The sequence below is a fragment of the Gorilla gorilla genome, chromosome 1, assembly GCF_029281585.2.
Source record: "Gorilla gorilla gorilla isolate KB3781 chromosome 1, NHGRI_mGorGor1-v2.1_pri, whole genome shotgun sequence".
NCBI classification, from domain to species: domain Eukaryota; kingdom Metazoa; phylum Chordata; class Mammalia; order Primates; family Hominidae; genus Gorilla; species Gorilla gorilla.
In genome coordinates, this window is record NC_073224.2 from 216,286,613 (window position 1) to 216,571,165 (window position 284,553).

At 46.2% G+C, this 284,553-nt stretch overlaps 5 protein-coding genes and 2 long non-coding RNA genes across 25 annotated transcripts; 5 read left to right on the forward strand and 2 right to left on the reverse strand.

The window, feature by feature from the left end:
* Positions 1 to 17,323: 17,323 nt before the first annotated feature.
* Positions 17,324 to 27,842, reverse strand: LOC129533701 (uncharacterized). The gene is made up of 3 exons (XR_008680033.2): positions 27,419 to 27,842; positions 22,384 to 22,524; positions 17,324 to 18,198 (listed from the first exon to the last, which is right to left on the reverse strand). It is a non-coding gene; the product is annotated as an uncharacterized lncRNA (long non-coding RNA).
* E2F2 (E2F transcription factor 2) lies at positions 18,194 to 43,036 on the forward strand. Of its 2 annotated transcripts, none has more exons than XM_055387601.2 (7): positions 18,194 to 18,916; positions 24,955 to 25,060; positions 27,364 to 27,583; positions 28,346 to 28,504; positions 30,297 to 30,411; positions 32,881 to 33,073; positions 39,302 to 43,036. In XM_055387601.2, the coding sequence occupies exons 1-7, from the start codon at positions 18,665 to 18,667 to the stop codon at positions 39,568 to 39,570; spliced, it is 1,314 nt and encodes a 437-aa protein (XP_055243576.1). In that variant the 5' UTR covers positions 18,194 to 18,664; the 3' UTR covers positions 39,571 to 43,036. The 2 variants fall into 2 exon arrangements, with proteins under 2 accessions (XP_055243576.1, XP_055243580.1); XM_055387605.2 differs by having other exon boundaries at positions 27,364 to 27,577.
* Positions 43,037 to 63,336: 20,300 nt separating this feature from the next.
* ASAP3 (ArfGAP with SH3 domain, ankyrin repeat and PH domain 3) lies at positions 63,337 to 119,311 on the forward strand. Of its 8 annotated transcripts, none has more exons than XM_055387544.2 (25): positions 63,337 to 63,682; positions 91,524 to 91,596; positions 91,692 to 91,837; positions 94,950 to 95,024; positions 96,190 to 96,239; positions 105,117 to 105,228; positions 105,457 to 105,542; positions 105,998 to 106,073; positions 106,255 to 106,341; positions 106,511 to 106,626; positions 108,489 to 108,558; positions 108,885 to 108,972; positions 110,247 to 110,295; positions 110,399 to 110,589; positions 110,675 to 110,808; positions 111,065 to 111,159; positions 111,695 to 111,872; positions 113,110 to 113,195; positions 113,359 to 113,474; positions 114,035 to 114,102; positions 114,196 to 114,366; positions 114,456 to 114,651; positions 115,811 to 116,033; positions 116,604 to 116,694; positions 117,947 to 119,311. In XM_055387544.2, the coding sequence occupies exons 1-25, from the start codon at positions 63,554 to 63,556 to the stop codon at positions 118,019 to 118,021; spliced, it is 2,781 nt and encodes a 926-aa protein (XP_055243519.2). In that variant the 5' UTR covers positions 63,337 to 63,553; the 3' UTR covers positions 118,022 to 119,311. The 8 variants fall into 8 exon arrangements, with proteins under 8 accessions (XP_055243519.2, XP_055243540.1, XP_055243522.2 ...); XM_055387565.2 differs by having other exon boundaries at positions 63,339 to 63,651; XM_055387547.2 differs by having other exon boundaries at positions 63,341 to 63,682; positions 106,517 to 106,626.
* A 3,466-nt stretch (positions 119,312 to 122,777) lies between these two features.
* Positions 122,778 to 168,625, forward strand: TCEA3 (transcription elongation factor A3). Of its 3 annotated transcripts, none has more exons than XM_063701854.1 (11): positions 122,778 to 123,333; positions 128,691 to 128,821; positions 129,889 to 129,994; positions 130,508 to 130,649; positions 139,165 to 139,227; positions 149,919 to 150,082; positions 150,273 to 150,328; positions 153,835 to 153,990; positions 162,593 to 162,739; positions 165,588 to 165,659; positions 168,522 to 168,625. In XM_063701854.1, exons 1-11 carry the CDS (start codon positions 122,793 to 122,795, stop codon positions 168,528 to 168,530), a joined length of 1,587 nt encoding a protein of 528 aa, XP_063557924.1. In that variant the 5' UTR covers positions 122,778 to 122,792; the 3' UTR covers positions 168,531 to 168,625. The 3 variants fall into 3 exon arrangements, with proteins under 3 accessions (XP_063557924.1, XP_063557926.1, XP_063557927.1); XM_063701856.1 differs by having other exon boundaries at positions 123,128 to 123,333; positions 128,759 to 128,821; XM_063701857.1 differs by lacking the exon at positions 128,691 to 128,821 and having other exon boundaries at positions 123,136 to 123,333.
* A 9,573-nt stretch (positions 168,626 to 178,198) lies between these two features.
* LOC129533688 (uncharacterized) lies at positions 178,199 to 181,111 on the reverse strand. The gene is made up of 2 exons (XR_008680018.2): positions 180,716 to 181,111; positions 178,199 to 178,898 (listed from the first exon to the last, which is right to left on the reverse strand). It is a non-coding gene; the product is annotated as an uncharacterized lncRNA (long non-coding RNA).
* ZNF436 (zinc finger protein 436) lies at positions 178,894 to 190,590 on the forward strand. Of its 2 annotated transcripts, XM_004024878.5 has the most exons (4): positions 178,894 to 180,674; positions 181,973 to 182,065; positions 182,869 to 182,995; positions 186,814 to 190,590. In XM_004024878.5, exons 2-4 carry the CDS (start codon positions 182,033 to 182,035, stop codon positions 188,064 to 188,066), a joined length of 1,413 nt encoding a protein of 470 aa, XP_004024927.1. In that variant the 5' UTR covers positions 178,894 to 180,674; positions 181,973 to 182,032; the 3' UTR covers positions 188,067 to 190,590. The 2 variants fall into 2 exon arrangements, with proteins under 2 accessions (XP_004024927.1, XP_055243505.1); XM_055387530.2 differs by lacking the exon at positions 181,973 to 182,065.
* Positions 190,591 to 205,810: 15,220 nt separating this feature from the next.
* Positions 205,811 to 240,010, forward strand: HNRNPR (heterogeneous nuclear ribonucleoprotein R). 8 transcript variants are annotated; one of them, XM_019012508.2, is made up of 11 exons: positions 205,811 to 205,939; positions 209,131 to 209,299; positions 211,540 to 211,658; positions 212,291 to 212,398; positions 216,187 to 216,300; positions 226,060 to 226,236; positions 228,130 to 228,265; positions 231,083 to 231,288; positions 236,093 to 236,242; positions 238,475 to 238,596; positions 238,729 to 240,010. In XM_019012508.2, the coding sequence occupies exons 2-11, from the start codon at positions 209,143 to 209,145 to the stop codon at positions 239,339 to 239,341; spliced, it is 1,902 nt and encodes a 633-aa protein (XP_018868053.1). In that variant the 5' UTR covers positions 205,811 to 205,939; positions 209,131 to 209,142; the 3' UTR covers positions 239,342 to 240,010. The 8 variants fall into 8 exon arrangements, with proteins under 8 accessions (XP_018868053.1, XP_004024925.1, XP_055243489.1 ...); XM_004024875.5 differs by having other exon boundaries at positions 205,830 to 205,939; positions 209,134 to 209,299; XM_055387490.2 differs by lacking the exon at positions 205,811 to 205,939 and adding an exon at positions 205,999 to 206,639 and having other exon boundaries at positions 209,134 to 209,299.
* Positions 240,011 to 284,553: the final 44,543 nt, after the last annotated feature.

Consider the following 284,553-nt stretch of genomic DNA (forward strand, 5'->3'; position numbering starts at 1 on the left):
AGTGGATAATAGAGACGTTCTAAGATTTGTCTAATGAAATGCTTTGTGTTCCCGGGCTCTTCCACATACTAGCTGTGTGAACTTGGACAAGTGACTTAACTTCTCTTCTCTGTGTCTGCTAACAGTCCCTACACAGATGGTTGTTGTGAGGCGTAGTTACTATACAAAATTCTTAGATTAGTGCCTGGCACATAATAAGAACCACAGCCCCCAAATGCTAGTTGTCATTCATTATCTTAACATACCATGTGAAGGTTGTGTTCTCTTACATTCTATAGCCCTCTGTGTTTTAATATAAAATTGTGATATCTCTCTTTCTTTTATTTTTATTTTTTGAGTAAAACGGACATTTCAGAAAGATGTACCAGATTTTTGTCACATGGCTTTGTGAGACCCAACACCCAGCCAACATCACACACAGTCACACGTGTGCATGCATGAGCACACATGCATGCAGACACACACACTTTGAGAAGGCCATGCTACGCCGGGCTGCTTCCCAAATGGGCTGAAACAAGTCCTCTTGCCTTGAAGAACCGCCTGTCCCCTCTCCCGCCCACTCATCGCGCTCCGTGGAGTGAGGCAGGAAAGGGTGATTGGCTCACAGCAGCAGCATAGCTCTTAGTAAACCTGACTTGGGAGAAAGGCCTGGCTCCAGCTCCTAGCCCAAGTGTCAGAGCCTGGGTCCCAGCACTGACTTGATGCCCTCCTTTGCTGTGCAACCCTGGCCATGTAACTTCACCTCTCTGAGCCCCAGCTTTGTCATTTGTGAAAGGGAGCTAACTGTTCCTACCTCTCAGGGTTATGAGGATTTGACAGACACATGGAAAGTGCCTGGCACTTCGTTGTTGCTCCATAAATGAGAGCTCTCAAAAGTCCGGCTCATTTTTTAGCTCAGTAAAAGCTATCTTTTATAGTCTTTAATAAAATGGGGCTGGCCGGGCGTGGTGGCTCACGCCTGTAATCCCAGCACTTTGGGAAGCTGAGGCGGGTGGATCACGAGGTCAGCAGATCGAGACCATCCTGGATAATATGGTGAAACCCCATCTCTACTAAAAAAAAAACCAAAAAAATTAGCCGGGTATGGTGGCAGGCACCTGTAGTCCCAGCTACTCAGGAAGCTGAAGCAGGAGAATGGGCGTGAACCCAGGAGGCGGAGATTGCAGTGAGCCAAGATCACACCACTGGACTCCAGCCTGGGCGACAGAGTGAGACTCTTTTCTCAAAAAATAATAATAATAATAAATAAAATGGGCTATGGTCTATGTGACTTACGTAATTAATAGACTTTATTGCTTTTTGATGTATCTGTTAATCCAATAAAGGCGTTTGTCTTCTAACACTATTTTATTTCATATTTTATTCATATTTTACAATGTCTGGGCAAGTCAATGAAGCCCACTGAACCTCAGTTTCCTTATTTCTAAAATGAGAAAGAAAAAACCTTCCTCACAAGGTTGTTTGGAGAATTTAACGAGATGGTATATGTGTGTCCAGGAAGTAAGAGATCATTTTTTTTGCAGCCCGTTCTCTCTCACTAGGCTGAATTTCTCAAAGACAGAAGAGAGTTATTTTTATTATTATTATCATTATTTTTAAGACAGGGTCTTGCTCTGTCATCCAGGCTGGAGTGCAGTGACACCATCTCGGCTCACTGCAACCTCCACCAACAGGGCTCAGTCGATCCTCTCATGTCAGCCTCCAGAGTAGCTGGGACTACAGGGAGAGAGTTTTATTGACCTCTGTATCCCCAGCATTGAATATGTAGTAATACATTTAATAATAGCAGTGACAGTGACAACAACTTTCATTTACTTAACACTTACCATGTTGGAGGCTCTGTGCTAAGTGCCTCTTAAGAGAAGGACAAGTAATAGACATGTAAACGATTTGATTTTCTCTGCTGATGATTTAAACATGAAGGAATTGTTTTACATTTCCCTTGGGGAAGTTTTGTATTCCATACTGGAGACAAAGTTTATTCTTGGGACATGTACATTGTTTCGCCAAATCAGTTGGATAAAAATTAGAGCAATCCTTAGTTTACTTATCTATAAAGTGGGGCTAATGATTAACTTGACTCATGTAAAGGTGTCCCATAAATTGGACATAAATGACAATGGTTTTTGCTTACTCCTTCCTTTCCTCCCCACGTACACACACCCTTCCTTGGGGAAAAGGCAGTGACCAGGAAGGATTTGAAACTGAGTGGCAGAGAACTGAGTCCCTTCGCCCTTCTGGGATTCTGTTTCTCCTTGGCATAGCGTGGGAGATTTTTCTGGAATATTTTCCTGATTCTGAGACTCTCGAAGGCCTAGCTTAAGTCCTGCCTCCCTCAGAAAAATCTCCCTTAATTGCCATAGCACAGAGTCTACTTACACAAATACCACATGCCCCTGTGATCACATGTTGCATATTCCAACTGGATTTAAGTCCTGGAAGATGGGGTTGTTGTGTTAGTGTTTTGATTTCTGTTTTCCCAAGCTCGCTCTTTTCTTTTCTCCCCTCACCTCCCGTTCCCTCCCCTCTTTTCTTTCTGAGACAGGGTCTCAATCTGTCACCCAGGCTGGAGTGCAGTGGTGCAGTCATAGCTTACTGTAGCTTCAAACCCCTGGGCTCAAGAGATCCTCCCACCTCAGCCTCCTAAATCTGAGACTGCAGGTGCACACCACCATACCCGGCTACTTTAAAAAAAAATCTGTAGAGATTGGGAGGTCTTGCTGTGTTACCCAGGCTGGTCTTGAGCTCCTGACCTTGTGATCCTCCTGCCTCAGCCTCCTACAGTGCTTGGATTACAGGTATGAGCCACTGTGCTCGGCCAAGTACTTTTTTTTTTTTTTTTTTTTTGAGACAGAGTCTTGCTCTGTCACCAGGCTAGACTGCAGTGGTGTGATCTCAGCTCACTCCAACCTCTGCCTCCCAAGTTCAAGCAATTCTCCTGCCTCAGCATCAGGAGTAGCTGGGACTATAGGCACCCGCCACCACACCCAGGAAATTTATTTATTTATTTTTTAAACAGAGTCTCTCTCTGTTGCCTAGGCTGGAGTGTAGTGGCGGAATCTCAGCTCACTGCAAGCTCTGCCTCCCGGGTTCACACCATTCTCCTGCCTCAGCCTCCCGAGTAGCTGGGACTACAGGCACCTGCCACCACGCCTGGCTATTTTTTTTTTTTGTATTTTTAGTACAGACGGGGTTTCACCATGTTAGCCAGGATGGTCTCGATCTCCTGACCTTGTGATCTGCCTGCCTTGGCCTCCCAAGGTGCTGGGATTACAGGTGTGAGCCACCACGCCTGGCCATGCCCGGTAATGTTTTTTGTATTTTTAGTTAGACAGGGTTTCACCACATTGGCCAGGCTAGTCTCAAACTCTTGACCTCGTGATCTGCCCACCTCGGTCTCCCAAAGTGCTGGGATTACAGACGTGAGCCACCGCGCCTGGCCAGGTACTTCCTTTTCTTTCGAGGCAGGGCGGGTCTCACTATGTTGCCCAAGCGGGTCTTGAATCCAGGACTCAAGGGATCCTCCCACCTCAGCCTCCTGAGTAGCTTTCATCCTTTATAAGCCTTTCAAAGTCTCCAAGTCATAGATGGAGCAGCTGAGACCCAGAAATAAGAAGGGCCTTGTCTAAGGCCACAGAGTGGGTACAGAGCCAGTCCCACATCCCAGGACCCCATCAACCCACCTGAGCTTAGGAACTCTCTGAGCATTTTCTTGGCACTAGGCTTTGTGCTCATTGCTTCCTCACACCAATTTTATAAAGTGGGTGTTATCCCACTTTCGCGATAAGGACACGGGGACTCAGGAAGGTAAAATAACTTGCCCAAGTCACACAGCTAGCAAGGGACAGAATCATGACATGACTATCTGACTCCAAAATGCATGCTTTTTAAATACCTGGAGGCCTCTGCAGTTTGGCTGTTTTGGAGCCTCAGATTTGCTTGAGTGGCTCAGCGGACAGCCTCTCTTGAGTTGCTGTAGCAGTAGTGTTGTACCCCAAAGCAAGCAGTCGGTTACCAAGGCTGATCCCTGTGCCCAACTCCCTCTGTCCCAGCAGCTGGGGTCCAGGGGTTCACAGAGCAGGCACTCATGGCCCCTGCTCTAGAAATGATCTGCGTGGCATGCCGCCCCATCCCCAAAGCCCATTGTCTCCCCAGGAGACAATATGGAGAAAGGACCCAGCCTAGTGGGCTGCCTGTATCCATCTGTAACCATGGAAACCCCTTAGGGAGACAATTCCAAAACACTCCTTGCCACCTCCCACCTTGCAGCTGTGGCTCCAGGAGCCCAGCCTCCAGCAGGAGAGGAATTACTGATAATTGCTGCTCCCCCAGCACTGCCACCACCAAATGGGACACAGCTGGGCCTCCCTCCACAGGGATCTCCCCCACCCTCCCAGTCCTAGAATTGGTGTTGGTAAAGGGGACTTAGATGGGTTTAAGGCCTAAGCTGTATTTCTTTTGCAAGAGTCAAAAGATCCTTGTAGTTCCGTACCGGTGAGATCTGTCCTTGATCCCACATTTGGGCACAGAGATAAAAGGGCCCAGCACAATTCTTAACCGTTGAATGGTCAACCAGTCACCTGGGAAGGGCTTAGGTCTTCAGTGCATGACTCCCCTCTGGCGGCCAATTGCTGCAATTGTCAGAGAGGAACAAAAATGATGACCTCTTTTCCTGGGTATTTACTGTGATCCAGATACACACACATATTAGATCTAATCCTTACTACCTCTCGGTGAGGGGGGCGTCTTCTTGTCCTACTTGCACATGCTAAAGCCAAGGTGTCCAGAGAATATCCAGAGGAAGGATGACAAAGTGGTTGAGAGGGTGAACCTGGACAGCCCTGGCTCAAAACCACCTCTACTGTCACCAGCCCCGTGGCCTTGGGCAAGTTACGTAAATGCTCAGTCTCAGTTTCTTCATCTATAAAATGGGGATGATGATATTACACATCTCATGGGGATGATATGAGGATCATATGCGTGAAAGTTTATGAGCCTTCAGAAAGTTGACCCACACATAGTAAATAAAATTCAGGGCCCTGACACGCAAGCTGTCCTTCAGGCATAATCATTGAACTACTCCTGGGCTCAGTTCCTTCATCTGTTCTGTGGGGCTAATGGTGGCTTCCTCATAGGGCTGTTGTGATAATTAAGCAGATCGGGCATGAAGGTGCTTGCTTTGCAACTATTAGCTTTTTTTTTTTTTTTTTAGACAGGGTTTCCCTCTATCATCCAGGCTGGAATGCAGTGACACAATCACAGCTCATTGCAGCCGTGACCTCCTGGGCCCAAGAGATCCTCCAGTCTCAGCCTCTTGAGGAGCTGTGACTACAGGCATATACCACTACGCCCAGCTAATTTTTAAATATTTTTGTAAAGACAGAGTCTCGCCATGTAGCCTAGGCTGGCCTTGAACTCCTGGACTCAAGCCATCCTCCCGCCTTGGCCTCTCAAAATGCAGGGATTATAGGAGTGAGCCACTGTGCCCGACTTCTTAGCATCACTTTTGATCTGCTTGTTTGGGGAGGAATAATCACAGGGGTGGGGCAGTGTATGGGGCAGGGGGTGGGGGAGAGCAGTGGGCGGGGAGGTGGGTTAGAAAGTGAATTATAGGCTAGGTATGGTGGCTCACTCTTGTAATCCCAGCATTTTGGGAGGCTGAGGTGGGAGGATTGCTTGAATGTAGGAGTTCAAGACCAGCCTGGGCAACATAGCAAGACTCTATCTCTAAAAAAAGAGAAATAAAGGAAAGAGAGAGAATAGGGAGAGATGGAGGGGAGGGAGTGGGAGGAAAAAAGTGAGTTATGTCTCTCTTCATGAGCCTGGAGGAGGTACATGAGAATTCTGGCTCCTGTGACTACCTCTTTGGCCTCATAAGGCCCCCAACTCACCATTTCCCCCCAAGCAGAGTTACAGAGGGACTCTGACAGTGGCCAGAGACTTTCTTGGAAAGTCTCTTGGAAAGGGATTGTGAGTGATCTTGCACCTATTCCAAAAAAACTTTCATTGGCCAGGCCGCATGGCTCACGCCTGTAATCCCAGCACTTTGGAAGGCCGAGGCAGGCGGATCACCTGAGGTCAGGAGTTGGAGACCAGCCTGGCCAATGTGGTGAAACTGTCTCTACTAAAAATACAAATTAGCCAGGCGCAGTGGCTCATGCCTGTAATCCCAGCACTTTGGGAGGCCGAGGTGGGCAGATCACCTGAGATCGGGAGTTTGAGACCAGCCTGACCAACATGGAGAAACCCCATGTCTACTAAAAATACAAAATTAGCCAGGTGTGGTGGTGCGTGACTGTAATCCCAGCTACTCGGGAGGCTGCAGCAGGAGAATCACTTGAACCTGTGGGAGGCGGAGGTTGCAGTGAGCCAAGATTGGGCCACTGCATTCCAGTCTGGGCGACAGAGCAAGACTCCATCTCAAAACAAACAAAAAAACCTTTTGTTGAGTTTAGTTCAATAAGCAATTCTTGTGCTTGTACTCTGCAGTGGGTACTATGCTGGATATTGGGGTGTGAAAATTAAAAAGACAAGGAGAAGCTTAAATCTGGGGGTGGGGTGGGGAGGAAGAACATTAAAACAACTGTAATTACAATTGCAAAACGATTATAGAGGGCCGGTGTGGTTGCTCACCCCTGTGATCCCAGCGCCTTGGGAGGCCAAGGCAGATCACTTGATTCCAGTTCAAGACCAGTCTGGGCAACATGGTGAAACCCCTTCTCTACAAAAACAAACAAACGGGCGGGGCGCGGTGTCTCACGCCTGTAATCCCTGCACTTTGGGAGGCTGAGGCGGGCAGACCACGAGTCAGGAGATCGAGACCATCCTGGCTAACACGGTGAAACCCCGTCTCTACTAAAAATACAAAAAATTAGCTGGGCATGGTGGCGGGCACCTGTAGTTCCAGCTACTTGGGAGGCTGAGGCAGGAGAATGGCGTGAACCTGGGAGGCGGAGCTTGCAGTGAGCTGAGATCGCGCCACTGCACTCAAGCCCAGGCGACAGAGCAAGACTCCGCCTCAAACAAACATACAAACAAAAACGATGATAGATTGAGATTCCTAACAAGAGGTGGGGTGCAGGGCTCAGGGTCAGCTTCCAAAAGATGGCTGGCATAATCTACCACCACCCCAACTGTGGCCAACACCAAAACCACCTCGATTTCAAAACTGAATGTCTTGCTTATTTCAAAAGAGATCTGGGCTGGGTGTGGTGGCTCACGCCTGTAATCTCAGCATGTTGGGAGGTTGAGGCAGGTGGATCACTTAAGGTCAGGAGTTCAAGACCAGCCTGGCCAACATGGTGAAACCCTGTTTCTACTAAAAAGAAAAGGAAAAAAAAAAACACAAAAATTAGCTGGGCGTGGTGGTGGATGCCTGTAGTCCCAGCTACTCGGGAGGCTGAAGCATGAGAATTGCTTGAACCCAGCAGGTGGAGGTTGCAGTGAGCCAAGATCACTCCACTGCATTCCAGCCTGGGTGACAGAGCGAGACCCTGTCTCAAAAAAAAAAAAAAAAAAAAAGAGTTCTGGCCGGGCACGGTGGCTCACGCCTGTAATCCCAGCACTTTAGGAGGCCGAGGCGGGTGGATCATTTGAGGTCAGGAGTTCGAGACCAGCCTGGCTAACACGGTGAAACCCCGTCACTACTAAAAAATACAACAACAAAAAAAAATTAGCCAGGCGTGGTGGCAGGCACCTGTAGTCCCAGCTACTCGGGAGGCTGAGGCAGGAGAATGGCGTGAACCCGGGAGGCAGAGCTTGCAGCGAGCTGAGATTGCGCCACTGCACTCCAGCCTGGGCTGCAGAGTGAGACTCCATCTCAAAAAAAAAAAAAAAGAGTTCTGAGTCATTTTTCAATGTTAGCAATTGAGCTGGCTTCATTTTTTTTTTTTTTTTTTTTTTGAGACGGAGTTTCGCTCTGTCGCCCAGGCTGGAGTGCAGTGGCACGATCTCGGCTCACTGCAAGCTCCGCCTCCCGGGTTCATGCCATTCTCCTGCCTCAGCCTCCTGAGTAGCTGGGACTACATGCGCCCGCTACCACGCCCAGCTAATTTTTTGTAATTTTAGTAGAGACGGGGTTTCACCGTGTTAGCCAGGATGGTCTCGATCTCCTGACCTCGTGATCCGCCCGCCTTGGCCTCCCAAAGTGCTAGGATTACAGGCATGTGAGCTGGATTCCTAATTTTGTCCCAGGTTTCTGTTCTCTTAGCCTGAGGAGTTAAAAATGCACCCTTTTAAAATTGAGTGCTGTTTAAGATCACGTGGGGGATATGGGGATACACAGCATTCTCAATGATTTATTTATCTGGTTTAAGAAAGAAAAGAAGGAAGAAACTTCTATCTGAGAGCAGAACAGTTTTTTCTGGTGGAAGAGATGGAGAGAGACATGTCAAGCAGGGAGAACAGCATGGGCAATAGAGAGAGCTGAGAGGTCAGAGGGGGAGTTAGGAAGAGTGTGTTGGATTAGAACTTAAGGGGGCCGGGTGCAGTGGCTCACGCCTGTAATCCTAGCACTTTGAGAGGCCAAGGCGGGTGGATCATTTGAGGTCAGGAGTTCGAGACCAGCCTGGCCAACATGGTAAAAACTCGTCTCTACTAAAAATATAAAATTAGCTGGGCAGTAGTGGTGCGTGCCTGTAATCCCAGCTACTTGGGAGGCTGAGGCAGGAGAATCGCTTGAGCCTGGGAGGCAGAGGTTGCAATAAGCAGAGATTGTGCCACTGCACTTCAGCCGGGGTGAGAGGGTGAGAGCCTGTCTCAAAAAAAAAAAAAAAAAAACAACCTAAGGCCCATGTGTGAAGGGTCTGAAGATCGGAGGGACCTGGTGGTGGGGGTGGCTGGGCCGTGGTGGGGAGCTAGTTGCCAGACCTTGAGCTAGAGAGAGACAAGGTCAGGTGTGTGTGTTAAAGAGATCCCTCAGGAAAAGGAGGGAATAAACTGACAATTACAGGAATTATAGGGGCAGATCACGAGGTCAGGAGATCAAGACCATCCTGGCTAACATGGTGAAACCCCGTCTCTACTAAAAATGCAAAAGAAATTAGCCGGGCGTGGTGGCGGGCGCCTGTAGTCCCAGCTACACGGGAGGCTGAGGCGGGAGAATGGCGTGAACCCGGAAGGCGGAGCTTGCAGTGAGCCGAGATCGCGCCACGGGACTCCAGCCTGGGCGACAGAACGAGACTCCGTCTCAAAAAAAAAGGAATTATAGGTGGCATTTCCCCAAGAGGCGCTAAGCAGCTCTGCTGAGACCTGACTCCCGCATGGGATGTCCCTCTTCCCTCATGGGATCACCTCCACGGGACCCAACATCTGTGAAAAACATTCCCAGGGCCTACAAACATCTGGAAAGAATCTGGCCAGTCTAGTAGCCCTGTCCTCAGCGGGGCTGCTTCTTTCACATCCTGTTTCTCCTCCCCAAGCCCATAGCGGGTGAGTTACCTTGATGAGAAGATAAGACGCCTAGCAGGCTTTGGCAGGTGCCAGAGTTCACCTCTAGGTGGCAGCCTTCACCTTTCAGCCCCACCAGCTTCCAGCCAAAGGTCTGAGAGAAGGAAAAGGAACTAACGAAGACGCAGGGGGACCCACCAGGCGCCGCAGGCACATTTACTGAGCTGCAGAGCCACCATCTCAGGCACACTTCATTCTCTCCACGTCACAGCTGAGAGACGTGAGGTCACTGGTCCAAAGTCACACAGATGGGTGGCAATTGGCTTCTCTGAGCCTCATGTTCTTCATCTGTACAGAGACTGACCCATTCCCAGCAATGACTAATCTACTTTTTTTTTTTTCTGAGACAGAGTCTTGCTCTGTCACCCAGGCTGGAGTGCAGTGGCGTGATCTCGGCTCACTGCAGCCTCTACCTCCCGGGTTCATACAATTCTTCTGCCTCAGCCTCCCAAGTAGCTGGGATTACAGGCGTGCGCTACCATGCCTGGCTAATTATTGTATTTTTAGTAGAGACATGGTTTCACCATGTTGGCCAGGCTGGTCTCGAACTCTTGACCTCAAGTGATCCACCCACCTCAGCCTTCCAAGGTGCTGGGATTACAGGTGCTGGGATTGAGCCACTGTGCCTGGCCTTTTTTTTTTTTTTTGAGACAATGTCTCACTCTTGCCCAGGCTGGAGTGCAGTAGCACGATCTTGGCTCACTGCAACCTCCACCTCCCGGTTCAAGCGATTCTCCTGCCTCAGGCTCCCAAAGTGCTGGGATTGGTAAAGGTGCCTGCCACCACGCCCAGCTAATTTTTGTATTTTTAGTAGGGACGGAGTTTCACCATGTTGGCCAGGCTAGTCTCAAACTCCTGACCTTAGGTGATCTGCCTGCCTCGGCCTCCCAAAGGGCTGGGATTACAGGCGTGAACCACCACGCCCAGCCCCACTAATCTACTTTTTGTTTCTATAGATTTATCTATTCTAGTCTGTAATCCCAGTACTTTGGGAGGCCGAGGTGGGCGGATCACCTGAGGTCAAGAGTTCAAGACCAGCCTGGCCAACAGGGTGAAACCCCATCTCTACTAAAAATACAAAAATTAGCCAGGCGTGGTAGTGCACAACTGTAGTCCCAGCTACTTGGGAGGCTGAGGCAGGAGAATCCCTTGAACCTGGGAGGTGAAGGTTGCAGTGAGCCAAGATCATCCCACTGCACTCCAGCCTGGGTGACACAGCAAGACTCTGTCTCAAAAAAAAAAAGATTTATCTATTCCAGACATTTCACTAAATGGGATCATACAAACATAGCCTTTTGTGTCTGGTTTCTTTCACTTAGCATAATGTCTTGAAGAGTCTTCCATGTCATAGCATGTATCAGTACCTCATTCCTTTTTATGGGGCCAGGCGTGGTGGCTCATGCCTATAATCCCAACGCTTTGGGAGCTGAGGCAGGAGGATTACTTGAGCCCAGGAGCCCAAGATCAGACCACGGGATATAGTGAGACCCCCGTCACTATTAAGAAAAAAAAAGCTGGGCACGGTGGCTCACACCTGTAATCCCAGCACTTTGGGAGGCCGAGGTAGTGGATCACCATCACCTGAGGTCAGGAGTTTGAGACCAGCCTGGCCAGCATGGTGAAACCCTGTCTCTACTAAAAATACAAAAATTCACCGGGCGTGGTGGCATGCACCTATAGTCCCAGCTACTCGGGAGGCTGAGGCGGGAGAATGGTGTGAACCCGGGAGTCAGAGCTTGCAGTGAGCCGAGATCGCACCACTGCACTCCAGCCTGGATGACAGAGCAAGACTCCATCTCAAAGAAAAAAAAAAATTTTTTTTCCTTTTTTTGGCTGAATAATATTCTATTATATAAATACACCACTTTTTTTTGAGGCAGGGTCTTGCTCTGTCATCCAGGCTGGGATGCAGTGGCATGACTTCTGCCTCCCAGGTTCAAGCAATTCTCCCACCTCAGCCTCCCAAGTAGCTGGAACTACAGGTGCACGCCACCACACCCAGCTGATTTTTGTATTTTTTTTGTAGAGATGGGGTCTCACTATGCTACCCAAGCTGGTCTCAAACTTCTGGGCTCAACTGATGCACCCGCCTTGGTCTCCCAAAGTGCTGGGATTACAGGCATGTGCCACTGTGCCTGGACTCCACATTTTGCTTATCCAGTCATCAGTTAATGGGCATTTGGGTTGTTTCTACTTTCTGGTTATTATGGATAATGCTGCTATGAACATCTGTGTACACATTTTTGTGTGAACATATGTTTTCAATTCTCTTGGGTATATGGGAGTAGAATTGCTGAGTCATGTGGTTAACTCTGTATAACTTTTTAAAAAACTGCTGAACTATTTTCCAAAGCAGTTATACCCATTTACAATCCCACCAGCAATGAATGAGGGTTCCAATGTATGAGGGTTCTCCACATCCTGGACGACACTAGTTATTGTCTCTCTTTTCTATTATAACCATTCTAGTGGGTTAGTGAAGTGTCATCTCATTGTAGTTTTGATTTGCATTTCCCTAATGACTAATGATGTTGAGCATCTTTTCACGTGCTTATTGGCCTCTGTATATTTCCTGTTTTTTTTGAGACGGACTTTGGCTCTTGTCTCCCAGGCTGGAGTGCAATAGCACAGTCTCGGCCCACTGCAACATTTGCCTCCTGGGTTCAAGCGATTCTCCTGCATCAGCCTCCCGAGTAGCTGGTACTACAGGCGCCCGCCATCACGCCCAGCTAATTTTTGTATTTTTAGTAGCGTCAGGGTTTCACCATGTTAGCCAGGCTGGTCTCGAACGCCTGACCTCAGGTGATCCACCTGCCTCAGGCTCCCAAAGTGCTGGGATTACAAGTGTGTGAGCCACTGCGCCCGGCCTGGCCTCTGTATATTTTCTTTGAAGAGTTGTCCAACTAAATTGTTTGCCTTCTTAATAAATGTTGGTACACACACACACACACACACACACAGCACATTCACATCCCATCCCAGATTCACTTCAACGCAATAAACCCGAGACAGCTGTGATTAGCCCTGTTTATCAGATGAAGGAACAGAGGCCCAGAGTAATGCAATGATATGTCCAAGAGCACATAGCTTATGGAGTGCCAAGATTTAGAATTTTATGGTTTTTTCTTTATTTTTCTTTATTTTTATTTTTTTGAGACGGGTTCTCACTCTGTCTCCCAAGCTGGAGTGCAGTGGTGCAATCTTGGCTCACTGCAACCTCCGCTTCCTGGGTTCAAGCGATTCTCCTGCCTTAGCCTTCTGAGTAGCTGGAATTACAGGTGTGCACCACCACACCTAGCTAATTTTTATATTTTCAGTAGAGACAGGGTTTTGCCATGTTGGCCAGGCTGGTGTCGAACTCCTGGCCTCAACTGATCCACCCACCTCGGGCTCCCAAAGTGTTGGGATTACAGGCACGAACCACTGCACCTAGATTTTTTTTTTTTTTTTTTTTTTTGAGACAGAGTCTTACTGTTGCCCAGGCTGGAGTGCAGTGTCGAGATCTCGGCTCACTGCAGGCTCCGCCCCTGGGTTCACGCCATTCTCCTGCCTCAGCCTCCCAAGTAGCTGGGACTATAGGCGCCTGCCACCTCGCCCAGCTAATTTTTTGTATTTTTAGTAGAGACGGGGTTCCACCGTGTTAGCCAGGATGGTCTCGATCTCCTGACCTCATGATCTGCCCGCCTCGGCCTCCCAAAGTGCTGAGATTACAGGCGTGAGCCACCGCGCCCGGCCTGCACCTAGAATTTTATGTATTTAACAAACATTCATATAGTGTTTACTACATGCCAGTCACTGTTAGAAAAGCCCACGAACCCATCTTCCAACAATGTTCCAGTAAAAAGGTTACCACTAGCAGAACTTCCTTAAAGCAACAACTTGTTTCTCTTTTTAAAAAATAACTTTTTTTTCTCCAATTACCAAAGTAATACATGTTTATTGTAGAATAGGAGAAGCACAAAGAAGATGGAGCAGGGATTTTTCTCCCTTGTTTCCCATAGTTCTGATCTGGTTTCTCTGTGATTTGGGATTCGTGGGAACAGGTGATGCGCTGAGGAGCCCGGGACAGGGAATATGTACCTTCAGGAAGCGTCTGTCAAGCAGTTTGTATTCTGATTAATAGGACTTTGAGCCCAGGGAATCTGTGGAATTTTTCAGGAGAAGATACACCAGCTGGAATGGAAGTTTGCTTTAGTTTGGGGATTTTTCCAGGACTATCTGGGGTTGCCTGGAACAGGAACTTCCTCACTTACCTGCTCTGTGGCCTCAGGCAAGTCATGGCTTCCTCATCTGGAAAATAGTACTAAGCATCCCCAACTCATCCAGTTGTGGGACACAGTCTTTCCACTTCCAGCAATGTGTGCAGCACTGGAACCCCTGGTTCATTAGCAGAATGTATCCTCCTTCACATGGGGTTTTGGGGCTGAGTTCACTGTTCACAACAGCGCAGTGCCTTGGGAGAGATATCTGAGTTCAGATCCTGATTTCATCTTCAAACGGTTGTCAAATTCCTTTACATATTTCAGCCTCAATTTCTTCATCTGTCCAAAATGTACCTGTGTTACAGGGTAGTTGGGAGCTTTCAACAAAATAATGTATGTAAAATACCTAGCTGGGTGTTTACGCCTAGGAAGTTCTCAGGAAATGTGAACTATTATCATTTATTTCAGGCCTACTTTGCGCCTGGCATCTCAGGGGAGGAAGGCACAAAAGTGAAAACAAAGCCTGGATCCTGCCCCCAAGGAGTCTGAAGATTTGTTGATAGGTAGATTAGAGTAAAAGGGTCTTATGCACTGGAGATAGGATCAGAGACATAAGAAAACTGCCAATTCTTGAGGCTCCTTATGAACCAGGTTCCGTGCTGAAAGCTTTATATGCATTATCTATGAGATTTCTTCACAATCCTATGAGGTAAGTGCTATTAGGATTAGAAAATCAAGGATCAAAGATCAGAGAATTTAGGAAATTTTGCCTGGGTCACACAGCTAATAAAGTGTCAGGGCCTGGGTTTGAACCCTGGGATGTCTGACTTCAGATTCTTTGCTCCTTCCACTCCATTTGAGTTGGACCTTGAAGGATGAGTCAGATTTGGGCACATGGGGATGGAGGGGAGGAGGGGCCTGGAGAATAGGAGGATATGGAGCCAGGTAAGCAAAGCCTGGGAGATGGGAAAGTGTAGGGCGTGTATGGCAGAAACTCTGAGGGTTTTGTGTGTGTGTGTGTGTGTGTGTGTATGTGTGTGTGTGTGTGTGTGTGTGTGTGTGTTTGAGACAGGGTCTCGCTCTGTGGCCCAGGCTGGAGTGCAGTGGCACGATCTTGGCTCATTGCAACCTCCACCTCCTGGGTTCAAGCGATTCTCCTGCCTCAGCCTCCTGAGTAGCTGGGATTACAAGCACACACCACCACGCCTGGCTAATTTTTTTTTTTTTTTTTTTTTTGTATTTTTAGTAGAAACAGGTTTTTGTCGTGTTGGCCATGCTGATCTCAAGCTCCTGGCCTCAAGTGATCCACCCACCTCAGCCTCCCAAAGTGCTGGGATTACAGGCATGAGCCACCGTGCCCAGCCTGTTCATTTATTTTGAGACAGTCTTACTGTGTTGCCCAGGCTGGAGTGCAGTGACATGATCATGGCTCACTGCAGCCTTGACCTCCCTGGGCTCAGGTAATCCTCCCACCTCAGCCTCCCGAGCAGCTGGGATTACAGGCGTGTGCCACCACGCCCAGCTAATTTTTCTATATTTTGGAGAGACAGAGTTTTGCCATGTTGCCCAGGCTGGTCTCAAACTCCTGAGCTCAACAGATCTGTCCACCTTGGCCTCCCAAAGTGCTGGGTTCACAGGCATGAACCACTGTGCCCGACCTGAAACTGCAAGTATTTAGTCTGGTTCCATGTGAGGGCCTCTTCGGGTCCATTTCACATAAACCTTAGCCAAAATATATTAAGTACCTACCATGCACCTGACATTTCTCTAAGGACTTTATAACCAACACCTTACTAAGGCCTCACAGTAAATGGAGAGGTCACTGGTGCCGCCTCCATTTCAAAGATGAGGAAATTGAGACTCAGAATGGTCCAGCAACCTGACCATGATCACAATGCTAGGAATGAATGGGGCAGGAATTCAAGCTCAGGGAGGCAGATTTCAGATCTGTGCCCCACACCTATTGCAAGAATTAGTCAGTTCCCAGGCAGTGAAACTCTAAAGCCAGCCCCAGCTGCCCGAAACTCAACCACAGAGAGCTGGCTCTCAGCCCCTCACTGGCTCCCTTCTTTTCTCCCAGCTCCACCCTGCCACCCCCATTTCCCTCCCTGGCCCTGGGGCCCTGCTCCTTCCCCAAACCTGCTCTGCCACAATTCCTTCCAGGTTCCCTCATCTGTAAAATGGGGATAATAATAGTGTCCGTCTCAGAGCAGTGTTGTGAGGATCAGAGGAGGGGCTCAAGGTGCTTAGAGCCCAGTGTATAGTAGGTTCTCAATAAAAATCAGTGATCATCACCACCACTGTCATTTAAGTAGTGTCTCTGAAGTAATGTGAAATTGACTGAGTGATAGCATTATCCACATTTGATGGTTGAGGAAATTGTGGTTAAGAGAAGTGAAGCAGCGGCTGTCCAGTGTCACTTAACTAGGAAGTAGAGAGCGGGACTTACTTAATCTGGGCCTCCTGACTTTCTGACTTCAGATCTCATTAACTTCTCCTATTCTTTGCAGCCAGGCAGATGAGTGAATCATAATCAGTATTTATTACCTGCCTTCTGCACTCCAAGCCAGGCCCTAGATGCTAAGGGGCATTCTAGAGAGATCTGACCTAGATTCTTGAAGGAGCATAGAACCTAACTGATAAACAAGGCATGAAAACGAAGCCTTGTTTTGTTGAGGTAGAACACACTAAGGGTCCCAAGAGGGTAAGAGCCATTCTGGCTGAGAGGAAGCAGGCAGGGGAGGCTTCTTGGAGGAAGTGAGATTTAAGCTGGCCCTCAAAGGACCAATGAGATACGTAGACTAGAGTAAAAGGGTCTTATGCACTGGAGATAAGGTCAGAGATGTGACCGGGAGTGGTGACTCACACCTGTAATCCCAGCACTTTGGGAGGCCGAGTAGGGCGGATTGCCTGAGGTCAGGAGTTCGAGACCAGCGTGGCCAAAATGGTGAAACCCTGTCTCTACTGAAAATACAAAAATTAGCCAGGCATGGTGGCTGGCACCTATAATCCCAGCTACTCGGGAGGCTGAGGCAGGAGACTCACTTGAACCTGAGGCAGGAGAATTGCACTGCTGCACTCCAACCTGGTGACAGAGTGAGACTTTGTCTAAAAAAAAAAAAAAGTCAGAGATATAACAACAGCTGCCAATTCTTGAGGCTCCTTATGATCCAGGTTCTGTGCTGAAAGCTTTATATGCATTATCTCATGAGATTTCCTCATGATCATATGAGGTAAGTGCTATTAGGAGGAGAAAATCAAGGATCAAGGATCAGAGAATTTACAAAATTTGCCTTGGTCACACAATGAATAATAAAGTGTCTGGGCCTGGGTTTGAATTCGGGGCTGTTGGCTACAAAGCCTGGGCTCTTAATCATCATGGGTTATTGCCACCTTGGCCTCAACCATCTAATGAGGAATTAAGCTGTGGACTGTCTCTGGAGGGCTTTGAATGCCAAGGCTCAGACTTGCATAAAAATCACACAGCACCAGGCAAGAAATCAGACCTGAAATCTAGCAGCAGCTTCTAGCAGCTTTTTACCACTCACTACCCAAGTTTGCTTCTCTGAGCCTCTCTAAACCGGAGTGATGAGGAATGTATTATCAGCAATGAAGGTTTTTGAATGAGGCAGAGAGGCTCTTGTGACAAAAGGATTGTTTAAAAGAAACCTAGAGATGTTCAAACATTTACTGAGTGTTGGGTCCTAATAATACAACTGTGAACAAGACAAAGCTCTGCAGTGGGACTCTGACCCTGCTGTGCCCCCAGGCAGCTTGGGAGGGTAGAAGAACCCCTTAACTGGAAAAACAAGGGCTCCAGAGCTGGGACCTGTCCCAGATTCTGTTGCCAGCTCTCAAATCAGGGAATCTCTCTGTATGACCTTGGGCAAGTTACCCAGCCTTTCAGACTGTCAGTTTTTATCATGGGGATCATCATTCCTCTTCCCAGGATTGTTGGAATAAATTAACTAAAACAACGCTTGTAAGGATCTAGCATGGTGCTTGGCATCCTGTAGGCACTGAATAGATGTTAGTTTTCCCTACAAAGAAGTAGACTAGTTTGCCTCCGTCCCTCACCCCTCTGCCATTAAAGGGAACAGGTTCCTGGCCTTCATTTTAGCAGGAAAGGGGATATGAATACACATGTGCTAGCTAAGCAACAATGCAAACTAACAAAAGGTCCTGTGGCCTGGGGAATACACTGCTGGGTCTGGGGTCAGGCTGGGACCCCGCGCCAAAATGTTTCCCTTCAATCCCAGGGAATCCGGGCCCATTTCTCGGGGCGCTGTGCACTGCTCTGGCCGCCTCTGCACTGTGCATCCCGGAACCACCCTCTGTCTCCGTCTCGCCGGCTGCTAACTAGCGCGGCCGGCGGCTGGCGGCACCAACAGCAGGTGTGGCTGCCCCTTTAAGCAGCGAAGTTAGTGTTGCAATCGCCGCCTCGAGGACGCGTTCTTTCCGGGGGGGTGGAGCCTGTACTGTTGCAGCAGCCAACCGGAGCGCGGCATTTTCCGCGGGAGATCCGAATTTCGCGGCACGACGTTTGGCGCTAAAAAAAAAAAAGAAAAAAAAGAGGCAGAGAAAGACTCAGGGACTAGAGAGCGAGCCTCAAGGAAGTCGGTGCAGTCGAGACCCCCCTCCCCATCCCAGCGCATCGCGTCTCCGCCGAGCTTGAGGGCACGCCGGGGACCCCTCCCCAGAGCCGGCCGGACCCCAGGTGCCGAGGCCTTGGGGAGCGCGGGGCGTCCTGGGTCGCGGTGCCCTCGGGACGAGACAGCCCCTGGCAGTGCCACCACCGCAGCCGCCGGGCGATCTCCAAGCGGCGATCTCTAAGCGCTGCTCTGCTCGGCCGCGGGCCAGGAGGGGAGGGTCCGGCCTTGCCCCGCAGGCGTCCATTGGCGGCTTCCCCCGGCCTCCGCGCCATGCCGCGGGCCGTGTGAAAGGCGGCAGCACCGGAACCCGCAGGTGTCCGCGGGCGCGCCAAGCCCTTTTGGGTAGGGGGCGCCTTACTCGCTATGCTGCAAGGGCCCCGGGCCTTGGCTTCGGCCGCTGGGCAGACCCCGAAGGTGGTGCCCGCGATGAGCCCCACAGAGCTGTGGCCATCCGGCCTCAGCAGCCCCCAGCTCTGCCCAGCTACTGCTACCTACTACACACCGCTGTACCCGCAGACGGCGCCTCCCGCAGCGGCGCCAGGCACCTGCCTCGACGCCACTCCCCACGGACCCGAGGGCCAAGTTGTGCGATGCCTGCCGGCAGGCCGGCTGCCGGTAATGCTGGGGGCCCCCACTGCTTCCCCCTATGCTTTTCCAGGTGTGGGAAAGGAGGGAGGGGTGCCTGAGATCCAGTTTGAGTGGAGCAGGTAGAGTTTTGGGAAGAGGGAAGATGAGCTTTCAGTTTCCAGGACCCAGTGCCCCCAATATCTGAGTAGAAGACCCCTTCATTTTCAGACTTTGGATGAAATAATCTCATCCATTCTAGTGGAGTGGAATGAGCACTGGATTGCGAGTCTGGAGGGAGACCCAACTCGCTACTCCCAGTGCACTGTGTGACCTTGGGGAAGTCCATGCAGCCAGCGTTGCCGCCATTCATTCATTACTTCATTGTTTGGCCAGAAACCAGTACTGGGTGCCTGCTATTGTCCAGGCAAAGAGTATGGCCTGGGGACACTGTGGGACTTTGGTAAGACAGAGGGATAGGTCTAGCGGGTCTCTCACGTCCAATCTGCCATGGACAGACTCCAAATTGTCCAGCCAGCTCCTGATATAGCCCCAAGTATCTGCCCTAGGTCCTCCCCCAGGCCCAGTCTTCCCTCCCAGACAGCCATGTAGCAGACACAAATGTGGGCAGCCCCCTTGGGTTCTGTTCAGATTGGCTGCTCTCTCCTCAAGCTCCCAGGCTGGTTGCCAGAGAGGGCCCAAAGTGTAGTGGCACCAGGCTGCCTGCCGACCTGGGCTCAGGGTGTGTTTTGTGGGAGTGGAATTCCTGGAGCCCGTGTGAATCAAAACAACTTTAGGGTGGGGGGGTGGAGTGGGAAAAGCCTGGGGGAGTGGAGGTGGTGGTGGTTGAGGAGCCTGGTTTCTGGTGTGACTCTGCCACTAATTCTCTGTGTGTCCTTGGACAAGTCTTGGCCCCAGTCTGGGCCTCAGTGTCCTCTCCTTCACAATGCGTGTGTGCACAGGGTGGCTGTGGGGCTAGCTCTTCTCAGCCACATTCAGCTCCAGGTCCTGGGTTTTGGAAGCAGGCTCCAGGGAGAGGAAGGGGGTGTTGTAGGTTTGCTTAGTTGTGAGTGTGGTGAATAAGTTCGGGTACAGGGATAAGACCACCCCCCCCTGCCCCAGAGGCATCTGGTCAGACCTGTGCTAGTCAGCAAGCACGGATGCCCAGCCAGCTCTGGATGCAGGCAGAGCCACCACTCCCTACCAGTGGACTCAGGCTTTGCCCATGTGCAAAACGTTAACCTTCCTGGAGACCCTTCCCGCACATGATTTCTAACTAGGAGGGCAGTGGGCAGGAATGGTATTATCCCCATTTTACAGGTTAAGCAACCGAGGATAACTGGGATTGGGTATCTTGTGTTCAGTGTTTTATAGCCTAAAACATCTTTGTAGTTTGTGAAATAGATGGCATTAATAGCTCCATGTTACAGGGGGAAACTGAGGCTCAGAGAGGGGATGTGACCTAAGGTCAGAGATGGGGATGGGGTAGAGTGATGGGACTCACAAGGCAGTCAGCTCTTCTGTGTTTTATTTTTTATTTTTTGTAGAGACAGGGGTCTCCCTATGTTCCCCAGGCTGGTCTCAAACTTCTGGGCTCAAGCAATTCTCTTGCCTCAGCCTCCCAAAGTGCTGGGATTACAGGCATGAGCTACTCTACTGCACCTGGTCAGGCAGCAGGCTCTTCTCTATGTAGCCTTGACTTTTTTTAATACTGCCTGACTTAGGAGCTGAGTTCCCCCCAGGGAAGGGAGCTTTGCGGCAGGCCCACTCTCCTCTGGCCAGCTGCTTTCAGACTGGAAGTTTCAGTAACAGCTGTGGTTTTACACTGCTTTGAACCCTCCCAGAGGAGCCCAAGTACATCTGTCTGTACCTCCCTCCCAGAAGGGCTCAGTGATCTTAGCAAGAAGGTCTCTCTTTTACTGAGTGCCTCTCGTGTGCCAGACACTGCTTGGCACTCTTCACGTTCATTATCTTGGTCAGGATGTCCAGAATGAGGCACATTGCAGATAAGGAAACTGAGCAAAGAAAGGAAGTCACTTGCCTGGGTCACAAGTGAAGAAGCAGGGGAGTCTCCTTGCAGCAGACCACCCTAAAGCCCTGCCAGGCCCAGAGCTCCCGCTCCTGTCAATCCCCAGATGCCCGGGGCCCAGCCCCGTGGGCAGGCCTGCCCTCTGCTTACTCATTTTACAAGGGTGTAACCTGGAACAGCTCCAAACCCAACCCTGGGTGTGGCCGCTTGCTTTGTGGCCAGGCTGCAAAGTGCAGGGTGAGCAGGATTTGTTGTGGAGCTTCTGTTTAAAGGGACCTCAGGCACTGTCCAAGGATGGCAACCAAGTTCAATGGCAGAATGAAGGCCACAACCCAGATCTCCTGGCTCCCTGTCCAGAGCTCTTTCCAAGTCCTCTGAGGAAGGCTCAGGGAATGCCCCTTTATCGCATGCCTCCTCTGGCCAGGCGCATGGCATCATTCTCTTTCACGCCTGCAGGAAGCTCTACCCAGGCTGGCTTGCAATAGCGCCATCTCTGCTCACTGCAAACTCCGCCTCCCAGGTTCAAATGATTCTCCTGTCTCAGCCTCCCAAGTAGCTGGGATTACTTTTTGTATTTTTAGTAGAGATGGGGTTTCACCATGTTGGCCAGGCTAGTCTCGAACTCCTGACCTCAGGTGATCCACCCGCCTTGGCCACCCAAAGTGCTGGGATTACAAGCGTGAGCCACCATGCCCGGTCCTCCTTTTCTTTCAATTTGTCTACATTTTCCAGATTTCCTCTTGTGAGGCATGAAAGAAAATAAACATTTTACCACACAACTCTACAAGGCAGGTCAGGTGAGGAGGTGTAGGCTCAGAGAGGCAAGACAGTGAATCCCAGGCTGTTCAGCTACCAAGTGGCAGAGCTGGGATCTGAAAGCAAGATTCGACCCCTTACATTTGCTCCTACCCCACCATCTGACTTAGGGCTTAGGAGAGACCAGGCTCCACTCTGCGTGACCTTGGGCAAGTCAATTCCTCGTCCCCAAGTCCCAGTTTCCTCACCGTGGTGCCCGTAAGGGGGTTGTGCCTGGTGATCTCTGACCCTCTGCACTTCTGCAGCTGCCTGAGGAAGGAGCTGTACTCTTCTCCATAGGGGTTGGCAGGGTGGGCTTGAGTCCTGACTAGGCCTTGAAGATCCAGCCAAAGGGGCTGCCTAAGAGCGTCCAGGATAGGGCTAAGCTGGCCTCTGGCTGTGGCCATAGCCTTTGCTCTCCTCCCCTCATTGCAGTCTCTTTTCAGCTCACCCTTGAACTTTCCCCTTTTCCCACTGGTGCTCCCCATACATCAGTGCTAGCAGCTCCCTGGTGGGGGCACTCCCTATGGGCAAAGCGCTTTGCTGCACTATGTCACTGAATCCTCAGCATAGGTGGAGACAATGATGCCCATTTTATAGGTGACTTGACGTCAACTGATTTCCCAGCTAAGAAGGGGAAGGCCTAGATGCAAAGCCAGGCCAGTCTGACTCCAAGACCTGTGTTCAGCCTCACCTTGATCCTGATCCTCCTGGGCTTGTCCTCTGCCACCTGTGTTCTGCAGGTTCAGCCCAAGCCATAGGCTGACTTTCCTCTGGGCACTGTCCAAAGGTGTCAGGGAGGTATCCTTAGGGGGACACTTGCCGCATTGGGACCCTGGGAGTGCAGAATAAGGGTGAAGGAGAGTGAGAAAAGAGAGAAGGCTGTGTGTGTGTGTGTGTGTGTGTGTGTGTGTGTGTGTGTGCAAGTACATGCAGTGATGGGGGCAGGTGGGCGTAGCCCAGGCCTTGGCCCAAATTCTAGCAAATCCTGGGGCAGCGTGTGTGGGATGCAGCTGAGGCAGCCTGGTACATGGCTTTGCAGTCAGACAGGCCTGGGTTCAAACCCTGGCTCCGGCCTTTGTGTGACCTTGGGCATGTGCTTACTCTCTGTAAGTCTCTTATTTCTTGGCTTCCGAGAGCCAGTGCCAATACTGATGTGGTAGGACTGTTATGAGCATGTAACAGGCTCAGCATAGATATTCTGTTCAAGGTCTTCCTGGGATTCTTTCTGGTTTGTTCTGGCGGGGGAGGCAGGTGTGGCTGGGGAGGCTCTGGGCTGCCCCACCTCTGCCTCAGGTAGAACTCCACCTGAGCTTCCCTTCCTCTCCCTGCCCTTGGTGCTCCTGCTGGGGGATATATGAAGAATACTAGGATGTGCAGCCTTGGTCAGGATTGATGGAGGCCTCGGAGCTCCCCAAGCCTCAATTACTTCAGCTGTACAATGGGGATTAGTGGTATGGGAAGATTCAGTGAAGTGATGAATGTTGGGGCGTGGTTCAGGGCATGTGGAAGTGACTGGCCCTTTCTCTAGTGACAGCGTGGGGCTAAATCTCTAGAATATAGGATTTCACTAGTTAGGAAGGTAGAAAAGGAATATTCAAGAGACTCATTCAAGAATGAGCAGTAAAGTGTTTGGATGGTTTCCAGGTCTCGGTAGTGGTGGAAAGCAAGAGTGTTATATCCAGGCTCCTCAAACCAAGGAGCAGGGCTCCTCACATCAGCCCAGGAAGACTTCCTGGAGGGGGCAGGAGTGGGGGAAGGGGAACTGACAGCAGGAAGAGCTGTCACCACCTCCAACACCTGTCAGCCCAGCTGTGCTCAGCAGCAGTTAGAAGTCTCAGCCCTGCTGAGCATGACCTCACCACTAAATGATAAAATAGGCCTCTCTGTCCAAGCCAGGGTAGGGGTGTCTGGGGGATCCAGAGTTGGAAAGAGGAAAGAAATGGGCTCGATGACCCCCAGAAGGATGTATGAAGGAAGAGGTCGAGATTAGATTTTAGGGAAGGGACTCTGTGTTTCCTGAACACCTACTGGGTGCTGAGACACAGGCTGAGAATTTTACAGAAGTTAAAGGAGCAGGAGCTAACCAGGGTCTTTCTCCCACATGCAGACAGGGAGCTAAATAAGTGCTTCAAAGGGAAGCCACGCGGGGATTAATTCAGCCTGTTCCAGGGTTTTTAAATGCAGAGGCTGCCCAGGTAGTGCCTTCCTTGAATCTTTACAATAGCCCCTTGAGGTAGGCATTTTTACCCCATTTACAGAGGAAGAAACTGAGGCTCCTAGATGTGTAACATTTCCCCCAACTTGTACCGTGAGCCTTCGAAGGAGCTGGAGATTCAAGCATGGGTCTCTGACCTATGTCCCAGTGTCCCAGTGCCCCAGCCCTGCCCCTGCCCAGCCCTAACCAGGAGAAAGGCCCTTTCCGGGCCAGTGCAGCTCTGGGCCTAATTGGGGCCCGGATGGCAACAGGGTGGAGAGGAGCAGATGGGTCTGTGGTTTGATTTCCCCAGCAGGTGTTTCCCAAGCTTGGCGGGAACAGAAAGGGGGAGCTGGGGGGGTGGGGGGTGGCCTCAGCTGCTTGTCCTTAAGACACGGGAAGGATTCATTGTCTGCCCCTCTCGGCAAAGAAAGAATGGCAAATGCAGTCTATTCAGGAGGCCCTGGGGCCCTCAAGCTGGAGCCCAAACATGGGGGTGGGGATGTTTGCACTGCTTCCCACTGTGGGCACCTCCCTGGGTTGTGGCACTGAGCCAGGAAGTCCCCTGGGTCTGGGCGGATGCCCAGCCCCGCCCTGATAAGGACCAGCTGTGGGACTGTGATGGGCACTCAGTCTAGCTGGGCTAGCTGCTTCTGTAGGGGGGCCCTTTCCCCACCCTGATGTGGTTTAGGCCCCACCCACTGCTTCCTCCTGGTATCATCCTCTGGGTGTGGTGGGGTGAGGAGCGGGTATAGGAGCCGGCTTAGGGCCCGTGGTTAAGGAGCTCTGAGCCCTTGGCCAGACTGGCTTTGGTAGGGTCTCAAGTGCCTGGGCCTCAGAGGATGGGAGTTTTATTTGCCCTTCAGAAAGCAAGACTTCCCCTGAAAGCTCACTTCTCAGGTCACTGATGTTTTCCTATCAAGTACAGCAGTGCTTCACCAGGACTGGCGGTAAACTGAGGCACAGAGGTGGCTGCTAAGTGGGTTCATCGCTTTGGCCCCACATCAGGGAAAGGCTAAAGGAGGAATGATTCTCAAACTCTGCCTCTCTCTCCCCCTTTTCTCCAAGGCCAAAAGGAAGCTGGATCTGGAGGGGATTGGGCGGCCCGTCGTCCCTGAGTTCCCAACCCCCAAGGGGAAGTGCATCAGAGTGGATGGCCTCCCCAGCCCCAAAAGTAAGCAGTGCTGATGGGGCCTCTGGGGTGGGGTGGGGCAGGGGCAGAGGGCAGTGCCCTGCCCAATCACTGGTAGTCATATTTGGATCACTTTCCAGTTTACAAAAGCTTCCTGCGTATTTTATTATTTGATCCTGCCAGGTAGGTAGGCTTGTCTGTCTTTACTAATCAGGCAACTTGAGACTCAGAGAGCTTGAGTGACTTGCCCATAGTCTCAGAGTGGAGTCAGGACTAGAGCCTGGACATGTAAATCTTGCACTACTTCTGTGTTTTTTGTTTTTTGTTGTTGTTGTTGTTGTTGTTGTTGTGAGACAGCTCTGTCACCAAGCGTGGATTGCAGTGGTGCCATCTTGGCTCCCTGCAACCTCCACCTCTGGGGTTCAAGCAACTCTCTCACCTCAGCCTCCCAGGTAGCTGGGACTACAGGTACATGCCACCATCCCTGCCTAATTTTTGTATTTTTAGTAGAGACACAGTTTCACCATGTTGGCCAGGCTGGTCTTGAACTCCTGACCTCAAATGATCCACCCGCCTCGGCCTCCCAAAGTGGTGGGATTACAGGCGTGAGCCACCATGCCCGGCCAGTCTCGCACTACTTCTACCACACCATGTACTGCTCTCATGATCTAAACTCAATGACCAGTGTTTTATTTGGGAATTTATTATTTTTAAAAAGTTTTAATGTTTAGGTCAATGTAAATTTTTCTAAATCAGAGGAGCAGGGGCTAACCAGGGTCTTTCTCCCACATGCAGACAAGGAGCTGAATAAGTGATTCAAAGGGAAGGGAAGCACAGATTAATCCAGTCTCTGCCACCCCAGAGGTTTTTAAGATCCAGAGGCTGCCCAGGTGGTGCCTTCCTAAAGCTAAGTTGGAGGGGGTTGCTGCCTCTTGATATTTTCAGTCAATATCCTGGATAGGCTGAGCGCGGTGGCTCACACCTATAATCCCAGCACTTTGGGAGGCCAAGGTGGGCAGATAACCTGAGGTCAGGAGTTCCAGACCAGCCTGGCCAACGTGGTGAAACCCCGTCTATACTAAAAATACAAAAATTAGCCGGGTGTGGTGGCGCATGCCTGTAATCCCAGCTACTCAGGAGGCTGAGGCAGGAGAATCACTTGAACCTGGGAGGCAGGTTGCAGTGAGCCGAGATTGCACCACTGCACTCCACTCCAGCCTGGGAGACAGAGTGAGACTCCATCTCCAAAAAAAAAAAAATCCTGGTTAGAGCAGGAGTTTAAGCAACTGTGTTTGGGAGGAACACTAGTTTTGGGGGTCCAGGTAGGACTCTGCCCCGACCTGACAGGTCACTCCTGTGAACCTTAGTTGTCTCGTGTAAAAGAAGACACAGCTAGATCAGGAATGGCAAGAAAGTTTCCTCTACATTTGACTGGTCAAGGCTGCCCAGAGCACGGTCTTGAAGGATCCTGAGGCTCATGATAACTGGTCCTCCTCCAGAGGAACCTAAGACTCTAAAATTCAGGTTCCAGAATTACTAGATTGGCCACTAACTTGCTATATGACTTGGAAGTCACTCGATTACAAAAGTCCCCTCGTGGTTTAAGATGCTGCAGCTGAGATGTGGTCTTGCAACATCAACCTCATTGAGAAAGGGACCTTTTTCATGAACCTCCCCGACTTGATGTTACAGAACCGATTTTTCTCAGATAATCATTGTGATTCACATGGGAAGAAAAAGCAAGTGTGTGTCTATAAAAATGCTCTTAAATCCAGGCTTATCATTTCTACCCTATTCTAATTCCAAACTCCGGACATTTAAGTGGCAGGATAGGGTAATGGTTAAGAAGGAAAACTCCGGAGTCAGACTGCCTGGATTTGAATTCCAGCTTTGCCACTTTCTAGCTGAGTGAGCTGAGCAAATTACTTAAACTGTGCCTCAGTATTCTCATCTATAAAATGGGGATGATTGTACAGCAACCCTTACAGGGTGTTGTGGGGCTTAAATGTGTTCGTATATGGAAAGCACTTAGAACAGTGACAGTAGTTGTGGGTGGTGGTCTGGCAGCCCTAAGCTGTGGTGGAAATGTGCATTTAACCAGGAGTCAGGACACTAGGCTTCCAACACTGCCCACTGGCCGTGAGACCTTAAGCAAGTCACCTTCCCTCTTAGGTATCAGGTTCCCTGTCTGGACAGTGGTGGTGATGGATGCCCTGGCTCACACTGCTTTGTAAACTGGAAAGTGGGTGGTGAAAGGTGGTACTTAATGAGCCTAGGTCAATGGACGAGGGTCCCGGGCGGGCCCTCCCCTCCCTGAGCTGTGACTGGGTCCCTTTCTTCCTCAGCCCCCAAATCCCCCGGGGAGAAGACTCGGTATGACACTTCGCTGGGGCTGCTCACCAAGAAGTTCATTTACCTCCTGAGCGAGTCAGAGGATGGGGTCCTGGACCTGAACTGGGCCGCTGAGGTGCTGGACGTGCAGAAGCGGCGCATCTATGACATCACCAACGTGCTGGAAGGCATCCAGCTCATCCGCAAGAAGGCCAAGAACAACATCCAGTGGGTGTGAGTGCCTGGGCGGCCAGTGGTACCCTCCAATGGGTACTTGTGCTGTGGGCGGAGCCAGAGGCAATAGCCAGTGGGTGTGAGTGGCAGGGGTGGGGCTGAGAGCAACATCCAATGGGCACAAGGGCTGAGGCGGACCAAGAGCAACATCCAATAGGCTTATTGCTGGGGGTAGAGCCAATGTATGGTGAGGAAGAGCGCCGTGTACCTGCTGAAGTAATCGGAGAACGTGATGCGGGGCAGAGTGGAGAATGACATCTGGGAGGTGTAAAGGCCAAAGGGAACCCCAGATTCTTCCTCTTGAGTCAGAGATCCCAATATCCACTTCTTCTAGCTTAGGGTAGTCCCCTGGGAGCTGAGTAGGGGGATCCCGGACTCCTTCCAGATCTGAGATAGGAGTACTCCAGCCTCCTCTTCTCCATTTCTACAGGGTTTAAAGAGCTGACCTATAGCCCTTGGCATAAATCCTAAGAGAAACCAGGCAGGGGAGTCAGGACTGAGGCTACTCCAGTTGGAGGAGGCTGGGGCATAGGGATGAACAGAGTCGAGAGACCCTCAGAAATGGGGTTCAGGTCTTGACTTGTTTCTTCTCCCAAGCCCAACCCCCAAACCTCTAGTTCCAATCCCTGGTAGCTCCCTGAGAGACAGGCATGACCACTGATTTCCACAACCCAGGGAAGCACCGTCATAGACTATTTTTTGAATGACCTTGTTCTGGAGTTTCACCCACAGACTGACACTGGGGGGCTGCTCTGTTCCCAGAGGCAGGGGAATGTTTGAAGACCCCACCAGACCTGCGAAGCAGCAACAGCTGGGGCAGGAGCTGAAGGAGCTGATGAACACGGAGCAGGCCTTGGACCAGCTCATCCAGAGCTGCTCTCTGAGCTTCAAGCACCTGACTGAGGACAAGGCCAACAAGAGATATCCTCCTTGGTTGGGGGAAGGTGTCAGGGAGCAGGAACCTGTTGCATGTTTATATCTATCCTGAGTTGATTCAGTAACTTACCCTAAGGGTCTGGCATCTGTTTCTTCCTTCCTGGGTGGCTTTTCTTCTCAAGTCTATTTTTTAAATTATTTATTTATTTTTTTAGAGATTAGGACTCATTCCGTCATCCAGGCTGTAGTACAATGGCATGATCATAGCTCGCTATAGCCTTGCCCTCCTGGATTCAAGTGATCCTCCCACCGCAGCCTCCTGAATAGCTGGAACTACAGTCATGTGCCACCATGCCTGGCTAATTCTTTATTTTTTGTATAGACAGGGTCTCGCTTTGTTGCCCAGGCTGGTCTCTAACTCTTGGCTTCAGTCGATCCTCCTGCCTCAGTCTCCCAAAGTGCTGAGATTACAGGCATGAGTCATTGTGCCTGGCCTCAAGTTTATTAAAGGTATTTTTTCATTATTGAAAATAAGCCAAGTAAATTTCTTTAAATCTGGAAAATGGAGAAAAAGAACGACGAGTTGCCACCTTAACATAGCCATTGTTCTTGAACTGCACACAGAATGTGTTTTATTTCAATATAGTTGTAATGTAGTTGTGTGCCTGCTGAACATAGCTTTTTTTTTTTTTTGAGACAGAGTCTCACTCTTGCCCAGGATGGAGTGCAGTGGCACAATCTCGGCTCGCTGCAACCTCCACCTCCCGGGTTCTAGTGACTCTCCTGCCTCAGCCTCCTAAGTAGCTGGGATTACAGGTGCCCGCCACCATGCCCGGCTAATTTTTTTTTTTTTTTTTTTTTTGAGATGGAGTCTCGCTATTGCTGCCCAGGCTGGAGTGCAGTGCCATGATCTTGGCTCACTGCAACCTCTGCCCCCTGGGTTCAAGCGATTCTCCTGCCTCAGCCTTCCAAGTAGCTGAGATTACAGGCGCCTGCCACCACACCTGGCTAATTTTTGTATTTTATGTAGAGACGGGGTTTCACCACGTTGGTCAGGCTGGTCTCGAACTCCTGACCTCAGGTGATCCACCCACCTCAGCCTTCGTAAGTGCTAGGATTACAGGAGTGAGCTACCGCACCCGGCCTTCACACCCAGCTAATTTTTGTATTTTTAGTGGAGATGGGGTTTCACCACGTTGGCCAGGCTGGTCTTGAATTCCTGGCCTCAAGTTATCCACCCGCCTCGGCCTCCCAAAGTGCTAGGATTACAGGCATGAGCCGCCGCGTTCGGCCGAATATCTTTATACATAGAATGCTTTCCCATATTTTTACTTGTTTCCTAGGTCAGATCCCTAGGATTGAAATGATGAGGTCAAAGAGCATGGACTTTGCTAAGGCTCTTTCATACATTTTCCAAAATCATTTCATATCTAATTGGTTTTGGATCTGACCTTGTATTTTTGGAAGGATGCTAGGCATTGTGAGAAATATAAAGAGATAAAACACGTCTTCCTGCCTTCTCAGAGCTAATGATCTAGTTTGAGAGATGAAGCCTTTACATAAGGCAACATTTTTTATGATTTATAATGTAAGGCAACATTATATGATTTATAATGTAAGGCAACATTTTTTATGATTTATATTCCCATTTGCTTTCCAAAGGGATCTAAGGTAGCTTATGAGATTAACAGGTTACAGATTGTATTATTTCTAAGTTGTACAAGGAGTGAGAAAGTAATGTTCAGAGGCTTAGGAGAGGTGGGTGAAGGTGCTTCCTGGCAGGTTTGGGGTTTGAATTTTGACCAGACAGTCACTTTTCTTGACTCTCCTGCCCTACGCTGGCCTATGTGACTTACCAGGATATCCGTGCTGTTGGCAACTTTAAGGAGCAGACAGTGATTGCCGTCAAGGCCCCTCCGCAGACGAGACTGGAAGTGCCTGACAGGACTGAGGTGAGAGGGGAAATATTTGGCGGAGAGCAGGGTTGAGACCCTGCCAGGGAGGGTTCCAGGCGGCTCTGCAGACTCTGTCCCTGGCATTGCCTAGCCCCATGCTTCGCAGGCCCATTCTGGTGTCCATGGCAATATTGGTGGCCTTCAAGCTTGGGCAGAAATGGCAGAAGCTGGAAAGGGCAACGGAGACTGAGTAGTGGCCTGAGAAAATCTCTGTTCCTGGTTTCTTTCTGCATCCCACCAGCCCTGGGTTCCTGCGCACATGCACGCTCATGCCCACGTATGACGGTGTCAATACTCATGAAAATCCTTTCATGCTGACCGTGCTTTCCCAGGTTAAAGACCAAAATTCCTGAGACTCCCTATGAGGCTTCGGTGCTCTGAGACCCCAGCTGACCTCGCCAACCTCCTTTTCCCCGCTGCCCCATCTGTCTTTGTTTTGGCCACACTGACCTGTCTGCAGTTTCCCCATTGCACTAAGCTCATTCCTAGTATGAGATCTTCTGTTTTGTTTGATTGATTGATTGATTGATTTTTGAGACAGAGTCTCACTCTGTCGCCCAGGCTGGAGTGCAGTGACACAATCTTGGCTGACTGCAACCTCCGCCTCCCGGGTTGAAGCGATTCTCCTGCCTCAGCCTCCCAAGTAGCTGAGATTACAGATGCCCACCACTACGCCCGGCTAAGTTTTGTATTTTTTTTTTTTAGTAGAGATGGGGTTTCACCATGTTGGTCAGGCTGGTCTTGAACTCCTGACCTCATGATCCACCTGTCTCGGCCTCCCAAAGTGCTGGGATTACAGGCATGAGCCACCACACTCAACCTATTTGATTTTTTTTAAGACAGCGTCTTGCTCTGTCACTCAGGCTGGAGTGCAGTGACATGATCTCAGCTCACTGCAACCTCTGCCTCCCGGGTTCAAGCCATCCTCCCACCTCACCCTCCTGAGTAGCTGGGACCACAGGTGCATGCCACCATGCCTAGCACATTTTTTGTTTTTTTTTGTAGAGACGAGGTTTTGCCACGTTGTCCAGGCTGGTCTTGAACTTCGGCATAGAAGTGATTTGCCCGCCTTGGCCTCCCAAAGTGCTGGGATTATAGGCGTGAACCACCGCACCTAGCCGTGCAAGACCCTCATACATGCTCTTCCCCTCGAGCTGAAATGTTCTTCCCTCTCTGCCTGATTTACTGCTATTCGTCCTACAGGTCTCAACTCAAATGTCACTTCCTCAAGGAAGCCTTCTCTGATTACCTCCAGACTTCATAAACACCTGTGCTTTTCCGCTGCCTTTAATTTAATCTCCATTTGCTGAGGTATATTTGGCATGATTACACGATTGCATTCTGCTTCATCTATTAGGGTGTAAGCTTCACAAGAGAATGTTCTACTCACCTTGTATCCCTTGCCCAGAGCCTGGCATATTATAAGGACTCAAGAAATAATTTATTTAAAGGAAGAACTGGGGCTGCAGAGACAATTAAGGTCCCGCCCCCACCCTTGGAGGAGTTCAGGACTTAGTGGGAAAAAGACGCTGTCATTTATAGACTGAAGATGTGCTTTGCGGGCATAGAGAAAGGGTAGTTAGAGCAGGTATCCCAGGTGGGGACAGTTAAACTAGGTCTTAATGAATAGGGTTTTTGCTAGGTGCAGTTCTGTGTGAGTACAGGCATGGAGACCTGGACATGTGCCTGGATGGCATGCATGTCATCAGCTGTGGCTTAAGTTGTGGTTATGTGGTAGGGAAGGGACAGGGTGGGAAGACCAAATACTAGGACTCTTGGTTACAGGTAACAGAAAGCCAAGTCCAACTGGCTTCAGCGGGAGGTATGGGTAGGGGTGGTGGGAACCAAATGACAAGTCCTGGGGGAGATTCAGAGATTGCTGGCAAGGTTGGATGTAGATGCTCAAACTATGACTTCAGGTCTGTCTCACGCTTTTCATCTCTCTGCTTTTCTCTGTGCTGGCTCCATTCCCAGGTGGGCTCTCTCCTTGTGGTGGCAGAGGTAGCTTTTATGATACCAGCTCAGCAACCCCAGTGGGAAGGGGGCTTCCATTTCCCACAAGTCAAGCAAAAGTCCTGGGCCTAGTGCTGGTTGGATCCACCTGAGCCATGGGCCATCCTGAACCAATCATGTCACACTAACTTTCCTGGCTGTGTCACAAGCTCACCCACTGGCATTGGGGAAGGGTGCTGCCCCCCCGCCCCAAAACTAGATGATCTGAGAGTGGGGGGCAGAGTGATTTCCCACAGGAAAATCAAGGTGTTCTCCCTAAAAGAAGTGGGCTTCAGGGCCAGACAGCAGAAACAGCGGAAGTCCACCTTAGGCCAGATGGAGTTGGTCTCAGTGCCAGCCCAGGGTTTGAGCTTGCACCCATGGATGGCAGCAGCCACGTGCGTCTGTCCATACACACTAAGTGTAAGTGTCCAGCTGCCCAGAGCAATGACCTGGCTTCTCTTCCTCCTCCAGGACAACCTGCAGATATATCTCAAGAGCACCCAAGGTCCCATCGAAGTCTACCTGTGCCCAGAGGAGGTGCAGGAGCCAGACAGTCCTTCCGAGGAGCCTCTCCCCTCTACCTCCACCCTCTGCCCCAGCCCTGACTCTGCCCAGCCCAGCAGCAGCACTGACCCTAGCATCATGGAGCCCACAGCATCCTCAGGTAGGTCCCTTGTCCAGAGGGACAGGAGGTGGGGGGACAGACCGGCCTTAGTTTTCTCTTCTACATCAATGTTTGTTGAAAACCTCCTGTTTTATCCAGCAGCTGGGGATGTAGTCATCCTACCCCACACATGTGCATTGTACTTAATGCTTTATAAAGCCTCACTAGGAAGGCTGGTGCTGCTCCAGGGCAGAGGAAGGCCTGGATTTGAATCCCAGCCCATCCACTTACCAGCTATGTGACCTTGGACAAGTTACTTAACCTCTCTTGGCCTCAATTTTTCTCATCTGTGAGTTGGGCGCAGTAATTAATACTGTCTAACTCATAGGTTGTTGTGAGATTATATAGCTCACGCCTATAATCCCAGCAGTTTGGGAGACTGAGGCAGGAGAATCATTTGAGACCAGGAGTTCAAGAGCAGCCTGGGCAACATAGGGATACCCTGTCTCTATAAAAAAATTTACAAATTAGCCGAGTGTGGTGGCACACGCCTGCAGTCCAGCTACTCAGGAAGCTGAGGTGGGAGGATCACTTGAGCCATGGAGGTTGAGGCTACAGTGAGCTCTGATCATGCCACCACACTCCAGCGTGGGCAACAGAGGGAGACCCTGTCTCAAAAATAAAAATAAGAATAAAATTTTAAAAAATAGGCCAGGCGCTGTGGTTCCCACCTATAATCCCAGCACTCTGGGAAGCTGAGGTGGGAGGATCACTTGAGCCCAGGAGTTCAAGACCAGCCTGGGCAACATAATGAGACTCCATCTCTAACAAAAATAAAATAATAAAATTTGCCCATTAAAAAAAAAATAAGACATAGAGGCGATGTGTCTTACCTAAGGTCTCCCAGCTGGGAGGCAACAGAGCTGTGTCTTGAACCTTGGTCTACATACTCCCAGCCCAGTGCTCTCTCCACAAGGCATAGATCAAATCAAAGAAGGGGCTTCTGGCTGGGAGGTGGACAGTATGGTTAAGAGCTGGCTACCCCTGATGGAAGGTAGTACAGGTAAGTTGCCAGGGAGCAAAGTTCCTGAGAGCTTCCCAAGGAGGGTGGGAGTCCAGAAGGAGTACAAATGGAAGCCTGTAAAGGCCCCTCTCCAGAACAGTTTTTGCCTTTTCCTGGATCACACATCCGGCTAAACTGGCAGGATTCTTCAAGGCTATGTAGGCCAGTGTTCCACTTTTTGTCTTCTTAGCAGCAGAATTCTCTTAAGTAGAACCCTAGTGTTTAGACCAAGGTAGAGCTAGAGCTGGGCTGATGGAAGAGGCTTGCTGGAAGGGCTCTGCAGTACACTGGTTGTGTCCATTTCTCTAACTCAGAGGTTAATAAACTATTGCCTGCAGGTCAAATCTGACCTGCTTTTAATGACCCATGAGCTAAGAATGGTTTTACATTTTTAAAGAGTTGTGGGAGAAAGAAAAAGAAGGCAACTATGTGACAGAGACCACAAGTGTCCCACAAAGCCTAAAATACTCTCCAGCTTTTTTTTTTTTTTTTTTTTTTTTTTTTTTTTTTGAGACAGAGTCTCGCTCTGTCACCAGGCTGGAGTGCAATGGTATGATCTTGGCTCACAGCAACCTCTGCCTCCTGGGTTCAATCAATTCTCCTGCCTCAGCCTCCCAAGTAGCTGGGATTACAGGTGCCCGCCATCACACCCAGCTGATTATTATTATTTTTTTTTTTTTGTATTTTTAGTAGAGACAGGGTTTCCCCATGTTGGCCAGTCTGGTCTTGAACCCTTGACCTCAGGTGATCCACCTGCCTCGGCTTCCCAAAGTGCTGGGATTACAGGCTCCAGCTCTTTATTGAAGTTTGCTGTCCCCAACTAACTCAACCTTTCTTTTTACACATGAATGAACACAGGCCCAGAGAGGGCAAGTGGCTTCCCTAAGGTCACACAGCAAGTTGATGGCAGAGCTGGGACCAGAGCCCAGCCTCCCAACTCTTCTCTAATGATCTCTCCTGTGTCTGTCAGGCCTCATCAGGGACCAGAGCTTCTCCCTGTGCCAGCCATCTGTCCCTCGGGACACCTCCCCAGTGCCTATCTCCCATCCCAGACCTGTGCCCCACCCTCTGGTCCATCCTCCTCCTGCTGTGCCTCCTCACTCAAGTGTCAGCATGCGCATAGCCCTCCGAAGCTGGAACCACCTTTGCTTCAGTTGTCCTCTGAGACCTTGGGTGGAGGTGGCAGATCCCAAAGCATAAACAAGGGTGTGAAGTTGTTTTTTTTTTTTTGAGATAGAGTCTCACTCTATCACCCAGGCTGGAGTGCAGTGGCACGATCTTGGCTCACTGCAACCTCCGCCTCCCAGGTTCAAGCAATTCTCCTGCCTCAGCCTCCCGAGTAGCTAGGAGTACAGGTACATGCCACCATGCCCGGCTAATTTTTGTATTTTCAGTAGAGACAGGGTTTCACCATGTTGGCCAGGCTGGTCTCAAACTCCTGATCTCAGGTGATCCACCCACCTCAGCTTCCCAAAGTGCTGGGATTACAGGTGTGAGCCACCGAGCCCAGCCGGGTGTGAAGTTTTTACCTGAGTTTTACAAATCAAGATCCTGAGGCCCAGAGAGGAGCAGAGGCTTGCACAGCAGTCTGGTGGGGCCAGCTCTCATGTCATGGCTGTCCCCCCGACCCTTGTCACATGGCCTCATAGTGTTATCCCTGCTGAAGGGAGGAGGAGGAAGTTTTCCTGGTCTCGGCTCACTGCAACCTCCGCCTCCCAGGTTCAAGCGATTCTCCTGCACAGACACACACACACACACACACACAGACACACACACACACAGACACACACATGTTCCGTGCTGTGTTCTGAAATAATATCGTTTTGAGGTCTGAGTGCCAGAAGCCATGTAAGAGAGGAAGCCACTACAGTCTTGGGACCTGGGTCCTGGCCCTGGTTCTGCATTACCAGGGGAAGTGTTCTCTGCAGCCTCAGTTTCCCTCATCTGTAATGGAAGGGGTTTGAACAACATCGTCTCTGACATTTCTCCAGGCTCTAACATTCTGAGATACACCTAAATGTAGCTGATGGCACAGGATTTGAAGTTGGGAGACCTGGGTTCAAGCCTGTATCTCACCTCTTAGTGACTTGGTGACTGTGAGGGAATCACTTTAAGCCCCCAAAGCCCCAGTTCCCACATCTCTCAAATGGGGACACTTGAAATTTCCTCATGAATATTGAGTGGGTTATAGAAGATGACATGGCATAAATGTGATTTAAAAAAAAAAAAAAAAGCTTATGTGGCCGGCCGCGGTGGCACACACCTGTAATCCAGCACTTGGAGAGGCCGAGGGAGGTGGATCACTTGAGGCCAGAAGTTCCAGACCAGCCTGGCCAACACGATGAAACCCCGTCTCTACTACAAATACAAAAATTAGCCGGAGCTGGTGGTGATGCCTATACTCCCAGTTACTCAGGAGGCTGAGGCACAATAGTCACTTGAACCAGGGAAGCAGAGGTTGCAGTGAGCTGAGATTACACCACTGCACTCTAGCCTGACCGACAGAGTGGGACTCTGTCTCAAAAAAAAAAAAAAAAGCTTGTGTGAAGAGCATCTACTGAGCTGGGCCTGGTGCTGTTTTAGAGACAGAAAAGCAGTAAGAGCCATTCAGAGTGTGGTGGAGAGACACATATTACAAAAGGCGATTCTATTTCTGGACGTGATCAACAGCAGGAGACAGCAAGGTCTGACCTATAACAGAGATTTTCACATGTGTTTTATCAGTTACTGCTTTTAATACTCATCCCTGTTTTTCCACATGAGGAAACACAGTTCTGGGGTTCCATGGCTGGTGAGAGGAGGCGCTAGAGTCTGAGCCCACATGCTCCCCGCTCCCAAGCCAGGCCTCTGACTGTGACATCAGCAGCGTGCCAAACAAACCTTAGATTTTTTTTTTAAATTAATATACATTTAATGGACTTCTTTGGGCCCTAGTTTTCTCATCTGTAAATAGGGGTAACAGCATGGACTCCCTCAGGGCCGTTTGAGTGTGCAAGGAGGCTGAACCACGCCTCGCCTCAAGGGCAGTGCCACCACCTCCCCCATTAGCCTTGGTAAATGGGAGCAATTTTTAACAGGAGCAAGGGCAGCATGCAGACCCGACAAACCAGTGCTTATTTATTTATTTGTTTGTTTGTTTATTTATTTATTTTTATTTTGAGACACAAATCTTGCTCTTGTTGCCCAGGCTGGAGTGCAGTGGCGTGATCTTGCCTCACTACAACCTCCACCTCCTGGGTTCAAATGATTCTCCTTCCTCAGCCTCCCTATTAGCTGGGATTACAGATGCCTGCCACCATACCCAGCGAATTTCTGTATTTTTAGTAGAGACGGTGTTTCACCATGTTGGCCAGGCTGGTCTCGAACTCCTGACCTCGGGTGATCTGCCTGCCTCGCCCTCCCAAAGTGCTGGTATTATAGGCATGAGCCACCGCGCCAGGCCAAACCAGTGCTTCATATGCACTTACCATGCGGTCCTCTGAGCAACCCTTTGAGGTAGGTAGTGCTATCCTGCCCCATGCAGAGGGGAGAAAATGGATGCTCTAAAACGTGAAGTCCAGAGCAAGACTCCATCTCAAAATAAATTAAATAAATAAATAAATAAAATGTGAAATCACATGCCTATGGGTGCACCACCAGTCTCAACAGGCAGCCTAGCATCCCAGCGCAGTTGTATCTTCAAAATAATACTTGGCTGGGGCTTAAGGAGTGACTCCAATGTGGGGGATTCTGAGCATCAGGATATATGTGGCAGGCAATTTCCAGTGCCTCATTGCAATCCCCTGTATGGGAAATCACCGTCTTAACATCTAAGTGGAAATGAGCAGGTTGGGTGTGGTGGCTCATGTCTGTAATCCCAGCATTTTGGGAGGCTGAGGCAGGAGGATTGCTCGAGCCTGGGAGTTTGAGACCAGCCTGGGCAACAGAGTGAGACCCCGTCTCTACAAAAAAGCTTAAAAATTAGATGGGCATGGTGGCACGCACCAGTGGTCCCAGCTACTCAGGAGGCTGAGGCGAGAGGATTGCTTGAGCCCAGAAGGTTGAGGCTGCAGTGAGCCGTGTTCACCCTACTGCACTCTGCACTCTAGCCTGGGCAAGACCCTGTTTCAAAAAAAAAAAAAAGAAGAAGGCGAGAAAGAAATGAGCATAGAGTGCTGGAGAATGGCTACTGAAAGGTCAAATAAGATGAAGCCAGAGAAATGACCATTGGGTTTAGCAGCGTGGACGTCACTGGCTCAGGGACATGGTGGGGAGAGACCCCAGACTGGAGTGAGTTGAAGAGAGAATAGTAATAGGGAAGTAGAGACAAGCTCAGGCTACTCTGGAGAAAGTTTACTGTGCAAAGGAGCAGAAAAATGGGCCAGTAATTGGAGAGGGTGATGAGGTCAGGTATAGTTGTGTGTGGTGGAGAGTAGAGGCAACATAACAAAAATTTACCATCATAACTTTTTAAATGTACAGTTCAGTGGTAATTAATACATTCATAATGTTGTGTAACCGTCACCACCATTCATCTCCATAACTCCTTTCACCTTGTAAAACTGAAACTCTGTACCTATTCCCCATTCCCCTCTCTGCCCAGCCCCTGACAACCACCCTTCTACTCTCTGTCCCTGCGATTTTGACTAAGTATCTCATGTAAGTGGAATCACACAGTATTTTTTTTTTTGTGATTGGCTTATTTCACATAGCTTAATGTCCTCAGGGTTCATCTATGTTGTAGCATGTGTCAGAATTTCTTTCCTTTTTGGCCGGGCACAGTGGCTCAGGCCTGTAATCCCAACACTTTGGGAGGCCAAGGGAGGCGGATCACTTGAGGTCAGGAGTTCGAGACCAGCCTGGCCAACATGGTGAAACCCCATCTCTACTAAAAATACACAAATTAGCTGGGTGTGGTGGTGCATGCCTGTAGTCCGGCTACTCGGGAGGCTCAGGTGGGAGAATCGCTTGAACCTGGGAGGCGGAGGTTGCAGTGAACCAAGATCACAACACTACACTCTAGCCTGGGTGATAGAGTGAGACCCGGTCTCAAAAAAATAAAAAATACATGAAAAGTTGTAGGGTTGGGTGTAGACTCTGGAAGGTGGATTTTGAGAGCACGACAGTCCACCCAGGCTAAGGAGAGAGGAGAAGGGTGCAGTCATCCAGAGAACCGGAAGTCTGTCCTCGCGTGCTGAGGAGTTGGATGCTAGGGCCAGGCGTAACCTTTGTCTGTTTGTCTCCAGTGCCAGCACCAGCGCCAACCCCCCAGCAGGCTCCACCGCCTCCATCCCTGGTCCCCTTGGAGGCGACTGACAGCATGCTGGAGCTGCCGCACCCACTCCTGCAGCAGACTGAGGACCAGTTCCTGTCCCCGACCCTGGCGTGCAGCTCCCCTCTGATCAGCTTCTCCCCATCCTTGGACCAGGACGACTACCTGTGGGGCTTGGAGGCGGGTGAGGGCATCAGCGACCTCTTCGACTCCTACGACCTTGGGGACCTGTTGATTAATTGAGTGGCCCTGCCTGCCCCCAGCAGCCTGCCCCCGACTCTACCTCCTCACAGACAGGCTGACAGCCCCTCTGCCTGCACAGGGACATTGGACACTAGGCGCTGCCCTCAGGGCATGGGGTCTCCTTGCCTTTCCCGCCCCAGCTGGCAGAAGCTGTGTGGGGAGATATGAATGGTACGGGTGAGGAGTGGATAAGGGGTGGGTCCTCACCTTCCTAATGGAAGCTGGGCCTGGGGAGGCCCATCCAGTCTTCTGACTTCTGACCTCTCACAAGAAGGCTGCAGGTGAGGTGGCCAAGTCCAGGGAAAGGCCCTGCTACCTCCTTTTGAGGGGTAATTAGGACCCTCGACGTACCAAGAAGCACGTAAGGCCTTTGTATTTATTTCAGGTTGAGTTGTTTGTTTGTCCTCCCTGAGTTTTAGCAGGGAGGTTGTTATAGTTTTTAGTGAGACCTCTGCAGACAGGCCCATCAGGGCCCATCACTGTCCATGTTCCAGGGCAGGTCTGGGTTTCCAAGGGAGGGGCCCAGGCTACATCCTTGGTTTCCCCACCGTGGTGGTGGCTGGGACTCTGAGGGGCTGTCCAGTCTGCCAGAATGCTAATTGCACTTAGGCCTCATGGTTCTAGTAAACGGCAGCTGTGGGCCCTTTTGCCTCTTCCCCTGTTCTTGGCCTCACATCTCCAGCTGAGCTGCCGGTCTTGGCTTCCTGGTCGCCTCTGTCCCAGAGATGGTCCCAGGGAGCCATCCTAGGGCAGGTAGCACTGAGGCTCCTGTGGAAACAGGAGCCGCCTGCTCAGGAGACCCCTTTCCTGAGGAAGTCCTTACCTCTCCCCTTGAGATATAAAAATGGTCCAGCAGAGACAAGCTCCCGCGGAAAACAGACAGGAGCATGGGGGCAGCTGTCATGGCTATGGCGGGCACTTTTCCTCAGAGTTTCTGCCTTGCGCTGGTCCAGGAGCCATTTTGCACCAAGGACTTGGTAGGCAGAGGCAGCCCCACTGTAAAGAAGGGTCAGATTAAAACAAAAAACTGCCAAAAGCATCCCCTCTGCCCCCCATGTGGCACTGGCATCATTCTCTGCTTCCCTGGGAGGAATTTTTTCACCATGTTTATTGAAGGGGATGGTTCATTAAGGACGTCTCCACCCCTCAGAGCTCACTCAGACCCCAAGGACAGAGGTGACTGGGGCTTGGTGACTTGTTCACTCCTTTTTTCCCAGGTATACTGAAGGGGTGACAGAGAGAGGTCTTCATGGCAGACCAGGCCTTCAACAGCTAATGGGGAGAGGAACTCATGTTACCTCTGCAGGCCTGGGGTCCTCAGGGGGTCTTTTGGCTTCAGCCTGTTCCCCCAGAGGCTTGATCATCCCACATTGTCCCTTCAGCCCAGCTGCTCTTCTCCCCCACCCACCCTGGGATGTGGGTGCTCTGAGCTGAACCAAGGCTGTGACTTCTGCAGAGAGGCTCAGGGGTTGGTCTGAGAGGCCTGCCATCCACCCCTCAGGGAGCTAGTTTTTCTCAGAGGCTCAGCTGGACAGCACTTTTTTAAAAAGTTTGTAGCATTAAGCTGGTTTAAAATATGAAGTTGGTTTTGTTGGATGGCTCCTGAGCTGACTGACTGATGTCTGAAGTTTGAGACGAGGGATTATTTCAGGGTGGGGCCCAATGTGATCTAATGCCCAGCTGGGGACAATTGTGCCTCATCATTTGCTCAAATTCCTGGGCCCCCAAGTTAGCCCCCTCCCAGGAGTGGTCAGCGGGTCACAGCTGCCCCCACTCTATAAGCAGGGCTAATTGTGTACCCTTTACAGAAATGCTTTTGGTCTCCTACCCAAATACTCACAAGGGTCTTATCAGAAGCCCGTCTTAAAGTCCAGCATGCTCAGGGACCCTGTGTAGGATCTCGTTTGTGGTGAGTGGGCTGCTCTGAGGTCTCCACTGGGCTGCCATTTAGCCATGTGCCATCTCTGAAGTCAGAGGTGTTTGACTCCCATCCCTTGGGCTCTGAAGCTTTCCCCAAGAATTACATCAGAGAAAAGGAAGAAGGGGCCTGCAGGACCCACTGGGAATGAGTTTAATACTGAAGTCTGGAATGTAAGCTCATGCCCTAGAGGCCTCTCCATATGGCTGGTCAGGGGAGCTGCCCTCAGGCTTGTGCCCCGTGTGCTCAGCAGCTGCCTCTGTCCCCCTGTGTACTGTCCCTTTCACACCTTGCCTGGCCAAGGGGCTAGACCTCCCAGGCTAAGCCTCAGATTCAGTGCAGGACACAAGCTCATGCCCCCGTCTTGCCAGTGACACTTGAAGCCTCCCGACTTCCACAGAGCGCTTTCAGGACACATTTTGAGTGGTATTTTCTTTTCTTTTTTTCTTCTTTTTTTTTTTTGAGATGGAGTCTCGCTCTGTTGCCCAGGCTGGAGTGCAGCGGCCTGATCTCGGCTCACTGCAACCTCTGCCTCCCAGGTTCAAGCGATTCTTCTGCCTCAGCCTCCAGAGTAGCTGGGACTATAGGCATGCACCACCACGCCCGGCTAATTTTGTATTTTTGGTCGAGACGGGGTTTTGCCATGTTAGTCAGGCTGGTCTTGAACTCCTGACCTCAAGTAATCCACTACCTCGGCCTCCCAAAGTGTTGAGATGACAGGCACGAGCCACCAGGCCCAGCCTGAGTGGTATTTTCTTTAGGGACCAGGTAGACTTTAAAACGAGGGTAAGAGAAAAGCCAGTTTCTTTCTGAGGTAAATAATTTCTGCCAGGAAACTTCCCAGCCCCACCAGCAGCCCCCCTAAAAATCACTCGTGTCCCCAAGGACTTCTAAAGCTTGGGGCTCCAGGAAATCATCCAGTAGAGTTGGAGATTCAGAGATTTCTTGAAGCCAGGGACATGCTCCTAACTCCTTTCCCATTAAAGGTGTTAGAATAGACCAGAGGGCGTCCCTTTTCCACAGTAATGGGATCGGCTGGTGTGCCTTCAGGGAGGAAGAGGGAGGTGGTCAAGCTTGAAAAACTGGCTTTAGGATGGTTCTGACTTTGTTCTCCCTCCCCAAGTGTTCTCAACCTCCATTCTGCAGTGTTCAGAGTTTTAGGGAAAGGGTTTGGGTGCCCCAGCATCCAGGTGTTGTGTGGCTTAGCGCATGTGAAGTGAAAACCTTCTGGGGTTGTTTGGAAGCAGCTTTCTGGTTCTTGTCATTGTATCCTGAGGTCCCAGAACCCTATTCTCCCACGAGGATCCTCAGTGACCATGGTGGCCACACGCCTGGCCAGCCTGCTGGCTCCTGGGTGAGCTGAAGAACCTTGCCTGTGGCACTTTTCGAGGGTGAGCTGGAACCGAGAGAACGTGGTCCCTGTGCTGGGACTCATGCGGGTCATTTCCTGCCGGCCTGGTTTCGCCTGGTCCTGTCTTGATGAGCACCATGTAAGCCTCCTTGTATTGAGATAATTGGGCATTAAACATTAAACTGCAGCTCTAGGCATCTTGTCTTTGTCGTGCTTTCTGAAGCTCATTACCAACTGTGGATCTGGTCCCCGCAGGCTGGGTGTTGGGGGCTGTCGTGGCCAATACTGGGGGCACATGATTGCCCAGTGGATTTCCCTCCAAGATACAGTCTCTTATCACCATGCCTGCAATCTCACCATTAAGGCACTGAAAAGTTCGCAGCAGCCAGGTCTAAAATGTGATCAGCCCTGACTCTCTCTCCCCCATCTATTTCCACGGCTTCCTGAAAGGTCTTGCTGCCCACACTCTCCCTCCCACCCTCTACATCAGTGGGTCCAACTGTAGTCCTCAGACCAGCAGCAGCAGTATCACCTGGAAATGTGACATGCATATTCAAGACCATGCCTCACGCTGGGTGCGGTGGATCACTTGAAGTTAGGAGTTCAAGACCAGTCTGGCCAGCATGGTGAAACCCCATCTCTGCTAAAAATATTTAAAAAATTAGCCGGGCTTGGTGGCGGGTGCCTGTAATCCAAGCTACTGAGGAGGCTGAGGCAGGAGAATCGCTTGAACCCAGGAGGCAGAGGATGCAGTGAGATCACACCACTGCACTCCAGCCTGGGCTACATAGTGAGACTGCAAAAAAAAAAAAAGGCCAGGTGCAGTGGCTCACGCCTGTAATCCCAACACTTTGGGAGTCCAAGACGGGCGGATCGCAAGGTCAGGAGATTGAGATCATCCTGGCTAACACGGTGAAACCCCATCTTTACTAAAAAAATAAAATAAAATAAATTAGCAGGCATGGTTGCAGGCGCCTGTAACTCCAGCTACTCAGGAGGCTGAGGCAGGAGAATCACTTGAACCCAGGAGGCAGAGGTTGCAGTGAGCCGAGATGGCGCCATTGCATTCTAGCCTGGGCAACAGAGCGAGACTCCGTCTCAAAAAAAAAAAAAGAGACCTTGCCTCAGACCTGCTGAATAAGAAACTCATGGGGCGGGACTCAGAATTCTGAGGCTCCATGAACCTCCCAGGTGAGTCTACTGCAGCTGAAGTTTGAGAATGCATGCCTTCTGCTGCCCCAGAGAGATCTTTCTACACTTGATCTTAGCCAAAAGGCTGAGAAGCGATCCCCAGAAAGATCTTTCTAAAATGTAGTTCTAATCGCATTACTCTCCTGCTTAATGCCCATCCATGGCTCCTCTCTGCCCTCAGGATGAAGTTCTAACCCTTTTGCATGGTATAAATGGCTATTTACAACTTCCAACTGGCTTCCTCTACCTTACCTGTGGCCTCCCTGGCCACCCTTTCCCACCACCATTGCCACACTGGGCTTCCTTGTCATTTCCTGAAATCGACATGTCTTCCCTCTTCTGGGCCTGTCCACATGCTGTTCCTTCCACCTAGGATGCCCTGTGCTCCATTTGAGCTGAGTGGGTGCCTACTTATTCTTCAAGGCCCAGTTCAAGAATCTTTTTTTGTAGTTTTCTTGACATTAATGTGTAATCATTAATACTTTGTACATGGATATTGTTATAGCTTACTGAATATTACATGTTGGGCACTGAGAAGATAAATATGAATAAGACCTAGTTCCCATTTTCAGGATGCTCACAAAACACAAACACATAAAAATATAATTATAAATAATGTAACAATTGTAGTGACTGGTATACATTACAGGAGTTGGTGGGAGGGGGTTAGTCATTTTGGAAGGTTTCCTGGCCTGCATACACCATAATCTCATTTAATGCTCACAACAACCTCAGGAAATCAGAGTTACTCTTATTCCCACTTTATAGATGAGGAAACACTCAGAAGTTCCCAATACATTGTTGAAGTTCCTCATACATTGTTGGGGATGTAAAATTTGTAGCCACTTTGGAAAAGTTTGGCAGCTCCTCAAAAAGATAAACATAAAACTACCATAAGACCCAGTAATTTTACTCCTAGGTATAGAATTATTCCTACTGGAAGTAGGATCATTTCTGCTTCAAGATAAATGAAAACGTATGTCTATGCAAAGACAAGACTTGGACACAAATGGTTCTAGCAGCATTATTCATAATAGCCCCAAACTGGAAATACCTAAATATCCATCAACTGGTGAACAGAAAGACAAAATGTATTAGATTCATACAATGGAATACTATTCAACTATATAGAGGAATGAGGTACTGATACATTCTACAATATGATCCTCAAAAACATGGTGCTAAATGACAGAAGGGAGTCACAAAAAATCACATATGATTCCATGTACATGAGACATGAAGAACAGAAAAACCTACAAAGACAATAAGTAGGCCAGGCGCGGTGGCTCACGCGTGTAATCCCAGCACTTGGAGAGGCCAAGGCGGGTGGATTACCTGAGCTCAGGAATTCAAGACCAGCCTGGGCAACATAGTGAGACCTAGTCTCTACAAAAAACAAATAAAACTAGCTGGGTATGGTGGTGCATGCCTGTGGTTCCAGCTACTTTGGCCGCTGAGGCAGGAGAATCACTTGAACCCAGGAAGCAGAGGTTGCAATGAGCTAAGATGGAGCTGCACTCCAGCCTGAGTGACAGAGTGACACCCTGCCTCAGAAAGAGAGAGAGAGAAGAAGAAGAAGGAAGAAGAAGGAGGAGACCTGAGGTCAGGAGTTCAAGACAAGCCTGGCCAACATGGTGAAACCCCATCTCTACTAAAAATACAAAAATCAGCCAGGCATGGTGGTGCATGCGTGTAATCCCAGCTACTCGGGAGGCTGAGGCAGGAGAATTGCTTGAACCCGGGAGGTGGAGGTTGCAGTGAGCAGAGATGGTGCCACTGCACTCCAGCCTGGGCGACAGAGCGAGACTCCATCTCAAAAAAAAAAAAGGAATGAAGTTGGACCCTTAACTCACAACATATACAAAATTTGACTCAGAAATGAATCAAAGATCTAAATATATGAGCTAAAACTATACAACTTTTAGGAAAAAGCATAGGCATAAGTCTTTGTGACCTTATATTAGGCAACAATTTCTTACTTTTTTTTTTTTTTTTGAGACAAGGTCTCATCTGTCGCCCAGGCTGGAGTGCAGTGGTGTGAACAAAGCTCACGGCAGCCTCGACCTCCTGGGATCAAGCAATCCTCCTGCCTCAGCCTCCTGTGTAGCTGGGACTACAGGCACTTGCCTGCCACCATGCTTAGTTAATTTTTAAATTTTTTATAGAGACAGGTTCTTCCTGTGTTGCTCAGGCTGGTCTTGAACTCCTGGCCTCAAGTGATCCTCCTGCCTCACCTCTCAAAGTAATAATTTCTTAAATATGACACCAGAAGCACAAGCAACAAAAGGAAGAAAATAGATAAATTGGACTTCATTAAAATCAAAAGCCTTTTTTTTTTTTTTTTTTTTTTTGAGATGGAGTCTCTCTCTGCTGCCAGGCTGGAGTGCGGTGGCACAGTCTCGGCTCACTGCAACCTCCACTTCCCAGGTTCAAGTGGTTCTGCTGCCTCAGCCTCCCAAGTAGCTGGGACTACAGGCGCTTGCCACCACGCCAGGCTACTTTTTGTATTTGGAGTTTCACCACGTTGGCCAGGATGGTCTCGATCTCTTGACCTCATAATCCACCCGCCTCAGCCTCCCAAAGTGCTGGGATTACAGGCGTGAGCCACCACACCCAGCCTAAAATTAAAAACTTCTTTGTTGCAAAGGACATCATCAAGAAAGTAAAAAACCAACCTACAGCTAATTGTTTGATTTTTTTTATAGAGACAAAGTCTCACTATGTTCCCCAGGTTGATCTTAAACTCCTGGGTTCAAGTGATCCTCCTGGCGTGGCCTCCCAAAGTACTGAGATTATAAGTGTGAGCCACCATGCCCAACCTATATGATCTCACTTACATAAAATATCCAGAGTAGGCAAATTTATAGAGATTCATGGTTATTTAAGGTTGTTGGGGAGGGGAGAAGACTGCTAATGGACACAGAGTCTTATGGGGGTGTGATTAAAATATTCTAAAGGTGATATGGTGATGGTTCCTGGGTATTCTTATTTAGCAATCAGTTCAACCCTTCACATTAACAAATTAAAGGAAAAACCCATGTGACCATCTCCATAGATACAGGAAAAACATTTGAAAAATTCAACACTCATTCACGGTTTTTAGAAACCTGATAGCTAAATAAGAATACACAGGAATTACTTTCCACAGCAAATATCAAACTTAATGGTGAAACTTTAGAAATGAGAGAAGGACATCCAGTATCGTTCCTACAAATCAACATCGTATTAGTGATCCCAGACAAAGCAATAAAACGAGGAATAAGAAAAAAGCCCCTGCCAGTCTGTTTAGAACTTATGCAATTAACTACAATGCTGTCCCGAACAAGTGCCATTTATTTATCAGACATTTATTGGGCATCTACCCTGTTCCAAGATGGGGTCATAACTACTGCTCCCTCCTTGTCAAGGGTGTTTACCTGCCTTAAGAAATTGCTTCCTCTTTCCCTGGGTGGCCAAGGCCTGGAAGGTGTGCATCTGCAGCAGGATTCTTTTTTTTTTTTTTTTTTTGAGACAGGGTCTCACTCTGTCACCCAGGCTGGAGTGCAGTGGCACAATCTCGGCTTACTGCAAACTCCGCCTCCCAGGTTCACGCCATTCTCCTGCCTCAGCCTCAGCTACTGCCTCAGCCTCCCGAGTAGCTGGGACTACAGGTGCCCACCACCACGCCTGGCTAATTTTTTGTATTTTTAGTAGAGACGGGGTTTCACCGTGTTAGTCAGGATGGTCTCGAACTCCTGACCTTGTGATCCGCCCGCCTCGGCCTCCCAAAGTGCTGGGATTACAGGCGTGAGCCACTGTGCCCGGCCGCAGCAGGATTCTTGAGGTGCCTCAAGCTCTGAGTTGCAGCAGGGATAGAAAACCAGACCTTTCGGGGGTTCTAACTGAGAGTTCCAAAGTGCTCAACAGTGTGACAATACTTTTTTGTTATGTATATTAAGATGTTTACTTTGCTTGTAGATCCTTCCACAGATCCTGGAAGAGAGAACAGGTAATGAAACTGAACTTTGGAAAATCTAAGATACTGAGAACCATAAAAAGAACCAAAAGGGCTCTTCACTCATTTGTTCATTTGTTTCACAAAACTTTTCCTTTTTTTTTTTTTTTTGTGACAGAGTCTTGCTATTTCGCTCAGGCTAGAGTGCAGTGGCACGATCTTGGCTCACTGCAACCTCCACCTCCAGGGTTCAAGAAATTCTCGTGCCTCAGCCTCCTGAGTAGCTGGGACTACAGGCGCCCACCACCACACCCGGCTAATTTTTGTATTTTTAGTAGAGATGGGGTTTTGCCATGTTGGACAGGTTGGTCTCAAACTCCTGACCTCAAGTGATCCGCTTGCCTCTGCCTCCCAAGCGGGAGGGATTACAGGCATGAGCCACTGAGCCCGGCCCACAAACCTTTTTTGAGCATCTACTACGTGCCTGCCTCTACCTGGTGCTAGGGAAACCATGCCCCCTCATTTTATGGAGCTTACAGCCAATTCTAATTCAAACCACATAAAGCTTATGGATTTGAACATATATTTAAACAAACATCTTTGAGCCTCTATGTGCTGGCTGGTAGATCCCAAACTTTAGCACTCATCAGAATCAGAGGGCTTGTTAGAGAACAGCTTGCTGGGCTCCATCCCTAGAATTTCTGATTCAGTAGGTCACGGGTGGGACCTAAAAATGGACATTTCTGGGCTGGGCGTGGTGGCTCATGCCTGTAATCCCAGCACTTTGGGAGGCCAAGGCAGGCAGTTCACCTGAAGTGGGGAGTTTGAGACCAGCCTGACCAACATGGAGAAACCCTGTCTCTACTAAAAATACAAAATTAGCCAGGTGTGGTGGCGTATGCCTGTAATCCCAGCTACTTGGGAGGCTGAGGCCAGAGAATTGCTTGAACCTGGGAGGCGGCGGTTGCGGTGAGCTGAGATTGTGTCATTGCACTCCAGCCTGGGCAACAAGAGTGAAACTCCATCTAAAAAAAAAAAAAAAAAAAAAAAAAAAAAAAAGGGCATCTCTAACAAGCTCCAAGGTGATGTTGAGGATACTGGTCAGGAGGACCACTGCACCAGATAACATGCAACGCCCACACTGGGATTCAGACATTGCAAAATGTAAAAAAGAAAGAAAGCAATCCTTATTCTTGAGGAGCTCACAGCCCAGTGGATTCACTCACTTGCTCATTCATTTATTCAACAAATTAGGGCCTCGTGTGCATAACATCATTTAGCTTCCGGCCAAGTGTGGTAGCTCACACCTGTAATCCCAGCACTTTGGGAGGCAGATGGATCACTTAAGCCCATGTGTTTGAGACCAGCCTGGACAACATAGTGAAACCCCATCTCTACAAAAAATAAAAAATTAGCCAGGCATGGTGGTGGCCTGTAGTCCCAGCCCTTTGAGAGGCTGAGCTGGAAGGATCACCTGAGCCCAGAAGGTCGAGGGTGCAGTGAGTCATAAGCATGCCACTGCACTCCAGCCTGGGCAACAGAGTGAGGCCCCGTCTCAAACAACCAAAAAAAAAAAAAACCCCACAAACAAACAAACAAAAAAACACAAAAAACATTTATTAGGTTGGTGCAAAAGTAATTGCGGTTTTCGCCATTAAAAGTTATGGCTAAATGGTTTCTGGCAAAACCCTATAAAGTAGGTATTGTTATTAGCCCCATGTTTACAAATGAGGAAATTGAGACTCAGAGAGGTTGGGCAATGTGTACAAAGTCACACAACATGTGATAGAGCCCAGGCCGTGCAGCCCCAGGAAACCCTACTCTTAACCTCTAGCCAAACTTCATGTCTTATAAATATGTCGTTTAATAAAGTGTTATAAATGCCACCATCAAGGAAGAATAGAATGCTCTGGGAGCTCGGATGGGCTCCATCTATGGAAAGATGGACTCAGAGAGGGTTGGGGATGGGGCCTGAAGGAGATGCTTGCCAAAGGAAAGAAGGGGAGAAGGCTGCACAGCAGGCAGAAGGAGCTGTTTGGGAAAAGGCCAGGTGGCTCCGTGGTTAAAATATGTAGAACAGGGCCAAGTGTGGTGGCTCACGCCTACAATCCCAGCACTTTGGGAGGCTGAGGCGGGAGGATTGCCTGAGCTCAGGAGTTCACCACCAGCCTGGGCAACACGGTGAAACCCCGTCTCTACTAAAATACAAAAAATTAGCCAGGCGTGGCGGCGTGTGCCTGTAGTCCCGGCTACTCAGGAGGCTGAGGCAAGAGAATCGCTTGAAACAAGTGACCACAGCAAAGGGTGACCAGCAGGATGCCCAGTGTATCTGTTGGCTGGTGGTTGTGTTGACCCAGTTATGGCCACACACCCCTTCCTGGAGCGTGTAGTCCCTCAATTAAAGGGATCCCTGACCACTCGAACTGTTCGCCCGGTCAGCGCTAGCTAGGCCTCTGCCCAGGCAGGTTATTTTCCCAGCATGGGGACCACTGCCCTCTGGTGGCCACTCTGCCAAATGCAGAAATTGGGAAAAGCTACCTTTTATTGAGATCTCTTTAGTGACCAGGTTTTATTCTATGCAATCTTTTCAAAAACCTTATAGAATAGGCATTATTATTGCCAGTGAGGCTCAAAGAGGTGAATTTACTTATGTGAGGTCACACAGCTAGTAAGGGTGAGCAAGAGAGGCACTTCACCTGCCTCACCCTAGTCCCGGTCCTGGTGATACAACCAGACTGCAACGTGGCCATCTAAGCTCCAAGGCCCATGCTTGTGACTTCCATGTGGTCCAGCCTCCTAACTGGCATTATGGGGGCTCCATTCTGACCTTTAAGATTTTCTGTGTGTGTACACTGCCAGATTCTGGGGAAACAAAGACACAGTCTTTTGCCCACAAACAGTTTGACTAGTGGTCCCTCAAATATAAACTGTGAGAAGACACCTGGCTTCAGCAGCAGCAAAGAAAGCACGATTTGCATGTGTATGTATTTGGTATTCTAAGGAAACAGGCCCTTGGGGAAGCCTGTAGGCAGTGTCCCAGCCACAGGGAATCCTCTTCCCAGACAATGCATGCCCTAAGGCCAGCAATCCCCTATCCCACCACCACTACTAGGCTGTACTTTCAGGTCCCTGGGACAAGCCTGATCCTGTTATTTCTTTCTTTTCTTCTTCTTTTTTTTGAGATGGAGACTCGCTCTGTCGCCCAGGCTGGAGTGCAGTGGCATGACCTGGGCTGACTGCAACCTCTGCTTCCTGGGTTCAAGCGATTCTCCTGCCTCAGCCTCCCAAGTAGCTGGGACTACAGGTGCCCGCCACACGCCCAGCTAAGTTTTGTATTTTTAGTAGAGACAGGGTTTCACCATATTGGCCAGACTGGTCTCGAACTCCTGACCTTGTGATCTGTCCACCTCAGCCTCCCAAAGTGCTGGGATTACAGGCGTGAGCTACTGCTCCCGGCCCTTTTTTTTTGTTTTTTTTTTTTTTGAGATAGGGTCTACCTCTGTTGCCCAGACTAAAGTGCAGTGGCACAATCACAGCTCACTGCAGCATCGACTTCCCGGGGCCAGATCATCCTCCTATCTCAGCCTCTCAAGTAGCTGGGACTATAGATGCACACCACCATGCCTGGCTAATTTTTGTATTTTTTTTTTAAGAGATGGGGTCTCACTAAGTTGCCCAGGCTGCTCTCAAACTCCTGGGCTCAAGCCATCCTCCTGCCTCAGCCTCCCAAAGTTTTGGGATTACAGGTATGAGCCTGGCCTCATTATTTCTCTGCTTACACAAATCTTCCTCATGGTCTGAGCCCTTTGAGGACCACCACCTTCTCTTGAGCTCTGTAACCCTGGCAGGGCCACCAGCCACCAGGTTCCTTGGAGGGACTAGGGAAGCTTTTGTGGATAAATAACCATGAACTTGCAATACAGTTGATCTGCTGTCACTTCTGACGTGATTGTTATTGTCAGGAAAATGCTCACCAGTGTGAAGGTCATTCATTCCTTTGACCCAGACATACCCACCACTTCTCATGTTGCCAGCTTTTTTTTTGAGACAGAGTCTTGCTCTGTTGCCCAGACTGGAGTGCAGTCGCACAATCTCGGCTCACTGCAACCTCCACCTCCTGGGTTCAAGCAATTCTCATGCCTCAGCCTCTTGAGTAGCCAGGACTATAGGCACACGCAACCAAGCCCAGCTAATTTTCTTTCTTTTTTTTTTTTTTTTTTTTAGTAGAGATGGGGTTTCACCAGGCTGGTCTTGAACTCCTGACCTCAAGTGAACCTCTGTCCTCTGCCTCCCAAAGTGCTGGGATTATAGGTGTGAGCCACCGCGCCCGGCTGCCAGCACCTTTTTTCCAAGTGTCCAAGGCAGTAGTTTCCCCTAAAACCAAGTCACAAGTTTTTATTGAGCACCTACTAGGAAGCCAAAACACAGGGGGAGGAAAATTTTAGAGGTGGAGCTTCAGGCCTTTTATTAAGAACCTGCAGTTGTCCTAATTGGAATTGTCCTAAGCCTGTAACTCTTCACATCACCCCAGTGGGGAGGGGAAGATGAATCCTTTTATAGATGAGAAAGCAGCTTGGAGAGGGATAGGGACATATCCAGAATCACAGAGTAAGAGGCAGAGCTGAGATTTGAAGCCAGGTCTAGCCTGATGACAACATCTCAGCTTCTGTGCCTGTGGTTCTCAAAGTGTACTCCCCAGACCAGCAGCATCAGAATTACCTGGGTAGTTGTTAGAAATGCAGATGACTGGCCAGGCATGGTGGCTCACGCCTGTAATCCCAGCAATTCGGGAGGCCGAGATGGGCGGATCACCTCAGGTCAGGAATTCGAGACAAGCCTGGCCAACATGGTGAAACCCTGTCTCTACTAAAAATACTAAAAATTAGCCGGGTGCAGTGGCAGGCACCTGTAATCCCAGCTACTCAGGAGGCTGAGACAGGAGAGAATCGCTTGAACTCGGGAGGTGGAGGTTGCAGTGAGCCGAGATCGCACCATTGCACCCCAGCCTGGGCGACAGAGCGAGGCTCTGTCTTAAAAAAAAAAAAAAAGAAATGCAGATGACCAGGTCCCATCCCACATCAACTGAATCTGAAATTCTGGATGTTGGCCCCAGGAGTCTGCATTTTAATAAGTCCTCCAGGTGATTCAGATGCACGCTTAAGTGTGAGAACTGCTGACCTATGCTGAGGTGGACTCCATGGTCCAGGTGCCCACGCTTAGATGGGAACAACCCCCAACTGGTACATACACAAATGACTCCCATCAAGACAAATTCCACAATAGCAACAGTGGAGGGAGACTTATTCTGGGGGTTCTGGAAGAGGCAACATTTGAACTTGACCATAATCAATGGAAGGACTTTCAAGATCATAAATGGAAGAAAAGGGCTTTCAGGTAGAGTGGAAGCAAGGAAGCCAGAAAGTACCTGTTCATAAAATGGGAATATAGGTCAATTCATGAAATGCTTTGCCTGCTAGACTGAGAGATCTTGCCCTTATCCTGGAAGCAGTGGGGATCCCTGATCCCTGGTAGCTTTTTTTTTTTTTTTTTTGAGACACAGTCTCGCTCTGTCTCCCAGGCTGGAGTGCAGTGGCGCGATCTCGGCTCACTGCAAGCTCCGCCTCCCGGGTTCACGCCCTTCTCCTGCCTCAGCCTCCCGAGTAGCTGGGACTACAGGCGCCCGCCATCACGCCCGGCTAATTTTTTTTGTATTTTTAGTAGAGATGGGGTTTCACCATGTTAGCCAGGATGGTCTCGATCTCCTGACCTTGTGATCTGCTCGCCTCGGCCTCCCAAAGTGCTGGGATTACAGGTGTAAGCCACTGCGCCCGGCCCCCTGGTAGCTTTTTGAGCACAGGTATACTCATAGCTCAAAGTCCCTATATGTCATTGCCCAACAACAGTGTTTTTTTTCTTGTCTTTTTTTTGTTTTTTTGTTTTTTTGAGATGGAGTCTCGTTCTGTCGTCCAGGCTGGAGTGCAGTGGCACGATCTCAGCTCACTGCAACTTCTGCCTCCTTGGTTCAAACAATTCTCTGCCTCAGCCTCCCGAGTAGCTGGAATTACAGGTGCCTGCCATCACGCTCGGCTAATTTTTTTGTATTTTTAATAGAGACAGGTCTTCACCATCTTGGCCAGGCTGGTCTTGAACTCCTGACCTCATGATCCACCCGCCTCAGCCTCCCAAAGTGCTGGGATTACAGGCATGAGCCACAGCACCTGGCCAACAGTGTTTTCTTACTTACCCATCACAGTAGGCAGAATAATGCCCCACTCCCAAAAGATATCCAATGTCCTAATCCCCCGAACCTGTGAATATGTGATATTACATGGCAAGGGAAAATTAAGATTACAGGTGATAAGATTGCTAATCAGCCGACCCTGAAATGGGTGATTATTTTGGATTATCTAGGTAGACCTTACATAATCATCGTCCTGACTGGTCACGGTGGCTCATGCCTGTAATCTTAGCATTTTGGGAGGCTGAGGCAGGTGGATCATCTGAGGCTAGGAGTTCGAGACCAGCCTGACCAACATGGCGAAACCCGGTCCCTACTAAAAATACAAAAAAATTTAGCCGAGCATGGTGGTGTGCGCCTGTAATCCCAGCAACTCAGGAGGCTGAGGCATGAGAATTGCTTCAGCCTGGGAGGTGGAGGTTGCAGTGAGCCAAGATCACACCACTGCACTCCAGCCTGGGTGACAATTTGAGACTCTGTCTCAAATAATAATAATGATGATGATAATAATAATAATAATAATCATCATCATCATCATCATCATAGTCTTTTTGTTTTTTGAGACAGGATCTCATTCTGTCGCCCAGGCTGGAGTGCAGTGGTGCAGTCACAGTTCATTGCAGCCTCAACCTCCCTTGGCCCAGGTGATCCTCCTGCGTCAGCCTCCCGAGTAGTTGGGACTACAGGTGTGTGCCACCACACCCAGCAAATTTTTTGTAGAGATGGAGTTTTGCCATGTTGCCCAGGCTGATCTTGAACTCCTGGGCTCAGGTGATTTGCCTGCCTCAGTATCCCAAAGTTCTGGGATTACAAGTGTGAGCTACCACACCTGGCCAATTGCAGTTTAAATTGGGTGGTCAGGATAAGCCTCCCTGAGATGGTAGCATTTGGGCTAAGACTTGGCAGAAAGAAGTGAGAACATTGGCCATGTGGATATCTGTGGGAAGACCATGCCAGGCAGGAGGAGCAGCCAGTGCAAAGGTCCTGGGGCACAAGTGTGCCAAGTATATTCAAGGAACACTAAGGAAGTCAATGTGACTGGAGCAGGGGAGGAGAGGGAGAGTGAGAAGGGATGAGGTCAGAGGAAGGCAGATTAGGTAAGACCTTCAGGCCATGCAAGGCTTGGCTTTTGGCTTGAGTGAGAGGCATTAGAGGGTTTTGCAGAGTGCAATGACATGATCTGGTATCAGAGTCACTTGCTGCTCAGTTGAGAATAGGCTGTAGGCCGGGCATGGCGGCTCACACCTGTAATCCTAGCACTCTGAGAGGCCAAGATAGGTGGATCACTTGAGGTCAGGAGTTCAAGACCAGCCTGGCCAACATGGCGAAGCCCCATCTCTACTAAAAATACAAAAATTAGCTGGGCATGGTGGCACATGCCTGTAATTCCAGCTACTTGGAAGGATGAGGCATGAGAATTGCTTGAAGTTGTGAGGTTGCAGTGAGCCAAGATTGTGCCACTGCACTACAACTTGGGCAACAGAGCGAGACCCTCTCTCTCAAAAAAAAAAAAAAAAAAAAAGAATAGGCTGGAGAGCAGCCAGGATGGAAGCAGAGAGCACAATGAAGGCTCCTGCAGTGATCCGGGCAAGAGATCACAATGGCTTGGACCAGGCCACTAGCGGTGCAATGATGAGGAGTGGCGTTCTAGATATATTTTAGGGATAGAGCCAATGGATTTCATGATGTGGGGTGTGAGAGAAAGAGAAGAGTCAAGAATGTTCATCCTGAACGCTAGAAAATGGAAGTTGTGGGCTGGGCGCAGTGGTTCATACCTGTAATCCCAGCACTTTGGGAGGCCGAGGCTGGCAGATCACGAGGTCAGGAGTTCAAGACCAGCATGACCAACATGGTGAAACCCTGTCTCTACTAAAAAATACAAAAATTAGCTGGGCATGGTGGCACACACCTGTAATCCCAGCTATTCGGGAGGCTAAGGCAGGAGAATTGCTTGAACCCGGGAGGCGGAGGTTGCAGTGAGCCGAGATTATGCCATTGCACTCCAGCCTGGGCAGCACAGCGAGACTCTGTCTCAAAAAAAAAAGAAGAAAATGGAAGTTGCCACCAGTTTAGATGAGGAAGAGGTGTGTGCATGTGCATGTGCATGTGCGTGCATGTGCGTGCATGTGTGCATGTGTGTATGCATAGGTACTTTGGGTAGGGAAGCCAGGAATTCAGCTTTGCATAGGTTAAGTTCAAGATGGCCCCTTAGACTTCCAGGCAGACGTGTCTGGAGGCAGTTGGATATAGTAATCTGCAGGTCAAGGGAGAGGGTCCAGGCTGGAGTTACAAGTTGGGAATCACCAGGATCTAGATGATATTTAAAGCCATGGGACTGGGTGGAATCCCCAAGGGAGTGAGCATGGAGAGTGGAGAGGAGTCCTCAGTGCTGAGAAATCAGAAAGAAGAGGAGGAGCAAACCAAGGAGTTCAAGAAGGAGCCACCAGTACGACAGGAAGAAAATCAAAGCAGTGTGGGTCTTGAGGCCAAGTAAAGAAATGGGGGAGACGTTAGGCAGCTGCTGGAGGGGCTACAGGATGAGGACTGAGCACTGACCTCTGGGTTCAGCGGGTGGGGGGGTCATGGTGGCCTTGATGAGAGCAGTTCAGTGGCTGGTGGGAGCCAAATTCTGATCAGGCAGAGTTTAAGAGAATATAGCAAGGCCAGGCATGGTGGCACGCACCTGTAGTCGCAATGACTCTGGAGGTTGAGGCAGGAGGATTGGTCAAGGTTACAGAGCCATGATCATGCCACTGTGCTCCAGCCTGGGTGACAGAGCGAGACCCTGTCTCTAACCAGTGGCGTGATCAAAGCTGTGTATAGCCTCACACTCCTGGGCTCAAGCAATCCTCCCACCTCAGCCTCCCAAGTAGCAGAATGTAGCAGGACTACAGACACGTGCCATCACACCTGACTAATTTTTAAATTTTTTGTAGAAGCGAAGTCTCACTATGTTGTCCATTGTGCCCAACCCCTTGATGGTTTGATTTTATCTGGAAAAAAACTTGCTCCAGAGAGCAAGCATCCCAGGACCTCTCTGAGCTCATTTCTTACCCTCCCCACTGCTTCACCCCAGAGGACTCTCCTCTTGGCACATGGCAGTTTGCCAGTGAACCAAAATCAAGCACAAGAATCTAATAATACCATCAGAGGTGTTTAAACTAGAGTGACTCCATCTTGAATAGGGTCTGGGTAAAATAAGGTTGAGACCTACTGGCCTGCACTTCCAGAAAGCTGGGCATTCTAAGTCACAGGATGAGATACAGGTCACAAAGACGTTGCTGATAAAACAGCCTGCGGTAAAGAAGCCAGCCAAAATCCACCAAAACCAAGATTGCTGCAAAGTGACCTCTGGTCATCCTCACTGCTCATTATATGCTAATTATAATACAGTAGCATGCTAAGAGACACTCCCACCAGTGCCCCGACAGTTTACAAATGCCATGGCAACGTCAGGAAGTTACCCTATAGGGTCTAAAAAGGGGAGGAACCCTCAGTTCTGAGCACCCCTTTCCGGGAAAACTCATGAATAATCCATCCCTTGTTTAGCATATAATCAAGAAATGACCATAAAAATGCGCAACCAGCAGCCCCTGGGGGCAGCTTTGCCTATAGGTTATCCATTCTGTATTCCTTCACTTTCCTAATAAACTTGCTTTCGCTTTATGGACTTTGTGCGAGATCCAAGAACCCTCTCTTGGGGTCTGGACCCCTTTCCAGTAACGGTACCAGCAGAGGACTGTTCAAGCAGTTGCTCCTGACTCTCTATTTATTGATTGTATGCAGAAATGAGGAGAAGCTATCTTGAGAGGTTCTATTTTAAAAATTATGGCACTGAAAGTACAGTATTTGCATTAGGTACATCAAACACTTGGAATCCTTACAGTTTTCTCTCCTTCTCTATTTTGATCCAATATAAACATAGTCGGGCATGACATAATATCAAATATCTATAGACTACTTAAAGATTACCCTAAACCTGGAGGTTCAGAAAAAATTTCACTGTAATTGAATTGTTCACATATTTAAGTAAAAACAAAAAGTTATTTTACTTAAAAAGAGAGAGAGAGAGAATGGCCAGGCTCAGTGGCTTAGACCTATAATTCCAGCACTTTGGGAGGCTGAGGAGGGAGGATCGCTTGAGCTCAAGAGTTCGAGACCAGCCTGGGCAAAGTGAGACCCCTGCCCGCCGACCTCCATATAAAAATTAAAAGTGGCCAGGCGCGGTGGCTCACGCCTGTAATCCCAGCACTTTGGGAGGCTGAGGCGGGCGGATCACGAGGTCAAGAGATCGAGACCATCCTGGCTAACAGGGTGAAACCCCTTCTCTACTAAAAATACAAAAAATTAGCTGGGCATGGCGGCGGGCACCTGTAGTCCCAGCAACTTGGGAGGCTGAGGCAGGAGAATGCTGTGAACCCGGGAGGCGGAGCTTGCAGTGAGCCGAGATTGAGCCACTGCACTCCAGCCTGGGTGACAGAGCAAGACTCCATCTCAAAAAAAAAAAAAATTAAAAAAAAATTAAAAGTTAGCCCAGTGTGGTGGCACACATCTGTGGTCCCAGGTATTTGGGAGGCTGAGATGGGAGGATCCCTTGAGCCCAGGAGGTTTAGACTATAGTGAGCCATGATCATGCCACTGCACTCCAGCCCAGGTGACAAAGTGAGACCCTGTCTCAAAATAATAACAATAAAACAAAACAAAGAAGGCTTTAATGTCTTGCAGACCTGGGTTGGAATCCTGGTTATATTGCTTGTTCATTCTGACTTTATACAAATTAATCTCTCTGAGCTTTAATTTCAGTGAGATGGGAAGCATAACGTCACCTACCTCATAGGGTTGCTGTGAGTATTGAGTGGGTATTGAGTGAACTATTGCTTGTATAGCCCTTGGCCCTGTGACTAGTACGTAGTAAATAAATAAATAAATAAATAAATAGGTGGGCCAGAGCCCCAGACCAGAAAACTGATTATTACAGTCCACAGTGGTAACTGCTGTGGTGGGGGATACTGGGTCCCATAGGAGTCCAGAGTAAGTACATCAAGGAAGAGTTCTTGGAGGAGTTGACATCTAAGTTGGCCTGCCGAAAGGACGTGGGAGAGCATTACAGACGGAGGGGAGAACAGTGAAGGGGCTCAATCACAGTGGGGACAGAGAGGCAAGAGATCAGCCTGTGAATGGCAGGAGCAGCAAGACCATGCAGGGCTAGACATCCATGAAAACAAGTTTGGCTTTTATTCAGAGAGCAATGTGGGGGCCACTGAAGAGTTCTAAGTAGAGGAGCAACAGAACAGATATGCAAGATTAGGGGCAGGGAGACCAGCGAGGAAGTGAGAGGTGGCAGTGGTCTGGACTGGGGTTGGCCTGCAGATGGAGAAGGTGGTCTCATTGGTGAGACTGGTGACAAGACTTGTTTGAGGGGAGGTTGGTAGAAGAAGGGAGGAGAGGATGGCTCCGAGGGGGTGCATGGTAATGCCTTCCATCAAGACAGGGACAGAAAACAATCTGGTGCAAGGGGTGGGCGTACGAGATGGTGAGTTCAGTTTTGGACCTGTAGAGTTTAAGGTGTCTGTCTGTGAGCCAGTGAAATGAAACTGTCTCATAGGTGGCTGGATACATAGATCTTGAACTAGAGAAGAGTCCAGGCTGGAAATACAGCCTTGGAAGATGTGATTGGCTCAGTAATGGCTCCCAAAGATATCCAGGTCCTAATCCATGGAACCTGTAAATGGCACTTATATAGCAAAAGAGATTTTGCAGGTGTGATTAAATTAAGGATTTTGAGATGGGGAGATTATCCTGGATTATCTGGATAGGCCCTAAATGTAATCACAAATGTCCTTATAAGAGGGAGGCTGAGCACTTTGAGAGGTCCAGGTGGGTGGACCACTTGAGGTCAGGAGTTGGAGACCAGTCTGGCCAACATGATGAAACCCTGTCTGTACTAAAAATACAAAAAATAAAAATATAAATAAATAAAAAATAAAAATAAAAAATTAGCTGGGTATGGTGGCATGGGCCTGTAATTCTAGCTACTTAGGAGGCTGAGGCACAAAAATCCCTTGAATCTGTGAAGCAGAGGTTGCAGTGAGCTGAGATCACACCACTGCACTCCAGCCTGGGCGACAGAGAGGCATCACGTCTCAAAAAAAAAAAAGAGAGGTTGAACTAGCCGGGCATGGTGTCATGCACCTGCAGTCCCAGCTACTTGGGAGGCTGAGGTGGGAGGATCGCAAAAGCCCAGGAGGTTGAGACTTCAGGGAGCTGTGATCACTCCACTGCTTGGAGTGACAGAATGAGACCCTGCCTCAAAAAAAAAAAAAAAAAGGGGGGGGCCGGGCGCCGTGGCTCATGCCTGTAATCCCAGAACTTTGGGAGGCCGATGCGGGTGGATCTCCTAAGGTCAGGAGTTCGAGGACCAACGTTGAGAAACCCCATCTCTACTAAACATACAAAATTAGCCGGGCGTAGTGGCGCATGCCTGTAATCCCAGCTACTCTGGAGGCTGAGGCAGGAGAATCGCTGGAACCCGGGAGGCAGAGGTTGTGGTGAGCTGAGATCACACCATTGCACTTCAGCCTGGGCAACAAGAGTGAAACTCCGTCTCAAAAAAAAAAAACAAAAAAAAAAAACAAAAAGAAGAGGGGTTGGGGAGGCTGGGAGAAATTTGATCACAGGGAAGAAGGCAAGTAAGATGCTTGAAGATGCTGCTGCCCTTGAAGGTGGAAGGTGCCATAAGCCAAAGAATGCAAAAACTACAGCTCTCAAAGCTGCAAAAGCAAGAAAACAGATGCTCCCTTATAGCATCCAGAGGAAGTACAGCCCCACTGATACCTTGATCTTAGCCCAGTGAAAGTTATTGCAGACTTGTGACCTCCAGACATGTAAAAGAATAAATGTGGCCAGGCGCAGTGGCTCATGCCTGTAATCCCAGCACTCTGGGAGGCCGAGGTGGGCAGATCACCCGAGGTCAGAAGTTCAAGACCAGCCTGGCCAACATGGTGAAACCCCATCTCTACTAAAAAATACAAAAATTAGCTGGGTGTGGTGGCATGTGCCTGTAATCCCAGCTACTTGGGAGGCTGAGGGAAGTTACTGGTGATTTGTTATAGCAGCAACAGGAAACTAGTACAGAAGACATCAACATTACCGTTGGGATTGGATGAAAAAATCCAGGAAGGCTGATAGAGTGAGACATGCAGAGGATTTAGCAGAGAGCTCCCAACAACTCCAGCATTTAAGATCCCTGCGGAGGAAGTGCATCTCAGAAAGGGCTCTTGGAACAGCCAGAGGGAGGAGGGCCACCAAAGAAAATAGTTCTCCTAGGATTCAGGGGCAAGGGTGTTTCAAGGAGAAGGGAGTGGTTAACATTGTCAGATGCTCCTAGAAGTCAAGCAAGAAAAATGCCTAAGCTCAGGAGTTTGAGGCTGCCTTGAGCTATGATCATTGCACTGCACTTCAGCCTGGGCGACAGAGTGAGACCTTGTCTCTAAAAATAGATAACAAGAAAAGTGCCTATTTGGTTTCAACAGGAGAAGTTGACCTTGAAAGAACTCTTGGAATAGTTGTCGTCTCTATCAGATGGTACACATTTTTTTCAACTTTTAATTCTTTTTTCTTTCTTTTCTTTTTCTTTTTTTTTTTTTTTTTTGAGACAGGGTCTCACTTTGTCACCCAGGCTGGAGTGCAATGGCAGGATCTCAGCTCACTGCAAACTTGACCTCCCAGGTTTAAGCCATTTTCCTGCCTCAGCCCACCAAGTAGCTGGGACTACAGGCAAGAGCCACCACGCCGGGCTAATTTTTGTATATTTTGTAGAGACAAGGTTTCGCCATGTTGCTCAGGTTGGCCTTGAACTCCTGAACGATCCGCTCACCTCGGCTTCCCAAAGTGCTAAGATTACAGGCATGAGCCATCGCTCCCGTCAACTTTTAATTCTATTACACAGTAGTATATGGTCATTGTATAAAAGTTAGGATATACAGATTCACCAAAAGAAAAGAAAGTTACTCATAATGTCTTCAGCTAGTGCATATCTGTCTTCAGCTAGTGCATAAAATGTTGCTGGTGCAACATTTTAGTGCATATCTTTCCGGGTTTTTTTTTTTTTTTTCCTTTCCTTTTCTGTGCGAGAAAAGGAAAGATTCTCTCAATCGCAGCCCTGTGGGGTAAAATACCATGAGGCCATTTTAAGAGGGGGAAATGCAGGCTTAAGAGAAGCAAGCAATTTATCCAAAGTAACCAAGATTGGAATCTAGGTTCCTCTGACTCCAAAACCAATGTTCCTTGCCGCGGTGCTTTCCTAGCTTTTTACTTGGAGAACTTTTCCCCAGAGGACCTCAGGCTTCAGAACTAAACCTAAGTGGATTTCTATCCTGAACCCCATCCCTCATCCGCCCCAAAGGATGGTGAGCCAGATTAAGGGGTGAAAGGCGGAGCAGGAAGAGTAAAGGCGTGGGTGCGATCTATGGTCGGGTAAGAGGGAACTAGTACACGCACGTGTTCGGTTCTTCGCAACATCACAATCAAGCGGGCATCAGGCTTCCCATTGTATAGATAAGGAAACTGAGGTTCCAGGAAGAGAAGTAATTTTCCCCAAGTCACACAGCTAGCCAGGGGCCCCGATCCACACATCCCCGGGGCGGCGGGGGTTATCAGGAGGGAGTCCCCGGATGCCTGCAAAGCTGAGGCTGAGAGCTGGGCGTACGCAGCAAGAGAGGGGTGGGGCGATTCGGGGCGGAGCGAGGCAAGGAGATTGGGCGGGACTGGGGAGAGAGGAGGGAAGGGTGGCGGGGGGGTGGTAGGGCAGAAGGGGCGAGGTCATGGGGAACTCGGAACGAATCAGCAGAGGAGGGAGGGAGAGGGAGGGGGCTCTAAGACTCGGCGCGGAGATGGAGCAGCCTGGGCCGTGCAAGGGAGGAGGATTTGGAAGACCCAGAGCGGGATGAAACGGGACAGAGCCCTGAAGGGGCAGGGATGGGGGAAGGCGGAGGAGTTTCGACTGAGGCCAGGGGTGGGGCATCGAGCCAGGGGGCGGGGTCTGAGGCGGTGAGGGGCTGGGGGCGTGGCCGAGGGGGCCGGCGAGGGGCCGGGGAGGCGGCCTGACGCGGTGCGGGGCCGGGACCGGGGCCGGAGCCTGGACCGTGGCGGTGGAGGACGGCGAGGAGCCGGGGGCGGGGCCGTCCCAGCTGAGGAGCGGAGAGCGGCTGGAGGGGCGGGGGCGGGGCGTGCGGAGGGGCGGGGCGTGCGGAGGCCGGGACGGCGCCCCCGGCCGGCGGTGAGGCCGGCTCAGCGCGGAGCAGCTCAGTGCCCCCCGCGCCCCGCTCCGGCAGCCCCACGCTCGCGCCCGCCATGCCGGAGCAGTTCAGCGTCGCCGAGTTCCTGGCCGTCACCGCGGAGGACCTCAGCTCCCCGGCTGGGGCCGCCGCCTTCGCCGCCAAGATGCCCCGGTACCGAGGGGCGGCGCTGGCGCGGGAGGAGGTGAGGGGGCCGAGGCGGGAGGGGTCGGGGGTCGGCGCCGGGCCTGGCCTTGACCTCCACAGGCGTGTCGCACCCGAGCTGCGATGGCCCTTCACCGCGCCCCGAAACCTGCCCCCTCCCTAGGTCTGGGAGGACCAAGCTCATCTCCAACAGCTGCGTCCTCACCGTCGAGGCGGGGGGAGGCCCGAGGGACCGTTTTGGGGGGCCTCGAGGTCACTTCGATGACAAACTCCACAGGTCGGGGGACGTACCCCAAGTGCCCCGCGTGACCGCCTCATCACATATGTGTTTGCCTAGCGCCTTCCAGCCTCAGTTTGCGTTTTCATCTTCGGAGCCCCACAAGTGTGCCCCCCGAGTCACTCCCCTTCTGAGAGGCAGGCTTCCCGCCTCAGTCCTGAACTTTCTTCCCCCCGGCTGCAGAGAGGCCCCCTCCCCCTTGCGGCTGCTTCGGAGATTTGGCCCGCGTTTGTGGAATGAATGCGGATGGGAAGGCGCCAGGAGCCGGGGTTCACCTTGGCCGGGCTGTTGGCAAGTTTATTGTCTCCTCTCCCCTCCCCTCTCCTCTTTGTCTTTCCCAGCAAAGCGTCCCAGGCCTTTTCTTTCGGTCTTGCAGACTGCCCCACCCCATTCCCATGCTCTTCGGAGTTCCTTCCATTCCTCTTCTCTGAACCTGCTGCAGCTTTCCGCAGCTCCTCTGCAAAGAATATTCTAGGACAGACACCCCGTGGCCTTGGTCCAACGGAGAATAATGTGTTTTTGCAGCTACCCATCCAAAGGATGCCCTCAATTTGGGTGGCATTTTGGACCTCAGCAACGGCTCTAGCCTTCCACCCTTCACCTTAAGTGTACTAGGCACCCACTGCGCGGCAGATACAAAGCTCAGTAGTTCATAATACCCTGCGCCAGTGTCAGGAAATCTGTCCTCTTCTTCTCTCTTGTCAGGCTGACCCTCCATCTCGGAGTCTGTTTGTATCACTTTGTAAGGGTGATAGAGGATTGTGGAAGGAGCATCGACTTTGGGGAAGGCCGACCTTTTTTCTTTCTTTTTTTTTTTTTTTTTTTTTTGAGACGGAGTCTCGCTGTGTCGCCCAGGCTGGAGTGCAGTGACGCGATCTTGGCTCAATGCAAACTCCGCCTCCCAGGTTCACACCATTCTCCTGCCTCAGCCTCCCGAGTAGCTGGGACTACAGGCGCCCGCCACTACGCCTGGCTAATTTTTTTTTGTATTTTTAGTAGAGACGGGGTTTCACCGTGTTAGCCAGGATGGTCTCGATCTCCTGACCTCATGATCCGCCCGTCTCGGCCTCCCAAAGTGTTGGGATTACAGGCGTGAGCCACCGCGCCTGGCCAAGGCAGACCTTTTTTCAAACGCTGGCTCTGCAGTTTGCCATTTGGGTGAACGTGGGCATGTGACCTGTTCTGTCATCTGTGGAATGGGGGTAATAATGTGTACCTCACATGAGACAATGCATATAAAGCATGCATCTTTTTTTTGGAGATAGAATCTTGCTCTGTCTCCCAGGCTGGAGTACAGTGGTGCGATCTCGGCTGACTGCAATCTCTGCCTCCCGGGTTCAAGCAATTCTCATTCCTCAGCCTCCCAAGCAGCTGGAATTACAGGCATGCTCCACCACACCCGGCTAATATTTGTATTTTTAGTAGAGACAGGGTTTCACCATGTTGGTCAGGCTGTTCTTGAACTCCTGAGGTCAGGCAGTCTATCCGCCTTGGCCTCTCAAAGTGCTAGGATTATAGGTGTGAGCCGCTGCACCGGCCCATGCCTCTTGATAAATGGAATGATTATCGTCAGATTAATCGGCAGATCTCTTTAGACAGTGATTGGGTCTCTTTTGTCTTCATTTGTCTCACAGAGCCTCACCTTGTCTCATTTGTCTCACGGAGCCTAGCCTACTACTTTGCACATAGTAGGGGTACATGTTTTATTAAAATAAGAAGCAGCCGGTCAGATTTGGCTTCCTTCCTTGGGCAGAACCAGTAGCTTGGAGTCCACTGCCTGTGGATGTGGGTTATATTTTACTGTGGGGCTCACAGGGAAACACTGCTGTCCAGCCCATCCTTTGGAGAGCTTCCTGAGATTTGTCTTCATAGCCTCACATTTCATGACCCAGAATAGCTCAGTGCCATCCACATTCTTAGGGATTTCATGGTTCATCCTCCTCCCCAGGTTGTTCATTAGAATCTTAGAGCAGGAGAAGGGGCTCCAATATGAACCTTATCCATGGACAGAAATGCCCATTTATGCCCATACATCTGGCCTTGTCTGGCTGTGTAAGTGTAAGCACTGTGTGTTGGGGGAGGGACCCTTAGAATGGGTCTGGAGGCCACAGCAGGCTCTGTTCAGGGCTCAGCTTTGCCCCAGTTCAGGCAAGACAAAACCCATCCTCCTTTGCCTTCAGATTTTTGGTTTGGTGCATGTGGAGGTTCATTGTTACAACAGAAAGGCTTGCGGCACCCAAACACAGCTTTTCTCTTCAGCATCTTAGGGCCCAAAAAGTTAGAGTCTGAACTTTGGATTAGACTTCCCTGAGGTTTCCTGTTTGGTTTTGCATTTGCATTTATATTTTGCGATTATATTGTGTTTACATATAGTTTGATGCTGCAATTTTTTTCCCCCATTTCTGGGCTTGACTAACCCACCCCCAGGCTTGTAGCTCTATTTGACTGAATCAAAATGCAACTGATTCTTAAGTCAAGTCTTCCAGTTCTGACTGGTTTCCTGGGAGTAACTAGGGACCCTGTCCTGGGACTCGCAGCCCTTTTGTACAGTCCTGCTGGGAAGGACCCTGGGCAGATCACAGGAAACTAGAATATCAGGGACCCTTTTAAGATAGAGACCAGCTAGAAACTCTCTCAGATAAGATGGAGTAACTGATGTCCAGAGAGGCCAAGAGACTTGGCCAAGCTCCTGCGGCTGGATAGTGGGAAAGTTAGCATTTCTACCCAAGTGTTCTACCCCCGGTCCTGTTCTCTTTCCTTTTAAAGACAATCTGTCTGTCCTCCCTACGTAACTTCTCTGAACCTTGTTATTTTATCCTTAAAATGGATCTCTTAATCACTCCCTGCTTACCTTACTAGGTTGTTAAAGTTTTTTGTGTTCGATTATGAAGCACCATGCAAATGTGAGGGAGTGTATTAAGATAGTCATTACGTCAACCAGCCTCTTCCTGTCTTGGGCCTCTTTATGCCCATCATCTCATTGATATTCACAACAACAGGTGAAACCGGGCCTAGGGCAGTGGAGGCAGCTGCCCTGTGTCACACAGTGGGTCTCTCTGACTCTGCTGTGCTCTGCCTGGGCTCTGTCCAGCTCTCTGTGCCATCTCTATGGACATAAAGGACACTAAGGACATAAAGATGCTACTTTGATTTGCAGACTATCTAGGGAGAAGTAGCCTGTTACAGGGAGATCAGTAAGAACCCCAGGAGTTTGTCCTGAGTCCCCAGAGAAAGGTACAGTCAATGCCATAAGAGGCAAGTGGAGCAGGAGAGGGAGAGAGCAGTAAGGACTGGTGCAATGAGGGAGAAGTTCCTGGAGGAGGTGACACTTCCAGGTGGAAGGATAGGTGAACCCCATTTATCGGAGAGGACAAGGGAGTGAATTCAGAGACTGGTGGGAAGAGAGCATATTGGAAACCAAGTAAGCCATTTTGACCAGAGCTAAGAATTCACACTATATTGTGTGCCTCAAACTGCTAGTGGACACACCCTCTCCAGTAGGTCTCAGATGAAGCAGTCTGCCACAAATAGGAGATCTTCAAGGCTTGTTTTGTATATATTTTTGAAATTTTAAAAGAAAGTTTTAATTGGACAAGTGGCATAATTTATTATTATTTTATTTTTTGAGACAGGGTCTCACTCTGTCATCCAGGCTAGAGTACAGTGGCACAATCATGGCTCACCACAGCCTCAACCTCCTGGGCTCAGGTGATTTTCCCACCTCAGCCTCCTGAGTAGCTAGGATTACTGGCGCCGGCTTAATTTTTGTATTTTTTGTAGGGTTGGGGTTTCACTATGTTGCCCGGCTGGTCTTGAACTCCTGGGCTCAAGTGATCTGCCCACCTCAGCCTCCAAAAATGTTAGGATTACAGGTGTGAGCCACTATGCTTGGCCAGGGCATAATTTGTAATAAGTAATTTGAAACATAACAGAAAAGGTCTATGAACAACTATCTCAATCCCTGTATTCTCCCCAGAGGTAATTGCTATGGAAATGTACATGCTTCCCAATGTATGTCCTCATGAAAAATATATTATCAGTGGGGGAATGGGAGTGGCTGGGGGAATGTTTACCTAAATTGGTATCAGGTCTTATAATGCACAGTTTAAATTGTTTTGGAGTTACATTTTTCTTTTCCTTTGTGACTTTTGCTTTTTTGAATCTTGTTTTAGAAAGCATTTCCTTCTTAATTTTTAATATTCTTGTGAATTTTACAGTTTGCTTTGTAAAATGTATTTTAGTGTTAAAATTGTGTAATCTTAGAGATTGTTTGCAAGAAACATAAACCCTGTCAAGCTTGTTTCTGTTGGAGGGAAATTTGTTTGTTTGTTTTTTGATCGTCAGAGAAGATTGAGGGAAATTGGCTTTAAAGAATTAGAGGTGCCTCATGAGACTGAAGAGCCGGAGGTAAAAGTACACCTCTCCAGGGCCTGGAACTGGAGGCTGGGAAGTTGTCAGGAACTAAGGCAGCTGCTTCGTCATTCTTGTTCTCTCCTGCCTCTGCTTCCCTCTGCACATCTGATCAGTGCTTTCACTCATTCATCATCACATAGGCCCCAAAGCACAGCCCCCATGCTCACGTGACCTCACTGGGCCAGTGTCTAAAGGTAACCGGACACAAGATTGAGCCAGTCTCATGTCCCACTTCCAAGTTCCTGGCAGAGGTTGACAGCCCGGCCCAGCTTCTGGATTGGGTCCAGTGGCTGGGTCTCCACCCCTGGTTTCATCAGCAGAGGTCATGGAGGGAAAGTGACAGGCAGGGTAAACATGGCCATTGAGACCTATGGTGTGGGAGGGGGCACTTCTCAGAGAAGAGGGGCAGGGCCTGGAAAATCCCCTCAGAAGTATCTATGGCGATTCCTCTTTATTTCACACAGTCCAGGTTCCAGGGAGAGGTGCTGTGTCCATCCTGTTCTGTACCTCCCTGGTTTAGATCATTTATGCATACTCTCAGGTATAGAAGAACCCCTTTAGAAAACTCAGGTATAGGAGTTTTTTCATTTTTTATTTATTTATTTATTTTTTTTGAGACAGAGTCTCACTCTGTCATGCAGGCTGGAGTGCAGTGGCACGATCTCAGCTCACTGTGACCTCCACCTCCCGGGTTCACGCCATTCTTCTGCCTCAACTTCCCGAGTAGCTGGGACTACAGGTGCCCACCACCACGCCCGGATAATTTTTTGTATTTCTAGTAGAGACGGGGTTTCACCGTGTTAGCCAGGATGGTCTCGTTCTCCTGACCTCGTGATCCGCCCGCCTCGTCCTCTTAAAGTGCTGGCATTACAGGCATGAGCCACTGCACCTGGCTGGAGTTTTTTTTTAAGATGGAGTTTCACTCTTGTCACCCAGGCTGGAGTGCAACGGCACGATCTGGGCTAACTGCAACCTCCACCTCCCAGGTTCAAGCGATTCTCCTGCCTCAGCCTCCCGAGTAGCTGGGATTACAGGCGCCCGCCACCATGCCTGGCTAATTTTTGTATTTTCGGTAGAGATGGGGTTTTGCCATGTTGGCCAGGCTTGTCTCAAACTCCTGACCTCAGGTGATCCACCCACCTCGGCCTCCCAAAGTGCTGGGATTACAGGCATGAGCCACTGTGCCCAGCAGTTTAAAAGATTTAAAAGATGAGATTAGAATGCTAAGGGGGTGCAGCAAGACTTGGAGGGTTTTGAATGCCAATTGAGCATTCTGACTTTTTGTTGGGCATTGTGGACCAGTGGACCCAATCATGTTGCTCAAGGAATGGATGGGGTTGGCCCTGCCAGCATAGTGCCTGGGGGACTGCTCCATGCCAGGCCCCGTATGAGGCGCTGGGCAGATGCATCGCTCAGTTAGAGATGCAGTCCCTGCCCTGTGGACCTTACAGTCTTCTGGCAAAGCCCAACAGTAAGCAGGTAAACAAATAAGTCACAGCCGGGTGCAGTGGCTTATGCCTGAATGCCAGCACTTTGGGAGGCCGAGGTGAGAGGATCCCTTGAGCCCAGGAGGTTGAGGCTGCAGTGAACTCTGATGGTGCCACTGCATGCTAGCCTAGGTGATAGAGCAAGACCCTGTCTCCAAAACAAAACAAAACAAACAGAAAGAACAAATAAGTCAGAAGTTGCTCATTGTACTAAGTGGCACGAAGACTCATCCTCTTCGTCAAGGCCTTCTTTGAGGTTTGTTCTGGGTCCTCATCTCTTCAGGGAATCTTGTCCACACGTGTGGCCTTAGTTACCTCCCATCTCCAGGTGACTCACACATTTGTACCTGTAGCCTAGATCCTCATGTCCCAGTGCATACTTGACCACACTCCTAACTTCCCTCAGGCTCCCTTCCAGAGCTGTTTTCACAATGAGTGGTGCAACCTCTCACCTCCACGTGTGCCCCTCATCACCAAGGATCATCTTCTTTTTTTTTTTTGAGATGGAGTCTCACTCTGTTGCTCAGGCTGGAGTGCAGTGGCGTGATCTCGGCTCACTGCAACCTCTGTCTCCTGGGTTTAAGTGATTCTCCTGCCTCAGCCTCCCCAAGGCAGATGGATCACTGGAGGTCAGGAGTTCGAGACCAGCCTGGCCAACGTGGCGAAACCCTGTCTCTCCTAAAAGTACAAAAATTAGCTGGGTGTGGTGGCACGTGCCTGTAATCCCAGCTACTTGGGAGGCTGAGGCACGAGAATTGCTTGAACCCGGGAGGTGGAGGTTGCAGTGAGCCCAGGTCATGCCATTGTACTCCAGCCTGGGCGACAGAGCAAGACTCTGTCCCCCTGACAAAATATTATTTTATTAAGATCTAATTTGTCAATAGATTTTGACTTCTATGAGAATAGAAACTAATCTCACTGTTGTGTCCCTAGTATTTACCATAGAACCATAGTGTGTTTTCAGAAAATGTTGGTTGAATAACAAATAAATGAAAGAAAAAAAAAAACTAAAAAGGAGCATTCATAGAGAATAATGGTATGGGGGTGCTCCAGATGGAGGGGACCTCTTAGGCAAAGGCCCTGAGGCAGTAAAGAAGCTGAAATATATGTGACCCTGAAAGCGGGCCCAAGGGGCAAAAGCACTGAGATGGGCAAAGGGAAGAGTGGCACCTGCTGAGTTTGGGTGGTGGTGGCAAGGCCATATTCAAGTTTGATGGCCCTGGTAGTGAGTTTAAGTTTTATTTAGTACACAGGCAAGCAGCATAATCCAGTTTATAATAGAAAGATCATATCAGTTGCTGTGTGGAAACTAGATTGGAAGGGCCAGGAGAGGACCCAAGGAGGCCATGCTGTTATTTAGGGAAGAGATGATGGCGGTGTGGATCGGGTTGTGGTTGGTAGAGGAGGAGAGAAGTGCACAGATTGTAGAAGTGTTTTATAAGCAGTCAAGATTTGTCGATGGAGTACATGTGGGCAGTGCTCAAGATTGGGTCCCACATTTCTTTTTTTCTTTTTTTTTTTTTTTGTTTGATTGGGATGGAGTCTCACTGTATTGCCCAGGCTGGAGTTCAGTGGCACCATCTCGGCTTACTGCAACCTCCACCTCCCGGGTTCAAGCGATTCTCTTGCCTCAGCCTCCCAAATACCTGGGGCTACAGGCGCCCGCTACCACACCCAGCTAATTTTTGTATTTTTAATAGACATGAGGTTTCACCATGTTGGCCAGGCTGTTCTCAAACTCCTGACCTCAAATGATCTGCCCGCCTCAGCCTCCCAAAGTGCTGAGATTACAAGTGTGAGCCACTGTGCCCGGCCTTAAATTTCTGATCGAAGGGTGCCATATACCGAGAAGGGGAAATCTGGCAGGGGAACAGGTTTGGGGAGAAATCAGGAATTCTATTTTTTTTAAAATTTTTTGTTTTTTAGAGACAGGGTCTCCTTCTTTTGCCCAGGCTGGAATGCAGTGGTGCAATCATAGCTCACCACAGCCTTGAATTCCTGGGCTTAAGCAATCCTCATGCTTCCACAGGCACATGCCACCACATCCATGCTAATTTGTTTCTTCTCTTGGTAAAGATGAGGTCTCACTGTGTTGCCTAGGCTGGTCTCAAACTCTTGGGCTTAAGTGATCCTCTTGCCTTGGCCTCCCAAAGTGTTAGGGTTACAAGCATGAGCCACTTGTGCCTGGCCAAGAATTCTATCTGTATATCTTTATAGGTCTTGAGACATCCAAGTGGAGATGTCAAGAAGGCAGTATGTGAGTTTGGAATTCAAAGGAGTGGGCTGGAGATACACATTTGAGAGCTGTTAGCATCGAGACAGTGGGTTTCAAACCTGCATCTGTGTCAGAATCACTTGGCGTCATTCCCAGAGAGTATGATTCAGTGGTGGTATCTTAGGCTTTTTATGGCAAGCAAGAGAAACCATCCTGAGCTGATTTAAGCAGAAAAGGGCTGCACTGAAAGGGAATGTTCAGTAGCTCACAGAATTTCTGGGAAGTTGGAAAACTGGGGCTGGGCAGCAGGCAGGATCTCAGCCAAAATCGTGCCACCGAGCCAGTTTGGCAGGACACTGCTGCCACATACTAAATGCCATCGCTGTGTCACTGTCCCCTGAACACTAGACACCATTGCTGTGGTTGCCACCAGCATTGGAATGGATCTTCCACTGTGCTCCTGATTCAAAGTCTGTAGTGAGGGCTTCTGATTGGTTGAGCTTAGGTGTAAGGGAAGCTGGAAAAGCAAGAATTTGTTGTTTTCAGCTTTCACAGGAGGTGAACTCTGCCAAGACCTGTGCAGTGAGGAAGTCCCCAGACGTAGGAAGGAGGTCAGATGCCAGACTGGCACACAATGACAGATGTACTTGACAGCAGGTTTGCCAGCTTGTGGGATAGTCTGGGAATCTGCATTTAAACCAGCACCCTGGAAATTCCCATGCAGGTGTTGCCTGAACCACATTTGCATCCATTGCTTGAACTGGTACTTAAAGCTGTGGGGGCTGGGCGCGGTGGCCCACACCCGTAATCCCAGCACTTTGGGAGGCTGAGGCAGGGGGACCACTTGAGGTCAGGAGTTTGAGACCAGCCTGGCCAACATGGCGAAACCCCGTCTCACTAAAAATGCAAAAAATTAGCCGGGCGTGGTGGCACGCACCTGTAATCCCAGCTATTCGGAGGCTGAGGCAGGAGAATCGCTTGAACCTGGGAGGTGGAGGTTGCAGTGAGCCGAGATTGCGCCACTGCACTCCAGCCTGGGTGAAAGGGCAAGACTGTGTCTCAAAAAAATAAAAAAACAAAAAATAAATAAAGCTGTGGAATGGACAAGATCACCTAGAGAGAGGAACGAAGAAGGCCCAGACCCAAGCCTTGGGGACCCTCGGTATCAAGAGATTGGGATAGGAAGAGGAATTAATAAAGGAGACCAAGAACGGGCTGTCAGTGGGGAAGGAAGGAAATAAGACAGTGTTGTGCCTCAGAAGCCAGGAGAGAAGTGTTCCGAGGAGAAGGGGTGCTCGGCTCTGTTAGATGCTGCCCAGATGCCCAGAGGTAAAATAAGACAATGACAGAGACACAGCCTCTGGCTTTGGCAACACGGAGGTCATTGGGAACCTTAAGAGCAGATTTATGGCTCACGCCTGTAATCCCAGCAGTTTGGGGGACTGAGGCGGGTGGATCACCTGAGGTCAGGAGTTCGAGACCAGCCTGGCCAACATGGCAAAACCCCATCTCTACTAAAAATACAAAAATTAGCCAGGCATGGTGGCAGGCACCTGTAATCCCAGCTACTCAGGAGGCTGAAGCAGGAGAATTGCTTGAACCCGGGAGATGGATGTTTCAGTGAGCCGAGATTGTGCCACTGCAGACACAGCAAGGCTCCATCTCAAAAAAAAAAAAAAAAAAAAAAAAAAGAGCAGATTTAATGCCATTTTCGCCTCCACACCATCCTGGGCAGATGAGAAGTTCTCCCTAGAAGGGGAGCAGAGACATAGGGTGTGGCCAAGGCCCTGGGATCAACAGGGTTTTCTAGGATGGACTGGGGACCCAACTCCACTGAACCAGCCTCCTCCCTACCAACAGCCTCTGCACAGGGGGCCGAGGGTCTTCCCAGAGTTGTCAACCTTGAGCCTGTCTCTCAAAGTTTCTTTCTCTCCCCAAATTTGTCTTTTTTTGTGCTCACTTCCTTGCCTAGTGTTCAGCTGTTTCTGGCCACTGAGGTGCAAGGAGACAGATGACTCAGGCAGATTTGGAGGCAGAAACTGTAACTTTAGGTCAGAGCAGAAGGAACATGCTTTCCCTGAAGGCAATTTGATCATATCATTCTCAGACAAGATGCTGCTAGAAGGTCCCTTCGATGGGCCTAGAACTTGGGCCCAGGGCAGATGAGGGAGTGAGACCCACAGGGGCACAGTGAGTGGCTTCTGTGACTCTAGGTCAGGGCCCTGGAAAAACTGATTCCACCTCACCAACGTCACAGGAGGTGCTTTGGAGGGCATGGGAGGCTGAGCTGGGAACAGCTGCTGAAGGTTCTCTAACTTGGCTGGTTTTAGACCTTGAAAGAGCTTTTAAGAATCTCGGCTGCTGCGGGCTACACCCAGACCCACTGAATCAGAATCTCCCAGGGGCGAGGCCTGGGCAAGTGTGCAGTTCAGAAGTTCCCAGGTAACTGATGAGAAGTTGGGGTGAAAACTATTGTGGTAAGCTATTGCATGCCCACTGAAGGTTAGTAATCCATTAAGCCATATTTACTGAACGCCTGTGGTGTACAAAGGCAGGCTCTGAGGGCACGGAGAGAACTAGACAAGGTCTCCTTCTGGGTGGGAGGACTCTGCCAGTGAAAAGTTGATTGACAACCTGTAGCATACAGGGATGTGGCTGAGGTCTGTGGCGAGAGTCCAGTAACTAAAGTCAGACAGACTTGGGTTTGAATTCCTATTGGCTGTGTGACTTTGGGCAAATGACTTAACCTTTCTGAATCTCAGTTTTCTGATCTGTGAATTAGGGATGAAGATAACTGTCTTATGGGTTTGTTTGAGGGGATAACACATAGAAAATCTAGCAAGCATGTACCTAGCACGTAACAGGTACTTAGTAATTTTTTAAAATTCCCTCTTACTGTAAACACAAGTACACCTGCACATAGGGTAGTTAAAAAGATCAGGAAACATACAGAGAAAAGAGGAAAGTAATTGCAATAGGGATGAGGTAATTACCATGAGTGAGTGTTGAGATTATCTGTGCGGTCCTGGCACCAGAGCAAAAAGGGAAACCTTATGTACCTTGGAGGTTTTGGGGAATGAACAGCTAAGCCTGATTTTGGACAAGGCAGGGTCTTCCCTCAGCTCTGCCCTTTGCTCTCTGCTTCCTGTTCATTTCTTGGTCAAACATTTGCTGAGGCCATTGTGGTGGCTCATACCCGTAATCCCAGCACTGTGGGACGCCAAGGTGGGAGGATCACTTGAAGCCAGGAGTTTGAGACCACCCTGGTCTCAAACAGCAAAGCAAGACCCTGTCTCTACGAAAACAAAACAAAACATTTGCTGAGAGGCTACCTAGCGGTTCTCAGTCCTGGCTGCACCCTACAATCCCTTAGGTTGCTTTTAGGTAGATTTCTTCTCATTCAGGTAAAATTCACATAACATAAAACTCACCATTTTAAAATGTACAATTCAGTGGCCTTAAGTATATTCACAGTGTTGTGTAGTCATCACCACTATGTAATTCCAGAACATTTCCATCATCCCAAAAAGAAACCCTGTATTGATTAGTAGTTACTCTCCACTCCTTTTCCCCGGCCCCCGACAACTTTCCATCTCTATGGCTTTACCTATTCTGGACAGTTCATGTGAATGAAATCCTACTATATATGGCCTTTTTTGTCTGATCTCTTTCAGTTGCACAGTGTTTTCAAGGTTCATCCGTGTTGTCTGGGTTGTGTTAAAAAGCAATAAAAATAGGAAAAACAAACACACCAGGCAGTGTTGTAAGCATTTTTCAGATATTAGCACATCATAACACAGGGCCTGTCCAGTTATTTGGATACAGAGAAGGTGTCTGCTGGGCAGGAATAGCTACCATGAAGCCCTTTCTGTGTGTATTATGCTGGGCCACGTGCTTAAATGCCTGACTGAGTTCAGTCTGATTAGATAGATGCTGTTATTATGCCATTTGACAGATGGGGAACATCTATCAGAGAAGCTGTGTCACTTGCCTCAGGTCACACAGCTAAGAGGACTGGAACCAGAATTTGGACTTTAGGACAGTATGACTTGAAAGCCGGAGTCCTTAACCCTTGCTCTCTTTTCTATATTGCCACTGGGACTTGCTAGTATGTATTCATACATTTAATCATTCATTCATTCCACACATGCTTATTAACACCCACATCCTGAGTTTTGTGTTGAGTGCTGCAGATACAAAGGTAAATGAGCCATTCCCTGCCTTTCTGGAGTTTTCAGCCCCATAGAGATCAGACATGTATGGCAAATAAGGGCCAGGATACTCTAATGAAAGCCTGTAGTGGGCATAGGATGGAATAAAGGTAGGCAGGATCAGTTCTGTTGTGGTGGGGAGGGGGTGACCTGTAAGTTGAGTCGGGAAAGATGAAGTTGTTTACTAGACAGAAAGGGGCAAGGGCCCTCCAGGCAGAGGGAGCAGCATGAACAAAGGTCTGATGGCTGGAAACAGTTTGGCATATTTAGGAAATTGCCAAGAGTTCAATAGGGATGGTTTTAAGGGAACAGTGATGGATAGCAAGCCCAAGTGGGGGGCAGGGAGGGATTCATCCTGGCCAACAGGGGAACCCAGAAGGTGGGAAGTACTGTTTACTGCTCTGTCCAAGAGGGCAGGCCAGGTTCTTCCCCAGGATTGGGTGGAATTCAGGGCTTGAGGCCAGGGGTCGGGTAGGAACCTTCCGCGGTTAGTCCAGCAAAGTTCTTGTTCTCTTAGCTCATCACCGCCAAGCAATCTCCTGAGGAAAATCCCAGCCAGGAAACTTGGGGTTTGCAGAGGCCTCAGCATACATCGAGGGTGTGGCTCCCTTCTTGCAACCCCTCTTCCTCCCTGCTTCCCACCACCCCACAAGGGACAGCCGGTAAGGCTGAGCTGGTGAGGCTGGACAAGTGCCCAGGCTGGGAAGACGTCTGCAGAGGCCTGACCAAGGGGCGCACGACCAGTCACAGGCTCCAGCAGTGCAGGAAGGAAAACAGCAAGAGGCCAGAGGATCCTGAAATAATAAATGTCAGAGCATACAGGAGCCTTCCCTGTCACCACCCAAACCCTTCATTCCAGAAGAGGAGTCAGAGGCTCAGGGTGGGAAGGAGACTGGCCAGGTCACACCGCGAGACAGGGGCAGGGCTGGGGCTGGCCCTGGGTCCTGGCTCCCAGGCCTTGCAGTGTAGCCACCGCAGGGGCTGTGGGGTGGCAAGCAGGGCCAAGGGCCACCTTGGTATGGATGAGGCAGAGGGATAGCTGGGAAGAGCACTGCCCTCCTCTGGCACCCCCTTCTGCCCCAGCCTGGACTCTCAGGTGCTGGGAGTGGGGGCTGATCCAGAGGAAAACCATTTGGAGTCTTTGGCTCACTCTTGCTGGTGGCTGAGGTTGGAGCAGCCTTGTAGGGTATGACTAACCTCAACTGTGTCCTAGCGCTTTGGCCTGGAAGGGGATTTAGAGCTCGTGTCTGTTAGCTCAAAATTGGACAGATGAGGAAACTGAGGCATAGAAGGAGGAAGGAACTCGCTCAGAGGCACACTGAGAGCTTAATGGCAGAGACAGCCCTAAAATTCAGCACTTTCCAGTTCAGGGCTCTTGGTCTCATGGCCTTGTTCTATATGCAGTAGAAGGCCATTCTCTCAGAATGTTTCTGCAGCACCTCTGAAGATGCCTGGCATCCACCATTAGAAAAAACGTTACCTCAATTTCTTTTCACAGCAATCCTTACAGAGAAAACTGGCGCTCAGAGAGAGAGGATTTAGCTCGTAGTTTGCTTTAGTGTGATAGCAAGAAAGGGCTCTGAGAGGTCTCTGCGTTTCTTACAACTTCCTACATGACCTTGAGCAAACTGCCTAACCTACCCCAGCCTCAGTTTCTTCATCTGTAAGATGGGGAGGATAATAACTACCTCACAGAGTCGTTGGGAGGAATAGGCCAGGTAACAAACATAAAGTGCCTGCCCCAAAGTGAGCAGTCAGTTAGTGGAGCGATAGGTAGTTGAATTCATGCTAATAATAGACTCAAGCTGGGAGCTTGGAATGGGAGTCCTTCCTGTTGGGTGATCTGCTCTGGGCCAGGGCCTGGCTGTGTTCCTGTCACCCTGTCATGCCTGGGGGACAAGGCTGAACCCTCTTTGTCCCACTTGAACATGGATCTGCAGCAGAGCCCTGGAGTTAAACTTTCTATGTTGAGAATTACCAAGTAACTGCCCTGTTCAGAACCCTTCAGGAGCACCCCATCATTTATAGAATAAAACCTAGAGGTTTGGTCAAAAGCGTGGACTCTGGAGCCCAACTGCCTGGGTTTGAGTTTATTTTATTTATTATTATTGTTATTATTATTTTTGAGATAGGGTCTCGCTCTGTTGCTCAGGCTGGAGTGCAGTGGTGCAATCAGAGCTCACTGTAGCCTTGAACTCCTGGGCTCAAGTGATACCCTACCTTAGCTTCCCAAGTGGCTGGGACTACAGGTGTGTGCCACCACGCCTGGCAAATTGTTTTGTATTTTTTGTAGAGACAGGGTTTCGCCATGTTGCCCAGGCTGGTCTCAAACTTCTGGGCTCAAGCAATCCACCCACTTGGGCCTCCCAAAGTGCTGGGATTACAGGCAGGAGCCACAACACCTGACCTGCATTTTCTGTAAATTGGTAATTGGATCTAGAAGTGAGAAGCCCTGGGTTTTTGTTTTTTTTTTTTTTTGCTTGTTTTTTTTGGTACTTTATCATTTTGTTAAATATTTTAAGTGTAACTTGGTTTGCTCATTCAGGTATTGTACTTTTTTTTTTTTTTTTTTTTTTGAGATGGAGTCTCACTCTGTCACCCAGGCTGGAGTGCAGTGGTGTGATCTCGGCTCACTACAACCTCCACCTCCTGGATTCAAGTGATTCTCCTGCCTCAGCCTCCCAAGTAGCTGGGACTACAAAAATTAGCCACCACACCCGGCTAATTTTTGTATTTTTAGTAGAGATAGGGTTTCACCATGTTGGCTAGGATGGTCTCAAACTCCTGACCTCGTGATCCGCCCACCTCAGCCTCCCAAAGTGCTGGGATTACAGGCGTGAGCCACCGCACCCTGCCAAACGTTGTATTTTTAGCATCATGTTTAATATGTAGTACATATAATTTAATCATCTTTGTGGACACTGGCGTCAAAGACCAAAGAGCCAGGATTCAGCCATCCCACAGGAAAACTCCTTTTTAGCATTGGAGTTTCATTGATCTTCCCACATCACTTATACTGTTAGTATTGATTGATTGAAAAATATGGAAAAGAACAAATGAATTCAAGAATGCTTTTAAAGAGTTCTGTGTCTTATTGATCATAGAGTTGCACATATTTGGAATGTGGTCAGACTAATTTGTGAAACATTTTTATACTCGTCAGTAATGCTCATGATAAGTGTGGCTTCACAGTGTCCTGCTAGTAACACCATGGACCTTCAGGGTCTGGGTCCATTGCCTGGAAATGAACAAGGGAGTTAGAGTCTTAACGGTTTAGTTCCCAGGTCCACATTTTGGCTGTGTGAGCTCAGGCAGTGATCTTCACTGTTCTGTGCCTCGCTGACTCATCAGCCAGATGGGAACAAAAATGATGACTGCCCCATTAAGATGCTGTGTGTCTGAAATGGTGGGTGTCAAACTCCCTTACAAACTGTAAAGCTCTATACAAGTTTTAGGTTGTATTTTCTTTTTCTTTTTTTTTTGAGACGGAGTCTCACTCTGTCACCCAGGCTAGAGTGCAGTGGCGTGATCTCGGCTCACTGCAACCTCTGCCTCCCGGGTTCAAGCAGTTCTCTGCCTCAGCCTCCTGAGTAGCCGGGACTACAGGCACCTGCCACCACACCCAGCTGATTTTTTTTTGTATTTTTAGTAGAGACGGAGTTTAACCCTCTTGACCAGGGTGGTCTTGAACTCCTGACCTCGTGATCCACCTGCCTCTGCCTCCCAAAGTGCTGGGATTACAGGCGTGAGCCACCACGCCGACCTAGTTTGTATTTGTTTCTTAGTTTGTTTGCATTTCCAGTGAAACCTGGGGCAAGAAACTCAACTGAGCCTTTATTTTGCAGTCTGTAAAATGAGGAGGTAATGTTAGATAATCTCTAATATTCTGTGACTTCGTCTCTTAAGGAACAACACCATAGTCCAAAGCAAAGATAGAAAATGTTTTTCATCTCCTCTGCCAACTCTAGTTTAGTTGGTAGAGGCTACCATCATATCTTAACAGAATGATGAGCCAAATCCACAGTCAGTGGGGAAAACACTGTGATCGATTAATAATGGCTATAATGGGCCAGGTGTGGTGGCTCACGCCTGTAGTCCCAGCTACTTGGGAGGCTGAGGCAGGAGAATGGCATGAACCCAGGAGGCGGAGCTTGCAGTGAGCCGAGATCACGCCACTGCACTTCAGCCTGGGTGACAGAGCAAGATTCCATTTCAAAAATAGTAATAATAATAATAATAATAATAATAATAATAATAATGGCTGTAATGGGCCGGGTGAGGTGGCTCATGCCTGTAGTCCTAGCACTTTGGGAGGCTGAGGCGGGCGGATTACCTGAGGTCAGGAGTTCAAGACCAGCCTGGCCAACATGGTGAAACCCCTGTCTCTACTGCAGAAAATTAGCCAGGTGCTGTGGCGCGTGCCTGTAATCCCAGCTACTCTGGAGGCTGAGGCAGGATAATTGCTTGAACCTGGGAGGCGGAGGTTGCGGTGAACTGAGATCACACCACTGCACTCCAGCCTGGGCTACAGAGCGAGATTTCATCTCAAAATAATAATAATAATAATAATAATAATAATAATAATAATAATAATAATAATGGCTGTAATGGTCATGGGATGACACAGAAGTGATAACTATGTACTATATTATAATGGTCCAAAGGAATGAATGTCTAATGGTGAAATGTAATCTGTATCTCCCCAGGCCTTAGCTCTAGCAGCTCTGCCCCCTTGGCTGAGTTGCCTTGGTAACCACAGCTGGGTCTGAGAAACCATGGGAATGAAGAATGGGTCCTATTGATGAATCCTGACCCAGAAGGGGGCATGCAGAAGGCCCTTCTAGGCAGGGCAGCTGGGCATGGCCTAGTGCTGCCATCTGTGGTCTTTTGCCTGCAGAGAACACAAACCAGAGAGCCAGAGCATGGTGTGTGTGTGTGTGTGTGTGTGTGTATGTTGGGATCAGGGTAGGGGACACAAAGGGCAGTGCCAGCAGCTGGAATTTAGGCCTTGTTTAGGGCCAGCCAGGGTAGGCTGCCCAAAGGACTCCAGTGGGCTTTCCAAGCTCAGACATGTCTCTTACACTAAGATGTGTTTCAGCCACCTTTGCCCAGTGCCTGCCAGGCTCTTGCATGGATCCATTGACTCTTAGCTTTGAATGAAATCTAAATAGCTGTCCATTCTAATCCAAAATCCAGTGTCTGAATCACTCTCTAGCACCTAAAGTATTTGAATACTTCAAGTGACAGGGAGCTCACTGCCTTCAGGGGTGGCCTATTCTTCCTTAGAAATGTCCCCTGTTTGAGCTGAAATCTGTTTCTGCCTCCCTAACTTCCACCTCTCAGTCCTGGGAATCCTCTCTGAGGCCAGCCTGAACAAATCCGTTTTCTTTTCAGTAGGACATCCTTTACAGTGTTTGTATTCGGGGCCTCACCATTGCTGTCAACCTTGTTTTCCTTGGACAGATCTCCCTCTGTGCCCTGCCTTCTCCCTCTCCTAAGCCTGAGGGGATGGTGAGGGAATATGGTAGAGGTGGTGGAATTGGGATTTAGGTTTGGAGGCAGATCCAGTCCCAGGATCAAATAAGCTGTGCCCCCTAACTTTGTGGGGCAGCTTAGAGATGGGGAAAGAACATTGGCCCTGGATTTGGCTAGTCCTGGATTTAAATTATAACTCTGGGCCAGGTGCAGTGGCTCATGTCTGTAATCCCAGCACTTTGGGAGGCCGAGGTGGGCAGATCATCTGAGGTCGGGAGTTCGAGACCAGCCTGGTCAAGATGGCGAAACCCTGTCTCTACTAAAAATACAAAAATTAGCTGGGCATGGTGGCACACGCCTGTAAACCCAGCTACTCAGGAGGCTGAGGCAGGAGGATCGCTTGAACCCAGGAGGCAGAGGTGGCAGTGAGCTGAGATCGTGTGTCTGCACTCTAGCCTGGGCGAGAGTGAGAGTCTATCCCAAAAAAAAAAAAAAAAGAAAGAAAAAAAGAGAAAAAAAGTTACAGCTCTGCCACTGTTCATCACTGAGTGACTTGGACATGTTCCTCCTCCTGACAGCTTCATCTTTAAAATGGGAATGGCAATGCCTTCCTCAAAGAGTGGCCAGGATAGTGACAAGTAATGAGGCTGCACAGAGCAGGCACTTGGGACATGCTGCTTGCACTCTCCCTGCCCGGCGGCAGAGGTCTGCTGTGGTCCCTCTCCACCTGTGCTTCCCCACAGCTTGCTGACGAGGATCAACATGGAGTTGGGGGTGTGGGGAGATATGTTTAATTAATTCAATGAAAGTTGAGAAATTCCTAAACCAAATTCAATTTAATTTTGAAGTAGATAACATTTTTAGTTATCAAATAGTGGACAGTATTCTAAGCACTTTACCTATAGAATTTACTTAATCTCCCCAATAACCTTATGTGGTATGCAATATTATCATCTTCATTTTATGAATGGGGAAATTGAGGGACTGAGAGATCACATCAGGTACCTGGTGGAGCTGGAATTCAAATCCAGGTAGTTTGGGGACAGCCCCATACTTTTAGCAATGATGATGTACTGCATCTCTTAAGAGAATTAGAACAGTAATTCCCAAACTTTAGCATGCATTAGAATCACCTGGAGGGCTTGTTAAACCACAGATTGCTGGACCTCACCCCCAGATTTTCTGATTCAGCCGGAGAATTTGCTTTTCTAACAAGTTCCTGGATGATGCCTGCTGCTGGTTGAGGGCCCCCACCTTGAGAATCTCTGACTATCAGGGATTAAATGGGCCCACCTGAACCCAGAAGCTGAATTTTTTTTTTTTTTTTTTTTTAAGACAGGGTCTCATTCTGTCACTCAGGCTGGAGTGCAGTGGCATGATTATAGCTTACTGCAACCTCGAACTCCTGGGCTCAAGGGCTCCTCTCACCCCAGCCTCCCAAATAGCTGGGACTACAGGTGTGTGTCACAGCACTTGGCTAATTTTTTTTTTAAATTTTTTGTAATGGTCGGGTGCAGTGCCTCATGCCTGTAATCCCAGCACTTTGGGAGGCCAAGACAGGAGGATCACTTGAGGTCAGGAGTTTGAAACCAGCTTGGCCAACATGGTGAAACCCCATCTCTACTAAAAATACAAAAATTAGCCTGGCATGGTGGCGGGCACCTGTAGTCCCAACTACTTAGGAGGCCGAGGCAGGAGAATCAATTGAATCTGGGAAGTGGAGGTTGCAGTGAGCCGAGATCACACCACTGCACTCCAACCTGGGCAACAGAGAGAGACTCTGTCGCAAAAAAAAAATTTTTTTTTTTTTTTTTTTTTTTTTTGGTATAGATGGGTGGGGGGTCTCACTTTGTTGCCGAGGCTGGTCTTGAACTCCTGGGCTCAAGTGATCCTCTCACCTTGGCCTCCCAAAGTGCTGGGATGATAGGAGGGAGCCGCCACACCTGGCTTTTCCTTCATCTATCCAGTTTCATGGGAAACGAGGGCTGATCTCACACAGAGGCAGAAAACAAACCACAGTAAGAACCATACTCATGTTTTCCAAATGCCTCAAGCCTTGCCATGTTTGTGATCTCATTAAGCCTCACAGTAATTCTGTGAGTTAAGCACAGAATGGATTTTTCTGCCTGTAATCTCAGCACTTTGGGAGGCCGAGGCAGGCGGATCACGAGGTCAGGAGTTTGAGACCAGCCTGGCCAACATGGTGAAACCCCGTCTCTACTAAAGATAAAAATTAGCCGGGCATGGTGGCGGGCACCTGTAATCCTAGCTACTCGGGAGGCTGAGGCAGGAGAATCATTTGAACCTGGGAGACGGAGGTTGCAGTCAGCCGAGATTGCGCCATTGCACTCCAGGCTGGGCAACAGGGCGAGATTCCATCTCAAAAATAAAAAAATAAAAATCTATTTTAAAGGAGAGGAAGTTTAGAAAACTAGCTGGGCTAGTATCACCCAAGGAGATAATTTTGGAGATGCTGGGGCTAGAATCTTAGCTACTGACTCATCATAGCACTCTGGAAACCTCTCTGCCTTTCCCCAAATTACCTTCCTTTCCCCAGGCTACTATCAGAATTGTCTCCTTAAAACTAAATTTTTTTATGAGTGTGTGGATGAGTGGATTAAAAAGAAAAACACCTGCATTTCTTTAGCTTAAATCTTTGAGCCCCTATTATACCACAGGATAGGTGTTATCAACCAGTGTAAATGATTTTCAGATATTTTCTTGAGAAAGGAGTAATTAGAACTTTTCCCTTTTCATGCTCCCTATGGGCACTTGCATGTTCTTAAGTCTGTGGTTCTCTTGAAGGAAGGGGCCATGTCTTATGTGTCCCCACCATCTGGCACCATGCCTGGCTGAAACAGTCACCAAGAAATGCTTGTTGAAATGAATGAATGAATGGAGGAACTATGTTCCTGTCCTTGTCCATTCTTCCCAGAGCACGCCTCCCTTCCTGGCAGTCCTACCATTTTTACCAAGCATTCCCTCCCCTCTACCTCATAGTGCAGTCTCTTTAGTCTCTTTTCTGCCTGTCCAGGGGCCAGAATTAAGCAACACAGCTTAAGGGATGCCTTCCCCATTCCTTCAAAGCAGACATGGCTCTGTTTTCCCTGGACTCCCAGGAACCTTCCATCATAGCCCTCATCACATTGCATGATAAGTGTCTGCTTATAATGGCTTTTTCTTCCCTTCAATGATGATGTCCTTGAGAGCTGAGATTGTGTCTTTTTTGTTTGTTTGTTTTTTGAGACAGAGTCTCACACTGCCCTCCTGGCTGGGGTGCAATGGCGTGATCTCAGCTCACTGCAGCCTCCGCCTCCCAGGTTCAAGCGATTCTCCTGCCTCCGCCTCCCGAGTAGCTGGGACTACAGGCACATGCCACCATGCCTGGCTAATTTTTTGTATTTTTAGTAGAGACGTGTTAGCCAGGATGGTCTCGATCTTGACTTCGTGATCTGCCAGCCTCAGCCTCCCAAAGTGCTGGGATTACAGGTGTGAGCCACCGTGCCTGGCTGAGATTGTGTCTTTTTTACACAGGGTGTAGTGGGCACTCAATAACTAGTTGAATGAATAAACAGCCATGTGAACTTGGCTGCCAAGAGCAGTAGGGACGGGAATGATATCTGGCTGGGAAGCTGTTTCCTGATAGATGTCTGACAAGGGCATCGAAAAACAGTTTGCGGGCGGGCGCGGTGGCTCACGCCTGTAATCCCAGCACTTTGGGAGGCCGAGGCAGGCGGATCATGAGGTCAGGAGATCGAGACCATCCTGGCTAACACGGTGAAACCCCGTCTCTACTAAAAAATACAAAAAATTAGCCGGGCGTGGTGGCGGGCGCCTATAGTCCCAGCTATTCGGGAGGCTGAGTCAGGAGAATGGCGTGAACCCAGGAGGCAGAGCTTGCAGTGAGCCGAGATCGTGCCACTGCACTCCAGCCTGGGCGACAAAGCGAGACTCCATCTCAAAAAAAAAAAAGAAAAGAAAAACAGCCTGTGAGTGATTCGGGTGACTTGTCTCCCTTTACCAGTTAGAGCTAGTTTCAGCCACAAGTGGCAGAATACCCAGTATAACAGTGGCTCAAATAAGAGATTTCTCTTTCGTATTAAAGAATTCCACAGATAAGTAGACTGGGGCTGCTAGGGTAGTTTCCTAATCACTAGGGACAAGGCTGATATCTTGTTGCTCCGCCATCCATAACAAATGGCTTCTACTTCATGGTCCAGGATTGCTGCCTGAGCTCTAGACATCGCCAGCACATTGTAGCCAGAAGAAAGGGGTGACAGAGGGTACCCTTGCATTCCCCTTTTTTCTTTTGGTTTTTTTTTGTGTGGGGGGGGCGTTTGAGACAGGGTCTTGCTCTGTTGCCCAGGCTGGAGTGCAGTGGCACGATCACAGCTCGCTATAGCCTCAACTCCCTGGGGTCAAACAGTCCTCCCACCTCAGCCTCCTGAGTAGCTGGAATTATAGGCCCATGCCCCATGCCTGGTTTTTAATTTTTTGTAGAGACAGACTCTCACTATGTTGCCCAGGCTGGCCTTGAACTCCTAGGCTCAAGCGATCCTCCCACCCCAGTTTCCCAAAGTGTGGGATTACAGCCGTGAGCCACCACACCCCAGGCCCTTTTTTTCTAAATTAAAAAAAATCGACTTTATTTTTTAGAGCAGTTTTAGGTTCACAGCAAAATTGGGCAGGAAGTACATAGAGTTACCATATAGACACAGCCTCCCCCTCTGTTAACAGCTCTTACCAGAGTGGTACATTTGTTTCAATGACCATACATTGACACATCATCACCAAAAGTCCATAGTTTACATTAGGGTTCACTCTTAGTGTTGTACATTCTGTGGGATTGGACAAGTGTATAATTCCATGTATCCACCATTATAGCATCATACAGAAATGTTTCCCTGCCCTAAAAACCCTCTGTGCTTCACCTGTTCCTCCTCCCTACCCCCATCCCTGGCCACCACTGATCTTTTTACTGTCTCCATAGTTTTGCCTTTTCCAGAATATCATATAGTTGAAATCATGTAGTAGCCTTTTCAAATTGGCTTCTTTCACTTAGTGATATGCATGTAACTTTCCTCTGCATCTTTTCATGGTTTGATAGCTCATTTCTTTTCAGTGGTGAATAATATTTCACTCTCTGGATGCATGACAATTTCTTTATCCATTCACCTACTGAAGGACATCTTGGTTGTTTCCAAATTTTGGTAATTATGAATAAAGCTGATGTAAACATCTGTGTGCAGGTATGTATACGTTTTCAACTCATTGAGAAAATATGAAGGAGTATGATTGCTGACTCATTTGGCAAGAGTACGTTTAGTTAAGAAACTGTCAAACTGTCTTCCAAAGTGGCTGTACCATTTTGCATTCCCACCAACAATGGGAGTTTCTGTTGCTCCACATCTTTGTCAGTGTTTGTGTTTTGGGGTTATTTATTTATTTATTTTTTATTTGTGTGTGTGTGTTTTTTGTTTTTTTTGGGTTTTTTTGAGATGGAGTCTCGCTCTGTCACCTGGGCTGGAGTGCAGTGGCACTGTCTCAGCTCACTGCAACCTCCACCTCCCAGGTTCAAATGATTCTCCTGCCTTAGCCTCCCGAGTAGCTGGGACTACAGCGGTGTGCCACCACGCCTGGCTAATTTTTGTATTTTTAGTAGAGACAGGGTTTCACCATGTTTGCCAGGCTGGTCTTGAACTCCTGGCCTCAAGTGATCCACCAGCCTCAGCCTCCCAAAGTGCTGGGATTATAGGCGTGAACCACTGTGCCCGGCCTCCCTTTGCCAGTATTTGGTGTTGTAAGTGTTTTGGATTTTGGCCATTCTAACAGGCGTGTAGTCCCTCCCTTCCTTTTTATTTTTCATTTTTTTAAAGCCACTTTATTGAGGTAGGATTGACATGTAAAAAGCTATACATAGTCAGTGTATACAACTTGATGAGTTTGGGGGTTATCTCCCTTCTTTGTAAGATACTTTTTGGAAGTTAACAATTAAAATATTATATTCCATGGCCAGGACTTAGTCCCATGACCACAGTTAGCTGCAAGGTAGGAAATGTAGTCTTTATTCTAGGTCGCCAAGTGGCCATCTGAAAAGTCAGGTTTCTTGTGAAGGAAGAAGAGAGAATGGACACTGGGAGCCACTCAGTGATCTCTGCCACACTACAGGGAAGGGAAATCTTCTCAAACTTGCTTAAAGGAACTTCGTTGGGTGGATTCAGGGGTATTTCATGGAATTTCACCAAAGACATAATGTGTGGAGGTTGCCTCTGAAGAGGTAGCATCTGGAAAGTTGCCAGAAACCAGCACCACTCTTCCTCTTCTGCCTTGCTGTGGCGGTGTGGGGCTTGTTCATGTGTTTCTACACATCTGCTCTGTTCTTTTCTCTCTGCATGTGGCAGGAAGGACATCCCAGCTGTAGCATTTCAGTCAGTCAGCTAGCTTTCCAGAGCCCAATTCCAAAGTCCTTGGAGAGAGAATCTGATTGGTCCAGCTTGGGTCAGGTGGGAGAGAGAATCTGATTGGTTTAGCTTGAACCAGGTGTCTGTCGACTCTGGCTAGAACAAACAAGGCTGCAGGGGCCCACCTCCAGAGGAAGGGAGGGCAGTTTTCAGAAAATGGGTGTCATGGGATGGGAAGACTCCTCAGAATGTACCTAGAGCATGAACATACTCCTCTCAGGTCCATGTCCCAGGACTTTGCAAACCATCATTCATTTAGGTAAACATTTATTGAGCACCTTCTGTGTGCTAGGTACATGGATCTGCCCTCTAGGGATTTTGGAAATTTTTTTGGAAATTGTTCATATCTTTTTTTTTTTTTTTTTGAGATGGAGTCTTGCTCCCATTGTGCAGGCTGGAGTGCAGTGGTACGATCTCAGCTCACTGCAACCTCCACCTCTCGAGCTCAAGAGATTCTCCTTCCTTATCCTCCTGAGTAGCTGGGATTACAGATGTGCACCACCACGCCCAGCTAATTTTTGTATTTTTAGTATAGACAGTGTTTCGCCATGTTGGTCAGGCTGGTCTTGAACTCCTGACCTCAGGTGATCCACTGCCTTGGCCTCCCAAAGTGCTTGGATTACAGGCGTGAGCCACTGTGCTGGCACAATTGTTCATATCTTTAACCTGAATTGTCTTTTAGAGCGAAATCATAGCTCCTTAAATTACTCACCTTTTAGCTTTCCAGGTTTCAAGATGGGGATCAAGGGATTTGGTAAACACATGCTTCTGTTTCCCCATCTGGATTTTGGGGAACCATAGAGGTGGCCATGTTCTTGCCTCTTTTTTTTTTTCTTTTTCTGTTGGCCAGTTTAGAAAGAAATGTTCTCCCCTCCACCTCTTTGTCTCTTTAGTAAGAAACATTTTGGTTGTTTTTTGTTTGTTTGCTTTGCTTTTTGAGACAGGGCTCCCTCTGTCACCCATGCTGGAGTGCAGTGGCGCAATCAGGGCTCACTGCAGTTTTGACCTCCCCAGGCTCAGGTGATCCTCCCACCTCAGCCTCCCAAGTAGCTGGGACTATAGGCGCATGCCACCACATGGAGATGGGGTTTCGCCAAGCTGCCCAGTCTGGTCTTGAACTCCTTGGCTCAAGTGATCCTCCTGCTTTGGCCTCCCCAAGTGCTGGAATTACAGGTGCACCCCACCACACCCAGCTAATTTATTTATTTTTTTTTTTGGTAGAGACAAGGTCTCACTATATTGCCTAGGCTGGTCTTGAACTCCTGGCCTCAAGTGGTCCTCCTGTTTCTGCCTCCCAAAGTGCTGGGATTATAGGCATGAGCCACCATGCCCAGCCTCATGTTTTAACCAACTCAAATATGATGCCCTCTCCTTAATCTTCCTGATTCTTTTGTTTTCTTTCTTCAGCCCTGGGATGGGCCTCCACGGATCTCAAATATGAAAGTGTCTCAAGTTCACACCCGAGGAGGAGAATGTTAGATTTCTAGCCCCTATAGGAAAAGCACCTAGAACTTGGCAGACCTTCCTAGCATCAGCAGCAGCTGATGATAACGATCACAGGTGCTGTTCATTTTGAACATACTCCATGCCTAGCACCAAGCTAAATCCTGTATTTGCATCCTGTCATACATATAGCCTTCATACCAACCCTGAGAGGTAGGCATCGATTTCCCCATTTTACACATGGCTAATCAGGAAGCTCAGAAAGAATAGGCAACTTGTGCCCGGGCACGGTGGCTCATGCCTGTAATCCCAGCACCTTGGGAGGCTGAAGTGGGTGGATCACTTGAGGTCAGGAGTTTGAGACCAACCTGGCCAACACAATGAAACCCCGTCTCTACTAAAAAAATACAAAAAATTAGCCAGGTGGTGGGCACCTGTAATCCCAGCTACTCAGAAGGCTGAGGCAGGAGAATTGCTTGAACCTGGCAGGCAGAGGTTGCAGTGAGCCAAGATTGTGCAACTGCACTCCAGCCTGAGCAACAAGAGCAAAACTTGGTCTCAAAAAAAATAGGCAACTTGTTCAAGGTCACATAGCCCCCGAGTAGTGGAGCTGAGCTTCATAACTAGACCCCCCTTCCTCCAGAGGCTTCCCACATGCCACCGGCCTCTGAGAACACTCCACATTGCCTCTGAGTTCTGCCCTATGCATGTTCTCCTGTGGGTATCATTTTGAATCTTTGGCAGTACCATTTCCAATGTGTTTACTAACTCTTGTCATGTAACTCTGGAAATCAGACTCTGATCCCATTTTATTTTTGTCACTGGGAAGAACAGCTGGGCTGGGGTCAGGGTGGGGCTGTGGTACATGGATGGAACACTGTTCTGTTGCACCCGGGAAGTCCAGCTCTGTGGCTTCCCCACCATGTGACTCTGGGTAAGGGCCTCCCATCTCTTGGCTTCAGTTTTCTCATCTATGGGCCCCTTCCAGCTCGACATTCTGTGCTTTCCAAGTTAACTGTGCGTTTCGCAAGGATTTCATGAGGTTGTCAACTTCCATGCCCCACTGAAAGGGGGAGTGTTTCCCATCTAGGCTGAGCCTGCTTGGGGCATGTGAGACTTGCTTCTTGCCATCACATCTCTGGCCTTTCCCACATTCTGATGTTTGTTCTGCAGCCTCTGGGCTTTGGGGTTATCTGGTGTTGTCTCTCCAGTTCTCCCCAGTGGTGATGGAGTGTGCTCCTGCCACCCTCTGCCATCTCCCCAGACTCAGGTAACTGAATGCCTCCAACCCCTCTCTGCTCACCCATAGCATCCTGGCCTCTTCCTCCTTGTCCTGACATAACTGTTTATTGAGCCTGGGGTTTGGTGAACAAGTGTCCCCTGCTTTGTATCTTAAGGGAACATAGAGATGTGTGTGTTCTCCCCTCTGGCCTTTTGCTCAGCGTTTTGTACATATTTACAAATCATTCATCTTCTCAGCAACTCCACAAGTCCCCTAGTATCATCCCCATTTTGTAGACAAGGCACTCAAGGCTCAGAGAAGTTAACAGATTTGTCTAACGGACACACCAGCTACTGCCAGAGGCAAGATTCAAACCCAGGCCTGGCACACCCTGTCATGCCACATACCTTTGACTCACTACATTTACGTTGCATTGGATTCAGGGAGAAAAGTCTGTGGTCTTCTTGGAGTGGTGTGACTGGTCTGTGGTTTCTGTGTGGTTTTTTGTTTGGTGGGGTAAACAGGAAGACCCTAGGGATAAGTTCCAGAGGACAGCAAAACTCAATGTATTTGTTTGGAGGGCGGTGGGGGGGTGGAAATCATAGAGACAGCGTTCCTGAAGGAAGCACCCTCTTCCAGCTTGGCATCCCTGAACCTCTGTCCACATTTGCTTCCAGATCTTGGAAGGAGACCAAGCCATCCTGCAGAGAATAAAGAAGGCTGTGCGGGCAATCCATAGCTCCGGCCTTGGTAAGTGAGCCTGCTGGGTGCCCCGCCTGGTCAGGAAGCCCCTCTCCTAGCCCCAGCCTGGAGCTAACTCCAATGTCCCGTCTGTACCTCCACAGGCCATGTGGAGAATGAAGAGCAGTACCGAGAGGCCGTGGAGTCCTTAGGCAACAGCCACCTGTCCCAGAACAGCCATGAGCTGTCCACAGGCTTCCTAAACTTGGCCGTGTTCACCCGCGAGGTTGCTGCGCTCTTCAAGAACCTGGTGAGGCCCCTGTCTCTTCCTTGCCCAGACTCAGGGTAAATCTAGTGGTCTTAAGAACCTGACTGGGAAAGGGTCCGTTTCCTTCCTTCTCCCAATTTGCCCTTGATCTCTGACCTGAGTTCAGACCTGTGGTCCCTTTCCGGCCCTGACCCTTCTTTTGGATAATCCTCCTTTCTCTCTGGCTTCTTACCCAACTAACTCTTCTCTCTGTTCTCCTCCTTCTCTTCACCCAGGAGCAGAGGGGGTCTCACAGCAGGGAAGAGCCCCGTGCAAGGGAGGGTTCCCTGGAGGAGCTTTGGGATAAAGGAGAGACAGGCTTGGGGGTTCCTACCTTTATACCGCTACTGCTGCCACTGCCACCACCACCGCTGCCACCGCCTCCTCCTCTCCTCACTCCCTCTTTGTCCTCTGCTTTCCCAATCCACATCTGCTTCGTACTTAAATCCCAGGACCTGTCCCTGCCTCCACAAGCCTCTCAGCCCCTGTACATGGTCCAGTGGCCTCGGGTTGCTTCCCGATGGCCTCCTTGGTGACTGCCTCCTCTCTGGTCCTTCAAGTCCTCTCCTCAAGGCCACCCTGTGACAGCAGCTCTTCCCATGTGCAGGCACAGTTCTCACTAGTTCATGTGTTCACTCATTCGACCCAGGTGCACAGCTCTGTGGAGCTGGTGTGACTGTTGTCTCCACCTTACAGGTTAGGAAACTAGGACCTCAAGGTTAAGCAGCTTGCCCGAGGTCACACGGTTCGGTTTGAACCCAGGTTGTCTGGCTCCAGAGTCCAAGCATAAGCCTGGCCACACTGCCTCCCAGGAAAGCCTCTCATCTCCCTCCAGGCTCCATGGCACTGGACCAGCTCTTGTGGCTCCAGTCCTACCCAGCATCCTCCCTGGTTGGCAGGGGCCGCATCATCCTTGAGAGGCAGTGTGCTCAGTGGTTAAGCACCCAACCTTGGACCTAGACTCCAGCTTGGAATCTTCACTCTGCTGCTTACTAGGTCAAGTCACTCAGTCTGCCCAAGCCCCAGGTCTCTCATCTGTGAAACTGGGATAATATTGCTACCTACCTCATAGAGCGGTAATGAGGATGAAGCAAGTTAGTGCCTACTTTATGGTAAGCGCTCAGTAAATGTTGGCTAATATTATATTAATGGCAAAACAGCAATTACTTTTGCACCAACCTAATAAAATCTATCATTGTTATAGCTCTTGGCATAGCTGTGCCTCATACACTGTCCTGCATGTAAAAGCCTTTAACAGTGTTTGAGGCTGGGTGCAACATTTCACACCTTAATCCCAGTGGTTTAGGAGCCTGAGGTGTGTGGATCGCTTGAGCCCAGAAGCTCTAGACCAGCCTGGGCAATGTAGTGAGACCCTGACTCTACAAAAGTATGAAAATTGCCAGGTGTGGTGGCTCACGCCTGTAATCCCAGCACTTTGGGAGGCCAAGGTGGGTGGATCACTTGAGGTCAGAGATTCGAGACCAGCCTGGCCAACATGGTGAAACTGTCTTTGCTAAAAAATACAAAAATTAGTTGGGTGTGGTAGCAGGTGCCTGTAATCCCAGCTACTCAGGAGGCTGAGGCAGGAGAATCACTTGAACCCGGGAGGCGGAGGTGGCAGTGAGCTGAGATCATGCCACTGCACTCCAGCCTGGGTGACAGAGCGAGACTCCATCTCAAAAAAAAAAAAAAAGAAAAAAAATGCCAGGTGTGGGGGCATATGCCTGTGGTCCCAGCTATTCGGGATGCTGAAGTAGGAAGATCAGTTGAGCCTGGGGGAAGTTGAGGCTGTAGTGAGCGTGATCACACCACTGTGCTCCAGCCTGGGTGACAAAGCAAGACCCTGTCTCAAAAAAAACAAATAGTGTTTGAGTTCAATTGAATTAGTGTCCTTCTTTGTCTTCACCTCTTCTCTCCCTGTTTCAGTCAAACTAGTGTTTCCTGGGGGTCTGCTGTCTAGTGGACATTGTACCAGGGGTTGGTGACACATGAAAGTGTCAGACTGCCTCAGAGAGCCACAGTCTAGCGGGGGAGAGAAAAACTAGGGTGTGGACTAGTATCAAGAAATACCAGCAGCATGGCACAAACTCAAGGACCCAGCAGCTGGTGTCAGAGGCCTAGTGCTGCCATGGTTCAGAAAAGGGGAGATCAGCATAGACCAGGCGGGAGGAGTAGCCAGGAGAGGCTTCCTGGAGGAGGAGAGACCCAAGCTGTACCTTGGAAGCTGGTCGAAATATTAGGCCTCTTTAGGTTGCGAAATCACAGAAACCCAACTCAAACTAGGTTAAATTTTAAAAAGGGAATTCATTAGCCCCTGTAATGAGAAGTCCAGGGGCGCAGCTGGCTTAGGCTCTATCCTTTCCTCTTAAGGTAGTTTCTCTGTCTCTGCTCAGTGGACAGGATAGCCCAGCAGGCCCAGATGCCCATCTTACCAGAATAAAGATGGTCTTTCTCCCACAACTTAGGCAGAAAAATCCCAGCGAGAATTGTGATTGGCTGGCTTGGGTGCGTGCCTGTTCCCTATCCAGTCCCTCTATCCTGGGGCTGGGGTGCCCTGCTCAGATCTGACTTCTGCGTTTACCCCATCTGACCACAGAGGAGGAGTTCCCCACAGGAAAGGGGGTTCTATGACCATTAATAGGGGAGGCTCTGAAGCGTTAGCCAGCCCAGAACAACAGACGTGCACTACAGGTCAACTTGAGAGAGTCAGAGAGGAGAAGGGAGGCTGCTCCTGGCGAGGAACAGGGGAGAGATTGACCGTGGGATGCTGCTGGAGCAGTGCAGCGATGAGGCTGGAGCCATCAGGGGAGGGGCTCACTCCGACACACCTCAGCCTCCCCTCCTGCCCCCTTTCACACAGGAAGCCTGGCGGGCAGCAGGTTAGCCATCCTAAGCTGACCCCAGAGCTGGATCCTCTAGTCCCCCCCCAGGCTCAGCACTCCTGCCATGACGGTCTCCCTTACTTGGCTGTCATCTCTTTGATAACATCTTTTCCTCTCCCCTACTTCCCTTCCCCGCTGCTCTCTTTGCCAAGTGATGCTTCACTGTACCCCGAATCCCTAGGGGCTGGATGCCGGTCACCTGAGGCGGGAATGGGCGTCTCTGTTTTTTCCAGATTCAGAACTTGAACAACATTGTCTCTTTCCCCCTGGACAGTCTGATGAAGGGGCAGCTGAGGGACGGTCGACAGGTGAGTCTCCATGCTGGGAGTGGTGGTGGGACAGAGTAAAAGAGGGGTAGGCAGGAGACTGTTGGGGGGCAGGGCTGGACTGAGGGTGGAGGCCAGGTGAAGGGGCTGTCTTAGCGGGAGTGATGAGCCTGGGGAGGTCTGGAGGACCTGGCTCAGGTCAGCCTAGGATGGCTGACCTGCTGTCTGCCAGGCCCCTTGTGTGAAACATCTCATGTAAATCTTACAACCATCCTATGAGGTAGGCTTTGTGGGTACGATCATCCCCATTTTGCAGTTGAAATTCGAGGCCCAGGGAGTTAGGTAACCTGCTGATGGTTTACATAACTAGGAAGTAGAGAGCCCATGTGGGAATCCAGGGATCCTGAATCCCATACTCGAGCTGCTCTCTCTGTGCCTGGCAGCCCTTGGCTGGATGCAGAGTGGAGCTCAAAGGTGACAGAATAATCTCCCTGGGCAATCTGCCCCAGACGGCCCAGGGGAGGAGCCGTGCTCCCCCAAGAGGGTTCCTTCCCTGCCCTAGGCTGCCAGCGTGGCACCAGCCTGCTAACCACACAAACCAGACAGGCAGCTTTTTCACCTTGGGAGTCTCGGGGTTTTTCAGAAGGGTGTGAGCAGCCTGGCTGGATGAGGCTTAGGCAAGCTAGGCGGGGGGTAGTCAGGTCTCCCTGGTTTGCTGTATGGCCTGGGGTAGACTTCTTAACCTCTCTGTGCATGTTCCTTGACCTGTACCCTTGCTCTAAGAGGATGATCCAGCACCAGGCAGGAGAAAATGCTGGGCTAAAGTTAGGCAGGGGGAATTTGGCCTTCATCCTCCCATCCTCATGGTCATGACTGATCTCTCTTCTGAGCAAGAGGACTCAGGGTAGAGCCCAAAGATTTCTTCACACCTCAAGCCATGGCCCACCAAACCTGACTGATTCTTGGCATCTCTGGGGAGGAGAAGGTCTGCTGGGAGGAGGGCCTCAGCCCTGAGAAATGGAGTCAGCTGAGCCTGTTTGGTGGGGGCAGGTTTGCAGCAGGACTGTGGGGGCAGGGGCTGGTTAGAGAAGGGCTCTGAGCAGCTCCGGGGAACACACTAGCAGGTCCTCCTACAGGCAGCAGAGCATACTGTTTATTCCAGTGCTCCAGCTTCCCTCTGGGCAAATTGTCCTTTTTTAACCCACAGGATTCCAAAAAGCAGCTGGAGAAGGCATGGAAGGACTATGAAGCCAAAATGTAAGTGGCCACAGCCAGGGTCGTTTGTCTGGGAGAGTAGCACTTAGGCTGGATAGGGAAGAACCTAAATGCTGCCGAGACATGTCATCCAGAATTGGGTGACATCTGGCTCTGTAGAGGCATTTACAGCGGATTGTTTATACCCAGACCTGACTGGATTCTGGGGACTGGGCCACGAGACCACCAAAGGAGCTATTGTGAAGGGACCTCAGGATGCTGCTCTCAGAGTCCCATCTGCTCAGTGGTGCCAGACATGGGCAGGGATGGGAAGGAGCTAGCACTGACCAAACACCTCCGCGTGCTGGCCATTTAATCTTCACAGTCACCCTGTCATGTGAGAGAGAGGTATTAGTATCACAATTACCACAGGAGGACTCAGAGAGGTTAAGTCACTTGCCCAAGGCCCCACAGCTTGGCAGAGGCAGAACTGGGGTTTATGCCCCTTGTTCCTCGTTCCTCAGTGTCAGTTGGTATATCTAGAGAAGGAAATGGCTTTCTGTGTCCTGTGCACACCACACGATACTCCAGATCTCTCACCAGCTACTGGGACATCATGGGGAAAGAAGGAGCCTCAGGCAACCAGTGGCCAATTCCTCCTGGGCAGAGACTCCTTGGGCTCTGTCTTATGAGGAGTCTGTCCAGATCCCAGCCTTTGCCCTCTGCCCAGCCAGGCCCATACTGTAGAGCATTGTTTGTGCTTTTTTGTAAAATTTTGTTTTCTCTTGCATTTTGCCAAAGCAATTTATGCTTATTATGAATAATTTTGAAAATATGGAGAAGTAAAAGAAGAAAAAAAATTAATCATCCTTAGCAGAGGCTTAGGGTTATGGCAGGGGGATAATACTCTCTGTTGTTTGAATTTTTTTTTTTACAAGGTCTGGGTAACATTGCAGTTTTCATCATTAAAAAAAAAAGGTGGGATGGGGAGAAACTACCCAAAAATAGGAGAAAAATTCTTAATTTTTAAGCCTAAAATATTAACATTTTAACATTTATTTTTCTATGTATGAAGAAATGTTTTTATAAAAATGAGATCATAACAACATACTGTTTTGTAATCTGCTTTTCTCATTCAAAAAATACATTGTGGCCATCTTTGTACACCATTACATATTCTTCCACAACATCAATCAAACGGGTGTGCCAAAACCTGCATAAGCCATTATGTATTTAATCTGTTCCTGTCATTGGAGAAGCATCCTTGGATTTAAATATTTGTCCCTACTCATAATTATTTCTGCAGGATCAATTTCAAGAAGTAGATCCTGGAGCTTTTTATTGTTCCCTCAGCTCCCAGAGCCATGGCACCGCTCCAAGTCTGAGGCAAGGTCACATCTTGTCCCTGCACAAGCATCTCCAGCCCCAGCTGTGGGCATAGATCCTGTGAGGAAGGGTGTAGACACTGTGTGGCCATCCCTGTGGGGCCCTATCCCTGCCTGTGATGGGGCACGGCCATCTGCTCTCACTGGAGGCCCAGGGACGGGTAGTGAGGGCACAGGCTGACCTTGTCTTCATGATTTGCTGTGGGGCCACATGGCCCTCTTCTTCCTGAGTTACCTTAACTAAGCCCTTAGACTTTCGGGGATCGTCTACCAAATGGAAATAATAGGCTCTACTCTGCTGACCTTCCCAAAGCAGGTCTGCTTTTCCTAGGTTTCTATATTGAGCCTTCCTGTAGGATTTCATTTACAGGCCAGACTCCATTTAGTTGATGGGAAAGGGGGCTTGGCTGAGGTTATTCGGTGAGTTATCGACAGGACCTGGACTAGAACCCAGGGCTTCTGAGTCTAGTGCTATTTCTGCCACGTGGTCTCCTGGCTCCCACCATGGAGCCACATAGTTTGAGCTAATGTCTTGGCACGGGTGACTGTACACTCCTTTTCATACGGGCTCCAGGTGTAGCCAGATATGCGTGAGCCGTAAGTTCCTATGTAATTTCACCACATTCTTACCAAACAAGTCTGAGCAGCAGCTGGAAGGGCCCAGGGCCCTGATAGCATCTGTCAAATACCACTGGGAGCTTCACCCCTGGCTGTTCATATAGGAGGAGGATTACCTCTCCACGTGGGGCTGCTGAGAAGGGCATCCCGGGCCCTGTACAGAGGCCAAATTTATCTAGGCAGTTCCATGTACAGGTCTGTTTCCTCATCTGTACAATAGGGACAGTAATACCTTTCAGGGTCAATGCGGCGATGAATAAGCACGGTGCATATAAAGCACTCAGCACTTCAGTTCAGCAAGTATTTATTGACCACCTATATGAGCCAGAACTAGGACCAGAATAACACAGGAAGAGATTGACAGGCAGAAACCCACACATCTGCTGGTAGCATTTACCCTAGCCAGCTTTTAATCTTGTGCAAGCCATTTTCCTTCTCTGGATCTCAGCTTCATCATCTGTAAAATGGTCCCTGTTCTGAGAGAGACTGTTATCTCTCAGAAAATAAACAGTGTGACTGTCAGCAGCTCGCAGGAATGAGGCAGGGAAGGAGGAATGGAACAAACCTGAGTCACAGTGTTGGTTGCCTGGGCTGCCCCTAAGGCTTAGGCACCAGCCAGTCCTGGGTTAAACTCCTGGCCCCACCACGTAACAGCTGTGTGACTTGGACAAGTGACTTATCTCAGCCACAGGCTCCTCTTCTATAAAATGGGATAATGATCCTGCCTTATGGGGCTATCATTTTAACATGTGAAGGGCCTAGCAGAGTGCCTGGGCCTAAAAATTATAATTAGGAGCCTATAATCCTAGCACTTTGGGAGGCCAAGACAGGAGGATCAGTTGGGCTCAGGAGTTCGAAACCAGCCTGGGCAACATAGTGAGACCTTGCCTCTATTTAAAAAATTGATAATAATAATACATATATAATAAATATAATACATATATTTAGAAGCCACACATGGTGGCTAATGACTGTAATCTCAGCTACTTGGGAGGCTGAGGCAGGAGGATTGCTTAAGGCCAGGAAATTTGAGACCAGCTTGGGAGACAGAGCTAGACCTTGTCTCTAAAAAAGAATAATAATAATAATTAGTAATAATAGCAGCTTCTACTTTAGAGTTTCCTTTGTGCCAGGCAGTGGAGTAAGGTCTTTGCATCTATTACCAGATTTATTCTCCCTGGCAGGGAAAGCTGCTATTGTTATTCCCAATTTATAGGTAAGTAGTGAGGAATCCCTGCCACCTAAGCGTGGCTCAAGGTTTCAAGGTTGGTGGGTGTGTGGTATTTAAATACTTTCCTGCCTGCACCAGGAGTACCTGTACCCATCCCATGAATAACACTGGACTGTTGCTGTAGTCTCCTTCTGCAATGATCTTAGTCTTAGTAACTAGCATTTAAGTACTTTCACCCACTATTTCATTTCATTCCTTCTATTGCAATTCCACTCATAAGACAGAAAAATGTTTCTAACATTTGAAATGTTTTAAAAATGTTGGTGATCCTTTGAGGATAGGGAAGGAATGGGACTTGTTATTTTATAGGGGAAGAAAAGCACTCCCCAGCTATTAGGTCATCTCAGAATGACTATGTCAGACTTTGTAGGGAAAATCTCTATGAATTATCTTAGCTGAGGCTGAGGGACAGAACTGTGATAATTGACAAAGCCATTTTGTCACAGCTGTGTACATTTTGTCAAAGCTGAAGTACATTGACAAAGTTGTGTACTTCACAGCTTATCTACACCCTGAGTTAAGTAGCATCTTTTAATCTCTACTAGCATTCAAAAAATAAAAGAAGGAAAGAAGAAAGTACCATATGCTGAAAAAAATTATCTAAAAGGGATCACCAGTATTTACTACTCTGTCATCATTGCCATCACTTGAATCATCATAATCCTACCATTCACTGAGGGCTTGCCATATGCCAGGAACTGTACTGTTTCCTATGCATTATATTATCCAAGGACTAGGTGTCATTACAGTGGTTCCCCCTTATCCTTGGGGGATATGTTCCGAGACCCCCAGTGGATGCTTGAAACTGAAGATGATACTGAACCTTACATTAGGTTGGCGCAAAAGTAATTCCGGCAGTTTTTGGCATTAAAACGTAATCTGTGCTTTTTCCTATATATACGTACCTATGATAAAAATTAAGCACAGTAAGAGATGAACAACAATAGTAATAAAATAGAACATAGTAGCATCACAACTCTTGCACTCTGGAGCCATTATGAAGTAAACTAAGGGTTACTTGAACACAAGCACTGCAATAGTAAAACAGCTAATCTGATAACCAAGAAGGCTACTGAATGACTAATGGCAGATGGTATAGACCAGGGGTCCTCAACCCCTGGGCCACGGACTGGTACGGGTCCAAGGCCTGTTAGGAACCTGGACTGAACAGCAGGAGGTGAGTGTTGGCAGGCGAGCGAGCATTACCGCCTGAGTTCTGCCTCCTGTCAGATCATCATGGCATTAGATTTTCATAGAAGCACAAACCCTATGGTGAGCTTTACATGCCAGGGATCTAGGTTGCATGCTCCTTATGAGAATCTAAGCCTGATGATCTGAGCTGGAACAGTTTCATCCCAAAACCACCCTCCCCCACCCTGCTATCCGTGGAAATATTGTCTTCCACGAAACCAGTCCCTGGTGCCAAGATGTTGGAGACTGCTGGATAGACAGTGTAAATACACTGGACAAAAGGATGATTGATGTTCCAGGCAGGATGGAGCAGAAGGATGCAGGATTTCACATGCCACTCATAATGATGCATAATTTAAAACTTACAAATTGGGCTGGGCATGGTGGCTCATGCCTGTAATTCCAGCACTTTGGGAGGCCGAGGCAGGCAGATCACCTGAGGTCAGGAGTTCGAGACCAGCCTGAAACACATTGTGAAACCCTGGCTCTACGAAAAATACGAAAATTAGCTGGGTGTGGTTGTGGGCGCCTGTAATCCCAGCTACTTGGGAGGCTGAGGCAGGAGAATCACTTGAACCTGGGAGGCAGAGGTTGCAGTGAGCTGAGATGGTGCCATGGCACTCTAGCCTGGGTGATGAGCAAAACTCCATCTCAAAAAAAAAAAAAAAAAGACAAAAAAACTTATGAATTGTTTATTTCTGGAATTTTCCATTTAATATTTTTGGACAGGGGTTGACCATGAATAACTGAAACCACAGAAAGCAAAACTACAGAGAAGGGGGGACTACAGTATTATTCTCATTTTCCAAATGGGGAAACAAGCTCAGAAAGTTTTATAAAGGTTAAGTAAGTGAAGGAGCTGCCATTCAAATCCAGAATCTACATTTCTAACCACTGTACTGTATTGTGGTTTGCTTTTTGTCCATTTACTCTGGAGCAGATATCTTTCCATGTCAGTACAGTCATCCCTCATTATCCATGGGGGATTGGTTCCAGGGCCCCTGCAGATACCAAAATCTGAGGATGCTAAAGCCCCTTAGTCAGCTGCCTATATCCTCAGGCTTTACACCCACAGATATGGAGGGCCGATCACATGCACAGATATTCCTTCTTCTTTTTTTTTTTTTTCTTCAGACAGAGTCTACTCTGTTGCCCAGGCTGGGGTGCAGTGGTGCAATCATGGCTCACTGCAGCCTTGACCTCCTGGGCTCAAGTGATCCTCCTACCTCAGCCTCCCATGTCGCTGGGACTTACAGGACCGTGCTACCATGCCTGGATAATGGTTTAAAATTTTGTTTTAAAGTAGAAACGGGGTCTTGCTATGTTGCCCAGGCTGGTCTCGAACTCCTGGCCTCAAATGATCCTCCCACCTCAGCCTCCCAAAGCACTTGGATTACAGGCATGAGCCACTGCACCTGGCCAATCTTCATTCTAACAGCTGCATGATATTTCTATATATCGCCATACTATTATTTGTCTAACTACTTCCTACTGATGGACATTTAGCTTATTTTCCATTTTTGACTATTGAAAGATATGGTAACAGTGTACACTGGGAGACTCCCCCTACCCCAGACCACCTGATGTCGCTTGGTCTCCCTCATTCCTTTTTTTTTTTTTTTTTTTTTGGAGAGACAGGGTCTTGCTCTGTTACCCAGGCTGGAGTGCAGTGGCACAATCACAGCTCACTGCAGCCTTGACTTCTTGGGCTCAAGGGATCCTCCTACCTCAACCTTTTGAGTAGCTGGGACTATAGGCACACACCACGATGCCTGGATCATTTTTAAATTTTTCTGTAGAGACAGGGTTTCACCATGATGCCCGAGCTGGTTTCGAACTTCTGGGCTCAAGCAATCCTCTCACCTTGGCCTCACAAAGTGCTGGGATTACAAGCATAAGCTTCCACGCCCAGCCCTCCCTAATTCCGTAGCAAGCTGCCAGGCACTGCTGCTGAGATGCTGCAGGCCCAGCTGTCACCTCCCCTCTCTGCTGCTTTTTTTCAGATTCACAGAGAAGTCTGTCCTGACCCTCAGGCCTGGTTCACAGGATCAGTTCCTACCCTACTTCTACCACCCTTTACAAACTCTTGCTTGGGGTATCAGAAAGCTTAAGGAAATAAAAAATAACCCCCTCTTTAAAATTAAAAAAAAAAAAAAAGCCTACAGAGCCTGCAATGTCTGGAGACATTTCTGGTTGTCACAGCTGGGGGGATCCTACTGGCAGCTAGTGGGTAGAGGTCAGGGAGGCTGCTAAACATACAAACCACCAGGCAGTCCCCCATAACAAAGAATCATCTAGCCAAAAATGTTATCAGTTCCATGGTTGAGAAACTGCTCTACAGGTCCCCAGGGACAGATTCTGTATATGAACACTATCCCAGAGGTCTTACCTACTCAGGAGGGCCCAGAACTTTAGAGTCAGAAGGGACCTGAGAACTTACCATAGACCATTGCTTCCTCCATTTACAGATGGGAAAACAGAGGCCTTGAGGGGCCTACAGTAAAAGCTGCCATATGTCTTCTATGTGCTGAGTCTTTTGCATGCTGTGCCTCATCTGGGTACAGATAAGAATCTCCGTTTTCCAGATGAGGAGACCAAGGCTCAGAGAGGGGAATAAATGCAGCCAGCAAGCAGCAGAGCTTGTATTAATCCCACTCTGTCTTTGTCTTCTCTGCTCAGGGCTGGCCCCCACTTGAGAGCAGAACTGTTAAGCAAGCCCTTTCCTTTACATGGGATTTGGAGTCACATGCACCCAGCCTGAGATGTGGAAATACTCTCCTGGCTGTGAGTGGGTAGTCTGCTGGGCGTGGGATTTCCAGGAAACCATTTACACACAGATCCACCCATCCCCAAAGAGGGAAAACAGCCAACCTCTGAGGGGGAAGGCCCCAGTTACTCTTAGCTACAAGGATGGGAAGCGCTTTCTGTCTCCACTTAAAAAGAGAAAAGCACGGTGGGGCGTGGTGGCTCATGCCTGTAATTTCAGCACTTTGAGAGGCTGAGGTGGACAGATCACTTGAGGCCCGAGTTCAAAGACCAGCCTGGCCAACATGGTGAAACTCCGTCTCTACTAAAAATACAAAAGTTAGCTGGGTGTCGGCCAGGCACAGTGGCTCACGCCTGTAATCCCAGCACTTTGGGAGGCTGAGGTGGGTGGATCACCTGAGGTCAGGAGATCAAGACCATCCTGGCTAACACGGTGAAACCCCATCTCTACTAAAAATACAAAAAAATTAGCCAGGCATGGTGACACCCACCTGTACTCCCACCTACTCGGGAGGCTGAGGCAGGAGAATCGCTTGAACCCAGGAGGCCGAGGTTGCAGTGAGCCGAGATCATGCCGTTGCAGTGAGCCAAGATCGTACCACTGCACTCCAGCCTGGGCAACAGAGCGAGACTCCGTCTGAAAAAAAAAAAAAAAAAAAAAGATTAGCTGGGCATGGCAGTGGGCACCTGTAATCCCAGCTACTCAGGAGGCTGAGGCATGAGAATGGCTTGAACCTGGAAGGTGGAGGTTGCAGCGAGCTGAGATCACACCACTGCACTAAAAAAAAGAAAAAGATAGAAAAAGAAAATAAAAGAACAAAGGTTTTCTGAGCTTTAAGTGTGAAGCTCCACGGGCTCAGAAGAATGAAAGTACTTTGAAATAACTCAGAAACAGAAAGTCAAACACTGCATGTTCTTTCTCCCTTATAAATAGGGGATAAGCAATGGGTACATGTGGACAGACAGAGCAGAATAGTAGACATTGGAGACTTCAAAAGGTGGGAGGATAGGTGAGAGATGAAAAATTACCTATTGGGTACCATGTACACTATTCGGGTGATGGGTACTCTAAAAGCCCAGGCTTCACCACTGCACAGTATATCCACAAAACAAAACTGCACTTGTACCCCCTGAATCTATAAAATTAATACAAATAAAAAAGATTGAAGGCACCTGTGCTTTTAAGTCCTTTCCAGGAAAATCAGAACTGTTTGCCCCAAATCTCACTTGGCCCTTGTTTGAGTCCTTCATCCCCCTGAATAAAAACCTTCAAATCCTTCCCATTACTCTTGGGATAAAGACCAAGAATATATTAACATGGTGTGAATTAGACCCTGCATGGTCTGGCACCTCCTTACCTTAGCTGGCACCAGCCCTCTCCATCTTGGCACTATCGCTCCTGCCTTGGGGCCATCACATGGTCCAGCCCTCTTGCCCAGCAGTAGCTTCCTCCAAGCTTCTCAGGCCTCAGATCCCAGCTCAGACATCACTTCCCGACTAGCCCGAATGAGGTTGGATCACCATTTTCTCTCCCATAATTCTCTGCGTGGCTGTGATTTGATTCATGTCTTTCTCCCCCACCACTCTGTGGATTCCCTAAACTGTCTTGTTCATTGTACCCAGCCCCACCACACAGCTGGCACAGGAGGGCCTCCTGCACCATGTGGCCCCTTTGCTCATGCATCCTTGGCAGAAGAGGATATAGGGGCTGGTGAGACTTGTTCAGGCTTCTCTTCCCTTGGGGTCTAGGGCCAAGCTGGAGAAGGAGCGCGATCGGGCCAGGGTGACAGGAGGGATCCCTGGGGAGGTGGCCCAGGACGTGCAGAGAGAGCGGCGCATCTTCCAGCTGCACATGTGTGAGGTAAGGGGTGCTCTGGATGAGGGAGGGGGGCATGGGATGTGTCTTCCTGTCTGCCTCTCCAGGGGACCAGTCACAGCCTCAGCTCAGGTCCTGGCCACATGGCCCTGTGGGATGTCACCAAGGCCCAGTTGCAGCCAGGAGGATTAGCCTGGGATGGGGACTGCAGCCCCTCATTCCCAGGATTCTGCTTCAGCTCACATCACGTATCTTGCCCTGCCCTCCTCCTAGTATCTGCTCAAAGCCGGGGAGAGCCAGATGAAGCAAGGTCCTGACTTCCTTCAGAGCCTCATCAAGTTCTTCCACGCCCAGCACAAGTAGGTATCTTCCCGCGTCCCTGCCACTAACCCTTCCAGTGTCACAGAACAAGGCCCCTCTCAAGGTGTGATAGACCTGAGAGTCTCTTTGGAGGCCTGCATCTTTTTGGCAGAACTTTCATAGCTCTTCATTGAGTGCTCACCGGGTGTCAGGCACGAGTACTTTACAAACATCAATTCACTCAATCCCCCAACACTTCTGGGAGCAGGTACTATATTATCCCCATTTTATAGATGAGAAAACTGAGGCTCATTTTCCAAGATTACATAGCTAGTAAGTGGGATTTGAACCTAGTCAAGAGAGACTCTTGTCTATGGAGTGTCTGTTCTTGACCGTCAGACTACAATTCCCTGAGGTGCCCTGTGATCCTTACGGCAGCTTCTCCCACACTTCTGGCTTCATCTCTCATTTCCATCTTTATCTGGACCCTTGTTTGGCCTCTGACACCTCTTAGCTTTTTCCAAGATGGCTGGAAGGCTGCCCAGAGCCTGTTCCCCTTCATCGAGAAGCTGGCGGCCTCAGTACATGCAGTAAGTTGGGTCTCACCCTTGGGCACGTGATCAAGCCCCCTGTCCTTCCAGGAAAATCTGTGGGTGTGGAAGAGCTGGCTTCTGCCCACAGAGTGAGGCTACTGCTCTGCTCTTCTGGGTCTGGGCTCTGTTCCTGACATATTTGTTGGCTGGTGATGGGATCCCATCCTCTGTCCCATAGCTCCATCAGGCCCAGGAGGACGAGCTACAGAAGCTGACCCAGCTCCGGGACTCCCTCCGAGGGACACTGCAGCTTGAGAGCAGAGAGGTCAGCCCCTGAACTATCCCAAAAGGAATGCCCTCCCCCAAGGCCCACCGTGGAGGGAGGGAGAGAAGGAAGACCCACAGGGTCCCCTGGAGAAGTCTCCCTGAGTGAGCCCCCGCAGAATGGGGCTCTTCCCACTGAGATGCCCTGAGGTCTCCTTTGCATGTCCGAGGGACAGGAACACCTGAGCCGGAAGAACTCAGGATGTGGCTACAGCATCCACCAGCACCAAGGCAACAAGCAGTTTGGGACGGAGAAAGTGGGCTTTCTATACAAGAAAAGTGATGGGTAAGTGATTCAGAGCTTACATAATTTGCCCAATGTCACACTGCAAGTAAATGACAGGGTTGGGGAAGCTGCCCAAAGGAACTGTTCTAATCATTTGTGTAGACACCGAGGGTTGCAATGTAAAATCCTGAATTCCTGGGTTGTCCAGCACACCTGGGCATGTGAACTTCTGCTAAAGGTGACTGGTTATTTTAAGTTAAAGAAGAAGAATAGCAGTAGCTAACACTTTTTTTTTTTTTTTTTGGAGATAGAGTCTCGCTCTGTCGCCCAGGCTGGAGTGCAGTGGTGTGATCTCGGCTCACTGCAAGCTCTGCCTTCCGGGTCCATGCCATTCTCCTGCCTCAGCCTCCCGAGTAGCTGGGACTACAGGCACTCGCCACCACACTCGGCTAATTTTTTTGTATTTTTAGTAGAGACGGGGTTTCACCATGTTAGCCAGGATGGTCTCGATCTCCTGACCTTGTGATCCACCCGCCTCGGCCTCCCAAAGTGCTGGGATTACAGGCATGAGCCACCGCGCCCGGCCGGCAGTAGCTAACACTTATTGCAACACTTAGTATGCCCTCATTCTTTTTTTTTTTTTTTTTGAGATGGAGTCTCCCTCCATCACCCAGGCTGGAGTGCAGTGACGTGATCTCGGCTCACTGCAACCTCCGCCTCCTGGGTTCAAGCGATTCTCCTGCCTCAGCCTCCTGAGTAGCTGGGACTACAGGCGCCCGCCACTACGCCCAGCTAATTTTTTGTATTTGTAGGAGAGACGGGGTTTCACCATGTTAGCCAGGATGGTCTCAATCTTCTGACCTTGTGATCTGCCAGCCTCAGCCTCCCAAAGTGCTGGGATTACAGGCGTGAGCCACTGCGCCCAGCCTATGCCCTAATTCTTAATCTCTGCAATATACTGAATATAACTAGAAATGAAAGTATTGGCTGTGCCTTGCTCCGTAGTGTAAAAAAAAAAAAAAAAAATCAGTCTGTGGACCAGGTGCAGTGGCTCACACCTGTAATCCCAGCACTTTGGGAGGCCAAGGCAGGCAGATCACTTGAAGCCAGGAGTTCAAGACCAGCCCAGCCAACATAGTGAAACCCCATCTCTACTAAAAATACAAAAAATTAGCTGGGTATGGTGGCGTGAGCCTGTAGTCGCAGCTGCTTGGGAGGCTGAGGCATGAGAATTGCTTGAACCTGGGAGGCAGGGATTGCAATGAGCCGAGATCATGCCACTGTATTCCAGCCTGGGTGACAGAGAAAGATCCTGTCTCAAAACAAAACAAAACAAAAAAACAAAACTGCTGTGAAATGCAAAGGCCCTTGTGGGATATATTCATGTTTCTACCTACCAATCAGTTTAATCAGAGAAGAATAACTTTGAAGAAGAAACCAATGAATATTTACCTGTTACAGGAGAAGTGTTACGGAGTTTTGGATCATGGACTTGCTAATTTTATTTTGGGGATATTAATATTGATCTTGCTTAGTTGAACCACAATTTATTTGTTGTTGTCAAGAGCCTGTGCCTCTCAGACTAGGAGCTCCCTAATGGTATAAGCTGTGTCTCCCCCATCAGACTGGGAGCTCTCAGAGGGCCAATGTCACATCATCCCCTTAGAATAAGGATTCCCAGGGAGTGAGGCTGTGTTTCTCCATCAGACTGGCATCTTCCTAAGAGCAGAACTGTGTCTCCTCCATCAGAAGGGAGCCCCAGAGAGTCAGGGGTCGGGGGGTGGGGGTGTAGGGTTAGGAGAAGAAAGAGGTAAAGGGATGTGGCTAGAGATCATACAGGTGGGGGCAAATTTCTGTTCTCTGACACCAGCGAACTAGGTGTGAGCCTTGGGTCACTGTCCTTCTATCCCTCTGGGCTTTAGAATTCGAAGAGTCTGGCAGAAAAGGAAGTGTGGAGTCAAGTATGGCTGCCTGACCATCTCACACAGCACGGTGAGGCCTAGAGGTGGTGGGAGTCTCAGGGCACGATGGACCCTCTTCTTCTGGTGTTCTGAGCAAATAATGTCAAGCCCTCCCTCTAAGACTGGCCCCCAAACCTAGGTCCAGGGAGCTGGAGACCCATGTGGGAGGACAGATGGGACCCGAAGGCCCCAATCTAGTCTTAGTCTACACTCCACATCCTTGAGGTGCTGCTGGGTGAGGAGAAACACAAATGGAACAGGATGATTATGCCCATTTAACAGAGTGGGAAATGGAGGCCTAAAGAATGTGGAGGGCCAGAGGTAACGCATACATCCTCCACCCCTAAATTCCCACAGATAAACCGGCCCCCGGTGAAGCTGACCCTGCTGACGTGCCAAGTGAGGCCAAACCCTGAGGAGAAAAAGTGCTTCGACCTGGTGACCCGTGAGTGGTCCCTGTGCCTCTCCCCCACCCACAGCTGCTCAGGGCTTCTCTAAGACACCTGTCAGCTCCTGGGGGGCTTCAGTGAGGGGTGTGTGTCCAGTTCCACACATGGTGTCGAATTGCTGCTACTGCAGACATAAGAATCCTTAGGTCTAGGATACCCACATCACATTAAATGTCAAAATGTACCCACTTTACATAATAAATGTGGCTATTTATACAGAGCATATTTGAGTGGATTTGGGTCATCTGGGTTTTGAAATTATTTCTTTTTTTAAGATTTTACCTTTTTTTCCCAAATACCCAGACTTGAAGGAGATGAAATTATTGTTTCTTTACATTTTCTACTTTTCGTTCTTCAGAGCCTTTGGTGCAGGCTTTGTGTGAGAGCAGACACAGGCTGAGAAAGACCTAGATCTTGTCCCCAGGAAACACTCTGGCAGGGGTGTGGGGTGGGTACCCAGGACTGTAAGATGAGGGGGCTGTCCAGAAGATGGGTGCAGATGTAGCCCCATAGAAGATTAGGGAGCAGGAAGGCCTGCACTGCTGTGGGGAATCAGGAAAGGCTCCTGGAGGAGACAGTATTTGAGTTTAGCCTTGAAGGACATGTAAAATGAAGAGTTTGTGGGGTGGGGGCTTTTGAGGAGACAGGATTAGCATGATGAAAGGCATGGAAGCAGGAGAGTGGGTCCGGCCAGTTTGGCCAGAGTGGAGGGTTCATGTAGCAGAGTGAGAGATGAGGCCTGGAAATCCCTCTTAAAAGTTTGGACCTTATTTCCTGGCAATAGAGAGCCATGGGAGATCTTGGGGCAGGGCAGTGATGTAATTAGAGCAGAGCCGTGGGCACAACAGTTGGGAGCTGGTACAGGCTGGGGGAAAGGGGAAATGGGAAGCAGGGAGACCAGACAGGAGGCCTGGTCGCCCAGGAGGAGACCAGGAAGGGCCCAGTGGGGTGGTGACAGTTGGTTCAGAGGATGCCCTGCCTCTGAGCTGGGTTCTCTGGGGTTCCAAGCCCTTTGAGACCTCGTCTGAGCCTGGAACCAGGGCTTCACGCAGAGGGAGCTTTGTTGGGATCCTACTTCGGAGGCCACTTCTGAGAAACTGCCCCTGCTGCTGGCCACTGTCATTCCACTCCCTTCCCACTCCTAGCTTGAGAGTCCGACTTGTCAGGGACACATCTCCATGTGGCCCCAGCGGCTTTGGTGGGGGTTCCCTGGGCTCCGGGAAGGCCAGCAGCATTTCTGTGGGTCAGAAGCCCCCTTCTCTCCCGACAGACAACCGGACGTACCACTTTCAGGCAGAGGACGAGCACGAGTGTGAGGCGTGAGTGCCCCCTCGGCCAGCCCGGCCAGCCTTGTGGGTGGGGGCCGGCGGCCCTATCTCTTCCCACCTGACATCCCCATCCCACCCCGTTCAATCTCCGCAGGTGGGTGTCAGTGTTGCAGAACAGCAAGGACGAAGCCCTGAGCAGTGCCTTCCTCGGGGAGCCCAGCGGTGGCCCGGGGTCCTGGGGGTCCCCCGGCCATGACGGGGAGCCGCACGACCTCACAAAGCTGCTCATCGCGGAGGTGAAGAGCAGGCCTGGGAATAGCCAGTGCTGCGACTGCGGGGCTGCAGGTCGGTCCCCGGGGCCAGGGCAGGAGGGAGGCTTAAGTGGAGCGGAGGGGCTGCACCTCCAGGCTCCAGCTGCTTTCCTCTGCAGACCCCACGTGGCTCAGCACCAACCTGGGCGTGCTCACCTGCATCCAGTGCTCGGGCGTCCACCGCGAACTGGGCGTGCGCTTTTCGCGCATGCAGTCACTCACCTTGGACCTGCTGGGCCCCTCCGAGTTGTTGGTGAGGGCGGGGCGGGGCCTGGAAGGGGCCAGAAGCGGAGTTAGGGGTGTAGTTTCATCCGGGGGCGGGGCTTGCAGGTTGTGGGTGGGACCTGGCCGAGGTGGGCTGGGACAAGCAAGGTAGCGGGTGGTCAGGGGCGGGGCCTGAACCGGGAGGGCGGCCGAGGGGCGGGACTCTGGGGGCTTGGAGCTCCACCCTATGCAGGCTTAACCGCCAAGTCTTACTCTGCCCCACGTCTATTTTCCTACGACTCCAGCTGGCCTTGAACATGGGAAACACGAGCTTCAATGAGGTCATGGAGGCCCAGCTACCCTCACACGGCGGCCCTAAACCCTCAGCTGAGAGTGACATGTAAGGGGATTCTCAGAGAGAGGGGCACCCTGCCTAGGGGATTCTGCCTCCGCAGTGTCCAGGGTCGTAGAAAGGTCTTGGATCAGAAGTCTGGGGAGGCTGGGCGCAGTGGCTCACGCCTGTAATCCCAGCACTTTGGGAGGCCAAGGCGGGCGGATCACTTGAGGTCAGGAATTTGAGACCAGCCCGGCTAAGATGGCAAAACTCCGCCTGTACTCAAAATACAAGAATTAGCTGGGCGTGGTGGCACACGCCTGTAATTCCAGCTACTCAGGAGGCTGAGGCACGAGAATTGCTTGAACCCTGGAGGCAGAGGTTGTAGTGAAACGAGATTGCGCCACTGCACTCCCTCCTGGGCGATAGAGTGAGACTCTGTCTAAAAAAAAAAAGCCTGGGGAGAGGGGAGCCTCAGATCTAGACGTCTTCAGGACATGGTTCTGGAGAAAAAGAGAGCTGTATCTCCTGTGGGAGGGCCCCAGGGATCAGCTGGGCAGACACGGCCCATGCTCTGAGATCCTGTGGTTGTTTTTGGTAGGGGCACCCGCAGGGACTACATCATGGCCAAGTATGTGGAGCATAGGTTTGCACGCCGGTGCACACCTGAGCCTCAGAGATTCTGGACAGCCATTTGCAACAGGGACCTCCTGTCGGTACTGGAGGCCTTTGCCAATGGGCAGGACTTTGGACAGCCGCTGCCAGGGCCTGATGCACAGGTGAGAACCCCCTCCAAGGGCCACTTATAACCCACCTGTCTAACATATTCCCCAGTTCTTCTCCAGGACCAGCTGTTACTCCCCTCCACCCCCCCTCTGACATCTGCTCAGATCTCACCCATCAGAGTGGTAAGTGGGAAAGAGCACAGCTTCAGTCAGGCAGACCTGGGTGGGAATCCTGGTTCTGTTTTTTCCTAGCTGTGTGATCTAGGGCAGGTTACTTCTCTGAGTCTCATTTCCTCATCTATAAAAGGGGTTAATAATGGCACCCACGGTGATGAAGTGAGAAGTCATGTATATAAAGGGCTTAGTGTACAATGGGTGTGCAGTAAATGTTAATATCTTTTTTTTTCACCTAAATAGCCATGAAATATAAGGGCAGGTCAGTTTAGAGCCAGGAAGGCCACATTGCTTTGGCTATTCCAAGAACAAACACATGAGCACGGAGAAAGGATATCAGAGACATTTGAAAAAGTAAATCAACAGGAGTTGCTGACTGGTTGGACATCAAAAATTGGATGTTGGCTGGGTGCGGTCGCTCATGCCTGTAATCCCAACACTTTGGGAGGCCAAAGTGAAAGGATCACTTGAGCCCAGGAGTTCAGAATCAGCTTGGGCAAAATAAGGAAACCCCCATCTCTACAACAACAACAACTAAAATTAGCTGGGTATGGTGGCACACACCTGTGGTCCCAGCTACTCAGAAGGCTGAGGTGGGAGGGTGGCTTGAGCCCAGGAGGTTGAGGCTACAGAGAGCTGTGATTGCACCACTGCCCTCCAGCTTGGGTGACAAAGCGAGACCCTGTCTCAGAAAAACTAAAAACGGGTATCTTTGAACTGTCTGTCTGATATCTTGGTGGGCTATCCAATGGGCAGTGCAGCACTTAGGTGAGGTAAGAATTTGGAACAGCCTGCACATGTGTGATAGTTGAAAATGTGAGGTTGCTGAGGTCTTGGTGGGGAAGTGCGATCAGGGAGAAGAGCCAAGAGCCGAGAAAGAAGTTTGGGAAACACTTGTTGGGGGCAGAGGAGGAAGAGCCGTGAATGGGAACAATGGGAGAATGGCCCTTCACCTTCCTCCCAGACATGAGGCTCTGCCCTTGCAGTCTCATCTCTCCAGGGTTCTGGCAGCTTCCTATGGGGGGATAAGGGGTTAGCAAGAGTTCAAGAGGGAAATACTGGGTTGGAGGCAGGTGCACTGGGGGGGGGAAACTCAGAGGTGTGGATGTGTTTTCAGGCACCTGAAGAGCTCGCCCTGCATTTGGCTGTCAAAGTTGCCAACCAGGCCTCCCTGCCTCTGGTGGATTTCATCATCCAGAACGGGTGAGAGCCTCCCTGCCTGTCTGTCTGGCTCCTCACACTCCCTCTCCTTTCCTTCCTCTTCTCCCATTCTCTTCCCTCCTTTCCCCTCCCACTTTTTCCCCTGACTTCGATCCCCTCATTGATCTGTTCCCCTTCCTTTCTCCCTGAACCCTCCTCTCCCCAGTGGTCACCTGGATGCCAAGGCTGCTGACGGGAACACGGCTCTGCACTACGCAGCACTCTACAACCAGCCCGACTGCCTCAAGCTGCTGCTGAAGGGGAGAGCTTTGGTTGGCACAGGTGGGGCTTGAATACCTCCTCCGTCAGACTCCTATTCCTGACTACCCCTTATGTGGACTTCCGATGGTCTCGGGCTCTAATCCTGGCTTGCTTCTGACCACCTCTGTGATCTTAGGGGTTTGTCATTCATCTCTTGAATTTCAGCTTCCTCATCTGTAAAATGGGAATAATACCACTGACCTAGCAGGACTGCTAAAGAAAAAAGAAAATAATATTTCTGGGAGTACTTAGGCAAATAAATATTAGCTAGATCTGAATGATAATGATTGTAATAGCTAATATGTATTGTTTAACATATGCCTGGCAATGGGGCAAGTGCTTTATGTGTGTTAATTAATCGAATCCTCACAACCACTTCATCAGGTAGTTCCAAGTATTATACTCATTTCATAAACAATTTTGTCCCAAAAGGTTATATAACTTGCCTATGGTCACATAGCCAGAAAATGGCAGAGCCAGCATTCAAACCCATACATTCTGATTCCAGAGGCCCGTCTTAATCTCTAAGCTGTAATGTTTCTTTGACTATGACCATGAACCCTGACTTTCCCCGCTCACAGTAAATGAAGCAGGCGAGACAGCTCTGGACATAGCCAGGAAGAAGCACCACAAGGAGTGTGAGGAGCTGGTGAGGACTCGGGGAGGCAAGGGGCCCCTGACTCTTTCTCTCTCCCTGCTGAGCCCCCAACCCTCTGAACCACCAAGCCTTTGTTTTTGGCAGCTGGAGCAGGCCCAGGCGGGGACCCTTGCCTTCCCTCTACATGTGGACTACTCCTGGGTAATTTCCACAGAGCCTGGCTCTGACAGTGAGGAGGATGAGGAAGAGAAGGTGGGTCCCAGCCGTGTCCCTCAGGCCTCTGGATGGCAGAAGGAAAGAGCCAGATTGGGCCTGGTGTGTGTTGGCGGGGGTGGTGAGGCGGGGGGACAGGGCTACACCGGAGGAACCAGGCTGTCCTCATCCTCAATCTTTTGCTCTGGCAGCGCTGCTTGCTGAAGCTCCCGGCCCAGGCTCACTGGGCCAGTGGGAGGCTGGACATCAGCAACAAGACGTATGAGACTGTCGCCAGCCTGGGAGCAGCCACCCCTCAGGGCGAGAGTGAGGACTGTCCCCCACCCTTGCCAGTCAAAAACTCTTCTCGGACTTTGGTCCAAGGGTGTGCAAGACGTGCCAGTGGAGGTACAGTTGGATGCCCAGATAAATGCTCACCATGCCATTCACAGAGGACCTGTGTATGCTGGGGCACTGAGCTGAGTGCATATGTTAGTCCGTACCATCCTTATGATGACCTCCCAGGAAGGGGTTCTCATCTTCCCCTTACAGATAAAAGAACAGAGGTGTTAAGTCACATGTTTAAGATCCCACAGCTAATAAGTCTCTGATGTAGGATTCAAATCTCAGCCCATCTTATTCCAAATTCCTCAGTGCTCCACTTAACAAGAGAGAAAAGAGTTTATTGAGCATCCCCTTCATCCTGAGTCCTTTGAGGGCTACCAAGACACAGTCTAGTAGGGGAGATAAAAACTGGAATGCAATTCATTATAATACAAGGCACAATGTGATATAGAATGTAAATCCCAAAAGGACAAGGACTTTGAGTGTTTCGTTGAATACTATTTGTCCAGCGCCTAGCGCAGAGCCTGCCTGTTCTCAAGAACTATTTGTCGAATGAAGGAACAGACTTGTTCTGGGAGGTTGGGGCGATTGGAGAGGGAGCATGTCCTGCTGGGATTGGGGGTTGGTTTAAGAAGGCTTCCTGGTGAGGATAGCATATGAGTGAACCTGAGGGATGAGCAGGAGAATCCAAACTGGGACAGGGTATGAGCACGAGCAAAAAAGTGAGTCAGCATGGCCCTGGCCACCGCGAACAAAGGCTTCATCAGTTGAAGGAGAATACTGGACAGGTAGATGGGGAATGGACTATTGGCAGAGAACCAGAAGAGATCCTAGGCCAGATGCGGTGGCTCATGCCTGTAATCCCTGCACTTTGGGAGGCTGAAGCAGGCAGATCACCCCAGGTAAGGATTTCGAGACCAGCCTAGCCAACATGGTGAAACTCCATCTCTACTAAAAATGCAAAAATTAGCCAGGCGTGGTGGCATGCACCTGTAATCCCAGCTACTCTGGAGGCTGAGGCAGGAGAATCTCTTGAACCTGGGAGGCGGAGGTTGCAATGAGCCGAGATTGCACCACTGCACTCCAGCCTGGGTGACAGAGTGAAACTCTGTCTCAAAAAAAAAAAAAAAAAAATATCCTAGAGGCCAGAGACTGCTTTGAGGTTGGGCACAGAGCAAGTGATAAAGAAAAGCTTTATCATTTCTGATGTTTCTGATTCCAGATCGTTCTGAAGTCTCCAGCCTGAGTTCAGAGGCCCCTGAGACCCCTGAGAGCCTGGGCAGTCCAGCCTCCTCCTCCAGTCTCATGAGCCCCTTGGAACCTGGGGATCCCAGCCAAGCCCCACCCAACTCTGAAGAGGGCCTCCGAGAGCCCCCAGGCACCTCCAGACCCAGCCTGACATCCGGGACCACCCCTTCAGAGATGTACCTCCCCGTCAGATTCAGGTTGGTGAGGGCCCAGCTGTGCAACCAGGGCAAATCCCCTGACTTCTCTGAGCACCCATTGATTTCCACACCTCTAAATAGTACCTGCCTAAAGACTGGATCACACTCCATCTCTGGGCCCATCACTTATGCAGAAACGCTGAACCCTGGGACCCCTTCCCCCTTCACACACTTGCTCCCAAATCCTGCATGGAGAGCTGAGGAGGAGCCAGGGATCCTCCCTGCTGATGTTGGAGTAAAGTAGGCTTAGCCCCCTGTGTGGCTTATTCTAGAGGCTCTCAGTGGGGTCTTCACTCTGTCCCCACCTCCAACCCAGGATCCAGTCTTCTCCCTTCCATACAAACCCATTCAGTCCGGAGTTTGGGGAGAAGTAGACCTGCAGATATCCACAGAGTCTTCTGGAGGTCAGTTCCAGCCTTCTTGGGCCTGTGATGGACCTGGCCTGGGGGCCTTGTGGACTCTACCCACCCATCCTAAGCCCCCAGACTGGCTCTGTTCCTGAGCCCTTTCTCCCCACTCTGAGGGGCTCTCTGGACATGAGGGTCACGTTGGCCTTTCCCTGCTTTCCAGCTCCGAGAGCACTCGCTCCTATCGGCGGGGGGCGCGGAGCCCTGAAGATGGTCCCTCAGCCAGGCAGCCTCTGCCCAGAAGGAACGTGCCGGTAGGAACTCTGGGACCATGGTTTGAGAGTGGCAGGGTGCCTGGGAGGCAGAGTTAGTCAAGAGTAGGCGTATTGGGGTGGGAGACCTCCCCATGGTTGGGGTACAAATGGGCCCAGGCAGCCACAGTTTGGACAGTCCCTGTCCTGGTGCCCAGGCAGCCACGGTTTGGCCAGTTCCTGTCCTGGTGCCTAGGTGCCCACAGTTTGACCAGTCCCTGTCCTGGTGCCCAGGCGGCCACGGTTTGGCCAGTCCCTGTCTTGGTGCCCAGGTGGGCACGGTTTGGCCAGTCCCTGTCCTGGTTCCCAGGTGGCCACGGTTTGGCCATTCCCTGTCCTGGTGCCCAGGTGGTCATGGTTTGGCCAGTCCCTGTCCTGGTGCCCAGGTGGCTGCAGTTTGGCCAGTCCCTGTCCTGGTGCTCCTCTTTCCCTGCTCCAGCCCAGGGCTGGGTGAAGCTGAGGAGAGCCCAGGCCTTGAGGGATGGCAGCGATGATGAGGCCCAAGCTCTGGCTTCTCCCCAGGGGAGGATGAGGAAAGTTATGTTAGCCAGGCCAGTCGCTCAGAGAAGGCATCACTTCCCTGCAGAAGAGGCAGGATTAGGTGGCCGTGTACCAGCCCTTGTTTGCCGAACTCTCCCCTTGTTCATGAGTCTCCTGGAATCCACAGGGACTTTCAGATCCCAGGCATAGAGGGATGTGACAGGGACAGGGCAAGAGCTGTCATCCTTAATCCAGCTTCTCCCTGCTGAATCACCAAGTCTCCAACAATGGCATATATTAGTTGAACCTAGGAGTGGGCACAGATCAGAGCCAGTTGTGTTGGGAAGGAAGCCTCTTCTGTCCCTTGTTCCTCTGGGAATTCCTCAGAATGGCACTGGTTGTGTTGGGAGTCAGGATGGCAGGGGCAAAAGCTGGTTCTGTCTGGGGAATCGTCATCTTTTGTCCACCAGAGTTAGTCAGCAGACACAAATCTATGTCCATATCCTGGTTCCACTATTGCCCTGAAAACCAAGTATCCATCAGATGGCATTTAATTGATGCCTGTGATTGTGGTGTGTATGATAGCAAGAGCTTGGGCTTTAGAGTAAGGAGACTTTGGATAAGTGGCTTCACTTCCTCAAGCCTCAGTTTCTTTGTCTGTAAAATGAGAATAATTTAATTTATCTACAATAGGACAGATGTGAAACTGAGTGAGATGAACACCTGGTATGTTACAGGTGCTTTGAAAATGTCAGTTTCATCCTTCTTTCTGCAGGTTGGCATCACTGAAGGAGATGGCTCAAGGACTGGGAGTCTCCCAGCAAGTTCTGTGCAACTTTTGCAAGACTAGCTCCTTGCTGGCCCCCACATGCCCCATGCTAGGCCCCAATGTTCAGAGCTGGGACTTGAGCTCACAAAACTGGGGAGCTGAGACATTTGTTCTCTTGGATCTCACTCTCTCTGTCCCTTGTGCCTCTGTAGCTGGCCTTCTTCCTGCCACAGGCCATGCCTCTACCAAGGACACATGGCCTTTCCCTGTTAGGGCTAATGGCGGTTCTTTCATATCTCATTACCTGCTAGGGGCCTGGGAGCCCTGTGGCTGGATCTGAGAGCTCCTGAGCTGGCTTCAGCTGCAGAACTCTCAGTCCCTCATCAGATCGAGACTCTATTTCCCCCGTCAGTCTGGGGGCTTCACAAGGGCAGGAGAGCCCTCCATCACTGACTTCCAGATCAGGGACCCTGCCAAGTAGGGACTGTCTTCTCAGCCAGCCGTTTATTAGTCTAATATTCCTTCACTAAATTCCAACTCTATGTCTGGACCTGTGTTAGGCACTTCAGATACCACACGAGTAAGACAAGGGCCCTGCAGGGGTGGTCCTTTGGTTGAAAGCTGGTCTTAAGGGTTGGGCTTGGGAATAGGCAGGGTCAGATTCCAGGGCATGGCTCTGGACTCAGCTGGTTTATACCTGTATGACCATTACAGTTGTCTACAGATCACATCCATTCTGGCTGGTCAACATGCATGCTGTACTGGCTGTTAAATAAAAATATTCTGAATGTCACTCCTTTTGAGGGACAGCACAGCCTTCCCTAGGCACTCTCCTATATTCCCCAGCCAAATTGTAGAGTCAGATGCGCCCACATTTGCCTGTGTCCTTGATTTAGCAGGAAGGAAAGGAATAGTCTGGGTTGATGGATGCCCACTTCTCTTCTCTTTCTCTTGGTCAACTCAGGAGCCTTTTAGTCTGAGGGAATGGAGAGGCAAAGAAAGAAGGGAGAGTAATAGAATTGGGAGGGCAGAGACTTAAGGGTTCTGCTTCCCAGCCCTAGAAATTCTATCATTGCTCAGCCCCAGTGAGAAAGCAGATACACCTAAGCCATCATCAACCGCTAACATCTCAACTTGCCAGTTGCTGGGTGCTGGGCCCTGGCAGGAATGGGCCAAGCCAAGCAGGGGAGACTAGAGAGCACCAATGGCCAACACAGCTGCCTGGCTGGGGAGGCTGTGCTGTTTCCCCTGGAGACCTGACTGGTCTGTGGTTCCCACAGGAACAGGGTTGTCTTTTGAGCCCCCAGTGTCTGGTTTCATTCATCTCAGACTTGTTATTTCACTCATCCCTAATAAAGGATTGGGGGGTCAGTTTCCAGTGGTTTCATTTGTGTGATCTAAAGAGCAACAGGGAGGGGAAAGGAATCTTGGGGCTTGAAATTCTTTCTCTGGACCTGGCAAGGGAGATGGCCTGATGTGGAATAGTGGTTTGCAACCACAGTGTTTTGCCCCAGGGAACTTCTGATAAAGCAGAAAACAGTTTTGACTGTTCCCAACTGGAGGGTGCTAGTGGCATTTAGTGGACAAAGGTCAGGGATGCTACTAAACATCCTACGGTGCATAGGTCAACCCTCCATAGCAATGCATTATTCAGTCCAAAATGTTAATAGTGCCAAGGTTGAGAAACCCTGGAAAGAGCACTGGACTAGGAGTCTGGAGACCTGAAATTCTAGCTCTCCCATGGTCCTCTGCCACTGTCTCTGTTGATTGCCCCTGAGACAAGGATTTGGGAGCAAGTAGCTTATCTGTGAAATGATCCCAGGAAGCATAATGAGGGAATAGAGAAATGAAACAGAAAGTCAAAGAGCAATAAAGAGCTGGGCGTGTTGGTGAGAACCTATAGTCCAGCTGCTCGGGTGGGAGAATTGCTTGAGCCCAGGAGTTCAAGGCTGCAGTGAGCCATGATGGCGCCACTGCACTCCAGCCTGAACAACAGAGCAAGACTCTGTCTCTAACTCTTGTTGGGGACCTGTGAGAAGCAGTATTGACTAGAACATGCCTTCAGATTGTCCCATCGAGAGTGAAGAAATGATGTTTTCCACCAACTCTGGTTTCTTGCTGGTTGGGGGTGTCCTTTCTGAGGGCATCAATTTCCTACCACCCCAAAGCTCCAAATAGAGAAATGCGGGGAGCTGTCCAAGGTGTGTCCAGGAATTATCTTCCAGTGACCTGTATGGTGGACAGGTAGGCAGAGGGGATATGATGGTATCAACAGGGTCCAACCCTGAGAGAATCATCACCCTCTTTGGGCCTCGGTCTTCCCATCTATACAATAAAGAGGTTGGACTCCATGTTTTCTTAGGGGCCTTCATACCCTGACGTTCTAGGAGTCTTAACTTTTTTTGATGTCGCACATCTCAGGGTGGTGACTGGGTGGAAGTTTGAGAAAAATCTCTCTCTCTCTCTCTCTTTTTTTTTTTTGATGGCTCTGTCTCCCACACTGGAGTACAGTGGCACAATCAGAGCTCACTGTAACCTTGAACTCCTGGGCTCAGGCAATCCTCCTGCCTCAGCCTTCCGAGTAGCTGGGACTATAGGCCCACGCCACCATGCCCAGCTTTTTAAAATATTTTGTAGAGACGAGGTCTCTCTCTCTGTTGCCCAGGCTAGTCTTGAACTCCTGGCTTCAAGCAATCCTCCTGCTTTGGCCTCCCAAAGTGCTAGGATTACAGGCATGAGCCACTGCTCCTGGCCTTTTTTTAAATAAGGCAATCCTAAGTAGCCTCAGGCTGCTGAGGTTGAGTCTCTTCAACCCAGAAGGGCTTGGCTGGGATTGGCCAAAAGGCCTCCCAGAATCCCAAACCATTAGAGTCTAACTTCCCAAATGTGACCGGCAGGCGCTGCATGGTCAGGTCCCACCCACTGCCTCTCCCCACACTCCTCACCTCTGTGCTGCAGCCACGCCAATTTTTCAGTTCCTCCAACACTGTCAGGCAGGCCAGGCACCCTCCCATCCCTAAGCTTTGCACATTTGGAACTCCAAGAGGGGAGGACTGTTTTGTTCCTCTCTGGATGTCCAGAACAAGAACTACCTGGCACATATTAGGTGCTCCATAAATATATGTTGAATGCCTCTTCCTTTCTTCCGTGAACACTCTTCCTCCTCCCCTCAACGGCCACTGTGTACTTCAGCCCAAAGTTTAAACTTCGTTTCTTCAGAGAAGATGACACCCTAAATAGTGCAGATCCCCTCAAATGTGTCCTTAAGCTATCCTCCACTGCTTCCTGCCCTTCACCCCAGCTATGATAAATGCATTAATTGACCATGTCTGTTTTTGTTTAAGGTTTCTCTTGCCCATAGACTGAGTCTCAAGCTTTCTGGGACTGGGTCTGTCTTGTTCATTGCTTGGACACTCAATACGTGTTTGTTGAATGGATGAAAAAAACCCACGCTGTCCTACCTTGATCCCAGTCACATAGCAATTAGAAGATAGGTGTCCACACCAAGCTGCCTCTGCGACCCAAGCTGAAATGGGGTTCTCTCAGGAAAATCAGGAGATTTCACTCGACACCCCAACCCCAGCTCCCGCAGTCCCAACCTGCACACACTGTGGACCACTTTTCATGCCTTCCCTCCAGGTTCCTGAGCCCCACCCCCATCACAGGAAGATCATATTCTGTCCATTAAACTCACTTATTTAGCAAGAGAACTGGGTCTGCAGGAGATACTTGAAGATCATTGGAGATCATTCCACAGGAAGGCAGATCCCTGCATGGCTGGGGAAGATAGACACAATTGTGTTTCCACCCCTCCACTAAGATGACTCTTCCAAACCCAACCCCACTGAGGGGATACTGGCCTGACCTGGCAGCCTTGCACCTGGATCAGTATTTCTCAAAATTTGGTGCACTTAAGAATGAATCTCGGCGGGGCGCGGTGGCTCACGCCTGTAATCCCAGCACTTTGGGAGGCCGAGGCGGGCAGATCACGGGGTCAGTAGATTGAGACTATTCTGGATAACATGGTGAAACCCCATCTCTACTAAAAATACAAAAAAATTGGCCGGGCGTGGTGGCGGGCGCCTGTAGTCCCAGCTACTCAGGAGGCTGAGGCAGGAGAATGGTGTGAACCCGGGAGGCAGAGCTTGCAGTGAGCCGAGATCGTGGCACTGCACTCCAGCCTGGGCGACAGTGCGAGACTGCATCTCAAAAAAAAAAAAAAAAAAAAAAGGAATCTCATCTGTAATTACAGCACTTTGGGAGGCCAAGGCAGGCGGATCGCTTGAGACCAGGAGTTCCAGACCAGCCTGGGCAACGTAGTAAGACCTAGTCTTTACAGAAAATTAAAAAATTAGCTGGGCATGATGGATGGCTCACGCCTGTAGTCCTAGCTACTCAGGAGTCTGAGGCAGAAAGGATCACTTGAGCTGGGGAAGTCGAGGCAGTGAGCCTGATTGCTCCACTGCACTCTGGCCTCAGCCACAGAGGGAGACCCTGTCTCAAAAAAATAAAAAGAATCTCCCCAATAAGCTCTCACTACTCGAGAGTGTAGTTCTGGGACCAGCAGCACCCCCAGCACATAGGAGCTTGTTAAAAATGCAAAGCCTTACTAACAAAACAGCCAGCAAACGAAGTTTTAGGTAGATAGAGGCAAACAGGAGCCTGGATACACGTGGCATGCACAGGCCGTGTGCACGATGGAGTGAGTGCAGGTTAAAGCAGAGCTGGATTTAGTGATCACACACACACACACACACACACACACACACACACACACACACACACGGGATTCGAGCGCACCGAGTTGCCTCCACTTGTGCATAGGCGCGGAACTGAGTCCTCCCGCTTTGAGATGCAACGGTGCAGAGACGCGGGAGCCCAGAACGCTTCCCGGGGCCCCTGGGACACCCTCGGGCGCCCTCCGCGCCGCGACCGCCGCCTGTGGCCAGGTCACAGCCTCCCAGCTCTCCAGAGAGCCCTCCTTCCCAAATCTCTCTTCGGTCCCCCGGCGCCCCTGGAAGGGCCGGAGTTGGAGGGTCCCCTCTCTCAGCCTCGTCCCTCCCCTGACGCCCGATCGGCCGGCGCGGGCAATCAGTGCCCGGGCAAGTCCTTGAAGTCTATATTTAGTGCCCGCCACCCCTCCCCCGCACAGTTGGGAGGCGGGCGGTGGGGGGGGGGGGGGGGAGAGCCCCGCCCCCGCCGGGCGTGTGTGTCGTGTGTGTTTGGGGCCCGCGCGGGTTGCGCGCCCTCCGCCTTCGCGCCTCCTGCCCCTGAGTCCCTACTGCTCCCTGTGCCCCTCGCCCCGCCGGGCGTCGCGGGCCAACATGGGCCAGGAAGAGGAGCTGCTGAGGATCGCCAAAAAGCTGGAGAAGATGGTGGCCAGGAAGAACACGGTGAGGCTGCAGAGTTTGGGCCACGGCCCCCGCCCCCGGGAGGCGCGGGCAAGCCCCGGATTCCGGGGTGGGGACGTACTGGCGGGGCGCCGTGGGGGCGCGTACGGGACTCGGGGACCCGAGGGAGGAGCGGCTGGTGCAGGGCCCAAGGCCCCTTGGGGACCCTTGCTGAGCACCTCGAGGTGGGCGTGTGCGTGGCCCAGGACGCCAGGGGGATCGTGCGGGTCCCGGAGGCGCGACTTGTGCACGTCCCTTTGGACGTGTAGGGTTCACCCTGGGCAGCTAGTGCAGGGCCCAGGAAAGCGGGCGAAGAGAGCTGGACGTGGGAAAGGACTTTGGGAGTCCCAGGGCTTGGCGTGTGCAAAGCCCGGGGAGCGGCGGCGATGGCGGGGGCGGGGCGGGGGGCAAATCCTGGTGGCCCGAGAAGTGGCAGAGAAACTTGGGCTGACGGGGGTACTGAGCTGCATCCCTGCACCCCGGAGTGGGTCTGCGGGAGAGAAGCAAAAGGCCGTGGATCCTGCGACCCCACCGCTTGGTACGTCAGGAGCGGTTCTTTTGGCAATTTTCCCTTTCCTTGGCCTTGGGGTGCGGCCCGGACGGGCGGGGCCGAACAGGTGCGGGGGCCCGCGGGGCGGGGGAAGGGGGCCGGGCTGGAGGCCTGTGCAGCGAGGGCGAGGGCGGAGGGAGGAGCGGGCTCGGCGGGAGGTTGGGAGCAGGGCTGACAGCCCTACCGGAGGGTCCTGGCCAGAGCGCAGACCCAGCTGGAAGTTAATGTTTGATCTTCCCCGTGATCTTTGCCTGGGGCTGGCGGCCGACTGGTCGCCTGGCCAGAGCAAATTTGGCCTTGGGTCCTGGAGGGCCTGCGCTCACCCTGGGAGGGAAAAAAAGGGAGCCTGGTGAGCATGCCCTTCCCACCTCCCGTTCCTGTTCCAGGGTCCTCTTCCTCCCACCATCCGTAGCCATGTGCTGCAGCCACCTGCATTTCCAGCACACTTAGGAGCCTGGGAAAGGAAGAGACACTAAGGGAAGTTTTAGAGCCAGGAAGAGTAGCCAAGGCCCAGGGAAGGGTCACTGGAACCATGAAGCGGCAGGGAGCCCTAGAGTGGACACTGGGCAGTCATGAGTTGGTGTCCATATAAAGGCCAGAGCCTCAGTTTCTTCATCTGTAAGAAAGAGATGAGATTATCTGCCTCTGGAGAAGGGATGTCACTGGATTCTTGTCTCTGCTGGCAGCAGTGAGGATTGGAGAGATGAGACAGAGATGTAAAGCCCTTAGTAGGACTCAGACCTGTGCTTGGTAAGAACTGGCGAACAAGACCTGCTTCTACGCAGCCAGGTCCAACACAGAAAGATACAGCACAAACCTGCAGAGTGCTGGGAGCTTCTCACCTGACACTCCCAACCTCCATGCACTCCCCGTTCCAGACTCCTCCACAATCCTCAGTACAACTGAGCCACAAGTCATGGGGGAGCATTTTCTCAGCTGGGGTTGGCAGAGCCCAGCCAGGGATTCTGAGCCAAATTCCAGTTCAAATAGACGGATTATCCCAGCCCAGCTCCTTACTGACCCCCAAGCTTGGGCCAGGAAAGAAATTCTGGGCCCCTGGGTAAGAGGGGTAGGGTGGGAACGTCTAGAGACCCGAGGAGAGGCAGCCTGCTTGGGATAGAGCTCTGGCTGAAGAGGACGGGACCTGCCCTGGCCTCCCCTTCACTCCTTTTATGGCCCTAGGCAAAAGCCACTCAACCTTCCCTTTCTGGACCTCGAGTTTCCTCTTCTGTGAAATGGGAAGAGGAAATGGTGTCTTTTGGAGATGGATTCCTGTGGAAGTGCCCAGAGCTGTCCCCAGAAAAGATGCAAGTCTGGCCGCAGGGTCCCTGCAGCATGGAGCCAGTTTACAGCCACGTCTGCGCCTGGGCTCTTGGCAGTGTCTGGGTGGGCATGGAGCTCTGGGCGTCTGGCCGAGAAAGGTGGGGCCTGCTCTGGGAGTGAAAGTGGACCCGCCCAGCAGTGGTTAGGCAGAGGAGGACATACTTCCTGTAATAAGACGGATCCTCCACGTTGCAGCTCAGGCCCGGGGTTTACTGCCAGTTGCTGAAGTCTCAGCCACTTAAGGCTTTGTCACATCCCCTGAGCATGCGCCAACAGAAGCAACTTCAAACATGCAACCAAGTGCCTACGGTCACAGCTACATACACACACATAGCTATAACATGTGGCCACAACACAGTAGTTAAACAAGCAACTGAACCTAACTGCGTGTGAGACACGGCTACTGACACCAACATGACAAGCACACTGACCCATATGACCCACATTGACCATTATAGTTATAGAATGATACACAAAGACAGCCACACACGTATGCACGCAGCACAGCTACACCCAGACATGCAATGCTACAGACTTAGCAAACAGCCACATTTTTACATTCAGATCTTATAACACAGGCATCATCCCACAAAGCCAAATAGACACAGCTGTGCCTGGAGCTGCATATTCACAGCTGCACACTTAGACCAGAGATACTACTGGCTACAGAACCCATTTGTATGTTCAGAGAGATACACCCAGCAACATTTGCACAAGGCTTTGTTTATCCAGCTACAATCCAGGCTCATGGCTATTCTCCTCCAATATGACCCAGTTATACAGCTGTGACACACGAGGCATACACCCAGTGGAGAGCTGGAACTGGCTTAACACAGATTGTTGCGTTTTCAGGAATTTTGCAACCTGGTGGTTAAACACAGCAATTGTTTCAAAAAATTACATTATCTGCTTACAATTAAATAAATTATATTAAAAACAAAGGTAAGGAATCCTCCAAAATAATCACTTCCTGATTGTTTTACTACATTGTACTGTCATGTATGACCAGAGATAATTTACTTCTATTGTTATCTGTACAGTGGAAATACTATATAATGGTATGGTACTGTACATCTCCTCCCAAAACTTCCTTCAGTTCAGTAACAGCATGTTGGTAGCTTGAAATTGGCCATGGGATGAGTGTTTACACCCCAGAAATTGGCAAACACTACAGGTCAGTTTTTTTTTTCCTTGAGAACTGGTTGTGAAACGTTGGCCAGCACACCACTGCACTTACCCATGTTGATATTCCATGATTGTGTATGTCTAGACAGATCTACGGCCACGCTAATACAATTTGTATAGTGGTTAGAGCCCAAAAGGCCTGAGTTTGAATCCCAACTTGGCTCCTTATAAAGCATGTGACCTTGAGAAAATTATTTAACCTCTCTCTTTCTTGGATTGCTCTTTGGTGAACACGGGATAATAATTCTGTAAGAATGGGAATAATACACAGGACCTACCCGATAGGGTCATTGTGAAGGTTAAATGAGATAATACAGGTAAAAAACTTAGAAGAGTGCCCAGTACATAGCAAGCCTTTAATTAATGTTACACTTGGAGTTGTGTACCCCCAAGTTCACATACACACACATCTGCAGGTCACGCTTCTGAAAACCTACTGTGAACCCAAGTTCTCAGGGAGGCTAAGGACTGACAGAGGGCAGCTCTTAGGACATGGTCCAGGTCCTGGCAGGGTGGGGATTGGCAGCAGGAACCATGAACTGTGGGCCAAGGATAGGAACATACAGGACACCGTCAGCTGGTGCTCCCCAGGGAACTGATCTCAGGACAGCAGGCAGGTATGGCTTCTAGGAAGGGGCTGGGGGAAAGGAGAAGGCTGAAATGGGTCAGAGGGTGTCCAGGGCCTGGCAGCTCACAGATTTTCAAACCTAAGCCTTTTTCTGCCTCCTGCCTTCTTTCTGCTTCAGTTCTGCACAAGTTCATCCACTCAGGGAGCACTGGACTCTCTGCTGAGCCCTAAGTTCTCAGAGATTAGAACGGTTCTCTTTACCCGAGAGAAGTTAAAGTACCTGTTCACACAAAGACTTGAAATGAATGTACTTAGAAGCTTTATTTCTAGCAGCCCCAAACTGGAACCTATCCATAAGTCCCATCAACTGGTGAATGAATTTAAAACATTGTGGTAGACTGGGTGTGGTGGCTCACGCCTGTAATCCCAGCACTTTGGGAGGCCGAGGCAGGAGGATCACTTGAGGCCAGAAGTTTGAGACCAGCTTGGGCAACATGGCAAAACCCCATCTCTACGAAACAATGCAAAAAATTAGCCAGATGTGGTGGTGCATACCTGTGGTCCCAGCTATTCGGGAGGCTGAGGTGGGAGGATCACCTGAGCCTGGAAAGTCGAAGCTGCAGTGAACTGTGATTGTGCCACTGTGCTCCAGCCTGGGCAACAGAGTGAGATCTTGTCTCAAAAAATGCCAGACAAACTGTGGTACATACATACAGTGGAAACCACTCAGTAATAAAAAGGAACTACTGATCCACGAGACAACATGGATGAGTCTCAAAAATCATTATGCCGAAATAAGCCAGATAAAAAAGGGTTTTTGCCCTACATACTCTTTACATAAAATCCTTAAAGATACAAGGTCAACTATAGTAACAGAAGGCCGAATTGTGGTTGTTTAGGATTGGGGATGGGGAGGGATGGATTAGAAAGGGGACAGGAAGAAGCTTTTTGGGGCTGGTGGCTGTGCTTTTATCTTGATTGTGGTGAGGGTTCCATGGGTGTACACGTATGTTGAAACTTATCAAATTTTACACTGCAAAGTGTGCAGTTATTGTATGTGAACTATACCTCAAAAAAGCTGTTTTTTGTTTTGTTTTGTTTTGTTCGAGTTGGAGTCTCGCTCTGTCACCCAGGCTGGAGTGCAGTGGTGCGATCTTGGCTCACTGTAACCTCCATCTCCTGGGCTCAAGCGATTTTCCTGCCTCAGCCTCCTGAGTAACTGGGATTACAGGCATGCGCCACCACGCCTGGCTAATTTTTGTATTTTAATAGAGACAGGGCTTCACCATGTTGGCCAGGCTGGTCTTGAACTCCTGGCCTCAAGTGACCTGCCCACCTCAGCCTCCCAAAGTGCCGGAATTATAGGTGTGAGCGACCGTGCTGGCCAAACTGTTCTGTTTTGTTTTTTAAAAGGCTCCCAGTCCTCACCCTGCGAAGTTCACAGTGGGGAGGTAAGGGAAGGACGCTACAGGCACACGAGCAACAATAAGCCAGGAAGGAATTCATTTGGGAGGAAAGATGGGGAAGGGGGAGGGCATTCCTGGGGAGAGGCACAGCAGAACCAAAGGCTGGAGGTCAGGAGCCTGGCTCAGAGGGTTTGAACCCAGCAGGTGGCGGGGGATGAAGTTAGAGCACCATCTAGGACAGATTGTTTCTCGTCTGTCTCCTTCCTTCTGCCCCTTGCCTGTCCTTCGGCCACGTGTCTGTCTGTATCCTCCTGCTCTCTGTACCAAGACCACACAATAGTCAGAGAAGCCTGGTCAGGACCCAGGCCCCAGTCCTCACCTTGTGGCCTCCCACAGGAAGGGGCCCTGGACCTTCTGAAGAAGCTGCACAGCTGCCAGATGTCCATCCAGCTACTACAGGTGGGGCGGGGGTGGGAAGCCTTGGGACAGTGCCTGGGGGGAGAGCTGGTGGGGGAGGGAAAGACCCCCGGTGGGGGAAGGTAGAGTCTGGGAGGAGTTTCTGAGGGGGGCCTGTGGGGAGGCGATCTTGAGGTGGAGACCTCCCAGGGAGGGACTGAGGGGGACACAGGGGCATCTCGGGGGCAGCGAGGGTACCTTCTAGGTGTAGGGGACCTCTGGGCCTTGGAGCAAGACTGGTTCGTTTTTCTTGAATACCCCAATTCCCAAGGTCCTGGGCCTGTGGGATCCAAGAGGCCAATGATCCAGGGAGAGGGAAAAGCCCCCATTTAAAATCCCTGTGTGGCCCTTAAAGTCCCCAGATTTACCAAAAGCTCCTGGCCCTGAAAAATCAGCACAGAGAGATGCAAGGTCTCATAGCCGGAGCTGCTGTCTCAGTTGAAACTGGAGCTCAAAGACACTAGAGGGAGCTGGCCACGGTGGCTCATACCTGTAATCCCATCACTTTGGGAGGCCGAGGCAGGCAGATCACCTGAGGTCAGGAGTTCGAGACCAGCCTGGCCAACATGGTGAAACCCCGTTTCTACTAAAGATACAAAAATTAGCTGGGCACGGTGATGCACACCTATAATCCCAGCTACTCAGGAGGCTGAGGCACGAGAATCACTTGAACCTGGGAGGTGGAGGTTGCAGTGAGCTGAGATTGCACCACTGCACTCCAGCCTGGGCAACATAGCGAGACTCCGTCTCAAAAAAATAGACACTAGAGGGTTGGGAATGGGAGGGGTCCTGACAGTCAGCCAAGTGCCACCCCCAGCCCTAGGTTCAGGTTTCACCAAAGCTACAGATATCCTCCATGTCAGGCTTAGCCCTGGGCCCTCGGCCTTGTGCAGAGCAGGGCCTTAGTTACAGTAGTGGGGTTCTGACCTCAGCCAGGAGTCAGGGCTAGGACTCTGGGGGTCCAGGTTGGACGGGGAGGTGGTGGTAGAGCTGGGGCAGGACCTGCCAATGATGGCAGCCATTCCTGTGTATCCATTCCCAGATCATGCCTTAACCCTCTCACTTTGCAGACAACCAGGATTGGAGTTGCTGTTAATGGGGTCCGCAAGCACTGCTCAGACAAGGAGGTGGTGTCCTTGGCCAAAGTCCTTATCAAAAACTGGAAGCGGCTGCTAGGTGAGAGAGGACAAGGTTGTCTTGAGCCCTGTTTTTCTCCTAGCACTTGGGACAGGACTGGGCCTGGCTCATAGCCAGCACTCAGTGTATGTCTGTTGAGTGACTTAATCAGTGACAGATGGCCTCTGGATCCGGGAGGTAGCTAGTGGGGGACTGCCAATGTTTGTGTACACAAGTGCAAGATTTGTAGACTTGTGAGTTTTGTGTACATGTGCCATTTATGTGTTTGTGCTCTCGTGCATTTGTCTATATAGTACATGTCTACATGCACACATTTCTCTTAATATGTGCAGAGGTGTGTTTGCCAATGTATTAATGTCCCCATGTGAGACTGTGTATTTGTACACACGTTCCTGTTGTTTGTGCATTTGTGTGTAAATGTGTTTGTGTGTGTGTTGGGAGTGTGTGTGCAGCTGTCCTCGTCCCTGCCCTTTGCTCTCTCCCCACTAAGTCATGCTGGGTTCTGCTGAGACAGAGCTTAGCTGAGGGACAATGCCACCCTTTTGTTTTCAGACTCCCCTGGACCCCCAAAAGGAGAAAAAGGAGAGGAAAGAGAAAAAGCAAAGAAGAAGGAAAAAGGGCTTGAGTGTTCAGATTGGAAGCCAGAAGCAGGGCTTTCTCCACCAAGGAAAAAACGAGAAGACCCCAAAACCAGGTATTCTTTTTTGGGATGGAGAGAAGGGAGCTGACACTTGTCACGTCCTCTGACAGCAACTCAGTGTATATTATCTCATTTAAACCTTACATCCTGGGGAGGAAGATATTGGTATTATCTCCTGCAGTGCCCCCTCTGGGGGTCTTCTTTGGCTCAACCAGACGTTAGACTCACAAGACCCAAATAGGCCATAAATGGCACTGGCTTTGCCTAGAAGGATGCAGGGACAGGAAAGAGTGCGTCTGCAGGAGGGCCTCCAGCATTTCTCTACAGAGAGTTCCCATAGGAGACCACACAGCAGTCTAGAGCTCTTCTCTGGCCCACCCAGGCAACAGCTTAGGTGCGGGGAAACAAGACCACAGCGGGTATAAGCCTCACATCCCAAACCTTGTAACAGTCCCAAAGACAAAGATTCCAAGATGCTAGCAAAGGCAATAGCCACTTATAAGATTCATTGCACCTGGCGCAGTGGCTCACACCTGTAATCCCAGCACTTTGGGAGGCTGAGGCAGGAGGATCACTTGAGCCCACGAGTTTGAGACAAGCCTGGGCAACATGGCAAAACTCCGCCTCTACAAAAAATACAAAAATTAGCCAGACATGGTAGCGCACACCTGTAATCCTAACTACTCTGGAGGCTGAGGTGGGAGAATCACTTGTGCCCGGGAGATGGAGGTTGCAGTGAGCTGAGATTGCGCCACTACACTCCAGCCTGAGCAACAGAGCAAGAACCTGTCTCAAAAACAAACAAACAAAAACCAAGACATATATTATAAATTAAAAGGATCTCTACTTTCTGTATTATACAATAAAAATTTTAAATCTGAATTGTTGGTTTTTTTTCACAATGATCCTGTACTGCTTTTGAAACAAAAAATAATAATAGTGCTTTTAAAAACTAAACAAATAAGAGTGATAAAAATCTGTTGTAGAAAATAATGGAAGGCCGGGCACGGTATCTCACCTCTGTAATCCCAGCACTTTGGGAGGCCGAGGTGGGCGGATCACTTGAGGTCGGGAGTTCGAGACCAGCCTGACCAACATGGAGAAATCCCATCTCTACTAAAAATACAAAATTAGCTGGCTGTGGTGGCACATGCCTGTAATCCCAGCTACTCAGGAGGCTGAGGCAGGAGAATCACTTCAACCTGGAAGTCGGAGGTTGCAGTGAGCCAAGATTGCACCATTGCACTCCAGCCTGGGCAATAAGAGCGAAACTCCATCTCAAAAAAAAAAAAAAAAAAAAAAAAGGAAAATGTAGAAAAGTAGAAAAAAAAATCACCCACATTCCCACCACCCAAAGACAATCACTCTTGATGAGTTAGTGTATGGCTTTTCTTTCTGTTCTCTGACTTGTTTTCTATAGTCATCCCCAATTTTAATAGCCTGCTTTTTAAAAGGTAATGCCTGTGAAATGGTTTTGTCACATTTTCTATGTTCTGTTCCTTTCCATTGCTCATTTTGCAAGTGTATCCTACTTGGAAAAACCCTAATTGGCATCTAACTTTTCACACGAGTGTGTTTTCTTTTCCCAAAGGGGTTAGAAGTTTGGCTCGGGGAATCCCTGACCATCTCCACAGTGCCTAGCACAGAGTGAACATTTACTGAATATTGCTAGCCCATTTGTAGCAGCATGGTCCCCTGCCCTGTGGATTACCTCCTGTTCATGCCCTGGCTGGTCTGGCCATGTCTGGAGCACCTGTGTGGTTATGAGAACCTTGGCAAATGAAGGACCAGGAGCAGGAGAGCTCTTATGAGATGAAGTTGAAGGACTAGAGGCTGAACTACTGGGGAGGGACCAAATGGGATTTGGGACTAATCTGTCACATGGGAAGTGTAGGCATCCAGGTAAAGGTGGCAGCCTGAACACATGCAGTTTTTGTTTTTGTTTGCTCCGTCCCGAAGCCCCACTAAATGAACAGTAAAGAGGCTGGGCGCAGTGGCTCATGCCTGTCATCCCAGCGCTTTGGGAGGCCGAGGTGGGTGGATCACCTGAGGTCAGGAGTTCGAGACCAGCCTGGCCAAGATGGTGAAACCCCGTCTCTACTAAAAATACAAAAATTAACCAGGGGTAGTGGTGCACGCCTGTAGTCCCAGCCACTCAGGAGGCTGAGGTGGGAGAATCACTTGAACCCGGGAGCAGAGGTTGCAGTGAGCTGAGATCCCGCCACTGCACTCAAGCGTGGACAACAGAGTGAGACTCTGTTTTAAAAATAAAAAATAAAAAAAAAAGAACAGTAAAGGGATTTCTTTTAAAGGCCTGTATGAGGACAACAGGTGTAGGAGAGGTAACAATGAAAAAGCAGAAAGCCAGGTTCTGGGCTGAACTCGTCACTTATGGCCTTCATCTCTGAGACTCAGTATTATGGCCTGAAACACAGACATCATTTTCTCAGTTCTTTCTTCTTAAAAATAAAATGTTTTATTTGTAATAGTCTTTAATTATATTTTAGTTGTCTTAGTTTAGCGATTTTGTATTTTTTATAATACAGATAATTACTTGCTCATTGTAGAAAGTTTTAAAAATACAAATAAATAAGAAAATAGGCCGGGTGCAGTGTCTCATGCTTGTAATTTCAGCACTTTGGGAGGCTGAGGCAGGTGGATCACAAGGTCAGGAGTTCAAGACAAGCCTGGCCAACCCAGTGAAACCCTGTCTCTACTAAAAATACAAAAATTAGCTGGGCCTGGTGGCGGGCGCCCGTAATCCCAGCTACTCAGGAGACTGAGGCAGGAAATCGCTTGAACCCAGGAGGCAGAAGTGGCAGTGAGCCAAGATCACGCCACTGCACTCCAGCCTGGGTGACAGAACTAGACTCCGTCTTAAAAACAAAACAAAACAAAACAAAACAAAAGATAAGGGCCAGGCACGGCGGCTCGTGCCTATAATCCTAGCACTTTGGGAGGCTGAGGCGGGCAGATCATGAGGTCAGGAGTTCGAGACCAGCCTGGCCAACATAGTGAAACCCCATCTCTACTAAATATACAAAAATTAGCTGGGCATGGTGGTACGTGCCTGTAATTCCAGCTACTCGGGAGGCTGAGGAGGAGAATTGTTTGAACCGGGACCCAGGAGGCAGAGGTTTCAGTGAGCTGAGATCGTGCCACTGCACTCCAGCCTGTGCTACAGAATGAGACTCTGTCTCAAAAAATAAAATAAAATAAAGTAAAATAAAATATCATTTATTATCTAGAAACAAGCACTCACGTATAATTGTGTGTATATATATATAAAATTTATATATATATATACATCCTGCTAGACTATTCCTATGCATTACTACCTATAAATAGGTATAAAATACCTATTTGTTTTAATAAAATTGAATTACACTCTGTATACTATTTTGTAACCTTTTCATGTACATAAATGTATTCATTTCAGTAGCAAGGTGTGTTTAGTGTAAAAAGTTTAGAAAATCAAACACAAGAAGAAAATAACAGAAATAACCATTGTTAACATTTTGATGTATATCTTTGTAGTTTTTTAAGAACATACAGGCCAGGCCAGGCTCAGTGGCTCACACCCTTAATCCCAGCACTTTGGGAGGCCAAGGCGGGCAGATCACTTGAGGTCAGGAGTTCAAGACCAGCCTGGCCAACATGGTGAAACCCTGTCTCTACTAAAAATACAAATATTAGCTGGGCATGGTAGTGGGTACCTGTAATCCCAGCTACTTGGGAGGCTGAGGCAGGAGGATCGCTTGAATTTGGGAGGCTGAGGTTGCAGTGAGCCAAGATCACCCCACTGCACTCCAGCCTGGATGACAGAGTGAGATTCTGTCTTTAAAACAAAAAGAATATACATATGGGCCAGGCAAAGTGGCTCACGCTTGTGATCCCAGTACTTTGGGAGGTGGAGGCAGGTGGATTACTTGAGCTCAGGAGTTAGAGACCAACGGCGAAACCCTATCTCTATTAAAAGTAAAAAAAAAATTAGCTGGGCGTGGTGGCATGCACCTGTGTTCTCAGCCACTTGGGAGGCTGAGGTGGGAGGATCACTTGAGCCTGGGAGGAGGAGGTTGCAGTGAGCCGAGATCGCACTACTGCACTCCAGCCTGGGTGAGGAGTGAGACTCAGTCTAAAAAAAAAGAAAAAAAGAACATTCATATGTACATTTATATTTATATTTTGTTAATAAAATGTGAAATGCACTATACATTTTCCTGGGACACTAAATTGTTATGCCCACTCACTTTTCACAGCCATGGGGCTCGGAAATGAAGCTGTTGCTGGGGCTGAGCAGAAAATGGAGAGGTGTCGCCTCATTCTGCTGGGAGAAGCCAGTTGTCGGGGGTCCTATTTCAGCTCAGTTAATTAATTTCCTTCCTTTTTAGTTTTCTTAATGATAATTCATTATACAAACACTGTAACCACATTAGTGAAACTTAGAATAAGCCTGGGAAATATTTGTGCACATCAGACAAATTAAGCAGCTTTTATTTTTCTTCCTCTCCTCTCCCAGGCCTGGTTTAACTACATACATAATTTTTCCATTCCTTTAGGCAGACTGTACAATTTTTTTTTTTTTGAGATGGAGTTTCACTCTTGTTGCCCAGGCTGGAGTGCAATGGCACGATCTCAGCTCACAGCAACCTCCGCCTCCCAGGTTCAAGTGATTCTTCTGCCTCAGCCTCCCGAGTAGCTGGGATTACAGGCATGTGCCTCCATGCCCAGCTAATTTTTGTATTTTTTTTTTAGTAGAGAAGGGGTTTCTTCATGTTGCTCAGGCTGGTCTCGAACTCCTGACCTCAGGTGATCCGCCCACCTCAGCCTCCCAAAGTGCTGGGATTACAGGTGTGAGCCACCATGCCCGGCCATTTTTTGTTTTTTTTTTTTTTTGAGACAGTCTCACCATGTTGCCCAGGCTGGAGTGCAGTGGCGCAATCACAGCTCACTGCAGCCTGCAACTCCTAGGCTCAAGAGATCCTCTCATCTCAGCCTCCTGAGTAGCTGGGACTATGGGCACAAATTTTTTTTTAAATATAAAACAGTATTTGAATTTTTGTCCTTAGGAACTATAAAGATTATACGTGATTTGGAAATGAGACTGTAGCAAACAATGGCCGAAGAAGAATCACCTATTCTATGCCTTCTCCTTTGTCTGGTCACTCACAAATATCCTACTATCAGCTATCATTGCAGGAAACCGAGGACCAGAGAGACCAATAGGAGAACAGGAGGGTTGTTTATTTAAGGTATGCACCGGCTCAGTGGATTCATATCTAAACAGCTGAGCATTTTAGCAAAGACGGAGCGGGGTTTTTACAAGCAGGCTTACAGAAGCAAAACAAAAGCAATTAATCAATATAGGTCACATAATCTATAGCATAGCATAACTTGTGGCCTTGCATAGCTGGCGGCCTTGTAGCTGCATTGAAAGAAAAACAAGAACTGGCTAAATACAGACATTTGTAAAACATAGTCATGCTTAAGAAGTCAGGGAAAGGAGTAATAGTAAAGGAATTTGTCTTTCTCTCTTTTTTTCCTTCAACCTTGCTCTGGAGGGGAGGGGTGTCTGGAGCCCATTCCTTTGGCCTTGGTTTCCCAAACAGCATTATCTTATAACTGTCCTTGAAGTGAGCTTGCTAGGCAGAGGAAAACCTGTTCTTTTCTTTTTAACCCTTGCCTCGCCTGTTACTTTTCTTGGAGTGAATGAATGCATATTTATTTTTAAATTTCTGCCTCACTATGATTGTTGTTGCTTGTCGCCTCCCATTATTTTTATCCATGTATTCACCATAGTCTACTTTTTCTTCTGCATAAATTCGAGACCCCTGGCTGGGCGCAGTGACTCATGCCTGTAATCCCAGTACTTTGGGAGGCCAAGGCGGGCAGATCACTTGAGGTCAGAAGTTCGAGACCAGCCTGGCCAACATGGCAAAACCCCATCTCTACTAAAAATACAAAAAATTAGCCGGGAATGGTGGTGCGTGCCTGTAATCCCAGCTACTCGGGAGGCTGAGGCATGGGAATCTCTTGAACCCAGGGGATGGAGGTTGCAGTGAGCCAAGATGGTGCCCCTGCACTCCAGCCTGGGTGACAGATTGAGACTCCATCTCAAAATAAATAAATAAAAATAAAAATAAATTCCAGACCCATTTTTCACTGATGTGCCACATCTCCAGGGCCTGGCTAGAATGCTGATATTCTGTGCCATGTCATCTTGACAGACATCACCCATTTGGTACACTTCCCTGTCCCCTGATCACCACATCTCATTTGTTGCTAGAGAAAATATTGTGCTGGAGTATTTCCTTCCATCTGTCTCATGATAAGGTCCTAACCCCCTTGTCCAAGTAACTGCATACAATTCAGGGATCTTTCAAGAACTAAACTGCTAGCTGTTTTGGACTCATGCCTTACAAACTGATGAAGTACCTGTAATACAGGTCTTTGAAACACGGTTTCTATTTTCTTTCTTTTCTTTTCTTTTCTTTTTGAGATGGAGTCTCCCTCTGTCGCCTAGGCTGGAGTGCAGTGGCACAATCTCAGCTCACTGGAACCACCATCTCCCAGGTTCAAGTGATTCCTCTGCCTCAGCCTCCGAGTAGCTGGGATTACACGTGCACGCCACCATGCCCAGCTAATTTTTGTATTTTTAGTAGAGGTGGGGTTTCACCATGTTGGCCAGGCTGGTTTTGAACTCCTGACTCAAGTGATCTGCCCACTTTGGCCTCCCAAAGTGCTGGGATTACAGGTGTGAGCCACTGCGCCCAGCTGGTTTCTATTTTCTTACGGTCTAATCTTTAGACTTTTCCTGATGCTCTAGCTCTAGTATCAACTAATATGTCACCTTTTTATTTATCTTGCTATTGTATTCTAAGCATTTTTTTATGTTCCTGAACAGTTTTCATAACAGTCATTTGCAATAACTGCGGAGTATTTCTGATTTATTCTAAAAAGGAAAGCAATGAGGAAGAGTCAGAAAGTGGTTCTCCAGGGTGGAGTCTCGTGTCTTCTCTCCCCTCTCCCACTGTAGGAATTCCAGCTTATGGTTCCTGCTTGCATTGTCTATCCCCAAGGGGCACTAGGGAGAAGCCCCACAGAAGAACTCCCAGGGCCTGTTGTGGGAGTGCAGGGGCGTGTGAATGAGGACCTCTCTTCCCCTCTCCCATGTGTCTGGTGGAGGGCTGTTCCTGGGGTCATTAATTAGTGACCAGCACTTCCAGCCAGCCTAGCTGTGGGGAAGAACTCTCTCAGACAGAGGCCCTGGGGAGCTTGCAGGAGGCAGCTCTTGGGTCCAGAGGCACTGAGAGAGTGAGCACCCAAGGGAAAGTGGGCTGAGCACAGACAATGTTCACCACAGTAACCAAAACCCACCAAATGCTGCTCTTGTGGAATTTACATGGGGTGTCGGACAACAAATATAATTGAATATAAATAAGTAAATTGGCCAGACGCAGTGGCTCACACTTGTAATCCCAACACTTTGGGAGGCCGAGGTGGGCAGATCACCTGATGTCAGGAGTTCGAGACCAGCCTGGCCAACATGGTGAAACCCCCTCTCTACTAAGAATATAAAAATTAGCTAGGCATGGTGGCACACGCCTGTAGTCCCAGCTACCCAGGAGGCTGAGGCAGGAGAATTACTTGAACCCAGGAGGTGGAGGTCGCAGTGAGCCGCCGAGATAGCACCACTGCACTCCAGCCTGGGTGACAGAGTGAGACTCTGTCTCAAAGAAAAAAAGTCAATTATGTAGTATGCTAGAAGGTGACACGTGCTATGGAATTAAAAGGAAGGCAGGGTAAGTGAGACGGGGAGTGGGGTTTGCAATTAACAAACAGATTGATTTTTTAAAACCAGTAAAAGGAATAACTATATTATGTATCATAAAAATAATGTAGCTGAATGCATTTTGGAAAAATTGGGAAAAAATCACCTTTAATCCCATCACCCTAGCTGTAACAGTGGTTAGCATTTGAGTATATTTTCTTTAGATCTGCTTTTCCTCCTATGCATTGGTTTTCTTGCGTGACTTTAGGCACAGTCCGCATCTAATTTTGTCTCCTGCTTTTTTGATTGCTATTTTAACTCAGCTCTTCTATCCCCAAGGCCCATGTGTTTCTCCTCTCCTCCTCCTAAAGTGCCTGCCGGGGAGGCTGAAGCTGATCTCTCTGTTTCTCTGGTTCCAGATGAGTACAGACAACTCCAGGAATCCAGTCTCTGTGGACTCCAGTTAGCTAAGGCCTGCCTGACAGCCAGGAGGACAGGGACCTGCTGAGAATAGTTGTTAATAATGAGCAACACAACCCATGTCACATACATGGCATGTGTTAGGCCCTTGGCAGATATCGACTTCCTTCCCTTGTATTGGTTCACTTGATGGAGGGTAGGTGAAGGTCATGACCAGCCGGCACCGCCTGGAGCTCCCTCTCCCAAGTAGCTGTGGCCCAGGTGGGCTTCCTTAGCCTCAAACCAGCTGGCCTTTTCCCAGGATGCTTTCTCCCCACCTTCCTGTCAGTACTGATGCTAGTCTACAAAGCAGTCTCATTGCCAATTTTCTTCTTTCAGGAGAGACTCTGTGGACTCCAAGTCTTCTGCCTCCTCCTCTCCAAAAAGACCATCGGTGGAAAGGTAAAGGAAACCACAGCTTTCTCCATCCCAGTGTCCTATTCAGCCTGTGTGCCCTTCTCTGTTTTTATGGAGGAAGCCCAAGGCAGAGGAAAGGAGGGAAGGAAGAAACCTCCTACATTATGTTGCCCCCATATTCTAAGACCCACACAGTCTTTCCACATTTCAGCCCTGGGGGACCCTCTGGATGTGCCTTTGATCTCTCTGTGGTCAATTCATCAATTCATCATGTATTCACTCATTTATTCATTCATCCATCCATTTAGCAAGTGTGCCCCCGAATCAGGGGTGTGGCTCCTTCCCTGGGGTGGCTGACTGGTTGCTGTTGCCCCATCACTGTCGGGGGACCAGTCTCAAGGTCCGGTTGAACCCAGTGGGGACAGAGGTCTTGAAAGCCGATACCTAGGCTGGGCACAGTGGCTCATGCCTGTAATCCCAGCACTTTGGAAGGCCGAGGCAGGCGGATCACTTGAGGTCAGGAGTTTGAGACCAGCCTGGCCAACATGGCAAAACCCCGCCTCTACTAAAAATACAAAAATTAGACAGGCATGGTGGCGGGCACCTGTAATCCCAGCTACTCGGGAGGCTAAGGCAGGAGAATCGCTTGAACCCAGGAGGCAGAGGTTGCAGTGAGCCGAGATCGCGCCACTGCAATCCAACCTGGGCAACAGAGTGAGACCCCATCTCAAAAACAAAACAAACAAAACAAAACAAAACAAAAAAAAGAAAAGAAAAAGAAAGAAAGCCTATACCTGGAGTGGGCTCTCTCTGGATTTGGGCTGAACTGGCTAGGATGTCTACCCAAAAGTAGCATAAATCATCAAGTCATTTAGTCATCAAATATTTATTGAGGGCCTATTATGTGTCAAGAACTATCCTAGGTGCCAGGGATACAGACATGCACAAAAGAGACAAAAATCCCTGCAGTGATGGGGGCCTTTATTCTAAGTAGGGGGAGACAGGTAAAGTTTAGAAGGTGACAAGTCCTGTGGAAATCAAAAGAGGAGAGGGAAGAGGATCGGGGAAGGATATTCATGGAGTTGTCAGAAAAGTCCTCATCAAGGAAGTGATCATTAGGCAAAAGCTTGAAAGAGGGATTTAGCCAAGCAGATACTGGGGTCATTCCAAGCCAAGTGCCCTGAGGTGGGGGTGTGCCTGGCAGAGTCAAGGAACAGTGAAGTGGCCGAGGGCTGGAGCAGTTTAAGCAAAGGGGAGGGTTGGGGGAATGAGTAAAGCTGGAGCTATTGGAGGGTACTGAGGGGGGGAATGATGTCACCAAATTTATCAGGATGGCTCTGGCTGCTGTGCCAGGAATGAAGGAACAGCAACACCAGCCAGGAGGCTGTTGCGGTAATTCAGGCAAGATATCATGGTGGCTTGGATCAGGGAGGTAATGGTGGAAGTGGGGTGAAGGGGTGGTTTCCGGATATATCTTGACAGGAAAGCTGACAGAACTTCCTGACAGATTGGATGTGGGGAATGAGAGAAACAGGAGTCAGGGATGAGTCCAAGATTTTTCACTTGAGCATCTGCAAGGATGGAGTTGCCATGAATTGGCATGGGGAAGACTGTGCTTATGCAAATCAGGCTTGGGGTGGAAAATCCAGAGTTCAGGTCTCAATGTGTTGGATTTGAGGCGTGTGTTAGTCATTCAGTTGGAGAAGTCAAATATGCAGTTGGATTATATGAGGCTACAACTCAGGAAGAAAGTCTCAGCTGGAAATATAAATTGCAGAGTCAAGGCCAGGTGTGGTGGCTCATGCCTGTAATCCCAGCACTTTAGGAGGCCAAGGCGGGCAGATCACTTGAAGCCAGGAGTTCGAGACCAGCCTGGCCAACATGGCAAAACCCCGTCTGTACTAAAAATACAACAGTTAGTGGGCCTGGTGGCAGGAGGCTGAGGCAAAAGAATCACTTGAACCCGGGAGGCGGAGGTTGCAATGAGCTGAGATTGCGCCATTGCACTCCAGTCTGGGGGACGGAACGAGACTCCATCTCAAAACAAAACAAAACACAACAAGACAAAACAAAACAAAAATTGTAGAGTCATTAGTGTGTAACTGACATCTGAAGAACCTGGATGAGGGCACCAAGGAAAGATTGTGGATAAAGAAGTGGATGTGAAGTGTGGTCCAAGAGAGTGGTCAGAGGTCAGAGCAGGAGAAACAGGGCCAAGGAGAGCAGGCCAGGCCAGGAAGTGGCCAAGCAGCAGATCAAGGAGAACGATTAGGGTCCATGGGCCACATTGGGTTTTGGGGCACCTTGGTAGGATGATAAGGGTGTTGGCCTCTGGGAGAGTAGGTGTGGGAGCTGCAGAATTATTTTAAGCCTAATGTATCAGTAAGATTGCCATTGGAAAGAAAAGTAGAGACACAAAAATTAGGTTGTTTAAGGTTTTATGAAGATTCAACGGGCCTAGGCTGTATTGCACACCTCCAAAATGGCAGCCAGCTCCAGCTGATGCATGGAAGCTATCTGGAGTGCTGATTGGAGAGGGAGTCTGAGGCTGTAGAAAAAGTTCTGTAGTCAATTAGCAATGTCTGATGTGGATCAGGCCTAGAAATGGTGGTTCCAGTGTCATCCTGGTTCTAGACCAGTGGATCTCAGCAGGGGTCGTTTAGAAATGTATGGAGGCGTTTTTGGTTGTCACTATGACTTGGGCCAAAGTAGGGGTAAGGTGAGAAGGAGGGGGATACTCCTGACATTTCGTGGCAGGAACCAGAGATGCCAAGTGTCCCGGAGAGTGAAGGACTCTCCTGGATAATGAAGGGTCATCCTATCCCCAGATGAAACACTGGTCACTAATGACATTCTGGGTTTGATGCTGTAATCAAAACACTCGACATTCATGTAAGGATTTGAGCCTCCAGACTCCTCTCCTGACTTTGCCTTCATGGTCTTGAAATCTCCTGGCTCCCTCCCCTAATGCATTCTTTCTCTGAAGGTCAGTCAAACAGAATCTGTTTGTCCTTCCAGAAGCTGTGCCATTTCCTGCTGGTTCAGTACTGAGGGTAGGAAACCAAAAGGGACACAAGGAAGTCTCATTAATTTTTTTTTTTTTGAGATGGAGTCTCGCTCTGTTGCCAGGCTGGAGTGCAGTGGCACGATCTCGGCTCAGTGCAACTTCCATCTCCCGGGTTCAAGTGATTCTCCTGCCTCAGCCTCCAAAGTAGCTGGGACTACAGGCACGTGCCACCATGCCCAGCTAATTTTTTGTATTTTTAGTAGAGACAGGGTTTTACCATGTTGGCCAGGATGGTCTCGATCTCTTGACCTTGTGATCCACCCTCTTCGGCCCCCCAAAGTGCTGGGATTACAGGTGTGAGCCACTGTGCCAGGCAGCAAATCTCATTAATTTGTCTCCTACCCAGACTGTTTCCTGCATGATTTACTTCTCTATTTCATTTTTCTCTTCCGTTCATTCATCCATTCATTGATTTGGCAAGCACATCTATTGAGCACTTCCTTGCAAACTCAACATTCTCTGGGGATCAAGAGCACATGCATACACTGGGTGACTAGTGGAGATCATGGCAAACTAGAAAGTATGTGCCTGTCTGAAGGGGGCAGCCACTACCCCACCGCAGCTGATTGTTGCTTTGGGGAAATGCAGGTCCAGGGTGCCATGTCTTCCAATTTTTTAAAGAAAAGCCAGACACCTAGATTTTCATATGGAACTCCCTGACACCACCTTTTTTGAGACAGGATCTCACCCAGGCTGGAGTGCAGTGGTATAAACAGGGCTCACTGCAGCCTCAACCTCCTGGGCTCAAGCAATCCTCCTGCTTCAGCCTCCCGTGTAGCTAGGACCACAGGTGCACGCCACCACACCCAGCTAACTTAAAAAAAATTTTTTTTGTAGAGATAGAGTCTCACTTTGTTGCCCAGGCTGGTCTCGAACTCCTGGGCTCAAGAAATCCTCCTGCCTCAACCACCCAAAGTGCTGGGATTACAGGTGTGAGCCACCGCGCCTGGCCAAAACTCCAAATTTTCAATATCAGCAACATATTCACATTTTTCTAAGACACAATAGGGAGACAAAACATATTTGTAGCCCACCCATTTTTGACCTGTAAGGCCAGGCAAAGGTTGAAACTCATCACCTCTTCCTTCTTAGGGCTAACCATGAGTGCAGAGGCAGACACCAAAATGCATGTTTTTAAAAAGGGGTAGGTATAAAACACCGTGGGAACATAGGAAGCATGTCTCAATATGACTATAAAAGTCAAAGGAGGCTTCGTGGAAGAGAAAGTATTTGAGCTGAGAATGGAAAGTCTAATAGGAGGAATTTGGGAGGCAAGTCAGGAGAGTCATTTCAAGCAGAAAGAAATGGCACACGCAAAGGTGTGGAAGTGGGAGTGAGCACGATGCTCTGGGAACTGTAGCTGGAGTACCAGGAAGCAGACCACGAAGGATACCATGGTGACAGGGGAGAAAGTTGACTATTCTCAGTTGTCCTTTTACCTGGCTATCAGAATGATTTGCCATTTGCAGAGCATGCTCGCTGATGCAGTAACTGAAATGCCCTCGAGGTGGCGCACAGAAGCAGCGGGCCCGGCCTCCAGATGCCTCTACTCAGACCTGGGGCAGGAGGATTTTCTAAGGACTGGTGCGGTGCGGGCACATCCGGGGAGCAGAAGGAAGCTGTTGATAAATCCAACCTCCCACCCCAGCCGATGATGCCCTCTCTGCAGTTTGGCTCAGTTCCCAGGCGTGTGCATTGAAAGCAAAATGAGTGTGGCTGCCTGAAATGCTGCCCAGACACGAATTCCAGCCAGCCAGCCAGCTCCTAACCGGGGAGGCGGGACCAGGGCTGGGTGTGCCCTGCCAGGAAGGTGGGAAGAAATGCTCCAAACAGCCTAGTCTTGCTCAGGTAGGAGGACTCTGGAAACCTCTCTTTTAAAGACACAGTTGATGTGTTGAAAAGAATTTGGAAGGGCGACAGGCAGGTTCGTGGTCTGACTATACCCTTTGCTAGTTGGATGGATAACTTGGGACAGTAACTTGGATGGATAATTCAGTTCAGCTCTCTGAGCTTCAATCTATTGATCTGTAAAATGGAGACAATTATGAACCCCTTTCAAGGTCATTGTGAGGATTAAATGAGGTAATGAAATACCCAGCACTGTTCCCAAACCATGTAAATGCTCAATAAATACATAATACTTTGTAATAATACTCACATGAAACCTGGTTATCTATGTAAACTGCCTAATACTTTGTCACTTAGTTGCTTGCATCTTCCCCATAAGATGGGTACTATTGTTATTCCGATTTTACGTGTGAAAAAAACTGAGGCACCTAGGGGTTAAGGAACTCACCCAAGGTCACATAGCTGCAAAGTGTTGGTATCAGGCTGTGAACCTGGGAGTTTGGCTCCAGAGCCTAGGTTCTTAAAAAGTAAACCAACTCAGTGCAGTCGTTTCAAAAACGACCACCATTATTACTGTCATTCGTTGGGGCTCCTTCAAAGCAGCATGCTGCAGGCTCCCCTGACAGTTTTCCTGTGGTGAGTCATAGCTGTTGAGAATGTGCAATGGCACAGACAGGTCAGTGAGGCACCATCCCAGCTGCAGGAGATGGTGTTGCCTGGGTCCTGGGAGGCTGGCTTTGAGAGAGATCCCTCTCGTACTCCCAGAGAGAGAGAGATCCCTCTCTTAGGCCCAGAAAGTGGGGCCACTGTCCTTCCAAAGAGGACCTTCCTCTTTCCACATTTCAGCCCTGGGGGACCCTCTGGGTGTGCCTTTCATCTCTCTGTGGTCAATTCCTCAATTCATCATGTATTCATTCATTTATTCATTCATCCATCCATTTAGCAATGATGTATCAAGTGTCCACCTAGAGCACTGTTACAGGAGCTGGAATGCAGTGGTGAACCCGTGACAGGGTCCCAATACTCTGGAGCCTGTAATCTGGAGATGGAGGCAGACGATGTTTATAAACACATAAACAAGTTAATCATACACTTGGATAAGTGCTGTAAAAGAGAGAAATCAGGTGATGTGCTAGAGAATTACAGGGCGGGGACCATCAGCCTCAGCTGAGGTGGTGAGGGAAGGCCTCCCTCATGCAAGCTGAGACCTGGAGGAGGAAGAGCATTCCAGGAAGGAAGACCAGCCTGTGCAAAGGCCCGGCAGTGGGAGGGATGGGTATGTTTAAGGAACAGAAAGAAGCAGTGCTGTGGAGGCCTTCCGTAAACCATGCGGAGAGCATGGCATGAGATTACATCAGAAAGTGGGTAGGGGCAGGACGTGCAGGGGCTGGGAGGCTGTGGTGAGCTTTTGGTTTTGTTTTTGTTTGTTTTTTTGGAAACACAGTCTCACTCGGTCGCTCAGGCTGATGTGCAATGGCATGATCTCGGCTCACTACAGCCTCCACCTCCTGGGTTCAAGCGATTCTTGTGCCTCAGCCTTTTGAGTAGCTGGGATTACAGGCGTGCGCCACCATACCCAGCTAATTTGTATATGTTTAGTACAGACAGTGTTTCGCCATGTTGGCCAGGCTGGTCTCGAACTCCTGACCAAAGTGATCCTCCCACCTCGATCTGCCAAAGTGCTGGGACTTTAGGCATGAGCCACTGCACCCGGCCGGGAGTTTTACTTTATGCTAAAAATAATTGGAAGCTGTTACACCACCAGTCCTCAACCTTTTTGGCACCAGGGACTGGTTTCATAGAAGACGGTTTTTCCATGGACCAGGGCTTGTAGGGGATGGTTTCAAGACGAAACTGTACTGTTCCACCTCTGATCATCAGGCATTAGATTCTCGTAAGGAGCGTGCAACCTAGATCCCTCACATGCGCAGTTCACAACAGGGCCCACCTCCTGATGTGTGGCCTGGTTCCTAACAGGCCACAGACTGGTACCAGTCCGTGGCCCCAGGGGGTGGGAACCCCTGTGTTGGAGGGTTAGAAACAGGGGAGTGACTTGATCCGCTGTGAATTTTTGAAAAGTCCCTCTGGCGGCTCTTTGGCAAATGGATTATAGTGGGGGAAGAGGACACAGGGAAACCGGTTTTGGGGCTATTGTGACTGTTCAGGTGGGAACCCTGTGACCAGGATCAGGCTTGGGGGCAGGAACATCCGTTTTGGTTGCCAACAGCCCCACTAGTTCACGCCCTGTCCAGCCTTTCCTCACCCAAACCTCCTGCTGCAATCTGACTCCAGGAGAAATCTGCTTGGATCTCAGCTTCCCTGTCCCTCCACCATGCTGCCAGACAACCCAGTTGTCAGGCAGGGTCGGGTAGAATTAAGGCTAGATTAATCTAGGACAGTAAGTTTCAAACTGCATTAAAAATAAATAAAAGCTAGGAAATGAATCCCTTTGGACAAAATTTTTAGAAATTCAAAATGTAAACTTTACAAGAACAGAGTTTACCATCCCCGGCCCATCTCGCCGGTATGCACGGAGGCACTTTTGAGGAACCTCAAATCTCTAGAGAACGCAAAAATCCCAAAGGTCCGGGGGTCTGGGGTGAAAGAGGAGATCCAAGGTCAGGCCAAACAGCAAGAGGTGGGGGACAGGGAGGTCACCAGCAGAGTCCACACTGAGCTGTGCCCAGCAGGCTGTTGGATGGGATTCTCTGGTAACTCCAGGTTGTTGATCCTGAGAAGCCTGGGCTACTCAGTCAGCCTCACTCTCAGACACAACTCCCTGGGCCTGAGAGACTTTGTCAGAAGTCCAGAATCCTCTTCTTCCTGAAAGGAAGTAGCATGTCCACAGCCTGAAAGTGAACATGAGAAGCAGCTGTGGATCCAGGCCTCGGGGCTGCCTGGTGCAGCTGCCCAGGCTGTGCACTGTATAATTACAGGAGGTACCAAGCTACTAATGTAAATGGTGCCTCCTGGAGTGAGGAAATGCAGCAGCTCTCTGGGCGCTTCCACAAGGGCTCAGTTTGGTAAGACCCTCGAGTGGGTCTTAATTTCACTCCAGGAGGGGACCTTAATTTTTTCAACTCTGATGAGTCCACTTTTTTCTCAGCAGAGATATAGGGGCTGGCTGGCAGATTCTGATGGGTTATTGAAAAAGGAGGTGAGAAGAGCAGAGGAATGAAGACAGAGGCTTCCTGACTTCCTGGCTCCTACCCTAAAGAATAGTGCAAAAACATCTTGGGAGGGAGGGAGCTGTGCAACTATCACAAAGTCATGCCAGGCACAGTGGCTCATGCCTGTAATCCCAGCACATTGGGAGGCCAAGGCGAATGGATCACTTGAGGCCAGGAGTTTGAGTCCAGCCTGAGCAACATATTGAGACCCCCATTTCTACAAAAAAAAAAAAAAAAAAAAAAAAAATAGCCTGGTGTGGCGGCATCTGCCTGTAGTCAGTCCTAGCTACTTGGGAGGCTGAGGCAGGAGGATTGTTTGAGCCCAGGAGTTCGAGATTGCAGTGAGCTATGATTGACACACTTCACTTCTTCAAGGCTCCATTCCATCGTCTGTAAAATGGGCCCAGTAATTTGTGACTTTTAGGGTTATCAAAAAGAATAAACAGCAGACCAGTGGTAAATGGTGGCTTTTGTTTTACCATCCTTAACAAACCCCAGAGTCTGGTTAGATCCTTTCTCTCCAACTCCCTCTCCTTACAAGCTCCCTCACCCTCACGCTCCAGCTGCATTGAGCCCTTTGACATTGCCCATGCAAACCTTGGCCTTCTACACTTCCATGCATTTCTGCCAAGAATGCATTTTTTGGCCGGGCACAGTAGCTCATGCCTGTAATCCCAACATTTTGGGAGGCCAAGGCAGGTAGATCACCTGAAGTCAGGGGTTCAAGACCAGCCTGGCCAACATGGCAAAACCCCATCTCTACTAAAAATACAAAAATTAGCTGGGCGTGGTGGTGCACGCCTGTAATCCCAGCTACTAGGGAGGCTGAGGCAGGAGAATCACTTGAATCCGGGAGGTGGAGGTTACAGTGAGCCAAGATTGTGCCACTGCACTCCAGCCTGGCAGCCTGGATGACAGAGTGAGACTCCTTCTCAAAAAAAAAAAAAGGTTTCTCACATCACAAAAGTAGATATATTCTGTATAGAAGATTTAGCAAATAGGCATAAGCAAACGAAGAAAATGAAAATCTCCTATCATTCCATCTCAGAGAGATAATTGCTATTAACATGGTATTATGGGCTGAATGTTTGTGACCCCCTAAAATTCATATGTTGAAATCCCAAACCCCATTGTGACTGTATTTGGGGATAGGGCCTTCATTAAGGTTAAATGAGGTCATAAGGGTGGAGCCCTGATCCAATAGGATTAGTGTCCCTATGAGAAGAGACACCATGTGAATACAATGAGAAGATTGCCATTCACAAGCAAAGAGAGAGCCCTCATCAGAAAGCAAATTGGCCAGCAACTTGATTTTGGGCTTCCCAGCCTCCAGAACCATGAGAAATAAATTTCTGCTAGTGAAGCCTCCCAGTCTGATATTTTGTTATGACAGCTTGAGCCACATAGTTAGCCTTCTAAATGTCTGTGCACATATGGATATATATATATATATATATATATATATATATATATATATATAAACAAAACCTGAATGAGATAATTCTTAGATAATACATCATAGATTATAGCATAGGTGTTGGTTGGGTGTGGTGGCTCACACCTGTAATCCCAGCACTTTGGGAGGCCAAGGCAGATGGATTGCTTGAGTCCAGGAGTTTTAGATCAGCCTGGGCAACATGGTGAGATCCCATCTCTGCAAAAAAAGGTAAAAATTAGCCAGGCATGATGGCGTGCTCCTGTGGTCCCAGCTCCTTGGAGGCTAAGGTGGGAGGATTGCCTGAGCCCAGGAGGTCAAGGCTGTAGTGAGCCATGACTGCACCACTGCACTCCAGCCTGGGTGACAGAGAGAGAGAGAGACCCTGTCTCAAAAAATAAAATAAATTAATAAAAAGAGCATAGGTGTTGGAATTAGACAGATGTGGATTCAAATCCTGGTGGTGTATAGCCTTAGGCAAATCTCAGTGGTGTACCTCTCTGGATTTATTTCCTCGTCTTAAAATAGAGATGATGAGAGTATCTACCTCCTGGGACTGCTATGAAGATTAAATTGGAAAATTCTTTTAAAGTGCCTGGCACAGTTCTAGCATCTAGCAAAGCCAGCCCTTTTAAATGGTGGTAGATAGTCACTATTCACTAGACTGTAAGCCCCTTAAGGGAAGGAGCTTTGCTGACTTATCTGCATTATCCTTTGTTCTTGGCAAGCGCCTGGAGAATAGGTTTGTAATAAATATTTAGTGAATGAGTGAATAAACAGTTCATACATTTAGGAGAGCATAGATAGAAAGCAGCTAGCACAGTGCCTAATCAATTGCATATAATTATTGGTGGTGTTACACTGTTCTATAATGAGTAACGCACAGTGGCTGGTTAAGAGCCGACTGCCTGGGTTTGAATTCTGTTTCTACTGGTTCGTCGATGTGTTATCTGAGCCAAGTGCACCTTTAGATACATCTTTCTCTACCATGCACTTTAAAATGCGTCTCTCGAATGGAGATGAGAATAGTATCAACCTCATGGGGTTGTCACGAGGATTAAATGAGATGATCCATGTCAAGTGCCTAAAATAGTACCTACCTCATGAGGTTGTTATGAGGATTATAGGAGATCATCCATCAAGACATCTAGAATGCTGCTCAATAAATGCTTTACTCTCTTAATGTCAAATGTCTGTTACTGATTGTCATCCTCAGATCAAACAGCAGCAAATCAAAAGTGGAGAGCCCCAAAACACCTAGCAGCCCCTTGACCCCCACGTTTGCCTCTTCCATGTGTCTCCTGGCCCCCTGCTATCTCACAGGGGACTCTGTCCGGGACAAGTGTGTGGAGATGCTGTCAGCAGCCCTGAAGGCGGACGGTGAGAGAGCCTGGGCTAGGGATGAGGGAGGGAAGGAGTCCCTTTTCCCAATCTCACTGAGGGCAGATGAAATTCAGTCTTTCTCAGCACCCCAAGGGATGGTACAGGAACACTCTAGTCCCAGGTACAAGCAGGCTTCACTGCCTACGTTGTGTCTGGCTGATACCTGTATTTCTCGAATCTCTTTTAGATGATTACAAGGACTATGGAGTCAACTGTGACAAGATGGCATCAGAAATCGAAGATCATATCCTTGAACTGTGCCGGGGCTGTGGGTGTCTGCACCGTCTAGCAGCACCCATCCAAGGTGCAAGCGAGCTGGGAGAGTGAGGAAGGAGAGGAAGGGCTCCGGGAACAGCCCCTGCTCTGCCCCTGAACCAGAGTTCTTAATTCTATCTAACATTCATTATTATTTTACACCTGCCAGCAAAACTTGAAAATGAGCAGTACCTCATTCAGTGTTGATAACAACCCCACAGTAGGTTCCCTGATTTATCCAATTTCGTGGGTGAAGTCACTGAGACTCAGAGAGGTCAAATCATTTCCCAAAGCCCATACAGCTAACAGTAGTAGCAGAGATGGGATCTGAACCCAGAAAGTGTGACCCTGGAACCTGGAGGCTCAGCGGCTGTGCCAGCTAGGCTGTGTAATAGCGTGCCTCAGTTGGCCAAGTCGTTACTTCCAGGAACAGACTAGATTGAGAGGTCAGCATTTCCCATGCTCAGCCTTTTCCCTTCTCCCATCGTCTGATGTTAACAGCTCCCCTTTTTTTTTTTTTTTTTTTTTGAGACGGAGTTTCACTCCTGTTGCCCAGGCTGGAGTGCAATGGCGCAATCTCGACTCACTGCAACCTACAACTTCTGGGTTCAAGCGATTCTCCTGCCTCAGCCTCTCAAGTAGCTGGAATTACAGGCATGCACCATCACACCTGGTTAATTTTGTACTTTTAGTAGAGATGGGGTTTCACGATGTTGGTCAGGCTGGTCTTGAACTCCTGACCTCAGGTGATGCACCCCCCCCCCCTTTGCATCCCAAAGTGCTGGGATTACAGGTGTGAGCCATCACACCCAGCGCCCTGCCCTCCGTTTTTTTACTCCCAAATATATATCAAGCACTGCAATGGCCAATTGACACTTCCTACCTCTGTTAGCTCTCACAGCATTCTCTGTGAGGCAGGGACTGTTCCCATTTTACAGATGAGGAGTCTGAGGCTCAGAACTGTCAAAGCAGGACTGGAGACTTTGTCTTTGGATTCCATGTACTGAATCCTTTCCATGTGCCCCCTGCTCCCCAACTTCTCACCTGAAAGGGGCCTTGTGTAGACAGGAGAGGTGACCACCACTGGGATGTATTCATAGATCTGTTGCACCAAAAGGTGTTTGGCTTGGGAGAAAAAAAATCCCACCCCACTAGGCCCCCACTGAATGAAAACATGGAGCTTCTTTTATTAGAGACAAAGGTTTGCATGGTATTGGAGTGGGGAGACAGTCAGGGGACAGGAAGTCTAAGTGTCACACCGAGGTGTGAGCGACCCTTTTGAGGGCTCCTGGGTTCTACCTGCGGAGTTCAGCAGGGTCTGTTGAGGAGAGCCAGGGGCCAATCTGCAGACGACAAATTTGCGTTTCCATCTCCTTCCTGTGGCCTACCCTAATTCCCTCCAACTTATTTTCTGGTGGTTTCTCTCTACTCTCATTTAATGATTAATCAGCAATACCTCAACAAGTCTGGAGCCATTCAGCACCTCAAAAAGTAAATTTTCATCATTTCCTGTTAATCCAGGAAGGCAGAACACAAGGTATCAGAACTATCACGAGTTTCATCTTCATTTTCTCCTGAACAGTCATCCCTCCAAGCAGGTCCTTTCCACCTTTAAGCCCAGTTTGAAACAACAGCAGATGGTCCAGTACAAAGTTCCACTCCCAGCCTTTCCTCCATCCACTGAAAGTTCCTTTTTTTTTTGAGATGGAATCTTGCTCTGTTGCCCAGGCTGGAGTGCAGTGGCATGATCTCAGCTCACTGCAACCTCTGCCTTCTGGGTTCAAGTGATTCTGCTGCCTCAGCCTCCCAAGTAGCTGGGATTACAGGTGCCTGCCACCACACCTGGCTAATTTTGTTGTATTTTTTGTAGACATGGGGTTTCACCATGTTGGCCAGGCTGGTCTTGAACTCCTGACCTCAGGTGATCCTCCCTCCTCAGCCTCGTAAAATGCTGGGATTACAGGCGTGAGCCACCACCCCCAGCCTGAATGTCCCTCTTCTAAAGGAGAGGAAATCAAAGCTGCATCAAACACTTTAGCTCTTTGTTCTTAGCCAGCTGGATGTCAGGGGGAGGGTACATTTGGGGGCTTGACTGCTCTGTGTCCTAAAATAGATCTGTCCTCTTTGGAGTGGCCCTGTGCTAACAATGCAGCCAAAAGTTCCTCTGAGGGGCCGGTGCCCCTGGTCTGCTCTCCGCCTCGTCCCCTCTGTGGCCTTGGGACATGGAGACGGAGTCAGAAAGAGGCTGGTGAAAGTATCGCCAGCCCTGCTGGCTCCGCATATCAATACGCCCCAGGAATCCCAAGTGGTACATTTTAAAACACATTTTTTGGCTTTCACATGCATTGTGGCATATTCTTTGCTTTTCACACTTTTATTGTACAAACAACATTAAAACAATAACAGAAAAAAGAAAGAATACCACCTCCCCTCCCACCACTTCTAGCAAGTCATCTGTTTTCATTTTTCCACATTCTCCGCAGTCTCTTTATTGTATATGGCTTTTCCCAGCAACAGCTTTGTCTTCCTGATCTTCTTTGGCTCAGGAGACCAAGAAAATGAGGCTGTGTTCCCCGAGCTCCTCCAGAGGGTGGAGGGAGTAGGAGGCTCAGAAGCCTGCCTAGGATGCAGTGTTTGGACAGAAACTCTGTGGTTGGTGGCCAGGGATGACTTCCTGCCGGGTGAGTGGAGAGAGTTACCGTCAGGAGGGGTCTGGCTTCCAGCCCTGTCTCTGCCGGGAATTTGCCTGGTGGCCTTGAGCAAGGTCCTACACCCTTTCTAAGCCCCAGCTGCCTCATCTGTTAATGGGAGAAGTAACTCTGACCAGCAATTCCCAGCGTGGGTTCCATGGGATGGTAACAGGTCTTGTAGGGGAAAGGACAGAGGGGAAGGGGACTCTATAATCAAATTTATTGGGAACACCAGATTAAACAAAGCTCAGTGGTTTCTTTTTTGCAATACTTCCTAGAGCCTTAAGCATGTGGCTCTTAATCTTTTCCTCTGACAGCTGGACTCACAACCTCCAGGGGCCCTTCCACACTAGAAGTTATCCGCATCCTTGTCATCATCTTAGCAGCCCATACATGTTGAGCATTTGATATATCCCAGACACCACACTAGTGCATCACGTGGCTTAGCTCACAGAATCCTTGTATTTTATAAATAAGGAAACTCAGGCGTGTAGAGGTTGTGTGACTCACCTGAGGTCACACAAGAGGCTCAGACAAACCCAGGGTCCTGGTGTCCCTGACACTATAGTGCTTGCTATGATCTGATCTTACCCCAGAAGCTATTTTCTTTCTCTGCTACTTGGCTGACCACAAATGCCCAAGAGACATCCCCACTTGGAGAGTCAGAGATCACAAAAGAGGGGCCCAACTCCTGTAGAAGTCCAAGGAGAGGAAGAAAGGGTTCTGGAGCTCTCAGGCGTCAGGGCCAGGGCTGCACCCTTCTGTGCCCCTCCATGAATGGCTGGCCGGCCCTTGACTGTGTCACATATCTACCAAGAGCTCAAGAGCACGGACATGAAGTACCGGAACCGCGTGCGCAGCCGCATAAGCAACCTCAAGGACCCCAGGAACCCCGGCCTGCGGCGGAATGTGCTCAGTGGGGCCATCTCCGCAGGGCTTATAGCCAAGATGACGGCAGAGGTGAGAGCAGGGCATCTGCATGGTGAGGCAGGAAGCCAGGTCCCCCTAGCCCTGCCTAGTGCAGAGGGTCAGTGGCTCATGACTCATCAGCAATGAGCCAGGGAGCTTTTCCAACCAGCCTCATCTCAGCCTCCCCACCGGGCTCTGGACTAGCAGGATACTGAACACAGCTAATAGGTTCTAAGTGCTGTGCTAAGTGTGTTCAGCGAATTGGCCAAGTTTATGTTCACACCAACTGAGATAGAAAGGTGTATTGTCCCCATTCTACAGATGAGGATCCTGAGGCTCAGAGGAGTAAACGAATTTGCCCATGCACACAGCTAGAAAGAGTTGAAGCCAGGAGGCAAGCTGTCTGGCCCCAGAGCTAGATTGTGTGGCATGTGTGGGGGCTGTACGTGTGGAGTGCGTGTCTATGTGGTACGTATGATGTGTGAGGTGTGTAGAGGGTATCTGTGGGGTGTGTGTGTGGTGTGTATATGTGGAGTGCGTGTGTGGTATGTATGTGCGTGTATGTATGGAGCATGTGCGTATGGTATATATTAGGGATCCCTAACCCTCAGGCCACCAGCTGGTACCTGTTGGGAACCAGGACACACAACAGGAGGTGAGCAGTGGGCGAGTGAGCGAAGCTTCATCTGTATTTACAGCCCCTCCCCATCACTCGCATTACTGCCTGAGCTCCGCCTCCTGTCAGATCAGTGACGGCATTAGATTCTCACAGGAGCACGAACCCTATTGTGAACTGCGCATGCAAGGAAACCAAGTTGCACGCTTCTCATGAGAATCTAATGCCTGATGATGTGTCACTGTCTCCCAGCACCCCAAGTGGGAACCATCTAGTTGCAGGAAAACAAGGGATCTCAGGGCTCCCACTAATTCTACATTATGGTGAGTTGGATAATTATTTCATTATATATATCACAGTGTAATAATAATAGAAATAAAGTGCACAATAAATGTAACGTACTTGAATCATCCTGAAACCATCCCCCACCCTGTCCATGGAAAAACTGTCTTCCAGGAAACCAGTCCCTGGTGCCAAAAATGTTGGGGACCACTGGTATATATGATGTGTGGAGTGTGGGGGCTGTGTATGTGTGGAGTGGGTGTGTGTGTGGTGTGTATGATGTGTGAGGTGTGTTTGGTGTATAGTATATGTGTGTGGCATGTATGATGTGTGGAGTGTGTGTGTCTGATGTGTGGAGTGTGTGTGGCGTGTATGATGTGTGGAATGTGTGTGTATGATGTATGGAGTGTGAGTGTGTGATGTGTGGAGTGTTTGTGGTGTGTATGATGTGTGGAGTGTGTGTATGATGTGTGTAGTGTGTGTGTATTGTGTATGATGTGTGGAGTGTGTATGTATGATGTGTGGAGTGTGTGTATGATGTATGGAGTATGTGTATGATGTGTGGAGTGTGTGTATGTGTGTATGATGTGTGGAGTGCATGTGTGTGTATGATGTGTGGAGTGTGTGTGTGTGTGTATGATGTGTGGAGTGCATGTGTGTGTATGATGTGTGGAGTGTGTGTGTGTGTATGATGTGTGGAGTGCATGTGTGTGTATGATGTGTGGAGTGTGTGTGTGTGTATGATGTGTGGAGTGTGTGCTGTGTGTATGATGTGTGGAGTATGTGTGTATTGTGTATGATGTGTGGAGTGTGTGTGTATGATGTGTGGAGTGTGTGTGTATGATGTGTGGAGTATGTGTGGTGTGTATAATGTATGGAGTGTGTGTATGATGTGTGGAGTGTGTGTATGATGTGTGGAGTGCATGTGTGTGTATGATGTGTGGAGTGTGTGTATGTGTGTATGATGTGTGGAGTGTGTGTGTGTATGACGTGTGGAGTGTGTGTATGTGTGTATGATGTGTGGAGTGTGTGTGTGTGTATGACGTGTGGAGTGTGTGTGTATGATGTGTGGAGTGTGTGTATGTGTGTATGACGTGTGGAGTGTGTGTGTGTATGTGTGGAGTGTGTGTGTATGATGTGTGGAGTGTGTGTGCACTGTGTCTGATGTATGGAGTATGTGTGTATGATGTGTGGAGTGTGTGATGTGTGGAGTGTGTGATGTGTGGAGTGTGTGTATGTGTGTATGATGTATGGAGTGTGTGTATGATGTGTGGAGTGTGTGTGGTGTGTATGATGTGTGGAGTGTGTGTATGATGTGTGGAGTGTGTGTGGTGTGTATGATGTGTGGAGTGTGTGTGGTGTGTATGATGTGTGGAGTGTGTGTGGTGTGTATGATGTGTGGAGTGTGTGTGGTGTGTATGATGTGTGGAGTATGTGTGTATTGTGTATGATGTGTGGAGTGTGTGTGTATGATGTGTGGAGTATGTGTGTGTGTATGATGTGTGGAGTGTGTGTGGTGCGTATGATGTACAGAATGTGTGTATGGTGTGTATAATGTGTGGAGTGTGTGTATGATGTGTGGAGTGTGTGGTGTCTATGATGTGTGGAGTGTGTGTGTGTATGATGTGTGGAGTGTGTGTGGTGTGTATGATGTGTGGAGTGTGTGTGGTGTGTATGATGTGTGGAGTGTGTTTTGTGTACGATGTGTGGAGTGTGTGTGGTGTGTATGATGTGTGGAGTGTGTATTGTGTATGATGTGTGGAGTGTGTGTGTGTATGACATGTGGAGTGTGTGTGTGTGTATGACGTGTGGAGTGTGTGTGTATGATGTGTGGAGTGTGTGTGGTGTGTATGATGTGTGGAGTGTGTGTGCGTGTATGATGTGTGGAGTGTGTGTGTGTGTATGATGTGTGGAGTGTGTGTATGTGTGTATGACATGTGGAGTGTGTGTGTGTATGTGTGGAGTGTGTGTGTATGATGTGTGGAGTGTGTGTGCACTGTGTCTGATGTATGGAGTATGTGTGTATGATGTGTGGAGTGTGTGATGTGTGGAGTGTGTGATATGTGGAGTGTGTGTATGTGTGTATGATGTGTGGAGTGTGTGTGGTGTGTATGATGTGTGGAGTGTGTGTATGTGTGTATGATGTGTGGAGTGTGTGTGGTGTGTATGATGTGTGTAGTGGGTGTGTATGATGTGTGGAGTGTGTGTGTATTGTGCATGATGTGTGGAGTGTGTGTGTGTATGTGTGGAGTGTGTGTGTATGATGTGTGGAGTGTGTGTGTGTATGTGTGGAGTGTGTGTGTATGATGTGTGGAGTGTGTGTGGTGTGTATGATGTGTGGAGTGTGTTTTGTATACGATGTGTGGAGTGTGTGTGGTGTGTATGATGTGTGGAGTGTGTGTGTATGTGTGGAGTGTGTTTTATGTATGATGTGTGGAGTGTGTGTGTATGATGTGTGGAGTGTGTGTGTGTATGATGTGTGGAGTGTGTGTGTATGATGTGTGGAGTGTGTGTGTATGATGTGTGGAGTGTGTTTTGTGTGTGATGTGTGGAGTGTGTGTGTATGATGTGTGGAGTGTGTGTGTATGATGTGTGGAGTGTGTTTTATGTATGATGTGTGGAGTGTGTGTGTATGATGTGTGGAGTGTGTGTGTATGATGTGTGGAGTGTGTTTTGTGTATGATGTGTGGAGTGTGTGTGTGTATGATGTGTGGAGTGTGTGTGTATGATGTGTGGAGTGTGTGTGTATGATGTGTGGAGTGTGTTTTGTGTATGATGTGTGGAGTGTGTGTGTATGATGTGTGGAGTGTGTGTGTATGATGTGTCATGTGAAGTATGTGTGTGGTGTGTGATTAGCATATGTGTGGCATGTGTGGTTTGTGTATATGTGGCATGTGGAAGTGTGTGTCTGTGTTATGTAGTGTGTGTATGTACATTCTTCTGAGGAGAGGGTTCACTGCTTTCCTCAAACACCCAAAACAAACAGCAAAGTGCCTTGGCTTCAGGATGAAATGGGGAACTTGGCACAGGTAGACCAGGGTTATCTTTCTGCCTAATTTAAAATATCTGATCTTTTTGGGTAAATAGCAACATATGCCTGGAGTTATAAATTGCAACTTGGCTCTACAATGTGCCTTTCGTCAGTTCAGACTGCTATAACGAACATCGCCTGGGTGGTTTATAAACAACAGGCATTTATTCCTCACATTTCTTTTTTTTTGTTTGCTTGTTTTTTTGAGATGGAGTCCACTCTTTTGCCCAGGCTGGAGTGTAGTGGCACAATCTGGGCTCACTGCAGCCTCCACCTCCAGGTTCAAGCGATTCTCCTGCCTCAGCCTCCCGAGTAGCTGGGATTACAGGGGTGTGCCACCATGCCTGGCTAATTTTTGTATTTTTAGTAGAGATGGGATTTCACCATGTTGGCCAGGCCGGTCTCAAACTCCTGACCTCAGATAATCCACCCGCCTCAGCCTCCCAAAGTGCTGGGATTACAGGCGTGAACCATGACACCTGGCCTAGTTCTCACATTTCTAGAGATTGGACAGTCCAACATCAGGGCAGCAGCAGATTCAGTGTCTAGTGAGGGCCTGCTTCCTCATAGCCATCTTCTCACTGTAACCTCACATGGTGGAGGGGTCTTTCTCAGGCCCCTATTAGAGGGGCACTAATCCCCTGCACCAGAGCTCTGCCCTTGAGAGCTAATCACCTCCCAAAGACCCCCTAATAACCATTGCCTTGGGGTTAGGATTTCAACAGGCCGCGTGAGGTGGCTCATGCCTGTAATCCCAGCACTTTGGGAGGCCGAGGTGGGCAGAACTCCTGAGCTCAGGAGTTCAAGATGGCAAAACCCTGTCTCTACTAAAAATACAAAAATTAGCCGGGCGTGGTGGCACACACCTGTAGTCCCAGCTACTCAGGAGGCTGAGGCAGGAGAATCGCTTGAACCCAGGAGGCAGAGGTTGCAGTGAGCTGAGATCCTCCATCTCAAAAAAAAAAAAAAAAAAAAAAAAGAAAGAAAGAAAGAAAGAAAGAAAGCAAAAAAGAAAAAAAACAGAAAAATCTTAGCTTGGGCTTGGGCTGCCTGCTGTGAGGAGAAGCGCCCATCAGGAACCCATGTGGACGGTGTCTCTCTCAGAACTCCCTTCCCTGACTCCCTTTTTATGCCTCTTTCCTTGTTTACCTGACTCCCTCATTCTTTCTTCTTCTCTTTTCTTCCCTACTCAGACATAGCAAAGAATGGAGTAGGCTCTGAGATACCCATGAGCGCTGCTGAGTGGACATAGCATCCTGTCAGTTCCCCTGAGAACCGGCATTCACAGTCCACCCAGCACTGACAACAGTGTCTGGTACATCACAGGGCTCAACAAATAGGGATAGAATTGTGGTCTCTGACTCTCATTTCCTTCATTTTCCACCTTATTTTCTACAGTGTTGTACGTATTCTCCGTGTCTCTGATGCTGCCTCATTCTAATGAGGCAGGGCAGAGAAGTCAATGAATTGGCGTGTGGCTGGATAGATTTTTCTGTTCTCTATTTCTTAGCTGGCACACAAGACCTTCCTTCCACAATCCGACCTCCAGCCACATCTCCCACGCTTAACTTGAACCTACCCCAAATACTTTTCCCCAAACATGCTATTCTTGTCCTCTGATCTTTTGTGCCTGCTGTTTTTTGTTTTTTGTTTTTTCTTTTGAGATGGAGTCTGGCTGTCACCCAGGCTGGAGTGCAATGGCATAATCTCAGCTCACTGCAACCTCCACCTCCCAGGTTCAAGAGATTCTCTTGCCTCAGCCTCCCAAGTAGTTAGGACTGCAGGCATGCACCTGTAACCATGTAACCATGCCTGGCTAATTTTTCTATTTTTAGTAGAGACGAAGTTTCGCCATGTTGGCCAGGTTGGTCTCAAACTCCTGACCTCAGGTGATCCACCCGCCTCGGCTTCCTGAAGTGCTGGGATTACATGTGTGAGCCACTGCGCCCAGCCCTGCTGTTTTATTTGTCTGGAATGTGTCACCACCCACCCCAGGAACTCCTATCTTTCAAGACTGGTTAAAGTACTAGCTTCTTCATGACCCACCAGACCCCAAATAGTTAACCACCATACCCTGTTGCTTTCCCCGGCACCTTATATGCCTTCACTTTAGTACTTCCTTCCCTCTCTTGCAATCTCGTGTAAATGCTTGGCTATCAGATTAGTACTACTTGGGAGGAGGAACCAGATCTTCCTTTCTGAATCCGCTGGACTCAGAGGCAGTAGCTTGCTTGAGCTAGCTCCTACCAGCTCAAGGGAGCTGGTGATGTGTAGCTCTTCCCAACTCTGCGTTCAGTTATATCACATTAGCAGCTTGAAACTGGCCATGGAATTTTGTCCCATTGACCATAGCATTTTGTCCCATGGAAGCTGACAAACGCTACAAATCAAGGCATCCCCACAACCAAAGCTGGTTTACCTGCAAACTGATACAGTTAAAGGCATTCAGTAAATTGGCATCCAGTAGATTTTGTTTTTGTTTTCTGAGACGGAGTCTCACTCTGTCGCCCAGGCTGGAGTGCAGTGACGTGATCTCGGCTCACTGCACCCTCCACCTCCCAGGTTCAAGCGATTCTCCTGCCTCAGCCTCCTAAATAGCTGAGATTACAGGCATGCACCACCATGCCTGGCTTTTTTTTTTTTTTTTTGACAGAGTCTCGCTGTTGTTGCCCAGACGGGAGTGCAATGGTGCAGTCTCAGCTCACTGCAACTTAAACCTCCCAGGTTCAAGCAATTGTCCTGCTTCAGCCTTCCAAGTAGCTGGGATTACAGGTGCCCGCCACCACGCCCAGCTAATTTTTTGTATTTTTAGTACAGATGGGGTTTCACCATGTTGGCCTGGCTGGTCTCGAACTCCTGACCTCAGGTGATCCACCTGTCCCAGACTCCCAAAGTGCTGAGATCACAGGTGTAAGCCACTGCACCTGGCCACATCCAATAAATTTTGAATGGGCAAATGCTTTATGCTCTGGAAAATCCCCTCAAATTAAAGTCAGCTACTTTTTACTCATATGGGTAAATGGCTTTCATTGACTTGTTTTTCTATATTCTCCTGCCATTGGTTAGGGCCTAGCCTTTGAATTTAACACACTAGGACTTAAACATTAATACGTACCAGAATAACTTGAGGACACTAGTGAAAATGCATATTCTGGCCAGGCACAGTGGCTCATGCCTGTAATCCCGGCACTTCGGGAGTCCAAAGTAGGCAGATCACTTGAGCTCAGGAGACCAGCCTAGGCAACATGGGAAAACCCCATCTCTACAAAAATATACAAAAAATAATTAACCAGGTTTGGTGGTGCATGCTGGTTGTAGTCCCAGCTACTTGGGAGGCTGAGGTGGGAGAATCGTTTGAGCCTGGGGAGGTTGAGGCTGCCATGAGTCACGATCGCACCACTGCACTCCAGCCTAGGTGACAGCAAGATCCTGTCCCAAAAAAACCAAATAAATAAATAACTTTAAAAAGTGCATATTCCTGGGCCTGCCCTTAGCAATTCAGATTCATAGGAATCTGCATTTTATCAAGAAGCCTAAGTGGTTATAATGAAAGGTGAGCACACTAAAATGCTTTGACCTTTATGCCAGCTTTCTTCTCCATGGTTTAAGGAATCAGGACAGACAGCAACAATTAAAATGTTTAGGCCAGGCGTAGTGGTTCATACCTGTAATCCCAGCACTTTGGAAGGATGAGGTGGGCGGATCACAAGGTCAGGAGATCGAGACCATCCTGGCCAACATGGTGAAACCCCGTCTCTACTAAAAATACAAAAATTAGCTGGGCGTGGTGGCATGAGCCTGTAGTCCCAGCTACTCGGGAGGCTGAGGCAGGAGAAACGCTTGAACCCGGGAGGTGGAGGTTGCAGTGAGCCGAGATCGCACCACTGCACTTCAGCCTGGTGACAGAGCGAGACTCCATCTCAAAAAAAAAAAAAAAAAAAAAAAAAAGTTTAAAATCCTCATTTTGACATTCGCATCAGCCACCCTCCTTCCCCTTCCACCAACCCTTAACTGGAGCTCCCTCTCTGCTGTCCTCTGGCAGAGGCTTAAGGGGAGACAAGTGGCCAGGGAGATGGACAGAGAAAGCAAAGGTGTGGGTGATGCAGACCCAGAGTGTCTACTGTGAGCTGGTGGGATACTGGAGACTCTTCTGTAGAAACTCTCAGAAAAAGATGATCTTGGGTGCATGCTCATCAGATGAACAGTTGTGTGAGCCCAGGAGCTTCAGGATGGGGGTAGCAGCAGCAAGTCATGGGTAGTTGCGCCAAGGTTCCCACTAAGCAGAAGAGCAGGGCAGTGATCACAGCGTAAAAGAGCACTGGGTCAAGTCTAGAGAGGAAGGCTAAGGGGAACATCATAGACCAGGTGGCAGTGATCAAGTCAGCTCAAGCAGGAAGGTTCAGGCCAAGGCCAAGGTCCTAGCAGGCAGGATGAGCCCTAGATCTGAAGAAATGTACACAGGAGTGCTCGTCCTCGGGCAGAGGCTGTTTGCCTGCTGCTCACCTGAATGTGCCTTATGACCTTCCAGCCGTGGGCGGCAGGAGGACTCTGCGGGGACAGCTTTCTCCCAGCTGGGGCAGGACCCGGAATCCAGGCCTCCCTCCAGCTCCTTGCAGTCAATAAAGCATGTTACCTCCTTTTCTGTTCAGGCTTTCTAGAAACCGGGTGTGGGGCAGGGCCCCTGCAACTCCTCAGCCCTGAAGGGCAGACTCTTTTTTCTCTAGGAAATGGCCAGTGATGAACTGAGGGAGTTGAGGAATGCCATGACCCAAGAGGCCATCCGTGAGCACCAGATGGCCAAGACTGGTGGCACCACCACTGACCTCTTCCAGTGCAGCAAATGCAAGAAGAAGAACTGCACCTATAACCAGGTATGGACAGTGAGGGGACGGGCCGGAGGTGCAGGAGGCCGCAGGGGCATAGAGGTGGAAAATCAGTGAGAAGCTTAGGGAAGAGCCAGAGGGGAGAAAGGGTTAAAACTCTCTAGGCTTTGCCGGGTGCGGTGGCTCACGTCTGTAATCCCAGCACTTTGGGAGGCCAAGGCGAGTGGATCACTTGAGGCCAGGAGTTTGAGACCAGCCTGGCCAACATGGTGAAACCCCATCTCTACTAAAAATACAAAAATGCTGGGCACGGTGGCTCACGCCTATAATCCCAGCACTTTGGGAGGCCAAGACGGGCGGATCACGAGGTCAGGAGATTGAGACCATCTGGCTAACACGGTGAAACCCCGTCTCTGCTAAAAATACAAAAAATTAGCAGGGAGTGGTGGCAGGCACCTGCAGTCCCAGCTACTCAGGAGGCTGAGGCAGGAGAATGGCGTGAACCCGGGAGGTGGAGCTTGCAGTGAACCGAGATCGCGCCACTGCACTCCAGCTTGGGTGACAGAGTGAGACTCCATCTGAAAGAAAAAAAAAATTAGCCAGGCGTGGTAGCACATGCCTGTAATCCCAGCTACCCTGGAGGCTGAGGCAGGAGAATCACTGGAACCTGGGAGGTGGAGGCTGCAGTGAGCCGAGATTGCACCACTGTACTCCAGCCTGGGCGACAGAGGGAGACTCTGTCTCAAACCAAACAAACAACAAAAAGAAAACCTCTCTAGGCTGGGCCAGCTCAGTGGCTCACGCCTGTAATCCCAGCACTTTGGGAGGCCGAGGCAGGCAGATTGCTTGAGCCTAGGAGTTTGAGAGCAGCCTGGGCAACGTGGTGAAACATCATCTCTACTAAAAATACAAAAATTAGCCAGGCTTGGTAGTGTGTGCCTGTAGTCCCAGCTACTGGATGCGGGGGAAATGGGTGGCGATGAGGCAGGAGAATCACTGGAGTCCAGGAGGTTGAGGCTACAGTGAATTGAGGCTGCAATGAGCCATGATTGCACCACTGCACTCCAGCCTGGGTGACAGAACGAGACCCTGCCTCAACAAAACAAAGAAAACCTTAAAAACTCTCCAGGCTGCAGAGAGAAGGGCAAGCCTTGGTACACTAACGTGGTGTACCTGTGGCTTCTAGACAATGTTCCTCTGAGTTTAGAATCATCCCCACTATGTGTCTACGAGGCTTGGTCAGTGTGTTTTGGTCTGCCCTGACGTGACAATAAGAAGAATCAGACTCACGGCAGCTGAAGAGTCATAGACAGTTGGAAGGGAACTTGGCAATGTGAAACCCAGCTCCCTCATTACACACCCAGGGAAACTGAGGCCCACACAGGCCACAGATGGGCTTTTTAGCCTTGCCCAAGAAAGGAGGCCAATGTCAGAGATAGTAATAAACCAGATCCACACCATTCTGCCTGCAACCCAGCTAACTTGGTCAATAAAGCCTAAGGGCTTTAGCTCTGAGTCCTAAAGTTGAAGACCATCGCCCTGGCATGGGGAACTTGGGAAGGCTGTGGAGGCCCCTTCTCTTAAAACCAGAGAATGGCCTCCTCTTTCTGGGTTGCACATGGTATGCCCTTAGAGCACAAATATCCTTGGATTCTAACTGGTGTCTAGTCATTCTAGAACTCTATTCAGAGTTCTCCGTCTGTTCGGCACACACCATTTATCAAGAGCACCTTGCCTGCGGCATTCTGTGGCCAGGGCAGAAATGCAGTCAGCCTTGCCATTCCGGAGGAGTCCCTTGGAGAATTCCAGTTCTGGAATCCGGAGATGTTTGTGCAAGCTTCTGCTCTCTCCCAAGCACCTTTCCGTGTGGAGTGATGCGCTTCCTGTGCCTCACTTCTTCTAGAAGTAAACTGCCCACTAGCAAAGTTTTCTCTCTGCTCGTCACTGCTTTCCAGTGACCAGGCTGCGCTAAGCTGTGTCCGCCTGGCAGACTGCTGGGCTGCTGGGGCTCACCCAAGGAGGGTGGCGGGCATAACTCGTCCCACACCACAGATTCCCAGCTGACATCATTCGTAGCTGATTGTCAGCAAAGTAATGACTTGCTACATGTCGTGGCCAGCCAAGGACAGCCTTAGAAAACCAGAACAGGAGCTGTTAAACCTGGAAATGCCAGGGCTTTACTGTGGGATACCCAGTTCCTGCACCTGAATGATGAGGCTAAGAGGATGAGAAAATGTAACATTAAATAGTCCCAGTGATATTTAGGACTTTCCCTCTCTGGGCCTCAGGTCTTCCACCAGTAAAATAAGGAAGATGAACTAGACCACTAAGCCTGCTTGCAGCTCACTCCTGTGAGCTTGTCCAGTAGGGTGTGTTCAGGGGTGAGTCAGGGAATACTTCCTGTAGGAGATAAGTCTTGAGGTAAGAGAAGAGAGATCTGTTACAAAAGATCAACAAGAGTGACCAACAAGAGTGAAAGTCCAAATTAGCAGGGCGTGGTGGCGGGCACCTGTAATCCCAGCTATTCAGGAGGCTGAGGCAGGAGAATTGCTTGAACCCAGGAGGTGGAGGTTGCAGTGAGCTGAGATGGCACCACTGCACTCCAGTCTGGGCAACAGAGCAAGACTCCACTGTCAAAAAAAAAAAAAAAAGCGGAAGTGCAAAAGGCCAGGTTAAGCCAGTAAGATACTGGGAGTGAGCTGATGGACTGCCTGCCAGAGGAGAGGAAAGCATAATACTAATATTATGGAGTTGTCAGTGGTAAGGAAATTGCCAATGGGGGGTGGGAATCTCAGTGCCAACCTCTGGGATTTGGACCTACTCCTAAAGACAGTGGGAGCCATGGCAGGTCCTAGAACAGGGGAGTGACTTCATGAGTGGTTCTTCTCTCTCTCAGGTGCAGACACGCAGTGCTGATGAGCCCATGACTACCTTTGTCTTATGCAATGAATGTGGCAATCGCTGGAAGGTCTGTATGTTTATGTATTTCCCCCTTCCCTGTCATCCACATACCTCGCCCGCATAAGGCGTAGTATACCCACAACCCAGAAGGGGCCTTGTGCATGGCAGCACTTGCCAGCCTGCACAAAGTAGGTCTGCAGAGCCAGAGATAGTGGCGGATTGCTGTTGGGGAGGTGGGGAGAGAACACACATGCATGTTTTCATTTTAGAAGGGCACCAAGCTGGGGTGGGGGCAGCAGCCCACATTTTATCACAGGATGAGCAAGTCTGTCATTTGAGCACAGATGGAATTGGCTTCCTGAGATCCACAGAGGAGAGGAAAAACATTCTGCACTTGGACCACGCCTCTTTGGAAAGTGCTTCCACAGAGGGTATTTCCTTTGAACCTGGCCACAGCCAGGGATGGGAAACAGGAAGCCTGAGCCCTGTCAGAAAGGAGTTGAACCTAAATGCCACCAGGTCATCCTTCCCTCCTAAGGAAGCTCTGAAAGTCTTACCCAAGTCTGTAACTCAGACTGCCCCAGCTCCTGCAAAGTCAGAAGTTTTGTTTTCACGCATGGGAGCCAAGAAAAGACTCCTCCCAGAGTGCTCCTTCCTGCCAAGTCTCCTGAAGGAACAGAGTGTGGTCACGTGACTAATGTCAGTTTCCAACTGCTATCTGACTTGCACGTGCACCACGTGATGTCTGGGCCACCAGGCAGGCTGCAGGTGCTTCAAAAGTTCTAAGGTACTTAGCAAGAAGTACAAGACAAGTCAGGATCCCTGGTTTCAGGTCCCATTCTGCCCTACTCATCCTGAGCATGTTACTCACCTCATTGAGCAAAAGAGTAATAATAATGCCTTTCTCCCAGGTTTGATGATGTGAGGATCATTTTGATATGAGGGTTATCATGTATAGCATAAACACTTTGCAAACAACTACAAGAATTGTTCCTTTATAATGCTATTCTTACTTTCAGACAAGGAAATTGAAATACGGAAATAGTTAATAAGCATAAAGCCACAGTTTGGAGCACTGAAACCCGATGCTCCGACTTCCTGATCAATTCTTTTACTTTTTTTTTTTTTTTGAAATGGAGTCTCGCTCTGTTGCCCAGGCTGGAGTGCAATGGTGTGATCTCTGCTCACTGCAAGCTCCACCCCCCAGGTTCACACCATTCTCCTGCCTCAGCCTCCTGAGTAGCTGGGACTACAGGCGTCCGCCACCACGCCCAGCTAATTTTTTTGTATTTTTAGTAGAGATGGGGTTTCACCGTGTTAGCCAGGATGGTCTTGATCTCCTGACCTCGTGATCCGCCCGTCTCAGCCTCCCAAAGTGCTGGGATTACAGGCGTGAGCCACTGTGCCCAGCCTCTAATTATTTTTCTTACTAAGGACCTCAGTAGCCCTTACTGGGGCCTCATTAGAACTGCCATATTTTTTAAGGTAAAAACCAGATGATTATGTATTTTTTCCTTTTTTCACTTATTGAGCACTTAGGGATGGGGCCAGTATAGTGGCCTACTGGTTTAGAGCATGGGCTTTGGCATCAGGCTCAAATCCTAGCTTTATCCCTTACCAAGTGACTTAACTCAGTGACCTGAACTCACTAAGCCTGGATTTCCTCATCTATAAAATGAGGGTATTCATATCTAGCCCACAGAGCTGTTTTGAGGAGTAGAGAAGGTAACACACATAAAGCATTAACAGAGACTCTGAGAGCTCATATGGCATCTTTGTCAAATTAGGAAAAGGTGTCCCTTCCTGCAGGCAGCACAGCCTCATGCCAGGGTATGGAGCAAACAGAGCAGGGGCTACATTTCAGCCTCAGCTTGCCCCTTTGGCCAGGCTCTTTTGTGCAGTCAACAAATTATACAACCATACAAAAAAAGCCCTGAGCACAGACATGCCTGGTACATAAAACCACTATTCTTACTATTTTGGGTATGTCACCTACTAGTATTATGGGAGTTTGGGCAAGTCACTTAACTTCTCTGATCTGCTTCCTTACCTGTAAAAATAGGAGTGATAGGCCAGGCGCAGTGGCTCGTGCCTGTAATTCCAGCACTTTGGGAGGCCGGTGGATCACCTGAGGTCGGGAGTTTGAGACCAGCCTGACCAACATGGAGAAACCCCGTCTTTACTAAAAATACAAAATTAGCCAGGCGTGGTGACACATGCCTGTAATCCCAACTACTCGGGAGGCTGAGGCAGGAGAATCGCTTGAACTCAGGAGGCGGAGATTGCGGTGAGCCAAGATCATGCCATTGCACTCCAGCCTGGGTGACAAGTGAAACTCCGTTTCAAAAAAAAAAAAAAAAAATTGGGAGTGATATAGCTCAGAGTGATTGTAAGGGTGAAATGAGTTAATACATGTTAATACTGCCTAGCACAGAATAAATGCTCAATAAATGTAGCTCTTGTGATTTTGTTACTGTTAGAGAAAGGACATTCTGAATGCTTTAAATCCAGCTCCTCCTCCTTGACTCTTACTAGTTGGAGGGACAGGATCCACTAGAGGTAACAACTACAGACTTCTGAACACATTTTCAGTTGGTCTCCGTTGCCATGTGGGAGACCGAAAGTCTAACCAAGTGATTAGTAGCCATCCCAGTGATGTTCTTGACCATAAATTGAGAGCTCAGCACATTCCTGGCACCGAATTGCCATTCATTTATTACCTGATATCATTCTCACATTCACAAGCATTATGAGCTCATTTTACAGGTGAGTGATTTGTTCAAGATCACACAGCTAATAATGGCAGAGCTGGGCTTTGGACTCTGGTCTGTGTGGCTCCAGACACCACCTTCTTTTTCATATTCCCCCACAGCCTCCTTGGAGGATGCCGAGAAACCTTTCAAATTTTGTTGTCTTTCTGGTTTTGTAGTTCTGCTGATGGAACAGCCAGCCATGAACAAGGTGAGGAAGAAGAAAGAGGAAGCGCTGAATTGTCTGAACTGGAGAAGCAATAAAAATTAAAGTGAAGGAAAATACTGGACTCTGAGTGGGATGGTATGAGTTAGAGGAAGAATTCTCTTGCAAATTAATAATCGGTCATTAGAAACAATTGGTTAATGGGGGAGCCTAATTGGAGAATGATGCTGAGAATCTGTTATTGATGAACCTCTTTTAGAAACTGCAGAGGGCTGGGCACGGTGGCTTATGGCTGTAATCTGCAAACTCTGGGAGGCTGAGGTGGGAGAATCGCTTGACCCCAGAAGTTTGAGTCCAGCCCAGGCAACACAGCAAGACCCCATCTCTATAAAAAGAAAAAATAAAGAAACTGCAGCGCCTTAGACCTGAGGTGTCATATCTTTGACAGTGGGCTGGCAGACCTTTGCTTTGAGTTCCTTCTCTCCCATCTGGATCTCCCAGCCTTTTCCAAATTGAAAAATGCCAGATCAACACAAACCTTACCCCACCCCCACCTCAGAGTCACACGTGCAGAACAGTTGATACACCATTTGGCTTCAGCAGATATTACTTCCATACTACGTATTAGGTTGCTGCAAAAGTAACTGTGGTTTTTGCAGTTACTTTTGCAGTGGCCTAATAGAACTATTTCTTCCCTACTCTTTCCTCATCTCTTCCCAAACTCTCTGCTATTCCCTGTTCACAGCTGGCTGTGGGGGCCTTTGAGGACTCCAGATCATATCCCTCTAGGCAGGGAACAGATCCTCTTGAGCTGGGCTTTCTGAGTGGGCTTTCTTGAGTGGGCTTTCTTGAGTGGGCTTTCTGAAGATTACAGCAGCACTCTGACTTCCATGGCCCCTTGAAAGTCCTGAGCCTCAGAACCTGCCCAGGCCCTAGCAATGTGTCCCTCACAGCTCCATCTGTGACCTGAGCTTCAGAACACATCTGCAGAGCACAGAGACCTTGCCGTGCTTCTCCCATGATAATTATTGGCTTCCTTTTTTTGTTTGTTTGTTTTGTTTTGTTTTTTTTAGAGGCTGGAATGCAGTGGTGTGATCTTGGCTCACTGCAATTTCCACCTCCCAGGTTCAAGCAATTCTCCTGCCTCAGCCTCCTGAGTAGCTGGGACTAGAGGCATAAGCCACCAAACCCGGCTAATTTTTTGTATTTTTAGTAGAGACGGGTTTTCGCCCTGTTGGCCAGGCTAGTCTCGAATTCCTGGGCTCAAGTGATCCACCCTCCTCGGCCTCCCAAAGTGCTGGGATTATAGGTGTGAGCCACCGCACCTGGCCTCGGCTTGCTTTTGATGCTGACAGGAACTTTCAGCAAAGCTGGAAACTTCTAGAAAAGCCTTGGGGAAGCTGTTGGGGCAACTATAACCCAAGTTCCTCATATACCCTGGATATCATTTACTCTAGAATTGGTTACTGTCTTCTTCCTTCCATCCATAAGTGCCTTCTCCTGTAGATGAAGCCCGGAAATAAACTAGGTACAGGAGTCTTCCACCGTCTTTGACTTTTATTTATTTTTATTTATTTATTTATTTTTGAGACAGGGTCTCTCTCTGTCACCCAGACTGGAGTGCAGTGGTGCAATCTTGGCTCACCGCAACCTCTGCCTCCCAGGCTCAAGTGATTCTCCTGCCTCAGCCTCTTGAGTAGCTGGGATTACAGGCACGCACAACTACCACCTGGCTAGTTTTTGTATTTTTATTAGAGACAGGGTTTCACCATGTTGGCCAGGCTAGTCTTGAATTCCTGACCTCAAATGATCCGCCCACTTTGGCCTCCCAAAGTGCTGGGATTACAAGCATAAGCCACTGTGCCTGGCCCCATCTTTGACTTTTTTTTTTTTTTTCTGAGACAGAGTTTCACTCTTGTTGCCCAGGCTGGAGTGAAATGGCACGATTTTGGCTCACTGCAACCTCCACCTCCTGAGTTCAAGAGATTCTCCTGCCTCAGCCTCCTGAGTAGCTGGGATTACAGGTGCCCACCACCACACCTGGCTAATTTTTTTTGTATTTTTAGTAGAAACGGGGTTTCACCATGTTGGCCAGGCTGGTCTCGAACTCCTGATCTCAGGTGATCCACCCACCTTGGCCTCCCAAAGTGCTGGGATTACAGGCGTGAGCCACCGCGCCTGGCCTGTCTCTGACTTTTAAACAGTTAGATTTGGGGTGAATCCCTTTCTTGGAAAGATCGAAAATCCTCTCACAGATGATACAACACAAAGAGCTCATAAATGGCAGAGCCAGGACAGAAACCCAGGTCTTCTGCTTCCTGTCATTGTGCTATAAGAGATCCAGAGCTATACACAGCGCTCAGCCCTTACCTTCCAGGAAGTCACAGCCTGGCAGGGAAAGAAACCATAGGCACAGATTTCCACACCAGACGGGATGCGATAAATGCCACATACATCTGAGGGACCAACATTATCCACAGATGTGCAGGGGGATGTTGCTTAGAAATCCAGATGTTTCTTAAACTTTAATACAGGTGAGAATTCACTGGGCATTGTGCGGAAATGCAGATTCCAATTCAATGGGTCTGGGGTGGGCCTTGAGATTGTTCATTTCTTTCTTTCTTTTTTTCTTTTTCTTTTTTTTTTTTTAAGACAGGGTCTCACTCTGTTGCCCAGACTGGAGTGCAGTAGTGCCATCATGGCTCACTGCAGACTTGACCTTCTAGGCTCAGGCGATCCTTCCACCTCAGCTGCTGGAGTAGCTGAGACTATAGGCATGCACCACCACACCTGGCTAATTTTTTATTTTTTATAGAGATGGGGTCTCCCTATGTAGTCGAGGCTGGTCTCAAACTCCTGGGCTCAAGCAGTCCTCCTGCCTCAGCCTCCCAAAGCACTGGGATTATAGGCATGAGCCACCGCACCCAGCTGATTTTTCATTTCTAACCCCAATGCAGCTCGTCCACAGACCACACTTTGAGTAGGAAGGCCTTAGATGTCCAGATTTTTCTCTGTATTATGTAATCCTCCATCCAAATGTCTAGAAACCAAAAGCAGAACAAAAAGCAACCACTGTCAATTTAATAAGGCCAATAAAGGTTACTTTCGGGTGAGTTTTTTGTTTGGTTTGGTTTGGTTTTGAGACAGAGTCTTGCTCTGTCGCCCAGGCTGGCGCAATCTCGGCTCACTGCAACCTCCACCTCCCGGGTTCAAGACATTCTCCTGCCTCAGCCTCCCAAGTACTAGAACCCCAGTACTGGAACCACCACACCTGGCTAATTTTTGTGCTTTTAATAGAGATGGGGTTTCACCATGTTGGCCAGGCTGGTCTCAAACTCCTGACCTCAGGTGATCCGCCTGTCTCAGCCTCCCAAAGTGCTAGGATTACAGGTGTGAACCACCACGCCTGGCCTTGAGTGAGGTTTTTTTTTTGAGACAGAGTCTTGCACTGTCACCCAGGCTGGAGTACAGCGGTGTGATCTCGGCTCACTGTAACCTCCACCTCCCGGGTTCAAGCAATTCTCCTGCCTCAGCCTCCTGGGTAGCTGAGATTACAGGCACCTGCCACCACGCCTGGTTAATTTTTTTTTTTTTTTTGTATTTTTGTATTTTTAGTAGAGACGGGGTTTCGCCATGTTGGTCAGGCTGGTCTCGAACTCCTGACCTCATGATCCGCCCGCCTCAGCCTCCCAAAGTGCTGGGATTACAGGCGTGAGCCACTGTGTCCGGCCAACCTTGGGTGAGTTTTATAAACGCAGCACCTTGGGGCGATTTTCAGTAGTCACAATCTAAATAACTGTTGTGTTTCCTGTGTCATAGCATAGGGATTTAGAGCATAGAAAAAAAAAAAAAAAGAAAACTAATCTTCACCCTCAATAACCTTACTGTTTACAAAGGAGATGAGTCAGATTAAACAGCAAAAGAACAAGTCAGCTCAAGTCCACACATCTATACAGTATACATCCACATTCACAAAAGGACACAAAAGGGTATGAATAGGCCACAGACTGTCATCAGCAGGCGGCAAAACCCTCACTGCGGGCCTTCCCGTGTCCACTCCGGATCCAACTGACCAGAACAGGCTTTTCCACATCGTAAAACTGATCCTTAGAATCCTCCACTCTACACCCCCATTTAAAACCTTTCTTTTTTTCCCCCCTACTGCTCTTGGCAAGGTCTACAGGGCCCTGCAGCACGGGCCTGTACCTCGCCCCCGCACTTTGTGCTGCAATCACACTGGCCTTCTCTCAGTTCTTCACGACATGCTGTGCTCCTCCTTGTCACAGAGTCTTTCCACATGCTGTTGGCTGGAACAAGTGGTTTAACCCCATCTCCTTCATAACCAAAGATGAAGAAGGTGCGAGCTACAAGGAGTTAGCATTCACCTCTGCCATCCAGGAGGGCTTCCTAGGGGAGGGAAGGTGGTTACCATACTGGAGGAAAAAGACAAGGTCAAATGAGGTAAAACAGGCAACACGCTTGGAATGAAAGAGCTCACCAGAATGTTATGGCCAAAAGAACTTGAAAATAGGCTGGCTGCGGTGGCTCACGCCTGTAATCCCAGCACTTTAGGAGGCCAAGGTGGGTGGATCACTTGAGGTCAGGAGTTCGAGACCAGCCTGGCCAACATGGTGAAACCCCATCCCTATTAAAAATCCAAAAAAAAAAAAATAGCTGGGCATGGTGGCACACGCCTGCAATCCCAGCTACTCCGGAGGCTGAGGCAGGAGAATCACTTGAACCCAGAAAGCAGAGGTTGCAGTGAGCCGAGATTGCCACTGCACTCCAGCTTGGGCGACAAGAGTGAGACTCTACCTCAAAAAAAAAAAAAAGAAGAGAAAGAAAAAAAAAACTTGAAAATGGAAGAATGGAGGGTCGTTGAAGATCCTATGGCCAATTTGGGTGTTTTAAAAAGGTTCCAGGAACCTAAAATACTGTATAGGATGAGAAGTCTTTCTTAGTATTTTCATCCAGACTACCAAATCTCTTATTACCCTCGTTTTTTCTTTAGCTCAAGACTTACATTGCCAAGTGCCTATTTGGATATCTCCTCACAAGCACCCCACTGACCCTCTCAATGCTATAATACAGTTAATCTGAAATTGAACTCACATCTCTGTTTTTTAATTTAAAAATATTTTTTTTGAGATAGGGTCTCATCCTGTCACCCAGGCTGGAAAGCAGTGGTGCAATCACAGCTCACCGAAGTCTTGATGTTTCAGGATCAAGTGATCCTCCCACCTTTGCCTCCCAAGTAGCTAGAACCACAGGTGTGCACCACCACCCCCCACTATTTTTTTTTTATTTGTAGAGATGAGATCTCGCTGTGTTTTCCAGGCTGGTCTTGAACTCCTGTGCTCAAGTGATCCTCCCACCTCAGCCTCCCAAAGTGCTGGGATTACAGGTGTGAGCCACCATACCCCAACATTGTTTGTTTGTTTGTTTGTTTGTTTTTTGAGAGACAGGGTCTCACTCTGTTGCCTGGGCTAGAGTGCAGTGGTGTGATCATTGCTCACTGCAGTCTTGAACTCCTAGGCTTAAGTGATCCTCCCACCTCAGCTTCCTGAGTAGCTGGGACTACAGGCACATGCCACCACATCTGGCTATTTTTTTTTTTTTTTTGTCAGGCGCAGTGGCTCATGCCTGTAATCCCAGCATTTTGGGAGGCCAAGGCGGGCAGATCACCTGAGATCAGAAGTTCGAGACCAGCCTGGCCAACATGTACTAAACATCTACTAAACATACAAAAATTATCCAGATGCAGTGGCGCATGCCTGTAATCCCAGCTACTCAGAAGGCTGAGGCACAAGAATCGCTTGAACCCGGGAGGTGGAGGTTGCAGTACAGTGCCACTGCACTTCAATCTGGGTGACAGTGAGAATCTGTCTCAAAAAAAAAATTTTTTTTGTAGAGATGGGCACGCGAGGGGGGGTCTCCCTATGTTACCAAGCCTGGTCTCCAACTCCTGACTGACCTCAAGCGATCCTCCCACCTGGGCCTCCCAAAGTGTTGAGATTACAGGCGTGAGCCACTGCACCCCATGCATCTTTTCTTTCTTTGGTCCCCTCTTCTGTCTTTCCTATTTGTCAGCTAATTCATTCCTTAAAACCATCTGTGACCCTTTCCCCTTGTCCTCTTCTCTTATTTCCCAATTCTATAGTCTCTCCCTTGACCAACCCTTATCTCCATTCCCATCACTGTCAACATGGCCTTTCAGGTTTCCTTTTTTCTTTTTCTTTTTTCTTTTCTTTTTTTTTTTTCTTTTTTGAGATGGAGTCTCTCTCTGTCACCCAGACTGGAGTGCAGTAGCGCGATCTCGGCTCACTGCAAGCTCTGCCTCCTGGGTTCATGCCATTATCCTGCCTCAGCCTCCTGAGTAGCTGGGACTACAGGCACCCTCCATCACGCCTGGCTAATTTTTTGTATTTTTAGTAGAGACGGGGTTTCACCGTGTTAGCCAGGATGGTCTTGATCTCCTGATCTTGTGATCCGCCTGCCTTGGCCTTCCAAAGTGCTGGGATTAGGGATTACAGGCGTGAGCCACTGCACCTGGCCCAGGTTTTTTTTTTTTTTTTCTAGGACTGGTGCAAAGGTCTTCTATTGATCCTCCAACTCAGAGCACTGTCTTCCCTGCATCTACCCTGCCTGACTCTGAGCATCATTCCTTGTCTTCAGCAGGTTCCACCAGCTATCAAAATTCAACTATTTGGTTTGATTTTCAAAGCTCTATCTGCCCTCTGCCTTTTTTGGGGGCGGCGAGGGGGCCTAGAGGCTTTTATGTCTGACTGTGCCAATGGGCCCTGTCACGCGCGTCCGTCTGAAGAGACCACCAAACAGGCTTTGTATGAGCAACAAGTCTGTTTATTTCACCTGGGTGCAGGCGGGCTGAGTCTGAAAAGAGAGTCAGTGAAGGGAGATAGGGGTGGGGCCGTTGTATAGGATTTGGGTAGGTAATGGAAAATTACAGTCAAAGGGGGTTGTTCTCGGGGGGGGGGGGTGGGGGGGGAAGGGTGGGGGACACAAGGTGCTCAGTGGGGGAGCTTCTGAGCCAGGAGAAGGAATTTCACAAGGTAATGTCATTAGTTAAGGCAGGAACCAGCCATTTTCACTTCTTTTGTGATTCTTCAGTTACTTCAGGCCATCTGGATGTATACGTGCAGGCTTGGGCTCAGAGGCCTGACAGGCCCTTGCCCTCTGCTTGGCTTTCGTGGTTCATCGTCCACCTCTGCTGTCCCTTATGCTCCAGGCTAAAGGAGATATTTGCCCTGTGTTTGAATACCCAATGGGCCTTCCCATTTGTGAATACCTATACTGCTTCCTTCTCCTCAGCCAGATCCAAATCTTATCCATTCTTCAAGGCTCACCTCAGATGCACATCTTCTTATGAGGTCTCCGATCCCCTAGCAACATGAGATGGTTCCTCAGAACTCCCATAGCATCGTGAAATTCTCTTAGCACACATTGCATTCAACCTTCATGATGATGATTCCTTTAAAATTTCTTTGTATGACAGTGTCAGTAATATCTATTAATCATTGAGCATTTACTAGCTGGATATCTTGGGCACATTATACAACTTCTGCATGCTTCTGGTTTCATCGGTTAAACAGTGGTAATAACAGCTCCTAGCTCAAAGCGTTGTTGTGAGGATTCATTTAGTTAATACAAAGAGAGCAGCAGAATCAGGCCTGACACATAGTGACTGATTAGTAAATATTAGCTATTGTTACTATGAGTGCAGGGTAGCACATTACATTGATTGCCTCAGTGAGCCCTCTGACCTCATGAACTAGGTTACTATTATTATACTGTTTTTTAAAAATTGTAGTAAACTACACATGACATAAACCATCTTAGCAGTTTTTTAAAAATCTATTTTGAGACAGTCTCTCTCTGTTGCCCAGACTGGAGAGCAGTGGCGTGATCTCCGCTCATTACAACTTCCGCCTCATGGGTTGAAGTGATTCTTGTGCCTTAGCCTTCTAAGCAGCTGAGATTACAGGTGCACACCACCAGACCTAGCTAACTTTCGTATTTTTAGTAGAGACGGGGTTTCTACACCTTGGCCAGGCTGGTCTGGAACTCCTGGCTTCGTGTGACCCACCCGCCTCAGCCTCCCAAAGTGCTCGGATTACAGGCATAAGCCACCGCGCCCAACCCATCTTAAAAATGTTTAAGTATATAGTTCAGTAAGGTTAAGTACATTCATACTGTTGTACAACCAGTCTCTAGAACTCTTCATCTTGCAAACTGAACCTTTATACTCCTTAAATAACTCATTTCCTCCTCCCCTCAAGCCCTGGAAAGCACTATTCTACTTTCTATGAATTTGTATTATTATAGTCTTTGCAGACTGAGAAAACCAAGGTTCTGAGAGTAATTTTTTTTTTTTTTGAGATAGGATCTCACTCTGTCGTCCAGGCTGGACTGCGTGGCACAATCTTGGCTCACTGCAACCTCCGCCTCCCAGGTTCAAGCAATTCTCCTGCATCATCCTCCTGTAGCTGGGATTACAGGCCCATGCCACCATACCAAGCTAATTTTTGTATTTTTAGTAGATACGGGTTTCACCATGTTGATCAGGCTTGTCTCGAACTCCCGACTTCATGATCCGCCCACCTCGGCCTACCAAAGTGCTAGGATTACAGGCGTGAGCCAAGTCATTTGTTTTTGGAGAAAGAACCTGGATTTGAACCCAGAGCCTAGGTCATGCTCTGAGCCACTTTGCAATATGTTCACCTCACAGAACATCTGTGATGTGTTTTCCCTCCCCCCATAATAGTGATGGCCATGGTATGCCAAGGCCATCCTCTGTATCATTCTCACATTTAATCCATGCAGCAGCCCTGCAGTCGTGAGGGGTGGTGTCCTATTTCCCAGCTCAGCAGCTGGTACAGAATAGGGTTCAGTGAGTATGGGTCTGTTTGATGTCTTTAAGTAGGCCAAATAATACTAAATAAGTTTGTATTGCATTTTTAATGCAATTGTCTACATTTTTAGAAAATATTGATTCTTTTTGGAGAAAACCAGCTGAAATGCATGAGGTCATAAGAGCTTCCCAATCATCTCCACCTCCCCCTCCTCTGCAGAGTCAATCTGCTCCCTCACCCCAGGCCAGTCCCTGGGCAGCCCCGCATCTTTACCTCATCACTAGCATTGCGATTCACAGCCAAAGGCAGAGAGAAACAGGCAGACAGGCAAGGGGACGTAGGAGACTCTCCGTGCTCTGCTTCCTCCCCCTGCTGCTCCACCCCCACACTATTCCCTCTAGCCATAACCAATCCTGACCAGCCTGGAACATGCTCTAGCCTTTCACGCCTCCGTGCCTTCGCACATGCTGTTCTTGAAGACTGGAATGCTTTCCCTCCCACCTTCTCCACCTCCAAACTCCTACAGTCTTACCAGCTCAGATGTCACCTCCTCCGTGAAGCCTCCCCACCTCCCCACCAGCTAGGAGTCCATCCCCTCCTGGGTGCAGACGAGCTCACCCCTTATTATAGCACTTGGACTGCAATGACTGTTTGCAAATCAGTGTGTCCCCCATGTCCCCAACTCCTTGGGCAGTGATGAGCCTTTATCACCCCTCCTAGCAGGGCTCACAAGAAGCCCAGGTCATTTTGATTTTTTGAGGTGCCCCATCTGTTTGAAAATGAAGAGATGACAAAACAGGATTACACACATCAAGGCATGTTTTAAAATGTTTAACAAATTAATGTTTCTGATACAAAAAACTATGACAACTGTGCTGCTCACAAGATACTTATAAAATTTATTAAAAGGTAGGAACTTACAGTGCTCCACAGGCACAGTGGCCTGGTAATAGAGTACAGGTTTAAGGATATACAAGGAGGGTCTTTGATCCCATCAGCCAGTGGAGCCGACATAATGTATAACCTTCTTTAGAGATAATGTTGAAAGCCTAAATTGGAGACCCTGGCCAAATGGCTCTTTTGGCCTCTTTCCCAGTGATGACAGGCTGTCCTGCTGCTTCTGCACACAGTAGGTACTCATTGTTTGCTGAATCATGGGAACAAATACAGCTTTCCAAGTTGGTTACTGAAAATCCACATACAGTAAGTATTCCCAAGAAACACTGCAGTCCAGAACAATGCGGCAGGAAGCCACCTCCTCCTCCAGTGACCCCATCCCTGAGTCCAGCTGAAGGCTGCAACAGGAAGCCCCTCAGCCACTGTCCTTCCACTCCCTCTTCCCCACTCCCCCCAGGGGCTCCAGATGCAGTCATGCTTTCCATCCGCTCCCGGCCTCTCTTCTCTTTCCAACCTCTAGAGGGTCCCAGGTGAAGAAAAAAAAGCACTTACAGAAGGAGGCAGGCAGCCAAGCTGAGCCCAGGGAGTCGTCCTGGGCGCCACCCCGCCCCCGCCCCGCAGGCCTGAGGAATAAAAGAAACAGCAAGAAGACAAAGAAGGGCTTAAAGCACTGGGGCAAAGGGGTGGGGGGAAGGCCTAAGAAAGTTTACAAAGCAATCTGTCAGAGAAGGGATGAAAAGGGACCCCCGCTGGGCTGAGGGGCTCAAGCCCTCAGCTCACCTTAGGCCCAGTTAGAAACCTGCAATTACTTCAGCTAGTCAGAAAGGCTCCCCTCCTCCTCGCTCCAAGGAGCGTGGTTATTAACCTCTGACCCAGAAGTTTCCCTGAGCGTGAAGCCTCAACTTGCTGGGGTTTTGGCAACCCCAAGTACCTATGCTCTACTAGGCTCAACACACCGCTCACTGGAACCCACCAAACTGGCCTAACCTCTGTTGCGTCTGAATTTCTGGAAGAAACACGACGTGAGGATAAAGTCACCCACAGTTCCTCACAGCTATTGAGCCACTTTGATTTCCCAGATTTTCTGAGCTATCCAATATACCCACAAGCATTTCTGGAAGTTTCCCTTACCACCAAAGCCAGGGTTAATAAAAAGTAACGGCTATCATCCAAGAGCGCACTCTCTGGAACGCTTTAATCATCTCACTCACGCCTCACAACATCCTTAGGTATGATGACCCTCATTTTAGAGAAAAGGAAATGGGCCTGGATTCAATGACTTTCCAAAGGATACACAGCCTGGATTCCAAACCAGGCTTGTCTGACCTTGAGGCCCACGCTCTTTCCACTGGGGATACTGCCTCTAGGGGACCCTCCAGGATTCCATTTTATATGGTGCTCAGATCAATTTTATTTTTATAGCCAAATTTAGCAGTGGGGGGTTGTATACTAACTTTAGAGTTATTAATGTTACTAAGTTCTGGTAACCCACTACCATCGGACCAGCCTCGGATCGACTTTAGATGAGGTAGGATGGTATAATTCTGTGACATCTTAAGAATTCTTAGCCCCACAGTTGCGGGTGGAAAAGAGAAGGAATGGGAAAGTCTGCATTATGGCTGGGGCGGGTCCTTCTGTTCTTTTTAGACACTTGAGTAATTTAATCATAAATAACCGGGCACTGGGAACAGGACACTCACTAATAAAAGCAAGGCCTGGAGTTATGTTTGAAAAAAATTTTCAAGTTCCTCAGTGGGTGGATCTATCTGCAAAACAAAAGAAAGGCCCCTTTCCCAGCCCAGGCAGAGAAGTCTCCTGTACAGTTAGAGACAACAGGCTTCCGGGCACGTAGCCAAGGTTCTGGGGATATTTATAACTTGAAGAGGGTGGGAGTCCCTAATAAGCTGCTATATTCTTTTTCCATCACTTCCCTCTCCAAGGCTACAGCGAGCTGGGAGCTCTTCCCCACGCAGAATGCCTGCTTTCCCCAGTGCTCGACTTCCATTGTCTAATTCCCTCATCCTGGCTGGGGAAAGGGAGAGCTGCGAGTCCTCCCGTTCCGAGGAACTCCAGCTGAATGCAGCTTAGTTGCTGGTGGTTTCTTGGCCAGCCTCTGTGGTCTCAGGGATCTGCCTATGAGCCTGTGGTTTCTCTGAGCTGCCTGCGAGTCTGAGGCCTCGGGAATCTGAGTCTTCAGGATCAGCCTACGATATCTGGGCTTCGCCTCAAAGTCTACGAATTCGAGATCTACCTGCGGGCCTGAGACCTCCGGGACCTGCCCGTGCTCTCTAGAATCTTTCTGAACGCCAGGTCTGAAAGAACGCTGCGGCTCTGGAATCCGTTCGCGGTCTCTCAGGTTTTGGAGACGACGATCTAGTGGATCTTTTGCGAGACAGGAGGTAAGTCTGTTCGTCCCCCACTCGGGTTTTCGGCTTCCTACCTTCAACCGGACAGGGACTGCTAACATCCTGAAGGCCCGCCCGGATCAGGGCCTCAGACGCCCAGGGTCCCTTCGGTGCGGGAGGCCGCTGGGAACCCCTGTAGCAGACAAGCCCTCTGGGACGCTAACGAGGGCCCGCCCCCCCCCCCCCCCAGGGGCCTGGCTATCTCCTCCTTACACGCCCTACACCGCCACCCGCTTCTGAGTCCCCCAGGGTTTTCGCCTCCCCGCCGCTGGACGCCACTCAGCCCGCCGCTCGAGGGGCGCCCCTTTGAGAAGGACGCAGTCGCACGCCCCTACAGGGTTAAAGCGCCGAAGCCGAGACACCGCCAGGCTCTACTGCCGACCGCACTCCCGAGTCGCCCCGGCGGCGCGGGGCCTCTCGGGAGTTGTATTCCGTACAGAGCCGCGCCGCCGCAGGCGCTGCTGGGAGATGTAGTGCGTGGGCGGGGCTCAAAGTTCCAGCGCGGCCTCCGAGTCTCCCCTGGGGAGTGGGCGGCTGCCGCTTCCCTGTCCGGCCTGTGCTGTCAAGCAGGGGCTAATTCTAGCTCAGCTCAACACAGGCCAGCGCCTAAATTGGCCTGACTTCGCAGATAATAAGGCCCGACTCAAGAGAAGCTTCTAGGGACGTGAGGCGAAGCAGGGCAGCCTCTAGCTTAATTGTGCTGCAGTCTCCATAAGAAAAAAGCGAGAATACTCCGCCCTGACTGGGAGGACGCGCTTACTTTTTCACCCTTTTGTTCTTTTCCCTCCTTGGCTTTTGGCCTCTGGCTAGCTTTTGTACGCGGGAGTGGAACTCCAACTCCCGGCAGGCCATGGGGGCAGGCACAGGCGCGCTAGAGGCTCTTGGCCAGGCTGTGGGAGGCGGGCATAGTGTTCCGCCTCTGATTGGCAGAGTGGTTCACGAACTTCGCTCGCTGATTGGCTGAGGCAGCTGCCGGAAAGGACCCGGCCTCGAGATGGCAGAGCGGAGGCGTTCCCTGGGCTGAGCTGAGCGCCTCCTCCCTGAGACAGCAGCGGTCTAACCCCCGGCGCGGGAGGGACCCAGCCAGGGGGCTGTCCTAGTAGATTCCGGCATTGCCTCCACCCCGCTGTGGCGGAGACTCAGAGGGCGGGTCGCGCTCGAGGGTCAGGGAGGAGAGTGACCCGGCCCTGGTTCAGGGCCCTCCCTGCCCGCCTTGGGGCCAGAACTCCAGCCCTGGGGAGTGGGCAGGGCCTGTTTTCCGTGCCTCACGCCCTGCTTTTCGCCTCCTTCAGCGCTGTCTGCTAGCTGCTTTTCCTGCTCTCTCTCCCTGGAGGCGAACCCTTGTGCTCGAGATGGCAGCCACCCTGCTCATGGCTGGGTCCCAGGTAAGCCGGAGGTGGCTTCTCAGACCTTGTCTCTGCTTACCCACCTCGTCCGGCGTTTCTCTGCTCTGCAAGTCCCTGTGGGAAATTCCCTGGGATTAGTAATTCGCTGGCTTCGATATTCTGCCTCCAGGGGCCTAGTACCAGGCCAGTATAGTCACAAACAAACATATATCGAACACCTGCTGTATGCCTTTAAATACTGGGGAGATAAAAGATGGACGAGATGGGCGCTACCTTCTAGCTCACAGCTCACAGTTCACAATCTGTAGGGAGAAAGGCGCATCCACTTAAGCGTGGCACAACGTAATAAGTGCTCTACTTGGTGTAGGAACAAAGTGCTGTAGTGTGGGAATCACTCCCAAGAAGTGGGCGTGATTAAGTCTATCTGGGGCATCCAACGGGAGTGGAGCCGTGCTGAGGGGTAGGGGGCATTGAAGAACAGTTGGTACTGCAGCGGGACCTTAAAGAGTAGTAGAATTTCTCTAGTATGAGAAGGATATTCCAGGAAAAGAGGAACATTATGAGTAAAGGTATGGAGCGATGCAAGTGCCAGTTATGTCCTGAGAAAGTCACAGCCAGAGGATAAAGTTCCTGAGTGGGGCAGGGATAGCTGGCCATGGGACAGAGCAATCAGCTCATAAATTGCTGCCTTCTTTACCACATCTCTTTTTTGCTTGTTTATTTCTTATTTGGACTCTATAGGTCACATTTAATATATTTTTCCTCCTGAATATTTCTAATCATGTTTCTAATTTCAAGAAGTCCTAAATACAGAATAGTAGGGAAGTATCGTGTGATTTCAGGCACCTGTGACGTTTGAAGATATGGCCATGTATCTCACCCGGGAAGAATGGAGACCTCTGGACGCTGCACAGAGGGACCTTTACCGGGATGTTATGCAGGAGAATTATGGAAATGTTGTCTCACTAGGTAAGTAAGGATTCTACCTTTCTTTGCCTCCACGTTTTTGAGATCGTGTCAAAATGACTTAGTTCTTTCAACACAGCCTAGTGGTTTGATTTTTTAAAGCACTTAATTGGATATTGGCTTGACTTGAGTCCTCAGGCAGATCTTTGAATGTGGGAACATCCAGGTCATATTGTCTAAAAAGAAAAAAAACTGCTTCTGCACGTTTTAGAAACGTTCAGATTTCTTGTGCCCTGAGTCATTTTCCAATCTCCAGCCTGTTTGTACAGATCACTGACCAAACAGGTCTGGCATAATAGTGCTTACCAGAATATAAATGCCCCCGTAACTAGTGCTTTTACTCTAGGGTGCTAAAAGATGAGGGGATTCTAACCCAGGTTCATGGGAGGGCGAAAGCCACCTTTTTGTGTTTGTTTTGGCTTCAGAGCCCTAGCTTTGCCTCAAGTTCCTTAGCTGAGTAGGTTCTCATCTAGAGATGTTTCAGTGTTGATGATGATAGATTTGTAGTGTGTCAAATGCTGTTCCAGAAGAATGCTGAAATAGATCACAAATTCTATTAGAGAGGGCAGCTGGTTTTTTTTCTCATGGTCTGCAAGCCTGTCTTCTCTCTTTGCTGTACTTTGGTCTGGGTGTAACTAGAATAAAGAGTATATTCTTGAGCTGAACAGTCTTTTGACTCACTTTGCCTCACTTTGCCTCCTGTCAAGACTTGACAGACATTAGCAAGCGTGTATGGGTCACTAGGTCATCTGCCATTCATTAGGATTAATCCTGTTTTTGAAATCTTTATTCCCATAGCCTTTTTCAGAACAAAAGGCAACTCTGAGGGCTTTCCTTTTTAACTTGAGCTTTCTCTGATGTCCCTAGTTTCTTGAATCCTTTCTTTATAAAAGTAACCATAAATAGTTATCTATCCAGATCTATTGCAGTCTGTAACCCAAATATTCCACTTAATCCAACAAAAGCAAAAAATGACAATCTTTAAAAAATGTGAATTTACAATTCTACAGTTTAGCCCCAAAAGCACTTGTTAGAAGGATGGAAGCGCCAAAAAACTGGTTTCTTGCCCAAATAAGTTTGGGAATGGGAATGGGTTTAAAAATGATTACAAGGCTTTTTTTTTTTTTTTTTTTTTTTGAGACAGGATCTTGTTCTGTTGCCCAGGCTGGAGTGCAGTGGCACGATCACAACTCATTGCAGCCTTGACTTCCCAGGCCCAGGTCATCCTCCCATCTCAGCTTCCCGAGTAGCTGGGATCACAGATGCGTACCACCTTGCCCGGCTAATTCTTTTTATTTTTTAAAAAATTTTAAATTAATTAATTAATTTATTTTTTTGAAACAGAGTCTCAGTCTGTTGCCCAGACTGGAGTGCAGTGGCCCGATCTTGGCTCACTGCAACCTCCGCCTCCTGAGTTCAAGCAATTCTCCTGCCTCAGCCTCCCGACTAGCTATGATTACAGGTGCATGCCACCACGCTCAGCTAATTTTTGTATTTTTAGTGGAGACGGGGTTTCACCATGTTGGTCAGGCTGGTCTTGAACTCCTGACCTCAAGTGATCCGCCCACCTCGGCCTCCCAAAGTGCTAGGAATACAGGCGTGAGGCACCATGCTCAGCTTCTTTTTATTTTTTTATTATTTATTTATTTTTTTTGTGAGATGGGGTCTTGCTCTGTTGCCCAGGCTGGAGTGAAGTGGCACGATCTCAGCTCACTGCAAGCTCTGCCTCCCAGGTTCACACCATTCTCCTGCCTTAGCCTCCCGAGTAGCTGGGACTACAGGTGCCCGCCACCACACTTGGCTAATTTTTGCGTTTTTTTTTTTAGAGATGGGGTTTCACTGTGTTAGCCAGGATGGTCTCGATCTCCTGACCTCGTGATCTGCCCACCTCGGCCTCCCAAAGTGCTGGGATTACAGACGTGAGCCACCGTGCCCGGCCTGCCTCTTTTTATTTTTAATAGAAGCGAGACCTTCCTATGTTGCACAGGCTGGTCTCAAACTCCTAGGCTCAAGTGATCCTCCTGCATCAGCCTCCCAAAGTGCTGGGATTAGAGGCCTGAGCTACTGCATCTGGCCTTATAAGGCCTTTTTACCTCAGGATTCCTTAGAACCTTTAATGTGTTATTAGGCATTGTGAATTTTGAAGGAAATGATATTGTATGTACCATTTACCAACCCAGTTTATCCATGAACCCTTTTCTCCCAAAATACATACTTTCTTTCTGAAGAGTGTACTAAGAAACCCAATTTGGAGAATGCAGTGTCTGGTATAAAACTCCTTGTAGACAGTGGTTGTGTATTTTGATTTTCATTTGAAGACTGCATGTGAAATATACTTAGACAATGCCAAGAATGTTCTCAGCCAGACATCTTTTTTGCCTTCTCCAACTTTCCCACTCCTATTTTCATTAAAAGGTCATGGAAAAGTAGGAAGTGACATTTGTCAGTCACTTTTCTGTCAACTATGACATAGGTAAAGATTCATTTTTCTCCATATTAACATAGTTGGTTCTGGCCAGGCATGGTGGCTCACGCCTGTAATCCCAGCAGTTTGGGAGGCCGAGGCGCGCAGATCACCTGAGATCAGGAGTTCAAGACCAGCCTGGCCAACATGGTAAAACCTGTCTCTACTAAAAATACAAGAAAATAGCTGGATGTGGTGGCGGGCACCTGTAATCCCAGCTACTCGGAAAGATGAGGCAGGAGAATCGCTTGAACCCAGGAGGCAGAGGTTACAGTGAGCGGAGATTGTGCCATTGCACTCCGGCCTGGGCAACGAGTGAAATTCCATCTCAAAAAACAAAACAAAACAAACAAACAAACAAAACCATAGTGGCTTCTTAGTAAATATTTTATGATGCTACTAATGATGAAGGCTTGGCAAGTTAAAAAATACATACTCACAAAATACTTAGAATCTTGCCTTTTAGATATTCTAATTTAGAGTCTCATATTTTCTGCTTCCAGTGTTCTTTCAAAACACGAATATATATAGTTTTTTTTTTAAGAGACAGGGTCTCGTTCTCATATTGGTGTGCAGTGGCACAATCACAGCTTATTGCAGCCTTGAACTCCTGGGCTCAAGTGATCCTCTTACCTCAGCCTCCTGAGTAGCTGGGACTACAGGTGCATGCCACCACATCCACCTAATTTTTTAAATTTTTTTGTAGAGATGGATTCTCCCTATATTGCCCAGGCTGGTCTTGAACTCCTGGCCTTAAGTGTTCCTCCTGACTTGGCCTCCTAAAGTGTTAGGATTACATGCGTGAGCCACGGCATCTGGCCTGTATAGTTTTCTTAATGAATCATTAATTACAGCGATACAGAACGTGAATTTTGACAGACCTGAGTTTGAATACTGGCTCTACCATTTACTATGGACTTGAGCAAGTCAATTCACTTGTCTGGGTCTTGGATTTCTCATTAATGAAGTAGAAATAATCACAATTCCTGACTCTCAGAATAGCTGTGATAAAGAATATATGTGATGAAGAATATAAATAATTTAGGTTGGCCACAGTGGCTCAGAAGTTCAAGACCAGCCTGACCAATATGGTGAAACCCTGTGTCTACTAAAAATAAAAAAATTAGCTGGGCATGGTGGCGTGCACCTGTAGTCCCAGCTACTCAGGAGGCTGAGACAGGAGAATTGCTTGAACCCAGGAGGCAGAGGTTGCAGTGAGCCAAGATCACACCACTGCACTCCAGCCAAGGCAACACAGTGAGACTCTGTCTCAAAAAAAAAAAAATTTAGTATAGTGCCTGGCACACAATAGGTAATTTTTGTACTTACTAGTCTTATTGTTTACTTTTTATTACAGATTTTGAGATCAGAAGTGAGAACGAGGTAAATCCCAAGCAAGAGATTAGTGAAGATGTACAATTTGGGACTACATCTGAAAGACCTGCTGAGAATGCTGAGGAAAATCCTGAAAGTGAAGAGGGCTTTGAAAGCGGAGATAGGTCAGAAAGACAATGGGGAGATTTAACAGCAGAAGAGTGGGTAAGCTATCCTCTCCAACAAGTCACTGATCTGCTTGTCCACAAAGAAGTCCACACAGGCATCCGCTATCATATATGTTCTCATTGTGGAAAGGCCTTCAGTCAGATCTCAGACCTTAATCGACATCAGAAGACCCACACTGGAGACAGACCCTATAAATGTTATGAATGTGGAAAAGGCTTCAGTCGCAGCTCACACCTTATTCAGCATCAAAGAACACATACTGGGGAGAGGCCTTATGACTGTAACGAGTGTGGGAAAAGTTTTGGAAGAAGTTCTCACCTGATTCAGCATCAGACAATCCACACTGGAGAGAAGCCTCACAAATGTAACGAGTGTGGAAAAAGTTTCTGCCGTCTCTCTCACCTAATCCAACACCAAAGGACCCACAGTGGTGAGAAACCCTATGAGTGTGAGGAGTGTGGGAAAAGCTTCAGCCGGAGCTCTCACCTAGCTCAGCACCAGAGGACCCACACGGGTGAGAAACCTTATGAATGTAACGAATGTGGCCGAGGCTTCAGTGAGAGATCTGATCTCATCAAACACTATCGAGTCCACACAGGGGAGAGGCCCTACAAGTGTGATGAGTGTGGGAAGAATTTCAGTCAGAACTCCGACCTTGTGCGTCATCGCAGAGCCCACACGGGAGAGAAGCCGTACCACTGTAACGAATGTGGGGAAAATTTCAGCCGCATCTCACACTTGGTTCAGCACCAGAGAACTCACACTGGAGAGAAGCCATATGAATGCAATGCTTGTGGGAAAAGCTTCAGCCGGAGCTCTCATCTCATCACACACCAGAAAATTCACACTGGAGAGAAGCCTTATGAGTGTAATGAGTGTTGGCGAAGCTTTGGTGAAAGGTCAGATCTAATTAAACATCAGAGAACCCACACAGGGGAGAAGCCCTACGAGTGTGTGCAGTGCGGGAAAGGTTTCACCCAGAGCTCCAACCTCATCACACATCAAAGAGTTCACACGGGAGAGAAACCTTATGAATGTACCGAATGTGAGAAGAGTTTCAGCAGGAGCTCAGCTCTTATTAAACATAAGAGAGTTCATACGGACTAAGTCCTGTAATTATGATGGCTGAGAAATGATTCATTTGAAGATACAATTTTATTTGATATCAATGAATGCCCTCAAGACTGAGCTGCTTTTATCATACTCTCCTAGTTGTGGGCCACGATTTAAACCATCAGAGATGACAAGCCATTTGAAATTCTGACCCTCAGCTTTGGGAATGTTATCTCCTCCAAAATGGTGATTTTTATTCACTCAATGGGTTACTTCATTAAAATCAGCCCCACAAGTAACTGGAAATCTGAAGACCAGGGGGCAAATGCTGGTGAATGCCCAGGCCTGGAAATGGAGTAAATCTTTCAATGTTATTTTCTCCCATCCTTGGCCCAAGGAACTATGCTAAGTGAAACGTGGGACTGTAATAGGGTGGTCATGGCTGCTTTGGAAAAAGGCAACTAGAGACTCTGCCTAAATTGCCACACCTATTCACACACCATAGTAGTTGGGCACACACATCTTCCCTTCCAAAGGGCTTTTTCCTTGAGTTGCTCATGCATTTGTATCTTTTCCATCTTCCTGAGGGCAAGATTTTGCACGATGAAGGCAATGATTGTAACTTTTCTCCTTCTCATTGTTTCTAATTAGCTCCTTTAAAGCTTGCATCTTTGTGAAAGCTAACTGAAGATACGGTTGGAAAGGAAAAATGAGACACAGGTTTGGGGACCAAGGACCCATCAGTGATGGTGACTTTAGCAGAAGATGCCCACAGTTATTACTGCCATTAATCAGATTTATGAATTTTCTTTGGGGATCACTATAGGGAATATTGTATAGAAAATATCTTCAAGAAAAGATAGGACCATCAGTGACAGTTAAGTGTAAGGAGCAAGTGGAATTGAGTCCTTCAGGGAAGGAACCACAGAGTCCCTTCCCAAGGAATGTAGGTCGTTTCTGTGTTCTTTCCCCTCTAATCTTTAAGATCAACTCTTCCTATCCTGCTAACTCTAAGATTTGATAAGGGCCACATCCAAGTGTTTATCTTAGCTTGCATCAGGGCATGTGTATGTACAGTAATGTGTATTCCTGTGGTTTTTCTAATAGAAACTGAATTTACAGAGACTTAGCATGTTCTTGGGTGATGTGAGTCATGTGACAGAAGTATAGACATAACTCCAATGTGAGAAATGTCTTTTTTTCATTATGGAAAATAATTTAAACACTAGTGCTTTAGTGTGCACTCTCCTGTAAGGTCTGTCTTTGTACAGAGCTAAGCACTTGTTTGTATGTGTTTGTCAATTGTGGAAGATAATGACCAGACAAATAGGTCGATTGTCCTATTCTCAGAATGAATTATCTTCTATGGCAATGAAGAACTCTTTGGCTTAGTCAGAAGGAATTAACGAACCTCGGTAGGAATGTATTTCCATCCTCCCACCCTACAGATATAAGTGGTTAAAATAACAGTTCGCCCAATTTAAGCCCAGTAGTGTCAGTTTTCCTAATCTCAGTCCAGGTAGGAATGAAGAAATATCTCAAGTGTTGATGCTATCCAAGCATGTTGGGGTGGAAGGGAATTGGTGCCCAGAAAATGGGACTGGAGTGAGGAATATCTTTTCTTTTGAGAGTACCCCCAGTTTATTTCTACTGTGCTTTATTGCTACTGTTCTTTATTGTGAATGTTGTAACATTTTTAAAAATGTTTTGCCATAGCTTTTTGGGACTTGGTGTTAAAGGAGCCAGTGGTCTCTCTGGGTGGGTACTATAATGAGTTATTGTGACCCACAGCTGTGTGGGACCACATCACTTGTTAATAACACAACCTTTAAAGTAACCCATCTTCCAGGGGGGTTCCTTCATGTTGCCACTCCTTTTTAAAGACAAACTCAGGCAAGGAGCATGTTTTTTTGTTATTTACAAAATCTAGCAGACTGTGGGTATCCATATTTTAATTGTCGGGTGACACATGTTCTTGGTAACTAAACTCAAATATGTCTTTTCTCATATATGTTGCTGATGGTTTTAATAAATGTCAAAGTTCTCCTGTTGCTTCTGTGAGCCACTATGGTTAACAGCTTGGGAGTGGCCATAGATGACCGCATTTCCATGACCTAACTGTATTTCACCCCCTTTTCCTTCCCTACTGTTCTTGCCCCACCCCAACCAGTTCCTGCTGCTGCTTTTGGCTTCTTGGAGGTGAAGGGCTTAAAACAAGGCTTCTAAGCACCCAGCTATCTCCATACATGAACAATCTAGCTGGGAAACTTAAAGGACAAGGGCCACACCAGCTGTCTCCTCTTTCTGCCAATTGTTGCCCGTTTGCTGTGTTGAACTTTGTATAGAACTCATGCATCAGACTCCCTTCACTAATGCTTTTTGCATGCCTTCTGCTCCCAAGTCCCTGGCTGCCTCTGCACATCCCGTGAACACTTTGTGCCTGTTTTCTATGGTTGTGGAGAATGAATGAACAAATCAATATGTAGAAAAGTTTTCCTTATGGTATTGGTCACAGTTATCCTAGTGTTTGTATTATTCTAACAATATTCTATAATTAAAAATATAATTTTTAAAGTCAGCAAACCTGAGAATTATTTTAGTAACCCAGCACTGATTCATTTAATGGCTTTTCATCAGAGTCATTAAAATTGGGCATGATTGTCTTTACACTGATGCATTCCGTACAGATGTACAGATATATTACACAGATGTTCTGTAGGAATTTGGGAGTACAGTATCTTGAGCCCTTTGGTTATTGCCATATCTTGGGAAGATGAAAAAACCTGAGTAGTTTTCTACGAAGGTTATGCTGGTGACAGAAGCCACATAGGAATATTTGGTATGGGTGACTCATTAGCTTTGGGGAAGGAAAAAAAATCCAAAAAGAAAAATGAGAGAAGGCCTTGTTGCTTTAAGGAGATGTTTTGGAGTATTCATTAAGAATACTAAGTCTGGGTGCGGTGGCTCACACCTGTAATCCCAGCACTTTGGGAGGCTGATGCGGGTGGATCACCTAAGGTCTGTATTTCGAGACCAGAGTGGCCAATATAGTGAAACCCCATCTCCAGTAAAAATACAAAAATTAGCTGGGCGTGGTGGCATGCGCCTGTAATCCCCATTACTCGGGAGGCTGAGGCAGGAGAGTAGCTTGAACCTGGGAGGCAGAGGTTGCAGTGAGCCGAGATCACACCACTGTACTCCAGCCTGGGCAGCAGAGCGAGACTCTATCTCAAAAGAACAAAACAAAACAAAACAAAAATACAACTAAAACAGTTTCTACCACACTAGGACTGGGTTCCTAGAACAGATACTTCTTAGAAGCAAAGGTTCTCTATTCGTAACACAGTTGTACAGTCTGCCTAAGGCTGTAATTAGGTATTACCAGGGTGTGGCCACAATTTTCAAATTACTTACAAGTAATTTTCTCTCAAATCTTTTTTTAAATGGACAGCCAGCCTTGGCAAAGGTAGGGATGGAAGTGTTTTATATTGGGGGAGAATATAAATATCAAAGAAACGTTTTTAATTTTGTAGCCAAGACTTGCAAAGAAGAGAAACTTTATCAAAAAAAAAAAAAAACAGCACTTTTTTTTTTTGGGGGGGGGGGGGGACAGAGTTTTGCTCTGTCACCCAGGCTGGAATGCAGTGACATGATCACAGCTCATTGCAGCCTGGACCTCCCCAGGCCCAAGTGATCCTCCCCACCTCAGCCTCCTGAGTAGCTGGGACCACAGGTGTGTGCCACTACACCTAGCTAATTCTTTTTATTATTTTTTTAGAGATGGGGTCTCCATATTTCACCGAGGCTGGTCTCAAACTCTGCAGCTCAAGTGCTCCAAGTCAGCCTCCTAAAATGATGGCTTGCAGGTGTGAGCCACCAGGCCTGGCCCCAGAATATTATTTAGGCTACTCTAGGCCACTCTGCCTATGGGTGAACCCTACTCTATCTATAGAGCAGCCAAAAGTATATATACATGTAAACTCTTAGCCGGGCGTGGTAGCAAGCGTCTGTAGTCCCAACTACTTGGGAGGCTGAGGCTGAGTTCGAGGTTGCAGAGCAAGACCTCATCCCTTAAAAACAAAAGCAAAAAACAAACAAAAAACTCTTCTTACTGCATGTTGAGCATTTTTCGTTGCTGGGAAGGAAAGTTAAGGGAAGATGCTAATTCACCTGGAGAAGTGTAGCTCAAGAGCCTCCCTCTAAGACTATTTGATATGTTAGTATCTTGACATTGTTATTATTATTGAGCAAATTTCCTTCTGTGTGAACTGTTCTCTAAGACCCTAGAGGTAGGTTAGGACTGTGTTTCCAAGCCATTAGGATATCACTGAGTGCACTGAAATGATAATTTGTTAAGTGGTTCCCTGGTGTTTTAGAAGTTAGTGTAGCTCCCAAAGGAGTTCCCAAGCCCTGGGAGAAACTGACTTTTTGGAAGCAGTTGTTAGATACCCACCTCTGCAGTAGAGTAGCAGATGTAGGCCCTGCTTATCAATAGGAGACTTCAAGAACTGAAAGACTGTTAAGATCGTTAGTGAAAAACAGCTGAATTAATGGGAGACAATTACCCTGTAATGACCTAAAATGGGTCCGTGGGAAATCCCATTGCATGATCTGTTTTTCTAAATGCTTCATTCCCAAAGTTTATATCATTTTCAGCTTCTCTAAAAGTGGTTTTATTTTTTCCTTTTGGGAAAGATTGAGGCTGATGACACCAAAATCTGGCAGAGTTTCACACCAGCCCCTGCAGCTGCTTTCTGGACAGCTCTGCTTGGAAATTATCCATCAAAGCATGAACAAAATAACAAAACTAAGTTAAAAAATTATAATAGGAAATTACCCAGACATCTTGAAATCAAACCCTGAACTCAACTTGCCACATTTTCCCCTACTCCCTGCCTGCTTCTCCTGTTCCTAACTCAGTCATTGCCCACTTATCCAAGCTAGAAACTTGCATATCATACTTACCTCCCGTTCCTTTAGCCACCCTCCCCAAATTAGTAACAAATATTGTATAACTATGTATCCAGTCATACCCATACCACCTCCTAAATAGTTCTCAGATCCTTCTGCCTGGCTCTCTCTACTGCCACCACTTACCATGTGACTTTGGGCAATTATTTAGCTTTTCTGTTCCTTGGATTCCCCATCCGCAAATGGGAGTAATTATGTCTACCTCATAGAGTTGCAAAGATTAAATGAGATCACGGGGCTCAAATTATTAGCAGCAATTATTCAGACCATCACTGGGCCATATCTTGCTTACTGAAACGACCTCCTAATGAGTCTCCTCTTTTCTATTTTGATTCCCGTCAGTCTTTTCTCCCTTTCTGCTAGAACAATCTTTCTGAAAGGCAAATCCTTTCATGCTACTCTTCTGTGTAAAGCCCTGTCATGCTTCCCATTGCCAGCAGCAAACAGTGAACCTCCTTTGGTGTGATTTCTGAGGAGGTCATTCATGATCTGGCCTCTGCCGCTCTCCCCAGCTCTGGTTCCCTCCTCTTTTCCTGCACTTGCTCTTTCCTGCACACTCCAAGCTGCATCTCTCTCTCCACTCTTCTGGCCAACTCCTACTCAGCCTTCAGGTCAAATACCTGACTTGCTCTAGGAAACCTTTCCCAATCCCATAAGACTGGATCAGGTGTTCCTTTTCTGTTTTTCCTGGGTTTATCCCAATCAAAGCACTTTATCCCCGTTTTGTAATTGCCTGCTTACTTTTTTGTCTCCTCCATTAAACTTTGATATCTTTGAAGAAGTCACTGTCTTGCTCACCATTGTGTCTTCAACACCCAGCAAATGTTTGGCGTAGAATAAGCAGGCAACAATAAAATAAGGAGAATATACATAAACTTTATTCCCTTCATATTTCTGATTGTCACCACACCAAGCTACTCTTTTTTGGTAGACAGAGTCTCACTCTGTCACCCAGGGTGGAGTGCAGTGGTGTGATCTCGGCTCACTGCAACTTCCACCTCCCAGGTTCAAGCTGATTCTTGTGCCTCAGCCTCCTGAGTAACTGGGATTACAGGTGCCTGCTGTCACGCCCAGCTGTTTCAGTGTTTTTAGTAGAGATGGGGTTTCGCCATGTTGGCCAGGCTGCTCTCGAACTCCTGGCCTCAAGTGATCAGCTCACCTCGGCCTCCCAAAGTGCTGGGATTACAGGCTGTGAGCCACTGCGCCCGGCCGGTACTCATTAAAAGAACTGTAGAAATTCTGTCATTAGTGCATCTGGTGAGGCCTTCTGGAAAGAGGAAGAAGGCTTCCAGAAGTAATGTGACCCATCTAAGATCCTCCAGGTAAAGCTGAGGTAAAGACTCTCACTCTGTCACCCAGGCTGGAGTGCAGTGGCACAAACACAGCTCACTGCAGCCTCAACCTTCTGGGCTAAAGGGATCCTCTTACCTCAGCCTTCCCAGTAGCTAGGACCACGGGCATGCACCACCATGCCCAGCTAATTTTGTTTTTTATTATTTGTAGGGGCGGGGTCTCCCTATGTTGCCCAGGCTGGTGTTGAACTCCTGGGCTCTAGGGATCCTCCTGCGTCAGCCTCCCAAAGTGCTGGGATTACAGGAATGAACCAATGCACTCAGCAGAGTATGCTATTAAAGGAACCAGAACATGCAAAGAGGAGGAGTCTGGGATTGGGGATAAAGATTACAAGTAAATGAAGTCACTTAACAAAAATTCATTGAGCACCGCCGGGCGTTCTGGCTCATGCCTGTAATCCCATCACCTTGGGAGGCTGAGGCAGATGGATCACCTGAAGTCAGGAGTTTGAGACCAGCCTGGCCATCACGGTGAAACCCCATCTCTACTAAAAATACAAAAATTAGCTGGGTGCGGTGGTGGGCATCTATAATCCCAGCTACTCGGGAGGCTGAGGCCGGAGAATCGCTTGAACCTGGGGGGCGGAGGTTGCAGTGAGCCAAGATTGGGCCACTGTACTCCAGCCTGGGTGACAGGGCGAGACTCCGTCTCAAAAAAAAAAAAAAAAAAAAAAAAAAGCCGGGCGCAGTGGCTCATGCCCGTAATCCCAGCACTTTGGGAGGCCAAGGTGGGCAAATCACGAGGTCAGGAGTTTGGGACCAGCCTGACAAACATGGTGAAACCCCGTCTCTACTAAAACTACAAAAAAATTAGCTGGGCATGGTGGCACATGCCTGTAGTCCCAGCTACTCGGGAGGCTGAGGTGGGAGGGTCACTTGAACCCAGGAGGTGGAGATTGCAGTGAGCCGAGATTGCACCACTGCCCTCCAGCCTGGGCAACAGTCTCAAAAAAATAAATAAATAAAAATAAAAATAAAAAAATAATATAAAAAAATTCATTGAGCACCAACCTATGTGCCTGGTATAAAACCGAATGAGACAAAGATTCTGCCCTTGTTGAATTTCTATTTTCTGGGGAGAGGGACAATAAACAAAGACATGTATAATGTTAGCTGGTAGCAAGCATAATGAAGACAAATAAAAGAGACTGCTTTTAGAGGAAGTGGTCATGGAAAACCTCTCTAAAGAGGTGGCGTTTGAGCATATCTCTGACTAAGACATCAGGATATGTGGGGTAAGTGTTCTAACTACTCAGTTTATTGAAGAGCAAATGTGAAGATGCTGAAGCAGCAGTTGGTATGCTGGAGAAACCACCACCAGGGGGTCGCTATGAGTGGGGCTCAGTGAGGAAAGGATCACACGGTAGGAGATAAAAATCATCTTATAGTCATTTAGTTTGAGGAAACTGTTACATCCAAGCATGTATTCATATGCCCAGCAGGCAGTTGGAAATATGAATCCAGAGCTCAGGACCAAACGTGGTACTATAAATAAATGGGAGGCCGGGAGCAGTGGCTCACGCCTGTAATCCCAGCACTTTGGGAGGCCGAGGCGGGCGGATCACCTGAGGTCGGGAGTTTAGACCAGTCTGACCAACATGAAGAAACCCCGTCTCTACTAAGAATACAAAATTAGCTGGGCATGGTGGCACATGCCTGTATTCCCAGCTACTTGGGAGGCTAAGGCAGGAGAATCGCTTGAACCTGGGAGGCGAAGGTTGCAGTGAGCCGAGATCAGGTCATTGCACATTGCACTCCAGCCTGGGCAGCAAGAGCGAAACTTCGCTAAAAGAAAAAAAAAAAAAAATAGGGAATAGGCCGGGCACAGTGGCTCACACCTGTAATCTCAGCACTTTGGAAGGCCAAGGAGGGTGGGTTGCTTGAGCCCAGGAGTTTGAAACCACCCCGGACAACATGGTAAAACCCCATCTCTACAAAAAAATTTTTTTTGAAAAATTGGCTGGGCATGGTGGCACACGCCTGTAATCCCAACTACTTGAGAGGCTGAGGTGAGAGGATCACTTGAGCCTGGGAGACAGGTTGCAGTGAGCAGAGATTGTGCTATTGCACTCCAGCCTGGGTGACAAGACCCTGTATTAAAAATAAATACACACAAGGAAAAAAAAAAGAGAGATGGGAATAGCTAGTATCTGCACGGAGATGGTAGTAGTAGTGAAACCATGCAAGTGAATGAGATGACCGTGGCACAATGTGAGAACAGTTGTCAGGGATGAAGTCCTGGGAACACCAACAGATAATGATAGGCAGAGGAGAGGACCTACAAGGACGTATTACAGGGTCCGGAGAAGAACCAGGAGAGGAGAGTCACAAGCCAAGGTCATGGCACAGTTTAAGATGTTCAAATGCAGCAGAGATATCTCATGAGATACAGTACTTGAAACTCATTTACAGGGGAAAACTGTTAAGTGCAAGGTGTTGTTATCATTAATGATAATTAGAGAGCACTTGCCCCCTCCTCGAATGGATTTTTTTTTTTTTTTTTTGAGATGGAGTGTTGCTCTGTCGCCCAGGCTGGAGTGCAGTGGCGTGAGGCGTGATCTTGGCTCACCGCAAGCTCTGCCTCCCGGGTTCTCGCCATTCTCCTGCCTCAGCCTCCCAAGTGGCTGGGACTACAGGCGCCCGCCACAACGCCCGGCTAATTTTTTGTATTTTTAGTAGAGACGGGGTTTCACTGTATTAGCCAGGATGGTCTGGATCTCCTGACCTCGTGATCCGCCCACCTCGGCCCCCCAAAGTGCTGGGATTACAGGCGTGAGCCACCCAGCCTCTAATGGATATTTTAACTTTAGGGTAGTGAGAATTTAGTTATATCCACAATCTATTTATAACCAATTCTTATTGTTTTATTGAATTTTCAAAACATATGCAAGTTATACTGAATGCTATAATTACTCCATGACACTACACTGATATTGGGAACAGGACTCACAATCCCGGCAGAATCTGAATTGTGGAACTGTATATTCAACTTGTATATTTGAATATGAGTAATAATACTTATCTTAGATTTCTACCAGATTTTAGTGAAAACCTCACAGCAACACCTCCACCAAAGATTTGCAGCATGTGGCTCTTCTGTCTGTCTATAGGGAAGCCTGATAATAATGAGAACTCAATGGAGTTATGTACAAGTCTCCTAGAATTCAACTGATGGAATTAGGCTGCAGCTGTTGCTGTTGCCTCTTTCTCCCTTCCCCCCTCCCCCCCTTCTTTTGAAACAGGGACTCACTCTGTCACCCAGGCTGCAGTGGTACAATCAAGGCTTATTGCAGCCTTGAACTCCTGGACTCAAGTGATCTTCCCACCTCAGCCTCCCAAAGTGCTGGGATTACAGGCATGAGTCACCACGCCCAGCCACCTGCAGACTTTTTAAAGGCTCAGGCCTGTAATCCCAGCACTTTGGGAGGCCAAGGCAGGAGGATCACTTGAGCCCAGGAGGTAAAGGCTGCAGTGAGCCATGATGGTGCCACTGCACTCCAGTCTGGGCAACAGACTAGAGTGAGAACCTGGCTTAAAAGAAAAAGGCTGCAGAGTTTACTGTCAGTGAGTGGGTGCACCAAAGTCCTGGTGAAGAGTTGCCAGGGAATTCCACACAACAGGAATGAGACAATGTTGTGACTGAGTGTTCAGCCCTCTTAAATTAGATTTAACAATCCTAACAGGACTTATTTTTATTTGTTTATTTATTTATTTTTGAGACAGAGTTTTGCTCTATCACTGGATTACAGGTGGGATTACAGGCAGGCACCACCACACCCAGCTAATTTTTGCATTTTTAGTAGAGACAGGGTCTCACCATGTTGGCCAGGCTGGTCTCTAACTCCTGGCCTCATGAGATCCATCTTCCTAGGCCTCCCGAAGTGTTGGGATTACAGCAGTGAGCCACTGTGCCTGGCCAAGACATGTTCTTTTCTAACAAATCTACCCAAACGGGTGTTGCTTTCCAAAGTTGAGACCTTGTGAGGCTACAATTTTATTCTTGCACTGTTCATTTCTCAGAACAAGTTTAAATTGTGTTATAAGGCCAATTTGCAAACCACACAAGGTAAATGTGAGAACTCATTATATCACAGTTGGCTTTGGTCCCTAACTAGTGTTTTCTAACTTATTCATCAGATCAAACAGACGATTTTTTTTTTTGAGACAGGGCCAATTGCAGTGGTGCAAACGCGACTTGCTGAAGCCTTGACCTCCCCAGGCTAGGTGATCCTCCCACCTCAGCCTCCCAGGTAGCTGGAGCTACAGTTGTGTGCCACCACACCCAGCTAATTTTTTGTAGTTTTTGTAGAGATGGCGTTTCACTATGTTGCCCAGGCTGGTCTCAAACTCCTGCACTCAAGCAATCCACCTGCCTCAGCCTCCCAAAGTGCTGGGATTATAGATGTGAGCCACCACTCCTGGCCACCTATGTGATTACTTGACTGGTACCTTCAAGAGAAGAATCTGCCAACACTGAGACAATAATTGAAAAGTTGCTCGGTAAAGTAGCTTTGGAGTTACACAGACGACATGTGTTTGAGTCTTGGTTCAGGAGTGTGGTGTGCCTTTAAGCGAACATTTCAATCTCTGTAAGCCTATTTCCTCAATAAAATGGGATAATATTACTGAGGTTGCAGGTTCCATATAAGGATCAGCGATAGCATATGTGGAACACTCGACACACAGTAGGAGCTCAAAAATGGTAGCAATAGTGCCACTAAAATGGAAATACACTTTCTTTTCATTTTAAAATGCCTTTGATACATTTGAGAACTAGAAGGGCATTCAATAGACCAGCTCAAGGATAATCTTCAGAAGAAAAAATGCTATAAAAATGATGATAAAGCTGGGCATGGTGGCTCACGCCTCTAATCCCAGCACTTTGGGAGGCCAAGGAGGGCAGATCACCTGAGGTCAGGAGTTCAAGACCAGCCTGGCCAACATGGTGAAAGCCCATCTCTACAAAAATACAAAAATTAGCTGGGCATGATGGTGGGTGCCTGTAATCCCAGCTACTCAGGAGGCTGAGGCAAGAGAATCGCTTGAACCTGGGAGGTGGAGGTTGTAGTGAGCCTAGATTGTGCCACTGCACTCCAGCGTAGGTGACAGAGCAAGACTCCGTCTCAAAAAAAAAATTATTAAAAAAATAATGATAAGGCAGGCACTGCAATAAGATCTTGAGGTAAGCTAACTATAAGCCATTTGCAAGTCATCCACATGGCATTTTATTTTTGTAAAAGAAGCATCATTTTAGGAGGTATAAATGAAAGACAAACAGCTTAAGTGCTGGTCAGTCTTAGTTGGAACTCCACCATTTTGCAAAGTGTTTTAAAATAATAAAAATGATTCTAGTTTTTTTTTGTTTCTTCGTTTTTTGTTTGTTTTGTTTTGTTTTAGGTAGAGTCTTGCTCTGCTGCCCAAGCTGGAGTGTAGTGACGCAATCTCGGCTCACTGCAATCTCTACCTCTCAGGTTCAAGTGATTCTCGCGCCTCAGCCTCCCGAGTGTCTGGAACTACAGGTGTGAGCCACCATGCCCAGCTAATTTTTCGTAGAGACAAGGTTTTGCCATGTTGACTAAGCTGGTCTCGAACTCCTGACCTCAGGTGATCCACCTGACTCAGCCTCCCAAAGTGCTGGGATTACAGGTGTGAGCCATAATTTTTGTATTTTTTTGTAGAAATGGGGTTTCACCATGTTGCCATGTTGACTAAGCTGGTCTCGAACTCCTGACCTCAGGTGATCCACCTGACTCAGCCTCCCAAAGTGCTGGGATTACAGGTGTGAGCCATAATTTTTGTATTTTTTTGTAGAAATGGGGTTTCACCATGTTGCCCACGCTGGTCTTAAACTCCTAAGCTCAGGACATCTGCCCACCTCGGCCTCCCAAAGTGCTGGGATTACAGGCATAAGCCACCATGCCTGGCCCCTATAATTGTTATAAGAAGCAAAAGTATATTCATTGATATACCAGCTCAGACAACAGGTTTGGTCTGTAACAGGGAAGAGATGCAGAAGGGCCTGGTTGCACTATGTTACCTAATTTCAGAAATTATGGGTATAGCTGGAGCTTCCCTTAGCAACCCATTTTTTTTTTCTTGAGATGGAGTCTCACTCTGTTGCCCAGGCTCGAGTGCAGTGACACGATCTCAGCTCACTGCAACCTCTATCCCCCTGCTTCAAGCAATTCCCCTGCCTCAGCCTCCTGAGTAGCTGGGATTACAGGTGCATGCCACCGCACCCAGTTAATTTTATTTTTTTGTATTTTTTGTATTTTTAGTAGAGACAGAGTTTCACCATGTTGGCCAGACTGGTCTCGAACTCCTGACCTCAGGCAATCTACCTGCCTCGGCCTCCCAAAGTGCTGGGATTACAGGTATGAGCCACCGCACCCAGCCCCCATTTTTTTTTAAATGTTTATACTTGTCCTACCTCTCACCTAGGATGGAGGACAGGGATTGTGTTTTATTCATTTTATATTCCCTAGGTTATTTATTTGTTTGTTTGTTTATTTATTTATGTTTAAGACAGGATCTCATTCTGTTGCCCAGGCTGGAGTGCAGTGGTGCATTCACTTGCTCACTGCAACCTCCACCTCCCAGTCTCAAGTGATCCTCCTACCTCAGCCTCTTGGGTAGCTGGTACTATAGGCATGTGCCACCACAGCCGGCTAATTTTTGCAAGTTTTGTTGAGACGGGGTTTCAGCATGTTGCCTGGGCTGGTCTTGAACACCTGAACACAAACAATCCTCCCGCCTCAGCCTCCCAAAGTGGTGGGATTACAGGCATGAGCCACCGTGCCTGGCTTTTTTTTTTTTTTGAGATGGAGTCTTGCTCTGTCGCCAGGCTGGAATGCAGTGGCGTGATCTTGGCTCACTGCAACCTCTGCCTCCTGGGTTCAAGCGATTCTACTGCCTCAGCCTCCTAAGTAGCTGGGACTACAGACGTGCGCCACCATGCCCAGCTAATTTTTGTATTTTCAGTAGAGATGGGGTTTCACCATATTGGCTAGAATTGTCTAGATCTCTTGACCACATGATCCACCTGTCTCGGCCTCCCAAAGTGCTGGAATTACAGGCATGAGCCACTGCGCCTGGCTTTCTCTACTCTTAACTCCATGATTTTTTTTTTTTTGAGTTGGAGTTTCACTCTTGTTGCCCGGGCTGGAGTGCAATGGCGCGATCTCAGCTCACCGCAACCTCTGACTCCCGGGTTCAAGTGATTCTCCTGCCTCAGCCTCCTGAGTAGCTGGGATTACAGGCATGCGCCACCATGCCCAGCTAATTTTTCTGTTTGTAGTAGAGACCGGGTTTCTCCATGTTGGTCAGGCTGGTCTTGAACTTCCGACCTCAGGTGATCTGCCTGCCTTGGACTCCCAAAGTGTTGGGACCACAGACATGAGCCACCGTGCTGGCGAACTCCATGATTTTTATATAGAGGCATGCAATATATATTTGTGGAATATTGAATTCATGAATATCTGTATCTATACAATAATTTTCTTTCCAAGTAAAAAAAATCAAGATATATGGTCTGAAATGTGGAGTATACCTTTGATGACTACATAGCAGAACATTTGAAATATTATCCCAGAAAATACTGGGTGATAGAATCATTTTAAATTACATATCTAGGCCAGGTGCGGTGGCTCACACCTGTAATCCCGACACTTTGGGAGGCCGAGGTGGGCAGATCATTTGAGGTCAGGAGTTTGAGACCAGCCTGGACAACATGGTGAAACCCCGCCTCTACTAAAAATACAAAAATTAGCCAGATGTCATGGCAGGCATCTGTAATCCCAGCTACTTGGGGCGCTGAGGCAGGAGAATCGCTTGAATCCGGGAGGTGGAAGTTGCATTGAGCTGAGATTGCACCACTGCACTCCAGTATGGGCCACAGAGTGAGACTGTCTCAAAAAAAAAAATTACATATCTGACCCACGGGTTCTCATAAATGGACTTGAAGGAGTCTCTGAATGGAAGTAAGGAGTACTTTAACTTGGATGGGGAAAAAAAATTACATCTTTGTTTTCTCTAACATCTAACTGAAATTTAGCATTTTTCCCCATTGTGAATGTAGACAACATATCACAGTAGAATTAGTAACAGCTTTCCCTCTGTCACCAATAGAAATCATTTTCATATCACTTTACTACTCATGGATTTCTTGAAATATCACTCTACAATTTCTGTAGTTATTAGACCTGCTCTAAGATCTTAATAGTTATTGTGTTAATAAAGAAAAAGTTCCTGCCTGGGTAACATGGTGAAACCCCATCTCTGAGAAAAAGGAAAAAAAAAAAAAAAAAAAAAGCAACAATTAGCCCAGAGCGGTGGCCAGCGCTTGTAGTTCCTACAAGCCACTGGGGAAGCTGAGGTCAGAGGATCGCTTGAGCCCTGGAGGCAGAGGTTGCCGTGAGCCCAGATTGCACCATTGCACTCCAGCCTGGGTGATAAAGTGAGCACATGTTTAAAAAAAAAAAAAAATTAAAAAGTAAAAGCTGGGCCGGGTGCGGTGGCTCACGCCTGTAATCCCAGCACTTTGGGAGGCTGAGGCGGACGAATCACGAGGTCAGGAGATCGAGACCATCCTGGCTAACACGGTTAAACCCCATCTCTACTAAAAATACAAAAAATTAGCTGGGCGTGGTGGCTGGCGCCTGTAGTCCCAGCTACTCGGGAGGCTGAGGCAGAAGAATGGCGTGAACCCGGGAGGCGGAGCTTGCAGTGAGCCGAGATTGCGCCACTGCACTCCAGCCTGGGCGACACAGCTAGACTCTGTCTCAAAAAAAAAAATTAAAAAGTAAGCTGGGTGCGGTGGCTCATGCCTGTAATCCCAGCACTTTGGGAGGCCGAGGCGGGCGGATCATGAGGTCAGGAGATCAAGACCATCCTGGCTAACACGGTGAAAACCCCGTCTCAACTAAAAAAAAAAAAAAAAAAAAAAAAAAAAAAAATTAGCCGGGCATGATGGCAGGCGCCTATAGTCCCAGCTAGTCGAGAGGCTGAGGCGGGAGAATGGCATGAACCCGGGAGGCGGAGCTTGCAGTGAGCCGAGTTTGCGCCACTGCACTCCAGCCTGGGCGACAGAGCGAGACTCCATCTCAAATAAATAAATAAATAAATAAAAATAAATAAAAAATAAAAAATAAAAAAGTAAAACCTTACTATATCACGAATGTGTTTTAAAATATACTTCCTAATTGTATTTCAATATAAATGGTTTCTTTTGTATTGCTCTGTATTTTGTTTCATGCATTTAAAAACTGAGAAGAGATTCATAGCTTTTACCAGACTTCCAAATGGCACAAAATAGGTTAAGAATTATGGCGCTAGAAGCAGATTTATGTGAAGCTAGTAAAATTTAAGCTTCAGGCTGGGCGCCTGTAATCTCAGCACTTTGGGAGGCCGAAGCAGAAGGATCATTTGAGGCCAGGAGTTCAAGACCGGCCAAGACCGGCCTGCGCAACATAGCGAGATTCCCTCCGCACCTCCCGTGTCTCTATTAAAAAAAATAAAAGTTAAGCTTCGGGGTCCTCCCTCACTTTTACAATGCCCTTCCAAGACTCTGTTCCTAAATTTGTATTCGTCATTTAATATGATTTTTCTTAAAGACTCCCAACATTTCTCTTTCTTTCCTTCTTCCTTTCTTTTCCTTTTCTTTCCTTTTCTTCTCTCTCTCTGTCTTTCTCTCTTTCTTTCTAGAAGGAGTTTCACTCTTGTCGCCCAGGTTGGAGTGCAATGGCGCAATCCCGGCTACTGCAACCTCCGCCTCCCGGGTTCAAGCGATACTCCTGCCTCAGCCTTTCAAGTAGCTGGAATTACATGCACGCGCCACCACGCTCGGCTAATTTGTGTATTTTTAGTAGAGACGGGGTTTCACTATGTTGGCCAGGCTGGTCTCGAACTCCTGTGCTCAAGTGATCGTCCACCTCGGCCTCCCTAAGTGCTGGAATTACAAGCGTGAGCCACCGCGCCCGGCCTAAGACTCCCAGCATTTCTGTAAATCTCACACCCCATAACACAAAACTTGGATCTACCCAGAGATTTAACTTGGTACTGGGCACATAGTAGTCGTTTTCAATATTTTTCTTTTTCTTTTTTTTTTTTTAAGACGGAGTTTCGCTGTTGTTGCCTAGGGTGGAGTGCAGTGGTGCGATATTGGCTGACTGCAACCTCCGCCTCCCGGGTTCAAGCGATTTTTCTGCCTCAGCCTCCGGAGTAGGTGGGTTTACAGGCACGTGCCACCACACCGGGCTAATTTTTGTATTTTTAGTAGAGGCAGGGTTTCACCATGTTGATCAGGCTGGTCTCGAACTTCTGACCGATACACCCGCCTCGGCCTCCCAAAGTGCTGGGATTACAGGCATGAGCTACCGCGCCCTGCCCGTTTTCAATAATTAAATCTAGGTTTGTAGGTTCTGAGAAATTTAATCATCCTTGAGTGCATCTGGAAATCCTGCAGACCACTGCTTGACTTCCTCCACTTCCTAAGGGTGGGCATTGGAGTTTGGGGTTGGGAAAAAAGGGCTTGCATCACAGAAGTGAGTTCGGAAGGTTTCTGTGAGACGAGACAGGTTTGGACTAAGGACAGGGAACAAATCAGTAGGAATGGCAGGTGAGAAATAAGTTTAGGACTAACAAGAATTATAGTGTCCTTTGGGAATTACCCCTTTCCCCTGCATGGCTCTTTTGGCTTCAGAGATGTATATAGCTGCTTTATTTTATGAATATCAAGTAGCTCCAAACCCTGTGGGGAAAAGCTCCCTGCTCTATCACTTGTGTTACACATTGCTTTTGAGTCATTTTAACGATTTCCCTCACAGTCTGCCACCAACGATGTGTGGACGGCAGCCAGGGAGGGAAAGAGGCATTTCTCCCATCGTTCCAAGGAATGATTATCTAGACAAAATCCTCAGCAAAATGACGAGCCAAATCATCCTTAAATCGTGTGCTCACTAGAGGCGAAAAGATGACCGAAAGAGGCCCGAACGCGTGGCTACGGCCGTGTCTGGGGCGAACGCCGGCCGCGGGGATGCGAGGGAGGACTCGGGGGCTAAGGGCGGCCGGTGGCGGGACGCAAGCGCCATGGCGGAGCTGGGCCAGCGCTGACCGTAGGGGGCGGGGCTCCGGAGGCGGCCACGCGGCGCGAGGCCTAGATTTTCGGCCTCGCCTCGGCGGCAGACGAAGAGGGAGGAGCTTCGTCCACCCAGGACCCAGTGCCCCCAAGCCTCGCAGCCACCAAGGGCTTCCACCACAGACCCCTTTGTGTGCCTGCCCCCGCCCCGGAGGCGCCCCAGCCAGCGGCGCTGAGCACCCTCATTGGTTCAGCCGGCAGCTTCATCGATTGGCTCTCGAGTCGTCCGGCGTGGTCCGTTTTGCCTGGATACTACTGGTCGTCTGAGCTGCCTGTCAGGCCGCCTCGCCAAGCGATTGCCCCGTAGCTCGGAGTCCCTGGAAGCAGTTCCGGGAAACCCCGCGTGCTGCCGGGATCGCGTCTCAGTCCATGAGGGGGGGAGGGGGTGGCGCGCGCGCCATTTCTAGTCGTTTTCAAAGCGCCTCGCGCTGATTCTCACGGGCCCGGCTGCCGGCCCCCGCTCTGCCCTGGTGAGTCTCGCGCCGGCCCGTGGGGGGAGGGGCCGGGAGCCCCGATCCGACCCGACTCAGCCCGGGCTCCGTGCCTGGTCCCGTTTCGTTTGCGCTCCGAGGCCCCGGGGTGGGGGTGGGGACGGGCTGGGGGCGGCTTCGGTCTAGTCCGGCCGCGCGGCTGTGGGCCTAGCCCGGCCGAAACGCTTCTCGCCCTCGCTCTTCCTCCCCCCGCCCCTCTAGCCCGCTGTTCGGCCCGCCGGGCGCTCTCCGCGCGGCCTGCTGGGGCCGGCCGTGCTTTTCCCGCCTCCGCTCGCTGCTCCATGCGGCCGGACCCCGCGAAGGGCCTGAGGCGCCCGCGGCCCTGCCGCTTCTCACCGCCGGATCCGCTTCGCTCCCGCCGCGGCCGGCCTAGCCCGAGAGGGATGTGCTGATGATCCGGACGGGCCTGAGGGGATGGGGGTGGGGGGCGGAAGGCGGGGTGCAGATCCCAGGGTTATCTGAGCCGGGAGAAAAGTTTTGTGTGAGCAGAAACCGAAAGGCCGATTTGTGTGGGAAGCCTCCCTCCCCTCCCACATTCTGCATGCCGCGGGCTGAGATTTGAAGGAAAAAATGACTACTAGAGGCCGTAGAACTTAGGCTCCAAGCGGCGCCTGAAATGGATAATTCTGAGACTGTCAGAGGCGCACCAAATTGGAAAGGCGATCCTTTTTCTTATACGGTAGTGGCCGTATTGCCAAATTTTTAAAAAAGCCCAGGGCTTCTTGGAAGGTTCAGTCCTTTCACACTACCTGCTTGAGATTTTTGCAGTCCTCAAGTGGCTGAATTGATGTCTCATGAGTCAGTCGTAGGATGAGAGCTCGACACTCCTAAGCCATGAGATAACCGTTAGTCTCATTTCGTTGGTTCTTTTAAAGCCCGTCTCTTAATATGAAGAATTTGCACAGAGAGGTTCAGAAAAAGTCAGGGAGGAGTTAGTGCTGACATCCCGAATCTCCCAGCAGCCCTTTTAAATCTTTAAATGTCTCCTTTTTTTTTTTGCAAAAATGTTTAGATCAAATGACTCCAGTCACGTTAGTATATTTGCTGCATCCAGAAATATGGTTTGGCTGTGTGGCATTGTGTTGAATTGACATGAGTTTCAAATGGTCTCATATGACATAAAAAGTCTTTTTAAAATGAGCACTTTGTATTTGGCTTGAAGAGAGAGGGCTTTCCTTGATCCGAAGGTTTTATTTTCTGGAATCTAATTATTTTACGGTTTTTTTGTTAAAATTTACAAACTTTTTTCGAAAATTTTAACCAATTTCAGTATCAACTTGTAGAGCCTTTGCAATGAAATGGTAGGCATAAATATTTCTGTCTTGTACTTAATACACAACTTGTCTTTTTGCTTTACACATACTTAAAAACCCCACCTTAACAGATGTTCATTGAACTTTTCTGTTAAAAATTTGCCTCTTTTCTGTGACTAATAGTATTCCTAGGTGCAATGCTGTAAGGGTCTTGTGATACTGAGAACTTTTGAGTTCTGATGATCTTAAGGTAGTATGTGGGGATGGGGGAGCATGGGAAAACAGAACCTTGTGTTCGCAAGGAGATTTTGTGTTTTAGGATGCATCTTTATAGAAATAGGTTGTGTTAATCAGTAAACGTATTCATCTCACACAATACAGTTTCTTGATCAAAAGTGTGACATTTCGAATGTTTCCGTTTTTGCTAGTTCATCAGAATTTGAAGCTTGTCTTGAGAAACATCCACCCAGAATTTAACCACAGTCTGCGTCTATTAAGGGCTATCGAGTCTTAATAGTGTTTTGTAATTGTGAGGAGTCATGTTTATCTCATTTTCAGAGTAACCCTTTGCATTTTCTTCTTCTTCCTACTCTCTGTTACCTCCTTCCCCTCTTGGTCTTCCTCCCTCTTTCGTTAACTTCAACTAAGTATCAGTGGACTTTGAAATGAAAAGAAGTTGTTTTAAGCCAGAAAACTGCACCTGGTGCATTTGCACAATGTTCGATAAGCTGTCGGGAAGTGTGGTTATCTTATGTGTCTTAGTACTTTTGTAGGAGACTTGTATTTTCTTTATAGATGACTAGGTATCTTGAGTTTCATCAAGAAAAGTAGGCTTTTTCTTGAGATCCACCTTTATGTCTTTTATTTAGTATGTGTTGCAATGTCTTGTTCTGCTGCCTATTATCTTCATCACATTATAATTTCACCACAGACAAATGCACTTTAATTCCCTGTCTTTTGAGGCAGTATACAGACTGGCCTTGTATGGTTTATTGTTTACTCTCTCTTTTCAGGGAGTCAGTCCATTTCAGCATTACCTACAGGCTGAATGTACAAAATTATTTTTGATAGGTTAATCTGAGAAATCTGGCTGAAGTTTAGCCTAATTAGGTAACGGTTTTTGAAATATTTGGAAGAAGTTGTCCATTCTTCAGTATGTTTTTACATCTTTATTTTACTGATATGAAAATTTCAACATGTACTCATTTTTTTTTTTTAAGAAGCAACCTAAACTATAGCTCACTTAGTATTTTATTTGGACTGAAAACAATTGTTTCGCTTTTAAACTTGGTCATTTTTTCTTTTAAATCTGTGGGAATAGCGAATTAATCTTAGAACAAAAATTAATGTCAAGTTGGTTTTTTTTTGTTTTCGTTTTGTATTGTTAGGTGGAGAAAACCCAAACCACCAGCATGTTGAACTAGAGAAAACAGGGCACTTATTTCACACCGATAACTGTATTTGAAGCAGAGCCAGGAAAATTTGAAAGTCCTTAAATCTTGATTAAGTGGTCTGTGGGTGTTTATTCTGTTTTTAAAACAAAACTTTTTAAAACTGTGTAAGACCCGAGAGCTGAGGGGCTTTTTAGTAAAGGATTTTGTAGTGATTTTGATCTTTTCACCAGGACAGAACAGCTGCTTTTGTTAATCAGCAATTCTACCTTCAGTAAATTAAAGCCTTTATTTTACCCGGTGTACATGAAGTTCCTTAAAGATCTAATGCTTCCATGTACATTTTCTATGGTTTTACAGGATTATTATTGCCAATTTAGGTCAGATACATCACAGGAGGAATAAATTATTATTTTGATAGAGGTTATTAGCAGCATGTATACAAATTAGTTTAGATAAATCATGCATTGTCCTACAAACTAGTTATTTCTGGCTTAATGTAATATAGCTCCTGAATTTTTTCCAGCAGCATAATAAAATGGCTAATCAGGTGAATGGTAATGCGGTACAGTTAAAAGAAGAGGAAGAACCAATGGATACTTCCAGTGTAACTCACACAGAACACTACAAGACACTGATAGAGGCAGGCCTCCCACAGAAGGTGGCAGAAAGACTTGATGAAATATTTCAGACAGGTATAATATGCATTTCTTGTTTCTGACTGGTTATGAAAGTGAGGGCAAACCACTTTGAATTTTATAGATTTTTAAGGTTAAATAATACTTATTGTTTCTGATCTGTAGAGCTGAATGTTTGTTACTTTCCCTTCATTGAAGGCATATTGGGTTTGACTTTGATACTCTTATTTCATTATTTTGAAGCCTTCTTAGTGTTGAATATGCAGTCTTAGTTGTTTCAGAACAGCACATCGATTTGTCTTAGATTTACCACCCATAAAAATGTATGTTTCTGCATACCAAATTTTACATTTTTTTCTTAATCGAAATCAGTCATCATTTTGCTTTTGCTTTTCTACTTTTACCTTCTTAAAGTGATTGTTAAATCAGCTTAGGTCTGATTAGGTGGCATAATAAGAGGATAGCTGTATCGTCTGAAGCCATAATAAATGTCAGACTCCTCGAGAGTTTGTGGCTTGTCTAGTTTCTAATAGAAATCCACATCTCTCCGTAATTTGGAAGTGTTTGGTTTGTAACAGCTGCTTCTTTTTTTTTTTTTTTTTTAATCCAGAAGTGCCATGGTTAAGTGCTTAAGCAAATTTGAACATCTTAATATAGTTGGTTGTAAGTGGTTTGAAGTTTTGAAGAGGGAGAGAAATATTTACCCTTAGGGAGCGTTGTTCATAAATGAATGTGTCCTCCTCCGTTGGGGACATAGATGGAAACTTTCTTCCTCTGTGTTGTGTGTGCCTATTCAGATTCTGAGAGAGAATTGAATTGTCTCACTCACAAATGTGTCTTAAGTACAGTAGTAACAAATAGCTGTTTTTTTTTTGTCCTTAAAAAATTTTTAAATCTGGGAAGCTTAGCATAATTTTAGACATTAAAATGACTTATAAAAATGACTCCTGGGTCATGGTCGCATTTGAAAATCAGTCCTCAGGAACTTTCTGTGACATTCTGCCATAGAGAATTGGCAGTGATCTGCTTAGAGATGCTCTCTTGTAGAGTGTTTTGTTATTGATGAGAGGCTGATGGTTTGGGCGTAGACTTGGTTTGACAAAATGGATTGATGGGTGTCCTGAGTTGTGGCTTTGGGTGGTGGTATGGAATATTCAAGTGAGGCAGCTCCAGTTATTTACACATGCTCATTTCGAGCTTTTGAAACAAATCATGGCAACTTTTTTAAAAAGTAACTTTGAAAGTGGCATTACATTTATTTAAAATTTACTATATGGAATAAAGTTCTTTTTAGCTTTATGAAAATGGAGTCACTTTTCGTGTTCATATGAACTTGGGGGTTTTAATCTACGAAATACTTCCATTTTACCTTGGATCAATTCTGAAATATATTCCATATATAAATATGACACTTAACAGACTTAAGAAATTATATTTTAAACTTAGTAGATGTTCTGTGTGCAGTTGAATATACTACATATATGAAATGCAGTGTATATATTTTCTGTCAAGTTTACTTGTAAGACCATAAAGTCTTTATTGCCATTTGAAAAAGATTGTCGTTCTTGACAGTCAATGTGAATGCCACAGCATCTTTTAAATCTCAGCTTGTCACTTCAGAAGAACAAAGAATGCCTTAAAGTATGACTTTCAGAATTGATTAATCAAGCTGCACTTGCATTTGTAGAAGTTTAAAATTATGCCTTTCCACATTCTGACTGCAGCAAAGTGGATGCTCAGATAAACAAATGCATTTCAGTTTATCTTTGGTGTTCAGGAGGGAAAGCCTTTTGACACTTTTTGGAGAGTGGAAAGAATTACTTAGTAAAATTTGTTTTCAGATTTTCCTCCACCTCTTAGGTGGTTAGCATCAACTGTAACCGTCTGTAATTTGAAGGTTTATCCTTGGAAAACGCAATGTATTCTTATCACTCTAATATAAACCAAAATTTGTTGTATTAATGCATAATCTGTAATACAGTATGTATGTCAGATTTAACTTTCAAGACTAATACCTTTGGGGGAGTGGGAAATGGATGTTAGGATTTGGCGGGGGAGGTTTGTGGATATGGAGATTGAAATTCATGTTTTTGGTTGTTGACATTTTATCTTTATTTTCATATTTGTCCTGGACCTTTCTATGTAGTATTTGGATAGCTGCGTATATGCATATAGTTAAATGAAAATACAGTTTGTTAGTGATCGTATCGAATGTAACAATTCTTGATTAAACATCAGTAGAGCTTAGATTACCCCTTTTGTTGCAATAACGTTACCCCTTTCAATTTAATTTTTAGGATTGGTAGCTTATGTCGATCTTGATGAAAGAGCAATTGATGCTCTCAGGGAATTTAATGAAGAAGGAGCTCTGTCTGTACTACAGCAGTTCAAGGAAAGTGACTTATCACATGTTCAGGTAAGGTCGTTACTCAGAAATGTCTTTGAACAATTAGTAATCTGAAATTATTTTACTATTACTTTTTTTCCTATGGAGAAATGGTATTTTTTTGTTTGCGACTACCTCTTCTTTTAAAAAATTAGTTTAAAGGAAAAAAAGATCTGCTTGTGGCAGAGTTTCAGAAGCCCAAGTATAAAGCAAAAGTTTCCTCCCACCCCCTTGTGCAGTAAGTTATTTTAAAAACTTAAAATTAAAGCCAAGTTTTTATGGTTGTTACTATAGGTTTTTACATGTTACTCAGCTTTTTAACATTTGGGGGTTATTTGATCCTGTTTTATTATCTTGGAGGAAAATGTAGGTGGGAGGAATAGTTTCCGACATCTGGCAAAGACAGTCTAGATGCAGTCACATATCAACAAGTGGAAGACTGTGTTTTCCCAGGGTAGAAGGTAAGCTCCCTGAGGTCTATACTGCCTTACTGCTGTCTGCTCCAATCTCTGGCACATAGTAACCACTCAGCAAATACTTGTTGAATGAATCAGTAAATCTTTTGTTAAAAGCCTAGTTTTCTGAAATTTAAATTTAATTATGTATCTGACCCTTCAGATATTTTTGGTGATTCTTTTTATTGAATTACTTGTCTGTTCTAGAACAAAAGTGCATTTTTATGTGGAGTTATGAAGACCTACAGGCAGAGAGAGAAACAGGGGAGCAAGGTGCAAGAGTCCACAAAGGGACCTGATGAAGCGAAGATCAAGGTAAAACTTGACTTGGGTAGTTGTAATGAAATTGCATTTAATGATGAGGTCAAATGCCTCTTTCCATGTTTCCTAGAAAGTTTCACTTTTTTTTTTTTTGAGACGGAGTCTTGCTCTGTTGCCCAGGCTGGAGTAGTGGCGCAGTCTTGGATCACTGCAAGCTCCACCTCCCAAGTTCATGCCATTCTCCTGCCTCAGCCTCCCAAATAGCTGGGATTACAGCCATGCACCACCACACCCAGCTAATTATTTGTATTTTTAGGAAAGATAGGGTTTCACTATGTTGGCCAGATTGGTCTCGATTTCCTGACCTTGTGATCCGCCCACCTTGGCCTTCAAAGTGCTGGGATTACAGACGTGAGCCACCACGCCCGGCTGAAAGTTTCACTTTTCAAAACTAGTGTTTAGAAATGAAATAATTTAGAGGAATTACATAAGGATAATTTTGGGGATCGACACTCAGTTGCATGTTTAATGAAAAGCCCTAATTCATACTCTTCCTCATTCCCTCTTTTGTGGCCATGAATGACGTATATTTATTGATGCTTCGCTGGTAATTTCTTGGATTGATCCAGTAATGTCTCTTGGTTCAGTTATTTTCCAGCCACTTTGTTTCTTTTCTCTTGATAAAAAGGTTATAACTTGATAAAAAGTTGTTATAACTGCTTTCCTCTTTTCGAATATTCAGTTACCTCAGTTTCTTTATTTGTAAAATGGGGATAGTAATAGTGACTACCTTACAGAGTTATTGTAAGGAGTAAATGAATTAACATATATAAAGCACTTAGAATAATGCCTGGAATGTAGCAAGAACTATATAACCATGAACCATTATTATTATTACTATTTTATTACTTAAACAGCTTTGAAAGGTAAATATACAGCTTTTAATGAAAGACCAGTGAACCTGATTCCTTAGTTAAATGGATACTCGTGTCTTGCTGTAGTGATATACTTTTCTTTTTTTTTTTTTTTTGAGTCAGAGTCTCACTCAGTGGCCCAGGCTGGAGTGCAGTAGCGCCATCTCAGCTCACTTCAACCTCTGTCTCCTGGGTTCAAGCGATTCTCCTGCCTCAGCCTCCTGAGTAGCTGGGACTACAGGCGTGCGCCACCACATCCAGCTAATTTTTTTTTTTTTTTTTTTTTGAGACGGAGTCTCCCTCTGTTGCCCAGGCTGGAGTGCAGTGGCGCGATCTCAGCTCACTGCAAGCTCTGCCTCCTGGGTTCATGCCATTCTCCTGCCTCAGCCTCCTGAGCAGCTGGGACCACAGGTGCCTGCTACCATGCCCGGCTAATTTTTTTTTTCTTGTATTTTTAGTAGAGACAGGGTTTCACTATGTTAGCCAGGATGGTCTCAATCTCCTGACCTCGTGATCCGCCCGCCTCAGCCTCCCAAGTGCTGGGATTACAGGCGTGAGCCGCTGTGCCTGGCCGCTAATTTTTTTATTTTTTGGTAGAGTCGGGGTTTCACTGTGTTAGCCAGGCTGGTCTCAAACTCCTGACCTTGGGGGATCTGCCCACCTCACCCTCCCAAAGTGCTGGGATTACAGGTGTGAGCCACCATATCCGGCCTGTGATAGACTTTTTAATTAGAAATAGTTATTTTATGTTGAAGTTATTTCTATTATTATTACATTGTAATATGTAATGAAATAATTATACAACTCACCATAATGTAGAATCAGTGGGATCCCTGAGCTTGTTTTCCTGCAACTAGATGGTCCCATCTGGGCATACTGGTAGATGGTGACAGATCTTCAAGCATTAGATTCTCATAAGGAGCATGCAACCTAGATCCCTTGTATGCACACTTCACAATAGGATTCACGCTCCTGTGAGAACCTAATGTGGCTGCTGATCTGACAGGAGGTGGAGCTCACAGCTCAGGCAGTAATGGCAATGATAGGGAGGATGAGGAGCGGCTGTAAATACAGATGAAGCTTTGTTCTCACTTGCCCGCTACTCACCTCCTGCTATGCAGCCCGGTTCCTAACAGGCCATGGACCAGTACGGGTCTGTGGCCCAGGGGTGTGGGGACCCCTGTTTTATATTACATTTATGGCTCTGTTTCAGTCAAAGGTAGAAGAATGGAAGGCCGAAGGCATGCATCCCTGTGAAATCCTAGTGTTCACTGAACTTGATGATATCTAAAGTCTCTTATTGTTCTGACATTGTGTAATTTTAAAAACCTGGCTGGGCTCGGTGGCTCACGCCTGTAATCCCAGCACTTTGGGAGGCTGAGGTGGGTGGATCACGAGGTCAGGAGATCGAGACCATCCTGGCTAACAACGGTGAAGCCGCCTGTCTACCAAAAATACAAAAAATTAGCCGGGCGTGGTGGCAGGCGCCTGTAGTCCCAGCTACTTGGGAGGCTGAGGCAGGAGAATGACGTGAACCCAGGAGGCGGAGCTTGCAGTGAGCCAAGATCGCGCCACTGCACTCCAGCCTGAGCGACAGAGCGAGACTCCGTCTCAAAAAAAACACAAAAACCTGAAGTGTAAATTTCTCTTTTCTAGGTAGATTGTGTTTCTTTGTTTACCATTGTGTCTTTTCTTCTCTAAGCTCTTTATATTGATGTTGCCTCAATTATAACATAAATTCCTGAGAGCAAGGAGATTATCTTCTTTTCTATGATTGCTCTTAATACCTAATAGAATGTAAGGAAGGTTGGTAATCAGGAAACACAAGGTTTTACTTATTTTTTGGAACCTGACTATACTCATTTGGTATTTGCCAAATATTTTTAGTCTGTACTGTATGATTCTTGTCTGATTATCTGATTCTTGTGGAGCTTATGATATGGCAGGAGTACAAAACAGAAGGATCAAACAAAATCAAGCTTAAATTATGGAACTTTAAGTACACTAGAGGCTGGGTGCGGTGGCTCACGCCTGTAATCCCAGCACTTTGGGAGGCCAAGTCGGGTGGATCACGAGGTCAGGAGATTGAGACCATCCTGGCTAACACGGTGAAACCCTGTCTCTACTAAAAATACAAAAAATTAGCCGGGCGTTGTGGCGGGCGCCTGTAGTCCCAGCTACTCGGGCGCCTGTAGTCCCAGCTACTCGGGAGGCTGAGGCAGGAAAAGGGCGTGAACCCGGGAGGCGGAGCTTGCAGTGAGCCGAGATCGCGCTACTGCACTCCAGCCTGGGTGACACAGCGAGACTCCGTCTCAAAAAAAAAAAAGTACACTAGAAAGACAGTGGGGGCTGGGCACAGTGGCTCACGCCTGTACTCCTGGCACTTTGGGAGGCCAAGACAGGCGGATCTCATGAGGCCAGGAGTTCCTGACCAGCCTGGCCAACATGGTGAAACCCCATCTCTACTAAAAATACAAAAATTAGCTGGGCGTGGTGGCACATGCCTGTAATCCCAGCTACTTGGGAGGCTGAGACAAAGAGAATCTCTTAGACCCGGGAGGCAGAGGTTGCAGTGAGCCGAGACGATGCCACTGCACTCCAGCCTGGGCAACAGAGCAAGACTCCATCTCAAAAAAAAAGAAAAGACAGTAGGGAGAAATGGATGTGAGTAATAGTAAATGAGAGAAGCTGCATGAAGGAGGTAAGACTTGTGTTAATTTTTTTAAGGATAGAGAACATTTTATTTGAAAAGACTCACTGGTAGAAACATGTATGGGGAACCAGTGCGAATTTTGACTTTTTTTTTTTACCTAACCATAAAAATATATCTCCCAGGAAGTTGGAGTCCTTTCTGGAAAAGATTAATACACTGATGCTTGTGTGTGAGATTTAGTATTCAAGTATAAAGAGATGTATAATTATCTCTAGGCCTTGCTTGAGAGAACTGGTTATACTCTGGATGTAACCACAGGACAGAGGAAGTATGGTGGTCCTCCACCAGACAGTGTGTACTCTGGCGTGCAACCTGGAATTGGAACGGAGGTAAGTGTTCTTTAGCAGTTTACCAAGATCTTTCCAATTTGGAAAGTGTTCTATCCACTATGCAGATACTGTACAGACGGGGGATAATTCTTGATCCCTTTCAAAGTGTAGCTGTTGTTAGTTTTTAGATATCCATTTGTATTTTGCTGCCATCATGAGGATGGATAATCTTGTGACTGGTAGATACCCGAACACTTTATATAGGAATATAATATAGAGTTTTTGGAACAGGTTGCTAAAACCATGCTACTAGCAGCACACCATTTTAGATACTTGGAGTAAAGTTATTTGGAAGACGCAATTGCTTTATTCTGTCTTTTTTTTCCCCTCCCCTGAGATGGAGTTTCGCTCTTGTTGTCCAGGCTGGAGTGCAGTGACACGGTCTCAGCAAACTGCAACCTCGGCCTCCTGGGTTCAAGTGATTCTCCTGCCTCAGCCTCCCGAGTAGCTGGGATTACAGGTGCGTGCCACCACACCTGGCTAATTTTGTATTTTAGTAGAGACGGGGTTTCACCATGTTGGTCAGGCTGGTCTCAAACTCCTGACCTCAAGTTATCCACCCACCTTGGCCTCCCAAAGTGCTGGGATTACAGGAGTTAGCCTCCACACCCGGCTGCTTTATTTTGGTTTTTGCTTTTTGGGGATTGTTTTTGTTTCTGTAGAGACCAGGTCTCACTGTGTTGCCCAGGCTGGTCTTGAACTGCTGGCCTTGGCTTCCCAAAGTGCTGGGATTACAGGCATGAGCCACAGTGCCCAACCAAGTTTTTTTTTTTTTTTTTTTTTTTTTGGTTTTGTTTTGTTTTTTGTTTTTTTGAGATGGAATTTTTGCTCTTGTTGCCTAGGCTGGAGTGCAATGGTGCAATCTCGGCTCACTGCAACCTCCACCTCCTAAGTTTAAGCGATTCTCCTGCCTCAGCCTCCCAAGTAACTGGGATTACTGGCATGCACCACCACACCTGGCTAATTTTTTGTATTTACTAAAGAGGATTTCACCATATTGGTCAGGCTGGTCTTGAACTCATGACCTCAGGTGATCCACCTGCCTTGACCTCCCAAAGTGCTGGGATTACAGGCGTGAGCCACCGCGCCTGGCCAAGTTTTTTTTTTTTTTAATATCAGTAATTTAGAACTGTGCTTGTCCTCTCCCTTGCCTCACCTATCACTCAGAAGGGACTTAGTATTTATGGAGAGATATTATTGATGGGCGTGGATTGCACAAGGGAAGGATGTGGAATCAGATAAAAGATTGAGTATGTTAGTCCATACTTGAACAAAGAAGCAATTCTTTCCCCATCTGTCTTCTTAAAGCTTTTTCCATTTGCCTTATTGCTAGCCTGTTCTATTCCTTCCTTCTCTTCTCCTCCCCTCTCCCCTCTCCCCTCTCTCCATTCAGAGTCTCGCTCTGTCGCCCAGGCTGGAGTGCAGTGGTTGGATCTCAGCCCACTGCAACCTCTGCCTCCCAGGTTCAAGCGATTCTCCTGCCTTAACCTCCCAAGTAGCTGGGACTACAGATGCCTGCCACCACGCCTGGCTAATTTTTCTATTTGTAGTGGAGACGGGGTTGCGCCAAGTTGGCCAGGCGGGTCATGAACTCCTGCTCATCCTTCAAATGGAGAAAACTATGTGCTGAAAAGTAACCTGTTACACCAGGGACCTTTTTTTTTTTTTTTTTTTTTTTTTTTAAGAAACAGTCTCACTGTCACCCAGACTGGAGTTTAGGGGTGTGATCATAGCACACTGCAGCCTCAGACTCCTCCTGGCTCAAGCAGCCCTCCTGCCTCAGCCTCCCCAGTAGCTGGGACTATGGACTCATGCCACCAAACCAAGCTATTTTGTGTTTTGCTCTTGTTGCCCAGGCTGGAGTGTAATGGTGCAATTTCGTCTCACTGCAACCTCTGCTTCCCGGGTTCAAGCGATTCTCCTACCTCAGCCTCAGTAGCTGGGATTACATGCATCCGCCGCCACACCTGGCTAATTTTGTAGTTTTGGTATTTTTAGTAGAGGAGGGGTTTCTCCATGTTGGTCAGGCTGGTCTCGAACTCATGACATAGGTGATCTGCCTGCCTCGGCCTCCCAAAGTGAAGCCCAGCTTTTTTTTTTTTTTTTTTTTTTTTAATTTTTTGTGGAGATGGAGTCTCCCTGTGTTGCCCAACTGGTCTCCAACTCATGGGCTGAAGTGATCTTCCCACTTTGGTCTCCCAAAGTGCTGGGATTACAGGCGTGAGTCACCATGTCTGGCCTAATAAACTCGGAGATAACCAATTTGAAACAAATAGTTGATATGTTAATTGTAAAACACATATACATTCTCTTAGATTGCATTGTTCCTTTAGGAGAAAGATGCATTCTTCTGTATGTTAAATGTTGTTATATACAGCAAATATGATTCCAGCAAAATCCCTATATGTGATCACTAGCATAAAACCACTCCAGTCAAGCAATCACTTTCAGCAAAGTCCTAATGGAAAGTTTCAGATTTCTCTCATAAAGTTAAAGTTCATGAGATTGTGCAAGTACTTGTTGACAAAGTTTTGAAAACTCAGGAAAAATAGGTTTTTAATGTGTTGCTAGTAGATATAATAAATTGGTTTTAATTGTGATTTTTGATGTTGTGAGGTTTGTATTTTGTTCTTTTATATGTTCTTTCAGTGATCATTAAACATTTTTAGGTCTTGATTGAGGAGGTTGAAGTTAGAGTCAGTGCCTGAGACTGTGCAGTATTAAAATTATGAGGGGACTATGATATCTCATTTTTGGGTAAAATCTGTAAATTAACCCATTAGATAAGCACTCATTAACAGACATTGTTGCTAAGTATTGTTCTGAGATGAGAAATATGCAAGGATGATGGGTAGTAATTTTGAAATATATTTTTTAGTGTGTCTAAGCTCTTAGACCTACTCTAGTTGTAGTATTTTTGTATTCTTCAGCTAGTAATGTTAAGCTGCTTTGGGAAGCAAGTTCTGTTTTTGTTTTTGTTTTTTTGAGATGGAGTCTCACTCTGTCGCCCAGGCCAGAGTGTAATGGCACGATCTCGGCTCACTGCAACCTCCGTCTCCCAGGTTCAAGCGATCTTCCTGCCTGAGCCTCCCAAGTAGCTGGGACTGCAAGCATGCACCACCATGCTCAGCTAATTTTTGTATTTTTAGGAGAGACGGGGTTTCACCATGTTGGCCAGGCTGGTCTCAAACTCTTGACCTCATGATCCACCTGCCTCGGCCTCCCAAAGTGCTGGGATTACAGGAGTGAGCCACCTCGCCTGGCCAAGTTCTGTTTTTACTCATTTCCATGAATGTAAGCAATATTCATGGAGGTCATGACTGTATATAATAAATTCTTATCTGTTTGCAGAGCCTACCACTGATGTTTTGCAGAGTAATGAAAAGAAATGGTAGATTGAGATCTCATTCTTTGGTTTATTCATGGTGGTGTCACAGAACCCCAGTGTATTTAACAGAGCCCTAAAGTATATGACTTTGTGGCACCTGAATTGTATTATGTATGAGAAACTGATATATTTGCAAGATAGCAAATGTAAGTAGGAGCTAGATAATATAAGAATCCTAATAGATACCCAAAAGACTCTGTTGGCTGGGTGTGGTGGCTCATGCTTGTAATCCTAGCATTTCAGGAGGCTGAGGCAGGAGAATCATTTGAACCCAGGTGTTTGAGACCAACCTGGCTAACATAAGGAGACCCTGTCTCTATAAAAAATAAAAAATTAGTCGGGCATGGTGGCATGCGCACAGCTATGGCCCTAGCTACTTGGGAGGCTGAGGTGGAAAGATCAGTTGAGTCTGGAGGTCACTACAGTGAGCTGTTATTGTGCCACTGTATTCCAGCCTGGGTGACGGAGCAAGTACCTTGTCTCAAAAAAAGAAAAGACTGTTGAATGACTTGGTTACTTCCTTTATTACTGTTGAAGTGTACTTGATGGATAAATTGTAGACAGCTAAAACTTTTTCTGGGTCTTCATGGCCAGTGAGTGAAGAAAGAAATGTTACTATGGTATTCAGTAGATTCTGTTGGTTCTGAAAAGGGAGGAGGGTTACCTGAAGATGACTGAGTGCTTACTCTGAAAGGGCTCACATGGATCCAGAATGACTCAGAGACTAAAAAGTTAATAAAAGGAAAGTATTCCTATTTCATTTTAGTTAATTAAAAATTGAGCTTAAAAACTTTAAAAGGAACAGTGCTGAATTAGTTTCTGAAAACTTTAGCCTTTTGAATTCTTTTTAGGTCCTAAGTTAAATTGATCTTGAAATGAAGATATTTCCTGTTTCTTAGATAAACCAGTGTTTTCGATTCGTGGTCTGTTTCTTCATGGACTCACGTGACTATAGTATTGGGGACTTTATTGGCCACAGATTTGTTGATGTTTCTTCTGTATTTATTTATTTATAAAAACAAGATCTCACTCTTGCCCAGGCTGGAGTACAGTGGCACAATCGTAGCTCACTGCAACCTCAAACTCCTGGGTTTAGGGGAGCCTCCTGCCTTAGCTTCCCAAGTAACTGGGATTATAGGTACATGGCACCACACTGAGCCAATTTTTTAAATTTTTTATAGAGGCAGGGTCTCGCTTTGTTGCTCAGCCTGGTCTCAAACTCCTGGGCTCAAGCAATCCTCCTGCCTTGGCCTCCTCGAGAGTTGGGTTTACAAGTGTGAGTCACCATGCCCAACCCACACGAGGAAGTTGAGACTCATTGCTTAAGAAACTTGGCCGGGTGCGGTGGCTCACGCCTGTAATCCCAAAACTTTGGAAAGCTGAGGCTGGCAGATCACTTGAGGTCAGGAGTTCGAGACCAGCCTGGCCAACATGTTGAAACCCCATCTCTCCTAAAAATACAAAAATTAGTCAGGCGTGGTGGCACATGCCTGTAGTCCCAGCTACTCAGGAAACCAACACAGGAGAATTGCTTGAATCTGGGAGGTGGAGGTTGCAGTAAGCCGAGATGGCGCCACTGCACTCCGGCCTGGGCGACGGAGCAAGACTCCATCTCAAAAACAGCAACAACAACAACAAAAAACGAAACTTGCTCAAGGTAACTAAAATGTAGATTTGAATCCAGTATAACCGAAAACTCACTGTTCACATTCTTACCACCTTCATAGCTATCACCCTACTATACCAAGCCACTTTTCATCTCTTTCCCAGATTGCCCTGTTACCTGACCAGTCAGCCTATTTCTCCATACAATCCATTTTCTACCCAATCGCTGAAATATACCTTTTAGAACATAAGTCATACCCAGTCATTTTTCTGCTCTAAACTCTCTGATGGCTTCCCAACACATCTGGGAGCAGAAATGCCTAACCATGGTTTAACTTACTCTGGCCCCATTCTCTGTTTTCCCACCACTGTCACTTTCATTCTAGCCATTGGCCTGTGTGCTGTTCTTCAGATATGTTGAGTGTACTCCCATCTCACATTTCATGGCCTTTTGTACTTGTTCCCTCAACTTGGAATGCTCTTTCTTCAGACTTCTTTTTTCTTTTTTTTTTGAGACAGAGTCTTGCTGTGTTTCTCAGGCTGGTCTAGAACTCCTGGCTGGCCTCAAGTGATACTTCTGCCTTGGCCTCCCAAAATGCTGGGATTATAGGCATGAGACACTGCCCCCTCGCCTTCCTCAGGTTTTTACTTAATTTTCTCTTAGATCTCAGCTCAAATTTACCCCTGTAGGGAAGCCCTCCTAATGAAAACTCAGCCCCATCATTTAGCCCCTTTTTCTGTTTTTTCCTTCTTCTTAACATTTAATACCTCTTAAAATAATATAATCACTATTTATTTATTTATTTAAGACAGAGTCTCACTCTGTTGCCTAGGCTGGAGTGCAGTGGCATGATCTCCGCTCACTGCAACCTCCACCTTCCTGGTTCAAGTGATTCTTCTGCCTAAGCCTCCAGAGTAGCTGGGATTACAGGCTTGTGCCACCATGCCTGACTAATTTTTTGTATTTTTAGTTACAGACAGGGTTTCACCATATTGGCCAGGCTGGTCTCAAACTCCTGACTTAAAGTGATCTGCCCACCTTGGCCTCCCAAAGTGCTAGGATTGCACACATGAGCCACTGCGCATGACCCATGTTGTTTACTTTTGTCTGTCTCTCTCAGTAGAATATAAACTTCATGAATGCCTAGACCTTGTCTGTGGTAGTCACTATATTTCTAGAATCTAGAAAAATATATGGCACATGAGTCCAAGGTATATCTAATTACTTGTCTCTTGAAAGATTTGTATTATACAAGTTCTGAGTAGGGTGGGAGCCATGTGTTTGTATAGGCTAGGCATTTACGTGGAGCAGCTTCAAGCAGATACTTTAAAGATTAATTGGATATGGGTGGTAATGGGAGGAATTGAAAACATCTGAGATGTCTGTTTATGGAAGTAGTTCCTCAGTCACCTGGAGGTGGGGGCTAGGAGGGGAGAGAAACAGAAATTATATTCTTCTAAAGGTAGACGGGGGGCAATCGGGAGCCAGTTGACAAGGCTGGGTTTTAATCATTTTGATTTTTAGAAAAAATCATTTGTTACAAACATGTCTTCATCATAGATTTCAAGGTATAAAGATGAGATTGGTATTCTGAATACTTCAGGTAAGAAAAGGTTTTGACGGTGGTAGTTGCATCACCAGTGTTAATACTTGTAGAGAAGGCAAGGATGATGAGAACTGAGGGGGAAAAATACTTTTGTTTTTCTTCCTGAGACAGTTTCACTCTTGTCACCCAGGCTGGGGTGCAATGGCGTGATCTCAGCTCGCTGCAACCTCTGCCTCCCAGGTTCAAGCAATTATCCTGCCTCAGCCTCCCAAGTGGCTGGAATTACAGGCACCTGCCACCATGCCTGGCCAATTTTTGTATTATTAGTAGAGATGGGGTTTCACCATGTTGGCCAGGCTGGTCTTGAACTCCTGACCTCAGGTATTCCGCCCGTCTCAGCCTCCCAAAGTGCTGGGATTACAGGCATAAGTCACTGTGCCCGGCCTGGAAAAAGACTTGAATTTGGTTATTAGAAGTTTATTAGTGACATCTGGGTATACAGTTCGAGTTAGAGGAAGAAGCCAATTATAGAGGGTTAAAGAGAACATAGATGCTGTGTGCTTTTCTGAGTATGTTTTTGTTACAAAGATTGTTCTGCAGGGACATCACTTAAATCACATATAACAGTATCTTGTATCCCTAGTTGTGATGATGCCATAGATGTCTTATTTCTACTTCTCTTTGGCTTCACGGTATTAAGCATGTAGTAGATGTGTTGAAAATAATAACTGTGTGAGTGAGAAAAAAAAACATACGGACGGCGTGTTCAAAACAGGCCAGGCGCAGTGGCTCACACCTGTAATCCCAGTACTTTGGAGGGCCAAGAAAGGAACAGGAAGATCACTTGAGCCCAGTAGTTTGAGACCACTCTGAGCATCATAGCAAGAGCCTCTCTCTACCCCCACCCCCAGATATTAGCTGGGCATAGTGGCAAGAGCCTCTGGTCCCAGCTACTTGAGAGTCTGAGGTGGGAGGATTACTTGAGTCTGGGAGTGTGAGGATATAGTGAGCCATGATCATGCCACTGTGCTGCAGCCTGGGCGACAAGGTGAGACCCTGTCTCAAAAACAAACCAAACATTTATCAGTAAAAGGAAATAAATATAATACAATCTAAAGTAAGGGGTGTTTTGTTGTGTTTTGTTTTTGGATTGTTTGGAGACAGGAAGGAGCCAGTGGGAAGGGAAGGATGGCACTGAGCAAAATATGAGAGTTGAAGGAATAACGATTTGCAGTTATTTCCAGAAAGTGGTAAGAAGAAATGGGCTTATTTATTGTGGCTAAGGAGTTAACCTTAGAAAGGAGGTAGATCTCTTTCTCTGAGGTGCGATAGAAGTGAAAGTAGACATTGTGAGAGGTAAGAATATGAAGAAACCAATGACTTTCTCAGGTGATATCCTTAGAATGAGGTTTAGTGAATGAGGATTGGGGACCTTAAGGAGGTAGAAGAATTGCAATAACTATTGTGTGAGAATCATGCTAAGGAGTCAAAAGAATACCTCAAGTTTTACCAGATAGCAGTGAAAGTGAGTCTTGATTATTTTGGAAAGGATTATCTCTAGATAGTACATCTGTTGTAGAGCTTAACTTCAGAAACTTAATGTCCATAATAATGTCAGCATATTTTGGGTTGGATTGCTATTATTACTTCATTATTTACCTATTATTCCAGCTATTTTTCAGACTGTGAAATGGTGATGTAGATGAGTTTCACTAGAAAATTTGTCATGCAAATACTAATTTTACTCATTCAGACTTTGTGGATTACAAATGTTTTAACATAAAATTTTTTGTTTTTTTTTTGAGATGGAGTCTCTCTCTGTCTCCCAGGCTGGAGTGTAGTGGCGCGATCTCGGCTCCCTGCAAGCTCCGCCTCCCGGGTTCATGCCATTCTCCTGCCTCAGCCTCCTGAGTAGCTGGGACTACAGGCACCAGCCACGACGCCCGGCTAATTTTTTGTATTTTTAGTAGAGACAGGGTTTCACCGTGTTAGCCAGGATGGTCTCGGTCTCCTGACTTGGTGATCCGCCCGCCTCAGCCTCCCAAAGTGCTGGGATTACAGGCGTGAGCCACCGCGCCCGGCCAACATAAAACATTTTTAATGTTGCTTACATTGGAAAAACTTGAAGAAAATTGTAATCTGGTATCAAATGAGGGTTTTTGACTGTATAATTTTTAATTTATCATTGTATATTATAATTTAATCATATATAATTTTGTAATCAAAGATAGATCACAAATTCTTCAAATGGTGAAGAGGTTTTTTTTCATACTTTAAAATTTAATATTTAATATCTGGATAGAGAAAGGAATAGATTGAAGCACTGGAGTTTCTGAAAAATATTGAGATTGCTTTTTATTTATTTATTTATTTATTTAGAGATGGAGTCTTGCTCTGTTGCCCAGGCTGGAGTGCAGTGGCGCGATCTCGGCTCACTGCAAGCTCCACCTCCCGGGCTCACGCCATTCTCCTGCCTCAGCCTCCCAAGTAGCTGGGAGTACAGGCGCCTGCCACCATGCCCGGAGAATTTTTTGTATTTTTAGTGGAGACGGGGTTTCACCATGTTAGCCAGGATAGTCTCGATCTCCTGACCTCGTGATCCACCCACCTCGGCCTCCCAAAGTGCTGGGATTACAGGCGTGAGCTGCCGCGCCCGGCCGAGGTTGCTTTTTAAGTAGTAAAGATTTTAGAGTTGAGGAGATAACTTGAGGAGAGCTATGTCAATCTTTTATTCAATTATTTTATTTTTATTCATTTTTATTTTTAATTTATAAATTAATTTTTTAATTTTAAATAATAGAAATGGGGTTTTGCCATGTTGCCTAGGCTAGTTTTGAACTCCTAGACTCAAGTGATCCACCTTCCTTGGCCTCTCAAAGTGCTAGGATTACAGGCGTGAGCCGCTGCATCCAGCCTCCTTTATTCTGTTTTTATGAGAAAAAGTCAATTTATAAAAATTTAAAATTTAGAGTAAATACAAATTTTACACTCTTATTAGTCAGTTTCCATTTTTCAAGAGACTTGTTATTTGATAACCCTAAGGTCATTATGATAAAAATTAGGATTAGCTCTGCAAGTCACCTGTAAGTTTCAGATTGTTTCCATTCTTTCTTAACCATCTTCTTCTACCCCCCCATCTTTAAAAAAAAAAGGCAGTAGGCTTTATGACTCTAAAATCAAATGCTTATGTTGGATTCTAATAAGGGGGTTTTATTTCAGGTATTTGTAGGCAAAATACCAAGGGATTTATATGAGGATGAGTTGGTGCCCCTTTTTGAGAAGGCTGGACCCATTTGGGATCTACGTCTTATGATGGATCCACTGTCCGGTCAGAATAGAGGGTATGCATTTATCACCTTCTGTGGAAAGGAAGCTGCACAGGAAGCCGTGAAACTGGTATGTGATAATTATCCACTGTCTAGCAAGTCACTATTTGAGGAAATAAACTTTAATTCAAAAATGTTTGTAGTTAACATTATTTTGATTTCTTCAGTTGTTGCTTGGAATGTTTTTATACTGACCAAGTTGGTATGTGACGTTTATTTTTCTCTGACTATAAAAGTAAAAAAGAACTGAAAATACCCAAAAAGTAATGTTTTATAGAAAGTCTCCCATTGATTTAAGAAGTTATCTATTAGATTGATTAATATCAGAAGTTTCATATGAGTATTTGGCTTATGCATTTCTGTCTTTTGGTTTTAGGCAAAAGGATGTCAATTCTTGATGTTAAACTTTAGGATTCTTAAAGTATAATGAAGACTGGAATGGGCTGTGGGGAACATAATAGTGCATGACAGTGACTTAGGATTCAATTCAGAAAATAGTTGTGAATCTGTTTTATTTTTGTTACAGCCTACTCATACGATTTATTTCATATTTTCTAAATGTATTTTTGTTCTTTCTGTATGTTCCTTGGCCCTTGAGTCTTCTCTGTCTTTAATCTTTCTCTCCTCTCCTACTATTTATAGCCAGTCTCATATTAATTTCCTTTCTCTAGGGCCTTTAACCACTTGGTGCTCATTTCAGACCAGTAGTAGTAGCAACAAACTTCTGCAAATCAAATGTATCTTCACTCCTGCTGTATTTAAGACACAGCTATCTCAGTATCTTAAAATAACAATGTCATTATTTTTTGCATACCCTTGCCTGGCTTCTGAGGGCCTCACTAAGTCTAGTTCTAGCCTTTGTAGAATGGTCAACTTCTTTCATCAAGGCTTTGGTTTCATTACTGGTGTCTGAATCAGTTCCACTCCTAGCTTGACCCAGATTTTAGTTTTTATTATGGATTTTTTCTTCAACTTGTTTATTTAATATTAAGTTTTCATTTTTGGCAGCATATGGATGATTGTATTTTTAATAATCATATCTCTTAGTAAACTAATGGGTAAATAATATTAAAGTATAAGAAGCTAAAATTGGCCAGGTGTGGTGGCTCACGCCTGTAATCCCAGCACTTTGGGAGGCTGAGGCAGGCAGATCACCTGAGGTCAGGAGTTCAAGATCAGTCTGGCTAACATGGTGAAACCCTGTCTCTACTAAAAATACAAAAATTAGCTGGGTGTGGTGGCGCACGCCTGTAGTCCCAGCTACTTGGGAGGCTGAGGCAGGAGAATCACTTCAACCCAGGAGGTGGAGGTTGCAGTGAGCAAAGATCGTGCTACTGCCCTCCAGCTTGGATGACAGAGCGAGACTCTGTCTTAAGAAAAAAAAAAAAGGGCTACAATTTATCAAGAAAATCCACTATAGTGATTTAAATAAAACATTTTTCAAAATTTTATAAAATTTTGAAAGTATTGTGTTTGGTAGACAATTTAGAACTATATATTTAGAATTCTGTGACTTCTGTAGGATTTGAAATTTTTCTAGTATCTTTGCATTGATTAAACATAGTTGTTACCCTTTACATATTGTTATTTTGAGTATGGCTTACCTATATGCAATTACATTTCCAAGGACCCTGAATGATCAGTCTCAGGTATTTTTTTCTGAAAAATCTGTGGAAAAACATTTTCAGATGGATAAAATTAAAATATGAAATAAGATATTTTAAACAATAAAGTGAGTCCTTTTTATATGGAAGAGTAGTGAAGGTTAACAAAACCAAACTAAAACAAGAGACTGTAACAATGAAGTTTAAAATATACATTCATATTATGGAAAGCATGAGGGAACTTGGTGAGTTGATGAAGCAGGGAGCGTTTGGCCTTAAATTGTTGAATTTTTTAGGTTAAGATCAATTGTCCTGAGTTTGGGGTGGTTTTGGGGTCTCTGGTTCTTTTCTTATTGCAGTGTGACAGCTATGAAATTCGCCCTGGTAAACACCTTGGAGTGTGCATTTCTGTGGCAAACAACAGACTTTTTGTTGGATCCATTCCGAAGAATAAGACTAAAGAAAACATTTTGGAAGAATTCAGTAAAGTCACAGGTAAAACAAAAATGTATTTAGAAATTACTTTTGCGAAATATGTTGTACTACTTACAAGTGCTCAAAAAAACTGAGGGGTTGTATGTATTAAATTAAGAATTCAGGTCTGAAGTATCTAAATTGCTTCCTTTCTGCTTTGTAGTGGTTTGGGTTTAAGCAAGTTCCCTTATATCCTTCATTTCTTGGAATGTCCCCTTCACTTCTTTGTCTTAATTGAACCTTGGCTTTTGCTGGAGCTTTTGCTCTATAGCCCTCAAGTGAATGCTTTTTTTCCCCTTGACAATTAGTGTATTTTAGGACCAAGAGGATGAAAGTTTTTACTCTCTCCCTGCTGCCTTGTCTAGATCAGATTTTTTTTTTTTTGAGATGGAGTTTCGCTCTTGTTGCCTAGGCTGGAGTGCAATGGAGGCTCACTGCAACCTCCGCCTCCTTGGTTCAAGCATTTCTCCTGCCTCAGCCTCCCGAGTAGCTGGGACTAGCATGCGCCACCACGCCTGGCTAATTTTGTATTTTTAGTAGAGACGGGGTTTCTCCATGTTGGTCAGGCTAGTCTAGAACTCCCGACCTCTGGTGATCCTCCCGCCTCGGCCTCCCAAAGTGCTGGGATTACAGGCGTGAGCCACAGTGCCTGGCTGATCAGATTTTTTTAAATATCCAATTCTAAATCCATGGAATTGATTGAGAAGTAGATTTTATATCACAGTTCTATACACATTTATATATAACTGAAACAATTTAACAAAACTGTACTTTTATTTATTATACATGATTTATTTTGATATTTCTTATTCTGTTTCATTTTTTAAAATGCCAGTTGTGATCTAATACTACCTATGATTTAAAAACAGTGCGTTAGACCGCTGCCTCCCCTTGTAAAAACCACTGTTCCTTTACATTTTTATCATCCAGACATATCCTTTCCCTTTTGTTGAAGCTGTCATTCGTTGCTCTTGTGGTTTCAGCCTTTCATTAATCTAAAGATTGCTTCTGGCTCACTGTCTTTCTCTTCTGCCCTAAATTGGCTTCTTTCTAATACCTTTAACATCTACATTGGTGAACCATCCAGGGCTTTAGACTCCTACCTACTTCTATGTCTACCTCATCTTTAGTCCTTTACTTCAGCTCCACCATATCCAGATTACATTCTGGATCTAGTCACCAGAAATTCTATGCACTTTGAACTCTTGATTTCTAGCGTCCCACTTTGTAACCACTGCTACCACCCGCTATATTGTGTTGTCAAGTACCCCTGCTGGCACAGTTCTTTGACTTCATCACTTTATTATCTATAGCTCCTTCTGGCTTCATGATCATTTATTCATTCTTTCAGCAGGTGTTTATTAAAGTTCCTGTTAAGTGCTGGCATTGTGCTATGTGCCTGGGATACACTGATGGCTAAGAGACATATTCTCTGCTTTCATAGATCCTATATCCTGAGAAAGGAGATAAGACCAAGAATATAAAAAATAAAAATTAAAGGAATATTTAGACATTGTGATAAGACACTGAAGCAGGAAATACAGGATATTTAGCTAGAGAATAGCTATTATCCCTGTTTCCATGGTTCTGGAAGACTTTTCTGATAAGATGACATGTCAACCAGCACCTGAAGGATAAAGAGGTTGTAGCATACAAAGAGCAAAAGGAAGTGCATTCCAAGACAGCAACACGTGCCAAGGTTCCAAGGCAAGAAAGTCAGTATATTACAGTAACTGAGGAGGCCAGTATTATTAAAAGGTAGAATTAGGAGTAGAATTGTATGAAATGAAGTAGGCAGGGCTTCTGTAGGCCATGTAAGGAGTTGGGTTTTTATTGTATATATAATGAGAAGGTATTTAAAGGTTTTAAGCAGGAAATAACACCTATTTCTTGTTTATGGAATATTATTCCTAGCGCTCTGTGGATAAGGGCTTGGAGAGAAGGGGCGTGAGTGGAAGCTGATAAATTAGTTGAAACTGTCATACTAGTACAGATACAGGATTAGACTAGGGTAATAGCAGTGGAGATAGAAAGAAGTAAATGAGTTTGGAATTGGATAGGAGAGATGAAGGAAGAAATCAAGAATGTCTAACCAATTTCTGGCTTCAGAACCAGGTGGATGGCACTGTTTATTAGATAGGAAGTCTAGGGAAGGCAGATTTTGGCCATGGTGGTTCAGTTTTGGAAAAGTTAAATTTGCAATGTGTAAGACATCAAAGAGGATACATCAGGTAAGAACGTAGGCACATCTAGAGCTTAGAGAAGTCTGGGGTAGGAAAAAATCTAAGTATTTATAAGGGTATAGGTAACATTTAAAAGTAGGGCTAGCTGACATTATTTAGAAAGAACACATACGGAGAGATAAGGGCAAAGGACTAAGACCAGAGGAACACTAATATTTAGTGATCACTTCCATTCTTGGTAAAAATAGTAACTTTTAAGTTAGCTTCAAGGAAGATTTTTGGCCATGGTTAGTTGTCAAAAGTTAGTTCTCTTGGGTTTATATTACTAATTTTGTTTTTAAGGTCCTTGTTAGTGCTTTAATAAAGTCATGTTTTATCAAACGCTCTAAAACATTGTAGCATGTTAAATGTCAGAATATAGTAGATTTGTTGTATATGGCTGTACCTTCAGAACCCCTAAAATTAAAAAGGAACATCAAATACTGTCCCAAACCCCATATCTAATTATGTTGATCTAATTGTCTACAAAATTAGTGACTCATGTTGAGGCTGCTTCACTTATATTTTGCTCATCGTCAAGCGGGTTTAGGTCTGCCTAATTGCTAGATGTGTGGTGGATGCTTTTGGCTTATATATCTGGCTGTTGGTTTAACAGAGGGTTTGGTGGACGTTATTCTCTATCATCAACCCGATGACAAAAAGAAGAATCGGGGGTTCTGCTTCCTTGAATATGAGGATCACAAGTCAGCAGCACAAGCCAGACGCCGGCTGATGAGTGGAAAAGTAAAAGTGTGGGGAAATGTAGTTACAGTTGAATGGGCTGACCCTGTGGAAGAACCAGATCCAGAAGTCATGGCTAAGGTAAATACAGTTGCTTGGAATGGGCATAGGGTCATCATTTAAATTTTGTACTCAGAATAAAGCTCAAATATTTTGAGTTTTATGATAAATAGAAATTGTAGCTTTAGACTTCAACTGTTTGGCAAGGAGCGGCTTTAACACTAAAGTTAACAGCCTGTCTTGGTATCCAGGAATTTCCATTAACAATCCCTTTTCCTGCAGATTAAATGTGCAAAAGGAACTGAAATGAAATTCCTTCAATTAAGTATTTCCATACACACTGGGTGTTTGTTTAGTGCTAGGCACTGTGAGGGATAGAGGTTTTTTTTTTCTTTAAAAGTCCTGAGTAAAGAGAGAAGTAATGTTTTGGAGATTATAAGTTATAATCTTCATTGACTATATTATGACTTTATTACTTGGCCATGAATTATGTTTTATTTAGATTTATAGCTAATTTTTCTTTTTTTAAGCTTTTTTTGTAGTTGTTTTTATTTTTTAAAATATTTTATTTATTATTATTATTTTTTGAGACAGAGTCTTGCTGTGTCGCCCAGGCTGGAGTGCAGTGGTACGATCTCGGCTCACTGCAACCTCTACCTCCCGGGTTCAAGCGATTCTCCTTCCTCGGCCTCCCAAGTAGCTGGGACTACAGGCGCCTGCCACCATGCCCGGCTAAATTTTGTATTTTTAGTAGAGACAGCATTTCACCATATTGCAGGCTGGTCTCGAACTCCTAACCTCATGATCTACCCGCCTTGGCCTCCCAAAGTGCTGGGATTGAGGCATGAGCCACCGTGCCCCACCTGTTGTTTTTAAATGATCAGATTCCCTTAGTGTATTGTCCCCATGAAGAAAGGCAAAAGATTGTCATGTTTGCTCTTATTTGTTAGTGGCAAAATATGCATGGCAAGTCCTGTAAAGGGCCCTCAATTCCCTCCTGATTCCTGCACTTGCGTTGCCAGGATCTTAATAGTGGTGCCTTGAGTACTGGTTCTTAAGCTTTCCTTTGGGCGACTCCTGGGACACATCAGAGTTGCATTTCTTTTTTTTTGAGATGGAGTCTTGCTTTGTCCCAGGCTGGAGTGCAGTGGCGCGATCTCCACTCGCGGCAAGCTCTGCCTCCTGGGTTCACGCCATTCTCCTGCCTCAGCCTCCCAAGTAGCTGGGACTACAGGTGCCCACCACCACGCCTGGCTAATTTTTTTTATTTTTAGTAGAGACGGGGTTTCACCATGTTAGCCAGGGTGGTGTCCATCTCCTGACCCTGTGAACCGCCCGCCTTGGCCTCCCAAAGTGCTGGGGTTACAGGCGTGAGCCACTGCGCCCGGCCTCAGAGTTGCATTTCTGCTGCTTGTAATGAGCTCTTGAGCATTTTAGTTGTCTCTTCCCTTCACAGGGAGGCAGCAACTCTGAATGGCCATGAGTTAATGGTTGGATTCTTCTTGATAAGTCAGAAGTCAAGGTTTTTATTCCAGAATTTGAGGAGGCAAACCCTCGTTCTAAGTAGTTTGGAGGAGAACCCTGGTTTATACTTGTATAAAGTCTGGGTTGGCAGTGACATCTTTGGGTTAATCAGATAAGTTCTACTGAGAATGAACCAGAGAGGCTCTCAGAAGTGCTACTCAGTATCTTTTATCTCATATTCCTTGAGTAGATGGGTGTCTAGGAAAGGGATAGAGAATTTAAATAGCTCTGAGTTTTTATTTTGATTTTTCACTAGCTTGATTTTAATTCCTATTGTTTCTTCTCCTAATACAACTATGACTTTGGGTAAACTACTGAACATGGATGTCATCTATTTTATTGAGCCTGGATCAATCTCTAAGATCCACCACAACTTTGAATCTACCTGTAGTAACTAAGTATAGCCTGTATTGCTTTTTCTGTAAAAATATTTTAAAATAGTATTATAGATGTATTCTAATAGAGGAATAAAATATTATAAAAGAGGAATAAAATCCCATGAAAACCAAAAGTATAGCTTGTAATTTGCTTACCAGCCACTTCTCACATAACCTTTAGTAACTGCTCAGATGGAAGTTCATCCTAATCTTTTTTTAGGGTTAGAAAACTTCAAGATTTCATTCTGGTAACTCCTTTTTCCTAGATCTAAAACAGGTTTCAGAATGAAAAGGAGGTCTCTATAAACTTAGGATTAAATATTATGGAGCCCTTTATTGTTTCTTTTTTTTAAAAGATGGGGTCTCATTATGTTGCCCAGGCTGGAGTGCAGTAGCTGCCCACATGTGCAGTGATAGCACACTGCAGCCTTGAACTCCTGGTCTTAAGTGTCCCACCCACTTCAGCCTCCCGGGTAGCTTGGGACTACTGGTGCTTGCAACCGCACCCAGCTCCTTTATTGTTTCCTAATTGAAAAGAAAAGTTTATCCATTTGAGTAAAGCTTCTGTTATTCACACTATCAATTTACAATTCACTGAAGATTTTTTTGCCAAGTTGGGTCAGTTTTACAATGTACCAAAACCTAAAAGCCTAAATATATGTCTCTTAAAGGGACCCTTTTTCCTGTTGAACATTTTAAACACAATTTCAGTAAGTAATTTTCACATAGTATGTTATCGTTTCATCATAGAAAAGTCCATGTTGAATTTTTTTTAAAAAGCAGCTAAACCAGTGGGAGTCTGTGTAACATAGAGGCTGGACCTTAGTATGACAAATTGAGAATAATAAAGGGGATGGAGCGTTTGTGGAAAATGTTAGTTTTTTTCCTCCTTAAATTAGTATCTTCTTGTTAGATAGCCCTTTATCTGAAGCAACAATTTGTTCAATATGTTAGTTTTTTATTTGGATAGGTACTATGTTTTCTTAGTTCAAAAGTTATATAGAAAAGTATAGACAAAGAAATTTCCTTTCTACCCCTATCCCTGTGTCTACCAAATCCCCTTTGTCTCCTATAAGGCATCCAGTTTTAATAGTTGCTGGTTTCCTTTTAGTATTTCCTTCGGCAAATACGGATATACTTCCTTAATTCTTAGATGAGTGGTAGTAATGTTGGTAGCCTACCATATCCACTGATCTACCTTTTGTTTATTCACCATCCTGTTTCATCAGCTCTGAGGAAATACATCATTACTATATGTACTACTAAATAGTTAAAAAACACTGCCAACTAAACTATGGCACAGTACTTGCTTATCACATTGACTGTAAGTTGTCCTATCCTATAACTCATAGAGCTCCTCTTCATTTTTTGGGTTTTTTTTTTTTTTTTTTTTTTTTTTGAGACGGAGCCTTGCTCTGTCACCCAGGCTGGAGTGCAGTGGTGTAATCTTGGCTCACTGCAGCCTCTGCCTCCCGGGTTCAAGTGATTCTCCTGCCTCAGCTTCCTGAGTAGCTGGGGTTATAGGTGCCTCCTACCACGCCCGGCTAATGTTCATATTTTTAGTAGAGATGGGGTTTCACCATGCTGGCCAGGCTGGTCTTGAACTCCCAACCTCAGGTGATCTGCCCACCTCGGCCTCCCAAAGTGCTGGGATTACAGGCGTGAGCCACCGCGCCCAGCCGTCTTCTTCATTTTTTATGACTACATAGTAGTCTATTCTGTGGAGGTACTATAGTGTATTTAACCAGCTGGATATTGTTTCTAATCTTTTGCTCTTACAATGCTGGAAGGAATAAGCTTATGTCAGTTGATACAAGTGGAGATATATCTGTAGGATAGATTCTTAGGGGTAGAATTGTGGGCCAAAAGGGTAGATACATCTGTAATTGTTAAGATACTGCCATATTCCTGTCTGTAGGAGATACAGTATTTTACATTCCTACCAGCAAAATACAAGAGAATTATTTTCCTCATTCTTGACAAAATAGTGTATAATCAAACTTTTGAATTTTGCCAGCCTGATAACAAATGTCTCAGTGCCATTAATGATTAATGATTTGCTTCTCTTACTATGAATGGTTTGAACTTTAAATAATATTTTAAGAGCCATATATGTTTCTGTGTATGAACCATGTATGCAGGAATTTTGCCTATTTTTCTATTCAGTTGTTGAGCTTTTTGTTATTTTCTGGTGCTCTGATATAAAAGAGAGATTAGCTGTTTGTGATACATGTTTCAAATTTTTCATCCATATTTATTGTCTTTGCTTATAGTATTTTTTGCCATATAGAAGTCATTTATTTTTAGTAGTTGAGTATAACATTCTTATGGCTCCTAGATTTTAAGTCATAAGGTCATCCCCACTCCAGTGTTATATAAAGGAATCATCCTTGTTCTAATACTTTCACAGTCTTCCCTCCACCGTTTTATTATTTAAATTTTCAATCTATTTGGAGTTTATCCTTGTGTATAGTGTAAGGCATGGACCAGCTTTTCTCCTATTTTTCTAATTAACACTACCTGATTTAATGATTTAAGCATTATAGTTTGTTTATATTTGGTAGGGCCAGCCTCTAAATTTCACTCTTTTTTTTCCTGGTTATTCTTGCTTATTTATTTTTTCATATGAACTTTTGAAAGTTACTCAGTTTTAGAGGAAAGAAACAGAAAAACTTGTTTTGAAAGGGACTTGGAAACCATGTTAAATTTGTTGATTAACTTGGTAGTAATAATTATGTGTTGGTTCCTTGAAGGTTCTACTCAGTGTTAGGTGCTTTAATGACAACATAGGAGAAGGCAGGAACCAATAATTTTTGTAAATGATATCAGTGTCATTTTCTTAGCAATTTCTCTTACTACCTGTAACAACACTTTTAGCACTTAATGTTTTAGAGGAGAAAAGCTATTCTATGAAGACAGGAAGAAACACTTTTCAGGTAAAATTAAGTAGCCAATGACAGTTTTGTTTATTTGTTGCTTACTAGGTAAAAGTTTTGTTTGTGAGAAACTTGGCTACTACAGTGACAGAAGAAATATTGGAAAAGTCATTTTCTGAATTTGGAAAACTTGAAAGAGTAAAGAAGTTGAAAGATTATGCATTTGTTCATTTTGAAGACAGAGGAGCAGCTGTTAAGGTAGAAATTTTGAAATTTTGGTTCTTGATATTTGAATTTTGTTTTTGAAACTTGCCAAACACAAAGTAACTTTAAAAACTGAAATAATATTGGTTGTCAGCTTTTGCTGAACTCTTTCTATTTAATCTCTGTAAAGTGGTAATAGTATGTAACAGATAAGACTCCATATTTCAAAGCCAGGTTATTACTGAGTTTGTGATCTTAGGCAAGTTATTTTTAATCTCTGTATTGTTTTGTAAGATTCGATAGCATGATGCCTTGGAAGTATTACAAGGTATAAAACTAGCTGCTGTAAACATTAAATAGGTAATAAATGCATTATAACTACTTAGTTGACCTTAGTTTGTGTACCTATGAAGGAAACTGAGTGGTGTGCATGACTCATACAGTATACCATGTTTAATTGAGTAGATATATTTTGAGGGTATGATTAGTTTTACCTTTATTTAATCATTTTAGAGTTAAAATAGCATTCACTATGTTTTACTGATTTTGGTAATTGTTAGAGATATCACTTGTGTATAATAGTTGACTTAGTCTTTGATGATAATGAAAAGTTTGAAGAAAGTATTTTCATATGGTATCTGGAACACAAAACCTGCTTTCTATCGACAATGGTTTAGGACTATCTTTTAATGGGTGAAATTTTCAGTTTCTTTTTTTTATTCATCTCTCCTTCCTTGGGGGGATGGGAGCAAGACAAAACACTACTAAAATCTTATTTATGTTATTAGGAAGATAGATCCAGAATGCTTAGTGACACAGGCATGGTTCTTTTTCTGCATGTTTGGTCGGTGGGATACTGCCGTCTCTAATTTGAGCATTTTTTGGTTTTGTTTTTTGCCCAGGCTACTGCTTTTAAAACAGGCTTTATAGAATCCCTGATTGGTTTATAATTAATCGGCTTGCTCACTGATGGTAGCTAATTAATGAGGCAGTATTGTTCATAAAATTCATAACTTGTCCAAGATCACAAAACTCAGTAATAATCTGGCTTTGAAGTATGGAGTCTTATCTGTTATGCTGTTATACTCTTATCCGTTCATGTGTGGCTTCTGAAATTTCACTGGTATAGAATGCAGATAACTAATAATTTTATGCTGTCCAAATATTCCTCCTGACTCGACTGGTTTCAAATAACTGGTTGTCCTGATTGAAAATATTTATAGGATGGTTTGCCAAAGAAGCCTATGAAATTATAAAATATCTAGTCCAGGAACTGGGAGTCACCAGGATGGTCAGGGCAGAGGGTAGAGGTTTCATTTTTTAATTTATGCCAGGAAGCTTTTGTAAACTTGTTTAGTTGCTTTAACTGAAGCAACGCAAAGCTGAGGTGGTAAAAGGGAAAATTGCAGTCTTGAGGACTAGTTTCGTTTTTGTCTAGATACTTATAAATCACTGATAGCTCCAATAGAACATTTTTTTATGTGTGCCCAGAGTGGGGAAAGGTATAGGGAAACAAAAAATAAAATATCATGAGGAGGTGACATTTTGTTACTGAGTACCTGAACCTTTTGATGTATGGCAGAGGTTGTTAGGTGGAACAACATGAACAAAGGGCTAGAACATGGAATGTTTGATTACTGCTTTCTACATAATTGCTTAAGTCTTCATTAGTCCAGGCCTTTTCTGGCTCTGTACTTTTAACTGTTCAAGCAAAGTACATTTTGGGTTAAGCATTGTGAGGGGAAACCTAGGCTTTTTTGTGTTAGTATCTTCTTGAATTTTACAGATAATCTCACTCAGTAACCTCATTTGTGCTTCAAATCCTTGAAATTGTTGTATAAGAACAGTGTAAGACCTGTATGTTGTATGCTACATGTTTATTTTAAAATTCTAATCCTGAGAAGTTAATCTTTGTCTGGCTCGTATTAATACTGGCATTTTTCCCCGGTATGGATTTGCTTCTTTGGTATGGCTTATCTTTTAAGGAGTTATTTGGAATTAAGGAGCAGCAATAGGTGGCAGCCCTTTTACCTTTTAAAATATAATATCAGGTGGTCGGTTTTGTTCTAAATGTAATTTATGTATAAAAAGATAAGGTCAAGGGAAACGCATTTTCTTTGTGTGTTTGTGTTTAACTTTCTGGCTAGATTCACCTTTTGCCATTTAAAATAATTGTGAAGTAAATTGTTAAGTATATTAAATTACACAAGTATAATAGCTTACATACTATATAAAACAAAATATAGTTTTATATCGTTGTAAAATAATTTTTCTAATTTTTTATAGGCTATGGATGAAATGAATGGCAAAGAAATAGAAGGGGAAGAAATTGAAATAGTCTTAGCCAAGCCACCAGACAAGAAAAGGAAAGAGCGCCAAGCTGCTAGACAGGCCTCCAGAAGCACTGCGTGAGTCTACATTTTAGTAGATATATCTTTGGACAAGGAATAACTTGATAATGGAGATCAGATTAATAAAACAAAATCAGTCTTGAAGCAAACTGATTTGTTTTTTCTTTTCTCCCTTCTCTACTTTGCTAGGTATGAAGATTATTACTACCACCCTCCTCCTCGCATGCCACCTCCAATTAGAGGTCGGGGTCGTGGTGGGGGGAGAGGTGGATATGGCTACCCTCCAGATTACTATGGCTATGAAGATTACTATGATGATTACTATGGTTATGATTATCACGACTATCGTGGAGGCTATGAAGATCCCTACTACGGCTATGATGATGGCTATGCAGTAAGAGGAAGAGGAGGAGGAAGGGGAGGGCGAGGTGCTCCACCACCACCAAGGGGGAGGGGAGCACCACCTCCAAGAGGTAGAGCTGGCTATTCACAGAGGGGGGCACCTTTGGGACCACCAAGAGGCTCTAGGGGTGGCAGAGGGGGTCCTGCTCAACAGCAGAGAGGCCGTGGTTCCCGTGGATCTCGGGGCAATCGTGGGGGCAATGTAGGAGGCAAGAGAAAGGCAGATGGGTACAACCAGCCTGATTCCAAGCGTCGTCAGACCAACAACCAACAGAACTGGGGTTCCCAACCCATCGCTCAGCAGCCGCTTCAGCAAGGTGGTGACTATTCTGGTAACTATGGTTACAATAATGACAACCAGGAATTTTATCAGGATACTTATGGGCAACAGTGGAAGTAGACAAGTAAGGGCTTGAAAATGATACTGGCAAGATACGATTGGCTCTAGATCTACATTCTTCAAAAAAAAAAAATTGGCTTAACTGTTTCATCTTTAAGTAGCATTTTGCTGCCATTTGTATTGGGCTGAAGAAATCACTATTGTGTATATACTCAAGTCTTTTTATTTTTCCTCTTTTCATAAATGCTCTTGGACATTATTGGGCTTGCAGAGTTCCCTTATTCTGGGGATTACAATGCTTTTATCGTTTCAGGCTTCATTTTAGCTTCAAAACAAGCTGGGCACACTGTTAAATCATGATTTTGCAGAACCTTTGGTTTTGGACAGTTTCATTTTTTTGGATTTGGGATAGATTACATAGGAGTATGGAGTATGCTGTAAATAAAAATACAAGCTAGTGCTTTGTCTTAGTAGTTTTAAGAAATTAAAGCAAACAAATTTAAGTTTTCTTGTATTGAAAATAACCTATGATTGTATGTTTTGCATTCCTAGAAGTAGGTTAACTGTGTTTTTAAATTGTTATAACTTCACACCTTTTTGAAATCTGCCCTACAAAATTTGTTTGGCTTAAACGTCAAAAGCCGTGACAATTTGTTCTTTGATGTGATTGTATTTCCAATTTCTTGTTCATGTAAGATTTCAATAAAACTAAAAAATCTATTCAAAACATTACCTATTTCAAATTCAATTGTGTCCTAAAACATTATTTTATTCGTAATCCTTGCAAGGAATATTGTTTTCAAAGTATAACTGCCTATGTGAGTGATCAAATTCATGCAAAATTTCTTGTCTATTCCAACATGTGTTGTGGATATTAGACTGAGGATTAGTCTAAATTCAAGTATTTATTCCAATTAGCACTTTCATTGATTGGTGTTCTCTCATAGTCTCTTCTAATTTTGAAATTTTATCTTTTATTTAAAAAAAAAAACAGGTTCATAGACTTTTGAGCATTCTTGCAGGCATTGGATAATTTGCATTAAAACAAATAAAATGTGGCTGGGAAAGCAGACTGCAATTTATTTTGACCCACATTCTTTATAAGGGATAATTTGTGACTGAAGACCTTATTTGCTGGATAAGTGAATGTACATACAGGGAAAATTGTTAGTACTGTGGCGTCAATTGCACTGCGGACTTTAGTTTTAGTGAAAATGATCGTGACTACCATTTCAGTTACTGGTTTAGGAATATAATTTCCTATTACTATGTAAATTTGCTTTGAGAAACATTCATGCCTTGTAAGAGAGGCTTAAAAATATCCAGTAGTAATACCTCTGACTTTCTGTTAACACCTCGTTTATTTTTATTTATCTGCTATCCCTGATGCCTAAATTTTTTGTTGGCCAAGACATAACATCTATTTCCCTATTTCCTTTAGAAATTCTGATTTACTCTAATGACTTTTTTGCTTGAGAATGAGAGGAACAAAAGAATCTAAGCTTTACGGTACAGAAAAGTCTGAATCACTTTCAAATTATTCTTACGTGGTTCTGAAATGTTTTTATAATGATAAAAATATCAGAAGCCATTGGGGAATAATTAAAATGGATACACCATTATTCTGTGTTTTGTTCCTGTTTGGTGTCTTTGTGATAGGAATATTAGATTTCAAAATCATAAGCCACTTAATTCCGTGTAATCTTGGCTAGATCATGTTGGGTTTCATGGCTTCTTTTCATTTCAAGTAAGATTACTATTTATTGATGAAAGTCAATATATTTCATTTCCTTTTCAAAGTACACTCATTACACAGTATAGTCATTTAACAGACCTTATTGATATTTTAGTTTTTTGGAAACTGATAAAGGAATTATGGTCTGTTGTATGATAGTTTTGAGTTAACATGGGTATTTCTTTGGTAAGACAGATCCAGTTGTTTTTCTTATGCCCATGTGTGCAAGTAAAGACACCAAACATTCTTTAAATGCTGCTTTTAAACTTTGAAAGTACAATTTGAAGTTGTAACTATACATCTAATTAGACTTAAGTAAAACCCTGATTTTTTTCCTGGAAAGAACAAAATCTACAAATAAAATTTGAGTTGTTTGTATTTCTTAATTAGGTGTTAACAAGCTACAAAGTTGTCATAAAGAATGCTAAGAATGGGGATAGAAATGATTCTGAGAAAACAAACCCTCACAAAAACATAAGATTAAAACTTGGATTCCATGTCAAAATCCTTTCCTTTAAATGCAAATTATATTTTGAATTTTAAAATGGCCACCTCCTCCTCTGTCCTTTTCACTAATTAAAAATATATTTGCAGAGGTACCCTCTAATATTTGGTTTATAGGTTTTGTGGCTCTTTTAAATTGTAAAGCATAATCCTATAAACATTAAAACTCAAGAGCTTTTCTTCTTTCATGTCTTGTAAATTAACACTGTAGCAGCATTCAGAGAAAATAGATTCAGAGCTCAACTTTTCACATAAATAAATCTAACAGTGTAATATATAAACCTGAAAAATGTCAGTTGAGGGAGGTCTTTATTCTAGATTGGCTTTTTTTTTTTTTTTAATTAGGTACAAATTATGAGTGTAAGGAATTTGGTTTCCTGCTCTCCTGTCTTTCCATCTTTTTTGTTCCCCAAGCTAATTGATTTGGCTTTATTTATGAGCCTGTTACAGTAAAGTGTGTGTTGGGAAATATATTGAGGTATAGAGCTATTCTTTGTAGGTACCCTGGTGAGACCGATACAAATATGCCCCTCCCCATAATGGAATACTAATTTTTATTTGATCACTCATTTATAGCAGTTGCTTAAATGTATGTATTTATATGAAGGTATTTTAATTTTTAAGAGCAAAAAAGTTCTAATAAGTTGCCAGATTTCTAATAAATCCAGGTTTATTTGGTGAAAAGATAAGGAAAATGAGTTATGATTCTGTAGTTTTTTTAAAATGAGTTCAGCATAATTGTTTTTCAGGTTTTTTTAGTTACTGGGGTTATTCTGCATAAGAAAGCCCAATGCTTTCTGATAGTAGGAGATAATTTTTCTCTCTTTTGACTTTGAAATCTGACTTAGGAGATGAATTCTTTTTAAAAAGGTCAGCATGCAAAAAAATAAATTATATATTTTAAATTCTAAAAGAGAAGGGACATAAAATTTCACTCCTAGCATAAAGCCATATAATATTATTCTTGAAACTCATTACATCATTTGCCTCCTGCCCATTTGAATATAATCATACCTATGTTTTATTAATTGTGTATTTGTAAAACCAAACCCTTCCAGTAAATACTTGCTATAAGGCTATTGCTTGTCAATTATCAAGGCTTCTAAATATGTTAAAACTTGTCATTTTGATTTTTCAAAGAGAATTTTATTATACTGAGCTACCAATATTCTTAAAGAAAACTAACCAAAGTTAATATTAGTGTAGTCCATTATTATGTGGACAATTATGTGGAATCTCTTAAGTGAGCAACTAAGAAAAAGCCTTATAGAAAGACTACACTGGATTTATAAGTGTGTTTATGTTTCTCTAAGAATGGGAGCTTCTGTTAACTTAGGGGTGGAGTTGTTCTGAGGAAACCAGTAGATTGGATGACTGACTGGAGAATCCAGAATAACAAATCCATTAGCCAGACATGTTTACTTTTATATTAGAAGTTTGTTGATTAGGTCTTAATTTTCAAATGCAAACACCAAGCTTTAAAAATATTGCATATACAATGTATTGGTCAGCAATTTAATAATATTTAATTTGAAGTTAATTATTGTTAATCCTTCTAGAAAAGTTTTTTTTCTTTAAATAAAAGTACATATATATGCTTTTTTATTTAGAGGTTACCAGAAGCTCTGGTTTTGTTTTGTTTTGTTTTGTTTTTTTGTTTTTTAATCATTTTCAGATGTTATCCAGAAATCTGCAAGTGTACTTTTCCTGTTTTAACTCCTTCCTTTTATCACCTGACTATCAGGGAAGCGAGGTTGAGGCTGCCCTGACCTGACATGTCATGATGTCGACTTGCTAGGTGGGGTTCGCTGGGGACGATAACCAGTGGAATTGTTGGTAAGAACTTTTTTTTCCTATTTTTTTTTTTTTATCAGTAGTGGGGCATTAAGTGTGGGAGAATGCCCATATCCTATAAGTGGACAATTATGTCAGCCTTGTAGAAAAACAGGACTTTAATATTAAATTATTTTGTTCTTAATAGGAACATATAATAACACTTCACTTACTTTTAAATTGGTAGCAGATCAGCAGGAAAGGCCTGCAAGTATGAAGTAATGAAATACTCAGGGAATATTTTAAGTGAGCAAAATAGACACCTTATAATCTTAAAAAGTCTGTTGGAGAGACAATAAATTTGCTTTAACTGTCATTTCAGTCTAGTATTATATTTTCTATATTTTGTTGGATAGATTAACATATGATGCATCTTAAAGAGATATTTATTGCACACTAATTTTAGTGAAAACAAGAAGATATTGATAGAATGGAGGGCTTAAACACCAAAGATACTATTTTTAAAAATCTTCCAAAGTAATCTTAACATTGTAAAATGAAACTTTAAAAAGTTTTAGCAGTTTGACAATAATGGCCTCAATTTAGAGATATGTTGAGACAATGACTTTGGGTCAAGAGGAAATTACATAGCTGAAATATTAAGACCTTGAACATAGCAGAAACACAAACCTATGAACAACTTGTGTTTTGTGTGAAAGCTAGGATAGCTGATAGGATTAGTAGATATTGGTAGAATTAAGAGTCAATATTTAAATTATTGCTAAAGATTAAAATCCCTCATCTTATAGTTTATAGGGGATTCCATGATGGTAAGGTATAGATTGAAATTAAATTTAGTAACTAGGCATTTCTGACCATACCATATAAAAAATAATTGTAATATGGTATAAACACTGATTAAAAGTAATTGTGGATTTTCATGCCTGAAGAACCTTCTCAGTATTCTTACAGCACTGTATCTTCTTTATTGGTTGAGAATATCAGCCTAGAAAGACTTTCCTAGATGTTAAATGTGCTAGTCAGTGTCATGAATATAAACCCTTACTTGTAAGTTTGCTATAGACTAGTTGTACGACACTAGAATGAAATTATGTAATACTTTTAAGAATTGTAGTGATTGCAGGGTTGTGTTAAGGTAACATTTTATGCATGTGTCAGTGACAGAAAGGATCAGGGTATAAAACTTGCACTAAATAGCATGCTCCTTAGGAAGTTTTAAGGTGAGCAGTAGGGATATTCATGTAATTCTGATGAGTTTATGTAAGTTAAGGAAAATGCAATGCCAGTTTGTTGACTTTAAACACTAAAAACAAAATACATTTCGTGGAACCAACAAAGGAGACATTCTGGGGAAAAACTTAAATTGCTCAAATTTAAATAAGGGCTCTCACTTTATGTAGTAGATTTGTCAGGATCCCATGAACATTGCTTTTCTTGATTTCTCACATATGAGGGTTGGGCAAAAGGGACTTCTCTAGCCTGTTCGATAACGTAGGTAGACTTGTACTTAGTGAATCCCATTATAATGTTAGGTACTATGTTCTAAGACTGTTTCTATAATTGGACTGAAGGCTCCTGCAAACATAAATTGCTGATATGGATATAGTAACATAAGAAATACCAAAATAGGGACATTTGCAAGACCTTTTCCATTTAATCATCAGTTTAATAAAAATCATGCTTTTGGTACAGTGTTCATGTACCATAACTGTATTGGAATATTTGTACGATGTTAAATATTTTTAATAAAATTTAACATGTTCAAAATGTTGTGTTGGTGATTTTGGGTGGGGTGTGATGGGTTTGATTGTGCAAAACAGATTTAGTAGTTATGTGATTGAGGCTTTTGTAGTCAAATGGAGTTTCTGTCTTCAAATTTAGTGCTAGATACTGTACCTGTTCTAAGGAAGGTAGTGAAGGAGTAGGATAGTAAAAATGAAAAGGCTGAACTCCCCAGAGATTTATTAAATTGCCAGGAAGCTTGACTGAGGTTAGAACTAGATCTACAGGTGGCAGATAGGAATATTGGCTGTGGCATAACAGGCTGCCAATAGCGTTTTTATGAGGAAATTGTGGCATTTTGGAAATGATCCTAGAGAATCTGCAGAGGTGGGCAAACATAAACACTTGTACAGTGCTTTCAGTAGGCTTTTTATTGCCCCAGTGCCCTCGTGCCCTCGATGTGACATGCCACAAGTGAAGGAGAAGTGGTGAGGGGATTATTTGAGGAAAGCTTTGTTGGACAGTTTGGATGCATCATCGGGAGATACTGCCAATTTACAGGAAGTACTGTATAAAGAGTTCTCTCTTTGTGTCTTAAAGTTAATTTTATAAGATTTCCTCTTCTCTTGCAGGTAGCCCTAATACAGTGGTTTTTCTTATGACTTATTTTTCTTGAGGGTGTACTTCGTTTCTCACCAGTCAAAAACATAGAAGTTCTGCAACTCAGAATGGAAATTCACTTGAAGTAATGTGTGATTCCTCTGTAATCAGTGCCGTTAATAGCAAAAAATATTTAAAAGGAAGATGATTGGGACCTAATAGTCTATAAACAAATTGAATAAGAAAGCATTAAGAAGGACTAGTAATGTATTCTGCCTTGTTTCTTTCAAATGAAGACTGTTAAACTGAGTTACGGGGAAGAAAAAGTGAATACCCTGTTGTTTCAAGGTAATAAAGAGTAGACAGTATACTTCCTTTTGGTTAGTGTTTTCCAGAATTTACTGTTCTTGTTTTGTTATGTTCTTTTTGTTCCAAGATCAAAAGATCACTCACTGAAACAGGAAGGAATGTTCTAACAGCAGCAATATCTAAACTTGGGCATCTTTAGATGTTTGCAGAATGGGAGGTGGAATGAAAGGTGGGGCAGCTCACTGATTTGCGATGTATTTCTTCCAAAAATAAAGGGTTGCTTAAGCTTTAGCTGTACCAAAAGCCCTGAATTTATTTAGTTTAGTTTTAGAAATAACAAGATTTTGTTAGGTATTTTCCTGTGGAGTATATTATATTCACCTAGGGAGATATCTTCTGTCTATAGCTATGAAAAGAAATTAAATTTCTATTTCCTTAGAATTGAAAGTTGTGACCAAAATCAAGACCATGTGTAGACATTTCCTCCAACTCATAAGCAAGAGTAGTGTTTTATTCAGCTGTTTACTTAAAATTCCAAATGGTGACTTTTAGGCCTAGATGTCCATTTGTTAAGAGGCAGAAGGGGCTCTGTGTGGTGGTGGTTCTTGCCAGTAATCCTAGCACTTTGGGAGGCCCAGGTGGGAGGATTGCTTGAGCTCCGGAGTTCAAGATCAGCCTGGGTAACATAGGGAGACCCCACCTCTACAAAAAATCAGAAACTTAGCTGAGCATGGTGGCACACACCTGTAGTCCCAGCCACCGTGGAGGCTGAGGTGGGAGTATCGTTTGGGCCTGGGAGGTAGATGCTGTGGTGAGCTGTGATCCTGCCACTGCACTCTAGCCTGGGTGACAGAGTGAGACCCTGTCTCCAAAAAAAAAAAAAAAAGAGGCAAGAGATTAAATTAGACACAGTTTAGTCATGCCTTTTAAAATAACAAGGAGTTTGATCATTTTAAGATTCTTTCCCATGGGGTAAAGGTGAGGATCAGTATTGTCAAGTATGGTAACGGTGGTGAGAAAAGGAGCTCAGTTTTTAAGTATGTTAAGGGGTAATATTTCCTTAGATACAAAAATACTGCGTTATTGCAGATCTCAATACTGTTTAATAGAATTTGGAAACATTCCTGTATGCGTGTTCTTGGGAGATTATTCTGTACTTCAGTTAGGAATCCTTTAAGTCTGTAAACTTCAGTTTCAGCCTAGGTTTTTAAGTAGATTAAGCAAAGTTAATACTTTTCTTTTCTTTTTTTTTTTTGAGACAGAGTCTCTGTCGCCCAGGCTGGAGTGCAGTGGCGCGATCTTGGCTCAGTGCAAGCTCCGCCTCCCAGGTTCACGCCATTCTCCTGCCTCAGCCTCCCGAGTAGCTGGGACTGCAGGCGCCCGCCACCACACCTGGCTAATTTTGTTTTTGTATTTTTAGTAGAGACAGGGTTTCACTGTGTTAGCCAGGATGGTCTTGATCTCCTGACCTCGTGATCTGCCCACCTCAGCCTCCCAAAGTGCTGGGATTACAGGCGTGAGCCACCGCGCCCAGCCATTAATACGTTTTAAAAGGCCACTATTTTTACCAGCTAAATCACTTTTGAAAATTTTGTGTGTTATGTGTTATACTCAAAATATTATCAAAACATTCTGTTTTCATTTGAACCTATTGATTATAATGGTGCTTATTTATTTGGCTATTGTTCAAGTACCTGAATTGGCTTGGTCAGAAGGACTTGGGTGTTCTAGCTAGCTGTCGTATAACTAAATATTTTTGGTTAAGTGGTACATGCTTAGCATTGGCTTGTCATTTTGAAATTTTTCCATGCTTCCTGTTAAGAAATAGAACCTTACCAAATTAGTCATATTTAAATATAATCTGTATAGAGTTGGTATGGAAAACGATTTGATCTAAATACAACCAACAATAAATATTTTTATTGAAACTTCCTTTTAATTGATGAGTAGTAATGTGGATGTCTTCATTAGTTGTAATGTCATTTCTATTTTACTTTCCTAAATGTGAAAGAAAAGATGAAAGACCATTTCTTGCACATATCAAATGATTTTGAAGGAATTTCTGGTGATTATTTAAATTTTCTAGTTAAGCTGTCTAGGTCAGAATTCATCATTCAAAAATGCTGCTCAAACTTGAAGTGGGTAGGAATTTCTGGGGATTTTGATTAAGATGCAGATTCTGACTCATTAAATCTGAGATGGGCAAGAGTCTGCATTTCTGACAAGCTCATAGGTGATGCCAGTGTTCCTGACTACACTTTCAGTAGCAGAGTTACAGATTATCCCACATTTTGGGGGATTTTGGAGAATGATCTTAGTAGAAAAGATAACAACAGATGTTTGCAGTGATTTGCCTGGATGTAGTTGGTCTGAGATTTAAAACTATGATAAATGTTGTCACAAATGTTTAATAGTGTTTGGGACCCCAAGGAAAGATTAGGAACATTGTCTGCAAGAAAATGAAATGAATTTAGAAAAACAGGTTTTAATAGTTTCAAGGAATTGCTAGAAAATAATGGGAAGGAATATGCAGAAAAGATCAGGATGCTGAGAAAATGTCATGGCATGTTTATTTAGGAATTAGATCTGAAAACAGTTACATGAGTTATAGAAAAAATAAAAATAACTTAAAGCTCAGAAAGGAAGGATTGATAGGTTACTAAAAATGCCTATGTGGTTTTATTTTTGGAATCTGTAACTTTGTCTCCCCAGGAAGGTTTTCACTAACTAGTTCAAAGTAAATCTTGGGCCAAGTGTGGTGGCTCATTCCTGTAATCCCAGCACTTTTGGAGGCCAGGGCAGGTGGATCACTTGAGGTCAGGCGGGCATGCACCTGTACCTAGCTACTTGGGAGGCTGAGACAGGAGAATCACTTAAAACCGGGAGGCAGAGGTTGCACTGAGGCGAGATCGCACCACTGCCCTCCAGCCTGGGCGAGAGAGTGAGTCTCCATCTCAAAAAAACAACCAACTAACCAACACCCCCGCCACCAAAAAAAAAAAGTAAATCTTGGGTAGTAAGTGAAAGCAGACTAATGAAGAAAATTGTTAAAGGTGACTTTTTTTTTTTTTTTTTTTTTTTTTGAGATGGAGTCTCGCTCTGTCACCGAGGCTGGAGTGCGATGGTGCGATCTTGGCTCACTACAACGTCCGCTTCCCGGGTTCAGGTGATTCTCCTGCCTCAGCCTCCTGAGTAGCTGGGATTACAGGCACATGCCACCATGCCCGGCTAATTTTTGTATTTTTAGTAAGAGATGGGGTTTTGCCATGTTGGTCAGACTGATCTTGAGCTCCTGACCTCGTGAACCCCTCACCTCGGCCTTCCAAAGTGCTGGGATTACAGGCATGAGCCACTGTGCCAGGCCTAACTTTTTTTTTTTTTTTTTGAGACAGAGCCTAGCTCTGTCGCCCAGGCTGGAGTGTGGTGGCGCGATCTCAGCTAACTGCAACTTCTGCCTCCTGGGTTCAAGCGATTCTCTCCCTGCCTCAGCCTCCCGAGTAGCTGGGATTACAGGCACCTGCCACCACGCCCCAACAATTTTTGTATTTTTAGTAGAGATAGGGTTTCACCATGTTGGCCAGGCTGGTCTGGAACTCCTGACCTCAAGTAATCTCGGCCTCCCAAAGTGCTGGGATTACAGGCATGAGCCACCATGCCCAGCCCTAAAGGTGACTTTTTAAAAACAACTTTCAGCTGGGCACTGTCACTCACACCTGTAATCCCAGCACTTTGGGAAGCCGAGGCTGGCGGATCGCCTGAGCTCAGGAGTTCTGGACCACCCTGGGCAACATGGTGAAACTCCGTCTCTACTAAAATACAAAAATTTAGCCAGGCATGGTGGTGCACGCCTGTAGTCCCAGCTGCTCAGGAGGCTGAGGCTTGAGAATCGCTTGAGCCTTGGAGGCGGAGGTTGCAGTGAGCTGAGATCATGCCACTGTACTACAGCTTGGGCTACAGAGTGAGACCCTGTCTCAAAAAATAAAATAAAAACAATTTTCATAGATCAACAGCTGGGAAATTCTCATGAAGAATAGAGACGATAAATGTATCCATCTTTATATAAAGTTAGGAGCTAGACGGTGATCCCTGAAAACAGTGATTTTTTTTTAAAGTCTGATTTTCAGCTCTAGAATTTTATCTTGAAAAATAAAAATAGTGTAGATGAAGTATGGGTGGAAAACATTCTGCTGTTTCTTTTTTCATGGTGAGCTTTTTTTAAAATGATAGATTAATAACACCTACTATGGTGTAAGTGCTAATGTACCATGCTCTGTACTAAGGAGGCATTTTATATTCTGTGTATATCATGTAGTTTACAACCCTGCAAGGTAGGTGGTATTTTTCCTACGTACTTTACATATAAGGAACTCAAAGATTGAGGTTAGATAATTTCATATTTGTGGCTATTGGCCACCTGTCTATGAAGTGGCAAGGCCAGGATTCAAACCCTCTTCTGCCTGACTTAAAGTGTACATTCTTTACTGCTAGATTAGAAAGACCTAATGTGAGGTTAGAACTAAGTGGTTTATGTTACTTAAAAGCTCTTTATGTCTAAAATAAAGCTAACCTAATTAGAATTTAATATAGTTTTGTCTGAAATTAAGGATTACTTAGGCTTTTTTGTTTGTTTTATGTTGATAGTTGTCATTTGTTTTGCTCTTTTTTCATCATTTATAAAAATTTAAGCCAAAACGTACTGGATTTTGGTCTTTAGAAAGCCACTTTTGGGCTGGGCATGGTAGCTCACGCCTGTAATCCCAGCACTTTGGGAGGCCAAGGTGGGAGGATTGCTTGAGCCCAGAAGTTCAAGACTGTCCTGGGCAACATGGCGAAACCCCATCTCTACAAAAAATTTAAAAAACTAGCTGGGCATGGTGACACACCTCTGTAGACCCAGACCTGGGAGGCTGAGGTGGGAGGATCACTTGAGGCTGGGAAGTCGAGGTTGTAGTGAGCTGCGATCAGGCCCCTGTACTCCAACTTGGGTGACAGAGTGAGACCCTGTCTCAAAAAAAAAAAAAAAAAAAAAAAGTTTTTAACCTGGGTAAACTTAATACTTGTTTGGAAAAGATTGCAGGAGGATCCCTGGAGACCAGCCTCGGCAGTATAGTGAGACATCATCTCAAAAAACAAAAACAAAAAGCAAATATTTTAAGCTATCCCATCGTGTAATTTTTAGTTTCAGTCCTATACATTTTTTTTTTTTTTTTTGAGACAGGGTCTCACTCTGTTGCCCAGGCTGGAGTGCAGTGGCATGATCTCAGCCCATTGCAACCTCTGCCTTCCAGGTTCAATCGATTATCCTGCTTCAGCCTCCTGAGTAGCTGGGATTCCAGGCGCGTACCACCACACCTGGCTAATTTTTTAATTTATAGTAGAGACAGGTTTCCCCATGTTAGGCAGGCTGGTCTTGAACTCCTTACCTCAAGTGATCCGCCTGCCTCGACCTCCCAAAGTAGTGGGATTACAGGCGTGAGCCAGCGCGCTGGGACTTAGTCCTATATTTTTCAAGGCCATTATAGAAGAGTTTGTTAAAAGGCTTACTTATCAGACCTGAGTGTGTGTGTGCATTTGTATGCAAGATACAGAATTACACATAACGGAAGCCACTATGCTGGGCTGTAAAATTGGTGGGTGTAGAGAACCTGCTTTCCATATGTATTCTTACAGGAAATGTTATCTTCTCTGATACAGAAAGAAAGATGGTTTTAAAAACTCTTTTTTTTTTTTTTTTTTTTAGACGGAGTCTTGCTGTTTCGCCAGGCTGGAGTGCAGTGGCATGATCTCGGCTCACTGCAACCTCTGCCTCCGTGGTTTAAGCGATTCTCCTGCCTGGCCTCCCGAGTAGCTGGGATTACAGGTGCGCACTACCATGCCCAGCTAATTTTTTGTGTTTTTAGTAGAGATGGGGTTTCACCATGTTGGCTAGGCTGGTCACGAACTCCTGGTCTCAAGTGATCTGCCCGCCTTAGCCTCCCAAAGTGCTGGGATTATACGGGTGTTAGCCACTGTGCCTGCTTATCTTTTAATCTGGAAAGTAAGTCAAAACAAGGATAAATGTTTCATAAAATTTTTTCAAAAGATTTAATTGGGCCAGGCATGGTGGCTCATGCCTGTAATCCCAGCACTTTGAGAGGCTGAGGCAGGCAGGTCACTTGAGGTCAGGAGTTTAAGACCAGCCTGGCCAACATGGTGAAACCCCATCTCTACCAAAAAACACAAAAGTTAGCCGAGTGTGGTGGAGTGCACCTGTAGCACCAGCTACTCAGGAGGCTGAGGTGGGAGAATCACTTGAATCTGGGAGGCAGAGGCTGCAGTGAGCTGAGATTGTGCCATTGCCCTCTAGCCTGGATGACAGAGTGAGACCCTGTCTCAAAAAAAAAAAAAAAAAAAAAAAAAAAAAAAAGATTCTGGCTGTGGCAGATTGCTTAAGTGTATATAGATATATGTAGCCTTGAATAAAGAAGTGTGAGTACTCCACTAGCTGAACACTCAACATGAGTTATTCTCAGTATATAACTTATGTGATCTTGCCTACCAATAAACATTTGAGAAAAATGTTTAATAAGATAACAGAACCCAAATTGAGTTCTGTTGAAAGCTTTATCATGGCTTGCAATATTGTTGGAAATTCTTAATTCTAATCTGTTTTTATTGATGTAACATGGGGTTTTTTGTCTTAAAAATGAGGATTGCAAGACCTATATGACAATTGCTAGTTTATTTCTTCATAGGGTGATACGATAATAAGAATTTCCAGAAATTCCCCCCCTGGCTTTTGTCCTTAAGAAGTATTATAAAAGTATTTAACTTTCTTTTCTTTTCAGAAAGTGCAGTAACATCTCGAGCAACCTGTTAATGCTTAGGAAGGGATATCATTAAATGGATTGATCTTAAACATCATCAATCAAATGTAGATAACTAGTTCAAAGTCAGCCATATATTGAAAATGTTAAGTCTAGTTTATACCTAACATTGATAATTGATATGATATTCATTCTAAATTTCATGGCCATTGTGTATTTGTTTCAGGAGTTAGGAATACAAAATTAGTAAGTTATGGTCATTGTCTTCAAATAATTTAGAGAAGATTGTAGGAGATAATAAAAGGTTTATAAATAGTAGTGATAATCATCAAACCAAATGTTCCAGAAACACCATTGGAAGTTTGAAAGGTGTCCTGTGCTCCTAATAAAATATTCAGATTGTAATTGCAGTACATGAATAATGTATATGATTTAGATTAGGACAGCAGAAGAGTTTGTAAAATGTGTATATTCTGATTTTTTTTTAGCTGACTAAAAAAATTAAGCTTAATGTTCACTGGATATGATCAAGTAACTTGATTTTTAAGAATTTTCACATATCTAGTTAAAATTTTATTTAAAGAAAATATTAAAATGTAAAGGTGGAGTGATTGTGTGAATCTGAAGAAACAAAGGTGAAGGTAGGTTTCCTAATATTTTTATTTTTCCATTGCTGAAAACTTAAGGCTTCATGTGAGAAATCCTTGGTCAGAACTGAAGTAATGATCACTTTTCTGAACCATTTCTCCCTCCCTGAAGAAAAACAGACATACAGATGTTGCTTGGTTAAAATGGAATAGATTTACCAAAAATAACAGTTTAATCCATTTCCTGTAACTCATAAGGTTCCCTATGAAATCAAGCTTTTCCATTCCTCACTATGACTTATGAAACTGGTTAATCTAGTGTCTGATATACATTTTTTGTATTATAGAACATTAGTACATTTGACAGGAGTGACTGCTGAGGTGATTTCTTTAGAAAGAAAACATAGATGATAATAGCTCCTATTTAAAAACAAAACTCAGGACTACATGTCTCCTAAGAATACATAGTTTAGCCTAGTGGCTAAACCAGCCTTTTCAGCTCTTCATTCTCTATTTATTATTTTTCACCCATAAACATTTTCTTTTTTAAGGAGCTCTAAGACCAGCCAGGCGCAATGGCTCGTACCTGTAATCCCCACACTTTGTGAGGCCAATGCAGGCAGATTGCTTGAGCCCAGGAGTTCGAGACTAGCCTAGGCGACATGGCGAAACCCCATCTCTACAAAAAATACAAAAATTAGCTGGGTGTGGTAGATCATGCTTATAGTCCCAGCTGAGGTGGGAGGATCACTTGAGCTGGGGAGGTTGAGGCTCCAGTGAGCCATAATGGTGCCACTTGCTGCTGCACTCCAGCCTGAATGACAGAACGAGACCCTGTCTTTAACAAAAAGAGTTCTAAGACCCATAAACTGCCATCTGGAACTTCTAGCATGAGAGAACTGAGGTTAACACATTGAAATGGTTATAGTTTCATTCAAAAGCAAACTAATACTGAGTATTTCCAGCGTGCTGCCATTGTCTTAAATACCTTATGTTAACTTACTGAACTTCATACTAACCCTGTAAAGTAAGTATAAATGTGGATACTAGACACACATATTTTAGTCTAAGGCGTGCCAACTAGAAGTCTCCCATCTAGTATTGAACCCAGGTAGAACTGATACCAGAACTCATTTTTTGTTTGTTTTACGAGATGGGGTCTTACTTCGTTGCCCAGGCTGGAGTGCAGTGGCACGAATTCCTAGGCTCAAAGCGATCCTCTTGCCTCAGCCTCCCAAAGTGCTGGGATTATAGATTGGAGCCACCGCGCCTGGCCCAGAACTCATATATAACACCACTGTGTACTGCCTTCTGGATATTACCTGTTCTGTGCAGTCATATTAGGTAAATGTCATTAGGCTTCTTTGAAAAACTGGGATACTACTCACTAGCTGGTTATGCTAATAGTTTCTCCAGCCCAGGACTATAGGTTGGGCCAACAACTGGTATTCCAGAAATAAGAACAAAAATTATTTTCTGTTGTGATATTAAGATTAATGATAGCCTCTGAATAGCTCAGAAACTTCCGTTTTGTAAATTGTGTGCTGTCAGTAAGCCTTCACTAATTGAACAATGCCCTTTTTGAGACTTTACTAATTTCTCAAACTGCTTTTTTCGTGCTTGTGACTTTCGTCACACGTTTACTAAACATTTTGTGATTCAACATTTTTGCCAGTTTCCAATTATCTCCTAGTTAGAGTGTTTCAGAATTTGTTTCAAATTGTTTTTAATAAGATTGAGCCAGGCTGTGGTATTTTATCTGCAACTTACTACAATTTTACGTGTAATTCAATTTTATCCTTAACTTCTTCTCTCCAGATTGGAGTTCTTATTCTTTGAAGTCAAAAGCCACTTTATTTCTGTGAATACTTCCTTTGCACTGTTTTGTACCTTCCCTGGCTTTCTATTACGTCTTTGAAGTGGCTACTGGAAGGTAATGAAGTATGCTGGATGCATATGTATTAACCATGGTTTTGTGTCGTGTTAATCATCCTTAAAAAAAAAATCCTTCCAAATTATCCCCAGTTGTTATCTTTCTGTTTGTGTGTGTGTGTTTTAGAAGTGAGGCATTAGGCTGGGTGCGGTGGCTCATGCCTATAATCCCAGCATTTTTGGAGGCCGAAGTGGGTGGATTACCTGAGGTCAGGAGTTCAAGACCAGCCTGGCCAACATGGTGAAACCCCGTCTCTACTAAAAATACAAAAAAATAGCTGGGTGAGGTGGCAGACGCCTGTAATCCCAGCTACTCGGGAGGCTGAGGCAGGAGAATTGCTTGAGCCTGGGAGGTGGAGGTTGCAGTGAGCCGAGATCCCACCATTGCACTCCAACCTGGGCGACAGAGCAAGACTCCATCTCCAAAAAAAAAAAAAAGAAATGGGGCATTATTCCCATTTCACTTCATGATTTGCCTAGGCATGCATCATAGAAGAAAGATAAAACAGGGCCAGATGCGGTGGCTCACGCCTATAATCCCAGCACTTTGGGAGGCCGAGGTGGGTGGATTATGAGGTCAGGAGTTCAAGACCAGCCTGGACAACATAGTGAAACTCCATCTCTACTAAAAATACAAAAAATTAGCCGGGCATGATGGTGCATGCCTCGAATCCCAGCTACTCGGGAGGCTGAGGCAAGAGAATCACTTGAACCTGGGAGGCAGAGGTTGCAGTGAGCCGAGATCATGCCACTGCACTCCAGCCTGGGCGACAGAGCAAGACTGTCCCAAAAAAAAAAAAAAAGAACCAGAATTTATTTCCTGGTAGTTTTTCACTAACTTTGATTCCTGGAGAAAGGCTGTAGTGGAATTCATAAGCAAAGCTAAATGGCATCCTGATCTCCTGTTAACTTTGAGAAAACCTATTGTCTTTTTTTTTTCTTTTTTTTTTTTTTTGAGACAGAATCTTGCTCTGTTGCCAAGGCTGGAGTGCAGTGGCTTGATCTCAGCTCACTGCAGCGTCCGCCTCCTGGGTTCAAGCAGTTCTCCCACCTCAGCCTCCCGAGAAGCTGGGACTACAGGTGTGCACTACCACACATGGCTAATTTTTGCGTTTTTAATAGAGATGGAGTTTCACCATGTTGACCAGGCTGGTCTCAGAACTGCTGACTTCAAGTGATCCGCCCACCTTGGCCTCCCAAAGTGCTGGGATTCCAGGCATGAGCCACCTTACCCAGCCAAGAAAATTTGTTCTCTAATAGTAACAGGTCATATGTATATCTTGTTGATTGAATAAATTTAGCCAGCAATATCAGAAGTGGGACTTACTTAATGACCTGGAAGGTATTAATGAAAGCCAGACTGGCTGTAGTTATATTTAGCACCAAGACCAACTTCAGAATTTCAAATGGGTGTCTATCTGACTTACAAGGTGCCCTCAGTTGCTTTGGGGTTCCATCTAGCTGTGTTATGCCTGGGATTAGTTACAGAATTTAGTTGCTGTTCAGTCAAAGCCAGTGGGTGATAGCAGCAGTAATCTTCAGGTCATTTCAGCTGCCTTTTTCCTCCCGGTTGTTATTCTTGATCCTTTATTTTTGACACAGTTGGATAAACTTCCAAACTGTTCTAGCTTTTGCTGGTTCTGTTTGATCCATAATTCCGTGTATTTTGTTGGCCCTATAACACCTCTTCCCATGTCTTTTTGTCCCTCATTAGGGGCTTCATCCATTGGTTGGGGCTCTACTGGATTTTAATATACTCTCAAGTCATATCTCTAACCCCAGTCTTTCAGTCTACAATCTCATATGTGCCTCCAGATCACATGAAACTTGATAATGTTAAAAGACAGTTACAAGCATTTGTTCACTTAGAAACATGTAGTGAATATCAGTGTTCCAGGCACTGGCACTGTGCAGTCGTGGGTATACAGGGGGAACATTTGGCAAAGGAAACAAAACCTTATAATAGGCTTAGCCGTGAAAATTGTGAGTTTGAGAAACACCTTTTGATCCCATCAATTGAAATCTTAATAGTTATTTTTGTTGAATTTTCTGTTAAGTCGTGGTGATTCTTCTCTATGATGTCTTTTTCTTAATATCTCTAGTCATTAATCCAGTATCCTAAGGTGGTGGTTTTTAACCTTTCTTTTAGGGTAATGACTTGGAACCAATGTAGAAGAAAATACCAGACCAGCCATAAGAAATAACAGCTATAGTTTAGTACTTGATTGGAGTTGTAATCAGTTGATTAGAAAACTTACATTAAAAAGATTCTAGGAATTCAGCAATATTTTGTAAGTGAATTATCTTTTATTAATTACAACAGCTTTTATATCAGATTCAGACTATATTGGATGTTAGAAGGTCATTTTTATGTTAGATATTCTAGGTACTGAAAATACATCAGTGAGTAAGACAGGCTCTCTCCTATGGAGCTAATGTTCTGTTAAAGGAAATAAAATTAATTCATATTTAGTCTAATATATTCCAAAATCCAAGACTTAATAGGGTAGGAAGCACTGCTGTGGGCCTTAAAAGTTGGTTGCTAGATTATTATTCCTCTTCCTCGTCATCCTGCCCAATCCCTCATACTACCCTATTTGTCCTACGCAGTTGGCATAATCATCACACAGACACCCGCATGCCTACTATGTCATGGTGTCAAGTTTAAATTCTTGAAGTTTGAGACCTTTCATATACTTCCTTGGCATCTTATGTTTCCTTTAAACCTTTTATTAATTTCCCAATCTGTCTGCAATTCTGCCTAAGACTTTTCTGTCATCCTTAGGAAGGTTATGCTGATTTTTTTCCCCATACTTTGGTCCACCTTTCTTTAACCCATTACTTTCTAGCAATTATTTTGGCAGTTATTTCATTTTCCTAAGACAAAGATTGGAATGTATTGTCACTGATGAAATAATAGAAATATATGGTTGAGTCATGTACAAAATAACTTACAGGCCCCAACCAGTGGCCCTCTTCAGGGGGTATTTGGAGTTATTTAAGTGACAGACAACAAATTTGGACTGAATCTTAATATCTAGATTCTGTGGGTAACAAAATCTGTAAATAGAAAATAATAAAATGGTTAGAATTAGTCCATATGAGAGTTTACGTTCAGAGGTTTGGAGGGCAAAACTGACGATTTCCTGCTCTTGACTATTATAGAGCAGTCTCTTGCTTCACAGTTGTCAAAATCCCACTTCATGAACGATCACAGACCAAATGGCAGAAAACAACCCAGTTGTTTTCCCAGTTGTTTCTATTCCTAAAAATTGCGTAGGTGGGTACATATTGTATTCTGTTGTGTTTTCTGAAAGCAAAGGTGCTGTCATGTTATTGTGGTCTATGTGCATATCGCTGTAGTTATCCATGCTATAGGTAAAACTGTTGAAAAGAATTATTTAATTGTGGTGATAAACTGCCTTAGACGGAGTCTGTTATACGTGCCTTCTTATGGTGTTTATGCCTTAGCTGTCTCTTCCTGAGGAAATGTATGAAAGAAAGGCTTCTTGATATTTTGACCTTAGACTTGATATCTAATCCAACACCCTTCCTCCCCCATTTATAGGAATAGTACCCATTCATTGAGTACTATTATATGCCAGACACACGACGCTAGGTGCTTTGTATTATCTTTATATCCACAATAACCTTGATTTAGGTAGTAGTATCCCTGTTTTACTGTGAGAAAACTGAGGCCCAGAAAGGTTAAGTGATAATTGTATGGCTAGTTTGTGATAACTATAGATACTACAACTAAAAATTTACCTTTCTGGTTCTTTTTTTTCATTCTTACCTTTCTCTAGCAATACATATTTAGCTCTTTAGAGCTAGTTACAATATATTTTTTATGTTAGACTTACTGTGTGGGGAGTTTTGAATTTAAAAACTAAAAAAAAAAAAAAACACCAGAAGGTTTATTCTAAAGGTTTAAATTTTTAAAATTTAATCTGCTGTTGTGTGCTTCTATTACCCCTGACCTTAGCATTGCAGGATACTTTCTTTTCCATATTTTGTGATTGATATATGTGTGATTCTTTGTATGTACAAAAGCTTGAGCTTGAGTTTTTTAGACGAAAGGAATAAAATAAATTAAGTTGGTTGAATTAAGTATGTCTTGGTGGATTTGGTTATCCCCACAGCAAACTTGAGCATTCAGTTTACCCATGATTAAGGGTGCTGATACTATATTTAAGGGCATTCTGCCTTCCATCTCTTTTCTAATATCAATAGTATTAATTGATGCCAGGCAAGAGGAGTGCTGCCATATTTGGGTCAGCTACTTCATCAAGAGAGTATTTTGCAGAATGTACCTGAAGCTATTCTGAAAGTTAAATATCATTAGATACATTGTCAAACCCTGAAGCTGAAATTCCAGCCATTCAGGGAGCCCCTCAGGGAGATCACTGCTTTTCCCTTGCAAAAATAAAAATAGCGTATAAAATACTATTTAAATATATACTCTATCTAATTCTAATAGCTAGTATTTGTTAAGTGCTTAGTAAGTGCCAAGTGCTGTTCAAATTGCTTTTTAGGCTCACACCTGTATAATCCCAGCACTTTCTGAGGCCAAGGCGAGAGGACTGCCATCCTGAAATTTTTTTTTTTTAAAGTACTTTTTAGGTGTTCTTTAAAATAATAATTCCACTTTACAGATGAAGACACTGAGGTGCAGGGAGGTTTAATTCACCTTTTTTTTTTTTTCAAGTTTACAGCAAGTATTTAGTCATTGAGCCATCATTCAAATCATAATAACTAGTCTTTACAAAATAGAGCCCCAAAGTACTATAGATAAAAGGTTTTCATTTTGCTTTGCTTTTTAACTTTGGTGTTGTCTCTTTTCCTTTCTTTCTTCTCCCCTCATCTTCTGTCTACCCTATGATCTGTTTTGGATTTTTCTCGTTATATATAAGCTTTAACTTTTGCTTTTCTTCTTTTTTTCTCCCCCTTTCTTTTTGAATGGTTTTAGCATCCTTGGGCGCAGAAAACTCTGGAAATGTATTCATAAGTTTAGAAATTATATAAGACACTTCAGAATGATAATAATTATTTTAGAAATTTCCATTTTGAATTATATTGTTTGGGGGAGGGCTATTAAAGTGTTCTCTGCCAATTTATGATACATTTTAGATTTCCCAGTTTTTTTCTGGATATCTGTCAGGAGATGGTGTAGAGGTTTGGTAAGTAATACAGTTTGATTTTGTATGTCTCAAGGGTTACTCATTCAGTCACATATTTGAGTTTATTTTATTCTGGCCTTTTTCCCCCCTGGGGATTCTATTTATAGTATTAATTGAAAATCTTTATGTTAATGCTAATTTTGATTTTTTTTCCCACTAGCATGTATTGGAGCACTCAGGCTTGAAGAAGGACATAGGTAAAAAGTATAAAATGGAACATTTTCTAACATTAGGGTTGTGAAAATTTTCTTATTGTTTAGTTGCATACTTGGCATATTCAATCTGAAAAAAAATTGTTTATAAAACAATTTAAATGATATTGTTTAAGCCAAAACAGTTATTTATATTTCATTTCTCTTTTATTTTTATAAATAGAGCATCAATTCCCTTAATCACGAAGGTCAAGAAAGGTTATCTCATGTTACATTAGGACATACTTAGGACTTCATAGTATTTCCCTTCTGTGTGAAATTTTATCCAGAAGACTTGAATTACTTAATCGTAAAGTGAATAGCAAACGTGAATCTAAAACATGGTTTCAGTTTTTCAGAATCAGGCCTGCTTTGTCCCTAAATGCTTTCTTATTTCCCCAGAGCCCTTATTGGATTTAAGCCCCATATCATATCTCACATACCTGAGACAGACATACCACAGTGAACCCTGCATGTCCTTGTAAGTTCTTTTCCGTGCCTAGAAGTTGTAGAAGACCAAGGAACCTTGGAAGTGACTTACTCTTTTGCTTCATAAAGTTGCTTTAAAACAGCCTTTATTTTAATTATTAACAAGGTATGTCACACATTTTTAAATTTTAAGGTTAATTTAGTCATTAATTCTGTCAAACAAGTGTTCTTTGGAAACTAGGTATCTTCAATGTCTTTTACTTGGAGTTACTTGAAGTTTGCTTAAACTTTATTCACTTGGAGTAGAACTTCCTAGTTAAATGATTGAAAAGGACTAGTTCTGCAAAATCTGTGAGAACAAGAGCTTCTGCAAATGCATAATATAAATTCTCTTCCTTTTTTTTTTAAACTGTATTTTTACAAACCTAGATCTCTTCCTGCTTTGATTTGTCTTTATCATATCTTTCAGAACAAGCCTTTGATGGAATTCTAGGAAAGGTTGAGATTAAGAATATATTAAAAATATTCCACTTTGTACATTCTGTTTATATTATAGTAAACTAAGTTAGCAAGATAAAATTAGGAATTTCACCCAAGGTATCAATCAGATGGAACTATTAGTCCACTGAAGAATTTACTTTTTAAAAAAGTTAGTGGAGGAAAGGAGAAGACGCTGCTTAAGAGTAATCAGAAATAAAGATGGTAAGCATCATATGGTAAATATATACAAGTTTCGTCAATTTTGTAAAAAAAAAAAATACAAAGGTGGTAAGGCATCTTTGAAATTAATTTGTTGTCAGTAGGAAATTTCATCTGATATATATATATATATTTTGTTTCATAAAGCAAGGAGAAATGGTGTAAATAATATAAGTGTGGCTATTGACATATGAAAATGTCCATTTTGAAAGTGACTACCCCCACAGATTATATAACTGTAGAATCGAATACAAATTTTCTCACTTTTCTTCCTTGCTTTGGCATTTTTTAAAAAGTTACTTGAAAGTTCAGTTTAGATTGAAAAATAAGGGCCTGATTAATAGCGCTGTATCATGGTATTAGAGTACATATGTTAGTATTTTCATGAAAGAGGAAGAGGGTAATAACTGATTTACCAATGATTAAAAGATAGTGGTGACATTTTCCTTTGAAAGTTTGGGCTAGAAATTTATAACCTTTGGCCAATGAAACTACAGTAGCTTCAGTCACTGCTTCCATGCCACATCTCTACCTAAAGGGAAGGTGGAATCCGCCTTCTCTTTTTTTTTTTTTTCCCTGAGACTGAGTCTCACTCTGTCGCCTGGGCTAGAGTGCAGTGGCATAATCTTGGCTCACTGCAACTTCCACCTCTCAGGTTCAAGCAGTTCTCCTGCCTCAGCTTCCTGAGTAGCTGGGACTACAGGTGCCTGCCACCACACCTGGCTGATTTTTGTCTTTTTGGTAGAGATGGGGTTTCACTGCGTTGGTCACGCTGGTCTCGAACTTTTGACCTCAGGTGATCCACCCGTCTCAGCCTCCCAAAGTTCTGGGAGTACAGGCGTGAGCCACCATGCCCAGCCTGAATCCCCCTTCTCAAGAGTAACTTCCATTCACTTTGTCCCTGGCAGTCTGCTGGTGACCATGATTTCTAAGGCTCACTTATGGGACCAAAGGCAAGAAGAAAGGGAGGAGGGTGGTAACCAGATAAACTTTGCAACCCCTTTGATATGACTTTTTGGGTGAGAATTTTTATGAAAAGTAATATATACTTCTACTATAGATCTGCCTCTAGTTTCAACCTCTAGTTTCAGCACTGATTTTTTCCCCTTAATTTCCAGAAGCATGATATAATATCTTTTTCAAAGAAAGTGGGAAGAATGTCCACAGATGTTAGGAGAAGACAATTATGTAGGAAAAATATTTTCTCAAATTAAAATTTAAAACAAAAGTTTGCAGGGAATGGAGTGGGGTTCAGCATTAGGGAGGTAGGAGATGATAAAAATACATATTAAGTAATTTGTAGCCTGATATGCTTTGTATGTAGATTGCTTACAACTAACATGAAATGAGCATTTCATTCCTTAAGCATGCAGTTGGGGAAAAATGGGAGCCAGGCTGGATGCACAAATTTGCACCAGATGCTCTGTATCCAGGTAGCAGAAATGACTAACAGCACTGGTATCCATCAGTCCCAGAGCAAAAGCATCTCCAGAGGAGGACATCTGTAAATCCCAAATCTGATCTCCTTCATCATCATTAGGCAACAGATAGGATAAGACTTCATGAAGAGAATTTTGGTGGCTTTAGATTGTTGAGAAAGTATATATAGGAAAAAACTGGAAATTATGTCCAAGATTTTTTGTCTAACTCCTTATCCTGATATTGTTAACATTTCACAACTAAAATAATTTTAACAGACAATTAGTTTTTAAAAATGTATTTTCATGACCTGAGACTACAGAAATTGCCATTTTCTTATGACGTAGTTTACATTTGACTCTCTGCTTACTGTGTCCAGGGCATCCCCAAATTGGGAGAGATTGCCAAGTCAGTTGCCATTTTGCCTTACTTTTACCAAGGACTAGCCTACAGGTTCAGTTTTGCTCTTGACTTTGGCCCTGAATTGAGAACTGAGTCAAGAGAACAGAGTGGAAGTATGGAGACAAAGCCAGCAGCTTTACTCAAAAAATATATATGAGTCTAGTATTTTTTTTGTTTTTGAAAGACATGTTACTGAGCCCAACCCAGTCAGGGATCACTGAATATTGGGTTAAATAAAACAATAATGTTATTCATGTGTTTGAAATTAATGTTTTAAAGAACCATGCACACACTTTAAAATGTAACTGGATTTGCTATATAGGCCAGAGAAATATGGCTGTTACGATGAAGGCGTAACTTCTCTGGTTCTTGATTATTTACACCATTAGAGAAGAATGCAAATATGAATAGCTCAGAGTAGTTTAACTTTGAAGTGAGAGTTTATATGCACCTTTATATGTGGGATAACTGATGTCTTTGGAATAGACTTCAAATGAATGATAAAAACACCTGTAAAGTGATAGGACCTCTACTTTTTCTCATGTCCAGTGTTCAGTTTCTTATAAACCAGGCATGAAGAGAAAAAAAAAAAAATTAATTCTCCAGATCATGAAGTTGTCTTCAACCTAAGCACAGAGGTATAATAATTACATTTCTCAGAAGTTCCCCCTCTGTTTTGAGTCTCAAGGGCAATTGAGATGTCAATGAGGCTGTGATTAAATGTATTGGATATTAGAGGATTTTAAATACAAACAAGTATTATAGGTGTTACCACTGACCCCTAAGGTAAGATTTACTGTGAAAATTTATAATGCAAGGAAGAATGATCATTTTCAAAATATACACTTTGCAACTTAAGTTGGCTGTCACAACAACAAAATATTACAAACCAGGATGTCTAAGAGCAGAAGTCCATGGTTGCCAACTCTCAAGCCTCTTAGCTTAATCCAATCTAGGATGCATTTCCACTCTGCAACAAACAGTATTTATTTTTGCCTTATTTGCAGATAACAGTTTTAATGCAGGTACTGCCCACGGATTAGCTTTGAGCAGTGTCTTTCTGCTTTGTTTTTTTTATTTGTTTGGTTTGTTTTGAGACTGAGTCTCAGTCCTCCAGGCTGGAGTGCAGTGGTGCGACTTTGGCTCACTGCAACCTCTGCCTCCCGGGTTCAAGCGAGTCTCCTGCCTCAGCCTCCCAAGTAGTTGGGACTACAGGCGTGAGCCACCATCCCCGGCCAAGCAGTATCTTTTTGCTTTGAAAGTAACTTACATGTACATTTGTTTTCCTTGTGAATGTTTCTTTTTAACTGCACACTAAGAAACATTGAGCCCAGCATTCATATATTTGCAAACTCTGTCTTACTTAATTTCTCAGTTTTTTTCCTCAGAAAAAATGCAATTCCTTTTCTTTTTTAAATTTAATTTTGCTTTATTTTTCTTTATAAAGTGAAGAGTAGGTAGCATGAATTCCTCTTGCCCTTTGCTATTTCAGTCTGGCATCAGTAGCAGTTGTCGCTATGTCCAGTTTTCATTCATGGATTTTTCTGGGATTGAAGATGTATTGAGTTCAATGTTGATTATTTAATTGGGCAGTATAAGTAAGTTCATTGGCTCTCCTTCCAGTTTAGTGAATACTGAATATCATCCATGATATTTTATACTTCTTACACTTCTGGAATGCTAACCTGAAAATAGAAGTTGTAAGTCAGGGATGGTGGTATGTGCCTCTAGTCTCAGCTAGTTGGGAGGCTGAGGCTTGAGCCCAGGCCTTCAAGGCTGTAGTGCACAATGACTGTACTTGTGAATAGCCACTGCACTCCAGCCTGGGCAACATAGCAAGACTCCCACCCCTTAAGAAAAAAGAGAAGAGAGAAAAAAATAGAAGTTGTGGAGAGGGAGGAGGATGCTTGAATACTTTGACTGTACTTGGCATAATAGACATTTTGAGGGTTTTTTTTTTCTTAAAATTCCTCTGGATCAGTTTTCATTGTTTCTAGTAATTATATTTATCGTTAATGAATTCATATTCTGCTCTAGCCCCTAAAGATAGTTTGATGTGCTAACTTTTGTTTTGCCTTTCTAGCTGCTAAGATAGATAATGGTTATTGCAAAATGCACGTTTTTAAATGGTCTCCAGTGTGGATTGCTTCTGAGCTGCTGATGGATTGAATACATTGAGAAGGAATGTGTCATTTGGAATCCAGGACCAGTCAGCAAGGATAACTGCCTGATTTTATGGTCAGAATGCTCTAACTCTTATGGCATACTGATGACTTTTTCTTCCATTTTCCAAAAAAGCAAGTTTTGTCAGTCTCAGTGTTTCTCTGATCTAGCTACTCACAATTCCATTCCCAAAGTAGTGACCTAGTTCTGTCACTTGGGTTTCAAAGGGAGTTGAAGTGTCACTGAGTGAGTACAGCAAACCTGTTTAATGATTTATAGGAAGCAAATAAAAAGAATTTTGTTTGCTAACCTAGAAGTATATCAGATTTTGGTTTCAATTTATAATTTTGCAAAATATAAAGACATTTCCTGGCTAACTCCATCCAGATGAATTATTCAGTATTTTTTCTCCTATCTTAATGAAGTTAATTTTAATGCTAATTTCCTATAACCAAGAAAACAGTTGAATTAAATAACCCTTTTAAACTTAAAGCTTATACTACTAATAATCATTTAACATTCACTTCCTTTTTTCTGACTTAATTGGTAGGTAAATAAAATACTTCAAATTTGATTGGCAAATTGGAAAATCACTTAGAACAATCTGCTAGTATTTTTTATTCCCTTTGTTTTTTCCTTTACACATTTGTACTGCAAAATAAATCAAGGACAAAGACTCACACTGAATTGATCAACTTGTGTTTGGTCTTCATGGGAATTACATCTTTTTTCCCCTCAACATTTATTAAAGGAACATACAGAATTTCAGACTATAGCAAACTAATACCTTTAGCTTGACTAAGAGTTGATTTTCATTAAGGAACAGAACTTGTAATTTATTTCGACATACTTTAATGTATGACTCATCCCTGTTAAAGTTGTGAGACTCAAAACTACGCCCAAATCACTTAATTTTATGTCCTTCCCTGTTTACTGTGTCTGACCTTCAAGATTTCGTGACTGATGCTGAAATGGAAGCCAACCACTGCAGAAATTTGGGGGAAAATGAGATCTGAAGAATACAAGGGGAAGTAGGAATTCATTTCTAGCATTTCCAAACCTGCTTAATCGTGTCTGCTCCACCACAGTCAGAGGAAAAGACTGAGTTCATGGAAATTACCAGCTAAGCCTTACATCTGTCTTTAATGTTTTTAGGAAGTATACTGAAAAGGTAAGTGAGATGTCTGTTTTGAAGAAAGACTCTTACTGGGTACCTTAAAACCCGTTGTTTCCTATTAGTAAAGATGGGCAGCTTCTTTATTCCTAGCTTCAAAAAGCCTTGCCCCTGTTCGGTGTGTTTCTCAGTATTGTGGAGAAGGTAGTTTCTGAGCAAGGTGGTGCTTTTCCTCTGCTTCTCAGCAGCTAAGACAGAAATTGCACCGAAGTGTACAAAGGGCCAATTTTTGTTGTCCTGTTGTGCTCAAATCCTTTTTTTAAAAAAGTCATTTCAATCAAGTCTTAGTTTTATTCCTCACTATATAGGAAAAAAATCTTTAATGCCTCAAAGTTCCAGTCAGCATTACATTTGCATTACTCTTATTTGCAGCAAATATGAGTAAAATTATAGGTTTTTAAAGGTCTCTAATAACATCCACTTATATTGGTTTTGTAGATAATCCATAAATTACCAGAAATAAATTATTCCACATTTATTACACACCCATGTAATAGATGTCGTGCCAGGCCCTGGAATATACTAATGGCATCACCTCATGTGGTAAAAAGACACGTTCTGCCATCCTGGAGTATACAAAGGTAGACTAGCATATAGTTCATGTGCTCAAGGAGTTCATTTTTATTGACATGATACAGATAGAATTGTAGTTTAGGGAATCAAAATTAATAAAATGAGGCTAATTCCATTTTCCCATTAACACTAATAACCAGTGTGTAAATCTGAATATGACACGTTCTATATGAAAGAAGCTCTGTGTGCATCTACACTAAATACTCGTGTGTGCCAGGTACTGTTTTAAACTACGTATATTTTTTTAATTCTCATAACTGTTCTCTGAGGTAAGTACTAATACTAAAGCTTATTGTCAAAGGAAGGCAGAAAAATTAAGTAACTTGGCCTAAGTTTGCATAACTGTGATCTGGGATCAATATTTGAACCCATACAGGCTGATTGCAGAGCCTGCACTCTTAATTTGAGTGTGATATTTATGTGCAGTAGTACCTGGCTATAAGTACCCACAAAACGTTTCAAATTCTTTATAAAATTTGCTTAGTTAAGAAAGTACCAATTGCATAATATGGTTATAAGTCTAGTAGAAGTTAGGCTTTTTACAAGACATGCTGCTTACTGCACCAAGGAGGCAAGAAGGCTTTTTAGAGAGCCCAAAATTTCCTTTCCTCGACTCCTGCTTCCAAGACAGTCATTTGCATGATAACCGTTTCCCCAAAAAACACAGACACAAAATTTAAAGAACTGGAACAGAGGAAGCAGAGCTTATCATAGTATATATATTTAGTACCCTGTCACTTAGGTCCACCCCTCTTTCTTTGTGGATTGTGGACATTTTGTTTAACTCTTAAATCATGAGAATATATGACTGCTGAGACTTTTCCAAGGATTTTTTAAAAAACACATTAGGCTTCGTGCAGAAGTAAAGAAAAAGTGCTGTGAGAACCCCAGGTAGGTAATTTACTTCCTATTGTACTCATAGTTTGTTTGAAACCTCTTCACCTCTGTCCCTTATTGTTTTATACTCTGTAAATCTGATTTTACCTTTAATAAACTTTTCTGAAGTGAGTGAGTTTTTTTGTCTTATTTCCCATTAGATTCTCTACCTTCTTTGTTCACTTTACGTATGTTATTGCCACTCCCTTCAAAACTGGTGGTTTAATTAAAGTGACAGCATCTTCTATATACCCAGTACTGTTGAGGATTAAAAAATACATGTGTGCCGGATGTGGTGGCACACACCTATAATCCTAGCACTTTGGGAGGCCTCAGGCAGGAGGATTGCTTGAGCTAATGAGTTCGAGACCAGCCTGGTCAACGTGGCAAAACCCCATCTCTACTAAAAAGACAGAAAGTGAACTGGGCATGATGTTGTGCACCTCTCACCCCAGCTACTTGGGAGGCTGAGAGGTGGGAGGGTCACTTGATCCTGGGAGGTCAACGCTGCAGTGAACTGAGAACAAGCCACTGCACTCCAGCCTGGGCGACAGAGCGAGACCCTGTCTCAAAAGAAGAAAAAGTGCCAAGGCTTTGCTCCTAGTTCGGTGCAGGTTCCAACCAGTACTAAAACTTTGCAAATTTTTGAGGGAAAAACCAGAAGTTGTAATATGAGCATTTAATTGTATAGCAAGCAATTGTGGCAGAAAAAATTCACCCTAGTGAAATCGAGTTAACTATTCTGTGAATGAGATTAACCAGAGGAACAATTTTGACCATGTATCTTTTAAATCACTGTTTCTCAAACTTCAGTGTGTATGGGAATCACCAGGGATCTTGTTAAAATGCAGATTTTGATTTAGTAGGTCTGGGGTCAACCTGGAGAATTTGAATTTATTTTCTATTTTTTTAAAAGTAGTTTGAAATATATTTCACATACCATAAAATTCACTCTTTAAAACTGTCGAATTAACTGTTTTTTAGCATGTAGAGTTGTTCCGCTATCACCATTCTAATTTCAGGACATTTTCACCATGCTGAAAAAGAAACCTTGTACCTATCACTCCCCATCCCCCTCTCCCTTCCACCCTTTTCCCTTCCACCAGCATCTGGCAACTGTTAATCCACTTTCTGCCTTAATTTATATCTTCTGGACATTTCATAACGTTTTATAGACTTCTGTACCTGGCGTCTTTCACTTAGTGTTCAAGGTTCATCGATGTTGTAGCATGTATCAGTACTTCATTCCTTTTTGTGGCTGAATAATACTCCATTGTATGGATATAGCACATTTTCTGTGTCCCTGCATCAGTTTCCATTTTTTGGCTATTATGAATAATACAGCTATGAACATTTATGTACAAGATTTTGTGTGAAAGTATGTTTTCATTTCTGTTGGGAATATACCTAGGAGTGGAATTATTGGGTCATATGGTAACTAACATTTTAAAGAACCGGGAAACTATTTTCTAAGGTGGCTGGACCATTTGAGAGTCTGCATTCCTGACAAGCATCCAGGTGATACTGGATAGCAGGCTCTAGATTACATTTTGACATCTATCAAGAAAACAGGAACATGAAATTTAACTGAGTTCAGCTGCCAAAGTCTGGCCAGCAGCAAAGAAGGTGGGGTGGTTTTGGTTTTCATAGGGCCTTGGTACCTCCGATTTTCTACCGTTAGTCTTAGTGTACCTGGGCTTATTGTTGTAGCCTTCGAACTCTTCATGTAAATTGATATATCTGCTATCTAAAAAAGAGAATATTCATTTTTAGTTGAAAGGCATTTCTAAGATGAGAATGGCCATACTGTCAGTGTGGTAACTGTTTTTGATAGTGTTCAGCAAGCATGTTGATCCTTTCTAGGTGCCATCAGAGAAGGAAGGGTATGCAGGTGGAGCATGCACACAAATGATTTAATACATTGTAGTGCATGTTGGGATAAAGCAAAGGAGGGCAGATTCAAGGAAGACTTCCAGGAGACTGGAGTCCTGAACTCAATCTCTTTATTCATTCAACTAAGATTTAATGTAGGAGATCTAGATTCTGTGGGGGTTCAGATGAGGTAGGGATTACTTCTGTTTTATATGAGGTAGGATGACAATGGGGGTAGGTGGTAGTAGAAATTAGAATATTTCTTTGGGATGATACTTGAAGTAAGCCAGGATTCTAGATACAGAGGTATATGAGAAGGGTGTGTTCTAAGATGATAAAGCAGAAGGAACTAAAATACAGAAGTCAAATGGAAGGACTTATACCAGCTGTATTTACTGAAATATGCCTAGAGGTGCTGTGTTAAGCCTCAGGTACACAAAAACATAAAACATGACCCTGCCTTCATAATTAGAAGTCAAGTGAGATGTTTGAAGTGTAACACAATGTGATTTGTATAAAAAATCACATTGTGTGTGTGGTAGGAGGTATAGATTAGTTTTTAAGAAGGCATAATTTTCTTGACTGGTGGTTGGTTCTGTTTGGTTTGACTCATGGGTGCCTGAAATAAAAGGAGTAGCAAATACAGATGTAAAGGTAAGTTGAGCTGTTATTTACTGTTGTTTACTTGGGCAGAAATGGTCTAAAAAACTAAGCATGTGACGAGTAATAAGGAGAGGGGAGCAGCAGGAGTCTGAGTTTGGGGTCCTTCCATTAGTTCCTGTGTGACTCTCCCTTGTGATCATTGATCTTTACTGGAGGTACAGAGTACCTGGTCTGGTCCTCAGTTTTAAGAAAATGAATTACCTAGTATACTCTAAGGCCCAACTTCTGTACCCCATAGTTGGAAATTGTCAGCTTTCCTACAAAGATTGATTTATGAGCTGCTCTTTAAAGCAACTTCTTATAACATTTTCAACCTTTTGACTGTTCACAATTAAGAGTCCTTCAATCTTTTCCCATCCCAATAGATGAAATGGCAAGACGAAATTTCCATGAGTTATATTGGACAGGTTTCTATGCATTACCTGTTGTTGCATAACAAATTACCCCCCTAAAACTTAGCAGCTTAAAACAAACATTATCCTCTACAATTACTCTGGGTGAAGAATCCAAGAGTGACTTAGCTGAGTGATTCTGACTCTTAAGAGGTTGCAGGCTGGGTGCGGTGGCTAGCACCTGTAATCCCAGCACTTTGGGAGGCCGAGGTAGGAGAATCGCTTGAGCTCAGGAGTTCAAGACCAGCCTGGGCAACGATAGTGAGACCTCATCTCTACAAAAAAATTTAAAAACTAGCCAGGCATGGTGGCACACGCTTGTAGTCCCAGCTGCTCGGGAGGCTGAGGCGGGAGGACTGCTTGAGCCCAGCAGATCGACGAGTTGAGGCTTCAGTGAGCTGTGGTTGTGCCACTGCACTCCAGCCTGGGTGACAGAGGAAGACCATGTCTTTAAAAAAAAAAAAAAAGTAATCTGAAGGGTTGACTAGGGTTGCAGGGTTTGCTTTCAAGGTGGCTCACGTGCATGACTACACCTCACTTCCTAGGCAAGTGGACTTCTGCGTATACTGAATATTCTCATGTAGCTGGCTTCCCCCACAAAGTGAATAGGAAGCCTCCATTTCCACAGTATCTCATTGACCACACAGGTCAGCCCTCTTCAGTATGGGAGGAGACTACCCAGGGCTAGAATACCATGAAGTGAGAATCATCAGGGCCACCTTGGAGGCTGGCTGCCAAAACTTAGGATGAATTTGAGGCTACTTTCCTATTAAGTGTATAAAGCTGACCTTTGACATGCAAACTTAGTAATACCTATTTATGATTCCTGATACACTTTAATACTCTATAGTGATTTCTTCAAAAGCATTTTGACCTAAATGTAAATATATCATTCACTATGCATACATTTTTCTAAAAGGGAGTTTAATATCTACACTAGGATGAATTCTAGTATGTTTTAACGTATGTAAGGTGCTCAGTACTTGCTCAACTAAAGCCAGGTGTGGTCATGCACACCAGTGGCACTTGGAAGCTGAGGCAGAAGGATTGCTTGAGCCTGGGAGCTTGAGGCTGTAGTGTGCAATGTTCATGCCTCTGAATAGCCGTTGCCCTTCAGCCTGAGCAACATAGTGAGACTTTTTATTTTTTTGAGATGGAGTCTCGCTTTGTCGTCCAGGCTGGAGTGCAGTGGCGCGATCTTGGCTCACTGCAAGCTACACCTCCCAGGTTCATGCCATTCTCCTGCCTCAGCCTCCCGAGTAGCTGGGACTGCAGGCGCCCGCTACAATGCCTGGCTAATTTTTTTGTATTTTTAGTAGAGACGGGGTTTCACTGTGTTAGCCAGGATAGTCTCGATCTCATGACCTTGTGATCCACCCGCCTCGGCCTCCCAAAGTACTGGGATTACAGGCGTGAGCCACCGCGCCCGGCCTTTGTGTGTGTGTGTGTGTGTGTGTGTGTGTGTGTGTGTGAGACGGAGTTTCGCCCTTGTTGCCCAGGCTGGAGTGCAATGGTGCAATCTCAGCTTGCTGCAACCCTGCAACCTCCGCCTCCCAGGTTCAAGTGATTCTCCGGCCTCAGCCTCCAGAGTAGTTGGAATTACAGGCACGTGCCACCACACCTGGCTAATTTTGTATTTTTAGTAGAGACAGGGTTTCACCATGTTGGCCAGGCTGGTCTTGAACTCATGACCTCAGGTGATCCGCCCACCTTGGCCTCCCAAAGTGCTGGGATTACAGGCGTGAGCCACCGCACCTGGCTGAGACTGTCTCTTAAAACAAACGAAAATGCTCAACTGATAAAAAGAATTATCTTCCTCCTATTTTGGACTTTTCTTAAGTAAAGGCAGGAATTGGGGATCGATTTGGAGGCAGGGTAAGAGTATGGCATCACTACCAGGTTTCTAGTTAGATTATCTGGCAGATAGTAACTATTCACTGCTGAAGAATGCAGGAACAGGCCTAGGCCCAAGAGAGGTGACTAAGAAATTTGAGCACAATTAGATGTGTCTCGAGTTACTGGAAAGTTGGATTTGGAAATCTGTCCATGTACATGTATTCTGAAGCTCCAGTGAGAGGTCAAGGCAATAGATAAAACTCCAAGAAAGTTGGGAAACAGGAACAACAACAATAAATCCACAGGAGAGAAGATTCAAGGAGGGGAATGGTTAACAATACCAAATACAGCAGAGTGTGAGAAAGGTGATTGAGATGTGTCCACAGTATTTTGCAATATGATGGTCCTTTGCCAGGCAATTTCAAAGGAACCATGGTAGGGGAAAGCAGAATGCTAATGAATTGAGTAAGTGGGAGGTGAGAAAGTGGAATAGTGAGGGCTACTCCTAAGAAGCTTGTGGCTGGGCACGGTGGCTCATGCCTGTAATCTCAGCCCTTTAGGAAGCTGAGGTGGGAGGGTTGCTTGAGCTCAGGAATTTGAGGCCGCAGTGAGCAGTGATTGTGCCAGTGCACTCCAGCCTGGGCAACAGATCAAGACCCTGGCTCAAAATTTTTTTTTAAAAAACTTGTTTAGGAAGGAGAGGAAATAGGGATAACTACAAGGGACTGGGCGGTGGGGCTTTAAAAAAAAAACCGGGAGGGCCAATGGAAATGTTGAAGATATGGGAGAGGGGATGATGACTTGTACCAAAGCTCCAGAGAAGATGGGAGTGAATGAGACGGAAGGCCCTGAAGAACCAGTTGACCTTGGAAAAGAAAACATCCTCTGAGACAGGAGACAAGAATATGTAAGTTTGCAAGGTGAGAAAGGGTGGTTTGAACATTTTTGAAACTTGTTTGCTTTAAATATTGAATTTTTTTCAGGAATTAAGTTTCTTAAAAGTCCACTAGAAGAGGAGTATACTGATTGTTGATATCTCAGGTGTCAGGAAGTCCCAAACATAGATTCATGTTTTAGACAAAATTCATTTGGAGGCAAAACCTGAACATGAGGCTACACGTAGTTTTTATTGACCATGCTTCCTGTAGAAGTATCAGTATGTTTGACTATAGATGTTGCTCCAGACCCTGCGAGAAATAATGCAATAATTGTGTATTTCTATACAAAGTTAACCTATGCTACGTAGATGAATCTTAAGAACATAATGTTGACCAAAGAAGCCAGACAAAAATAACAGTATGATTCCACATGGGCCACAAAAGAAAAGCTAGAAACTGATTTCCACGCGTCAGGCTAGTGGTGAGCTCAAAGAGGAGAGAGATGGGAGTGTGGTATGGAAGGTGGAAGGGACACAGGACGGCCAGAGTTTTTATTTTTAGTCAAATGGTGATTCCATGGATGTTTGCATTCTAATTATTCATGAATCTGTATGTTTCATGCACTTTTTTTCTGCAGGCCTCTGAGCAGCATCATGCACTTTATTGGTGTTACGTTTCACAATAAAGGTTGTGTGCGTGCGCGCCTGTGTGTTTTATGGGCTTTGGAGTCTGATCTATGTCGGAACTTTGTGATCTTGAGCAAAATAATTAACATCCTTGAGGTATTGTGAAGGTTATTGAAGCAAACTATAATAGTGCCTGATGGTCCTAGGAATAGCAATAGTAACGTATTTTCCAAGTACCAGGCATTGTGCAAAGATCTAATTCTGGCCGGGCGCGCTGGCTCACGCCTGTAATCCCAGCACTTTGGGAGGCTGAGACGGGTGGATCACGAGGTCAGGAGATCGAGACCATCCTGGCTAACACGGTGAAACCCCGTCTCTACTAAAAATACAAAAAATTAGCCGGGCATGGTGGCGCGCGCCTGTAGTCCCAGCTACGCGGGAGGCTGAGGCAGGAGAATGGCGTGAACCCGGGAGGCAGAGCTTGCAGTGAGTCGAGATCGCACCACTGCACTCCAGCCTGGGCGACAGAGCGAAACTCCGTCTCAAAAAAAAAAAAAAAAAGATTTAATTCTTAGAACTTCCCTATGAGATTGATGATATTATGTTTTCATTTTATAGATCAAGGCCCAGGGAGGTGGTTTCAAGCCTATTTATTTAATGGCTAACTCACTAGATTTACTTCTTTATAGAGTTTATAATAACTCATAGTGAATTCAACAATTTTAATAGCCTTGGCCAGTTTTGTTTTGTTTTTTATTACCAGCTTTCATTTTGTCTTTAATCAGCTTTTTAAGGCATATTCTATTTGTTTCTGCCTTAACTCCCTGCTGTTATAGCTGCTGCCGTACCCTGTAGGGAGTTGAGGCAGAGCCCTCCCTGCTGAGGCAAGAAGAGAGTCAAGCCAGACCTGAGCTGCTGATGCCACAGATGGGTGCTACTGAAGGACATGAGATATAAGAACCCAGGCCAGACGCAGTGGCTGATGCCTATAATCCCAGCACTTTAGAGGCTGAGGTGGGCAGATCGCTTGAGACCAGGAGTTGAGGAACAGCCTGGCCAACATGGCAAAAACCCCATCTCTACTAAAAATACAACAATTAGCTGGGCATGGTGGTGCATGTCATAATCCCAGCAAATTTGGAGGCTGAGGCATAAAAATCACTCGAACCCAGGAGGTGGAGGTTGCAGTGAGCTGAGGCTGTGCCACTGCACTCCGGTCTGGACAACGAGCTCCGTCTCAAAAAAAAAAAAAAAAAAAAAAGCAACAAGCTATGAAGGAGGGCAGCAGATGACATCTAAGAAAAGCAGACTCAAAGGGAGTGATTTCCCTAAATCACATAATTAGGAAACTGACGAAATATCAGAACCCAAGCCTTTGCATTTAAGTTACCACTCCTGTGGGTATTTCCTGTTTCAATTAGAAGATTGTGAGAAAATCTTCCAGATCCTAAGAAAGAAATCGTTTAATATTGGGATTTCCCATATTAGACAAGATGACAACAATCATCTTAAGTATATGAAGGCACTGAATGGAAAACAGTTTGGTCTCTGAGTCTTTTGGATAATGAGCAAGTCTTTGTGAGAACTTATGTTCAAAACTAACACTAGGTGCATGGGGGATATAAAGAAATAGAAGTATGGTGATCAGTTCTGGCTCCAGCTCCTATGCTTTCTAGTATATCAGGTTCCTTATAAATGTTGAACAACTAGAAATGGTGGGAAAAGGGAATAGTAGATAGTGTTCAGAAAAGGAGTAGGGTGGGATGGGGGGAAGTTAGTAGGGAAGACATTATTTTTATTTCTATTGTTTTGAGGCGGAGTCTTGCTCTGTCGCTAGGCTGGAGTGCAGTGGCATGATCTCGGCTCACTGCAACCTCCGCCTCCCAGGTTTAAGCGATTCCCCTACCTCAGCTGGGATCCCGAGTAGCTGGGACCACAGGCGCGTGCCACCACGCCCAGCTACTTTTTTGCATTTTAGTAGAGACGGGGTTTCACCATGTTGGCCAGAATGGTCTTGATCTTCTGACCTTGTGATCTCCCCGCCTCGGCCGCCCAAAGTGCTGGGATTACAGGCATGAGCCACCACGCCGGGCTGGAAAGACGTTATTAGACTGTTCCTAACTCTGACCACCAGGTGGCCCCATTTTCACAGGTTATAGGTCTTGGTTGCTTTCTAGAAGAGTTAAAATCACTGGTGTGTACAGTGTATTTGTGAAACGCAGAGTAGTTCACAAAAAAAATTTATCTTCAAATTTCAATCTTTGAGATAAAATTTTTAATCTTTGAGATAAAATAATCTTTGAAATTTGAAGATAAATTTTTTTTGTGAGCTACTCTGCGTTTCACAAATACACTGTACACACCAGTGGTTTTAACTCTTCTAATTTTTTGCAGAGATGGGTTTCCCTATATTGCTCATGCTGGTCTCCAACTCCTGGGTTCAATTGATCCTCCTTCCTCAGCCTCCCAAAGACCTGGAATTATAGGTGGGAGCCACCATGACTGGCCTTAAATTTTTTTTGTTTTTACCTTGACCCTCACTTGTTCTGAACACTGTAAAAGAAGGAGCATCAAGCTTAAATTTTCTAACTATATATTCCACCAGCCCCGGGACTTGAGTGATAGGCCCTAGCATTCAAAAACTGCCAGCTTGAGATTCCATTTTTGGGATATTCAACTTCCTGGCTAAAATACACTTGTTTAATTCTACCCTGCCCTTTATAAGTGCTTATTTTACATAAATGTATGATAGGGTAACAGTAACCAATTCCAAAACAATAACTGACATTTAATTTGGTATTTTAAAAAAATTCCTTTGGGTTCCTTTTAACACCAAGATATATTTCAATAATTTCAACCTAATTCAATCGAAATCTTTGGGCCACTGCTCTACAGCCTGGTGACAGAGTGAGATCTCATCTCTTAAAAAAAATTTACAGTGACTACTTATACCAACCACCTAGGTGCTACAATTAATATTTTACTATAGTATGTGTCTATCCATCCCCCCATCAATCAATTCGTCATATTATTACAGGAAAGGGGTCCTGATCCAGACCCCAAGAGAGGGTTCTTGGATCTCATGCAAGAAAGAATTCAGGGTGAGTCCGTAGAGTAAAATGAAAGCAAGTTTATTAAGAAAGTAAAAGAATAAAAGAATGGCTACTCCATAGACAGAGCAGCCCCGAGGGCTGCTGGTTGCTTATTTTTATTGTTATTTTTGATGATATGCTAAACAAGGGGTGGAATATTTATGTCTCCTCTTTTTAGACCATATAGAGTCCTGACGTTGCCACGGCATTTGTAAATTGTCATGGCGCTGGTGGGAATGTAGCAGTGAGGATGACTAGAGGTCACTCTCATGGCCATCTTGTTTTTGGTGGGTTTTGGCTGGCTTCTTTACTGCAACCTGTTTTATGAGCAAGGTCTTTATGACCTATATTTTGTGCTGACCTCCTGTCTCATCCCGTGACTTAAAATGCTTTCACCGTCCACTGGAAATGCAGTCCAGTAGGTCTCAGCCTTATTTTACCCAGCTCATATTCAAGATGGAGTTGCTTTGGTTTATACCCCTCTGAAAATGTTCCTGTGATCCATCTCAAAATAAGTGTGGTATGATGAGATACATTTGGTTTTGCTCAGGTTCTTGGCACAGAACTCCTAAAACCCTGAGAATTTCCTGGTAAGAGTGTATTTTGTTATTCGTAAGGACCCTCCTTATACACCTCAGTTTATGCTGATGAGGTGACTTACTGTAGGGACTCTAAATTTAGTCTCGGGATGGGACAGGTGAGGTTACTCATGCCTGTAATCCCAGCACTTTGGGATGCCAAAGCAGGAGGATTGATTGAGATGAGGAGCTCAAGATCAGCCTGGGCAACATAGTGAGACCCTGGCTCTACCAAAAAAAAAAATGATTAGAGGGTTGGAACTTTTAGCCCCAACCACAAACCTCCAGGAAGGGAAGAGGGAGCCAGAGATTAAGCTCTATAAAAACTTATCAATGAGATTTGATGAGCTTCTGGGTTGGTGAGCACAACCAGGTGCTGGGAGGTGGCACCGCTGGAGAAGACAGAGAGGCTCCGCCCCTCATATCCTACCCTGCCCTGTGCATCTCTTCTATTTGGCTGTTCTTGAGTTGTATCCTCTATAAAAACTAAAGTGTTGGCCGGGTGCCGTGGCTCACACCTGTAATCCCAGCACTTTGGGAGGCTGAGGCAGGCAGATCACCTGATGTCAGGAGTTCAAGACCAGCCTGACCAACATGGGGAAACCCTGTCTTTAATAAAAATACTAAAATTATCCGGGCTTGGTGCCACACGCCTGTAGTCCCAGCTACTCGGGAGGCTGAGGCAGGAGAATTGCTTGAACCCAGGAGGCGGAGGTTGCAATTAGTTGAGATAGCACCACTGCACTCCAGCCTGGATGACAAAATGAGACTCCATCTTAAAAAAAAAAAAAAAGCTACTGAAGAGTTTCCCTGATTTCTGTGAGCTGTTCTAGCAAATTATTGAACCTATGAAGGGGGTTATGGAAACTCCCAATTTATAGCTGCTCCATCAGAAATATAGGAGGAGGCCAGGCCTTGCAACTGGGGGTAGTGTTGCAGGACTGAGCCCTTAACCTGTGGGGTCTGCGCCCACTCTGGGCAGTCAGTGTCAGAACTGAACTGAATCTCTGGACACTCAGTTAGAGTCCAGAGATTTGGGGAATTGATTATTAGTGTGGAAAAAAAAAAACCCTTACATTTGGTGTCAGAAGCGTTGTGAATAGAGGAACAGTTTTCTTCTAGAGTAAGTTATAGACATCAGTACGCAAGCCCCAAATCATTCAGCATGTGATCGGCCTCTAAATTTGTCTACCAACTAAACCTTTGTGTCTGCAGCACCTTTGCTATGAAAACACTGTGTACTTTAGCAAAGTTTAGTCTACGTTTCTTTGACTCGATGGAGCTTAGGGTCTTAATTTCTTGCTTGGGCTCAATGCTTCCTGCAATGCGGAGACTTTCTTGGCAGACTTCCCTTGTTGGGGTCCATCCAGGATGATCAAGCATTAGTCACTCAGGGGTGACTAAAGTAGGTACCTTATCTTTGGCTGGACAAAGTCCTCAGCAACTGTCTCCACACTCCATGCCATGGCCTCTCCCACCTGCTGTGAGTGTTCTAGGAGAAGCTCTTGTTTCTTCCCACATGGGTTGGGGAACAATGCCAGTTTCCAGAGCAGAGTGTTGCTATGGGAACCTAAACTTATTTGGAGTTGCAGAATGATAGCGAGAAATGCTCCATAATTGTCCCTGGAGAATAATAGGGTAAAATGTTTTATTTTCAGATGAGAGAACTTCTGTGCTTTTGTCCTCTGGGGAGCTTCTGGAATACAGTGATGAGCTGCTGAGTGAGAAAGCTGGGGGCTGGGGGCAGGTGGTTTCTGGTGGCTAAGATAGACTCCAAGTTTTCCTGTTTCCTAGCTCTCCTGGTGTGTCCCTTACACAATTCATTTATTCTTTCTGAGCTGCTTTCTTCTTCCTGAAAATGGGGTGTCAGTCTAGAACTGAAAGGGACCTTGGGGGTTATCTGAAGTATGATTCTCTGAAACAGATGATACCTGCATATTTTGTTGGGGGAAAACCCTATAAATGAGAAACCGGCAGTGAGGGGGGAAAGTCTGTACTCACAACCCTGGACTTTCCTGTGTCTTTCATAGAGCTCACACATTCAGTTACTAACATCTTCATCCAGATTCAGTCCTCAGGAGGACCTATGATGAGTGCCATTATGGTATAGTCTGCAGAATTATTCACCTGTGGTCCAAAAAGTGTGATTCTTATGTTTGAGAAGATAATAATGCTTTTTTTTTTTTTTTTTTAAAAAAAGACTGAGTCTTGCTCTATTGCCCAGGCTGGAGTGCAGTGGTGTGCTCCTGGCTCACTGCAACCTCCGTCTTCCAGGTTCAAGCAATTCTCATGCCTCAGCCTCCTGAGTAGCTGGGACCACAGGCATGCACCACCACGACCAGCTAATTTTTGTATTTTTAGTAGAGACAGGGTTTCACCATGTTGGCCAGGCTGGTCTCAAACTCCTGACCTCAGGTGATCCGCCCACCTCGGCCTCCCAAAGTGCTGGATTACAGGCATGAGCCACCGTACCCAGCCAATAATGCATTTTTTAAAAGATATTTTTGTTCCAATATTAATAAATAAAAATGTTTATGAACTTAGAAGTAAGAGATGAAATCAGAAAGGTAATGAGATCAGGTCTGTAGGACCTTAAAACCTGCTGCGAGGATTTTTGAGACAAATGGGAAGGCAGTGGAGGATTTTGAGCTAAAATATTACTTTTTCACTTCACTGTAGCCACAGTGGCTTCCTTACTGCTCCTTGAAACTCTGGGCAACTTCTACCCCAGGGTCTCTGCACTGGCTGTTCCCTCTGCCTGGAGAGCCTTTAGGCAGAGTATCTGCACAGCTCACTCCCTCACCTCCAAGCCTATACTCAAAGGCCTTCTCCACAAGAAGACCCTATTTGAGATTGCAGCCCAGCCCGACCTCCCTTGCCCTTGCACTTCTCATCATCTGCTCTGCTGCTTCTCCAGCACTTATCATTTTTTATCCTACAGTATATAATTTACTTATTAATTACATTTATTGTTGTCTCTCTCTCTCTGCTAGATATAAACTCCACAAGTGCAGGGATCAACACCTAGAGTGTATCTGGTACGTAGAAGTTTCCCACACACTTGCTAAAAGAATGACTTAAAGGAATAAGTTTTGGTTATATGGAAAATTAAATTTACTAACTTTTTCTCATCATGCATAAATGGTTATTGAAGATTTAGGATCTTGAAGAATTTCTTAATTATTTCAGAGAGCTACAGTTATGTTTCTTAGAGAGTGTTTACCAAACCAAGAAAGTAGACTCATAGTTTAGGAATATTTTTAGCACTGTGGGGTGAAATGAAAAGTTTCTGGTTGGCCGGGCACAGTGGCTCAAGCTTGTAATCCCAGCACTTTGGGAGGCTGAGGAGGGCGGATCACGAGGTCAGGAGCTCCAGACCATCCTGGCTAACACGGTGAAACCCCATCTCTACTAAAAATACAAAAAATTAGCCGGGCGTGGTGGCAGGTGCCTGTGGTCCCAGCTACTCGGGAGGCTGAGGCAGGAGAATGGCATGAACCCGGGAGGCAGAGCTTGCAGTGAGCAGAGATCGTGCCACTGCACTCCAGCCTGGGTGACAGAGCAAGACTCTGTCTAAAAAAAAAAAAAAAAAAAAAAAAAAAAGTTTCTGGTCAACCTTTTTTGTTATAATTTATTTTTATATAATTTCAAACTTATGGAAAAGTTGCAAGAATGATACAAGGAACTTCCTGTACCCTCTACCCAGATTCACCAATTGTCTACATTATTTATCATTTCCTCTGTGTGTGTGTGTGCATGTGCTTGTGTGTTCCTAAAACTTCTGAGTAAATTGGAAACATTGTGTACCTGTACCCATATTTCAAGTGTGTCTTTTAAAAGTGAGGACGTTATCTTACAGTTGTCAATATCAGAAAATGGAACATTGATACAATAGAATTATCTAATCCATAGCCCCCCCACCTTTTTTTTTTTTTTTTTTTTTGAGACAGAGTTTCACTCTTGTTGCCCAAGCTGGAGTGCAATGGCACAACCTCCCATAGCCCATTTTCTTTCCTGGTCTTGCTCTATTGCCCAGGCTGGAGTGCAGTGGGGTGATCATAGCTCACTGCAGCCTCCACCTCTTGGGCTCAAACGATCCTCCCACCTCAGCCCCCCAAGTAGCTGGGACCTCAGGCACGCGTTTCACGCCCAGCAAATTTTTAATTTTATGTAGAGATGCCATCTCACTTTGTTGCCCAGGCTGGTTTTGATCTCCTGGCCTCAAGCTATCTGCCCACCTTAGCCTCTGAAAGTGTTGGGATTACAGGTGTGAGCCACCACATCCAGCTCATTGCCCATTTTCAAATTTCATCCACTGTACCAGTAATGTCATTTATAGCAATTTTTTCCCAATCTTGCATCGAAGTCAGGATCATACACTGCTCTTAGTCTCCTTTAATCTGAAATCATCTTTCAGCCTTTCTTTGTGTTTTTGTTTGTTTCTTTGTTTTGAGATGGAGTCTGGCTCTGTCCTCCAGGCTGGAGTGCAGAGGCCCCATCTCAGCTCACTGCAACCTCTGCCTCGAAGGTTCAAGCAATCCTGCCGCCTCAATAGAGATGGGGTTTTGCCATGCTGCCCAGGCTGGTCTCGAACTCTTGGCCTCAAGTGATCTGTGCGACTCGGCCTTCCAAAGTGCTGGGATTCCAGGCGTGAGTCACCACACCCGGCCAATTAGTGAGGATATTCTTTGAGACTATGTTCCTCATTAAACTTGGCACCTACTGGTTTTAACATCATTTCTTTTGTATTTATTAGTTGTCAATCTACTGTAAGGAAGAGCTTTCCCTTCTCCCCATTCACTTATGTCAGTATGGACTCATGGACTTGTATTTTATTCTGTGGTTTGTAATCCATTGCTATTGTTAATTATTTTGATGCCAATTGTCCTAGATTTCTGGTCATCCCTTCGCCTCAAAAACAAGTTTACATGAACCATATAGTCTCCAAGTTGGGTTTTCAAAGAGGTAATGGGTCCAAATTGAAAAGGTAGAATTTAGGTTACTGGAAGGTAGAAATAACTAGTAGGAAAATCACTTTGGGCAATTTTCAATAACAAAAACACCCTATATACTGAAATGTGTTAAAATAACAAGAAAAATAGCACAGCTACTCAGCAGTGAATTTCAATGTAAGGAGTGAGGATAGGCGTATCCTTATTAGAAAAAAGAAGGAAAAATGCTGCTTGAGCTGCTGAGTTGTTTCAGCCCTGGAGCTGAGGGCGGGGCAATGCATGAAGGTAGTGGGAGAAATGATGGCTAATCATAAAATCAAAATGTCAGTCTAAGATACCATTTTAAAATATTTCATTCCAGGCTGGGCGCGGTGGCTCAAGCCTGTAATCCCAGCACTTTGGGAGGCTGAAGCAGGAGGATTGCTTGAGTCCAGGAGTTTGAGACCACCCGGCAACATAGCAAAACTTTGTCTCTACAAAAATTTTTTAAAAATTAGATGGATGTAATGGTATGTGCCTGTAGTCCTAGCTACTCGGGAGGCTGAGGCAGGAGGATTGCCTGAGCCCAGTTCGAGGTTATAGTGAGCTATGATTATGCCACTGCACTCCAGCCTGGATGACAGAATCAACACCCTGTGTCTAAAAAATGAATATGTAAGTAAAAATAAAAATATCTCATTCTCATAGGCCCATCTCCTCCTCCTCTTCCAGAAACTCTTACTGAGTCTTTGCTGAATGGCAGTATAGTTATTTGCATAGGTTTGTTATAAATGTCCTTTTCACCAGACTATAATTGGAAAAATTGGCTTTGCAACCAAGGCCTTGCCTTGTCATATTTGAAAATGTTGCTTATTTAATCAAGTATGACCAGTCTTTCTGAGGAAACACATTTGGCTTTCATGGAGCCAGCACTTTCAAAGCCCTCTCAGAAAAATGGTCCTGGGGCACAGCTTACAGATGAGTAAGGAAGGCCACTTCTTGGCAGGCCCCCAAATCTTAGATATTTGCTCAAGTAAACAGGAATTCAGCAAAACGTAAAGTCCAGTCTGAGATTCCTTCTGAAATTTTCCAGCAATTTTTTTTTTTTTTTAAGACAAAGTCTTGCTCTGTTGCCCAGGCCGGAGTGCAGTGGTGTGATCTCAACTTGCTGCAACCTCCGCCTCCTGGGTTCAAGCTCTTCTCCTGCCTCAGCCTCCCGAGTAGCTGGGATTACAGGCACCTTCCACCACGCCTGGCTAATTTTTGTATTTATATAGAGACAGGGTTTTGCCATGTTGGCCAGGTTGGT

What these genes read in the sequence shown, in the direction of transcription:
- E2F2 (XM_055387601.2), top strand. Translation starts at nt 18,665, where the DNA reads ATGCTGCAAGGGCCCCGGGCCTTGGCTTCGGCCGCTGGGCAGACCCCG. An exon ending in TGCCGGCAGGCCGGCTGCCG is followed by an intron (nt 18,917 to 24,954) that starts GTAATGCTGGGG and finishes CTTTTCTCCAAG; the next exon opens with GCCAAAAGGAAGCTGGATCT. An exon ending in AAGTGCCTGACAGGACTGAG is followed by an intron (nt 30,412 to 32,880) that starts GTGAGAGGGGAA and finishes TTCCTCCTCCAG; the next exon opens with GACAACCTGCAGATATATCT.
- ASAP3 (XM_055387544.2), top strand. Translation starts at nt 63,554, where the DNA reads ATGCCGGAGCAGTTCAGCGTCGCCGAGTTCCTGGCCGTCACCGCGGAG. An exon ending in TGCAAGACGTGCCAGTGGAG is followed by an intron (nt 114,652 to 115,810) that starts GTACAGTTGGAT and finishes TTCTGATTCCAG; the next exon opens with ATCGTTCTGAAGTCTCCAGC. An exon ending in TACCTCCCCGTCAGATTCAG is followed by an intron (nt 116,034 to 116,603) that starts GTTGGTGAGGGC and finishes CCTGCTTTCCAG; the next exon opens with CTCCGAGAGCACTCGCTCCT.
- TCEA3 (XM_063701854.1), top strand. Translation starts at nt 122,793, where the DNA reads ATGCAACGGTGCAGAGACGCGGGAGCCCAGAACGCTTCCCGGGGCCCC. An exon ending in TGGTGGCCAGGAAGAACACG is followed by an intron (nt 123,334 to 128,690) that starts GTGAGGCTGCAG and finishes CTCTGTACCAAG; the next exon opens with ACCACACAATAGTCAGAGAA. An exon ending in TGTCCATCCAGCTACTACAG is followed by an intron (nt 128,822 to 129,888) that starts GTGGGGCGGGGG and finishes CTCACTTTGCAG; the next exon opens with ACAACCAGGATTGGAGTTGC.
- ZNF436 (XM_004024878.5), top strand. Translation starts at nt 182,033, where the DNA reads ATGGCAGCCACCCTGCTCATGGCTGGGTCCCAG. An exon ending in TGCTCATGGCTGGGTCCCAG is followed by an intron (nt 182,066 to 182,868) that starts GTAAGCCGGAGG and finishes GTGTGATTTCAG; the next exon opens with GCACCTGTGACGTTTGAAGA. An exon ending in TGGAAATGTTGTCTCACTAG is followed by an intron (nt 182,996 to 186,813) that starts GTAAGTAAGGAT and finishes TTTTTATTACAG; the next exon opens with ATTTTGAGATCAGAAGTGAG.
- HNRNPR (XM_055387490.2), top strand. Translation starts at nt 206,577, where the DNA reads ATGGATAATTCTGAGACTGTCAGAGGCGCACCAAATTGGAAAGGCGAT. An exon ending in GTGACTTATCACATGTTCAG is followed by an intron (nt 211,659 to 212,290) that starts GTAAGGTCGTTA and finishes TGTCTGTTCTAG; the next exon opens with AACAAAAGTGCATTTTTATG. An exon ending in CTGATGAAGCGAAGATCAAG is followed by an intron (nt 212,399 to 216,186) that starts GTAAAACTTGAC and finishes AATTATCTCTAG; the next exon opens with GCCTTGCTTGAGAGAACTGG.